Source organism: Acanthochromis polyacanthus, chromosome 16, assembly GCF_021347895.1.
Source record: "Acanthochromis polyacanthus isolate Apoly-LR-REF ecotype Palm Island chromosome 16, KAUST_Apoly_ChrSc, whole genome shotgun sequence".
NCBI lineage: Eukaryota > Metazoa > Chordata > Actinopteri > Pomacentridae > Acanthochromis > Acanthochromis polyacanthus.
In genome coordinates, this window is record NC_067128.1 from 34,459,893 (window position 1) to 34,724,317 (window position 264,425).

The window sequence follows — 264,425 nt, forward strand, 5'->3', positions numbered from 1 at the left end:
AGCGAAATATCTGGACATCTACCTGATGGATTGGCACTAAATTTAGTCCAGACATTCATGGCCTCTATAAATAGTCCTGTCTGTTTGGGTTAATGTCCAAGTACTTGGACAGCTAATCACTTTCCCTTCAACCTCATCTGTACTTTATGTTTAGTGCTAATTAATGATGTCTTGATGTAAGTGTTAGCGTTTATGGTTTTGCTGTAGCAACCAAGGAGGCTTGTTGGGAAGCATTTTGGGAGTTCAGTAAGTAAAGCAGCACTGTGATGAAGACTACTGTGAGACTAGCTAACCCCAGGACAGTTAAAAGAAGCTAGGATAATCTGGGACAATGCTTTTATATCATTTGGCTTTTTCCATTTTTCCACGTGACAATAGATGTAAACAAAGAATTAGGCATGGATTTGCTTTGATTATCCTTGATTTCAGGGAACATACCTACTGCCAATTAGTAATTAACAGAAGGCATAATGGTAAATATACCCGCTAAAAATCAGCATGCTAGCATTGTTGTGATATTAGCATTTAGGTCAAAGCATCACGGTGCCAAAGTACAGCCTCACCGAGTCAATTAGTCGATCAACAGAAAATTATTTGACTACATTCCTGATAATCGATCAGTTTTCTGGGGTACTTTTTTCACGTTTTGCAACATTTTATACTTAAAACAATTTAGCTTCACAAAAAAATGGTTGTTTCAGTTGCTGTAATGATCTTTAAATGTGACATTTCACCAATCACCTCAGTTCCTTTGTGAGTCAGTTTGTAGCAACAGATATGTGTTTTTAATATTAAAAATTTGATGTTATGAGACTTTTCGTGTCGAGAAAGGGTTTCCCAAAAATCCGTCTCAGCCTCGGTAAGAACCCAGCACAACATTGGAATCTGGCGGTTTATTGCTTCCTTACTAAAAGCTGTGTCACCAGATTTGTTGTGGGTTTCAACACTCATTGGAATCGGACCGGACAATGTGGTAATCAGCTTGAGAAAAACATAACGGAGACCATCATTTTCTTTGTGCTTTCAAACCACATTTCATGAATTTGTAGTGCATTCATTTAACTGTTTATTTCCATTGTTTGCCACAGACATCAAATGTAAGTAAATACTTTGAGTAAGAGTGAGCCTTTTACTTTCTCCTTTATTATTATTATTATTTTATGTTTTGTCTCTTAGGGGAGTGCCGAAGACTTCGAAAAGGTGTATGATCAGTGTGTACGATGCTGCAAAGTTTTTCTGGAGAAGAATTCCTAACAACATCCGACCTTGAGACATCTTTCCAAAGTCTTGGCTGTGTCACATAAGCACTTATCAGTATAACCCTCCTGCAACTGTCACTGAAAGACCACCAGGATACTTCAGTTTAATGGCTTCAGATAGTACAAAAAACACACATTGTATACGTTTAGAACAGTGCTGCGTGGACAAGCTTGCAGACTGTAAATTCAGGTGAATAATAAAAACAAATGAAGTTAAAATATGGCTGGTAGAGAGTTATTTTTCCACACAAATCATTCCTCTATGTTTGGGAATATGCTAAGGCAATAAAATGAATGAACACACGAAAGACCCTCAGGTGACAGGCTTACACTGGGGTCAATGTTAATGCTCTCCTGAGTGCTAATTCAGGTCATTCTGATGGATGCTTGATGGTCAGGGCATGTTTTTTCCTCTGTTTGTTTCTTTGTTTTGTATCCTACTCCTCATATCTGACCTGTCATCAAAGATATTCCCATTAATATTCAGCATCAAGTATCTGTGGTCACAAAAGTCTTCCTGCTCTGTGTCAATCACCACTTAACTCAGAAGTGGTGATACTCCTATACTCATAACATCTCAGCGCAATTTATCTCCTCATGATAGTGTGATTTCACCACGTTAGGATTTGCAAGCTAGGAAGAGGGCTGTAAATCATTACACAAGGGTGGAGTTCTAGGAATGATGAACCAACTGGTGACTGGAGCGCTTCTAACTGCCGAAGAATTTAGCTTGAGGGCGGCTGCTGTTATTTATGCATCTGTGAAAGTGTGAGGGCTGTGGTTAGCTTATAAAAATGAAAGAACCTTCTCCTTTTGGACGGAGTGAGCTACAATCTGGTTTATTTATCGCTGAAATAGAGCAGGACGCCTGGCCAAATACAGCAACTCACACAAACATTACAAGAAACCAATTTGCACAACAAAAAACCTGCACCACTCCACACTGGTGCAAGCAAATGCTGACAACAAAGTTAAGCTAAATTAACCCTTACAAGGCCAGGTTTCTGGAGAACTTCATATACTAAAACATATTCTAAAACCACCTAATCCATAAAAATATCGATCAAGTCTTGCAAGGTCACATTGTCGTTGACGTTCGCCATATTGAATTTCGGCTGGTACGCGGCCCCGATAAGAGCTTCGTAATTGCGGCTTCGTTATAATGGCTCATACGGCGTTATCGTTTGAAATAAGCAAATTTGGGGCCAATGTTTATATCTTACCATTGGTTGACTTAAACATACGGATGTGTACATATTTTATGTTAATTAGCAATCATAAACAAGTCACACCTGTTGACCCGAGAATGTTCAGTTTCGGCTGTGTGTACGAGTAAGCGGGAACGAGCTTACTCTGTCCCGGCTTTTTAAGGGTTAATAGCTCGACATTGACTTTTTTAAAAACAGAGTTTGGTCACTTACGGCTGTCAATTAACTAAATATGTTTTTTCCTGTCTTAATACCTCTGCCAGTGTTTTTAGCCATGGTGGCCACCTGACTTTAGGAATCTTTCCATGCCAGTCCAGACTTGACAACTATCCGATGGACTGTTGTTCAACTTCTGCATATTTTGACGATGAAAGAGTGAAATTCTTGTCTTTGGTTGTGAGAATGTTTGCTTATTTAGCGAAATATCTGGCCTCTATAAATAGTCCTGTCTGTTTGGGTTAATGTCCAAATACTTGGACAGCTAATCACTTTCCCTTCAACCTCATCTGTACTTTATGTTTAGTGCTAATTAATGATGTCTTGATGTAAGTGTTAGCTTTTTTAGTTTTGCTGTAGCAACCAAGGAGGCTTGTTGGGAAGCATTTTGGGAGTTCAGTAAGTAAAGCAGCACTGTGATGAAGACTTCCATGAGGCTAATTAACCCTAGTACTAACATATGGCTCAGGAGGTTTGTAGTTATAACATCTCCCCTCAGCTGGGAATCTTTATCGCTCGTAGGGAATTGAAGAAAACAAAGAGCTTGCTTCTCAGCTGATTTAAATCCCAAGCTCTGAATATAACCTCCTCCTCAGCAGGTTAGCAGTGCAGAATAAGTTACCATGGTGATCTAACCAGGTTCAAAGAGAGCCGCCGTCACAACACCGAAAACTCAACAAGCCAACCTTGCTAGGTGAGTGTTCTTACATCATAATGATCAATCTTCTTATCTAACTCTACATGATGATTGTTTCCTCAGAGCTTCAGGTATTTTTCTTGTAGTTCAATCCAGACTAAATGATGTTTCTATGCATGAACCTTATGTCAACACAGAGTAGGCCTACATGTGTTAACTGACAATAGTGTGTGTTGATTTAACACAATTTAGACGATCCATGTTCGACCAGCATCCAGTATTAGGGTCATTCCAGAACTGGAGGACTTTTTAAGTTCCACCCACCAAATTTCAGATAATCCAAAATACTAAAACAGTTGTTGTGTAAATGTTCTTGTCCTGAGACCAAGAAGAAAAGAATGTTTGAAAATGTTTTTAAAATACCAAATAAGTCTGGAGTTCCCCCTAAAATACCATTTTTCTCTTGTCCCACCTCCCTGGTGACTAAACTGAATCTCAAATAAAACAGTTCAAATCAAGATTAAATCTCCTTTTTTGGTATTTTTTTTCACTGATATCTCTTGTAATTCTGGGGACATTTTTTATAATCGACATAATATTTTAAAAAATAATTATTATGCATGAAACGTGTCCCACAACAACCCTGTTGATGACATTTTTATTGTTTAGTCTTGTTAATGTCATTTTGTTTCTTGTTTTTTCATCTTGTCTCATTTTTGTTCTTTTCTGTCTCATTTTTCTTATTTTGTGGCTCATTTTTCGCGTTTTGTGGCTTGTTTTTCTCATTTTGTCATTTTTGACATTTTGTTTCTTGTTTTTCTCATTTTGTGGCTTGTTTTTGTTTTGTGTCGTTTTTGTCATTTTCTGGCCCATGTCTATCATCTTGTGTCTCATTTTTGTCCTTTTGTGTCTTGTTTTTGTCCTCAACATCATCAATCAGTTTTCCTAAAGAATGAGTAGAGCAACGCTATGTCCTCTCTTCTATTTTTCATATTTTCATCACATCGTCAGCCTTGATTGAATGTCTCACTCTACCTCATATTATCAGGATAAGACTCATTCTTTTGACTGTTTTCCATCAGTCAGTTTGTCCTCTTGGTCAGCAGTAACAGCTAGCTAAATATCTAGCTTCTACTGCTGAGAAAAAGCTAGCATTAGCATGGATTAGCAACCCTGTTACTGTGATTAGAGTAGAGTTAGCAAACAACACATAAAACATGGAATAAAAATGGAACCACTGATGTGTAAGCTGAGCCAATCAATCCTTTGATAGTTTATTACCTATTACTGATGATTATGGAGCAGAAAACTGTAAAAGAGAAGGTTTATTTTTCAAACATTTTGATGCCTAAATGTCCTCCAGTTCTGGAATGACCCCTAACTTTTTTTTCCTTGCCTCTACAGTGTTGTTAAAGCCAGGAGTACTGATTTACCAGTCATCCTACCATCCAGATACAGGTATCTTTCTTCTACAGTCACTTCAGACAAATTCACTGCAATCTACATTTCACTAGCTGTGTGACTTCTGGTGTTGTGCCAAAAAATTATCTTCTGCCAAAAAAACGACTTTTGTTCACAAAGAGAGCTGACCTTCAACAAACGTAATATATTCTAGAACAATAGAATGTCAAAAATCTGACTGCGTTTTCCTTAAGGTCAAATTACAAAATTTGACATACTTTGTATCTCGGCCCCAGTGTCTCCAGTGTTTCTCTGTCAAACACTTTATATTTTCAACAGATGTAGAAAGTGAAACTGTTGGCAGTGTGCTGTGGATCATACAGAGTATCGCCCAAAACACAACTCCATCCAACGATTGTATGAACACGAGATCTGTGGGTTCATCAAGCTAAAACTTGTCTGCATGTTTGGATTTCAGAGAGAATTTTTGTTTATGGTCTGCATGTACGGATCATTTCCAAGCTTGAAGCAGCGTTTTTGTCATTTTGACGTGGTCTAATTTGTCTTCCAGCACGGAAATGCAGCCCATCATATGGAGCAAATCGTGACTTAATCCCATTTAGGTTTTATCGTTTCATGTTTCTGCACGCCGACTCACTCTCACCGGTACGTCTAGGTGAGCAGCGCCGATGTTTTCTTGTTTCAGTTCAACCCAAACAAATGAACAGCTCAAGCAGATACATTTCTTAGAGAAATAGTCGTCCTGCAGTCAGGGTTTGGGTTTCATAGATGGGACATGGAGTGATTTATCAGATGTACTCATTCAAAGGGTCACCTAAACCAAAGAAATACAGAAAGATGGTTTTATATGTCTCAGAGATTCCTCCTCCATTCTCTATACACCACTTTATCCTCCCTAGGGTCGTGGGGGTGCTGGAGTCTATCCCAGCTGACTCGGGTGAAGGCAGGGGACACCCTGGACAGGTCACCAGTCTGTCACAGGGCTACATATACAGACACACAATCACACTCACATTCACACCTACGGGCAATTTAGAGTAGTCAGTTAACCTCAGCATATTTTTTGGACTGTGGGAGGAAGCTGGAGTACCCGGAGAAAACCCACGCATGCACAGGGAGAACATGCAAACTCCATGCAGAAAGATCCCAGGCCCACCCTGGGATTTGAACCAGGGATCTTCTTGCTGCAAGGCGAAAGTGCTAACCACTACCCACTGTGCAGCCCTCTCAGAGATTCCATGTTTTCCATATAATCTTCTGCTTTATACAGGTATTACAGAGGATGTAAATGGAATTTTGTCTTTTTGTCTCTACATGCACTACTGTTCAAATGTTTGAGGTGCCTTAGAAATGTTATTATTGAAAGAAAAGCATTTTTTTTTCCAATGAAGATAGTATGAAATGAATGATAAATCCAGTCTAGACATAGTTAATGTGGTAAATGACTATTCTAGCTGGAAACAGCTGATTTTTAATGGAATATCTCCATAGGGGTACAGAGGAACATTTCCAGCAACCATCACTCCTGTGTTCTAATGCTACATTGTGTTAGCTAATGGTGTTGAAAGGCTCATTGATGATTAGAAAACTCTTGTGCAGTTATGTTAGCACATGGATAAAAGTGTGAGTCTTCATGGAAAACAAGAAATTGTCTGAGTGAGCCCAAACTTTTGATACGTGGTGTAGGTCAACTTTAACTCATTTCGAGCAACTTTAGCTAATATAGAGCGAGTGTAACTAACAATATCAACTTTAAATAATATAAAGCAACTTCAGTATAGAAATGTAAACGTAAATGTAGTGGATGTAAATGGAATTTTTTTCTTAGTGGCGACTCTTTCTAAATATTTTTCAGTTTAAAGTAGTGAGATCTTTGGGAGCCACGACTTCCTTTCTACAGTTTTAAATTTTTTTCTGAAAGTAGAAGCAGAACTCTCAAAATCTTGGCAACTACAACAAAAAACATCTCTGTAAAGATGCCAAAAAACCCCAAGATAAACGAGAAGACATGTTGTTCGGCCAGCCTCAGTGTAGCGAGTCGTGATCTGGAAAAACCATCACTTGATTTTGCTGCAACATCTGCTTCAAAAACACCTCATTATCTGTGAGTTTTAAAAAATAATGTAAGGTCTGAAATGCAGAGGGGATTTCACACGATCTGCTGTCCCCAGACTCCAGTCCAGTCACGTGGTCATTCAGGCAGCATTCCTCAATTCAGGACGGGAATACAACGTCAAATATATCACAACACAACAAAGCCGATCCACATTTGTACCAATCTCATAATTTATTTAAATATATTTCATTTTTAAATATATATGTATACATACATACATATATATGTATATATATATATATATATATATATATTCAACACTCATTTGGTAAATGCCAGTCGTATTAATTTATGGTAGATAGGTGGATTCTGCTTATGTCTTTTGCTTTACAGTATGTACATGTTACTCCTGGTTTAATGGGTCATGGCCTACATTATGTACAGTGGAACCTTGTGACATCTCAAATACATAAATATCGGCTGTACCACGCTCTGCTAAGATCCACAGGAGGGCTGTGACTTTAAAAAAAAAACGTTCATGCAATTAATAATTTAACAGTTCTTTCTCAGTGTGAGCACAAAGTGGGTGAAACTACGCAGCGACTGCCGGCCGGAGCTCTGTCACATCTTTTTTCTTTCTTGTGGCCCACGTTCTAGGCAGTGCAGTGAACCCGTCGCAGAAGGCAAGTCGTTCTAAATATGATATATTTGGATTTTGCCCTTTTCTTACAGAAACGAGCAAAATAAATATAGAAAGTCCCCCCTATTTTTTTTAGTATCTTTTTGGATTCCAGCAGGACCAACAACAAAAAGGCCCCAGGTTGGTTTATTCTCTCAGCCGTTCGTTTCTTTTTCCGTCTCCTCTCTTCAGTTTCACCATCTTTATCCTGGTCTGGTTGCACTCTCTTGCGATGACATCTAACCATCGAGGCCCAGCCAGAGAGGTGGGTGTCAGCGATCCACGCCGAAGCAGAAGAGACCTCAGTGAAGGACAATGTTGTACCTAATATCAGTCGGGGCAGGTCAGATTCAGGCTTTCCCTCGTACTGTCCAAGGCACTTTTTTCCCAAGATTTTTTCTTCTGGAGTACTCATGTTTGGCTTCAACCTGTAAGAGAGAGGGAGTGAGATTCAGCTCTGTGTCCAACTTGGCAGCACTTGAAAAAATTCTTTCCTTTCCAGCAAGAATCACAAACAATAAATCAAGGTTTGCCACAGATCTGCTGCTCTCGCTGTGCCACTGCTGGAGCAGGAATATCACCACCGAGAGCAAACGTCTCCAGAGAAACACCGTCTTTACAGCGCCAACTTTGACCCGCTCTTGCAGGAGTTTTAAATAATCATTCGTTGTTTGTTTTTGTCTGGTGGGAAATGGAGTCTAAACCTATTACTTTAGTAGCAATGCCACTATGTAAACATCCCACGACAAGATAAGCCAGTGAAAGTACAGCTGTATAATGAGAAAAACAGCCATAAATGATCATATTTTAGGTGTAACTTGTCACCTAATGCAGTTTTAACTCAACTGTAAGCTGCTGACATGAATCTTTAACACGATATTTTATGAAATGATTGTGTTTAGTGGAGTTTTGCCAAAGTTATGAGCAACAACAGCTGTCAGATGCATTTAAATACAAGAGTGAAAACTGCAAAAAAACTTGAGCAATTTGCTGCTAACGTGTAGCAAATTATAGGTGTAAATGTGGTGAATAAAACTAATAATTCTGCACAGTATTTAAGTGAAAGTTTTGTGTTAATTTAGCACAGCATGTTTTTGTTTTACAGATTTTTTTTATGGATTTATGTGAAACTACAAGAACAGACATTAAATTTACATGTCTAATGTAAACTAACAGAAAACAATGAATTAATTATAGCAGATTTTAATGTAAAGTTACAAATAAAAACGAATATTACACTGAATATGATCTAAGATTATCATTTTATTGCTATTATTACAGTAGGTATTTGGTAAAAAATGGTGGGCTGACATCGTTTCCACGGTAAATTCAACAGTTTTATAGATGGAAATATGTTTTTACGTTAAATATTATTAGGTTAGTTTACATTTTTAAAAATCATACTATTAATGATATAATCAGAATGTAATAATTCATTTTTCAATTGTTTAATTGTGTTTTTTTGTAACAGAGACTTTGACAATTCTTCAAAACTAAATCCATTAATTTCAAATGTGGACAAAGATTTTTAACATGAAAATCCTGGTAAATACACAAGGTTTTGATGTAAATTTACAAACTAAAATTAGCAGTAAACTATTAAGTATTTTGAGAGATTTTTTTTTACATAATCTTACCAAGTAAAACCCAACCAGAAGCAGCACTAGACCTCATTTTTTACACCCGTAAATAAGCCTAAATAAACATTACAGTGCCCAAATATACACATATTGTCATGTAAAATTAAGGCTACAAGCTGTATTTCAACTATGGAAGATGTCTATATTTTATGAGATGTTATTTTATGGAATTTTTTTGGCTCCACAGCTTTCTAAAAACTACATATCTGTATATAAAGTAGCTAACATTAACCGACAGCTTTAACAGCAACATGCTGCTGGGACATTAATGCAGCAGTAACCAGAGATAAAATAAACAGCAGGGGGTTGTTTCAGCTACTTCCTCCTTGTCACATAAATAACTGCATTACTCAGCCACCAGGGCATGTGCTCTCTTCTATCTAAACTGTTTTCTGTGTGCAAGGCTCTCTGGCGCTCGGCCCTGTGCTCATATTTCTTCCTAAAACTGTAACGTTTTAACAGGAGGTGGAAGCTTTGGACAGTACCTTGTGTTGTGCTACCCCTCTGTGCACTGTGGGCTGCCAGCTAGCCGAGTCAGAAGTCTCGCACATCTTTTGAAGTCTGAGAAGAGAGGATGAAATGGAAAAGACGGTGAGTGGTTCCTTTTTAAAGCTCAAGTGTTGACAGTGGACTGATGAAGTGTGTAAGTGGTGCTTACATGCAGGTATGGTGCAGTCTCTGGTGTGGTGGTAAAGCCTGTACACATTCTTCCTGCACTTGGGGGGGAAGTAAAGTGGACCTGAAACAGAGAGAGCAGACTGTGAGAACATTTGCAGCTCTGCAGCCACCTGCGCTGACATCTGTTTTACAGCCCTTATCTGAAGCTATAATTCCCCCTTTTTTGTTTCCAATTTCCAGTTCGCACTTCTTACAAAATGCCTCTCTGACTATCCACACACTTCTCCAAGTGTGTGGAGAAGACACAAGTAATGTGAGATGATGACTCACCTGTTATATGTTTTAGGAATTTCTCTTTCTTTCGTAGATCTCTGGGAAACACAACTGTTCAAAGAGAGAAGGTGGAGGAAAGAAAGAGGTTTTAGGGAAGTTTTACGCACAGAAATGCTGCGTTCTTAACAGAAGGCCTCATATTTGAATTTGATTAGCACCTTGAGGATGGCGGTTGTTGTAAAAATGTGAACAAATTGTGACGAATCAGTGAGTGACAGCCACGAAAACAGAAAAATAATTACATTTTCTGCCCCTCACACAACATCTATTTCAGATACAGTTTTACAAAGTTGTGCGTAATTTGGATGCAAACAACTCGTTAACTTCTCCACCTGCAGCCTCCATCAGTCACGGTGACTCTTCACTTTAATTTTTAAAATAAATCCTAGTAGGCTGCGTCCTCTAAGTCTACAGCATCGCTCCTGAGGTCCAGCCTAAGGCTCCCGGCCCCAGGAAAAGCCGCCACTCACCTACAGCCGGATTCCCTCTGTCGCTCCTCAAGCCGCGAAAATCCCTCTGCTCCACCGGAGAGCTCCTCGCCCGTATCGTTACCGGGGCTTCCGTTCTCGCCCCGTGGCTCCCCCTGCTCTGCTCCACGTGCTTCACGATCTCCACCATCCGCCTCAAGTCCCGCTGCGCGTCCCCGCCGCCCGCCGCCGCCGCCGCTGGGGCCGACGAGGGCGCGCTCTCGCCGCAGTGGTCGGTCAGCGTGCACATCAGTAGCACCAGTCCCATAATGAAGTGCCTGCGCAGTCCGGTCATAGCGTGAGAACAGCAATAAAAGAGACTCGTTCCCCGGACACCTGCAGGAGGAACAGAGCGCGGGTCAATTCACCTTAAAACGAGCCGTGGCACCGAAAAACCGCCACAGCAAAACGCACAAATCAGACTCTTTGACTCCGGATCCAAACCACAACCTGACAAGTGCAACAAGTCACAACTGAGGGAATTTGCTCAACAGCTTTGAAGACATTCTTAAACATTTGCCGCACATCCCACAGTATCCACAATAACAGTCTGCAAACATTTTCGAAATTTGTGCGCAATTATGCCAGTTAAACTATGGAAACTCTGCTTTTTTTTTTTTCCATTTGATGCTTTTTTTTGGTCAAATCGGTAGCTTGTAACTGTGAGCTCTGTTCTGTAGTTAGCCAAGTTTTATTCATTGAGATGTTTCCCTACGGAGAGCTGAGGACAGTTTACACCAAACCACAGCCTCAGAACCAGAGCAGCAACATATGTGCGAGACTCAAACTATTTTATGTGGTAAAACTGAAACATTTCAGAGATTTAGAGTCTTAAAAATGCCGTTACCTTTAATAAACCTTCAGAAAAGGCGCTATTACGTCCAGCAACAGTGGAAATGTAAAGTGCGCGCAACTTTTAGGTGCGTGGTCCTGATTCTCTCCAGTCCGGAATATGTCCCCTTAGAGCGTGCTCCTGTGTCTCTTGAAGGCATATGAGTGTTTGCATCCGTGTCTCGTCCTCAGCTCCGAGCAGAGCGCGCACAGCCGAGCAGAAAGGATCCAAGTCCCGTGTGCGTCCTCAGCCGGAGTAGCGGCAGCAGCTCAGTCGTCCTGAGGTGAAGCTCACTTTTTATTCTGTCTCGCCGACGCGGTGACCTGTCCCTTGTGGGCTACGAGGAAGCAGCAGCAGCAAAGGCGGCAGCAGCGGCGTCGGTGATGGTAATAATAAGACGCATTATCGGTACCCGAGAAGCGGAAAGTCCACAGGAGTTGACTGACCATCACTCGAAGTCAAGTTTTTCTGCGCAACCCCCCCTCCTCTCCGTTACTCCATTTATCTGTGCGATGCTGCGATGTTACAGGAAGCGTTTTTCCCACTAATAGCCTGCTTCCACTGAAATTCCCAATCAGCTCAGTGCGCAGCGCAGATACCGGCATCTTAGTGCAAATGCTCCCATATCCTTCTTGTGGTTCTCATAACCCCATTTAGAGCCGCCGTGCGCTTTATATCCATCACGGAAACTGGAACACGATTACACACCAGTCTCTAAAAATTAATTACGAGCTGGTTATCAAAGTTTGTGTTTGTTGTAAAGTTTCTGGTCGGAGTAGCCCACTGAACAGCCCAAGGTTTGCTTTTTTCCTCCCTTCCCTCACTGGAGATTAGTCTGTACTGGCCCACTGTGGTTGGAGCAGCTTTCTTTAAGTCAGGGCGTGTAAGTGGCTCGTTTGCTCCCCCTCAACTCTCTCTGCTCAGTGAGGTAGTTTATTATTGTTTTGATTGCACAATAAGGGCAATCAGATTTATGTTTCTGATCCATAAAACTCTAAACGCAAATCGAGAACTCTGCGTAAAAGCGACATTCAGACAAACGGGACTTTATATTTGGGAGCCTCGGGGAAACTAACCCAGATATTTGTTGCATATTTTCTTCGTTGTCTCATAATGTGATCATTGCGGACCTGTCTGTGAAAACAACGTGCTATTTTTTGCTGCATGCCTGCGGAGAGCAGCTCTTGTGACCGCGCGTAAAAGAGAGCCTTGGTGCTGAAAGGACAGCGCGCACTGTCACCCAGCTCATCTGAACAGGCAACACTCTGTGTTTACTTGTTTGTGCCAATGTGTTCCGGCATACAGGCTGACAGATTCAGTTTGTCCTGAAACTGTGCTGACTGTGACCGTATTGACGAAGTAGGGTGATATCAGTTAAAATGGGCCATTTAAGCGTTGGATGTCCTAGCCCAGGGGTGTCAAACTCCGTTCCTGGAGGGCCACTATCCTGCATTTTTTAGATGTTTCCCTCTTCCAACACACCTGATTCAAATGATCAGGCTCGTTATCATGCTTCTGCTGAGCTTGATGATAAGCTGATCATTTGAATCAGGTGTGTTGTAAGAAGGAAACATCTAGAACACAGAGGATAGTGGACCTCCAGGAACGGAGTTTGACACACCTGTCCTAGTCCCTCTGATTTTTAGAGCCAATGACAGCAAATGGTCTCAAATGTTTGCCACAACTGTACTTAACATGAAACAACAGATTTTATTGGTCTGTGGTTGTTTTTGTGGGCGGAGATAAGATTCAAATCCACACTGCACCGAAAACTGCGTGGTGAGTGGACTGGCATAAGAATTTCTGATAAAAATTATAAGGATGATAAGTCAATTAAAGAAATGTGTATATATAAAATTTTTGATGTATAATATCTGTCTTGATGACACCTATCAGAAATAATGCTTAAAGTTTGGTATTTGGACATTTTTTTTCAAAGATTGACGTTTTTGTTAGTGGCCCAATTTAGCTGAACCTATTCAGGTAAGTTGGGCCCCCTGGTTTCAGCTAAAATGGGCCACCCTTTTTGTCAGTCACACATGCACACATTTGAAGGGAATGGAGTAGGCATTTATGTGAAAAGGATGCATCTGCCTAAAAATAATGATGATCAGTGTTTTTAGTAACAATCCACTGACTTTATCTGCAGTGAGTATGGCAAACAAGAAGCAAGTGAGAGGAACAGAGAGAGGGACTGAGAGATGGAGGAAGAAAGGAAATGAAAAAGAAATTTGTGGTTTAAGTAGCCTAGGCCATGACATATGTACCTACCCAAGCACACACACACATTTTAAAATTTTGACTATTTAGATATTATTGAGGTTCAGTGTTTGCATTCATCCTATTTGTAGGCCTAGTAGGTTGCAGTTGTTTTTTTAAATCATTATTTGTGTGTTTTATACCCAAGTTCACAGTGCCATGTGGATTCAATACATTTGCCATGAGCAGATCAGTTTACAATGTAACGAATTGTCCTGATATTATTAAATTGTTCTTACACAGTATGTTGCCATATTGACAGTTTTTATACAATACAAATTGATGACTATCCCTTTGCAGTTGGACTGGCCCAACTTACCTGATAGGCGTCCCATTTTACCTGATCAGCTGGCCCATTTTACCTGAACTTTGCTTGTGTAAAAAAATTGGCACAGCTGACGTATCAAGACCTGTAGGAACTAAACAATCCTATTTACCAGACAATTTCAATGCAAAATTTAAAAAAAAAAACATTACTAGCCATAAAACCACATTTTAATAGAATAGATTGTTTTTTTGTTAGTGCTTCAAGCGATTTACCAAAAAGTGGCCCATTTTAGCTGATATCACCCTACGGCAGATATTTGGTTTCTGCACTGAGTCACGGGGAATATGGGTAAATCCTGTGACATCCTGGGTGGCTTAGAAAGCCCCTCTGCGGATGATTTATGTTCATATGCACATAAAACCTTGAGGTCTTTAGAATAATCAAAGTGGTTTCTCTGTTTGGAGAGGAGTGAGGGTTTGAAAATCCACTTCTTAACCAGCTTCTGCCACAAGGAGCATCTGGAGCAGCTCCTGGCTCCAACCCGAAAGATTAAAGTGAATTTAAGTGATTTCCCTTCACAAAGAAGAAGGGTTTACTGTTATTAAAGCTGGGCCACAAGCTCCACTGTGACATTAGCTTCTAATTAAATTAACAATTCGAGCTGTATTAGACTCTTTAAGACCCTGATATGAAAATTTCCCCATGAAAAAAGCACAATTATGTATTTCAAGCTGTGGATTTTGTGTCCTTCACCAACTATTTGCCAGAAAAAAACTTCTTAAATCCACAGAAGTACCACTGGGAGGCAGCAGTTTCAGCAGGGGGCGTCCTTCTGCAGTCAGCACTGCTACAATCACAGTTCAACATTCAAGACTTTTGTCACAAACACAATTGGAAGGCGCAATGAAATGTATTAAACACCGGTTCCAGACCCAAACAATAAAAGAAGAAGAAGAAAGAATAAAAAGACGCAATAAATAAATATATACACTAAATTTAATGTTATCTTCATTGAAAAAATATTTTTCTTTTAAAAATATGGACATTTCTAACTGTGCCCTGTTGAATGTGTTCAAACTACTTCTCTCCAATTAAGCTGTTAATTTTGTAAATATCAGTGTCCCAAAAGAATCTTCTACAAGGACCTTTTCTGTTTTGAACGGCCTCCCAGAAAAGGATCAAATCAAAAGTGAACACTACATTTTATTCAGAATTGTATTGTGTGATAACTCATAGATATAAACACATCTAATTCAAATATTGAAATGTGATTGGCTGAAGGCGAGGATAAACCCTGGTTTAGACTCAGTTCTCCCATTTAGTTGGTGCACAGATGTGTCCATATCTCTTGGCCCTTTTAAAAGTTGTTAGCAAATTAGCGCGGGCGAGCTAGCCTAGCATTAGCTCTATGCGTAGCCAGCAAGCGCTAACTACTTAGCATGCTAACTCGCAGCATATCAGTCACACAAACCGCTGTGTGAGCGAAACTAAATCACAATCCAACTGGACAGCAAATCTGAGACCAATCCTCAGGAGCTGTACCCTGTAAGAAGAACCCTCCTGCACACTTTTCCCGCTTTCTAACAGTTAGTATTATTCCATTGTTAGCTTAGATGTGATGCAGTATTAGTGGTATTTCATAGAGAGGATTATTATGGTTTTCTCCCTCAAACAACCTTGAGTTAACAGTTTCAGTAAAATTAGTTGTTGCATTATTTGAAAAAAGGAACGTGCTGTATATCAAGACCAAAGCTCTATCTTTGTTAGTGCGTATGTGCAGAAGAAGGAGCGTTTTTTGTTTTTGTAAGCGGCTGTAACTTTCCAGTCTGACCTGTCTGTGTCCATCAGAGCCTGGTGTTAGTGCTTAGCTCCATCTCTTCCCAAGCACAACTTATGGATTCATTGCACATTAAATAGTTATTATTATCAATATTATAACACTCATATGTAATATCGGTTTCAGTGTTCAGTTAGTAGTGCCTTTGTGAGATAAAAACCCTAACACCCCAAACTTTTGAACGCTGGTGTACATGAATCAAAGCTGCTCTGTAGTAGTTAAAATTGATATTATTGGTTACAGTTGCTCGATATGAAAGTTGCTTTTAATGAGTTAAATTTGCTGTATAATAGTAAAGTTACTCCATATTAGTTAAGGTTGCTCAAAACTGAGTTAAAGTTACTCTAAGGGAGTTAAAGTTGACGTACACTATAGTGTTCAAAAGTTTGGGGTCATCCAGACAGTTTCATGTTTTCCATGAAAACTCACACTTTTATCCATGTGCTAACATAACTGCACAAAGGTTTTCTAATCATCAATGAGCCTTTCAACACCATTAGCTAACACAATGTAGCATTAGAACACAGGAGTGATGGTTGCTGGAAATGTTCCTCTGTACCCCTATGGAGATATTCCATTAAAAATCAGCCGTTTCCAGCTAGAATAGTCATTTACCACATTAACTATGTCTGGACTGGATTTAGGATTCATTTAGTGTTATCTTCATTGAAAAATGCTTTTCTTTCAACAATACAGACATTTGTAAGTGAGCCCAGACTTTTTAACAGTAGTGTGTATAGAAGGAAAAAAGTAAACAGGATGTTGAACAGAATTTGAAGGTTTGATCGCCTATTGAGTCGACTGTTTCAGGTTCACATTCAGACCATCTCAGGCCTCTTGTCCAAAACAATAAACACTCATTTGGTTGGATTTGACCTTTAAAATCTTTTCATACAGATGGACAAACAAAGAATACCAGCACCAGAAATCCATGTGTGCTGAGCAGATCATTGCCTACTGTCCATCCATCTATCCATCCATCCATCCATCCATCCATCCATCCATCCATCCATCCATCCATCCATCCATCCATCCATCCATCCATCCATCCATCCATCCATCCATCCATCCATCCATCCATCCATACACCACTTAATCCTCAGTAGGGTCACAAGGGGCTGGAGTTTATCCCAGCTGACTTAGAGTGAAGGCAGAGAACACCTGGACAGGTAACAGTCTATCACAGGGCTACATATAGAGACAATCAATCATACTCTACAGAGAATTTAAAGTCACCAATTAACCTCAGCATGTTTTTGGACTGTAGGAGGAAGCTGGAGAAAACCCATGCATGCACAGGGAGAACATGTAAACTCCATGCAGAAAGATCCCAGGAAGGTGGGGAACCAGGGATCTTCTAGCTGTGAGGCAACGGTGCAAACCACCAATGTTCAGCAGACATCATACGTTTCAGGTGAGAAGCCACTCGTCTTACACCTTGTAAAGAAGCTACAGAGGAGATTAAACTGTTTTATTTTAGTTAGAATAGCTCAAAAATAAATGATATTTAAAACTGTGCAGTTTGGCACTTTGCTTGCTGTTCAAATCCTCACACTGATAGAAAGTCTCCTATGTTTGTTATTCTCACCAGCATGTCTTGTGTCCCACTTTTACCAAATGCAGAAACTGTAACATTAGTTTCAATTGCTCTCTGAACACATATGACCTCATTTAACCCAGTTTCTATTCACATTCAGATGTTTGACCTTTCCAAACTTTGGAACAGTCACATGTGAAACTATGCTGTCCAATATGTGTAAGTCAGCGACTTCTGCTCATGTGATGTTTTAATAAATCACATGTGTTGAACCTCACAGATGGAGAAACATTTCCTCTGAGAAGACAGTTGAATTAATCGATCTCATGATGTGCTTTTCTTTGCCTGAAAGTGCCTCTTTCTTCCTGATGTCGGGTCCAAGTTGAACATTTCCCTTCCTCAAGGTGTTACTCAAGAGCAACAACTCAGCTTTGTCAAAAAACCAAAACAATTTCCTCCCTGGTGGGTCAGACAAACACACCGCATTGATGTTTTGAACTTTTTAAACTAGTCTCATTCAAGCAACATGTTAAATTGAAAAGTAGAAAACATGATTAACATCTGCAGTAAAGACCCCGCTGAAAATCTGGCTCACTTCCACCTTTTCTTCTCTTTTTTTTTTTAACATAAAATGGATCATGCGGCACACCAAGCATGAATTACTACTCGCTTGCTGCTGGTATTCGTGCAGCACTTTCTCTCCCTGTTGATAAGGCGGATCCTTCATGCACCTGAGTGATCTAGATTCATTTCATCACTCACAGCTAATTAATCTCATCCTACTCCAAGTCTTTCAACAGCTTTTTTTGCTTTTTTCCCCCCCAGTTCAAGTTCATTTTGTTTATATCGTGGCAATTACAATGAAGATTGTCTCGAGTTTTTTTTTCCAGAATCCAGAGCCTGTGGCCCTCAAGAGCAAACGCTGAGGCGATGATAGCGAGGAAAACCTCCCTTTTAACTGGAAAAAACCTTTAGTCGAACCCGTGCGGAGGAGTAGAGGGTCAGCAGAGAGCACATGCATTCAGATGGATTCATGCATGCATCACTTTAAGGATTGTTTTACGTCCCACGCATCAAATTCCAAAATGTACAAAATACTGAAACATGCAGTTATTGTGTAAATGTAGTGCCCTGAGACTAAATCATAAAAAAGCTAGATTAACTAGGCTAAAATGAGTTTGACACCTCTGTCTTGCAGTATTAATATTTTCCCACCAAAAATGTTGCAATTTTGCAATTCAGAGTCTGGAGTGCTGGGATGTGTAGTGACAACAAAAACGAGACACAAAATGAGATAAATGAGACAGAAAATGAGACACAAAACGACAAAAACAAGACACAAAACAACAAAAATGAGACACAAAATGAGAAAAACGAGTCACAAAAATGAGACACAAATCAACAAAAATGAGACACAAAACGACAAAAACAAGTCAGAACAAGAAAAATGAGACAGAAAACGACAGAAATGAGACAGAAAACGACAGAAATGAGACAGAAAAGACAAAAACAAGACACAAAATGTCAAAAATGAGACAGAAAAGACAAAAACGACAGTAAATGACAAAAATGAGACACAAAACCACAAAAATGAGACACAAAATTACAAAAAGAAGTTACAAAATGAGAAAAACAAGACACAAAACGACAAAAATGAGACACAAAACGACAGGAATGAAACACAAAATGAGAAAAATGAGACAAAACGACAAAAATGAGACACAGAACGACAGGAATGAAACACAAAATGAGAAAAATTAGACAAAACGACAAAAATGAAACAAAATTACAAAAAGAAGTCACAAAATGAGAAAAATGAGGCAAAACGACAGGAATGAAACACAAAATGAGAAAAATGAGACAAAACGACAAAAATGAGACACAAAACGACAGGAATGAAACAAAATGAGAAACATGAGACAAAACGACAAAAATGAGACACAAAACGACAGGAATGAAGCACAAAATGAGAAAAATGAGACAAAACAACAAAAATGAGACACAAAGCGACACAAACGAGACACAAAACAAGAAAAGCGAGACAAACAAGAAAAACGAGACAGAAAACGACAGAAATGAGACAGAAAAGACAAAAACAAGACAAGAAACGACAAGAGACACAAAATGAGAAAACCGACACAAAGCAACAAAAATGAGACACGAAATGACACAGAAAAGACAAACACAAGACACGAAATGAGAAAAACGACACACAAAATAACAAAAATGAAACGCAAAATGACAAAAATAAGACACAAAATGACAAAAATGAAACACAAAGTGAGAAAAATGAGACAAAATGACAAATACAAGACACAAAATGACAGAAATGAGACACAGAACGACAGAAATTAGACACAAAATGACAGAAATAAGAGAAAAGACAAAAACAAGACACAAAATCACAAAAACAAGACATGTGGGCTGCTGGGATTTGTAGTGTTTGTCTGCATTCAGTCAGAAATAGGTACAGCTAGACAGCTTTAAATAAATTTTGCAACAGTGGGCCTCAGATAGTTATGGAAGCAGAGCTCATGTTTGCATGCAGCTGTGGTGGATGGACATTATGTGTGCGGTTACCAAGTTCCAGCAGAGGATTGGGGAGTTAGTCTGACAGCCTAATAAACCTCCCCAGTAGGTGAGAGTGTGTGCTGCCGTCTCCTGCTCGGTGGTCTGGTGATGAGAGGGACGGACGCGTGCATCAATCACTGGATGGGAACTGGTTGCCCGGTGTCACGTTCTCCTCAACAGAACTGCGTTTGGATAGCAGCCAAAGTCAGATCTGCAGGTCATTTAAATGTTTTTTTCCTTCCCCTCAAACACACATGATGAAACTCAACTGTTGACAGCCCGGTGAAAGATCCAGCTGTGTTATGCAAGTAGCAGCTATGCATGTTGTAGCAGAAACAAGGAGCAGGCTGCACGATCTGGCAAACTACCCACCTCCAGACTTTCTTCATTTTCGAGCTCTCCCTCAGGAACCGCAAACGGCTTTGTACACATTTTTCCACACGTGTAGCAGCACATATGGAAAAGGCCCGTACAAATCACTTTGATGTGTAAAATCTGTTGAGCTCCGCTTTAATGAAAGTGAACAAACACAGGAACGTTTCCTGAAACCACACCTAACGTTTAAATGCTGGAGGAGGCTGGTGGTGCAGGAATGCCGAGGAGGAAGCGGGATAAATGAGACGGAGATGAATGAAGCCAGATAAATGAGTCAGATCACGAACATGAATGATCAGATGAGAACACGAGACATGGAATGATTTCAGTGCCTGCCTGAGCTACAGAAAAAGAGTCTGGAGGACATTTAGGCTTCAAAAATTTTAGAAAAATAAACCTTCTCTTTTACAATTTTCTGCTCCATATTCATCAGTAGTAATTAATAAACTATCAAAGGCTTGAACCCTATTCTAATCACAGTAACAGGGTTGCTAATCCATGCTAAAGTTAGCTTTTTCTCAGCAGTAGAAGCTAGATATTTAGCTAGCTGTTACTGCTGACCAAGAGGACAAACTGACTGATGGAAAACAGTCCAAAGAATGAGTCTGATCCTGTTAATATGAGGTAGAGTGAGACATTCAATCAAGGCTGACAATATTATGAAAATATTAAAAATAGAAGAGAGGAGATAGCTTTGCTCTACCCATTCTTTTTGGGAAACGGTTTGATGATGTAGACGATAAAAACAAGACACAAAATGACAAAAGTGAGACATGAAACAACAGAAATGAGACAGAAAATTACAAAAAGAAGACAAAAAACAACACAAAGGGGACACAAAATGACAAAAATGACACAAAATTACAAAAACGAGACACAAAACAACAGAAACAGGACAGAAAATGACAAAAATAAAACACAAAATGACAAAAACAAGACATGAAATGACAAAAATGAGACACAAAATGTGAAAAATGAGACACAAAGCGAGAAAGATTAGACACAGAACGACAAAACCAAGCACAAAATGAGAAAAATGAGACACGAAACACGAAAATGAGACAAAACGACAAAGACGAGACATGAAACGAGAAAAATATCATCAACAGGGTTGTTGTGGGACACTCGTTCCACGCATGAAAATTATTATTTGAAATATTATGTTGATTTAAAAAATGTTCCCACAAAACAAGAGACATCAATGAAAAAAAGAAAACCAAAAAAGTAGATTTAATTTAGATTTTAACTGTTTTATTTGAGATTCTGTTTGGTCATCAAGGGGTGGGACAAGAGAAAAATGGTATTTTAGGGGGAACTCTAGACTTAATTGGTGTTTTTTTTTTCATTCTTTTCTCCTATTTTTTCAGATTTTGTCTCAGGACAAGAACATTTACACAACAACTGCATGTTTTAGTATTTTCTACATGGATTATTTGAAATGTGATGGGTAGGATGTAAAATGTCATACACTTCTGGAATTAAAACTCTTTTTTGCTTAATTTGTACAAACTAGGAGTGTACCAGGCTGTAGTCGGGAAAGACCTTAGAACAGGAGCGCTGAAGAAGGAAGTGATTGCAGCATTGTCACGACATATGTGCTTGGTGAGCAGAATTCAAGGATTTCCATATTTAGAGACAATGAGTCACCTCATTTTGTACATCAGCGGGGTCAGTCGAGCGTGAAAGTTTATTTTTGGCCACAGAAGAGGTAGTTTTACCAAAAACCTTAACTCAGGGTCAACAGACGACACACAGAGGAATCTTCTGACTCTGTTGACACACCAACAGAATTAGTCTGTTTTTTTGGAAGACAGTTATGATGTGACAGCACTATGGTTAAGGCCTGAGTAGGTTTGGAGACGGAGGGTCAGATCCCAGACAAACCCTTGATTTGTTATGTCAGACTCCTATATTTCAGTAAAGAAGGGAGATACAACTATAATTTACTGAGATTTACCAAGGAAAACAGTCACAATGAGAATATGACCCGCTAATCACCACCATAACTACCCTATAGTTATGGTGGTGATTAGAGGGTCATTCCAGAATTGAAGGACATTTTACGTCCCAGCCATCAAATTTAAAATAAACCATGTACAAATCGAAGAATTATTTTCAGTACTCGGATACAAGCTCTTTGTTTTCAATGAATCTGAAACCCACAGACATCATTAAATCCTAAGTTTCCTCCCTAGAGATTCTCTGCCAGGCCTGAAACGGGACAGAAAATGACAAAAAGAAGACACAAAACAGCAAAAAGAAGATACAAAATGACAAAAAAGAGACATAAATCGAGGAAAAATTTGACACAGAGTGACAAAAATGAGATACAAAATGAAAAAACAAGACACAAAGTGACAAAAACAAAACACGAAACAACAGAAATGGGACAGAAAATGGCAAAATGAAGACACAAAATGACAAAAGCTAGACATGAAAGAAGAAATACTAGACACAGAACGACAGAAAGGAGACACAAAATGACAAAAGCGAGACATGAAATGACAGAAATGGGACAAAAATGAAACATAGAACGTCAAAAATGAGACACAAAATGACAAAACGGGACAGACGACAAAAACAAGATATAAAACGACACACAAAATGAAAAAAACAGGACACAAAATGACAAAACCAAGACACAAAACGAGACAAACAAGACAGAAAATGACAAAAACAAAACATGAAACAACAGAAATGGGACAGAAAATGACAAAATCAAGACACAAAATGACAAAAACAGGACAAGAAACAAGAAAAAGTAGACGCAGAAAGACAGAAAAGAGACACCAAATGACAAAAACGAGACGTGAAATGACAGAAATGGGACAAAAAAAATTACAAAAACGAAACATAGAACGTCAAAAATGAGACACAAAATGACAAAAACAGGACAGACGACAAAAACGAGATACGAAACATCAAAAATGAGACACAAAACGACAAAAATGCGATACAAAACGAGAAAAACTAGAAGGAAAAGCTAAGTTTCCTCCCTAGAGCTTCTCTGCCAGGCCTTTCCTGTGGCTCCTTTAGTAGCTGCTTGTTCTTGGGTTTTTATGCCCTCAGTTCTGTCTTCTGTTGAGCTGAGGTCAGATGAGCGCCTCGGCCTTTTAATGAAATTCCACTTCTTTGCCTTCAAAACTCCTGGGTGCCTTGGCGGTGTGTTTTGGGCCGTTATTCATACGTACTGGGTCAATTTTACATTATTTGTCTGAATCCGAGCAGAAACGACAGCTCTTAACTCTTCAGAAGTCATTCTGCTGAATCCTGTCAACACATCATATCATCAATAAACAACAGTGACCCAGTTCCATTGGCAGACACACATGTCCATGCCATAACACTTCATTCATCGTGTTTGACAGACGATGTGGTCCGCTTCGCATCAGGAGAATTTACTTTCATTCTCCAGACTTTTCTCTTCCAGTCACTCTGCTAAAAGTTCATCTGGTTTCATCTGTCCAAAGAGTAACGCTCCAGAACATTTCAGTTTTCCCTTTTGTTTGTTTTCTGCCATGTAATCTTGCCTTTCTGTTTTTGTGTTGCCAGTGGTTTACATCTTGCAAACCACTGCATCTGAATTTAAATTAATGAAGGCTTCTCTGAAAGCTATGCACAGTTCCTGGAGAGAGTTGTTGACTTGGCTAGATGTTGTAAAGTTGTTTTCCTTCACCAAGAAAAGAATTCAACGATCATCCACTTTGTTGTATGAGGTCCTCCAGGCCTGTCTCATTACCTCTTTTTAACAGCGTGAATAATTGTTGATTTGTCTCGTAAAGTTCCTGCTACCCCTGTGAAAGATCGGATTTGGTTTTTTTCTGTTGTAATCATGGACTCCTTCACCTGCATGTTTTGGTGCTTTATTGAGAGTTACCGAGAACGCCTACCAAATGCAAGTTCAACTCTTGGAATCAACGTCAGATTTTCGGCTCCTTCATTTGTAATGAAACAAAGAGGCCACAGCTGGCAATGAACTTCCAATTAGTGGAAGTGTAAAACTGTGCTAAGAAAATGTTTGTTTCACTCCTTGAATTGAAGCTGAAAGGCACATCATGGTTGCTGAATTTCACATCCACTGTGGTGTAGAGCTGCAAAACTGCAACAAGTGTTTTGTTGTTCAATGAAGTAATCTTTCTAAGCTCAACAAAAACTGCATTTTTACGGCTACATGTGAGGAGGTAGGGGTGGATGGATGGAACCATACAACTCTAATAAACTTTAAAACTGCTTTTCTTTCAAAAATAAGGACATTTCTAAGTGGCCCCAAACTTTTGAACGGTAGCATAAATGAATTAAAGTTTCTCCTCATTAGTTAAAGTTGCTGTTTATTAGCTAAAGCTGACATTATTGGTTAAAGTTGTTCTAAATGAGTTACAGTATACCTAAACTACCGTTCAAAGGTTTGGGGTCATCCAGACAATTTCAATGTCTTGCATGAAAACTCACACTTTTATCTATGTTCTAACATAACTCCACAAGGGTTTTCTAATCATCAATGAGCCTTTCAACACCATTAGCTAACACAATGTAGCATTAGAACACAGGAGTGATGGTTGCTGGAAATGTTCCTCTGTACCCCTGTGGAGATATTCCATTAAAAATCAGCCGTTTCCAGCTAGAACAGTCATTTGCCACATTAACAACGTGTAGACCGGATTTCTGATTCATTTAAATGTTGTCCTCTATGAAAAAACTGTTGTTCTTCTAAAAAAAAGAGACATTTCTAAGTGACCCCAAACCTTTGAACGGTTGTGTCTTTCTCATCCGTGTTATTGGTCTTTAATCATCACCACAGCTTTTCCTTAACTATCTCCAAATGTTAGTCATCATGATCACATCTTCATTTGAAATCTGTTGTGGAGGTAAAATTACAAAACTTTTTCCTCCATCCAAACATCTATGGACTTGATTGTAACACATGAGTGGAGTAAAGGAACAGCAGAGCATAAAAGTTCTGTAGTTTTAATCATTTTCTTATTGTCTTCCTTAGTGGGTGGAATTTGTTCAGGTGTTTCAGAGGGAAGTCCATCAGGTGACAGTATTTAAGACAAGGAAACTTGATTACCGAACATCCTCTGTGGCTTTAAATGGTTGATTTCTCTGCAGCTGTTCACTGACCATCCCACTGAGGATTTAGGCTTCTACTCAGCTGAAGCAGTGAGTTGTTTCGTTCCCGTGTTCACAGATGGCTGACAAAGACTAATTCCACTCTCATGTTATACATCCAGTTTACATATCAAACAATCTTTGTCAAAGGTCAGCTGTAAAGCAAAGTAGGAAACAGCTAAAATGTGCAGAATGGTACATGTGTGAGTCTTTATTTGCCAATTTGGAAGAACATTGAAGTATGGAGCAAAATTTTAAAGGCCTCTATACTTCCACATGGGTGTTTTCAATTACTCTGACTGATTAGACGTGTTTTTTATGAATGCACAGGCATGTACATGCCAGGCCAGCTTCCACAAAGATATGTAGAATATAAGTAGAGGAACCAGTAAGGGTTCATGTGTTTTTTAACCAACTTAAAGCCCACAGAACAAAACAGACAATACAGTATTACAATAATCCACAAAGATCCTGAACACACACTCGCACTTAAAAGTTTGTATCATACAACGTTGTTAGTTTTTTCAAATTTACTCAAGTTTAAAATAATTGTCTTTTGTTGTCAAAAATGAAAGATGAGATCTCGTTTCCTAATTGCCAAATTATGGGTTGCGAGTTGCAAATTTGCGAACAAAAATGTATTTTTCGTTCAGCGCCACAAAATAAAGATCTGAAACACTGCACCACAATGAGCGTAACGCTAAAAGTAGAAGAAAGAAGAAGAATATAATGAACAGGCAACCAGCTTGGTGCTAAAACGTATCACAGAGAAAGCTGTTATGCCATAAATTTTTATACGGAAACATAAAGTTTTATTTGATTTTCTAAGAATAATTGTTGCATGTTTTTCTAAAAGACAACAATTTAATTAAGCCTGTAATAACTATATTTTTTGGCAAACAGGCTTTGATCTGGAGGTGTAAACCACAACACTTTGCTGATTTGAATCCCATCATTCAGTGCATTTCAAACATTCCTGGGCTTTAGCTGTGTACTTTGTTCACTTTCTTCCTGTTCTAAAGCACTTCAGTACAGAATTGGCTCATGAAAACACTGTAAATTTAGGTCAAGTCCTGCAAACACATCTGCCTGCTGTAATCAGGGATACTAATGTGCAAATTATGTTAAAACACACAAAAACCTGTTGATTCCACACAGCTGGCAGTAACATGGAGTGAGCATGATTGATGAATCTTTAAGTGCAACATGGGAACTATTATTTTCTCTGCATCAGGACTAAGTCACCTCTTAGGAATGATGCTTTACCTGTCAGTGTACACACGTGGACAAAATTGTTGGTACCCCTCAGTTAAAGAAGGAAAAACCCACAATTCTCACTGAAATCACTTGAAACTCACAAAAGTAACAATAAAAAAAAATTTATTGAAAATTAAATAATCAAAAACAGCCATTACTTTTGAATTGTTGATTAACATAATTATTTAAAAAAACAAACTAATGAAACAGGCCTGGACAAAAATGATGGTACCTCTATAAAAGATTGAAAACTATTTGACCAGAGTGACATGATTAACTCAGGTGTGTCATTTAATTGACATCACAGGTGTTTCCAAACTCATAATCAGTCAGTCTGCCTATTTAAAGGGAGACAAGTAGTCACCCTGCTGTTTGGTGAAAAGGTGTGTACCACACTGAACATGGACAACAGAAAGCGAAGGAGAGAATTGTCCCAGGACATCCGAAAAAAAATTATAGACGAACATCTTAAAGGTAAAGGCTATAAGACCATCTCTAAACAGCTTGAAGTTCCTGTGACAACAGTGGCTCATATTATTCAGAAGTTCAAGACCCACGGGACAGTAGCCAACCTCCCTGGACGTGGCCGCAAGAGGAAAATTGATGACAAATTGAAGAGACGGATCGTTGGAATTGTATCCAAAGAGCCCAGAGCAACCTCCAAAGAAATTAAAGGTGAACTCCAAGGCCAAGGTACATCAGTGTCAGATCGCACCATTCGTGGTTGTTTGAGCCAAAGTGGACTTCATGGGAGACGACCAAGGAGGACACCACTGCTGAAAAAAACTCATAAAAAAGCCAGACTGGAATTTGCAAAAATGCATGTTGACAAGCCACAAAGCTTCTGGGAGAATGTCCTTTGGACAGATGAGACCAAACTGGAGCTTTTTGGTAAGGCACATCAACTCTATGTTCATAGACTCAAAAACCAAGCATACGAAGAAAAGAACACTGTCCCTACGGTGAAACATGGAGGAGGCTCAGTAATGTTTTGGGGCTGCTTTGCTGCATCTGGCACAGGGTGTCTTGAAAGTGTGCAAGGTACGATGAAATCTGAAGACTATCAAGGCATTCTGGAGAGAAATGTGTTGCCTAGTGTCAGAAAGCTTGGTCTCAGTCGCAGGTCATGGGTCTTCCAACAGGACAACGATCCAAAACACACAGCCAAAAACACCCAAGAATGGCTGAGAGAAAAGCGTTGGACTATTCTAAAGTGGCCTTCTATGAGCCCAGATCTGAATCCCATTGAACATATGTGGAAGGAGCTGAAACATGCCATTTGGAGAAGACACCCATCAAACCTGAGACAACTGGAGCTGTTTGCTCATGAGGAGTGGGCCAAAATACCTGTTGACAGCTGCAGAACGCTCATTGACAAATACAGAAATCGTTTAATTGCAGTGATTGCCTCAAAAGGTTGTGCAACAAAATATTAAGTTATGGGTACCATCATTTTTGTCCAGCCCTATTTCATTAGTTTGTTTTTTTAAATAATTATGTTAATCAACAATTCAAAAGTGATGGCTGATTTTGATTATTTAATTTTCAATAAATTTTTATGTATTGTTACTTTTGTGAGTTTCAAGTGATTTCAGTGAGAATTGTGGGTTTTTCCTTCTTTAACTGAGGGGTACCAACAATTTTGTCCACGTGTGTATCTACCGTATTGGTACTCAAAGCACTTTACAGTGTTTCACAATCACACATTCATACACCAGTGGCGACAGGGCTTCCATGAAAGGTGCCTGCCGGACATCAAGAGCAACTAATGGTCCATGTCCACAGGATCTATTTATTCTAGCATGGAAACGTGCCACATCTAAATATCGTCCACTTGGTGGATGGTCACTAGTGGGTGACTTGGTGGTCACATGACAGCCCTTCAGACCATCAGTCTAGTAGAAACATTGGACCAACATGGCGGCTTGGTCACAAACTCCCTCTGAACATGAACATGAAAACAGTTCAGCGAAAACTATTTCTGAAAGCATTTGAGGCGAGAAATAAGCTGTGCAGTTGGTGAATCTATTCAATGACGGCTAGTTTAGACATTTATTGAAAGGTTCACGAACCTCCGCTCCCTGCACCAAATTTGCAGAAAGTAGAAATCAAGTCTTCTTGACATAATCCGGAGTGACGTTCTGCAATGCAATGTGGTGCATTTCATGTAGGCAATGAATGGGATGCGAGAAATTGCCGGATCCTGTGGACACTTTAGGGTTGAGCGTGTTGCTCAAAGACACTTCAGCATGCAGAGGGACCAGGGATCAAACCGCCAACCTAGCGATTAGTGGACAACCGGCTCTACCACCTGCCGCCCTACACTTTAGAATACAGAAAAAAATAGCTTACAGTTTTCTCTTCTGCTCCTTCCCTCTCTCTGTCTTTTAAATTCAGATATGATTGACTGGCATGAATATTGAAGTTGCGTTACTGCCAGCTAAATTACAAATTCCTGAACGGTTGGGTTTCACCCATTAAAACAAATGTCTTTCTCTTTCCCTCGGACACAAACACACACCATCCTCCTCACCAGCCTCATATGTTGGATTAATGACTTACTAGAATTCAAAGCTCGGTCTGCTGCATTAGTTACATGTGGTGATGATTATGTCCTTCCACATAAAAGGGATGAACGAGTTTGTCGGAAACGAACGCATTACGGGATTTAATTCGCGAAACGGCTTTTCCGTCACAAAACGGCTTTTTTCTCACTTTCCCAACACGTTTTTAGGGTTATGGTTAAGGTTATGGTTAGGGTGAGGGACAGGGATAGTGTTAGATAAAAGTTTGTTCATGATGACGTTTCACCTGCGACTCCAGAGTGTCGATATTTACTCAATCGCTAGAGGTCGCATACGTCAAAACGTAACGCTGGGTCGTAAGCCAGGCGTGTACAGACGACCTATGTGGTCATTTTTTGTTTGAGGACAGGCTGATCTATCTATCCATCCATCCATCCAGCCATCCATCCATCCATCCATCCCTCCATCCAGCCATCCATCCATCCAGCCATCCATCCATCCATCCATCCATCCAGCCATCCATCCATCCAGCCATCCATCCATCCATCCATCCATCCATCCAGCCATCCATCCATCTCATTGTCTACTTGGTCAAAGTACAGAACAAGTAAAAGTAGTAACCAAGATGGCCATCATCAAGTCCCATGAGCATAGAACACCACATACTTTTCCTTTCTTTTCCTTCCTTCCAGAGTACAGGCTGTTGCAAGCAGTATGCATGCAGTTGTTAAATACTCCATCATAAAATCATCATCTTGTTCGTACAACCGCTGCAGCCTGTAGTGTGATACAGATGTCATCAGTCTGTACAGTCTTGGCTTGTTTAATTTAGTTTCATATAGCAAAGCAAACTGGCTTACATACCAGATGTAGTAGGATGATATTTCTGGCACACTGCTTGTGACGGATTATAGAGATAAAGAAAAGATAAAGATAAACTTCACCGAGGAAGTTCATTTCACAGCAGCTGGATACAGATAAGGCAGAAACAAGCACGAGAATTAGAAAAAAGTACAGCAGAGATAAACAATACAGATGATATGTACATTATGACTTAGTGACATTTACATATGGATAAGCATGACTTTACTTACTGAAAATTACACATATGACATGATGAATTTACCTACACTAGTGTTCAAAAGTTTGGGGTCACTTAGAAATGTCCTTGTTTTGTTTTTTTTTAAAGAAAAGCAGTGTTTTTCAGTGACGATAAAATTAAATTGATCATAAATCCAGTCTAGACATTGTTAATGTGGTAAATAACTATTCTAACTGGACATTTTTAATGGAATATCTCCATAGGGGTACAGAGGAACATTTCCAGCAACCATCACTCCTGTGTTCTAATGCTACATTGTGTTAGCTAATGGTGTTGAAAGGCTCATTGATGATTAGAAAACCCTTGTGCAGTTATGTTAGCACATATGGAGAAGACTTTGTCCGACTCTCCCATCGCCATTATAAGATCTTGGCAGAAAATGAATCCAACTCTGGACAGAAATACAGGCTGTGACATTGCAGAAGATTGTGAATGTGTGCCATACTGAAATCATTGCGGTCCAACAAATATTAATAATAATATATTAGAGTGTGCAACTTTTTTTGGATGGCCAGCGCATCTTGTTGATTGACCTGAGAGAGCTGTAAAGGGAGAACAGTTTTACATTTTCCCCTTGGGTTGTACAGGAGCAAACTTTGATTGTTTGATTACGATTAGGAACGTAGAAAAACTCATTTTTGGCATGCTGTATATTGTGTTAATATGGTTGTTGGAATGCCCTCCGTGTGTCTGCTCTAATCTGTAGAGTTGAGTGAAAAAAAACCCCCCGCATATATGTCAGCTTTGAAAAATATCTGGCAGGCCTGTGGCAGCTTTCATAATTTTGTACAATGTGCAAGACACTTAAACAATTCTGTGCATCAGTGAAATACTTTTTGACCATTTTGACAGTGTGCTTTCACAGAGGAAACACCATAATGAAGTGGAACTACGCTTATGCCTGTTGTATGGCTGCTTTTTGGCTCATAGGTGAAGGCTGGACAGCACGCCATTCCTTCAGCTGAGAAGATGAATTGCGTTTTCTCATTTTTTTTCAGCAGCATTCCCTAAGAAAAATGAGACAGCTGTAATTTAAGCTGTATACAACATGCTGCCATACATTATATGTCTGTGAGCTGTGCAATAATCAAGTCTGGTTGCGCTTTACTTTGCACAACTGAAAATCCTCAAGTGGAAAAGGATGAATTTTAGTTTTAGTGATTAAAATAAACATTACGAAAATTCGTCTTGGGAATTATTGATTAGAATCAGAATATTCCACGTTCAGGCCAGCTTCAAAACAAAAAGCACAAGTAAGAAAGGAAATGATCTCTGCCTGACCCATATCTGTCCTGCTTCTCCTCTTGGCTCCGTCTTTTTCTTTTGATCGTGCTTCTTTCCTTCCCTTTCCTTGCTCTTGTCTGTCTCTTGTAACTCCTAATGTGTGGTTGCCATTATCAAATTATTGGCCAGCTGAGCGCCTGTTTGCAAACCTTGAGCTCAACGCCAGATTCTGGAGCTTCTCTTGAGCCAGCGGACCTGATTGGGATCTCGCTCCAGCGCCGGTGGAGGACGCACATGTTTTGCGGCACGCTATTAACACCGAGGCCTGATCACTTTTACGCAGCAAACTTTCAAATGCGTTCCACATGTGTGTAAAAAGCAAAGCCCCACTTGAGACGAGGAGTGATGAGCGAAAGCTGTGGCCGATAGTTTGTTGGTTTAGTGGCACAGTCTCGCAAAACAAATGAGTAAAATGCTGTGGAATTTGTTTGTTTAGGCAAAATGCTGCACTGTGGTGCTTCCCGACCTTCGATTTCCGGGACTGCAGAATTGCTAAGGTTGCTTATTTTAGAGGCTTGACGGGACAGTGAGACATCAAGGTAATACACAGTACTTCAGAAATTAACCCGATGCCAATGAGAGCATCCTCTGATGTCAGCGCTCTGCTCATCCTTCTCTTCTTCAGTATCCACACATTATTAACCTCATGACATCATCCCCACGTCTCCCCAAGGTCAAGATGACTAGCTGGTATTTTGATTTCTGCGTATAGCTGTACTATAACAAAACACTTTTCCTGCAGCCGGGCTCCTGACCACTCAGTGTTGCTGACATGGGATCTAAAAGCATGAGAGAGACAGAAGAGCAGGGAGAGGGAGAGAGAAATGAGGTTGCATCAGCTCAGTGTTTGTAAATGTTTGAGGCAGTCCGATCTTTGTAAATGGAATTTCCCCCGAAAGACTAAATGGTGCGCTTTTGTATCAGATTACGCCGGATTCTTTCCTGCACCGTATGCTGAGTGGATGAATATGACAGCGAGGGTGCGAGCGACAAGACGTACAGGAACAGTTTATAAATAGAAAAAAAGCCGAAACACCCACAAAATAATACGTTTAGCATTAGGGTTTGATTTTAGATCAGAGGTAATAATTAATTCCAAGAACTCATGCTTGGCCGCAGTACATTCCCAAGAAAAGGCCTCACCATCGCTGTACGGAAAATGCACTCAGGCACGGATCAGTTACTGTAGCTGCAGCCATCGACTGGAAGGCAGTTCCTTGGAAGAACTGTAGTGCTTATACCATTATCTGGCTGCTTGATTTCTAGATGACAGCAACATACACACGGTTTGATTAACATCTAAACAAGAGGGCTAATCCTCAGCTTTGTGCTGGTGTGATGATCCGCAATATGGGCTAATTATTGAAGAAGTAGAAAAACGTTGCGGGCATTACCCACCAGATCAGCATGATGTAATAATCCTCTGACATCCTATAGGCCTGCATGTGGCCACGATGGAGGATTACGAAAAGCAGCAAGTCATTTGTAGCCGCCAATTTCCAGTAAAACATGGTCAGCCAGCTTACATCTGACTGATTTACTGTTTGTGTTCTACTTGCATGGGAATTAATCTATGTTATCTTTTGTGCCTTTGGTGTAATACAGTAAGACCCTGTTTCAGTCTGTGGCAACCCACTTAAAGACATAAATCTTCAACCACAGAAACAAATTACAAATGTACAGTATACAGCGGTCCAACAGTGGTAGATGGAAATCTGTGAAGCAGCAAGATTAGATTTATTTTATTTTATATATATATATATATATATATATATATATATATATATATATATATATATATATATATATATATATATATATATTACGGCTTTATAAACCCTCCCCACACTGTCATAAACTTTTCCCACACTCTTGTAAACACATCCTATGCTCTTAAACACTTTTCTCTCGTCTTAAACCTGCCTAACTTTAACAACGTATAAAATTCTGTATGGGTACTAAAGTGAATATATGACAAAATGATGAAGATGATGATGAATTAGCTGTGCAGTTCTGATGACGATGAGATGAATGTACTGCACAGCCAAGAAGAGCATTACAGTTCTTCTGAAGGCCCCACTTGATCACATGATTGCGATCCTACTACAAATCCACCACTGCTGACTCATCGGTACCTATCCATCAGAAATGATACAAGGTACAGCTGATTAAATGGTGGGGGTGTTTTTGAATCACATCAATTCTCGCCGCCCACTACATATTTAGGTGACACAATTCAGAGTCAGTACATAACGTACACATGCATAACACATGCCTGTGCTCAGCACAAAGTCATTTTGTTTGTGGTTATGTCTATATTAAATGGACACGTTCTATGTTCTGGGATTTCTGATGATCAATAACTAATAAACAAATGCTGCATTTCTAAAGGAAACAAAGCTGCATTTCTGACATTGCCACATGTGGGAATGAACAGTCTTGGAGTACTGTGCTCTCTGAGTGGTTTTCTAATTTGCTACGTTGACTAGTGGTTCTAGGAGCTGGAACAAATTACGTTGTTTAGTTAAACTATTACAGGACTTTACAGGCTCCAGTTAATCTGTTTGACACAGTGCAATTTGCAACCACATGGAGGATCAGACAGGTTTAAAACAAGGCCAATTAAATCCAGTTTGAAGTTAGTTGGGGTTAAAATTGCTGGATACTTAAACACCATTGAACTAGGTTTGGAAGTGGAGCTGAGTATTAACCATGTCAGTGCCTGGACGATGCAAAAAAACAGAAAAGTTTTACTGTGTCCCTCTACTTTTAGCCTTCACTCCAGAAAAGTAACTGATCCTTTTTTATTTTAAACTTTATTCAAGCAGCTCTTTAGGGTGCCAGATACACTGTAAGTACATTAATTATATTATCTGGTTATGGCATGTGACGTGATGATGCACAATTCCCTTCATCCTCTTTTTTTGTAGGTGACTTTATCTCTAGTCACATATCTGCTCTGAGTTCCCGTTACATCGGCTTGTCCTGATGGCAGAACAGGATACTCTAACCTCACACATGAAACAAGATATTGTTTGTGGAGTAGTGCTCACTCACTGTCATCACTCTCCACACAATCATGCACCAGTTTGCACAAAAATGTAATATCTGTCTTTTCTCTAGCATTTTTCTGCTTTTCAGAAACCCCTTGACAGCGAGAACGGTCTGTTACTGCATTGGCTTAATCAAAACTGACCTCTTGTGATGTTCCAGAAATCAAAGAAAACAAGAAATCAGACAAGAATCTGAAGCGAGACCATAAACCAACAAATGGGAGAGGGAAAAATGTTTAGAGAAAGCAAAAGTATGGAACAAGGACAGAAAACAAATAAGTGGAAAAGAAGAATGAGGCGATAGGATTCAAGGGCATTGTTGTGTCCAATTTAATTACAGAAGCTGGAAAAATGTCTGGAGAGTCACCATTACAAAGCATTTAAAGGGGAAAAATCCCTTACTGAGAAATGTTTAGAATAAAAAAAAAATGACAGTGTTCTTCTGTTTTATGTTACTGGTGGAAGTTAGATTTCTTTATGGTTCAGGCTATCGTTTCTATCGGACATGACAACCTTAAACAAATGTTTGAAAAATAGATTCACAGTTTATTAAACCACATCCTTTGCTACTGTTGCTCTGACTGTCAAGCTTTCCATTATTGCAAAGCATGGATTGTATTGTAAGTGTAGGCCCCATAGTGAGAACTTCATCCAACAAAAATAGGTACGTCTTTCATCCTTCAGATTCAACTCAGCATGTCCACCTTTTTTTCATAATGGAATCAAGCATCCTTAGCATGGAGGACAACACATTTCTAAAGGGAAATGTTTTTCTGTATTTGTTGGAAGGGCTGTGTTGCTCTGCTTTTTATCATTTAAAACACCCCAAAAGTGCTCTATTGTATTTGGGTCTTGTAGTTGGCCGGCACACTTAGTCTTTATCGTGATCACGTTTGTCATCTTTAGACAGTGTTGTGTAATTTCGGTGCTTTGGATCATCATCATGCTGGCATTCTTCTCTTCTGACGAGCTTCTGCAGACCGTCAGTCTTGTCAGTCAGTATTTTGGTACATCTACAAGCGTTCATGGCGCCATCTGTAAATGTCACCTCCACAACACCTCACGCTCTCAGGCAGTCACATGTCATTGGAGCATATGTGTGTGCTTCACTGTCAGGACTATGCATTCACGGTGGTAGTCCTTGCAAGGTTCACGCCAAATACGAAATTTATCTTGGTCTCATCTGACCAAAGTGTGTCTACCCAACATTCATCAGCTTTCTGCTGATGTTCTTCCATCAAGTTTCAACTTGCATCATTGTCCATTGAGGCAGATATGCAAAATCCCTCTCTGAGCTGTCACGAAAACTCTGCTTTGCACTGATAATCACTGCACTATGTCTGAAGCACTTCTCCATCTGTGTTTCAGAGCTAGATTGTGCAGGCAAATGACTGTCCATAGTGACATCTTCGATGGATGATTACTGGCACTATAGCTCCTTCTACACCTTTCTTACAATCTTTATTATCTTGTACTTGCACCTTTCGTGACTTTTTGCACCCCTCTGTTTGTTCCTAAGAGCTCTGTAACGGTAAATTTCTCCTTTGTGAGATCAATAAAGTCTATCTTATCTTATCTGATCTGATCTGATCTTACAAATCACTGCTTTAACTGCGTTTCCACTTATTTGGTCAACAATCCTGTATTCTGTATCCTTTTCGGCCTTTGTGAAGCCTCACAATCAGATTTTTCAGTTCCTCCATCAATTCTTTTCCATTTAGCACCATGATGTAGACAGTGATGTCCCACGAGGTCGTTTATGACAGTATACATGCAACTGGATTCATTGGAGATCAGTGAGTCTGTGATCGTAGCCGTATTCACTTTTGTTGCATTGAGTTTCTGCACTGTAGCCTGAATTTTCAATATAGTCTTTCTGAAGAACTAGTTTTTACTCATTCGGGAAAGTACTCTTCTGCGTAAGACTAAAACCACATGTCCCCAACAAAGACTCAGCCTCCTCACAGGCTGATGTTGCACTATTTGGCGTGAGGCCTCAATGCTCCATTTCTGTCAGTTCTTGGGCTATTTGAAGCAACATTGCATTGGACTGTCATGTGACAAAGAAACCAAGCCAGAAGGTGAAGCTCTCAGTTTACCTTTTGATGATCATTCCAACTCTTCCCGCAGCCATGAGCTCTGGATGGTCATGAATACAAGGATCCAGAATGGATTCCTCCATAGGGAGAAGTAGAGTCGCTGCTGAAATGGTTTGGACATCTCCTACTTCCTGGGTAACTTTCTTTGGAAGTTTTCCAGGCATGTCCAACTGGAAAGGTTATACCCAAAACTTACAGTAGGGAATACATACCTCATCTGGCCTTGGAACACTTTGGAATCCCTTCGGAGAAGCTGGAAAATACAGTTGGTGGAAGGGAGAACTCAAATGCTTTGCTAACCTGCTTCTAACACGACCCTACCCGATAAATTGAAGAAAATTAATGGACAGATGTTTTAGAAGAGGATAGAAGGGGAATGCTATGTTTTAGAGAAGTCAAACTGACTGTTGCACAATTCAGCGAAGGATGGTTATGATGCAGAAAAATGATGTGAAGTAAGTGTTGAAATCTTGATATACTGCATGCTATTGGCTGTCCATCACACTGGGAGTAGTGAATGAGTGGTCAACGGAGTGATTTCGAATACAGCTTCAGATAAATATTCTGTTATTAGTGGCAGTCACGACTGGCCATGTTCCATAGCAGCTGCAGTTTGGAATGCATCTGAAATCACTCCCTTATTTGCTCATTCCTTACTCCCCATACACATGATATACAATAGTAAACCACTGACAGGTGTGTAGCATTGATCATCTTGTTGTCTTCTGGGAAACACTGATTCGTGCCATTCATGTGAATTTTACTTTGACACCTCACAACCACCTTAACATTGCTACAGACCGAGTACACGACATATTGCAATGCCGCTTCCCAACGCCAGGTGCGTCTCCCGGCAGGTTCAAGGACATGACGAGAACCCAAAGTGTTGTTTCAGCCTCCAAACTACCCCAGATCCCAAATGGATTGAGCATGTATAGGATGCACCAGAACATGCCCAATCCATGTAATTACTGCCAATGTCCTCAGAGGTCATGAATCAATGGTCTGGTGGTCAGGGATCTTTTAGTGTCATGAGGAGGACCTACACAATACCAGGCATGTAATTGTTGTTGCTGATCAGTGTATCATCAGCAGTTCTCACATTAGTGTGCAATGAACTGAGGTTTCTTTGTTACACTAAACTTTACCATTTTGTGTCATCATTGACAGTTGCTAAGTCATTTTTAATGTGTTTGTGTTGCATGGTGGGAGTGTTGGAGAAAGTACCTAAGGTTGTTAAATCCATGGTCTCCAACTACGTTGAAAAAAACAAACACCCAGGCATTTTTTAAATCTGCTCTCCACATGCTGTTACTGGAGAATTATCTGTAGGTTCTTGGTATCTCATAACTACTTTGTGAAGGTTCCTAATTTTGTCAGTTAAATTCTATGGCAAATATACTAGCTGCCAGAAGCTGGCTGTTTACTCAATATTCTAACTAACTGTTAATGTGCTACTAGTAAGTGGTTGTGTGTTTCGTTCATTCTACATTTACCTTTAGTTAAATGTATGTTGTGTGCTGCATGTAAAGAAGTGACAGCAGACTGTGTAGCAGTTTCTCTGTTCATACGTGGCAATTTTCCACGGATCCGCGGATTTCCACGGATTTAATTTCAAATTTGAACATTTCTGTGAATCGTCTAAATCCGTTGAGAAAATTTTAGGGGAGGTTAGGTACTTTATTGTCGCCGATGTTAACGAAACTCAAGCGAATAGTTGTGAAATACGCAAAAATATGCGCGATTCGCCTGCCGTCTGGCTGCGGAGGGATGTGTCCTCTAATCAGACACTGGGACTGCTGTGGGGTTACTGGACTGACAGTCTGTGCTTTGAGACGGGGAGAAGCTCACAGCAGCACCTGCTGCTTGTTGAAAACAGTAACTGCAGAATGATCCGAGTTTTCCTGTCAGTCTCCAAAACGGCAGAAAAAGTCGCTAGATTTGTGGCTAATCGCTTTTGACAAAAAAGTCGCTAGATTTAGCAAAAAGTCGCTAAGTTAGCAACACTGGCGCCGCGCTCCACATCAGCTCGTGCTTCTAGTGTGTGTGTGAACGCGTGAACTGATGACGTCAGGCCGGGCGTCACATTAAAACGCACTCACAACTCTATTTATATCGGTTATAGTTTTCTCATTTTATGCAGAAATTGTGAAATCAAGCAGGACCTGCATATTTCTCTTTTTTTTTGTGGCAATGTGAGATTCTTGCTGGAATTATGCGCTGTTTTGCGGGGATTATGTGGCCTTTTGGGAAATAATTGACCCCCGCATAATCAGCAGCATTTTGGTGATTAATGCGGGAATTCATTCAATCGCATAATCGCGTTTTTCTGGAGGGTCTAGTTACACTAGCAGCATCAACAGCTACTTCAAGTGCCAAGGCAAAAGATACACTGAAAGAGAAGGAAATGGCTGCAAGAAAAGCCCCCAGCAGGAGTTAAAAGGAAGGCTGTCCAGAGACTTACACAGCTTGCTGCAAAGAGAAGAAAATTGGCAAAATAGGAGTGTTGCAGTGAACTGACTTGTATATAGTGTGCATAGTAGTATAGAACTCTTATAGATTTGTGAAATATTTTGAACTGAAGATAGTGAGAAAAGATTGAAGAACGTGTAAGTTAACTTTTCATTAAATTTGCTGACTTAAACAAGTCCAGTGTATGTTTTCTTTTCCCTACATTTTTTTCAAGTTTAAAAAGATCCCCTTTATCACAATGCAAGCTCAGAGGTCTTTTCCACACACACACGCACACACACCCATTCACACACACACACACATATATATATATATATATATATATATATATATACTGTATATATATATATATAATATATATATATATATATATATATATATATATATATAGATATATTAGAGGAATTTTTAGCTGAGAAGTTAGGCAAAGTATATATGTTCATTTGGACAGAATTCATTCAAGGTGAGAATTAAACTGTCTTTTCTCTAGTTAAAGAACATGTAAGTGAACTTTCATTAAATTTGCTGACTTAAACAAGTCTAGTATTATTATGTTTTTGATAATTTTCATCAGTCTAACTGACTTCTATTTTTATCTCTCAGCTTCAACCCAAACTGATTCCTTTTCATTATTCAAACAGATTATCCTGCGGAAAGAGGCCACAGCCATAGGGGAATACCACTGCCAGAAAAGGGTGTCAAAGCAACATTCACATGAATACTAGGACCCAATGTTTGACGTCACACTGACTCGGCCACCCCATGATGCAAAAAAAAGCTTGGTTCATCAGACCAGGCCACTTTCTTTGTATTGGTCCATTGTCAAGATGATGCCCACTGTAGGTGCTTTCAGTAACAGCCAGAGGTTGGCATGAGTACCCGCATGGCCCCACATGCAGCAAACTGTGTTCCAGCATAGCCAGAATGAAAGTTTTAAGTAGTAGCAGCGCTACAGTACCTCCTCCATGTGTTTGGACCACATGGGCCTGATGCATCCAGTGGTTCACGGTTGTTCTTTTGGTAGCCACTGCATACAAATAACACCCCACAAGACCTGCTGTTTTGGAGATAATCTGACCCAGTTGACTAGCCATCACAGTCTGGCCCTTGTAAACGTCACTTCAGATCCTTATGACATCCATTTTTCATGCTTCCAATACAAAACCGTTCAAATGTTTGGGGTCACCCAGACTATTTCATGTTCTCCATGAAAACTCACATTTTTATTCATGTGGTAGCATAATTCACAAGCGTTTTTGATCATCAATGAGCCTTTCAACACCATTAGCTAACACAATGTAGCATTAGAACACAGGAGTGATGGTTGCTGGAAATGTTCCTCTGTACCCCTATGGAGGTATTCCATTAAAAATCAGACGTTTCCAGCTACAATAGTCATTTGCCACATTAGCAATGTCTAGACTGGATATCTGATTAATTCTATGATCTACAATGGGGGAAAAAATGCCTTTCTCTAAAAAAATAAAGACATTTCTAAGTGACCCCAAACTTTTGAATGGTAGTGTACGCCAACTTCAAGAACCGAGCATTCACTGCTGCCCTGACACATCCTACCCTCTTATTAAGAGCCACTGTAATGAGATAATCTCATTTCTTTAACTTCACCGTCAATTTGCTGTTGTGGCTGATCAGTGGTGCATTTCCCACTTCTCTGCTGCTGGTGGGTTTGTAATGATCCAAACACATGCTTTAAATCAACACTCATGTAAACAGCTTCAATTTTGCTTTCTTTTGTGTGGCGCAGAATTGTGTCTTACAGTCTGAGGCAAATTTTGACCTCTTGTTTGGCTGCTTAATAAAGAAAGCACCGGAAAAGTGATTCCACTTGGATGCGTAACTTTAATTAAGCCATGTTATGTTTGTCGTTCTGCATGAGTGTGTAGAATGAAAACATCCTTTATTGAGTGACAGAAACTACTTTGCACAAATTTATGGTTTTTCTTATGGTCTACTTCACATGTTATCAGTTCCAGAGTGCAGTTATTAGATTCTTTCATCACTAATAGATATTAGTCGGCTTCCTGAAGAAGGTACAGCTGCATCAACTCGTGTGGAGGAATAAATGAAAAGCAGTGACTGTTGAGGTAAAATGACAAAACAGTTCTTTAAGATCTCTTCTGTACCTTCTTTGTTTCAGAATGAAGAAAACACCTGACATCAGGACTAAACCTCAGTTCTAAGGGTTTTTTTTTAAATTAAACTCATTTCATAGAGTTCATTCATTCAGCTACTCAACTTTCATGACAACACGTCGCTGATTCATTCACTTATTTGTTCATTTATGAAGCACATGGAGGCCATGCAGGTGGTAATTTACCTCTAATGGTCTGCAGTACTTCATTAAATTTAAAGGAGTAGTGTAAAGAGAGCAACGAATCATTAGCAGGCATTGACCAACAAAGCCTTTCCATGGCCTATTCTCTTTCACTTCATTCAAAAGCTACAGTCACACACGCACACACACACTCTTATTGGTCATAAATGTTGTACTGCAGAGATGCGTGGGGAGAGTGGGAGGTTTCTTCACTCTCTTTCAAGAAGATTCATGAGGTACAAGTCATCTCCTTTGGTTCGGGGCTCGCAGCAAACACAGGAACTCCTCACCCATTCCCTACATACATGTGCTGGAGCTGTAAATTTGTTTTGAACAAGGTCAGGTATGTGAAGCTACGACGCTCCGATATCTTCTCCATGACACGTTTATCAGTGAAAAATGATCAACCCCTGGGGAATTGAAACTTTTTTTTGGATCTAATTTTAATGACGCCTGCAAGAGACCACAAGGCGACACTGAAACAGACTATCTGTGACCTTTTTGTGATGTTGATCACACTGAGGCTATTCGAAAAAGTCAATGACTTCATTGTCACTATTCATATCATAAATTAAATCCCTCTGAAGTTTGTGATGTGGAATTCCCCTGAGTTGACTTCAGATCTGCTTTTATTCACTTCCACTCTTTCGATAAAAACATTTCTGCAAGGGTTGATCACAGTCTTTTGGTAACCAGTGAAATTCTAGGTGTATTCTGAGATTCTTCAGAGAGATTGTTGATATTTAGCTAGTTAGCGTTCCTTTCGCTCCCATTGCGTTCTGTGCTGTGCATGAATGTGCACAAGATTAAATGTGCACACAACATGCAGGAATAGTGCTAAATCATTTACCTTTTGTGCTTTTTAACATACAATAGAACAGTAAACCTCACTAATTACGAAGAAATATAAATTATCCCCTGCACTGAAACAGGGTCAAATGCTAAATGAAACTGTGTAATCTTTTAAACCTCTGACAGGTGAGCTGTCACACAGAGTTCATCAGCTGCAGTTAAATAAGTCCTGAGAGCTGATCACAGCTATAATATGAAACTGTAAAACTCTGATCCTAACATCACAGTATTTTAAGGAGACTTTCACAGTTCAAAGCAGAAAAGTACAGCATCTAATTCATTTAGAACGTGACCCCTGTCATCGTTAAGGGAACTACCAAAACACAAACAGGCAGCCACTAACAATGAAAACAGGCTTGTCGCACCATAAGTGACTTAGATGAGTTATTATTGCCATTCATTGTTGAAATCATAAATAAACTATAGATGTTTTGCCTAAGAATGAACATTCCCCATCAGATACCCTGGTTTGATGCATAATGAAATGAGGGAGGAAAAACTCACTGATGTAAAGACCTGTCATTCAGTATCTTCATTTATCAGCTGACCTCATTCTTTGGGAAAATAACGTTGGTGAACCTGATCAACCCCAGATCATAACCCTAACCCACAGGCTGGTAGACTCTAGCCATGAGATGCATCACTATCCACCTCTCTTCTTACCCTGATGCCCCATCACTCTGGAACAGAGTGAATCTGGACTATCAGACACATGACCGACCACATTTGTTCCTCAAAGATGCTGGTTCACCACTATCCATCGGGTTTATTAATGCATTGGATGGTTCTTAACCTGATTTTAGTCGTTTCATCTCCTTCATTGTCTTTGCTTGATGCAGGCCAATAATTGACCCTTCTGAAACAGATTAACATCCTTTCCATGACCACAGGATATGTCTTCCAGCATGGTTGTTTCAGAAATGAGAAGCCCTCACTGCATCAGCTAGAGATAAATAAGTTTGCTGCAGCTCAAACATCACTGCAGTAATGGTTTTGAATGAAGTCTGAGTTCTGGCTGAAAATGTTTTGTGTGAGACTTTGTTCCACCAAATTCACCAAGTTTGAAGAAGCTGCCTCAAAGCATTCAAGAGATGCTCACCAATATGGATAGAAGTAAAGACAACCAAAGGCGTAAAAAATAATTGCACCCTGCTAATTACCATCTTCTGCCCTACAGGTGGAAAACTTCACAAAAGCAGAGCGATAAATCATTATGAGACATTGATGCACTCATTCAGTCTTTCTTTCCTGTTTCACTTCATTCAAAGCTCACATACTCAGCTTCACCGGTCACAAGTGTCGTCATTAAGAGGCGTGGAGAGAGTGGGAGTTTCTTGGCTCTCTTTCAAGAAGATTCATGAGATACAAGTCATCATAAATTTGCGGCATGTCACGGCTCCTCGTATCAAAACGTCTGTGACTCACTAGACACAAAACGACACGAGGGGAGTTCACCGGAGATGGAGAATGACATGCAGGATTTTAGGGTAGCGGGAATCTTTGTCTACATTTGCTTTGAGGAAGCGATAAGAAGTTGTGCTCTGAAACAAAGATGTCTTCATTCAGCCATTCCGCTGTCTGTTTCTGATTTTCTGAAACCTAATCTAGTAGTTATACATAACTTTGTTTTGCTGCTGTCAAAACACTCAGACAGTTATGTATACAGTTTTTTTGTTTTAGTTTTTTTTTCAACTTGGCTTCTATCGCAGACCAGAGTAATTTGAGACGACAGTATTATGAATATACCTCACAACTAAGGTAATGTCCGAATTTAAATCTTTCAAACTTGCCATCACAGTCAAAATTAAGAGTTTGTATCCCAGTGTATAAATATACTACAAAAAGCACTCAGACAGCGCAGTACTCCTCCAAGGCTGCTCATTCCCCATATGGCATTATTGGAAATGCGACATTGTTTTTTTAGAAATGCAGAATCAGTTTTTTAGTTATCAATGATCAGAAATCAAGGCAACATAGAAGTATCCATTTAATTTAGATGTCCCCACAAACAAAATGACCTTGCACTGAGCACAGGCATGTGATCATGTGTACTTATATACGGATACCAAATCACGTGACCTAAATATGCAGTGGTGGCGGAATTGATGGAGTCAGAACACACCACAAATTTAATTAGTTGTTCCTTGTGTCATTTCAGACGTATAAGTGCCGATAAGTAGCCTAGCTGCGCTAGACAACCCACAGCAACGAATTTAATTCTCTGCCAGGGTGGGTCGAGTTACCCTCCATAAGGCTCGAGGCTGGATTCTCCTAAAACTGGCTGGACAATCACCATGAAGTGTGAGTCAGAAGGCGGGTGTAACTAAGTGACGACAGAGGCACGACGATTCTGACAGAAACAACCGGAACCAACCATAAAAACAAGGATAGACAAGAAGATGGCTGCGCACAATAAACAGTTATCTTTCGACTCGGCTTTGGCCACAGCCCTTAAAGATTTGAAGCTAAAATTCAACTTGAAAGATAAACAAAGGACGGCACTGAAGTGTTTCATTGAGAAGAAAGACGTATTTGGACTTATGCGATGGGATTTGGCAAAATCCTTAATATACCAGTTGGCTCCGCTGGTTGGGAAGCTAATGGGACTTAGCCACAATCCGCCGGCGCTCTAGGAACTACGTTAGCCTATTTGTTGCGCTGATTGGTTGTATACCTACCAATTGCTGCAGAGTGATTTAATAGACAACCTTTTAGCCCGCCTCCCTCCATGTCAAGGGTTCCTAGACCCTTGTGTCTTAAGAGCTGGGTCTAGCGCGGCTAGGCTAGCCGATAAGTCCTCAGTGGTGGATTTGTTGTAGGATCGCAATCGTGGTCGTCAGGCAGCTGACGTTGGGTTCACTTGTGGTCATAGTTACAGTGACGCTGTGCTGCTATCTTGCAATGATACATAAATCTTTAACAAATCCGTGGATCCAGACTATAAGCTGCATCACTGCCAAAATCTAATCACTTGGTCCTTGTGTCATTTATGACCTTCCCTGAAAACTTCATCCAAATCCGTTGGTCCGTTTTTGAGTAATGTTGCGAACAGACGGACAACCAAAGCCAATCGTCACATAACTCCACCGCGTTCCTTGAGTAATGATGAAGTCTTGGAGGCCTTAAATCTGCGGGAAATTCTGAATCACATGATGAGCTGGAATTAACATCACCAAACAGTTACCTGAAAGAATGGGTAGAGCAAAGCTATGTCCTCTCTTCAATTTTTCATATTTTCATCACATTGTCAGCTTTGATTGAATGTCTCTCTCTACCTCATATTATCAGGATCAGACTAATTCTTTTGACTATTTTCCATCAGTCAGTTTGTCCTCATGGTCAGCAGTAACAGCTAGCTAAATATCTAGCTTCTACTGGTGAGAAAAGCTTTCAACTTATCACAATATTATTACCACTGACGGGATTGACATTGATCATTTCACTACAATACAGTGTTCTGCTACAACAGAATTCCCCAACACAAGCGGCCTCCCCCAGCTGGACACAAGAATCACGTGAGGAACACAACAATGACCTGAAGGTGTTGACACAAAGGAATTATAGCCAGCCTCCTTGTGTCAGACTCCACAGGATCCAGTCACATATCTGTGATAGAAATCCAACAGGTCGACAGCGAGGCTCTTCTCTTGTGGTTCCCCAGTAGTGGAACAAGTTACCAAAGTCAGTTTGATCTGCAGAGTCTCTCAGTCTTTAAGAAAAGATTATAAACCCAGCTCTTCACTGAACACCTTTGCAGTTGATAGCCAGCAAAAAAAAAAAAAATCCTATAACTGCCAGTAGAAACAATGGCCTTATTATCACATTTGAGCTTGTTTTATGGCTCTTATTCAGGTTGTTTTGTCAATTTTCTCTAATGTCCGTGATGTGCAGGTGCAGCAGAAATGTCCGTGACACTGACTTTCTTTAAAAGCATTTTATTATTACAATGGCCAGCAATCAGGTTTTATAGGTTTTCAACATGTAGGGGGGTCACAACATATGGTTCTTTATTGCCTCCCATATGGGAAAGCAGGGAGCATCGTCAACCAACCCCCCAAACTCTATATGTTAGGACTCCCTCATCATCTTCTGCTCCCTCCTGACATCCTTCTGTCTTTTTCCTTTCTCTCTCCCTCTAGCTCTCTCCCCAACTCTCTCTCTCTCTCTCCTGCTGACAAGTGGAGTACGGCTTCACAACTGCTTCTACTTGTTTCTCTCTGCCGCTGGCGTCCTCCGGCTCCCTTTGGTTACACTCCTGTCCCCAGCATCCCGCTGATCCTCGGCTCCGCTGATCCTCGGCTCCGCTGATCCTCGGCTCCGCTGCTCTGTCCCACTCCCCTTCTTGGCTTCTTCCTCTGACCGCTCCTCACCACCCCTCACTCCCTCTCCTGAAATATCCCTTACAATATACCTGCTTGCACTCAGTTCGCCTCACTGTGTACTCTCTGCACGGGTTCACCTCCTAAAACCATAACACTATAGCAGCTGAAGAGCCTCTAAATCAGCATTTTGGACAGAAGAATCCTTACGAGGACTCCTCCAACAGGGCTCTGTACACAGGAGAACACATTCCACTCTAATAGGCCACATTTGTGTCACCCAAATACCAACTCCTATCAGACACTAAAACAGGCAAAAACAAAGTCTATTCTACTAACTTAAGATAATATCAAATCAAACTGAAGGTGAGTGGATTTGACTCAGTAGAAAAAACATGACAAAATAGAGAAAAAATAAATTATTAGTGTTATTATTATTATCTCAAGTAAACAATAAAAAATGAGTTTTCTAAAAATTTATAAAACAGAGTTATCTGTTTTTGCAAATGAACTCTTCAATTGTAGAATTGTGGTTCAGAGCTTTCAGCAGCACCTTCACATTATCAGGCAGTTTTAATTTTGTGGCTGATCGATGTATCCACAAAAAAGTGTTTACAACCTTTTAACCTTTAACATTTTATGCAGAATAAAGAACTGTCTGTTGTAATGAACTTGACCTGTGTCTTATTATGGTACACCCGTGTACCAAATATGGTGAGGCTACATCAATATTTTATGGAGTTATCGTGCGCAAACCAAATCGTTACAGACAAACAACGGAACAAGTAAGCAAGACCTCACAGCTCAAAACAATACCTTCCGGCAAACGACGTTTGTCCGGGCGGTAATAAGGACATTCTCAGTGCAACATTTGGCAAAAGAAAGAAAACTTAACACTTGAAGCATTACCAGAATGTTGCAGAACTTTCTCTGAATGTTTTTCGAACAAACACAAAATCTAGCTGGTGCAGCCAAATAATGAGAAGAAGAATCAAAAAATATGAATGAAATAAGTAAATAATTAAATCCAATAATATATAATAACTTTGAATTGTATTAAAGGGCAGCTGGAAGAACCACTTTGATGTCTGTTTGTCCTGGATATTGTCAGACTGTCGAATCTGCAGCCTGAGGAAAGGAACTTGATGTCGCTGGACGGTGGGTGGCAAAGATCAGACGATCGTCATCAGTGATCAATGACGTCTCCACGATTCCTGATCAACAGCATCTCTACCCTGAATAGTCCAGCAATAATCACATAATCCAAACGGCCGTGATACTAAAAGGAAAATGACTTCAATATAAGAAATGACACATCGAGTTATTTCAAAGGTCAGTGGCAGCTGATAGAGGCGCTTTTAGGTCTAGTTGTCCTGCATGCTGATTGTATCTGCAGACAGATGGAAACAACTTGACCTCTTTGGACAGGCGGTGGTCTGGATCAGCCTGGATTCACTGAGCCTTCTTCTTCTTCTGAGTCTTAACCTTATACTGATGAGAAAGCTCATTCAGTGCCTGATAATTTGCTGTACGCTTTGATTTTATAAAACAGGAATAGGGGACAGGACTGTGGGGCCATTATTCTTTGAGTTAACTTTCATTTTCACTCACTGTTTAGTTAGGTTTAGGACCCACATTACAGGAAATGAAATAATGTAAAGTAGGCTGTGAAAAACACTATACAGTAGTTTTTCTTTCAAAAAGAAATCGTCATGAATTTTGTCCAAAAAAACGCCATTGTATACTATGTCTATGTTCACACTGCAGGCTAAAGTGACCCAAATCTGATTTTCTTTGCCCCTATGCGACCTCTATCTGATCTTTTCATGACAGTCTGAATGACACAGATCCAATTTTTTCAAATGCAACCCAGGCCACTTGCATATGTGGAACTAATTCCGATACGTATCGGATCTTTTGCCATGCGACTTCAGTCTGAACGGCCAGGTCACATTTATCAGACCTATACGTCATCGGTACACGACAAACGTCACTATTCTGCGTTCAAGAAAAACACGTCTTCGGGCTGCTGAAGACGTGTGTCTTGCCGTGAGAGTGTTAAAAAGAGGCGCTCACATATGTAGGTAAAGGTCGCCCTTATCATTTGAAAATTCTGAATGAAGTCTGCATCTGTGAAGCCTCTCACATCACTATCCATCACTCCTGGCTGCGACTCCACACCCACACAGTTCTCTGGACAGACGTTGCTGCCACTGCCCCACAAAACACCAGGGCCAAAATCCTGGCTCTCTTCCTTCTTGACCTTCTCCTTAAAATGATAAAGTTAGAAATATGCTGTTAGCGTCCATGTTTACTTCTGTAAACACTGAACACGCTCTCTGCGTGTCGTTGTTGTGTCCTCTTCTGCGCATGCGGGAACCTTTTGGGTCGTGTGAGGTTCACACAGGAGATCACATACAAGTCGCATTTAATTGGAAATGTGAACGAACTCGCAAAAAATCGGATTTCACAAAAAAATCAGAATTGAGCATTAAGCCCTGCAGTCTGAACGTAGCCTATGTCGAAAAAAATGCCATTTTTTTCAACGTGTCGTAAAAACATTCTATATGATGAAGTAATGTAAAGTAGGCCGTGAAAAACACCATAGAGCAGTTTTCTTTTTTAAAAAATCATCATGAATGTTGTCCAAAAAAACCGCCATTGTACTATGTCGAAAAAAATGCGATTTTTTCAACATGTCGTAAAAACATGCCATATGATGAAATAATGTAAAGTAGGCCATGAAAAACACTATAGAGCAATTTTCTTTGAAAATAAAACCGTCATGAATTTTGACACCAAAATTATTCGGTAAAGTAAAAAAAATTGGATTATAGTGCAACACTTGCACAACATGTTTGAAGCTTTCCTTCCATTTTTTGGTTTACAAAGATCACAATTCCCAGCCCATCTAATATACATTACTGTTCAAAAGTTTGGTTTCACTTAGAAATGTCTTCATTTTTGAAAGAAAAGTAGTTTGCTTTCAATGAATATAACATTAAATTGATCAGAAGTACAGTCCATTCATTATTAATGTGGTAAATGACTATTGTAGCTGGAAACAGCTGATTTTTAATGGAATATCTCCATAGGGGTACAGAGGAACATTTCCAGCAACCATCACTCCTGTGTTCTAATGCTACATTGTGTTAGCTAATGCTGTTGAAATCTAATTAATGATTTGAAAACCCTTGAGCAGTTATGTTAGCACATGAATAAAAGTGTGAGTTTTCATGGAAAACATGAAATTGTCTGGGTGTTCCCAAACTTTTGAACAGTTGTGTATGATTGAATGGCAGTGGAGCAATAGAACAACCAGTTAAAGATATGTACATTAGAAACATATTTGTTGCATCACAAACAAACATCATCCAAAAGACAATACGTTTTTGCTCAAAACATAATTGAGAATGCAGTTTGGTTGGTTAGGAACGTAAGCTTTAGTTTGCCTTGACATGAAGTTTTTTTTTGCGTCCTTTAAAGGCCCACTTGTGCTTAAATGGGGGGAAGAAAATATGATGCACTTTGATAAACAGGATGTGATTTTAACTCCGAGATTAATTCCTCACAGGGACAAATAATGGTTTGTTGGTGTTACATCAATAATAAAAAGTGTATACATTTGTCCTTGGCGTCATTGTCTGTCATGTCGTGTTGCTGCTTGACATCAGTGAGGTTATAAAAAACCCTGCAATGTGCCGTGGATTCCCCACCAGTGCAAGCCCACTGAAATGCCTCATTACTTATTAAAGAACAGGACGAAAAAATGAAACAATATCAACATTTCACTTCAGGAAGTCTGGCAAATGGCAGCTGTTATAAAAGGATGAATAATTCAGTGCAACAAAAACAGGAATAAAAAATGCATCGCCTATCACACAGATATACAGTGGGGAAAAGAAGTATTTGATACACCGCAGATTTTGCAACTTTTCCCACTTTTATGGAAGAATGGAGAGGTCTGTAATATTTATGGTAGGTAACCTTCAAGTGTAATCTAAAGAAAAAAAGGATGTATGGAGGAGTGGGTCAAAGACAGCTGAGTGTTGTCTGTACGGTTGTCTACACATATTTTACTAAGTTGTAAGGTATGTTTAGACAGATGGATCATGAAGTTAGCGTGGTAGATAAAGGTCAGCAGTTGACATCGCAACAGGAGTTCTAAGCTTAGAACCTACTTTTGCTTGATGCCTAAATATTTGCAAACTCCCCCTGGCACACGTAAAAATGCAATTTTTTGTTTTTCTATGTTGTTTATTGTGCACATAAAACAAGAAGAAAACATAAGAGACAGTTTTAAAGTGGAAAATGGGCTTCTCCAGGTCAGCTCCAAACAGTTTGAGAGGAGGCTCACTAAATGGAAATGAAAAAGGATTACGTTAATTGCCAAAAGGAGAACACATGTGGGCTATTTGATTGAGTTAGATTCTTTTTATTTATATAGAAAACCCAACATGTCCAAAGATTCCCAAAGAAAAGAAAAAAATTCCCCTTTTAAAGGAAGAACTATCCAGCAGAACCAGGCTCAGGAAGGGTGGCCGTCTGCCTCGCCCAGTCGGGGTGAGGGTCAAGGGGACAGGGAGTGTGGTAGCAAATAGAAATCAGACAACATATAAGAGAACAATGAACACTGACCATGGTGAGGACATGAGCAGCCCTAACTATTAGCTTCATCAAAGAGTAAAGTTTTCATCTTAAAAGTAGGGCAGGCGGAATCTGATAGCTGAAGGATCTACCTCTCTTTCTACTTTTGGAAACTGTTGGAACCACATGTACAGTAAAGCTGCAGTCTGAGAGTAGGGTGCTCTATTGGGACAATATGGCACAATAAGGTCTTTAACCCTTTAGCCTTCAGTCAATTCCAGCCGTTTTCAGTACAAAAAATCGCTAATATTCTATTTTTAAATTAAAAAAATGACGAAAAATACAGGGAATATTGGACGGGCATCGCGAGGTGCATTTCCTTGAAAATGACCGATTCGGGGATTTTATACCGACTTCAGGACATGTTTTTGACAAAATAGTTTACTGGCTTGTGTCATCTGATGTAAAAGGTTGGATTATGGCCGTTTTTTGTGGAATCTTTTTTTCTGTGTGTAATAATAAACCCGGAAATGTGAGTCGCGCTGTGTGCGTTGAAGCCGTGTATAGAGAAAGGATGGATGAATATTTGTTTTTGTCGGACAAATGTGTTTTTCTCACCCGCTGTGGTAATCACATCTGAAAGTGGTTTATACCGGCGGATTCGTGAGAATCTAAGCTTTCCATCGGCGTATAGTGTTTGTATAAGCGCGTTTGCAGCCGTCGGACATTCTTGAAATTCCTATGCAAATTAGTAGGTGTACTGCCGGCGGTACACCTACTACGCACTGAAGCGTAAAGGGTTAAGGCAAAGTGGAGCTTGGTCATTAAGAGCTCTGTATGTGAGAAGAAGGATTTTAAAGTCTATTCTGGGAGCCAGCAAAGAGAAGCTAAAAGAAATATCTGTTTTGCTCTTCTGGTCAGAACTCTGGCTGAAACGTCTTGGATCAACTGGAAGTTCTTCAAAGAGTTACTGGGACATCTTGAAAATAGACATTATAATGCTCCAGTATAGACATTAGCAATCAATTTTTCAGTATCACTCTGAAACACGATGTTGATTTTGAGAATGTTGCGAAAGCCGTCCTAGAAACCTGTTCCGTGTGTAAGCTAAAAGACACTGGCATATAATAGCCTGAAAATGTAATTTGGTTGAAGAGTCTTGATGAATTTGAGCGTTAGAAAATAAAATGTCTTGGGACAGAGCTTTTTTGTGTGGTCTGCAGCTATGTGGAACAACAATATCAGGCTTTCTTGGCTCAGCTGTTGAATGCCGGTGGGATCAATTAGCATAGTCATGATCCCATAAGCCTGCAGGACTGAGCAAAAGTCAACTAAAGAGGGGCTGAGGGGTGCCTTTTTCTTTTCTTTTTTCTAACTCTGGCTGAGGGGAGGCACACAGTGTCAGACTCTGAACAACCCAGCGATAGAACACATAACTTAGTGAGCTTTGCAGCTGCTGGAAGGCCAGTTTTGCTACCTTGAGACTGAGCTAAGCTAACCAGCTGCTGGCTGTAGTTGTATACTGGGCAGGCAGAAGTAAAAGTGGTTCTTCTCGTTTAACTGGTGGCAAAAATGCAAATAAATGTACTTCTTCAACTCCCTTTGACCCTTAGATGCACTTGTGAATGGACCCTACACTTTTCTATAAGTGGGTCAAAAACAAACCTGATAGGAATCCATGTGTTTTTATGCCATTTTTGCCATTTTGGTAAAGAATAATAATTTGTATTATTGTTTTTATGATATTTTTGTCCACACAAGAAGGATTTTGTGTTTGAAATATGTTTATTTTTCACTTTATAACAGATTTTGCACATTTTGATTATTGACAAGGAAGAATATTACCCAGAACGGCAATAGAATAGACCCTCCAGAAAAACGGGATTATGAGATCGCATGAATTCCCGCATTAATCACCAAAATGCCGCTGATTATGCGGTGGTCAATTATTTCCCAAAATACAAATCCCCACAAAACAGCGCATAATTCCCGCAAGAATCTCACATTTCCACGAAAAAAAGAGAAATATGTGGGTCCCGCTTCATTTCACAATTTCCACATAAAATGAGAAAACTATAACCAGTATAAATGGAGTTGAGTTTTAATGTGACGCCCGGCCTGACGTCATCAGTTCACGCATTCACACACACACTGGAAGCACGAGCTGATGTGGAGCGCGGCGCCAGTGTTGCCAACTTAGCGACTTTCTCGCTAAATGTAGCGACTTTCCAAAGCGTCCTAGCGACCTTTTTTGTCAAAAGCGACTAGCCACAAATCTAGCGACTTTTTCTGCCATTTTGGAGACTGACAGGAAAACTCAGATCATTCTGCAGTACTGTTTTCAACGAGCAGCAGGTGCTGCTGTGAGCTCCTCCCCCTCCCAAAGCACAGGCTGTCAGTCCAGTAACCCCACAGCAGTCCCAGTGTCTGATTAGAGGACTCATCACTCCGCGGCCAGACGGCAGGTGAATTGCACATATTTTTGCATATTTCACAACTATTCGCCTACTTTGCAATTTTCCGCAATTTCCCTGGATAAAATGGCATAAAAACCCCTCATATTTATCCGCATAATCAAGGATTTTTGCCCACGTTTTCCTGGAGGGTCTAATAGAAGAATGTCAACATCCATTTTGTTGACATTTTTCCAACATTACATAGAGTAATGTTAGCTAGCTTTGTTAGGTCGCTAGTGTTAGCTAGCTATAAAGTAGACTAATTTCATGATACATAACAATAGCAACACATACTCATTTGTGAAGGAAAAATTTCTCTCTTTCCCCTCATTGAGGTACTTCATTGTAGTTGTTATTTGTAGATCTATGAGTCGCCTCAAATCATTCTATAGGTTGACCCTTGTTCTAATTCTGCTTTTCCCAAACTGAGGCTGTAAGCATGTTAGGCTCTCTCTGTACTTGATATGGCCCTGAGAAAGACAGATACTGTGAGACACATGCTGTACTAAGACATGATTTGGTTATGATTAGATACTGTCTAGTTGGCGTTCTTGAGCAGACAAGTTGTCTCCATATTGGGCCATAATCTGAATGTGGCTTTAACCCCGACCCCTTGTATACCCAAAGTCAAAGAGAATGCCCAGAACTGATGCTGCCAGTGCTCATATGAATGTGTGGCTTTGTTCTATCACTTCTCCTGACGTCAGTAAACCTGACTCTCAACCTAAGTCATCTGAGTCTCCCGAGTGTCTCCGTGTCAGCCTCCTCAGTCTTCTCTTGACATTACAGCATTTCATTGCACCTTTTACACAAGAGTCATGAGTGTGCAAGTATGTTGAAAAAATATCAATCTGATGGCATCATACATGTATCAGGTCTTGTGCAAAATAATCTTCCTGATTGGTGACAGAAAATTCAAAATCTTACCAAGTCCATTTGTCTTATTTTTAGTCAAAATGTCTCATCCCGCTTGATTTAAGATAAATTTGCTTAACAGAAGCATTTCAGCAAGATAGAAGGACTTGTTTTAAGATGATGCATCTTAAATATCTTGTTAAGTCTTTTTTTTTTTTTTAAATTTATAATTTTCTTATTTTTTCTCCCCCCCCCCAAGGGATGTGTTGTGTGCCCTATGTGTATATTTACAAGTTGTATTGTGCGAAGCTTGTGAAGTGATTTAAGAGGAGCGATCAACGGGGCCCCACCCAGCCAGGCGGAGGGAGGTGTGCGCGCACCCGGCACCCCCCCATACACCCCCCACCCCAATCCCCCACCCCCCCAGCCCCGGCGCCCCAGCGGGCAGACGGCGCAGGCCAGGCCAGAACGCCCCCGCGCACCGCACCCGGTCCCCTCCCCCTACCCTCCTCCCCCTCAGCCCCCCAAGCCCCCCCACCCCATCCCACACCCGCCCTCCCATCCCACACCCATCCCCCGCCCCACCCCCCAGGGGGAGGGCGGAAGGCAGGAGAAGGAGGGGGAGGAGGAGACGACAAGAAAGGAGAGGACAGGCAGCAGAGCGGGAAGACGAGGGGGAGGGAGGAGGGAGGGGGCGAGGGAGAGGGGACAAGGAGGCGGAGGAAGACCGGAGGAGGGAGGCGAGGGGGGAAAAAGGCAAGGAGGAGGAGGGGGAGAGGAGAGGGTACCACGGGGAACCCAGAGACCCACCAGGCCGGAACCGCAACCGCTAGCCGAAGAGCAACAGGCCATGCCGGAACAGCGCCGCCCCGAGCCCCCGGGCAACACCCCCGCACAGCACCCGCCGCGGGCACCGGGAGACGGCCGAGACGCATTGCGACCCAGCAGAGACCCGGGGGCAGCGCCCGATCCAGACGGCCGCCAGGCCACCGCAAGCGCCAAGGGAACCACGGGAGGCCAACGACACCACACAAAGCGGCCACCCCCATGAAGAGAACACGACCGGCGACCCAGCCCGACCGGGCGCCAGACCCAAACGACCGCCGGGCCGCCACCCACGACATTTATAGTCGCAGATGGCGACCCGGCGGGCACCCAAACTAGGCACCCGACCGAGCCGAACCGCCCACCATGCCCCCCCACAGAAGCAGCCACCCCACAGGACGCCACCAGCCCCCCACGACCCCTGGCCCCCGAGGCGACCCGGCGCCCGCCCAAACCGAGCGCCGCCCGGGGAACAAGGCCCACCACACCGAGCCACAGGGGACAGCACCTGGAAGATTAGCTAAGCATGCAGTAACACCAAGTTAGCCATTCATGCATATAGACAGAGGATCCTGGGGAGTTGTTGACTGTAAGTTGTCGTCGATACGGCCCGCTCGATCCTGCTGACAGCGACTGGGTTCCTAACTGAAGACAATCATTAGTTACGCAATGCCAACATACATAAGCAGCAACATATATTGGGGTGATGTGGTGGTTTACGCTAACAGGCAGAGTCAGGTTACCAGGTTTAAGTTAAGGGAGTTGACATACGGTGACCATGTTTGTATAAAATTTAACAACTGATTTTTATTTGAAGCAGAGATTTTCTCCGTTGAAATGTGATTTATTAGGAGGTTCAACCAGAGATTAATGTTCAGAGATTGCTTATTTTTCCAGTTAACAAGAATTGTTTTTTTGGCAATGGCGAGGGCTACAAGTAAGGATTGAGATTGTTTGCGTGGTAGGTCCGTTGTTGTTAAGTCGCCGAGTAAACACAGACTTGGAGATAGAGGAATCCTGCAGTTTAAGATAGCGGAAAGTTTTTCTGAGACGTTGGTCCAGAAATTTTTTACGGGGGTGCACAGCCATAGAGCATGAAAATAAGTATCAGCAGTGTTCTGGGAGCACTGGAGACAGATGTCGGAGTCGGAGAATCCCATTTTGTTCATCATATATTGAGTAATATGTGTTCTATGGAGGATTTTGTATTGGATGAGTTGTAAGTTTGTGTATTTTGTCATTTTAAATGCATTATCGCAAATTTGAGTCCAGAAGTCTGGTTCCGGAGATATAGATAGATCTGACTCCCATTTAGAGATAGGTAAATGTATTGTATCAGTGCTTAAGAGTAACTTATATATTTTAGAGAGGGTTTTAGTTGTTGTTGGAGAAAGCTTTATGATTGTTTCAGCTAATGCCGGCGGCCGGAGCGTGCTTTGAAGTGTTGGGATTCTTTTTTTAATAGTATTTTTAACTTGAAGATAATGTAAAAAATTCCCGTTTTTTATTTTGTATTTTTGAAGCAAGTTTGTATATGACATGAACGTATTATCTGAAAAGAGGTGGTGGAGATGTGTGATTCCATTCTGCTCCCAAACAGCTAAATGGAGCGGCTGATTGTTAACTTGAAAATCAGGGTTGTACCAAATGGGAGAAAACTTACAGGGCTCCAATTTAGAGTTTGCAGTTTCTAATGCCTTCCACCAAGCGGTCAAGGTGGAGGAAATCATTGGGTTTTTAAAACAGTTATGTCGTTTGATGGATGTTGTAATAAAGAGTATGTCTGAAAGTTTGATGCGATTGCAATCCTTCTGTTCTAATTCTAACCAACAGTTGGCATCTACGGTAGGTTGTGTCCATAGAATAAGATATTGTAGCTGGTTAGCTAAATAATAATGCATAAAATTTGGTGCTTCTAGACCTCCTTCGGCTTTACTTTTCTGAAGAGTAGATAGACTGATTTTTGCTTTTTTATTATTCCAGTAAAATTTTGTGATAGCCGAGTCCAGCGACTGGAACCAGTTGGACGTTGGTTTGAATGGAATCATTGCAAAGAAGTAATTTATTTTTGGTAGGATTTTTATTTTGATAGTAGCTATTCGTCCCATAAGAGATATAGGGAGATTGTTCCAGCGCTGTAGGTAAATATCTTGTTAAGTCAAACAATCTTGAAATTATCTTGTTTTGAATCATATTTTACAGGAAATCTCAAAATAAATTTAATACATCTCAAATTAGAAGGTTACATGAAGGCAAAAATCTATTGTTGAGTGAAAAACTACTATTTTTTTAAGCATATCTGGCTTATTTTAAGACACCTAAGCTTGACAATCCTGGTAAAATATAGCTTGAAAAAAGTTTTCCCAGCTAATTTTATTGATATAAGATCTCAATATTGTAAATATCGTATTTTATTTAAAGAAATCTTACCAAGCAATTTTCACTTGTTCTATTGGCAGATTTTTTTTCCACTGATTTCAAGGTAAAAGTTCTTTGAAATAAGTGTTTTTTCCCTTGTTTTGAGAGGGGCATTTTTTCCAGTGTAGTGTGTGTGGTCCACAGTAAATATATTCCTGACAGCCATAATTAATAGGAATCACAGGTTTCCATGAGCTTTTGTGGGAAATGCATGTGGATCATTTTTGGACCACTCATGGCAGTAATACAAATATTGTTTTATTTTTTGACCCACTTATGCACGTAAGGGTGAACAATGTCTTCTTTTACAAGTAGTCACTACAGCTTCAACGTGAATCTGAATTTTGAGCTCGTACAAGAACTGATTGTGTTGTGGATGGTGTGTTTAGATCCATATTTTGAAGTGTCACCTGAGGCCTGAATTTGGTGTTTTATTTGACATTAGAAAAGGCATTTTCACCATGACTGATGCTAACAAAAAAAGCAGAAATTGGAGCTTAAAAATTCGCCAGAGTGCAGAAAGCTAAGTGTCTGATCTCCAGACTCTCGACGTTTAATGCGACCCCCCCCCTTAGATTTCAAATTAAACTTTATGAACATGGACCAGACTGGCAGTTTGGTTTCAGTGTAAAAGACAAAGAAAGCACTCTGTCTGTAGTCCGCTTCAGTTTGGTTCATTTTTAGCCTGAATCTACATTTATTTTTCCCCTTTCTTTCAATATCATCTTTTAGCCTCTCCTTTCTCATGTTTTCTTTCTTTCTGACATAAATTAGTTGGTTATTTTCCTCCCAGCAGGACACATCTGTTTCCTCCTCCTCCAGCAGATGAGCTGGATCACTTTGTGCCCATAGATCAGAGGCCCAGTCTGCGCAGAGAGAAAAAAGGCAGTCTGGTCTTACAGGCGAGCCGTCCGTCTGACAGGTTTTTTTTTTTTTTTTTACATGATTGTCTCTGAGGCTGCACAGTGTAGTAGTGGTTAGCACTTTTTCCTTGCAGCAAGAAGATCCCCGGTTCAAATCCCAGGGTGGGCCTGGGATCTTTCTGCATGGAGTTTGCATGTTCTCCCTGTGCATGTGTGGGTTTTCTCCGGGTACTCCGGCTTCCTCCCACAGTCCAAAAACATGCTGAGGTTAATTGGTTACTCTAAATTGTCCGTAGGTGTGAATGTGAGTGTGATTGTGTGTCTGTATATGTAGCCCTGTGACAGACTGGTGACCTGTCCAGGGTGTCCCCTGCCTTCACCCGAGTCAGCTGTGATAGACTCCAGCACCCCCCATGACCCTAGTGAGGACAAAGCGGTGTATAGAGAATGGATGATTGTCTCTTTCTTGCAAAGCATGTTCCACAGCTGTAACAATAAACATTCACTTTGCGTGTAAGATGTATGCTCACATTTTTCACATTTAAGGAGACAAGATAAGAAGTATGAAGTGAAAAGAGAGACAGAGATACAGGAGAGGACAGGAGCTGAACCACCGACTGAGGAGGAGATTAAAATAAGACAATCAATCAATCCAGTTTCTTTAGACTGAATTTCAAGTTTCTATTTTAAATGATTTACTGTGTGAGCCCAAGAAGACTTCAATAAACTCCTGCCATCCCCTGAACACAACATATTTAATTACCATGTTGTAAAGGTTGCCTGGCCAGAACGGTCAAGGAAGGTGGTAGGCAGACAAACTCGGCAGACTTCTTTGAGTGACAAAGAGGTGCAGATTTTATTATGCCGTGCTTCTCCATTTTTGTGCAATCAAAGTTACAAAACAATACAAATAATTCTCAAAGAAAATTAACTTCAAAATAATTCTTGTAGCAACACAACAGGGGAAGGGGAAGAGAAAGAGAAAAAGAAAGAGAGAGGAAAAAAAAAAAAAAACCTCACATTGTAGCAGCACAACCTCACCTCTCCCTTGAGGCAGCAAAGCTTAACTGCTTATATAGGGCTTTCAATTGACACCTATCCACCTGGGTTCTACCACAATACAACATGGTGACCTACTGTTTCACCTAGCTGACAACAACTCGCTTAACACCATCGCCATAGACACTACCAACTTCTACGAATGTTTAAATGATTATCTACACGGGTACATGTAAAAACATTGCTACTGGATGCTTTGTAAAACAAAAGAAACATTAATCCAAAGAAAAGAAAACCCTCCACATGGTCTGGTCCAATGATGTCACTCTGACATCAGCAACACTATAAAATCAGGAAGTGGTGGGCCGGCCTCCTTCCAAACACCAGTTCCACATGATGAACCAGAACAAAGGAACACACAAAGGTAAGTATGAACAAAGAAACAAACAATTCATCAACATTTAACCTGTAACTTAATAAAGGATAACTGAAACTAATAATGGCTGTGTGTTTTCCTTTAACTCATGGATGTAAACTGCAACAATTAACACAAACAAACCCGGGATAGTAAGTGCTAAAATGTTACAATGGCACGGTTAAATTAAAACAGAATAGACAAAAGATGCTAGTGTTGTGTAATGTGAATGTTTTAAGGGACAAGTGGTGAGGTGAAATTACAATTCTCACCCACTTTGTCACACATGTTAAATGTTTTTTTTGTAAATGTTTTTGAGTTTTAATCAGTTTTTTTCTCTTCGCTTGTTACCTCCGCCAAGGAGGTTATGCGATCGGGTCCGTTTATTTATTTGTCTGTCTGTGTGCGTGTCTGTGGACAGGATTTCTCGGAAACTACTTGTTGGATCTTCATGAAAGGATCTTGGCCCAGGGAAGACTCCATTCAAATTTTGTGTTGATCCGGTTAAGGTCATGTGGATTCTGATCTGACCACACAATACTGAATCCTGTGTGGTTTGAACTCAGCACACCATAGAAAATAGTTCTGTTAATCATCAATAATTCACACAGGTTAAAGTACAAGTCAACAGAATGCACATATTCTGTAATGCACACTGTAGAGCACAGTTACAATACCCGGAGTACGAGAACAATGTGTGTTCTTACTTTCTCTACGATCGTGGCTTCTTTCGGTTTCGCTCGGTCTGAGTCACCGTATGCCGTCACAGGTTTCGCAGTATGAAGACAACTGTTTTGGCTTATCACATTAGTGATGACATCATCCCTGCCACGTTCATTCATTTGAGTTTGGAAAGGAAGATAAGGTCTCCGTTTTCCCACAAATGCTATTATCTTGGAAATTCTATTACACTGGCAGAGTGGGTAAAGCACAAAACCGATATTTTTCCTTGAGTAGAAGACAAAGAATATCAGGTGGAACATACAAGCCCCAGGCAAGAGCTGATATTGTTATCTGTCAGACGTGCATACTTGTACAATCTGTGTGCACTAAACTGTGTGTGTGTGTGTGGCTGATAAATGGGTAAATATGCTGTATCTTTTCGAGGAGGATGACAGCATCTCATCTTTACTCATCGCTGAATATTGCAACAAAGTCCTCTTTAGATGGAAGAGGGTTCTGGTGATTTCTGTCTGACCTTCGAGGTCCCAACATCCCTCTCTCGTCTCTCCTTTCATCTCCGGAAGGTGCACACCCTTCTCCGCTTTCAGGAGGGTTGTTGGAGGTTATGTGTGTTTGTCGTCCGTCTTGTAGTGGGAAATTAACCCGGCGACAGAAATGTCTATGCGGGGGAAGAACGTCAGGAAGAGAAAAGTCTCCTCATCCCAGACGGAAACCTCAGCAAACATGGCTGGATGACGCAGGAGGAGACGACAGGGCTTCACCCTAATGTTCAGGCCAAAGTTAGAAAGAATCAGACAACTTGATGCTTTGATTGTGGTTTCCTTTACAGCTCCAGAACTTTCCAACACATAATAGTGTGTTTTCATACTGATGCAGAGAGAACTTCCTTCAATTCTAGTGCGTTTTTGTTAGAATTTGAACTGCAAACATAGAAATCACCTAAAAACTGTATTTTTGTTGCACTTTGATATCACCACCACCCACTTATCTCCTCTTAGAGGCCCTTCAGGAAGCAGTGGTCCCCTCTGGGCCCAGACATCCCACAGACGTGTGGGTGTTTGAGTTTGTCTCCTCGTTGGTGATGGACTGGCACACTGCACTAAGTCTTGAATATGGTTGGCTCTGACCCAGACTGACCTGTAAAAGAAGGATAATAAGCAAAATGAATAATTAGGAGAGACTGAAATCTCATAGGATTAAGTTAAAAAGAATAAAACCACTTATTCAGATCCCAAGATTTATCTTCACTGCTTTTTCCCTGAGGTTCAAATGGGAATACTGAGCAATTGTGTGTTTTTCTTCCGTCTGGTCTGCACTGGATCAGTTTAAAGATGGAACTTCATATGATTAAAGGATATTTTTGGGAAATCTGCTCATTTGCTTTCTTGTGAATGGTTGAAAAGTGTGTAGCTTGTGCCTGCCTTCTCATAATGATTATATTATAATAAAAGAATTAATATTTAAAATATTATGTTGATTAAATTGTTTCCCCCACAATTACAAGAGACATCAATAAAAGAATAATAACAAAAAACATATGTTTGAATTTAGTTTTAACAGTTTTATTTGAGATTCAGTTTGGTCATGGGGGGCGGGGGCACAAGAGAAAAATGGCATTTTAGTGGGAACTCCAGACTTATTTGGGATTTTTCAAACTATATTCAAACATTCTTTTCTCCTAGTTATTTAGATTTAGTCTCAGGACAAAAACTTTTACACAACAACTTCACGTTTTAGCATTTTGCAGATGGACTATTTGACATTGGGACGTAAAATGTCCTGGAATGGCCCCTTTCTCTGTCTTAACGCCGATTTATGGTTGGTCGATTCCACACATATGTTGAATAGAATGCGAAATTTGAAATTCTGCAATGGAAACACAATAGCTCGAATGTAAATGCTGAATTTCATACCATCATTCATACATCATCTTTTTAAAATCTTTTACATTCAATGGAAAAAAAATGCTCCTCTCAGAACAGCAAAAGAAAACTTATTTCAAAGCATTTTTACCTTGAAATAAGTGAAAAAAATCTGCCAATAGAACAAGTGAAAACTGGCTTGGTAAGATTTCTTGAAATAAGATGTGATATTTTGAATATTGAGATCTTAAAATTAGCTGGGAAAATTTATTTTAAGCTATATTTTACCAGGACGGTCAAGCTTAGGTGTCTTAACCCTCTTGTTGTCCTCATTTATGGGCACCAAAAAATAGTGTTTCTTTGTCTGAAAAAAATCCAAAAATTCAGCAAAAAATTCTCCAAATTTATAAAAATTTGCAAAATCTTCAGGAAGGAAATTCCTTAAAAGTTTCCCTTAATTTTTTTTTTAAATCCCCAAATATGGCAAGAAATAAACATTTAAAAAATTAAAGAATGAAAATTGTAAAATAATGAATAAAAATCTTTCAAAAAATCCTAAAAATATCTAAAATGATTACATATATATATCAGTAAAATTTCTAATATTTTCTTTAAGAACATTCAGGAAAAAAAAATCTACCAAAATCCAGCAAATTTTGCTGGAATTTGGTTGTTTTTTTCCCCTGAATGTTCTTAAAGAAACACTTTTGTTTAGCGTTTCTTTTTGCCACCAAAAAATTCCCAAAACATTTAGAAAATTTTTAAAGTTTTTACTGTGAAAATATTTTTTCCCCCACATTTTTAAACTTTGAAAAGGGTCAATTTGACCTGCAGGATGACACGAGGGTTAAAACAAGATAATTTCAAGTTTGTTTGACTTAACAAGATACAGTATATTGTCAAAAGTATTCACTCATCTGCTTTGACTCTCATATGAGCGTCAGTGACATCCCATTCCTAATCCATGGGGTTCAATATGACGTCGGTCCACCCTTTGCAGCTAGAACAGCTTCGACTCTTCTGGGAAGGCTGTCCACAAGGTTTAGGAGTGTGTTTATGGGAATTTTTCACCGTTCTTCCAGAACCTCACATTTGTGAGGTCACACACTGATGTTGGACCAGAAGGCCTGGCTCTCAGTCTCCGCTCTAATTCATCCCAAAGGTGTTCTATCGGGCTGAGGTCAGGACTCTGTGCAGGCCAGTTCAGTTCATCCACTCCAGACTCTGTCATCCACGTCTTTATGGACCTTGCTTTGTGCTCTGGTGCACAGTCATGTTGGAAGAGGAAGGGGCCAGCTCCAAACTGTTCCCACAAAGTTGGGAGCATGGAATTGTCCAAAATGTCTTGGTATGCTGAAGCATTCAGAGTTCCTTTCACTGGAACTAAGGGGCCAAGCCCAGCTCCTGAACAACAAGCCCACACCATAATCCCCCCTCCACCAAACTTTACACTTGGCACAATGCAGTCTGACAAGCATGGTTCTCCTGGCAACCGCCGAACCCAGACTGGTCCATCAGATTGTCAGATGGAGAAGCGTGATTGGTCACTCCAGAGAAGGCGTCTCCACTGCTCTAGAGTCCAGTGGCAGCGTGCTTTACACCACTGCATCCATTCCTGCATGGCTTGGATGCAGCTGCTCGGCCATAGAAACCCATTCCATGAAGCTCTCTGCTGAAGCTCTGTTCTTGAGCTGATCTGAAGACCACATGAAGTTTGAAGGTCTGTAGCGATTGACTCTGCAGAAAGTTGGCCACCTCTTGGCACTATGCTCCTCAGCATCCTCTGACCCCGCTCCATCAGTTTACGTGGCCGACCACTTGGTGGCTGAGCTGCTGTCGTTCCCACACACTTCCACTTTCTTATAATACAGCCGACAGTTAACTGTGGAATATTTAGGAACAAGGAAATGTCACGACTGGATTTGTTGCACAGGTGGCATCCTATCACAGTTCCATGCTGGAATTCACTGAGCTCCTGAGAGCGACCCATTCTTTCACTAATGTTTGTAAAAGCAGTCTGCATGCCCAGGTGATTGATTTGATCCATCTGTGGCCATGGAAGTGATTGGAACACCTGATTCTGATTATTTGGATGAGTGAGCTAATACTTTGGCAATATAGTGCATTTAAGATGCGTTGTCTTAAAACAAGTCCCTCCATCTGCTAAAATGTCTCTTGTTAAGTGAATTTATCTTAAATTTTGACTAAAAATAAGAGAAATAGACTTGCTAAGATTTTGAGTTTTTGCAGTGTTCTGCTCTGTTATATTTTCGGTATTAAATTCACATTGACCTCTGCAAGGCTCCTTTCCAGCAGTCTTTAGAGGTGGTTTCAGTTAAAGGGCTTTCTGTTCACAGAGTGTTTCTTCGTTGTGATCCTGATCTCCACGTGAAGATCAAATGCAGTGACAAGTTCCTGTTGCTTATCCACAGCGAGCAGCAGGGAGTGTTCAGCTTTAATTCAACGGATTCAGGACAGCAGTGACAACGGAGCCAACAGAAAGGCTCTGTGAATTACACTTTTACTGGAAGAAGAAGACTATGCGTCCTCTTCTGCCTGAGGTGCAGAAGAGGAGTCATGCTGAAAAAGGGCATCAGTGCCTTGATCGTGTTTTTTTTTTTGAATTAGCTAAATGTGACAAGACTACTAGTGCTGCCGACGACCATTTTAGGATCTCCATGCTTTGATGTGGTTAAATCAGAATCCTGTCCAGTCAGTTGTGTATGATTTATGATTATCACAGGGGCATTTTTGTCTGAGTTTTTAAAGCTTTCATTTTTTGTTTGCTTTCGGAGTCACCCTGTCTGCTTGAGACTGGCCTGAAGACATAGTTTGCTTGTTTGTTTTTTTTTTAAAGAATACAAGGAAATCCATTTTTGTTGCTCATTTTAGTGTCCCGATCACAAACTGCTATTATTTAAAAAAACAGATTCCAGACCCTAATCGTAAGCACAACCGGATGAACAAACTGGGGCGAAATAATAGCGACTGGACCCGTGTTGCATTCAATTTCACATAAAGTGTGCGTACAAAGCAGATTTTATTATATTATATCAGCCTGTATTAAATTTAATGCAGAAATGAAAACCAAAATGACAAAAATGATGGAAGACAAAGACAGAGAAAGACGTAAGCAGCTGTACGACATCTCCATCTGTGTGGAAGAAGTGTCTCACATTTCTGATCTTTCCCACATCATCTGATTGGATTTCACCTCATTGGAAAACTTTTTACATTTGGATTCCACTTGGCTTTTCCACAGTGGCAAAAGTGGTTAAAAGGTTTAAAGAAACATGCAGTGTCATGGGCAAACCAACTGTACCAGCTGAAACTAAAGAATTGGTCATGGCTAAAATTCATGCTGGCCCTAATAAATCACAACCCTAACTCTATCTTTCGATATCTCCATCCTTGACATCCACTGAGAAGTACCACTTCAACTCTTTCTTCTTTCAACAAAGCCATATTTCATCTTTTTCTTCTTGATGCTGTGTTTTTTGTTTCCAAGCTTCTTCATCTTTATATTTTGGTTCTTTTTCTTCTTGTAGTAGTTCTTTATCTTGTTTTTGTTTTTCTTCAGGTTTTTACTTGACTTAGTTCTTTCTGGAGATCTTTACTTTGCACTTCTTGCTCTTCTATTAGTTCTACTGTGTAAATAAAGTAAATATGCTTAGGTCCAGTGAAGTGCTCACTTCTGAAATAATAAAGATTGTCTTTAACAGCTGAGTTTGACTATTGATGGTTTATTTCTTGCAAGAAAGGTCATGCAGTTCTGCAGAGCATCCGGGTCTGCAGACGGTACGTGACAAGAATAAGAAAGTGCACAGAACCTCTAAAGAAGGAAAGGAGGACAAAAGAAAAGATGAAGGGTTGAGGTGTTCATTAGTGCATACTTTTGTGAGCTGGGGTTGTTAGATCTCATCCCTGTCTCCTCAAAACTAAGCAGGACGTAATAACTATGGTTCCGTCCTTGAGCGGTGTAGATAGAAGATCAAAGCTGTTTTGGTTACGTCTTCAGAACTCTTACATGGTTCTTTTAAACAGTTTTTGTTTTTCTTCTTCCTGTATTTCTGTCTTCTTGAGGTTCTTCCACCTATTTTGGTTCTTCTTTAAACTAGTTCATCTTTTTCTTCTTTCAGAACTATTTTTTTTCCTCTGCTACTCCTTTTATCCTTCTTGCTGTAGTTCTTCCTGGTCTACTTGTAGTTCTGTTTCTGCTACTGGTTTTCGATCTTTTTGTTGTAGTTCTCCCTCTCCTTGTTGTTGTTTGTTATCTTCTAGCTGTTTTCCTTATTCTTCTCATAGTTCAATTTTTTCAGTCTCACTTTGTTTCGGCTAGTTTTTCATTTTATTCTTCTTCTCCTCTTATAGTTCTTCTACTTGTTTCAGTTCTCCTTAATTTAACTAATTCTCCTTCTGCTGCTAATTTTATTTCTCTTCTTGTCATTCTTCCTCTTCTTCCTGTGGTTCTGCTTCTTCTGCTTGTTGGCTTCTACTACTGCTGTTTCTTCATAAGTATTTTAATGACTCCTGGTGTCATGTTGTCAGAACATGGATGCATCTGTGTATAATGAACCACAGCCATGTATCTGTTCAGTTTGAAGATGGTTCAAAAGGTTCAAAGGCTTTCTATTGTCATTGCCACAAAAACAACGAGAAGCAGCTTCTCCAGCACCACAACAAATTAGCTGGAATAGAACAAATGGCTTTCATCAATAAAATGAATAAAATTAAGAGCTCAGAAAAGTAGAACTTTAAAGTCTAAAATGCTAAAAACATCAATAAATATTTTTATTACAGTATACAGCGTACTCTGGAATAGAAAGTACGTACCGTAAAACGGGGCTATAAGGGACAGCGGGGTAATAAGGGACATTTTTCCAGAAAATGTTTTAAATGTAATTCTGCAGTTTTTATGTTGAGCAGGATGCGGTTTTGTGTTGTTTTTATCAATTATCCATGAATTCTTAAAGAAATCTACATAAAAACCGCAGAATTACATTTAAAACATTTTCCGGAAAAATGTCCCTTATTACCCCGCTGTCCCTTATAGCCCCGTTTTACGGTATCTATTACTGTGCACTCTGTAATAAATACTTTTTATTACAGAGTACACTGTATACGTGATCAGTCACAGTGCAGTGGCGGTGATCCAGTTTGCGTGTCTTGTGGTGGGGGGTGGTAGGGGTGGGATGGTTTGGATGGTTGGTACCAAACCAAACCCTCCATCTGGGTTGCTATCTGCTTCATGTTTCCAATCAGATTTGTGTACAAGAAATAAGTCATTTCTAGGCTTTCTGGTGAAAAGAAAGACAGACGATATTTTAGATTCACGTCTGTGTTCAGCAGGACACAGCTGGTAGGAAAGTTCATTTGAAATGTTAAAAGAGAAGAACATGGACACTGACTGAGGAAAACTAATGTGAGAATTTTCAGTCTGTAATGTGACACATGTGAAACCTGGAGCTGAGTTGGAGATGAAGATGATTACTCATTCATCCAGACAGATATCAGAGACATTCCTCAATGAGGCAGGTATAGAATAAAGCTTTATACGCTGGCTGTCCAAAAAAGAAGACGTTCACTGTGGCATCGTTTCAATAAGCTTCTGCAATGTCACAGCATTTATTTCTGTCCAGAGTTGGATTCTTTTTTTTTTTTTACTAAAATCTTATATTCATGCTAGGAGAGTCAGACAAAATCTTCTCCAGAACATCCAAAAGATTCTCAGTGGGGCTGAGGTCTGGACTCTGTGGAGGACAATCCATCTCATGCTCTCTGATCCACTCATTCTCAATGTGAGCCCCATGGATCCTGGCATCGTCATCTTGGAACATGTCCATGCCATCAGGGAAGAAAACCTCCACTGATGTAAAGACCTGGTTATTCAGTGTCTTCAGGTATCAGCTGACCTCATTCTTTGGGAACATAACGTTGCTGAACCTGACCAACCCCAGATCATAACCCTAACCCCCACAGGTTGGTAGGCACTAGACATGATGAGGACATCACTTCATCTGCCTCTCTTCTTACCCTGATGCCCCCATCACTTTGGAACAGGGTAAATCTGGAGTCATCAGACCACATGACCTTCTTAAAATTGCTCCAGAGTCCAATCTTTATGCTGCCTAGCTAACTGAAGACTTTTTTTTCCATTTAGCCTCACTGATCAATGGTTTTCATAGAGCTACAGCTGTTTAGTCCCAATCCTTTGAGTTGGAAATGTTCTTATTTTCACGATTAAACATAGCCGTGATTTCTCTCTGTTTATTTCCTACGATCATCTAAGAGTTTGTTTCAATCCACCAAGATGATGGTCTTCCGCTATCCTTCAGGTTTTAATCATGCGTTAGATGGTTCTTAACCTGATTTTAGTAGTTTGATCTCCTTAGTTGTTTTCTTTGCTTGATGCAGACCAATAATTTGATCCTTCTGAGACAGATCAACATCCTTTCCATTACCATGTCTGATATGTCTTCCAACATCAGCTAGGGTTAAATAAGTTGTTGCAGCTGAAACGTATTCATCACTGCAATATCCAATGGAAGGCTCTTAATTTTTTGTGCAATTAAATCCAGGCGGCGATTTATTTATTTTTTATTGGACAGGCAGTGTATTTTAGTAGAAAAGCAGACATTTCAGGAAACCCCGTCGTCATCCATCGTCTCTTGTTCCTCATACTTCATCTCCCTCAGCCAGTTTTTATCACACACTCATCAGCTGCTGAAATAGCTTCTCTTTTTTTAAATCTTTCATAGCTCAACGTGTTAGTGAGAGCGGCTGTGATCTTTGGCTTGTGTTTTGACAAAGTGTAATTTAATAGTCGGATATTTAAACTGTGGAGGAGCAACATATAAAGATGTGCACACTCACCCTCACACAACAAATCTTTCAATATCAAATATTGACTCCTCTAATGTAGAAAAATGATTTTATGATGAAAGGCAACAGGAATTCACTATACCGGCTGGCTTAAAGCTTAAAAGAGGCATATTGAAATAATAAAATTACCCGATAGGTGCCAATATATTTATCTTCAATCAACAATTCTTTCATGTGAGAATATCCATGTGTGCTCAGGATTCGAAGCTCAACAGGTGGAACAATACTGGGTTGTTCCATCTCAAATCATCAGGAGCCTTCTGCCCATCAATCTCTGCTTTTGTTTGCTACTTTTGAATATCGTGTGCAAGATAATTTGAAAAACTAAATTGGCCAGTCGACTCACGCACATTGAATTTATAGACTATGTTTGAGTGATAATATCTCAAGAAGTGTTAAAGGTATTAGCCTGAAATCTGCGTTCTCTCATCATGTCATTGATTCAGAATCAATATTGGACAAGTAGATCAAATAATCTCTCATTAATAGTGAGTTGAAAAACACGAGAAGTCCCATCTTTGAGCACACAAGAACAAAACACTGTTAATGCAGACATCAAATAGTGGTTTTATCTGTACCATATGAGGAGGTTAGAAGCAACAATCTGAACTGATTTTTTCATAATTTCTCTAATTTTTTATGGTCTAGATTTTAGTGGCAACGTGGTCAAACTGACAACTCAAATATAGCGTTACAGTGGCGCTAGGAATGTTAGACCATTCATGAAAACACAAAACTTTGAAACCATTTTTCTCAAACACTACAGAACATGGGTTGGACCGCTCTGCTTCCAAACCCTTCAAATGTAGTTGCATGTCACAATAATACAAAATAAACTATATATAATACTTTATAATATGAATTACTTGGTCACAAATGTTAAAACACAACTATTTTCACTGGGATTTCGTAACTGATTGAGCAGGCATGACAAATTATACCTCAAAAATAAAATGAAATTGCTCGATAGCCAAGTAGAACAGAGTTTCAAAAATCTGAAGGTTCTGTCACATCTAATTCACCCTCACACATTAACACCACAAAACAAATCTAGTTTGTTTAGGTGCACACAAGTGTCATTTCATTAAGTTTTGTTATGTTTTTTTTAATTTAGGACTTAATGTTTACACTGAATATGAGAAATCTGGTTTTTCAGTCCATGCATGCATGAATCTAAGTGCTGAGGCTGACCTGAAACATGGTCAGAGAGTAATTTATCAGTCTGAAAAATATCTTGAACTTGAATTGAAATGTGTTTAAAGCAGTGGTGTAGTGGTCCCTGGAGAAGTGGGTATACTCTTAATTTTCACCTTTTTTTTTAATTAGTCCAGAAAAACGCCCAGTTTTAGAAACCGTGACATAGAAGACTACTCTATTCAATTTATTCAGTCATTTCTACTTGCCCACTATTATAAAATTATCATGACTTGATTAGGAGCAGTTTGTAGTTATTACTGGTCATGCAAGCAAACTGGATTAATGTAACATGTATTTATCATGAGGCAAACATGGTGTTTCAGTTACTTTTGAACATTTATTTAAATAAAATACTTCAAATATGAAGTTGACAGTGCATCCTTGTTCATATTTCATCATGAATAAAACCTCAATATTGTTTTAGGTCGAATCTTAAACTCCCTGTCCCCATTCTTGTGTTTTTACTTACTTTAAAATCAACTACCAGCCAAGAGGTTTTCCCACATTATCCCAATGTAGCTAGCTTCAGAGTTACGTTAGCCTTTCAAAACGTTAGTCAGACTTGGCCCGACACTCAGTTTAACCCGTTGCGCTTCAGTTGCGCTTCAATGTCCCGCCTGCGATACACTTTGAGATCTGCATAAGCAATTTGCTAAATGTCTGAAACTGCAAACGCGATTATACAAACAATATACGCCGATGGAAAGCTTAGATTCTCAGGAATCCGCCGGTATAAACCACTTTCAGATGTGATTACCACAGCGGTAATATAAACACATTTGTCCGACAAACAACAAATGTCCATCCATCCGTTCTCCATACACGGCTTCAACGCACACAGCGCGACTCACATTTCCGGGTTCATTATTACACACAGATGAAAAGATTCCACAAAAAACGGCCATAATCCAACCTTTTACATCCAGACAACACAAGCCAGTAAATTATTTTGTCCAAAACATGTCTTGAAGACGGTATAAAATCCACGAATAGGTCGTTTTCGAGGAAATGCACCTCGCGATGTGCGTCCAATATTCCCTGTATTTCTCGTCATATTTTTATTTACAAATAGAATATTAGCGATTTTTTGTACTGAAAACGGCTGGAATTGACTGCAGCTTTAACCACTGGTGACAAAATATCCTCTCCTTGAAATGTGCAGTCATGTTGCCAGTAGTTTAAAACAATGATTCATTTGGAAACCACCTTAAAACTTACCTGAGAATTATATCGTCCATGAAAGTAGGTTCGCTCGATACGTGCCACTCACTTCAAAGGTGTTTATTCTGACTTTCTCGCATTTCCGCGCATCTTTCAAGCAGACCTGTCAATCAACTGGAGTGCCACAGAGGTGTTAGCAAAATTTTCCTCTGTATGCCCCGCCCTACTCTGCCTCTGATTGGCTCATCCCTAAAGTTAACCAATCGAATCAGTGAAGGTAGCATGTACCAGCCAATTACAGGCAGAGGAGGGTTGTTCATGGCTTCATCATCCTTAAGGAAAAGAGGGCTCCCTGGCACACAGATATTACTGAATGATGCGCACCAGGGAGCATTAGAAGTGGGTATACGCAATGCTAACTGAAAAATAAGTGGGTATACGCCGTATACCGCCGTATACCCTGGACTACACCACTGGTTTAAAGAAAGAATGGTGCCACCGTACCGTGTTTTCTCTACAGTCGTCTGTCCCTTTCTTGAGGTTCTTCAACTTGTTTCGGTTTCCTTCTTTTAACTAGTTCTTCGTCTTCTTCTGCTACTGGTTTGATTTCTTTTTGTTGTTCTTCCTCTTTGACCTATAGTTCTTCTACTTAAGCTTTTCTGTTTTTCTTGGTCTTGCTGTTCTTTTTGTTGTAGTTCTTTATCTTTTTGTTGTAGTTCTTATCTTCTTGTCGTTCTTCATCTTTTATTTGTTTTAGTTCTTCTTGTAGCTAGGGTTAAGGTGAGGGTTAGAGTTCAACATCTTCTTGTTTAGAATTTTGTATTTGCTTTGGTTACATTTTTCTCAATTGTTCTTCTAGGACTTGATGTTTTACACTGAATAGGAGAAATCTGGTTTTTCAATCCATGCATACATGAATCTAAGTGCTGAGGTTGACCTGAGACATGAGGATAAATTATCGATCAGTAAAGTACAACATCAGTCAGTTACTAGTTCTGTCAGAATTGCTGGTTAAAATGTATTTAAAGAAAGACTGGGGCCAGTGTGCTGAGTCTTCCCTACAGTCAGGACACATGCATAGACACTATTTCACCGTGTCCTACATGAGTGCCACCCAGTGTTTCTGAACTCTGTCATCGGGCCTCAGGGTGACATTTGCATCACAGTTCCACTATGTTGTTCCATTACAAGATGCTGGAACCACATCGCCAACCTCCAGCACTGCCACCTCCTGTTTCTATACGGGCAGATGAGTCATAGCATGAAGAGGGAGGAAGACGGTCATTAATTCAGTGAGTATACGTACAATACTGTCAGGTCTTGGCTTCCAACAGAAATCTGACACATGAGAAAATTGTGTTCCGTCAATGTTTCGGATTAGAGCCCGGACTGACAGGACCGACGACAGCCACACAGAGAAAATGAGACATCTCACACCGACCGACAAAGTTCTATAATTCATCACAATAATGGGCTATGATTCATGCATTTCAGATCAGGAGCACCAAATTGGCATAAGTGACAATGGAGACACCGTCCCTGGAGTGTACACGCTGTCCAGACAGACGGATATGTGTGAGAATGGACATTAATAAGCTTATTTCATTCAGCAGATCCTCCGTCCTCAGCTCCATTTTCAGATATTCAGATATTATGCTCCTCCAGGACTGCAGGATTGAGTCTGAAGTCTTTAATTCTCTTTGGATAAATACCACACCGTTAACGCCCTCCACCCTGGAGGTCCATGTACAAAGATCTGTTATAAAAATGCATTTTTTTTCTGCTAAGCATGACCTATTCAGTGAATACGCTGCCTCATGCTGCTATGACAAAAATAGACTTCTTGTGCTTTATTTCTGGAGAGCTGATTCAAAACCATGTGCATCTACTGACCTTAGGAGACTGTTTGCTCTCTGATTAAAACTTTTGATTAAGTGGAACTAACAATGTTTTGCTGTTTTTTTGTTTTTTTGAAGCTCGTTCTGACCCAGTGAAGAGGATAAAGGGGCTCGTTGTTCTCCAAAAAGTGTCTCCTCACCATATAATCTTTTATTTTGGCCTTACAGTTATGCAGCTGCTATTGACTTAATTTCAGGATGTTTTTCTTGTACAAAAAAACACCCTATACGACTTTAGAGGTTAATAACCACACATGCTTTTGTGTGTTTATGGAATGATGTTTGTCTGAGTCCACCCATGGATTTATGAAATATGTTGGGAGTTTAAGACATTTGGCAGCATATTTTTGGAAAGATATTCAGGAAAACAACAATCTTGATCTTGAATCTTGACCTGGGGTCATGAACTAAATATCAAAATGTTTAAAAATTCTTTTTAAATGGTCTTTCTGTTTGAATACTTCTTCAGTCTAACCTTAATTCTAACCCTAAACGTGTTCCCTTAGGGGAACACTTACCTCACCTAACCGTACCCTACCCTAACCCTAACCCTACCCTTAACCCCTAGATTCCCAACCTGGGGTCCGCCAGAGAGCTCAGGGGGGGCGCAAGTCTTTGACTTCTGTGAGGGTGTCCAAATTAGATTTGCTTATAGACATAAAAATAATGATGAGAACACTATGGCATCATAATAAAAAAAAATCTGCATGGTTAATTATGCAAATAGAATATTTTTTACTCTGAAAAACACCAGGCTGTGGTCAGGCACACCGGCACACCTCAGCACACCTCTCACTCACCCACCGAGGACCTGTCAGCCTACGTGACCCCTGCTGTCCATCACTCATCATCAGCTCACACATAGCTTCTTTTTTCCTGCCAGAACATCATAATTATAACGCACAAAAATGTCTGAGAAACGCAAAAAAACTGTGGAGGATTCGGCAGTGTCGAAAAAGAAAGTAAGGCTTTATCTTGAGAGTTACTTGAACTTCGGTTTTATCGAGGGACAGGACGGGTCTCGGCCAGAGTGTGTCATTTGTGGTGAGATGCTAGCCAACGACAGCATGAAGCCCAGTAAAATGAAACGACACCAGGAAACAAAACACCAGGAGACAACTGGTAAAAGTCTGGATTTTTTTGAGCGGAAAAAGCAGCTGGCGCTTGCGAAAAAGGCCAAAGACATCAGAAAAGTGTTCGAAAGAGCTGGCAGTGATTTGCACAGAGCAACAGAAGCCTCATTTGAATGCTCATTATTAATTGCGAAGGCTAAAAAGCCGCACATTATCGGAGAGCAGCTTATCAAACCCGCCTGTGTGAAAATTGTGGAGAGACTATGTGGCACTCAGGTAGCTGACAAAATTAAAACTGTCCCTCTCTCTGACAACACTGTCAAAGACAGAATTGATAAGATGGCTCATGATTGCCAAAACCAACTGCATAAGACACTTAGAAACGTCCCATTTGCAATTCAGTTGGATGAAACAACTACCGTGTCAGACGAGTCCGTTCTCATCGTTTATGTGCAATATATTCACACAGATGAGTTAAAACAAGACATTCTTATGTCCACCAATCTCTGCACCACAACAACAGGCCAAGATATTTTTACAGCATTGGACTCCTACCTTTCATCACACAACCTGCCATATGAGAACCTCATTGCTTGCTGCACCGACGGGGCTGCAGCAATGATGGGAAAAAACAAGGGATTCAATAGCCGGCTGAAGGAAAAAGCGCCGCGGTGCGTAATTTTTCACTGCATGCTGCATCGCCAAGCATTAGCCTGCAAAAAACTTTCCGAGGACCTAAATAACACATTAACTACTGTAATTAAAGTTGTAAACTTTATAAAGGCTCGCCCCACAAACAAGAGACTTTTTGCCCAGCTGTGTGAGGGTGAAGCGCACCAGACGCTATTACTGCACACAGAGGTGCGCTGGCTGTCCCGTGGAAAAGTGCTTGTGCGTTTTATAGAGCTGCAAGAAAAAATAAAGGAGTTTGTGCGAGCAACTTACTGATGCGTTTGGGATCAAAACAGCATATCTGGGGGACACATTTATTCTGTACAACGAGACAAACAAGCGGATGCAGGGACTGGAATCAAACATTGTGCATTGTAAAGACGCACTGAATGCTTTTGTGCGTAAACTGGAGTACAGATCAGGAAAAATGTCAAAAGGAGACTTGCAACAGTTTCCGCTGCTGATGAAACAGTCCGGGGGCACTGTGCGTGCGTCTTTACGCGCGGAGTTTACGCGGCACATGAACCTGCTGCAGGAAGAAATGAAGTCCCGCTTTGCTGATGTTGATGAGTACTTATCAAAGGAAGCGTGGGTGGTCGATCCCTACACCTCCAGCCTTCAGGACGTGGAATACATCGGTTGTGAAGATGAGCTTGCCGACCTCCAAGCTGATACGGTGTCAAGGAAATATTTTCAGGAGAACGGATACAAAAAGTTTTGGATAGTGAAAGGACACGCTGTTGCACCCAAGCTGGCCATGCATGCAATACGGAGGGTTATTCTTCCGTTCAGCACCACATACCTGTCTGAGACGGCCTTCAGTGCCCTTGTAACAATAAAAACAAAAGCCCGTAACAGGCTCGATGTCCACCAGGATTTCCGGCTTGCAGTCACAAACGTAACACCTGACATTCCTTCTCTCGTCAGAGATATGCAAGCCCAAGGAGGTCATTAGATTATGAACAAGATGACAACGTCAAAAAAGGGCACCTTTAAAAAAAAAAATTAAAAAATGTCTTTTCTTACAAAGAATACATTTTTATGAGTGTGTCTCATTGCCTTTTGAGTCACTTATCAAAAGTTCTACTCTGGTGCCAACAAGTTTTAAACAGATGATATTATTATTAATGTTCTTATTTTCAAGTAAACGTGGATGTGTTTAAATAGCATAATTCTGTTTCTGAATGAAAAGAGAACTGGTTATTGATAACGAATTTATTTAGCCAGTTATTGTTTTTATTTTCTTTTGTTGTACTTATGTCTTCAGAGATTCATTTGGAGTTTTAAGGAAGAAAGTTTACTTTTACTAAAAGTGGTACATTTTCCATATTAAAATTTCTCATGCAGATATTAAAGTTCATGTTAATTTCTGAAAACATTTTTTCCACATGTGATTCCAGGGAGGGCTCGGGCTTACTTGGATGTAAGTAGGGGGGACTCTGAGGAAAAAGGTTGGGAACCACTGCCTTAACCCATGTCCTGTTCCTTAATGAACAAAACACTCACCTGAGAATGGATACATAGTTACCTGATTGTAAATACATGCTTACCTGAAAATGAATGCACACTTATGTGGGAATGTAAACAAACTTACGTGGGAAAGGGTTGCCTCCTCATCAACCAGCCATGACCTTGACTGCAGACAGGACCTGTAGGAGACAGGAAACAATTAGAAATATGATAAAGACGAATATGACTGTGTTGGAATAATAAAACGAGTATTTTCCGAGGACATGCGACTCCTCTTAAGCACGTACAGGGAGTACTGACATTATAAATACTTACCTCTAGACCTTGATTCCTCTGGTTCTTCCACAGACGACTAGCTGACCAGCAGGCATCCTGGAAGAAGAAAAAGGTACACAAATGAGAACGATGCAGTCCCTGTGCATACCCCAACACCCCCCTCGGGAGAGTTGAGTCATCCCCCAACCTAACCATGGCCCAACCCATAACCCCAACCTTAACCCTACCCCTTTCATTTCTCTTTGCCATGTCAACAGTTCTTCGTTGGCTGCTTCACATTTTCCCCCCTGCTGTTTTGGCAGCGTGTGGTTTTGTTTAGGAGCTCTGGGTGAATCTGCGGGACCACACACCTTTCCCCAGATGCACCAATAAATCCAATTTTTGAGAAAATGCTTAGCAAAGAATTGGGAGAAAGACGTGAAGCAAGAATGACACTCATGATGATGGATCACAGTGATGGAAAACATTCTAATTTTAAGCCAACATTCACGAAGAACTGTGATTGAAATGAACCCTATAATGTTGGTACCATTATCTTTGTTGGGAAGACGCACACGTCATCAAACATAAAGAATAAAGTTTCGACTCCATTTTTTTACTTTCCCATTACATGGTTCCAGATTACAATGTTTTTTCCAGGAATTATGTAATAATTCTAAACACATACCCACTTGGAAGTGTCAAAATGTTCTCCCCAAATACATATTTATAGTATATTTCTCATTCTAATTCTTACTGTTGACTGAATTGAAGCAGTATTTGCAATTCCAAGAGCTGCTGTGAGGCTCACTGTTGTCTATCCAGCTTTATTTACTGCCTTGTTTGTCACAGAATTCCCAATACAACCTGGAACTTCCCACAATGCTACTGGATATCTGTAACAAATAGGAGCCCGTCACTGTGGGAATGTTTGTGAAAGCAGCTGAGTAAATGGAGGTGGGACACTGCTTTGGGAGTATGATGTCGGTCAAGATCTCACTTCAAACATAAATCTAACAGTATCGCTGGATCTGGATTTCTGAAAAGTGTGATAAATGGGTTTTCCTCCAAGCATGCACATCTGTTCTGAGGAACACTTGTTGCACGGAGTGATAACGCAGTGATCTCGACACAAGCGGCCGCTTACACACCACAACACGCCCTCAGACGGCTTCTTAGAACACTTGAGGCAAATGGGGCTTTGCCAGTTGAGATGTGAAGCTGTAAAACAAACTTGCCCTTTCTATAAAACGCTGAAGAAATCTGCAAAACCTCAATCGTGCTCTGATTTATAGCTACCTGTCAAATCCTTATGCCCGTGTTTGTGCATCATTTATTGTTACCTTTTCTTGTGTTAGACTTTGACTTGTTGAATTTTTTTCTGCAAAGCACAACGTGAGTTGCTTCAAGTAAAAAAATTAATACAGGATGGCAAACATCCTGCATGTGGATCTATAATTGCACAAGGCATGAAATACCCCATTAAAGGGGGCCTACAATAAATCAGCTCAAATAAAAAAAGATAAAATCATAACTTTATGAAGGAAAAATTTATATAACTGTCCAGGTACACATTTTTAAATTCCAAATCTAAGAAAAACGATTCAACTGATCAAAGTTATTTCAAAACAAATACAGTACACAAACACACACACAAAAACTGGAGTGAGTTGGATAATAAATCCAAATATGTCAGGGCCAACTTACAGCACCAGGATCGACACAAAGAGAAACCAAAAGACAAAAGCAGGGTTAGTTAAAAGAATGAACTTTAGGAAATACCACTGGTAATTAAAGAAGAAGAAAAAAATACAATTAAATAACAGTCTAATAAAAATGAATATATATACATATACATGTGTTTCATTAAAATTAATATATACACGTTTATTAATATTATGTAGTTTTGTTTTTCAACTGATATATATTTATATAAATTATTCATACCCCTAAGCAAATTTTGGCTTAAAGTTACTTTTATTCAACCAGCAAGTTTGTTTTTGATTGGAAATGACACCGGTGTTTCCCAAAAGATAATAAGATGATGTACAAGAGGCATCGTGGTGGAGAAAAAAAATTCTCAGCTTTTATTTACATTTAAAAGTAACTTTAAGTCAAAATTTGCTAGGGGTATGAATAATTTCGGGCTTATATATATATATATATATATATATATATATATATATATATATATATATATATATGGCATGCTATGGCATGCCGTTTAGGAAATTATATATATAATGAAACTTGATATATATATAATGAAACTTGATATATATATAATGAAAGTCGATATATATATAATGAAACTTGATATATATATAATGAAACTTGATATATATATAATGAAAGTCGATATATATATAATGAAACTTGATATATATATATATATAATAAAAGTCGATATATATATAATGAAACTTGATATATATATAATGAAAGTTGATATATATATAAGGAAAGTATATCGACTTTCCTTATATATATATATCAACTTTCATTATATATATATCAAGTTTCATTATATATATATATCAAGTTTCATTATATATATATATCGACTTTCATTATATATATATCAACTTTCATTATATATATATATATACTTTCATTATATATATATCAACTTTCATTATATATATATCAAGTTTCATTATATATATATATCGACTTTCATTATATATATATATATCAACTTTCATTATATATATATCAAATCTTTTTTTCCTACCGAGCCCCGGAAGGGACATGTCCGTATGGCGAAGCGACAATGAAGGACACTCACCCGGACGAGAATTTTATTGAGTTTTATTTTGAAATCGGCCTGAAATACACAGACATTCAAGCAGTGCGATGCGCTAAGAGTCTGCCATGCAGACCAGCGATCCTGATAATGGTAAGTTTTATTTCTCCAACATCCTGCTGTTATCCTACTATGAATACGCTAGCTACAACAGTCCCACATCAGTATTATGGACGTTCCGCCAGCTAACGCGGTCCGGACACCGGATCACTGATTAGAGGTTGGCGTTGAACTATTGTTTGCCAGCCAGTTAGCCGCTGGTAAGCTAACAAGCTATGAAACAACTCCTTATAAAACCGGAGGAAAGCAGCAGCAATATTTCAGTCCAAGACCTGTATTCAGAACCTCCCACGCTGTTACACAATGACCCATTATTCATATTACTGAACTATATGGTTATCATTGAAATTTTCCTTGAAGAACCAGTGAACTCTTTGCGAACACATTTTAATTTATGTGTTGATTATGTTTCGTATCAGTAATACAAGTCTAAAAAACTGATTCAAATGATCAAGTTAACACAATGAAGTAAAGAGTACTGGTAATCTGCAGCTATTTTCATAATTTCAAGGTAAAATTCTGATGTGTGATTTTCTAGCTTTGCAGATGTGGAAATCCAATGCACTGATTTCTTATACACAGATGCTTTTGGTGTTTTTTGTTGTAAAATAAAACAAGGCATTTATCACTGTTGGAAATGATTACAGGTATTATTTGTAACACTTTCTAACATTGTATGGACAAAGCAATAAATCAGTTAATGGATAAAATCATTTGTATTACAGATGCTATCAACAGCATGTCTTGTTCATTTTATTTAGTTGTCGGCCTTGGATGATGAGGTCCAGTTACCAGGAGCACTAGTCTGCAGCTTACTGGTTCCGTCCTGCAGCTCCTCCACGCCGTCCTCCTCTCTACAGACCAAATCAAGTAAGATCTGTTTAGACTATGCAGACATCAACATGATCAGTATGTTATCTTTTGACCCATCCTAAAATCACAAAATAGAACATTTACTTTAAGTTAACTGTGTTTATGAAAATAGAAAATAATTACTGACAACTAGTACTTTTTGGTGCTTTTATGCAGGAAAAGGGAACCAGGAAGCTGCTGTGGATCCTCTGCAGTATCTGGAGAGGTCAGAGGAACGGTTCTTGGAACAGATCGGAAGACACCAAGACGTGACCTCTGCCATGCTCCAGAACATCCAGAAGATGAATGAAAACCTTGGTTGCACTGATGGGACGCATGGTGTCGGTGCTGGAGCAACTGTCCCAGAATTAAACTGCATTGTTGACTATTGGCTTTTCTAGAAAATAAATCTTTTTTAGTACTTCACCTGTTTTGTATTTTACCCATGCACTTTGGGTGAATAAACAGAAATTTGTGATGAGATGCAAATTTTGTCTGTAATCTACAGAGACTTTATTCAGTGTTCAGTGCACACTTTTGTTACACACATTTTGACAGATAAGCAGTTGTGCTTTTCAAGCAGATTTTAGTCAGAAACATCAGTAGCATATGTTTTTTTTACTGTTACACCAATCTAGGTAGATAAACTGCACTACTGCAGCAGATATATTATTGAAATGTGCTTCTATTATGTGTCTACATACACTGCTCACAAATAGTTATTCAACTTTTGGGTGAAATTGATGGAAAATATAAAAAGTGCATGCTGTAGTGATATATCATAAAAGTAGGGTATTTAACTAGAAACATGCAATAGTGATTTCCTCATTTCAAAAAATTTTATTGAATCAAAAGCTAACAACAGTGGAGGGTATGTCACAATAAAAATGTCTCAGTTTGGACAGAACAGCAGCCTTCAGCTGAAATCCAGTGCAATTGTGTCCCACCAGTGGCGTGATCATGGATGTGTCCAGGCAGTAGCTGACCTCTGCCTCGTAATTAGCCTTAAGACCAGCTATAAAGATAAACATAGATATTATCATTATCATCAACATATGGTGCATGTGTTTAACCTTTAAGCTATGTAGGGATGCAAATGTAGTCGAAGCTAAGTAGCTAAGCTAATGCTAACACGTTCAGTGTTCAGAATCAAAACATCTCTAAAAATTACCTGTTTTCTCAAACGTAGTCGCCGTTCCCTGTGACAACCATGAAGACAGATAGATAATCACAGAAGAGCTCATCTGAAGAGCAAATGTCCAATAAGGTTCCTGTTTTTGTTTGCCATGTCCTTCCAGGGCTCAGTAGGAAAAAGTCTGAATATATGGAATGAAACTTTGAATAGATGGAATGAAAATCTGAACATTCTATATTCCGACTTTCATTATATATATATCAACTTTCATTATATATATATATCAACTTTCATTATATATATATCAACTTTCATTATATATATATCGACTTTCATTATATATATATATCAAGTTTCATTATATATATATCAAGTTTCATTATATATATATATCGACTTTCATTATATATATATCAACTTTCATTATATATATATATCAAGTTTCATTATATATATATATCAAGTTTCATTATATATATATCGACTTTCATTATATATATATCAAGTTTCATTATATATATATCGACTTTCATTATATATATATCAAGTTTCATTATATATATATCGACTTTCATTATATATATATCAAGTTTCATTATATATATATCGACTTTCATTATATATATATCAAATTTCATTATATATATATCAAGTTTCATTATATATATATCAAGTTTCATTATATATATATCGACTTTCATTATATATATATCAAGTTTCATTATATATATATCGACTTTCATTATATATATAATTTCCTAAACGGCATGCCATAGCATGCCGTTTAGGAAATTATATATATAATGAAAGTCGATATATATATAATGAAACTTGATATATATATAATGAAACTCGATATATATATAATGAAAGTCGATATATATATAATGAAACTTGATATATATATAATGAAATTTGATATATATATAATGAAAGTCGATATATATATAATGAAACTTGATATATATATATAATGAAACTTGATATATATATAATGAAAGTCGATATATATATATATAATGAAAGTCGATATATATATAATGAAAGTCGATATATATATAATGAAACTTGATATATATATATATAATGAAACTTGATATATATATATAATGAAAGTTGATATATATATAATGAAAGTCGATATATATATAATGAAACTTGATATATATATAATGAAACTTGATATATATATAATGAAACTTGATATATATATATAATGAAAGTCGATATATATATAATGAAAGTTGATATATATATAATGAAAGTTGATATATATATATAATGAAAGTCGGAATATAGAATGTTCAGATTTTCATTCCATCTATTCAAAGTTTCATTCCATATATTCAGACTTTTTCCTACTGAGCCCTGGAAGGACATGGCAAACAAAAACAGGAACCTTATTGGACATTTGCTCTTCAGATGAGCTCTTCTGTGATTATCTATCTGTCTTCATGGTTGTCACAGGGAACGGCGACTACGTTTGAGAAAACAGGTAATTTTTAGAGATGTTTTGATTCTGAACACTGAACGTGTTAGCATTAGCTTAGCTACTTAGCTTCGACTACATTTGCATCCCTACATAGCTTAAAGGTTAAACACATGCACCATATGTTGATGATAATGATAATATCTATGTTTATCTTTATAGCTGGTCTTAAGGCTAATTACGAGGCAGAGGTCAGCTACTGCCTGGACACATCCATGATCACGCCACTGGTGGGACACAATTGCACTGGATTTCAGCTGAAGGCTGCTGTTCTGTCCAAACTGAGACATTTTTATTGTGACATACCCTCCACTGTTGTTAGCTTTTGATTCAATACATTTTTTTTGAGATGAGGAAATCACTATTGCATGTTTCTAGTTAAATACCCTACTTTTATGATATATCACTACAGCATGCACTTTTTATATTTTCCATCAATTTCACCCAAAAGTTGAATAACTATTTGTGAGCAGTGTATGTAGACACATAATAGAAGCACATTTCAATAATATATCTGCTGCAGTAGTGCAGTTTATCTACCTAGCTTGGTGTAACAGTAAAAAAAAACATATGCTACTGATGTTTCTGACTAAAATCTGCTTGAAAAGCACAACTGCTTATCTGTCAAAATGTGTGTAACAAAAGTGTGCACTGAACACTGAATAAAGTCTCTGTAGATTATAGACAAAATTTGCATCTCATCACAAATTTCTGTTTATTCACCCAAAGTGCATGGGTAAAATACAAAACAGGTGAAGTACTAAAAAAGATTTATTTTCTAGAAAAGCCAATAGTCAACAATGCAGTTTAATTCTGGGACAGTTGCTCCAGCACCGACGCCATGCGTCCCATCAGTGCAACCAAGGTTTTCATTCATCTTCTGGATGTTCTGGAGCATGGCAGAGGTCACGTCTTGGTGTCTTCCGATCTGTTCCAAGAACCGTTCCTCTGACCTCTCCAGATACTGCAGAGGATCCACAGCAGCTTCCTGGTTCCCTTTTCCTGCATAAAAGCACCAAAAAGTACTAGTTGTCAGTAATTATTTTCTATTTTCATAAACACAGTTAACTTAAAGTAAATGTTCTATTTTGTGATTTTAGGATGGGTCAAAAGATAACATACTGATCATGTTGATGTCTGCATAGTCTAAACAGATCTTACTTGATTTGGTCTGTAGAGAGGAGGACAGCGTGGAGGAGCTGCAGGACGGAACCAGTAAGCTGCAGACTAGTGCTCCTGGTAACTGGACCTCATCATCCAAGGCCGACAACTAAATAAAATGAACAAGACATGCTGTTGATAGCATCTGTAATACAAATGATTTTATCCATTAACTGATTTATTGCTTTGTCCATACAATGTTAGAAAGTGTTACAAATAATACCTGTAATCATTTCCAACAGTGATAAATGCCTTGTTTTATTTTACAACAAAAAACACCAAAAGCATCTGTGTATAAGAAATCAGTGCATTGGATTTCCACATCTGCAAAGCTAGAAAATCACACATCAGAATTTTACCTTGAAATTATGAAAATAGCTGCAATTACCAGTACTCTTTACTTCATTGTGTTAACTTGATCATTTGAATCAGTTTTATAGACTTGTATTACTGATACGAAACATAATCAACACATAAATTAAAATGTGTTCGCAAAGAGTTCACTGGTTCTTCAAGGGAAATTTCAATGATAACCATATAGTTCAGTAATATGAATAATGGGTCATTGTGTAACAGCGTGGGAGGTTCTGAATACAGGTCTTGGACTGAAATATTGCTGCTGCTTTCCTCCGGTTTTATAAGGAGTTGTTTCATAGCTTGTTAGCTTACCAGCGGCTAACTGGCTGGCAAACAATAGTTCAAAGCCAACCTCTTATCAGTGATCCGGTGTCCGGACCGCGTTAGCTGGCGGAACGTCCATAATACTGATGTGGGACTGTTGTAGCTAGCGTATTCATAGTAGGATAACAGCAGGATGTTGGAGAAATAAAACTTACCATTATCAGGATCGCTGGTCTGCATGGCAGACTCTTAGCGCATCGCACTGCTTGAATGTCTGTGTATTTCAGGCCGATTTCAAAATAAAACTCAATAAAATTCTCGTCCGGGTGAGTGTCCTTCATTGTCGCTTCGCCATACGGACATGTCCCTTCCGGGGCTCGGTAGGAAAAAAAGATTTGATATATATATAATGAAAGTTGATATATATATAATGAAAGTCGATATATATATATATAATGAAAGTTGATATATATATAATGAAAGTTGATATATATATAATGAAACTTGATATATATATAATGAAAGTTGATATATATATAATGAAACTTGATATATATATAATGAAAGTTGATATATATATAATGAAAGTCGATATATATATAATGAAAGTCGATATATATATATATATATATCAAGTTTCATTATATATATATCAAGTTTCATTATATATATATCGACTTTCATTATATATATATATCAAGTTTCATTATATATATATCAACTTTCATTATATATATATCAAGTTTCATTATATATATATCAAGTTTCGTTATATATATATCAAGTTTCATTATATATATATCAAGTTTCATTATATATATATCAAGTTTCATTATATATATATCAAGTTTCATTATATATATATCGACTTTCATTATATATATATCAAGTTTCATTATATATATATCAAGTTTCGTTATATATATATCGACTTTCATTATATATATATCAAGTTTCATTATATATATATCAAGTTTCATTATATATATAATTTCCTAAACGGCATGCCATATATATATATATATATATATATATATATATAAATGGGTCAGTATAGTCAAGTTTCTTCTGGTGAATATTCATTTTGTAATGGAGTTTATTTACTTATTTTATATAAAACAATCCCAAAGATGTAACAAAACCTTCATTTTGCCTCTGACAGGTTTTCATTTCATTTTAAAATTCAACAGTTACATGAGTCACGAGTGATATCAATAACATTACTCTGTGAAATCTGCATTGATTATTATCGTGTTTATATCTGAATCTATTTCTAACATTGCCTGTATTTCATTAACAGAAAGGGCACCGAGAGGTAAGAGCGCTTCAATTTGCGATTCTTACTGCCATGCTGGAATTACGTAGTTTATCTTCTTGCTTTCAGGAGCTGCTCTAAAATCTCCCGATGATGAAAGAAGCTGATCATCCTTTATGGGATCCATATACTGCAGTGATTGATGACTCACTGAATGTGAGCTTCAGAGTGAGTCACTGGGTTCAGGCCCTCGGTGGCTTTTAGTCTGCATCCTGGAGACATGTTAGATTTGATCAAGCATAAAAAATCATTAGTGCAAGTTCGATTGATATAATTTATTTGTTCTAAATGTCATGTTGTTTTTTCTTAAAGTATAAAGGTGCATCATCCTGTAATATCTGCTGATTTCATTCTAATCTAAATCTAATTGGACAGCAGCAGGATTTATACAACCCCAGTATGCAGAATCAGTCTAGTAAAATATTTCTATATAATCAAGCATATCGCGCTGACTTATTCATGAGCACACACCGAGTGAGTCATCTATCACTCTCACTTCTCTTTATTGCATTACAGAGCATGCCCAGCCACAGGGTGACTCAACCTGCTGTTACAGGACTCCACCACCAGGCCTCAGCGATCTATAAGCAGCACATAAACACTCCAGAAATGCTGAGGACATGACACAACATACTGTAATGTGGGACCTTTTTGGAAGCTTATGTGTTGGTTCAGCTCCTCATAGCATCTTTCTATCATAAATCCCTGTTACTGTGATATAATACTGCTTCCAGTGTGACACACACATGACCCAATCTCATCTGTGCTTTTATTTCTTTATATATTTTTTCCATATGCATTATATATGACATGCGGACACAATTTAAGTTCAGTTTGTTTTGCAATTCACGTCTTTAGGACATCTGCTCCTGCGTACCCTACCAATCACCTTCTCATTTAAAGGCTTTTCTTTATTTTTATGATTATTTACATTGTAGATTCTCACTGAAGGGATCAAAACTATGAATGATCACATATGGAATTATTTAATTTTAATTTAATTTTATATCCCTTATTAATCCCACGAGGGGAAATTCTGATTTTCGCATATCCCCCCATCTGGGAGGGTCAGAGCGCAGGGTCAGCCGCGGTACAGCGCCCCTGGAGCAGGAAGGGTTAAGGGCCTTGCTCAAGGCGTCACGTTCATCACATTCACACACTGATGGCGGGAGCTGCCATGCAAGGCGCTAACCACGACCCACCAGGAGCAATTAGGGGTTCAGTGTCTTGCTCAGGGACACCTCGACATGAGCACGACGGGCCGTGGATCGAACTGCAACCCTCCGGTTGCGAGACGGTCACTCTACCCATGTAGTGAAAGCATGAAATAAGTCAAAACATGTTTTATATTTTAGATTCCTCAAAATAGCCTCCCTTGTCTTTGATTGCTACTTTGACACTCTTGGCATTCTCTGGATGAGCTTCATGAGGTAGAACCTGGGATGGTTTTCCAACAGTCTTGAAGGAGTTTCCAGAGATGCTGAACATTGTTGGTCCTTTTGCCTTCACTCTGTGGTCCATCTCATCCCAAAACCATCTGGATTGGGTTTAGGTCAGGTGACTCTGGAGGCCAGGTCATCCCCATCATCTCCTTCTTGGTCAGATAGTCCTTCCACAGCCTGGAGGTGTGTTTGGGGTCATTGTCCTGTAGAAAAATAAATGATGGTCCAACTAAACGCTAACTGCATGGGATGGCATGTCGCTGCAGGATGCTGTGGTAGCCATGCTGGTTCCGTGTTCCTTCAGTTTGGAATAAATCTCCAACAGTGTCATCAGCAAAGCACCTCCACACCATCACACCTCCTCCATGTTGCACGGTGGGAACCATACATGGAGAGACCATCCATTCACCTTTTCTGGTCTCACAAAGACACAGCGGGTGGAACAAAAGATCTCAAATTTGGACTCATCAGACCAAAGCTCAGACTTCTACTGGTCTAATGTCCATTCCTGGTGTTTCTTGGCCCAAACTAATCTCTTCTGCTTGTTGCTTTTCCTTAGTCGTGGTTTCTTAGCAGCTGTTGGACCATAAAGGTCTGATTGGTTCAGTCTCCTCTCAACAGTTGATGTAGAGATGTGTCTGCTACTAGAACTCTGTGTGGTGTTTATCTGGGCTCTAATCTGAGCTGTTAACTTTCCATTTCTGAGGTTGGAGACTTGAATGAACTTCTCCTCAGCAGCAGAGGAGACTCTTGGTCTTCCTTTCCTGGGCGGTCCTCATGTGAGTCAGTTTGGTCGTAGCGCTTGATGGTTTTTTGAGACTGCACCTGGGGATACATTCAAAGATTTCGCGATTTTCTGGAGCTTCAGTTCTTAAAGTAATGATGGACTGTCGTTTCTCTTTACTTAACTGATTGGTTCTTGCCATAATATGGATTTTAACAGCTGTCAAACAGGGTTGTTAACTGTGGACCAGTCTGACTTCTGCACAACACAACTGATGGTCCCAACCCCATTGAGAAGGCAAGAAATTCCACAAATGAACCTTGACAAGGCACACATGTGAAGTGAAAACCATTTCAGGTGACTAAAAATAAAATAAAGGAAAACCATTAAAGGAGAAGGTGTGTCCAAACGTTTGACTGGTAGCGTATGTTAACGGAATAAGAACAAACACCACAAAATGTCTTTCCTCCTCTTTCCTGAACCAAGAGTCGTCACTTTCCATGACACATTTGCGTTTTTAAAACATTTTACTAAACGTTTCTCCTCTTTGATATTCATGAAGGTCAGGGTTGTAGGTGCTGCAGCTGAGCCGCGAATGATTTGTTGCCAGGAAGCGATAGCTTTCGGTCACTAAAGAGCCTCCCTCACTCCCACAAAAAAATGTACACTACCCTTCCTTCAGAAACAAAAACATAACCATACATCATCCATCCCTTAATCATTTTTATTTAACACTACATTTAATTTTCACGATAAAAACAGATCTAATCATTCACAAGCATGATTAATATTGTTTTGGAATTATCAAAAGCCCCAGTAGAGATTGTGTATAGTAGTTTTCATTATCGACTCTTCACACGCGGAACTGAATATAATACATAACATGTTACAGATAATATTACACCATAAGTTATATAAAGTGCAAATTCATCTTAGTAATGGTTGTCAGAATAATCCATTATGTACAGTTTGTTCCAAGCTGGGGCTGAACTGCAGCTACGACTCTTTTGTCTTCCCCAGTTTAGTTTAGTTTAGTTTATTGATAGGATCCCCATTAGCACAGCTTAAGCTGTCGCTATTCTTCCTGGTGAGGTCACTTTTCATATTTTAGCCTCAAATTTGATGCAATAGAGCTTTTTTTGTGCAGCACACATGTGAATGTTTGATGTTAATATTGTCTTATTTAAACTACATTTAAGCTCCGCTGGCATCCACGACTTTTGCAAGATTTATGTAAAAGTGGTTGGAACTGCTCTTAATGAGGAAAACATTGTAATAAACACCAGGTCGGCTCCAAACATCTTTACTAGTAGATTATACAAGCCCAGATGTTGAGAACCACAGCGGACGCCAACATAAACTGTATAGAAACAATGTGAAAGAACACTGTGACAGAAGGTGAAAAACACGGTCATCATTTGAGATCATTTCCTGTCTGCGCTCCAGATATAAACTTGCAGAGCTCGCTGCGGCCATTAAGACATCTGTTGATTTTCGTGCTGTTATGTGATGCAAAAAAAATAAAAAAACATGCGTAAATGATTTGCTGGCAGTGAGGCTGACATGCATCACAGCGAAAAACGTCAATATTTTTAAAAAATCTGACAGAAGTTTCAGTCGGTGACTTCTCATAAACATCTTCGCATCCAAGTAACACATCTGTTAGGACGGTTTGCAGGTTCTCACCTACAATCTGACAGAACAATGAGGCAAACCGAGCCAGTTAGGCTGTTTTCCGCGCATAAAAATACTGGATATTTTAACCTAGTAGCTATTTTTCTGGTTAATGGCAGCTGTAAGGGGGGTGAATTGTACTTTCAAGTGAGTTAAGGCTTGGAGTTCTGCAGAACTAAAGCCGCGGCTGCTTTGATTGAAAAGTGGATAGTTCATGTCCCAGAAACATTTGCATGACCCATCACAGCTCCATCAACACTCCACCTCTCTGCTCATGTTTGGATTAGACAGAAGTTAGGCGGAGTCAGACACTGCTGCCACAGTGACGTGCCGGTTCCGGTTTCCATTCTACCATTCTGTACAATATGCCAGAAACAGGATTTACTGTGTCCCAAAACTTCATATATCACATGCAGTGTGCCAAAAATAACAGGATGTCTGACTACATCTGGTCAGATTTTGCAGTATGCGAGAGAGCATGTATTTCTGGTCATTCTGACCCACAATCCTCAGCAGTTACACTACGTTCAAAAGTTTGGGGTCACTTAGAAATGTCCATATTTTTGAAAGAAAAGCATTTTTTCCCAGTGAAGATAGCATTAAGTTGATCATATATCCAGTCTAGACATTGTTAATGTGGTTCATGGAAAACATGAAACTGTCTGAGTGACCCCAACATTTTCAACAGTGGTGTAGGTCACATTCGACACATAACAGCTCATTTTGCACTGAAGTTTAAGGTGCAATATAATATAATGACGACTATATGTCAGTACACACTCTGCAAGATCAACTGCAGTACGCACTGAAAGTAAAAAGACAATTTCAAAGCTGCTGTTCAAGAAGTTTGAATGACGTCAAGTAGGGTTCTTCCATTTTTATAGACAGACATTGGTTTTATACATGTATAGTGGCTTAGACATGAGGTTGGGCCTGCAGAGGTTTGCTAAGCGTGGTTCTTTCTAACTCCACGAAGCCAGAGTTCTTTCACTTTCAGATGTGTGGGTGTCAGCCTCAACCAACGCTGACTCAAGTAACATCACTTCAAGCAACTGACCAGATTCTTTGCAGATCAAGCCCATCAATCATAATCATAATCATAAATCACAAAAACAAAGTTTGACGAGTATATCTTTAGAAGCTACAATTTAAATTACAACAGCACATAAACAGACATCACTCAGGGGATGCAATTACATGAAAGTATGCAATACATTTTTATGCACATGATGATAGAGACTTAACACTGGCTTAGGGAGGACAGTCCTCATAGGCCATCAGCTTCCTGCTTCCTGCTTAGAGACTCGCTGTGCTACATCATATCACAATGCCAAAATCAAAAGAAGTACCGTCTTCCACATCTGGAAGTGACTCGGACAGCGAAGTAGAGACCAACGCAAACAGAACGGAGCCAAATGCACCAGACAAGCCGGTCACGAAACCAAAAAGTGGAGAGAGTTCCAAGCCAGGAGGCTGATCCAAGGGCAGCAGGAATGGTGACGACAACATGTTCCAGACTGGGAAGATGAGATAAGTCAGAGACTTCAAGGGTGAAGTCCTGACTGACATCAGAGAGCACTGGATGAACTAAGATGGACAGCTGAAGCCAGGAGAAAAGGGTATCCGGAGCAATGGAACCAACTGAAGGACCAGATTTCAGAAATTGACGATGCCACTAAGAGAGTATAAGCATTCCTTTCAGTAGTATCTGTTGAATGAATTGAACATGTTGGCTAATTAATTTTTTAATAAGGGTTTACAGAACTCTTTTTATTTACATATGCAGTAGCGCTCCTCAACATCTGTAAACCAACAATAATTCCCAAAAGTTTCCCTTAAAAGATTAATTTTAAGAAAAATCCCCCAAATTTGGCAAGAAAATTCTTGTAACTATTTTCAAAAAATGAGTAAAAATCTTCCCAAAAATCTGAAAAATATCTAAAGTGATTACATATATATCAGTAAAGCTTCCAATATTTTGTATGAGAACATTCTCATAAAAATCAACCAGAATCCAGTGAAATTCGATGGATTTTGGTTGATTTTTTGTGTGAATGTTCTTAAGAAACATTTTTAACATTTCTTTTTTTTCCCCACCAAAAAATGTTCAAAGATTTCCCAAAAATGTTAAAAATGTGGACATCAGAAGTTTCACTCTGAAAATATTTTTTTCCCCCACATTTTCAAACTTTAAACCAGATCAGTTTTGACCTGCAGGATGACACGAGGGTTAACGGTCAGGTTTGAAAACTGACAGAATCAAGTGCGGGAAACAATCACAAATGGAAGTGACAGGAAGATAACGTAGTCATTTTTCAAAATAAAACACTGTGTATCTCCGCAGGAACTAAAACAAAAAAATAACATGTTTTTATTATTTCTGTGCAGCCCAGTACCATTTGACCCCTGGCCCGGTGGTTGGAGATCACTGCTTTGGAGTACAGTTAAAGAGAAGCTTTCTCTGCAGAAAAAGTTCACCGAGAGTTCACCAGAAGACATGCTGAAGGCTGAATTCAACTGGAAGAAGATTCTTTTATCTGATAGAGCCAAAATTAAGCTTTCTGGACATCAGACACCAAACCCATCGTCACAAACACACCATCCCCACTGTGAAGCATGGCGGGGGCGGCATCATTTTGTGGGGGTGCTTCTCTGCAGCAGGAGGCTTGTAAAGGTAGAGGGTAAAATGTATGCAGCAAAGTCTAAGAAAACACTGGAGGGCAACCTGATGCAAGAGAACTGTGCCCTGGGAGAAGATCTGTTTTCCAGGAAGACAACCGATGTGAAGCAAACAGCTGAAGCTACACATGAACGGTTTAAAGACAACAAAGTGAACGCTGTGGAGTGGCTGAACAAAAGCCCAGACTTCAATCCAATGGAGGATTTATTTGTGGCTGAACTTTAAAAGGGCTGCTCACTCGTGATCTTGCTGCAACTTGACAGAATCTATAGGGTCCAGATGTGCAACGCTGACAAGATGTGTTCACACAAGTCAACGCTGAAACTGTGGCCAAAGCTGCATCCACTAAATAATGACTTGAAAGGGGTGAATACTAATGCAATCCCTTATTTTATATCTTTATTTAGCTGACATTTATTTGTAGAAATCTGTTTTCATTTTGACTTCTTTTGTAAATTATTGTCAAAAAAGCAGAGTTACACTGACCCATGATTCAGTGTTAAAGAGCAATAAAAATGAGCGGGTAAATACTTTTGTAGATGCTGGATAAGTCTTTAACTCCCCCTCTGTGACACTTTGTTCCAAAAACTGTGTGAACCTCAGTCTCAGCCCATGTGACATAATCTACTGACATCATGAATCTCTCATAGACTCGTCACTTTCTGGGCAACAAACCTCAAATGCTATTCAAGCTGCTCATCTAACATTCCTACTATTATTAAAAAATTACTTAACATGTTCTCCAATAACAGCTTACAACATTTTGTGTCCATCAGTTATGTTTTATTGACCCGCTCTTATGCTTTCACTTAGCCTGAGATCAATTGTCCCGCTGAAATGTCCTGGAAATATGTAAAGACACTCAGTACCTTTGACATAAGGCTGTTCATAACAGAAATCAGGGTTTTTGTATGCTTTTTTTCTTTGATGATATATTTCCCTCTCAAACTTCATCTGATGGACATGAACTGATGTGAATCTTGCAGCTTGTCAGCCTCAAGGTTCAGTAAGTTGCACGTTCTACCTATATTACACAATATTGTCCCATTGAAACTGTGGTCAACGCTTCAAATCTTCTTCCAGCTCGTGTTTTTCCTTGCACACAAAGTGTTCGCCAACGTGACTACAGCTGAGTGGATGTTGTGCAACGTAGCGGTGCACATCATGAAAGGAAAAGCCGCCTTTTCTGAGATGTATGAACTGCAGAACTTGGCTGCTGATTTCACTCTAACTCAGACCAGAAGATTTAAACAGAGAAGAGCGTCTGTTCCAGTCTGAAGCCGAACTGACTGGAATGACCTTCTCAAACTTGTGTGGACACTTTGCCATTAAATCTGTTCAAGCGTGACGTGTGCGTCACGAGAAGTTCAGATGAACTGAGATGTGTCCAAAAAGTGATCTAGTCTGCAAAACATACTACAACTAATTTAAAGGTGCTCTAAAGGAGTTAAAGGTGCTCTACATTAGTTTAAGTTCCATCCATCCATCCATTCTCCATACACCGCTTTATCCTCACTAGGGTCGTGGGGGTGGAGTCTATCCCAGCTGACTCGGGTGAAGGCAGGGGACACCCAGGACAGGTCACCAGTCTGTCACAGGGCTACATATACAGACACACAATCACACTCACATTCACACCTACGGACAATTTAGAGTAACCAATTCACCTCAGCATGTTTTTGGGCTGTGGGAGGAAGCCGGAGAACCTGGAGAAAACCCACACATGCACAGGGAGAACATGCAAACTCCATGCAGAAAGATCCCAGGCTGGGATTTGAACCAGGGATCTTCTTGCTGCAAGGCAAAAGTGCTAACCACTACCCCACTATGCAGCCTAGAGTTGCTCAATATTAATTAAAGTTACCCTAAAGAAGTTAAAATTGCTCAAAAGTGAGTTAAAGTTGCCCTAAAGGAATTAAAGTTGCTCTGCAGTTGTTAAAGTTGCTCTGTATTAGTTGAAATTGCTCTGAATGAGTTAGAGTTGACCTATATTACCGTTGAAAAGTTTGGGGTCAGACAATTTCATGTTTGAGTTTTCATGGAAAACATGCAAAACGGGCAGTTATGTTAGCACACTTCAGTTTTATCCATGTGCTAACATAACTGCTCAAGGGTTTTCTAATCATGAATCAGCCTTTCAACACCATTAGCTAACACAATGTAGCATTAGAACACAGGAGTGATGGTTGCTGGAAATGTTCCTCTGTACCCATATTCCATTAAAAATCAGCTGTTTCCAGCTAGCTGGATTTATCATTCATTTAATGTTATCTTCATTGAAGGAAAAACTGCTTTTCTTTCAACAGTAAGGACATTTCTAAGTGATGCCAAACTGTTGAATGATAGTGCAGCCTTTTTTACTAATATCTTTGAAGGAGAGATCAGTCCTTCTCGCGGTCATGGAGAGGCGCTGACCTATCTCCACACATGCCAACTCCACCACACGCTTACATCACCACCTTCAGAACTACATCACACCCTGATTGTAGTCCAATCACTCCCGGTGTCAACGTTTAGTAGATCCTGACAGATGAGTCCGGGCGAAGCATGCCGGCGTTTATCAGACTCACCTGGCTGAACAAACATGCAGCAGCATAAATAAGACTGAGACAACAGCACGGCTGACATACCCTGATCCTGTCACATCTGGCCTGAGATAAAGAGTGAAAAATGTAGTGTGAATGAGAAGGTATGAAGAGCTGTGTGTCATTGAGCCCATGCTGCCTTCTAGTGGTGCATTCCCAGGATGTTTGCTGAACCACAGAGAGGCCAACACTGACCTGTGCTTTACACAGCAGTGTTAGAATGACTGGACTTTATGTTTAGATTATCTTCACACCTTTTATTTCTTATGTGCTCGTCTTTGCTTGTTAGGGTCTGAGCACCAGAGATGGGTTTTTATTTTTACTCTCATTTTTTGAATCATAATTTGAAGGTCTAAAAATATTTGAAAATGCATGAAAAACTGCACACGCATCAGGACTGGTGAAATATTTGATGTTTTATAGATCCTGCATAGATGTGAGCCAAAATGGCTCAGTAGCGCCACTTGGAAAATTTCAAACAGGCTCTAGGACCAGGAGGAGTCAAATTGTCAAAAAGGCATATGAAATCTGGTAGACAGAAGTAACTCGTCACGACGCACGAAAATGTAGATGACAACCATACCTAAAACACAACAGGAGGTCAGCCCTTTTGAACTTTTTGACATATTTTGGACGATTTTTGACCAATTTTTACACATTTTAAAAAGTATAGACATGACCTGATGTGAAAATGAAGCAACTTCGAGTAATGGACAGCAATTTTAACAAATACAGAGCAATTTTAACTAATTTAGAGAAACTTTAAATAATATTGAGCAACTTTAACTCATTTTTGAGCAACTTTGAATAATATGGAGCAACTTTATTTCATAATATGGAGCAAATTTAATTTAGAGCAACTTTAACTAATATAGAGCAACTTTAAATAAAAGCGCAACTTCAACTAATTTTTGAGCAACATTAGCTAACATAAGGCAACTTTAACCCTTTAAGAGCAACTTTAGCTCATTTAGAGCAACTTTAATGTAGAGCAACTTCAGCTAGTAATATCAACTTTAAACAAGATAGAGCAACTTTACTCATTTAGAGCAACTTTAACTAATATAGAGCAACTTTAATAATATCAGCTTTAGCTAATATAGACCAATTTCAATTCATGTACAGTTTATTTTTAAAGAAATGTTGAATGTTTCTTCTGCCTCCTAAAGGACAGCAGGGGCCCTACAGATATAGAAGAGAGTTCCACTGTGGATTCTTTGTACATAAACTAGAATATAATCTGACCTTTCTCACTGCAGAGGAAAACATGAACCACTGCTCAGAGCTGGATGGTTGCTGGTCGGGGTCCTACAGAGATCAGACGAAGTGTGAGGGGCTGAAAGCTGCCGTGGACAGAGAGGTCAGCACAGTATGATGAAAAATCCCATCATGTAGAACACTGCACTGCCTCTGAGGATGTACTGACAGGTCATAAGATTGTGTTTTCCCCTCTAAATCCCCACAACTGTGCGAGATGTCAGACAAGTTCAGCCTTCCGAGATACAAAGCCAGTTACGGTAGCACTTTGTTTTAGCTCAGCTCACAGCAGCTCGTTAGTTCTTCTAAAGTACGATTAACGTCTGTTTTAGAGGAGACTAAACTAGAAATACACAGCATCAGATCTGAAATGAATGCAACGTCCATGTCAGCTTAATTATGAAAGATAAAACATGATAATAATACATAATGCAGAGCAACTCTAATGTAGAGCAACTTTAATTTAGAGCAACGATAACTAATGTCAAGCAACTGTAATTCATTTTTGAGCAACTTCAAATAATAATACATTATAATACCAAAAGTATTCGCTCATCTGCTTTGACTCTCATATGAACGTCAGTGACATCCCATTCCTAATCCATGGGGTTCAATATGACGTCGGTCCACCCTTTGCAGCTAGAACAGCTTCGACTCTTCTGGGAAGGCTGTCCACAAGGTTTAGGAGTGTATTTATGGGAATTTTTGACCGTTCTTCCAGAAGCACATTTGTGAGGTCACACACTGATGTTGGACCAGAAGGCCTGGCTCTCAGTCTCTGCTCTAATTCATCCCAAAGGTGTTCTATCGGGTTGAGGTCAGGACTCTGTGCAGGCCAGTCCAGTTCATCCACTCCAGACTCTGTCATCCATGTCTTTATGGACCTTGCTTTGTGCTCTGGTGCACAGTCATGTTGGAAGAGGAAGGGGCCAGCTCCAAACTGTTCCCACAAAGTTGGGAGCATGGAATTGTCCAAAATGTCTTGGAATGCTGAAGCATTCAGAGTTCCTTTCACTGGAACTAAGGGGCCAAGCCCAGCTCCTGAACAACAAGCCCACACCATAATCCCCCCTCCACCAAACTTTACACTTGGCACAATGCAGTCTGACAAGTATGGTTCTCCTGGCAACCGCCAAACCCAGACTGGTCCATCAGATTGTTAGATGGAGAAGCGTGATTGGTCACTCCAGAGAAGGCGTCTCCACTGCTCTAGAGTCCAGTGGCGGCGTGCTTTACACCACTGCATCCATTCCTGCATGGCTTGGATGCAGCTGCTCGGCCATAGAAACCCATTCCATGAAGCTCTCTGCTGAAGCTCTGTTCTTGAGCTAATCTGAAGGCCACATGAAGTTTGAAGGTCTGTAGTGACTGACTCTGCAGAAAGTTGGCCACCTCTTGGCACTATGCACCTCAGCATCCTCTGACCCCGCTCCATCAGTTTACGTGGTCGACCACTTGGTGGCTGAGCTGCTGTCGTTCCCACACACTTCCACTTTCTTATAATACAGCTGACAGTTGACTGTGGAATATTTAGGAACAAGGAAATGTCACGACTGGATTTGTTGCACAGGTGGTATCCTATCACAGTTCCATGCTGGAATTCACTGAGCTCCTGAGAGCGACCCATTCTTTCACTAATGTTTGTAAAAGCAGTCTGCATGATTAGGTGCTTGATTTTATACACCTGTAGCCATGGAAGTGATTGGAACACCTGATTCTGATTATTTGTGTGGGTGAGATAATACTTAGCATAGTGTATCAACTAGAGCAACTTCAACTCATTAAGAGCAACTTTAAAATAGAGCAACTTTAACTCATTTAGGGCAACTTTAACTAATGCAGATCAACTTTTCAATTTTTTAATTATGAAAAATTAAAAAAAAAAAATCAACCTGAGATCATTTTGCCTCCTTTTTCTCTGCATACATTACTTTTCTGTTAATGAATTAATGAAGATGATTTGTGGATTTATCTCTCATGCGGTCCTTTGACAACACCGTGCCATTGCAAAAACACTTTATTCTTTTTTTATCTTGTATTTACATTTTAACACATTTTAAAACAGCGTTAAATACAAAACCGTAAGCGTCCTTTGGTCCTCAGAGATCCCACTGTGTACAGTCCAGTCCAGTGCATCTTTCAACAGTCATTAGCAGAAGAACACCTCCATTCCTGGCATCCATGAACAATCCTTTTTAAGCCGTGAGAAGGAATCTGCCTTCCGTTCCCAAAATTCTGGATTAGTCAAGGACAGATTCTAAATTCCTCCAAATGAAGCCCATTTTCGGATATGAGGAGAGGGATCAGTCACTTTTCTCCCTCTTCTCTCTGCGAGCCTTTCTCTTCAGCTGAAGCGTCTTCAGTTCAGTCATCGTGGAGAAGGTCCTGTACACCCACACCATCTGTAAAACACACACACACCTGCTGTTAGGCGACGTTTCTGACACTTCATCAGATCAGACAAGGCGGCGAACAAACAGTAAAACATACCACGATGATGACTGCATTGAGCAGAAGAGGAATTGAGAAGACCAACGATATGAACATGCCCTTGGAATCAAAGTACTGGAAGTCAGAAAACGACCTGCAAAAAAAAGAATGAAGGTTAACGACACTTCCTTAGCTACAGTTTTGTTGTCGGACAGCGAAGCCTCTACACGCACATCATTAAACACACAAAACAAACACGGCCGTCTTACCTCCAGTTCATAGCTGCCAGCTCATTTAGATATTCGGCGCTATAAACCAGGCCAACTGTGGAGAAAGGTAAAACCAGTCAGATAAACATCCACGTGAATGTCAGGACTCAAGGTTTCCCAGCAGAGCATTGCATTATAACAAGACGATCGATAATGATGTGGCTGATTGGTCTATGTGTGCTAATTTATGTATTTATGAGTTGGTCATTGCTATATTACATTTATCAGTAATGTAGCTTAATAAATAGACTAAAGGTATTAAATGAATCCACTTTACCCCCCTTTTTAAAATTCAACTAAAATGAAGTCTTTTATCATAAAATTACCTGCGTAACCAGCCCTACTAAGCAGCATCCATTAATACTCCCCATGTCAAACTGATTACTTCAGGGTTGTTTATCACAGAGGTGGCTGTAAAACGTACCTATGAGCAGAAAGTGGCAGATCTGAGCTCTGTAAAACCTGCAGGTCACCACAGTCAGGAGCAAACACACAACATGAAACACCAGCAGCCCGATGATCCACGGCTCGGACCACTGCACCTGCAAACCACACAAACACAAGTCGACCTAAAACCCAACCTGAACTTCAACATGACGCTACAAACTCCTCTGGAATCAAAAGCGTCTGTTAGCTGTGGTGGCTAACGGTTAGGTGACCGCAGAGCCTCAAACCGGAGAAATAAAAATGCGACCTACCGACATGAGAAACGTCCATATCGACGTTATTCTTAACTTGCTGAACCCGTCGATAGGAATGGAGCTGATATTTTTTGCTTTTTGTTCCGTCATTTTCAGAGAAAGTAGACTTAGCTTAGCCGAGTTTCATGTAAACAGGACAGGACCCGGAAGCAGCACTTGAAGTCGCAGTTGGATGACGTAACAAACCGCCACGTTTTCCGTTGTCATCGTCCACATTTAATTACCAAAAAAAATAAAGAATAGTATAGTAACAGTTACATAATAGTACAATTATTTTTATTTACTTAATTTTTTTCTTCATTTTCTCTTTGATACTTTATTTCTTCTTCTTTTACAGTCTGAGTGTGGCTTCTATTTACACCGTTTAACACATGAATAAAAAGGAAATCAGTATTTTGGTGCACACACAATAAAACTTTAATACATCCCAACGTACAAATACAACAACTTTCAAAACCTTTACAAATGATCAAACTTACACATACAGAAACACTGAAATGTTTGGGACACCCTTCAAAAGTCATGTCATTTTGTTCCCAACAGAGAATTCTCTTAAAGTCCATTTCTATCATCATAGCCTCCTCCTCATCATCATTGCCAACAGCTTTGTCCATTGTCCAGCAGAGCTGTGGAAATTAAAAATATCCTGGAAATCTGTGTTTAAGTGTCCCAACTCTACAGGAAGAGGGTGGCCCAGCCTCCTCCTCACCGTGGGAGTAGACTTCATCCGTCAGCTCCGTTTCCTTGACTGATTATAATTACCTGGTTAAATCCTTCCTGCTTGTAAATCAATCACTTTATCAGCAGCCTCAGTAAATTCCTGTTATTGCTGACCTGCTGTAGGTAACCACATGCAATCATTATCTCTCTGGACACATGCAAACACCAGCTAGTCACCTGATAAAAACATTCTGCACGTGAAAAAAGCCATCTGATGATTAATGAGTGTTTGACTTAGGCGTGAGGGGAATATATAGAGGTCTTTGTGTCAATGCAAAGAGCAGTTTTACACCCTATGAGCAGAATTTGATGTTCCTAACAAAGTAGCTACGGCATATATCTGCAAATCTGGTGGGTTCAAAGCATATATACATGTAATTTAACTGTACTGTAGAGTAATACCTGCAACAAAACATTAGGATTTTAGTGTAAACAATTAACAGGAATAACAAAATTACTTGTAAGAGTTGGAAAGGCATACGTGCAAATAAATCCATGATGACAAGGTTATTTGGTTAGAATACAACAAGATTCTTAAAAAGAACACAATTTTCCTACTAATATGATGAGTTTGTCTTGATTTTAAGACAACTAAGTCTCTTAAAGCACAACAAACACATGAATCAATGCTTGAGTTACACTTTAAAAAAGACACATAGAAAAGGTATTTCAAATCCACAAATATCAGAAACATATTCAGATTCTTTGGTCAGCGTTTGTGGGTTATTGTTTATGTACAGAGAACAAACAGGAAGAGAACCTCGCAGCGCCGCTCAGGTTCTGTCTCGGCTTTGGTGAAAGTCAGGGGCAAAAGAAGCCGCTACTGTAATCGGGGTAGAGTACCCAAGGCTGATGTTGTACAGCCCAATGACTAGACATTTCCAGCTGTACCGAAGAGCCTTGCCAACATTCTGAAAGACAAAGAGAACAGCAAACTGACCATTAATGATGATAATTCAATCATCTATATTTGGAGTTAACTGCTCTGTAATTCAAAAGAGAATGGAAAAGAAACAAAGTTGATTCACGAGCAGTTTAGAAAAAAAAGTGGCTGTTTAGGACATTTATTTCCAGAGTATTCAGATCATCGACGCTTTGGTCAAGGTCAAGAATCTTCAATGTCGTTATGCAGTTAGTTTTCACGTGACATGAAATTTTTGTAGGTGGTAGCAGCTAAAAAGTCAACATTAACAGACGTGGATGGTAAAACATAGAGTATTAAAAAAGTAAAAATACATAAAAAGTAAGAAAATAGAGATGCAACAGACTGATTAAAGTGCAGCTTCAGTTTCATCTCGTCTCAAGCTTTTACAGTGAGTGTGTGTGGAATATAAAGTGTTTATTTTGGATGTTTACCACAGGAATGGATTTTAAAAAAAGGATAAATATCAATTAAGTGTTTTGTTGGTTGCAAGTAAGAAATCTGTAACTAAGAAATGGCTATCACAGGATATTCCATATAACACTGGATATTTAGGAAATGGAAGAGAAGACAACACTGATAAATAAAAAACACAAGTTTGTAGCATGTTGGGGAAAATGGATCGCGCATATAACAATTAAAAAGCAGTGATAATATTGTGCACGTGGAAACACGTGAATCGTACTCATCGCTAAAAATAGTTAAGTCTGATAAATGAATTAAAAATAAAAAAGTGAGTGTGCGTGAGGCTGTACAGAGTTCACAGCTCTGGTGGTTCCAGTTCTTCCACACCTGTACCTCCTTGTGAGACTTTGGTGACTTCAAAACAAGCAGGTTAAAATAATACGAGACAAGGATCTGAGTCGGGACATGATTTTAAAGCTGCAAATTTGGTGCTAAAGAACAAAAGCGCAGCAGGAGGAGAGGCTCAGCTCTTCTCCGGCCTGAAGTCTGAATAAAAAGTCCCATGAACTCTATTGTCTTGTGTGCCTTTTGAACAGGAAAGGCCTGGCCGGCTGCAGAGGATGCAGGAGGTCACATACTTAGGAAAACAAAGCAAAAAAAATAAACCCTGGCTTTCGCAATGTAATAAGTGCACACCACTCTGTCTAGTATTAGTTAAGCACGTGAGAGAAAACGCTGTGGTGTTAATGCGCACGTGTCATTTATGGTTTGTTTACCTGACAAGATTTATTTAGGGAGCCTGTTAATGTTCACTGCACACACTAGTGTCTGGTCACTGATTAGAAGATGCTTATGGGCCAAACACGAGAGACGGCCATAAAGCAGGTTGTCAGTAAATGAAGGGGTTAACCAGGTGACGTTGGGATAGTCGACCTACATACCGAGGTGTAGTTTTCATGGTAAACATTCACCACAGATCTGTCTGAACCCCATGCCCCTAAATCCTTCAGCTCTCTTTGCTGACTACTAACATTTTTTGCGCAAGAGTTAAAGTTGCTTTACAAATTATTCCTGTGTTGTCAAATTACAGAAACAATGTATATTGAATCACAACGCAAACTCTGTTAAATTACATCCCATCTGTAAAAAAATAAACTGAATAAAACAGACATTAATTTACCGTTCAAAAGTTTGGGGTCACTAAGAAATGTCCTTATTCTTGAAAGAAAAGCATTTTTTTTCAGTGAAGATAACATTAAATGAATCATAAATCCAGTGTAGACATAGTTAATGTGCCAAATGACTATTCTATCTGTAAACGGCTGATTTTTAATGGAATATCTCCATAGGGTTACAGAGGAACATTTCCAGCAACCATCACTCCTGTGTTCTAATGCTACATTGTGTTAGCTAATGGTGCTGAAAGGCTCACTGATGATTAGAAAACCCTTGTGCAGTTATGTTAGCACATGAATAAAAGTGTGAGTTTTTATAGAAAACATGAAACTGTCTGGATGACCCCAAATTCTTGAACAGTGGTGTACATTTTTCAATTGAATTCCATTTTGCATTCTTGATAACTCATTGCCCCCTACAACATGTATGCTATACGTAGCACATACATGCTGTGTACTTTCTTTGATGGATTAAGAAGCATGCAGCATCATAATAAAACCGCTTGTGCAAATTACATCATTTCAGGACAGGTAAAGATGATTATTTTCTTGCTGGTAATTTGACTCATTCAGATTATCTGCAAAGAAGAAATAATGATTGTTTTGAATAAACTGTTTTTTTTCCTTTTTTTCCTCCAAAACTTCAATTAATCAGAATAATTTGAAAGAGGCTGATTGATATTTAAAAAAACAGATGCAGAACATATTTCAACTTACCCAAACTGGAACTACAAGGAAAAACAAAAGTTTGATTAGTGCTTTTAAAAGTGTCTTTACTGTGCAACAAAAGTCATGCTTTGTACTTTTTTAGGTTTATACTCATTTATTACAGTATTATATTGAAATCCATTAGTCTGTTTTTGAGTAAAGTCGCTAACAGACTGACGGACAGACACACAAACCAATCAACAACCAAATCTGTTCGCAGCTTTATTCAAAAATGGATCAACAGATTTGGATGAAATTTTCAGCTTGAAAATGATCCAACGACTGAGCAGCCTTGGTGGAGTCCTGCGTTCTCTGAGTGCTTTTATTGTTTATTGTGTTTTGTTAATTTTTTTAGGTAAATAAACAAATTGGAAATACAAGAGTAGGGGGGTGGAGAGGGACCCTGTAACCATAGCAGTGTTTTACTGTGCAAACATAATGGCTGTCATCAAAACTGGTACATTGCGCTGCCCAGTTAAAATATATTTGGTCACTAATTAAAGAATTCCACCAATTCTGCACTTCAGATTCCATCAAACCAATTCCTTATCAATCGCATGTGACTGTGGGTTATAAAGCAGCCTGTCCAGTAAACAGGCTGTTGATGTTTACAAGGAAGTTCAGCTGGATAGGAGCGAGATAATTTACGAGCTGAGCGGCATTTGTCCATAACTAAGTAAATAATCAACCGAATCAGAAACATACACCCAAAGATAATGTGATCATCAAGAGGCTGGGAGCACACTTGTCTTTTGTTTCCTCCTGCGATGCACGTTTCACCAGCAGACGGAAACCACAGGGTCATTAGTGACAATAAACACCGACTACAGCTAAGCCCAGAATGAAGGACAGCATTCCAAGATGAGCTGCTGCTGGCTGCCAACGAAAACACATCTGAGATATTTGTGTGATTGGAGAACAACCCCAGTGATATTAAAAGACGATCGCGCTTGTTTAACTTCGGGCTCATCGCATTTTAGTGATTTGTGAGCTCAAAGTAAAATTAGAAATTTGTCTTTCAGGGCACTAAACAGATCAAAGTCTGTTTAAACATTCTGATTGAGGCTGATTGATGCCACACAGGAAACACTTCAACTTACCCACTCTGGTGCTACAAAGAGAAGACAAATAGTTATGAGAACAAAGGATGTCCATTAGAGCACAATGACACATTAACACACACAGACTGTGATGAGCAGTTTAAGAAATGTGTGTAAAAATAAACGGGGAAGAGCACCAACCTTCTTCATTTTTTTGTAGCTTTCCTTCTTCTTCTGCTTCTTCTCCTCTTTTGCTTTCGCTCTTGCCTCATCTTCTTTCAGCGGCTCATACTTCTCCTGCAGAAAGGCGAAGTGCACTTCTTTTGGGCTCTTCTCCTTCTGTCTGCAGTCCACCACCACTTGTTTGCCGTGTTCGTGGTCCGGTGTCTCGGTCTGATCCACGCAGTCTACGTGCATCTGGTACTTTGCTCCACCAACATTCAGAATTTTGGCTGCTGCTGCTGCATTCCTGTCAAACAGCCTCGATGCAAGAGATTTGGGCTTCATGTTGTCTGCCTGTTGCGCTTCTCGGAGATGCAGGAAAAAGGCACCAGCTTCCACGGGAGGTCAAGGATGTTGTCAGCAGGCGTTATGTGCATGAGTGGAAGTGCATTCCACCGGTCTGCCTTATTTGAGGGATTTGGCAGACGGCCCTTAAAGTTGTAAACCCTCCCTCCTCTCAAGACTGACTTCAATAGGTCTGAAAGTATCAATAATGTTTTCATCCAAATAACTTATCTGGACACACAGGACAATTAACCTCCGAAGGACATTTTTTATGACACTTTAAAGTGGTATTCAGAGCTAAGAGGTTCCCACAGGTCATCATAATCTGCACAACACCAGTTAGAAGTTTAAGCTGGTCTCTGGACTGACGATCGATTTCTCTTAACTTTAGATAATATAGAGCAACTTTAACTAATGCAAAGCAACTTTAACTAATGCAGAGCAACTTTAAGAAAGAGCAACTTTAACTAATGCAGAGCAACTTTAAGATAGAGCAACTTTAACTAATGCAGAGCAACTTTAATATAAAGCAACTTTAGCTCATATAGAACAACTTTAATGCAGAGCAACTTTAATATAAAGCAACTTTAGCTCATATAGAGCAACTTTAATGCAGAGCAACTTTAATATAAAGCAACTTTAGCTCATATAGAGCAACTTTAATGCAGAGCAACTTTAGCTCATATAGAGCAACTTTAATGCAGAGCAACTTTAATATAAAGCAACTTTAGCTCATATAGAGCAACTTTAATGCAGAACAACTTTAACATAAAGCAACTTTAGCTCATATAGAGCAACTTTAATGCAGAGCAACTTTAATATAAAGCAACTTTAGCTCATATAGAGCAACTTTAATGCAGAGCAACTTTAATATAAAGCAACTTTAGCTCATATAGAGCAACTTTAATGCAGAGCAACTTTAATATAAAGCAACTTTAGCTCATATAGAGCAACTTTAATGCAGAGCAACTTTAATATAAAGCAACTTTAGCTCATATAGAGCAACTTTAATGCAGAGCAACTTTAATATAAAGCAACTTTAGCTCATATAGAGCAACTTTAATGCAGAACAACTTTAACATAAAGCAACTTTAGCTCATATAGAGCAACTTTAATGCAGAGCAACTTTAATATAAAGCAACTTTAGCTCATATAGAGCAACTTTAATGCAGAGCAACTTTAATGCAGAGCAACTTTAATATAAAGCAACTTTAGCTCATATAGAGCAACTTTAATGCAGAGCAACTTTAATATAAAGCAACTTTAGCTCATATAGAGCAACTTTAATGCAGAGCAACTTTAATATAAAGCAACTTTAGCTCATATAGAGCAACTTTAATGCAGAGCAACTTTAATGCAGAGCAACTTTAGCTCATATAGAGCAACTTTAATGCAGAGCAACTTTAATATAAAGCAACTTTAAATAATATAGAGCAACTTTAACTAATATAGAGCAACTTTAACTAATGCAGAGCAACTTAAACTAATACAGAGCAATTTAACTAATGTACTAATATCAAACTTTTGAACGGTAGTGTATTTCCGTTATGGACAACAGAGAATGCAACTCCTTTTCATTGCTTTATTGGGTGCAGGCATCCCACTCAGCTTCTAAAGGTATTTTTTCTTTACTGAGATAAATAACATGCCTGCAGCAGTGAGATCAAAAATCTTAAAACGTCTTTACATGCATTGTAATACATTAACATATTTCCAAAACACAGCATATAATCGGCACTTGATTAGCTGCAAATAGTGACAGACTCTTGTTGCTCTCACACTGTGGTAAACATCAGGGGCAGTGATAAAGGAGGTGTAGCTGCTGGTGAAATGTACTTAAATCACTGTTATCTCAGTCAGTTAACCGTCAACAAACCATTTCCACACATTTCTTCATAACTTTTCAGGTTCACCAACACAATTCAATGCGATCCAGGTCTGCTACAAACTGCACAGTACAAAGATTGTCAGCACTTTTTGCTGATAATGTCATAATGCGGTTCAAACGTGTCCACCAGTCTCATAAATGACATCATAAAACTGCTCTGCTGGGTTTGGCTTAATGAATAACATCCTCCTAAACGTGCCAAACGTGACATTCTTTACTCCCTAAATGCACCAATTTTCAGGTCATTTAACGAGTGTTTTGGCAACGGACAGAAAAACCCATTAGTTCCCTGCAGAATAAACCTTAATGTAACAATATTTACAACATTTTATTAGTCAACCAGAACAACGTTACAGTATAAAAACACATTGAACATACTACCCTAAGAACTGAAGCCCACCTGAAACCAGTGCATGACTAGACTTCTTCATCTGTGTTGTGCAGTCACAGTGTGGTCTTGATACCTCGTTTGATGTTTAACTGGGCTTGGAAATGCTACTGATCCTGTTCTTGACTTCGCTGTGAGTTGTTCTGGCTGCGGTCTGGATCTTTGAGACGGAGGATGCGGATGATTTTGCTCTGCGGAAGTGAGCTGGGGAGGAAAAAAAGCAACACAGATGACAACATGGACGTGACTCGGAGGTTATTTACAAGAAGCTTCACTTCTGACTTAGTCAATCAAAGCTCATTCACCAAGTCAATAAATCACATCTGGGTGGTCGAACTGCTTTGATTTGCAAATGCACAACCATTAAAAGGTTTGGGGTCACTTAGAAACGGAGGATAACATTAAATGAATCATAAATCCAGTGTAGACACCCCCTGCAGGTCCAAATGTCTGTATTGATGTTTTGTCCTTGTCACTATCGCAGCCCACATAATCAAACTGACAGCTGCTGTTTTCTGGTAGGAGAAAAACAGCCAACTTTTAGCAGCTACTTCATGCCTATAGGAGCTGAGTACCTGATGCTTGAAAGGCAGACTTTGGTGGAGTTTCACTTTAATGAACATCTGTGATTGAAGAGGCTGTACTGTGCCACGTAACCTGCAGTCATCCTCCTACTGTAGACCGCCAGATATAATGTTTCGACATTCGTTTTGACAGAAATAAAAATTTTTACTTGATGGAACCATTTCAAGTCACCTTGATCTGGGTAAATGAATATTTTGAGAGATTCTTATGAAGGTATTTCAGGTGCAAAATGTTTGAGCACCTGTAACATCGAATTTGTAGTTGTGTACATTGAATTTGTATGTGTATCAGCAAATCTGATTTCCCACACTCTATGAGTTGTGTACTTGTAAAATAATTTCTTGTGTGTGTCGATTTTTTTTCTTCCCACAAATACAATACAAAAATACACATTCACAAAATCGTAATTACAGATGCACAAATCATATTCACAGGTGCACAAATCATATTCACAGGTGCACAAATCCTATTTACAGGTGCACAAATCATATTCACAGGTGCACAAATCCTATTTACAGGTGCACAAATCATATTCACAGGTGCACAAATCCTATTTACAGGTGCACAAATCCTATTTACAGGTGCACAAATCATATTCACAGGTGCACAAATCCTATTTACAGGTGCACAAATCCTATTTACAGGTGCACAAATCCTATTTACAGGTGCACAAATCATATTCACAGGTGCACAAATCATATTCACAGGTGCACAAATCCTATTTACAGGTGCACAAATCCTATTCACAGGTGCACAAATCCTATTCACAGGTGCACAAATCCTATTTACAGGTGCACAAATCCTATTTACAGGTGCACAAATCCTATTTACAGGTGCACAAATCATATTTACAGGTGCACAAATCATATTCACAGGTGCACAAATCATATTTACAGGTGCACAAATCCTATTTACAGGTGCACAAATCCTATTTACAGGTGCACAAATCCTATTTACAGGTGCACAAATCATATTTACAGGTGCACAAATCATATTCACAGGTGCACAAATCCTATTTACAGGTGCACAAATCATATTTACAGGTGCACAAATCCTATTTACAGGTGCACAAATCATATTCACAGGTGCACAAATCCTATTCACAGGTGCACAAATCCTATTTACAGGTGCACAAATCATATTCACAGGTGCACAAATCCTATTCACAGGTGCACAAATCCTATTTACAGGTGCACAAATCCTATTTACAGGTGCACAAATCCTATTTACAGGTGCACAAATCATATTTACAGGTGCACAAATCATATTTACAGGTGCACAAATCCTATTTACAGGTGCACAAATCCTATTTACAGGTGCACAAATCATATTCACAGGTGCACAAATCATATTCACAGGTGCACAAATCCTATTTACAGGTGCACAAATCATATTCACAGGTGCACAAATCCTATTCACAGGTGCACAAATCCTATTTACAGGTGCACAAATCATATTTACAGGTGCACAAATCCTATTTACAGGTGCACAAATCATATTCACAGGTGCACAAATCCTATTTACAGGTGCACAAATCATATTCACAGGTGCACAAATCATATTCACAGGTGCACAAATCCTATTTACAGGTGCACAAATCATATTTACAGGTGCACAAATCCTTCTCTACAAGTCACATATTTCAGCACTGACATGGGCAAAGCGTCTCTCTGACTGGCCGAAAAGTCTGTCAATCTCAGAGCATAGAATTTATACACAGATCGGATCGTTTTGTAGTTTTGCACCAAATATCTCAGTGGGACCGGAAGTACGATTTCTGATTTGCACCTGTAGAAAACAGAGAATGTGTGACTCATGGGGAGGATTTGAGTGGTTGTAAGTAGCAATTTTTTTTGGTCTGCATTTATTCTCACTGTTTAACTCCATGGAAGGGGTGTCAACACTTTGAGATTAATGCATATTTTAGTCTTGCAGCCAAATATCTTATTATTTAGTGCAGTGTTTCCCCTGGGTTGAAATGGCTGGTTGAATGGCAAATTCGATGTTACAGGTGCTCAAACATTTTGCACCTGAAAATACCTTCATAGATTCTACTCAAAATTAAATTCTTACGAACAAAAGCGTCACTTGTAATTTCAGACCGTTTCGTGTTATTCTGCATTTTTTTAAATCATTGATGTAAAGATTTAAAAATATGTATTTCCAAAGTAGCAGAACAGCAGAAGGCTGTTGGCTTAAAAAAAAAGACTTTTCTAACTGATGTTTTAAACATTTTTAATGAATCCTTTTGATTAGCGTAAAATAACTGTGAATGATGTGCGTTTTTAAATCTTGCACTTTATTTGCTAAGTAATGCTAATTTACAGCGAGTATCCATTTAACAACCCACGGGTAAAATACATTATTCCTTGGATTTAAGTTGGCTATTTAACAATCATAGCTGATTCTACATCACAGCAACACATTAGTTTTCTGTAAAAACACAAACTGCACTTTGCTATATTTACGTCTGCTTTCTAGAGGTCGAGCGATTATCGTCCGATGATCAGATCCAGTACTGAGTTTTTCTGAATATCATTGTTCATGTGCTAAATGACTATTCTAGCTGGAAACGGTTGATTTTAATGGAATATCTCCATAGGGGTACAGAGGAACATTTCCAGCAACCATCACTCCAGACGCAGTGCTTACCTCATGCTCTGTGGGGTGAGGAAAATGAACTGTCTGTAGCGCTGACCAGCAGCCACCTTTAGCATCATGTCCATGGATATCCTCCTGTTCACCATGTCCTAGTAGAACAAAACATTGTTATCTTTAAACAAAGGCCAGATCTAACATCTACCTCAGTTCAGTTCATTTGCCATTTGCAGTATAAAACCCCACTGGAAAGAGGTAAAGAAAGAGCTACCTGTTGTTGTTGATGATCTCAGTTTGCAATTTAGAACGTGCCCATATCCAAACAGACTTAAAACGTCGATAAAACGGTTTCCTCTTACCATGTAAACGTCAAACTCGTCAAGACAGCGGAAAGGCGCCTCGGTGATAGCCCAGAGGGAGAGAACAAAACAAACAGTGGAGAAGGAGCGCTCGCCTCCAGACAGGCAGCGCATGTCGCTCAGGTCAGCCTTGTTTCCTTGGCCTGGCTGCACCTGAACGGGACAGGAAAAGAAAGTTCACTGCATCATTTACTGCATTTTAAGTTAGTTATGCTTTTTAGATTTTTAAGTTCTCTCTACTTCTATCCATGGTGGCGCTGTTTTCACAAAGGTGCAGGACTTCATATTGTGGTGCAAAATGATCCTACCATGTGTAAATATGTGACAGGAACAAAGAAAAAAAAAAAAAAAAAAACGCTTGGTATTCAGAGCAGAAAATCCTGCCAAGTAAAATGCCTTTCTGAGGCTTAATTAACACGTCATGGTTTAAGTTTCTACATTTCTAAATATGAAACTTAAAATTGTGCTCTCTGACTGATGAATAAAATGTCCTTACAGAGATGGAAAGGGTCTCGTTCTTGTGGTCGAAGTTCATACTTCCACTGTAGCCTCTCTGAGCCAGCATGCTATCAAAGTAGTATTTACAGCGGGCCGACAGGAACCTAAGACATCAAGAGACACAGAACAGGCATCCATCACAATCCAGCACCTCTAGTAGTAGGGTTCCAGGGAGAGAAAGCAATAAAATCCCTTTACCCTGAGAGTTTTCTGTCACACCTTCATTAGCAGCACAACAATCAAGCTTTTGGACAGTAGGTGTATCACTGCTAAACAAACACAATGAGCTGGAAGTTCACGACTTACCTCCTGAGCTCAGCATAAACCTGCAGTCTGTGGTTCATAACACTGTCCAGGCTTTTGATGAAGCTGTTGAGGTTCTTCATTTGCTGTGCCATGTTCTTGTAGTTCTCCAGAGCCTCATGGTACTGCCTGGATGTGGGGAAGACCCGAGCGAGGAAGATAAGAGAATAAAGCGCTGTTTGGTGTGGTGGCAGTCATGCAGTTTGCCAAGCTCAATTAAAACAACACAAACACACAGCTTCATAGTGGCAACCGTGAAAAATCTTTCACACATGACTTTATTAAACCAGCACTGGGTAGAAATTTCTAAATACCATAAGATGGATGAGATCCAACATTAAAGCTTCTGCTAACGGTACTTTAGAAAATATGAAGAACGTTGAGTTGAATATTTTATTTTCTCAGTAAAACCTGTGACCTGTCCCATAAACACATCAGTGTCTATCTAAATCTGAATTTATTACAAAACCAAGCAATCTTCATTCAGTTCTTAATTTGTTAAGTTTTTTACCTTGATAGCAACACAAACAAAAACAATGAAAGAGTACTGCATTGGATCAATAAGCAGTCCAGGTTATAGTAGCAGCGGTGTTAGGATCTTAATGATACCCAACCCCATTTTTGAGCAATATCTAGCAAATTAAATAAGACTTTTCCTGCCAAGGGCTTAACAAAGCTCTAGTTTATCGTATTGTTACACTGCCATCAGGTGAATGGATCAGAGTAACATACCTCACAACCTCCTCACGGTCCCCCTGCTGTTCCTGTTGGGTATTGATCTTAGCCTTCAGACGGTTGAGCTCACTGTCCAGACTTTTGGCTGTCCGACGAACCGTCACGCGTTGTGGACAGATCTCTGTTGCTTTGGCCACAGACGCCTGAACCACAGAGAGAAACAAAACGTCAACTTCTGATACAAAATGCAAGTATAAGAATACAGCCTCCGCTATCCATGAGGTGATAGTCATTACACTGCTCAAATCTCAACTCAGTGTGAAATTACTCCGCCGAGGAACACGGTGGAGTTATGAGACGATTGGCGTTAGTTTGTCCGTCCGTCTGTCTGTCTGTCTGTTAGCAACATCGCTCAAAAATTAACGGATTTGAATGAAATTTTCAGGGAAGGTCAGAAATGACACAAGGACCAAGTGATTAGATTTTGGCAGTGATGCGGCTTATAGTCTGGATCCACGGATTTGTTAAACATTTCTGTATCATTGCCAGATAGCAGCACGACGTCACTGTAACCATGACAACAAGTGAACACTACATCAGCTGCCTGCTGACGATCACATGATTGTGATCCTACTACAAATCCACCGCAGAGGACTTATCAGGGCTTATCCATCGGAAATGATCCAAGGAACAAATGATTCAATTGTGGGGGTGTTTCTGAGTCCCAGAAATTCCCGTTGCCCGCTCCATGTTTAGGTCACGTGATTCGGTATCCGTAGATATCGTACACATGCATAACACACACCTGTGCTCAGCGTAAAGTCATTTAGTTTGTGGGTGCATCTATATTAAATAGCCACATTCTATGTTGCTGTGATTTCTGATCATCAATAACTAATAAACAAATGTTGCATTTCTAAATAAAAAAGCTGCATTTCTGACTATGCTATATAGGGAATGGAAAGCCTTGGTGGAGTACTGCGCTCTCTGAGCGCTTTTCTAGTTATTACATGCAATTGGTTTGTGTTAGAAGAATTACACTTATATTAGAATGATTATACTTATGAGGTTATCATTGAGTGACTATGAAGAAATGAGGACTACCATCAGCATTCTAAGTTGTGACTCACGTGTGCTCGGAAGTAACAACGTAAAGAACAAAGCTGACTTGTTCCTATAGTGAGCTGACTTGCTTTTATGATAAGATCATGCAAGTAACACATGTTCTGTCTTTGTACTGTTCTGATATCTTGTGACTGACGTATGCCGACTCCTCTGTGTGAGAAGGAAATAAAGAGACAAGGAGAGAGGCAGGCTCTTCAGAGTTTGTGGGGCTGCAGTGATGCATACAACAGAGCTGTAGTCTCTCTCTCTCCTTGTGCAAGTAAAAGACTGGAGCTCGTGAGTGCTGTCTTTTCTTCCTGTGCTGTTTGTGTATTCTTCAGGTTTGAACTTAACAGCTTGTTTGAATTTTTAATGTCTATATTTAAGTGTTAACCTCACTGACGTGTTCTTCATTGTGCACTTTCTTCCTTCTGTAACGAACACTTGCGTAGGTGTTTCTGTAACGTTCCCTTCTTACAATACAACATTGTATACCTCAAGTTCCTGCTCTTTAGTTTTCATGTTGGCTTCAAGAGTCTTGATGTTGGCGAGATGAGAATTGCGTTTCTCGTCATAGTGCCTCTTGTGATGTTTGCACTTCATAACCTCCTGGTCAGTTTTACTCAGATCCTCCTAAAGTGGGACAAAGTGAAGAAGGACACAGCAAGAAACCACATGAACTTTACATTGCAGTGAGGGAATGGTGGCTGCTGTGAGGCTGCTGGAACTCAGACTGTGGGGGAAATGTTCAAACTGGCAGATTGCTCTGCATCTCTGTACAACTGCTAATGTCCACAGGTGAGGCTAAAACGTGACCTCATTTTCTGCTCTGGAAAAACGGCATCCACTGAAACATACAGCAACTCAGCCCAAACAGCTTTATTCTAAATGAAAAACTACAGTGTCCTGACTTCAAATGAAAATTATATACCTACACTACCTTTGAAAAGTTTGGGGTCACTTAGAAATGTCTTTATTTTTGAAAGAAAAGCAGTTTTTTGTCAATGAAGATAACATTAAATGAATCAGGAATCCAGTCTAGACATTGGTAATGTGCTGAATGACTGTTCTAGCTGGAAATGTTTAATGGAATATCTCCATAGGGGTACAGAGGAACATTTCCAGCAACCATCACTCCTGTGTTCTAATGTTACATTGTGTTAGATAATGGTGCTGAAAGGCTCACTGATGATTAGAAAACCTTTGTGCAGTTACACACGTGGACAAAATTGTTGGTACCCCTCAGTTAAAGAAGGAAAAACCCACAATTCTCACTGAAATCACTTGAAACTCACAAAAGTAACAATAAATAAAAATTTATTGAAAATTAAATAATCAAAATCAGCCATCACTTTTGAATTGTTGATTAACATAATTATTTAAAAAAACAAACTAATGAAATAGGGCTGGACAAAAATGATGGTACCCATAACTTAATATTTTGTTGCACAACCTTTTGAGGCAATCACTGCAATTAAACGATTTCTGTATTTGTCAATGAGCGTTCTGCAGCTGTCAACAGGTATTTTGGCCCACTCCTCATGAGCAAACAGCTCCAGTTGTCTCAGGTTTGATGGGTGTCTTCTCCAAATGGCATGTTTCAGCTCCTTCCACATATGTTCAATGGGATTCAGATCTGGGCTCATAGAAGGCCACTTTAGAATAGTCCAACGCTTTTCTCTCAGCCATTCTTGGGTGTTTTTGGCTGTGTGTTTTGGATGGTTGTCCTGTTGGAAGACCCATGACCTGCGACTGAGACCAAGCTTTCTGACACTAGGCAGCACATTTCTCTCCAGAATGCCTTGATAGTCTTCAGATTTCATCGTACCTTGCACACTTTCAAGACACCCTGTGCCAGATGCAGCAAAGCAGCCCCAAAACATTACTGAGCCTCCTCCATGTTTCACCGTAAGGACAGTGTTCTTTTCTTCGTATGCTTGGTTTTTGAGTCTATGAACATAGAGTTGATGTGCCTTACCAAAAAGCTCCAGTTTGGTCTCATCTGTCCAAAGGACATTCTCCCAGAAGCTTTGTGGCTTGTCAACATGCATTTTTGCAAATTCCAGTCTGGCTTTTTTATGAGTTTTTTTCAGCAGTGGTGTCCTCCTTGGTCGTCTCCCATGAAGTCCACTTTGGCTCAAACAACGACGAATGGTGCGATCTGACACTGATGTACCTTGGCCTTGGAGTTCACCTTTAATTTCTTTGGAGGTTGCTCTGGGCTCTTTGGATACAATTCCAACGATCCGTCTCTTCAATTTGTCATCAATTTTCCTCTTGCGGCCACGTCCAGGGAGGTTGGCTACTGTCCCGTGGGTCTTGAACTTCTGAATAATATGAGCCACTGTTGTCACAGGAACTTCAAGCTGTTTAGAGATGGTCTTATAGCCTTTACCTTTAAGATGTTTGTCTATCATTTTTTTTCGGATGTCCTGGGACAATTCTCTCCTTCGCTTTCTGTTGTCCATGTTCAGTGTGGTACACACCTTTTCACCAAACAGCAGGGTGACTACTTGTCTCCCTTTAAATAGGCAGACTGACTGATTATGAGTTTGGAAACACCTGTGATGTCAATTAAATGACACACCTGAGTTAATCATGTCACTCTGGTCAAATAGTTTTCAATCTTTTATAGAGGTACCATCATTTTTGTCCAGCCCTATTTCATTAGTTTGTTTTTTTAAATAATTATGTTAATCAACAATTCAAAAGTAATGGCTGATTTTGATTATTTAATTTTCAATAAATTTTTATTTATTGTTACTTTTGTGAGTTTCAAGTGATTTCAGTGAGAATTGTGGGTTTTTCCTTCTTTAACTGAGGGGTACCAACAATTTTGTCCACGTGTGTATGTTAGCACACCGAACCTTTGAATGGTAGCGTACATTTCTGAATTGAACTCTATTTTGCATTCCTGATAGCCCGTTGGCCCCTACAATATATATGCTATACTCACTACATACATGCAGTATACTTAAATTTAAACTCTGGAAGACAAACATAGCATCTCCCTTACTATCCAGCCCCTCACATGCTGAGTCTGTCTTGCAGGATTACCTTGACTGAATCAGCCTCCTCAGCAATGGTGTTGATGTGCTCTTTGTGCTGCTTGTACTCCTGCTCTGCCTTTTCATACGAGGCCTTGAGCTCGGCCATCTGGGTCCGTGCCTCGTCGCACTCAGCACGCTTGGATGCGATCTTAGTAACAATCTCCTGAAGATCCTCTTCCTATGGTGAATGGGGGACACATTTCTCATGAGGAGTGTGTGTGTTTGCTGATTGCTTAAACCTGCTCTGCTGTGTTCTGCTTATCTACTAGGATGAATACAAGTCAGGCATAGTGTATCTATTCATGCACAGGAGAGACCACATGGCTGTTTTGTACCAACCAGGGGCCTGAGGTCTTCTGACTGAGGCTCTTCCACATTCTGTAGGTCTGTCAGCTCCAGCTGTAACTTTGTGGCCTTATCCTAGAGCAAACACACGAACATCATGAACAAATTGATCCTGTATCAGAGAAGAATGCCTTGAGAAATTTGATTTAGAAATCCATTAGATGGTTCAACAATTTATTTAGTTCAGCAGCTTTCAAACAAGCATTAAAATCCACATCTGACAGAAGTGAATAATGATTTTAAATGGGAAAAATTGTCACCTTAGTAGACTTCTGGTTCACGTGGGCTCTTCTCAGCAGCCCGTCATTCTGTTTGATGTCTTCATCTAATCTCTTTATTTGTTGCTGGAAGCGATTTGCCTGAGCCTCCAGGTTCTCCATCTCCCTCTGTATGTGTCTGAGAGGAAAGGGAGGAAGCAGGAGAGCGGAAAATCATCCAGACCATATTCATATACAGCACCGTTCAAACGTGTGCGGTCATCCAGACAATTTCCTGTTTTTCATGAAAACTCACACTTTTATCCATGTGCTAACATAACTGCACAAAGGTTTTCTAATCATCAATGAGCCTTTCAACACCATTAGCTAACACAATGTAGCATTAGAACACAGGAGTGATGGTTGCTGGAAATGTTCCTCTATGGAGATATTCCATTAAAAACCAGGCATTTCCAGCTAGAGTAGTCATTTACCACATTAACAATGCCTACACTGGATTTATCATTCATTTAATGTTATCTTCATTGAAAAAACAGCTTTTCTTTCTAAAATAAGGACAATTCTAAATCTCCCAAAACTTTTAAACGTTTTTTAAAAGTGTATATCTGAATACCTGAAGCTAATTATTTCTAGCTTCTATACTGCTGTTATCAAATGGTTCAAAAATACACGTGGGACTAATTTTTCCATACATTACAACACAAAGAAGTCAGCTGGACATTGTCCGTCAGACACACATGTACCTGATCTCCTCCTCAACATCTCCTGACAGATAGTTGGCTCTGGTCTGCTCAGCCGTGTAGCTGCGGTTATTGTAAATCTGATCTCCATCCTTAGAGAAGGCCTGGCTACAGTTTGTGGGAGGACGTGCACCCTGCATCACTCTTCGAGCCTCAGTGCGATCCTGCACACACGGGACAAAAACAAACTTCATGTCAGTATACCACACTGTCTCAAAATAGTGTTCAGAAGACAAGATTCATTAACAAGACACGCGTGTTTGTTTGCATATTTTTGGCAGTGTAGTACAGATTTTGTTTTGCTTACCAACTGTCAAATGAAAAGTGAGATCTGAGACCACATCAGACAGTTCGAGAGTGTAGAAACATTTTAAAAAATGCAAGAAGTTACGACATTAAAGTGCATTTGTTGCATTGACTATAATATCTCCTTTACACAAAAAGCCAGACACATTCAAACACTGTTAGACTTGATCTACAGGGTTCTCACCAGGATTTTTTTTCAGCGTAACGGCAGGTCCTCTCGCACGCGCACTACACGGGAACAGGTCAATCGACAGGAAAGTACGGCTGAGGTGGGGAGACATAAATTAACCTAGATGGGCACCCAGTCGATAAAAACAAACGCACATGGCGTTATCTGTCAAAATAACAGTGTAGTGGCCCTAATCACAGTGTTAACCCTTCCTGTTCGGTCCCCGACTGTGGTCAGGAAGCCCGGGGTTAACCCCCTTCACTTCATCAGCAGCCATAGAAGCAAAGACACAGGAGCCCAGCCGTATCGAAGAACACTGCAGCCTTTATTGTCTATCAACAGTGGCTGGACCGCACAGTACCGCCAACCCAGCAACTACACACCTTCTCTCCTCCTCTACAGAACCGACTGCCGTCTCTCTCGCTCGCGCTGCATTCAAGGTTGCTGGGACATCTCGCTCTCCCCCTCTCTCCCACACACACACGCTGCTCTCTCCCTCTCTCATGACGGAGCCACACACTCTCATAACAACAGCGTAATCTTTGAAATGCACTGGCGAGAACCCTGATCTGTCAAAACAACAGCGTAGCGGCCCTAATCACAGCGTAATCTTTTAAACTGACAGCATAACGGGCCGTTAGACAGCGTAACGGGCCGTTACGCTGAAATGCGCTGGCGAGAACCCTGATCTATTCATCACAGCCTTGTGCGACTAATTCAGTTTGTGGAAATAGTTCACTTGTCATCAAAATGCTTATACCTTAAGTTTCTAGCAAACCTTGGTGGAATAGAAGCATCTTTACTCGTGGTGTCTACTGTATATGATAATACAGAAATCTGACTGAACCATAAATGTTTTGACACGTATATAAGTTGAGATATGGACTGGTTGTATGAATCACAGCATCCTAAGATGAGTTCATGGAGGAACTTAAAGAGCTACACAGTTGATTTGTAGTCATGCGATTAGATTGCAAAAGTTTATTCAAAGAGTTAACGCAGCTGGTGTTTATCATGATTCATCATGATAAACTGTATGTTCGTTGTTACATCATACAAAAGACCTGCCTAACTCGTCTTGGCTGACAGTTCACATCAGTACAGAACAGCATGTTGTGTTACCAGGACTTTCGTGTGAAACATTTGCTCTTTACCTTTATGAGCAGAATACTCTCTATACCCCTTTGATCAATCAGGCAGTTGGCAACAGCAGGGTCCTCAATTTCTAAAGCTTGAAGCACGGAGGGGTAGTCAGGGTGATTCACAGCCCTGACACAGAAGAGAAAACACAACGCCACTGTTACAACAACGCTCCATAAAAAAAGGTTGTGGTTGACTTGAATTCATGTTAGTCAATATTTGGCTGAACTGTTAAAATTTATTTCAATAAGAGCATCAAAAACATTTCGTGAAGCATTCCTGCAGAATAACCCATTTGTATGTTAACAGTGTTGACAAAAACACACAGTACTGTCATTCTGTTTGTCGCTTCCTCACAGCCTTCTTATGTCCATAAACAGTGAAAATACCTCATTACTGGAATGCACTGTCGCTAACATTAATCTGATCCGCCCAACACTATCATTCTTTAAGTAATACTTTCCCAGGCAATGTGCTGCAACAACTGAGACAAAGACTTAATCGTTTACTTTGCACATTTTAAAGACGGCCTCACCTCTTTTTGGTATCGTGGATCTGTCGGAGGAAATGGCTGGTAATGATGGATGGCCTGCGACTTCCTGAGAACATTTTGGACATAAGACCTTGCAGCACCTTCTCGTCTTCGTAGTTGTCACAAATGAAGGCCTGCAGCAGACTTTTCAGACACACTTCTACAGCCAAGGCCAGCTCTGGGTCCTTCAGGTTAATAAGGTAACCTGTTGAAGAGAAGGAAACATGAAAGGAGAATGTAAGCCGGGAGCATTTTTCTCACATACGGTACAAATGCTAGAATGACAACCGAGATGTAGCATTGCTCAGCCTTCAGTGAAAGGAAGAACACATCACATTGCATATTTATCTTATACTACGAATCAAAGTGTACTGAAACTTATGGTGTTGGGTAATATTGCAAGATTTGACAATTCAAATGGCTGAAAAGGGATTTAAGGATTGGATGCTACAAATATTTTTCACTGTGCGTAACTGGGTACCAAGCCCTACCAAGAGGTCCTCTGGGTCTTTGCTTGAACTGGCCCTTTCTGTGAGCTTCCTGGATGGCACTGAGCAATGTAGGCATGTGCTCCCCAAAACGCCGCAGCCGATTGGAGCGACTGCTCTCCAGAGTCTGCAGCATCCTTCTCTTGGCGTCAATGGATCTCTGCAGCATACTATGCTCCTTCCTGAAGACACAAGAAGATTGGTGTTTCCATTATGTTAGAGGCTATCACCGTTTTAGTGAGTCCATCGCTGAGAACATTCAACATACAAATGCAGAATTCTGTTGTATTTACAAATTCATAGTCAGTAACAACAACAAAGCAGGAGTAAGTGCGGAGTTTACACTACCGTTCAAAAGTTTGGGGTCACTTACAAATGCACTTCTTTTAGAAAAAAAGCAGCCTTTTTCAATGAAGATAACATTAAATTAATCATAAATCCAGTGTAAGCATTGTTAATGTGGTAAATGACTATTCTAGATGAAAACAGCTGATTTTTAATGGAATATCTCCATAGGAGTACAGAGGAACATTTCCAGCAACCATCACTCCTGTGCTCTAATATATTAATATTAATATTCAGATACCAAAATTAATATCTGGATACCGCCGTAGCGAACGAATATTCGGATACTCGGGATATTCGGGTCCAGCCCTAGTAGATACAACTATTGCCTAACTTGTAAATTATACTCCCTTCTTGTCCATAATTTTAGAGCAAAATGTTTTTCACTGGACCATTCTTGCGGTCAGGCATAGCAAAAATAATCTCTTTAAGCTACCCAGGAACCAACCATTATCGATAGTACAAGCATGACTGATTTCCCTTTGGTGCAGAGCTTCAACATTACCACCTTATCTTTCCTTGCTCCTCTGTGGCCCGGGTGCTAGCGTGCTCATACTGGTCAATCTGTTGGCCTAGCGTGGAGATCTGATGCCTGAGGTTTTCCAGCTCAGCCTGGATCTGCTCCACACGTGCAGCCCTGGCCTGGCTCTCTGCTCCTGTTGTCTGACTGATGCTACAGGGAAGAAAAAGTGGAAGCACAGGAAAGACCACACAAACAATTACATTTTTCAGCCTTAAGGCAACGCAGACGATGTAGAAACGAAACAAGACCGCACCTCAGCTTGAGATCTTTAATCCTGGAGGACAGCTGAACTTTGTCCTTCTCCAGGTCTCTCAGGTTAGTTTTGCATCTGTGCACGGTGACCTGGAGTGCACATATAAGCGAAGAAAATAAAACCGAACATTCTGTTGAGTTGCACAGCAGTCATCACAATGGTAACAGTAACTTCAACCACTCCTGCACTGAATTACATTAGACCACATGATGCAACAGGAAATATATTCTGCAATCAATTTCCCGATGATAAAAAGCAAAACCTCAGATCAAAGAGATTACAGTATGTGTGCATAGTGATAGCAGCTTTGTGAGATGTGTGTCAATTCTTGATAAAACCTTCAGGCTTACCATGACCATATCACACATAAACCATACTTAAAATATTTGCTGCAGAACATGAATATAACTGCTGCTACAGATTATGCCTGGGTGATAAAACTATGGACAGTTATAATAGACAGAAAACGTAAAGTTTGGCTGCAGGAACAAACTCCAAGTGTGATTCCTCTCTGGCTAATAAGCAGACTGTGATACCTTGATAATGTAGTGTGATACTTGCTGTCACTCTACCTGTTGGCCTCTGAGGAGATCTCCACTAGCTAAGTAATATTAAAACTACATTTTTCAGCTACATCTCTCAGCCTGACTGTATATACTGTTCTGGACTATAAACCAAGCCTCATACCAGTGAACACCATACTCCATAATTCCTTGGACTGCAGTTACTGCCTAAAGTTACTTTTGGGGCGGCTGTGGATCAGGTGGTAGAGCAGGTCGTCCAATGATCGAAGGGTGGGTGGTTTGATTCCCGCTCTCACCTGGTCATGTGCTGTTGTGTCCTTGAGCAAGACACTTAATCCAGCCTCCAGTGCTGCTCTCGTGTGAATGTTGGTGGTGGTCAGAGGGGCCGTAGGCGCGGATTAGCAGCCACGCTGCCCCAGGGCAGCTGTGGCTACAAATGTAGCTTACCACCACCAGAGTGAGAATGTGTGAGTGAATGAATGATGGATCCATTGTGAAGCGCTTTGAGTGGCCAAAAAAGCGCTATGTAAATGTAATCCATTATTATTATTACTTATAAAAGTCTATGTGCTGACTGACAGACATCTGCCTGAAAATGTGCTCATAGTTGCCTAAAGTCTGACCTCGGAGGCTTTGAGGAGGGTGTTACGTTTCTGGGCCTCAGTCTTGAGCTCTGCACATTTCGGTTGGAGCTCCTTGACTTTCTGGGTGATCCCTTCCAGCTGTTCCTGAATCTGCTTGTGCTTCTTCTCAGCTTCCTCCACTTTATTCTGCAAAATAACATAAAAACAGATCAGAGAAGATGTTAGAGGTTGCAGACAAACAACATTAGAGTGTGAGCTACCAAACAGAAGTAGTAACTATGGAATTTAAGTTCAGAGATTATCATTCCCTGTGACTAACATATGAGTCATGATAAATGACGTTTTACTAAAAATTCATAACACAGAAGAGCCATACCTTCCATTCATCCACCTTCTCATCATATTTTTCTGTGGAATGTGTGTCTGCCTGCAGCTTCTCCTTCATGGGCTCTAACTCCTTCTCCACCTCAGCCACCTGCAGCATTTAACACACACGATTAACATTTACTGGTTAGTAAATAACCCTTTAAGTACCAACAGCACTGAAGTAGTGAGTAAAGAGATTTGGGAAACGTTATCTCACTAAAGCCCAGGCCATCTGCTTCTGCAGCTCCTCCAGTTTGCTGTGCATTTCGTCGAGCGATGCCAGGCTCTTGTAACGGTCCTCTTTCTCCAGGTACTTCCGCTTCAGGTCTTTCAAGCACTGAAGTCACATAAACACTCATGTTCATATAAAACAAAGTGTAAATAAAAAGATACCTGTAATGTGCTAACGATGCAAATACATTTCTGGTGAAGGGGCGAAAAATTCTGTTAAAAAAAATACAGTCAAGCCCAAAATTATTAATTCCCCTACCAAATATTGACTAAAAGTTACTTTTATTCAACCAGCAAGTTTGTTTTTAATCGGAAATGACACAGGTGTTTCCCAAAAGATATGATGATGTACAAAAGACATCACTGTGGAAAAAAAGAATTTCTCAGCTTTTACTTGCAATTAAAAGTAATTCTAAGTCAAAATTTGTTAATAATAATAATTTCGGGCTTGACTGTATCCATCCACTGAATCATCTGTACACCGTTTAATCTTCATTAGGGTCATGGGGGGCTGGAGTTTATCCAGCTGACTTAGGGTGGAGGCAGGACAGGTCGCCAGTCTGTCACAGGGCTACACATAGACACAAACATCACACTCACATTCACACCTACAGACAATTTAGAATCACCAATTAACCTCAGCATGTTTTTGGACTGTAGGAGGAAGCCGGAACAGCCGGAGAAAACCCACACATGAACAGGGAGAACATGCAAACTCCATGCAGAAAGATCCTGGGAAGGTCAGGATGCAAACCAGGGATCTTCTTGCTGCAGGGGAACAGTGCTAACCACTGATCACTGTGCAGCCCCTCAAAAAAATACTACAAATTAAATATTATCATCCGACATCAATAACTAAACCTAAACATCTCTGTGAAACTAATCCATACCTCACTGTGTTGTCCCACTTTATCCTCGGTGACGTGCTTTGTGGTTTTGATGTACACAAAGTCCTCTCTCATCTGTTCCAGTTGAGTGGCTTTCATAAAAAACTGAGCAAGAGAAAAAAAAAATAAAGCAAAAACTATTTACTAACATCAAGAGATAAGAGCTGACAAAACAACAGATGAATCCATATTCAAAGCAGTTTGTCGTCTACACCCATGTTAATTTACGGTAACATGCAGATTAACCCTCCAAACCCCAGGCAGCTTTTGGAAATTTGACAAAAGCATTTAACTTATTTTAAACTGTCTGGCTGACGCTGCTGCATGACTAAACAATGTAACTACTTTCAACAAACCTTATACTTGTCCCCCTCGCCTTTTGAGTGCAGGAAGTATTTGCTCATCTCCTGAGTGAGAACTGACACAGGATTGTTGACCTTAAGAAGAAAACAGATTAATAAAGACCATTACAGTAACACAGGTTAATACACATCGGCAGTATACCTGAATGAATTACGTGCCATCTGACATGCAGGGTAGACGTGAGAAATGACATCTCATACCTGAATATTGAAATTGTCCAGGATGGAAATGAGCTCTTCCTTCTTGGAGGAGATGAGTTGACCTATAAGAGGAGAAAAAGTATGTTTATGAATACGTATCCACGCAGAAATATTGTAGCAACTGCAGCAAGATTGTTTCTTATTGTTTTTAACAAGAAATTCACTTTGGGAAAATCTACTGCATATGGTTAGACAAAGCTGAACGATGTGGGTCTCATAAAAAAACAGAAAACAAGTAATCAGTAACTCTTCAAGGTCTTCACCTGATTTGCCCCTGAGTTTATAGGTCCTCAGGCCCTCACGTGTTATTCTCAGGTCAATCATAATAGATGGACCATAGACTTCTGGTTTGTAAGCATCCCTTCCTTTGTTCCGCAGGATGATCGACACATCAGCAGAACTGAAATGACAGAAAGGCATATTAAATCTACTGAATGTTTAAAAAATAAGTTACCATTAGTAGGGCACTCCACATAATTTTACCCTTACGATATGATTTAAGAGAGTCCTAGTATCTCAAGAATGTGAAGACAACAGATATTTCAACTTGTAGTGCTTGTAGACAAAAAAAACATCCGTTTTAAGTTGTCAGCTGAGGACTGGAAAACCCAAAGAATTTCTGCCAAAGAAACTGACAGGTTAAGGCAGCAAAATTTATAATTTGTATCTGCCCATGAGAATGCCTGTGTTTAAAAGCTACAACCGGTGTGAAATACAGTCAGACAAAAAAGAATCTACATGACATGACGGTTAAATGCTTACCTTTCTCCTTCCTTCACAAAACCCTTGAGGGATGATCCTCTGTTTGTGGCCTGTGCATTCCCCCCTAAGGCAACTATCAGAGCTGTCAGAATGGCACTCTTTCCACCTGTCAGTGCACACAAAAAACAGTTCAGACATCGTAATTATCAGTCAAGTGTACGTGAGACAATGCAAACACAATAACAGACAGAAGTCTGTCAAGAAAATTAATCTACAGTAAGAAGTCTGACTTAAGCTGCCATAAATATATGAGTTCAGCTTAAAACATTCCATAAATGCAATAGGGTGAATAAGTGCATGTACACAAGTTAGAACCAAAGACCTGATAAGTCAAGTACTAATCAAATCAAGTAAATATGGATATAAAGACACAGAGATGCTGGTGATAATGATAGTAATAATAAAGCAGCACATCCTAAACATACACTGTGAAGAACCAGCACAAGCAAAGTCACGGAAAAATAACAAGTTATTTGTTATGGATCTGTGTGAAGACCAAAATCAAGCTACCACTTCATTTTCTTTAAACTATAATATTAGACAAGCACTTTTTCAGTTTATGCTTCTCAGTAGGTAACACACCAGCTTCTCTATGTATACCATAAACTACAAACTAAGTAAATGATTGAACTTATTGAGGTCTTACTGTTTAATTTAGCCTGTATGGCATTTGAAAAGAGAATTAATGGAGATCACGCTACATTTAGAATATTATTTTAGAATTATGTTTCAATTAAAACTGACCAAAACAAAGTAGAAAGCATTTTCTTTTAGTATTTGACAACAAATAATTTAAGGCGAAAATGATATAAGGTGGATTTATTTATATTCCAACAAGCGAACTAATATACACCACTGTTCAACAGTTTGGGGTCACACAGACAATTTCATGTTCTCCATGTAAACTCACACTTTTATCCACGTGCTAACATAACTGCACAAGGGTTTTCTAATCATCAATGAGCCTTTCAACAGCATTAGCTAACACAATGTAGCATTAGAACACAGGAGTGATGGTTGCTGGAAATGTTCCTCTGTACCCCTATGGAGATATTCCATTAAAAATCAGCTGTTTCCAGCTAGAATAGTCATTTAGCACATTAACAATGCATACACTGCATTTCTGACTCATTCAATGTTATCTTCACTGCAAAAAATGTTTTTCTTTCAAAAATAAGGACATTTCTAAGTGAGCCCAAACTTCTGAACAGTCGTGTATGATAAAGACGAAGCCCTTCTGGAGAAAATGTCAAAAGACAGTGCTCCAGTTGTGTTAAAAATGTTAACAGTCCTATAATAATAACTTAAAAATGCAGTTTGAAATCTAGTTTGAAACATAAGCCATTGAGAACATTAGAATGCTTAGTTATCATGAATGTACTGCATCAGTTACCACAGTGGCACAGGTTGATGTTATGAGTTTTTTCTTCGATTATAGCGGTTGCACTTACTTCCATTGTTGCCGACAACAAAGTTGACATTGGAACCGAAAGCAAATGGGCCAAGGAGCGAGTGGCACATGAAGTTCTTCAGCGTGATGCTTTCCACAATCCCTGCATCGCTCACCACCTCGCTGGTGCACTGTAACTAAACACAAGTGATTTATGTCAGTCATTGCAATACATTATGCACTGGATTTGGAACAGGTATCCACCACAAAGCCTCTCATCTTTATGATCCTCAGGTATGTAAGGGAGCAAAACAGGTATACATCTTGCAGAGACAACGATTAATAGCGTGGCATTGACAACACAGACCTGTCTAGTCAGATTGACGTCTTCCTGGTCGTTGTCAGCAACGTTTTCATCATCCTCTCCTTCCTCCTCTTGCTCGGGTCTGCTTCGTTTGCTGGGGTGTTCACTGGCAGAGCTGCTTCTCCTTTTAGACATCTCGGCCACCAAGTCCAACTCTGAGCGGAGAAACGAAACTGAAAGAAAGCACCAGAGTCGCAGACAAAGAGTCAAATTCTGAAGTTGAACTTTGGACAGCCACAGCGCATCCAAACGCTAGCAACAGTTCGCTGTATCATGTTCGAAGTGGAAAAAGGCTAAACGGCGACATTAAAGACACCCCGATTTTAGTGGACGTTAACTTTACATAATGTTAGCCGTTGTAGAATTAGCTTGGCTGGCTAACGAAGGCTAAGAGCTAAACATAAAGTCAGTTACTACCTAACTAGACAGCAGCTTTGTCCGTGTTAGTTTTGCGTCCCTATTAGAAACTGAAAGGACAGAGATGATAACTTGCAGTCTGGTTTGCTCACCTCACTCGCAGCAGCCGCAGACAACACACACACAACCGATGGGAAGGACCACCAGACCGGTTGCCGAATTCGCGCTCACGAGACCCTGAGAAATCTCGCGTGAATTAACGAGATTTTTTGTAAACATTTTTTTTTTCACTTGGCAGCCTTTGGCAAACACAGCTGTTGAAAGCATAAACCACAAAACGTGAACCTCAACAGCCTAAAAACCCTTTTTTTTCTTTTTGTTCAGTATATGAGAGTTACCTGAAATAAAATCACATCAAAAACTGGTCGTTTATTGGGAGTTTTTTGCCAATGATTTTCTATAGCATGAATTTCTTTAAATATACATTACCAGTCAAAAGTTTCTCATTCAATGATTTTTATTTGTATTATTTTCTACATTGTAGATTAATACTGAAGATTAACCTGTGTTCTGTTTACAACATAATTCCATATGCATTCTTTTATAGTTTTGATGCCTTCAGTATTAATCAACAATGTACAAATAATTAAGTACAAGCCATTAAATGGGAAGGTGTGTCCAAACTTTTGACTGATAGTGTAGTTTATTATCTAGCTACACTTTAGACTGATGCCTATGAGCAATTATCGTGCTAATTATTGTTGCCTGCACTGCTGTTCAAAAGTTTGGGGTCACTTAGAAATGTCCTTATTTTTTGAAAGAATAGCACTTAAAAAATGAAGATAACATTAAATGAATCAGAAATCCAGTCCAGACATTGTTAATGTGGTAAATGACTATTCTAGCTGTAAACGACTGATTTTTAATGGAATATCTACATAAGGGTACAGAGAAACTTTTCCAGCAACCATCACTCCTGGCTAATTGATGGTTAGAAAACCCTTGTAGAGTTATGTTAGCACATGGATAAAAGTGTGAGTTTTCAAGGAAAACATAAAATTGTCTGGGTGAGCCCAAACTTTTGAACGTTAGTGTGTGTTACTACACCACAAGCTGCTGCTCTTTGCCCCAAAAATGATTAATTACTGAGGAAGGACCACTTTTCATTAAATATGACAAATCTAAATAAAATGCAAAACAAAACTTTTAATAATAAACACTGGGAAAAATAATGACAAATCTTCTTTTTTTTTTCTTTGTGAGGACAACCTGCAGAAATGTATACTTGCTTATTTTCAAACAGAAATTCTAACACTGTATGTCCCAAATGTCTTGAACCCAGTACAGAATGTCCTGTTACATAAATATATTAAGTTATATATTAAGTTGGGTATTACAATCATTAAATTAATTCTACTATAGAAATGGCCTGAAAAACAGTTGAATAACAGAGCCTAATGGCTTGAATGCATGCCAGAAGAAGGAGAAAAAAAACAAACATTCTCCTCGACTTGTGATGAAACTGCGTGTTGGATCGCTGAGCCTTTAGGGAAGCCTGAGGTTAGTAACTTTACTATAATGAAAAGTGATTTTTATTGTGTATTATCAGTGACTATATTTAGCTTCAAGTGCAATTCTAAGAAATATCTGTAAATATACGATGATTGACAAACAAAGTGCGATGTCTGTGAGGAGGTATGGTCAAGAAGTAAAGTTAAAGTCGTTATCCAATACAAATGTGTTTCCAGCTTTGATGATCAATAACGCTTTATTGCAGATAGGTCGTAATAAGATACATTCTTAAAGAGGCTATATTTGAAATATATATATATATCAAATATAGCCTATATATATATATATATATATATATATATATGGCATGCCGTTTAGGAAATTATATATATAATGAAACTTGATATATATATAATGAAACTCGATATATATATAATGAAACTTGATATATATATATAATGAAACTCGATATATATATAATGAAACTTGATATATATATAATGAAACTCGATATATATATAATGAAACTTGATATATATATAATGAAAATTGATATATATATAATGAAAGTTGATATATATATATAATGAAAGTTGATATATATATAATGAAAGTTGATATATATATAATGAAAGTTGATATATATATATATATATAATGAAAGTTGATATATATATAATGAAAGTCGATATATATATAATGAAACTTGATATATATATAATGAAAATTGATATATATATAATGAAAGTTGATATATATATATAATGAAAGTTGATATATATATAATGAAACTTGATATATATATAATGAAAGTCGGAATATAGAATGTTCAGATTTTCATTCCATCTATTCAAAGTTTCATTCCATATATTCAGACTTTTTCCTACTGAGCCCTGGAAGGACATGGCAAACAAAAACAGGAACCTTATTGGACATTTGCTCTTCAGATGAGCTCTTCTGTGATTATCTATCTGTCTTCATGGTTGTCACAGGGAACGGCGACTACGTTTGAGAAAACAGGTAATTTTTAGAGATGTTTTGATTCTGAACACTGAACGTGTTAGCATTAGCTTAGCTACTTAGCTTCGACTACATTTGCATCCCTACATAGCTTAAAGGTTAAACACATGCACCATATGTTGATGATAATGATAATATCTATGTTTATCTTTATAGCTGGTCTTAAGGCTAATTACGAGGCAGAGGTCAGCTGCTGCCTGGACACATCCATGATCACGCCACTGGTGGGACACAATTGTACTGGATTTCAGCTGAAGGCTGCTGTTCTGTCCAAACTGAGACATTTTTATTGTGACATACCCTCCACTGTTGTTAGCTTTTGATTCAATAATTTTTTTTGAGATGAGGAAATCACTATTGCATGTTTCTAGTTAAATACCCTACTTTTATGATATATCACTACAGCATGCACTTTTTATATTTTCCATCAATTTCACCCAAAAGTTGAATAACTATTTGTGAGCAGTGTATGTAGACACATAATAGAAGCACATTTCAATAATATGTCTGCTGCAGTAGTGCAGTTTATCTACCTAGATTGGTGTAACAGTAAAAAAACAACAACGTATGCTACTGATGTTTCTGACTAAAATCTGCTTGAAAAGCACAACTGCTTATCTGTCAAAATGTGTGTAACAAAAGTGTGCACTGAACACTGAATAAAGTCTCTGTAGATTATAGACAAAATTTGCATCTCTCATCACAAATTTCTGTTCATTCATCCAAAGTGCATGAGTAAAATACAAAACAGGTGAAGTACTAAAAAAGATTTATTTTCTAGAAAAGCCAATAGTCAACAATGCAGTTTAATTCTGGGACAGTTGCTCCAGCACCGACACCATGCGTCCCATCAGTGCAACCAAGGTTTTCATTCATCTTCTGGATGTTCTGGAGAATGGCAGAGGTCACGTCTTGGTGTCTTCCGATCTGTTCCAAGAACCGTTCCTCTGACCTCTCCAGATACTGCAGAGGATCCACAGCAGCTTCCTGGTTCCCTTTTCCTGCATAAAAGCACCAAAAAGTACTAGTTGTCAGTAATTATTTTCTATTTTCATAAACACAGTTAACTTAAAGTAAATGTTCTATTTTGTGATTTTAGGATGGGTCAAAAGATAACATACTGATCATGTTGATGTCTGCATAGTCTAAACAGATCTTACTTGATTTGGTCTGTAGAGAGGAGGACAGCGTGGAGGAGCTGCAGGACGGAACCAGTAAGCTGCAGACTAGTGCTCCTGGTAACTGGACCTCATCATCCAAGGCCGACAACTAAATAAAATGAACAAGACATGCTGTTGATAGCATCTGTAATACAAATGATTTTATCCATTAACTGATTTATTGCTTTGTCCATACAATGTTAGAAAGTGTTACAAATAATACCTGTAATAATTTCCAACAGTGATAAATGCCTTGTTTTATTTTACAACAAAAAACACCAAAAGCATCTGTGTATAAGAAATCAGTGCATTGGATTTCCACATCTGCAAAGCTAGAAAATCACACATCAGAATTTCACCTTGAAATTATGAAAATAGCTGCAGATTACCAGTACTCTTTACTTCATTGTGTTAACTTGATCATTTCAATCAGTTTTTTAGACTTGTATTACTGATACGAAACATAATCAACACATAAATTAAAATGTGTTCGCAAAGAGTTCACTGGTTCTTCAAGGGAAATTTCAATGATAACCATATAGTTCAGTAATATGATTAATGGGTCATTGTGCAACAGCGTGGGAGGTTCTGAATACAGGTCTTGGACTGAAATATTGCTGCTGCTTTCCTCCGGTTTTATAAGGAGTTGTTTCATAGCTTGTTAGCTTACCAGCGGCTAACTGGCTGGCAAACAATAGTTGAACGCCAACCTCTAATCACTGATCCGGTGTCCGGACCGCGTTAGCTGGCGGAACGTTCATAATACTGATGTGGGACTGTTGTAGCTAGCGTATTCATAGTAGGATAACAGCAGGATGTTGGAGAAATAAAACTTACCATTATCAGGATCGCTGGTCTGCATGGCAGACTCTTAGCGCATCGCACTGCTTGAATGTCTGTGTGTTTCAGGCCGATTTTAAAATAAAACTCAATAAAATTCTCGTCCGGGTGAGTGTCCTTCGTTGTCGCTTCGCCATACGGACATGTCCCTTCCGGGGCTCGGTAGGAAAAAAAGATTTGATATATATATAATGAAAGTTGATATATATATATAATGAAAGTCGATATATATATAATGAAACTTGATATATATATAATGAAAGTTGATATATATATATAATGAAACTTGATATATATATAATGAAAGTTGATATATATATAGTGAAAGTCGATATATATATATAATGAAAGTCGATATATATATATATAATGAAAGTCGAGATATATATATAATGAAAGTTGATATATATATATAATGAAAGTCGATATATATATAATGAAAGTTGATATATATATATATATCAACTTTCATTATATATATATCAAGTTTCATTATATATATATCGACTTTCATTATATATATATCAAGTTTCATTATATATATATCAAGTTTCATTATATATATATCGACTTTCATTATATATATATCAAGTTTCATTATATATATCAAGTTTCATTATATATATATCAAGTTTCATTATATATATATCGACTTTCATTATATATATAATTTCCTAAACGGCATGCCATATATATATATATATATATATATATATATATATATATATATATATATATATATATATATATATATATATATATATATATATGTATATTAAATTGCATTGTTGACATACAGACAATCACACCATAACAAATACAGTAACAGGATGTAGCTAAAGGTGTAACACAGATCCCAAAGCTACAGCACATCATCAGCTGTTGGCAAGCCTCCCAAGGCGAGGAACCGGTTCAGTTTGAACTCAAAATCAACGGGGAGTTCACTGGGAGGCCTGAAGTTTCCACTCATCGCTGAGCTCAGGTAGGGAATGAGCTCACAGTTCTCTTCAAACAAGGCCAGCTTCTTTTTGTACTTCTCGCGAGCATACTCTGAGCTCTTGGGGTTGAAAGCTATAAAAATGAGACACTTTAAGTATTGCTTAAGTAAAAACAACACCTGTGGATGAGGAAAAAATATTACATCACGACTAACAATGTGGATTTCTCAATTCTAATGGTGAGAATGACAGAAAATAAATACTAACACATACACTGCCATTCAAAAGTTTGGAGTCACACAGACAATTCCATGTTTTCCATGAAAACTCACTTTTATTCATGTGCTAACATAATGGTACAAGGGTTTTCTAATAATCAGTGAGCCTTTCAACAGCATTAGCTAAGGACATTTCTAAGTGACGCTAAAATTTTGAACAGTAGTGTAAATAAACCAGTTTGACTGTACAAGACCTTCAGGCAGACATACACACGTGGACAAAATTGTTGGTACCCCTCAGTTAAAGAAGGAAAAACCCACAATTCTCACTGAAATCACTTGAAACTCACAAAAGTAACAATAAATAAAAATTTATTGAAAATTAAATAATCAAAAACAGCCATTACTTTTGAATTGTTGATTAACATAATTATTTAAAAAAACAAACTAATGAAACAGGCCTGGACAAAAATGATGGTACCTCTATAAAAGATTGAAAACTATTTGACCAGAGTGACATGATTAACTCAGGTGTGTCATTTAATTGACATCACAGGTGTTTCCAAACTCATAATCAGTCAGTCTGCCTATTTAAAGGGAGACAAGTAGTCACCCTGCTGTTTGGTGAAAAGGTGTGTACCACACTGAACATGGACAACAGAAAGCGAAGGAGAGAATTGTCCCAGGACATCCGAAAAAAAATGATAGACAAACATCTTAAAGGTAAAGGCTATAAGACCATCTCTAAACAGCTTGAAGTTCTTGTGACAGCAGTGGCTCATATTATTCAGAAGTTCAAGACCCACGGGACAGTAGCCAACCTCCCTGGACGTGGCCGCAAGAGGAAAATTGATGACAAATTGAAGAGACGGATCGTTGGAATTGTATCCAAAGAGCCCAGAGCAACCTCCAAAGAAATTAAAGGTGAACTCCAAGGCCAAGGTACATCAGTGTCAGATCGCACCATTCGTCGTTGTTTGAGCCAAAGTGGACTTCATGGGAGACGACCAAGGAGGACACCACTGCTGAAAAAAACTCATAAAAAAGCCAGACTGGAATTTGCAAAAATGCATGTTGACAAGCCACAAAGCTTCTGGGAGAATGTCCTTTGGACAGATGAGACCAAACTGGAGCTTTTTGGTAAGGCACATCAACTCTATGTTCATAGACTCAAAAACCAAGCATACGAAGAAAAGAACACTGTCCCTACGGTGAAACATGGAGGAGGCTCAGTAATGTTTTGGGGCTGCTTTGCTGCATCTGGCACAGGGTGTCTTGAAAGTGTGCAAGGTACGATGAAATCTGAAGACTATCAAGGCATTCTGGAGAGAAATGTGCTGCCTAGTGTCAGAAAGCTTGGTCTCAGTCGCAGGTCATGGGTCTTCCAACAGGACAACGATCCAAAACACACAGCCAAAAACAGCCAAGAATGGCTGAGAGAAAAGCGTTGGACTATTCTAAAGTGGCCTTCTATGAGCCCAGATCTGAATCCCATTGAACATATGTGGAAGGAGCTGAAACATGCCATTTGGAGAAGACACCCATCAAACCTGAGACAACTGGAGCTGTTTGCTCATGAGGAGTGGGCCAAAATACCTGTTGACAGCTGCAGAACGCTCATTGACAAATACAGAAATCCTTTAATTGCAGTGATTGCCTCAAAAGGTTGTGCAACAAAATATTAAGTTATGGGTACCATCATTTTTGTCCAGCCCTATTTCATTAGTTTGTTTTTTTAAATAATTATGTTAATCAACAATTCAAAAGTAATGGCTGTTTTTGATTATTTAATTTTCAATAAATTTTTATTTATTGTTACTTTTGTGAGTTTCAAGTGATTTCAGTGAGAATTGTGGGTTTTTCCTTCTTTAACTGAGGGGTACCAACAATTTTGTCCACGTGTGTAGCAGATTCTTGATTCTGTTTGGGTGGACCGTCATGGAAGAGAGTTTTTTGTTTAGCTGGTTACAAGATGCATTTACAAGCTTTGATACTTGTCAGGAAGGTTGTTAACTAAGAATGGATCGTGAATACTGTCTTTGTGTCGGCCCCTTTTCTAGTTTTCTTGTTTGAAACTGTAAAAGATGAAAAATGAACAGTAATCTTGGTTAAACTATTAAAGAAATTGGTCAGCTTTCTGATTAATTTAATGTTATCTTCATTGAAAAAACTGCTTTCTTTCAAGTCTAAGTGACCCCAAATTTAATGAACAGTAGTGTATCATGAATCAAGATTATTACTGAAGAAAGGTCCCACTCTAAAAATAGGATTAAAATCACAGAGTAAATCTTGCCATAGAAAACGTTATAGTATTTAGGAAAACAACATTCAAAATCCTTACCATCATCGTTATTAAATCTAATAATTCCCTCATATTATATTACTTTGAACTCAAGAAACAATGATTTTTTTTTTTTACTTACCCTTCAAATAGAAAGCCACATAGAGGAGAGCTGATCTTTGTATGCTGTGAAAGGGATACTTTGGTTTGAGACACCCAACAGCTGTCAGAGCTTTGATCAACGGTACTGCCACTCCCTAAAAACATGCAGGTGTAACTCAAACATAGGTTGATAAAACAAACAGGACTATTTTAATGTTTTTCACGTGCGTTTGTCAAACCTGTTCCAGGTAGCCCAACATTGGAAGGGAGGTGAGGGGCACAGGCTCACAAAGAGGAGGAACTTTACTGGGAAGCTTCTGGTCCCAGTAGGTTTCAGGACTCCTTGATAAATCATGTGGGGACACCAGGTTTATTATATAGTGAGTAGTGAGCGTAAACTAATGCAACTGATGTTTATAAAAAGGAAACGTGAGACAATGTCACATTTTCTGTCATGTACAAAGCTCTGCACCTTAAAAACTTGTCCTGGTTCTGCTTTGTGTCAAAACAATAAATTCGTTCTCTGTATTCCACGGCATATTCCATCTTTCCTCGAACAAGGGCTTCATACCTGAGGGGGAAAAAAAGCATTCCATTTCTGTGGGATCATCAGGGTAGTGAAAAATCAACTCACTACAATTGATAAGTGAAATGATTACAACAAGCCTACAACCAAATAGACACTCATTTGTTAAAAAAAAAAAAAAAACTTAATGTAATGCTCTTTAAAAAAAAAATAAAAGTATTTGTTGTAACATAGCTGTCGGGTAAATATTGATCCTAAAACACAATTCTGTACACAGGAATCCCTTTACATTAACTTCTTTTGTTTTGATTTCCAGATATGTCCAAGAAAAGACACTCAAGACATGACAGACAATGACCAATAATTTATGCTTTAAAATCAACTTTTTCTGATGAATTTTAGGAGAACCAAAAAGACTCTTCTTATCATTTTCAGTATCAGAGGGAATACTGTACCTCTGCTTTCCATCCAGGTAAGTAACGGGACAGAAGCCCTTCATCTCGGCTTGCTGGGGAACCTGTTTTTCACCTGAATCTCAGTCAGTTTCCTTGGCAACAGCTGTGGTTGTGGGAGGGTGTGAGGGCAGCCAGGTGTCACAAATTGATCAGGAGTAGACAGGAACTTCTGTAGGTGAGAGAGTAACATAAAACGTTATATTCCTTTCATTAAAATTATCAGTATTATTTTCAAATTCCGTACAGCATGTGGTTCAGGAAAGATTTTTCACCCCAAACAAAAACACTGCAAGTTGTGTTTTGTCGGTGATGTCGACCGATTTCCAGCCCCGATACTCAATATTACAAATCCCCAGTTAAATAAAATAAGCTTCTTTGGTTCTGATGTAGGCAGACTGCTCTGTCTCTAGTCATCACTCTGTGGTGAAGAGCAATGCCCAACCCAGAGCACACTCACATTCACACCTATGGACAATTTAGAATCACCAATTAATCTCTGCATGTTTTTGGAGGAAGTCGGAGTACCTGGAGAAAACCCACGCATGAACAGGCCAGGGAGAACATGCAAATTCCATGCAGAGTTCCGGGAAGGCTGGGACAAAAACCGTGAATCTTCTAATTGCAAAGGGACAGTGCTAACCACCAGACCACTGTACAGCCCAGTCCAAAAACATGCTGAGGGTAACTGGTGATTCTAAATTGTCCGTAGGTGTGAATGTGAGTGTGATTGTTTGTCTGTATATGTAGCCCTGCGACAGACTGTTACCTGTCCAGTTGTCCCCTGCCTTCACCATAAGTCAGTTGGGATGGGCTCCAGCCTCCTGCGACGCTAATGAGGATTAAGTGGTGTCTAGTGGATGGATGGATGGATGGATGTATAAATAGTGGAAACCTTTGGTTGATGGGGGAACTCACATACAGAATTTAATGAAGAAGAAGCTATTTTGCCTTGATGCCTTTCTGTACTAATTTGGGCATTTGGTAAGTTTATGTGTGGACCTCCAGAGCACTGACCTCTAAATGGTTTTCACCACACATCTTGTAATAGCGTCCCCTGTACACAGCCGCATGGGTCAAGGCCACAGTTTCTGAGCAGTCCACTAGGTGGTGATGTAGTGCCAGGCAGACGGAGCAGTAATGACCAAACTCTCCAAGCCCAAGCTCCAGTTTCTTCGGTGTGATGCACAGTCTGTTGATGCAGACTGCCTCCCCTGTGAAATCAATATACATGAGGTTAGAGTATTATCAAGTTGCACACAAAAACACGAAATCATGAGTTTAAGAGCAAATATTCAATTTTATTCATTATTTGCCCACTACACTGTACTGATGCACCAAGCGATGCTAAGCTGATTGGTTGAGAAGCACATTATTAATGATACTTACCACTTCGCATCCTCTCCAGGTAAGTGTCGATATATTTCACACTGATGCTGATCTCCTTTAGAATACTGTCCCAGAGCCCCCATTTGCTCTTTAAGCCATCAAGGACGTACCAGTTCTGATACTGTTGTTGGAAGTGAAATCTTACATGTTCCACCTCCCTCTTGTAACACATATTAGAAATGTGCAGCATCTCAGAGCTGTCGTGCTTCAGGTAAGGCCTACGGCGGGATGAAAAAGGGAACAGGACACTTTTTTTGTACATTTGCGATTTCAATCAACTGCTGGACTTATGATTTGTAAAAACAACTGTGCATTTGAAGTTGTTTAAATGCGTGTTCTCTGACTTATTGGGCTTCATCTTGTCTGCAAGGCCTCTCTTCAACACCTCCACTGTGTCCAGCTCAAGCTCCACTACGATCATGGGGATAATGCTTCGAGACTCCATCAGTTGTGCCTGCTTCAGAGTCATCGGAAAGCCGTCCAACACATATCTGGAATGTGAAAGAAATGAACATTGTCTTTACAAACAGCACATCACATGCAGGTTTCTTGACTGCTGCAACAAAGAATATGGTAATTAATATATTATGGTGTTGACTTCAACGTGGAAAAGTTAGTTGTGATGATTGTGAACAAATGAATGTCTTACCCTCGACTGATGCACACCGAGCTCATGAGCGCCACCTCAAGACACTGAATTGCCAGTTCCTCTGGCACAACGTGGCCCTTGTAGAGGTGAGTTTTCATCTGGACAGCCAGATCAGTGTCCTCCTGAGAGTCAAGCACCATACGCATGGCGCCACCGATGGACAGACGAGCCAAGCCGTATGTTTCAGCAAACATCTGTGCCACTGCAGAAATAAAAGCAAAGCAAAAGAAATGAAGAATATGAATAAAAAGAAATGTTCTTTTGGGTCATTTCCAGCTGTCTTGAATCTTACCAGTGGTTTTTCCAGACTTGGGAGGCCCAGTGACTGCCATTTTAACAGGAAGGGATGGGGTGGGCTTGGGCTGGCGAAGGTACTTTAAGGGGTTGAGCATAAATGCGTTGCGGTTCTCTTTAGATGCAAAGAAGTAGACATACTGATGAAAGAGCAGGGCATATGAGGTGCTGAGCGGCCACTGCAGAGGCTGGATCAAGTCTCTGTCTTTGTACTGCTGTAGTTTGGGGGATGTGCATTGACACAAAAAAATACATATATTCGTGTTAGAATTCACAGGAAACTTGACACGGTTTTGCTAATTAATATGTCAACACAAAAGAAGAGACAAAGTGTACAAGTATTTGAAGTACTTTTATAAACACAGCTGCCATTCCTAAATTAAAGATTGATTTCTTTCTTACCTTGACGGGGTCGAAGCAGCCAAAGGCACTGTGGAACTTATAAGATGAGAGCAGCAGCTTATTTGCCAGGCTGTATGAAATGGGTCGGCACTGTTGGAAGAGTGACTCCCTGTTGGTCAGGAGGAGCTGGATTTTCCGGAGCAGCTGATTCTGAACGATCTTGAGCTTGCGAGCTGCATTGATTGTCAGTTTGGGTATATTTTGTTCACTCAGGAAATCCTAATGATTAAAAAGCACAAAGAGGCATATGTGACAATACAAACAGCTGCTTCACAGTGTGGAGGTTGTTCTGAATATGAACTCTAAATAGAAACTATCAAGGTGTTATAGCCACACCATATTTGTTTGTCCACTTAAGTGTCTTTGTACATTAGTGTCTTTATATACCATCATAGTAGCAAGGTTGGCTTCATCTGTCACAAAACGCTCCTCTATTTCTATCTCCAGCCTCTCAGCAGCTGCATCCTCAGTCTCCTCATTCTCCATATCTTCGTTATCCTCTTCTAAAGGAAACTCTTCCTCCAGTATGGCCTCTATGTATCCCTCTATGTTGTCTGCAGTTTCATCTTCATCATCTACTTCTTCCTCTTGATATCGCAACTGTTTGGTTTGGAAATAGTACAGTTAAGAGATTAATCAGTCATGCAGATGGGAAAACAGGGCTGTGAGAAATTTCCTTACATTATTTTTGTTTGTCTGCTCTGCCACGAGTTGAGCTCTTCTCTTGGAAATATTCTCCTCCTGTGTCCAAAAGACAGACAGCGTTAATGTGACAGATACATATAAACAGTAACTGTCAGGCCAGAAGCAAGATTAATGCTTCATAATGAAGTTGTTTCAGAAATTACTACAATCACTGGAACCACTACCAAGCTGTCACTTTCTTACCCGTTTTTTCTTACGCAGATCACGTAGGAGGTTCTGCTGTGCTTCGCGTTTGTTGCGGTGATCATGCCAGTTATCCAGGTACGCCGGCAACAGACGGTTCTGAACTTGTGTAACATCCACTTCCATGACAACCACAACATCAGGGAAAAGCTGGTGATGCAACATGTAATGTACCTCTTCTGGAGTTTGAGGGAAGCCCTCCAGAATAAAACCTGTAGACCTATAAGGTAGAGTATCTGAAGGTACGTGTCTGGTGTTCACAAAAACTGCAATAAACATGCAGCATATATGCAATGCACATGTAAAAAAGGCAGAAAAAAACACATCTTGTGATGAGTATACGACAGGTGAAATAAGTAAAAAAGCTTATTCACTTTCTTTCAGATGTAGACACCCATCTGACTTGGGTTAGCACAAAGCCTGGATTTTGTTACCATTGGACAGAGCTTGGCTAGCTGTTTCTGCTTCTTTCCAGCTTTGTGCCAAGCTACTCTACACTGCTGTACAAAAGTTTGGGGTCACCCAGGGGATTTCTTGTTTACCATAAAATTCATACTTTTATCCATGTGCTAACATAACTGCGCAAGGGTTTTCTAATCATCAATGAACCTTTCAACACCATTAGCTAACACAATGTAGCATTAGAACACAGGAGTGATGGTTTCTGGAAATGTTCCTCTGTACCCCTATGGAGATATTCCATTAAAAATCAGCTGTTTCCAGCTAGAATAGTCATTTACCACATTAACAATGTCTAAACTGGATTTATGATTCTTTTGATGAATAAGGGCATTTCTAAGTGATCCCAAACTTCTGAACGGTAGTGTATCTCACTTCAGGTGTTAGCTTACATCTTAGGGCTGGGTTTCTTAGACATGAATTAAGCTTAGTCCCAGACTAAAATCTCTTTCCCAGTCAAGATCTACATTTAATTTTTCATTTAGTCCAGGACCAGGTTTAATCTATAGCTGGAAAAGTGTCTGACAGTATTTAGATAGAAGAGTAGTATCAATCTAATATTCTTTCAGAAAGACAACAAACAAGCTCTTTTCCTAAAATAAGAAGCTCTTCTCATAAACAGGGTATGAGAAAGGCAGGGATTACTTGTATGGTTCTTCTTTCCAATATGGTGCGATAACCCTGTCCAGAATCTCTTCATTCAGTGGATCTCCACTTGACAAATATGCTTTGATAGCCATTTCTTCATCAGTTAGTACAACTTCCTGTTGCTGACACACAAACGCAAATACACAAAAATTCAATTTAAAAAAATAGCACAGTTCACCAAAACTATTTTAACTAAAAACTAGCCAACCTCCTTGTCATTGCTGATGGCAGAGGTATCCTCCCCCATGGCTTCCTTTATTTGGGCCTCCAAATCTTGAGAATCATCCTCTAAAGATGCTACCTCATCATCATAGGGTACGCTTTTGTTTGTCTTGGCCATGATGAGCATTTGAAGATATTCCCTGAACTGAATATGGAAGAGCCCAAGTTGCTGTGCCAGCCACTTGCCATGAGTTGTCTTGCCCGAACCTCTGGTGCCAAGCAAAAAGATCCGCAGGGCTGGAGGCTTGGAGAGAAGAGACCAAAGAGCATGTGAGGGAACTTCTGTTTATCTCACTACTGTATGACTTTCCTTTCTCTTCTCATGTCAACTTGTACCTTGAGCAGCTCAGTCTGTGTAACAAAATGTGCAGGGTTTTGAAGGAAGGACTCCCTGGCTTCTAGGTTGGAGAAGTAGAAGATCTTCTCACGGTACTTGGCTGCAATTTCATCCGTACAGGGACATAGGACGTTATGGTTTTTTAAGGCAACCGGGCAGAAATGATGGGTATCTCCTAATAAATGCTTTGGTGTTGCGTCTCCCTGAATTCGTTAAGAAGAAATAATCCTGTTAAAGGTTCGTTTATACTATTAATACTTATCAACAACGCATTAATGACTTTTAAAGTGAAAGGTCTCCTTGGTTCACTGACTTCATCCTCCTCTCCTGCATCATTGTCACTGCTGCCTTCCTCAGCTCCCTCCAGGTCAGCTAAGGCCTCAGCATCTTCTGCCTCCACATCCAACTCCCAGGCGACATAATTAAAGGGTTCTGAAGATCATGCGTGTAAACCAAACACTGGATTGGTATTCATTTCTAATAAAAATGGCATCTAGTAGAATGTTCCATTAACAGAGAGATCATTCAAGGGCTAATATCAATTTTAAAATATCTGTCACTATAGTTTGCTGTGAATAAAACTGAATATAATGAGATGACATACAAATGGCTCCTTTCATTCCTAAAACAGAAGTCTGACTAATCTTACCGCACTGCTCCTGACTTGCTTTATTCATGAAATGAATGAAACAGCAGCAATAAAAGTAACTGCAGGTTACTTTTATTGCTATTATCTATTATCCAGTAGATAAAAAAAATATTTGTCTCAGCATGCTATGGCTTGTTAAAGATAAATGACAGAAATACTATTCAGGAAATTAATTTAGTAAAGTTTTAGTGCTGCAAAAAATTTGACAATGAGAAGCTTTACACCCACTCTGCATTTGTTGGAGCATCTCTTGAAGTAGGTTTTCTGGGCTTTTGCCGTTAATCTCCAGTACACACTGGGTGGCTGTTAAAGCCGACTGCATTTGGTCCCATTCTCTCACAAACTGTTGCAATTGCAATTTATATTCATTCATCTCTGGGCCGTCTGGATAACCAAACTCCAACAGTCCAACAGCTTGAGGCACGAAGGAAAGAAAGAGAGAGAGAGATTAACAATTAAAAAAAAATCTTGATAGAGAAAATAGAATAACATGTAATATATAAGAGAGCTTGATTATTCATCTGAGAAATAAAAGCATGCTCTTATTGAAATGTAAAAATGTCTCACGTTCTTTTTTGGTTGTGTCAAAATGTGTAGGGTCAGTGGCATCGGATTGCTCAGGATCTTCTGCAAATTAAAGTAATGCAGACACAGTTACAGAGGTTCAAGTTTACAGTTTAAAGGAGAGCATGGGAACGTGGGCTGAATCATAGACAGGTAGTACCATCAATCTCTTCCACAACTGTCTCTAGATTGGATTGCCCTTCTGATTCCTGTTCCTTTTGGTTTCTAAAATGGACCGAAACACAGCAGAAAAACAAAAGCTGCATTAGCAATCTGGCTCAGATGTATCATACCGCAAAATACGACAGCATCAATGCATCTGCACTTACACAGCTTGTTTCTCCTGGTGAGACTGCTCATCCTCTAACCTCCTCCGTAAAGCTTTGTTCACGCTCTCCTTATTCATCTCATAAAGTCTCTTCAAAACTGCTCGACATAAAGTGTATCAGTTATGTTGTGAGGTGTACCAAACAGCATGCATGAACACTGTAGGAAATTTCAAGCCATACCCTCATGTCCATCACTGTCTCTGAGACAGAAGACGATATCTGGGAGGATTCCAGCTTTCTGTATGGCTTCCATTTGGGAGAAGTTCTTGGGAAAATCGTCAAGAACCCACCCAGTCCTGCACTCCGCATCTGAGTCTGCCTCTTCAATCTGTAAAAGCAACCTCATTGTGAGTTAGCACTGACATATTGACTTCTTAATGCTATGAACGTCTCAGCGTTATGTCTGTATGTACAATGCAATGCATCAAATGGCAGCATTTATGTCTAATACAGGCGACCCTTTCTTACAAATAATTTCTATATATTTGGCAATACTGCTTGGGTTTCCTGCGTCTTTAAAATATATTCATGCCAGTGCAAACATGCTGCTGTGCAACTGTATTACAGAAAAGCCTGTGTTAGTGCAGCAGCCATATTTGACATCTTTAACATACCTCTTTTATACGCCTCTCTAATATCTCAGCATACAGGCCCAAAGGAGACGTGCTTAACTGTTTGGCTTCTTCCACAGCAGCAAGCACCACGGCTTGGACCTCTGGATGATCCTCTGTCACTGAAAATGGCAGAAAATAATTAACAGGTAGAAGGTGAGGCATTGTTTTTAATCCTTTTTAATCTGTAAAGCACTTTGTATTGCAACTTCTTGTATAAAAAGTGCTATATAAGTAAAGTTTGATTTGATTTGACTATAATCCACATCACTGCCAAAATCTCATCACTTGGTCCTCGTGTCATTTCTGACCTTCCCTGAAAATTTCATCCAAATCCATTCGTCCGTTTTTGATCAATGTTGCAAACAGACAGACAAACAAACCAACGCAGATCGTCACATAACTCCACCGCATTCCTTGACGGACACATTCGTTAGTAGAATGGTTACTAATTTACAGAATATTGTCCTACAGGTATGGCAAACATAAAACTGTTGTCTATGACAGTATTTACAGTGCAACTCTAAGAGTGAAAACAAAAACTATCAGCAGCAAATATAAAGTATTAACAGCACTCAACTTGCCTGAATTTTGTTCACCGTCTTGCTCCATCTTCGTCTCGATTTTCTCGATAGCAGCCTGTGTTGTTTCATTTCTGATTTTGTCAAGCCTCTCCTTCTCGACCTTGGCCAGAGTTGTCTGCAGCGCTTCCTCCATGTCAAGTACCGCTGCGTTGTAGTGATGAGCGAGAAGCTTACATAGTGTGCTCTTCCCTGCCTGAGGGGGCCCAATGACGGAAACTCTGCAGGGGGCCCGGGGCATTGGAGGAAGCAAGTACCGTCGAGGGTTTGTGATGAATTTCTGGTAGGCCTCTTGAGATGAAAGGATGTACAGTTTGTCCTGGAAGCTGCACAGTGGTTAAAATGAAAGTTAGTTTGACATTTTCACCCTGTCGCACTTGAAACCACTGGATAGATTCCTCACCTTGGAATAGCTACAAAAGATTACTCACCCCACAGAAAATTCAGGCGTGCCAGGAATGACTTTGCCCTCCTTCAGAGCAACAGGACAAGTCCGGCCCCAGCGGCTCCGTCTCCACCTAAAGCCAGGGGCCACTGTATTAGAAGAAGACATAATTCTCAGCAGCTCCTCCTAGAAAAAAAGATAGACAGGCAATCTGAAGTGTATTCTGTGAAGAGACAATGTTAAAATCTAAAATCCACTCACATATCCACAGAGCAACATGTATCATGTATCACAGTTATCTGTATGTTGCTCTTTCAAATCTAGGTTGTTTGAAATAGATTGTCATACCGTGTCGACATCCTCTGTCAATTCTTCATCAATATTTTGGGGGAGGAGGACTGGAAGGGATACTCGCTTTACAGCCATAGAGCCAAGACGGGACATTACAGACTAGAAGTAAAACAGTCAGCAAACTAAAGTCACACCACAGAACACATATGTGGTTGAACATGCACGCTTATTTTCAAATACAGTTCATCAGCATATGCTATTTGAAGCTTTTAAACAAACGGATTTATTTCCTGGAGACTGCTCATTTGTCGTTCTTGTCTTTACCCAGTGCAGCTCTTCAGGTGTATTGTGTCCATCCAGCTCCAGCAAGTACAGCGGATGGTGATGCATCATGTAGTCCTGAAAAAAACATCAATTAGCTTCCAATTTACTGACTGAAGAAAAGAAGTAGCTTAATTTACATATCTGTGAAGGTTCTCAGTCATCCAGGTCATCTTAAGGTGAAGGTTTTAGTTCAGGCAACTGGACTTATTCTTGTGATCTTTCGCCTTTCATCCAAGCGGCTTCTTCTGTTTTAAGACTAGTTCCCAGGTATTTAACCATCAGCCTTAGCCCCACCTACACCTCTAGTGGTTAAATATCTGGGACTCTCCAAACTAGTCTTAGAACTGAAGAAGATACTCAGATGAGAGGCGAAACGTCTTCAAGATCACAAGAATAAGTCCAGTTGCCTGAACTAAACCCTTCACCCTAATTTACATAGCCAATGTTTTTATTTTTGTCTATATTTTGCCAGTGGGGGATTCATTTAACCACTAATCTGATTACACGGAAAAACATAAAATTGGGCAAATATGAAAGCATCTGTTCAGTAAGATCTCTGTTTAAATCTTTACAAGGCTGATTCTGATGAAGCATGATGGTATAGCTCTACACTACATATGTATTGTCACTCTTTAGAACCTCAAAAATACAAAACATTGGTAAATATTACATTTAGTCACTCTGATTTGGTATTTGAACAACAGTGCTGGCCTGATATAAGTTTCATAGTGAACATTAGTGCCACCAAATTTCTACCAAGACTGTAAATTCTTTTATATCTACTCTCAGATGCACATCACTTTGGATAAAAGCGTCTGCAAAATGAAAATGAAGAATTGTAGAATAATAAATGCTGCCTTTTAACTCCAAAAATGTGGCATGTTCATCCCTTGGTGTGCAAACATACTGGTGGCTTTCTAAAAATAATGTAAACTTTTACACATATTCAAGCTTCCAAATCACTGATTCAAAGAGGACAATGTTAAAAAGGATTATTATATGTATATATATATTATATATTATTATCAGTGCGTAAGTCACCTCCAGTGGTCTGAGTACGGTATCCTTGTACATGTTGATTCCAACAGATGTATTTCTGGCCAGATGCTCTGGTCTCCACACAAGCTGGTCAAGGTTTTCTTTTGGGAGTTCTTCCTCCTCAGCCTACCAGTAAAATAAAGAGGTGAAAAGGGTAAAAATTTTAAAGAATAGATATCATCCAATGTAATCTTCCTTAATTGATTACTAAAGTTAGGAAAATTTTTTTTGTATTACAAATTCTCAGAAATTGTATGTTTATGGTTATTCCTAAAACATAACCTGCTTTATCTTCTATTTTACTCTAAATGGAATCATAATTTACAAAATAAACACCATGCTGTGTTCATAAAGTCTCGACACTCGCGATTCAGACCATAAACTCATTAGGATAAACCTTTATACAAGTGGATGTATGTTTGTATCCAGGGCAGCTGCGCCCAGCTGGCCATTACATTGAATGCAGGTGGAAAGCCGTTCGGTGGTGACGTCACATCCAGGAATCAGAGGCTAAGGCAACAGCAGAAAGTGTGGGACAACAGACAATATCAGTAACAAGACTTGAACCACACCTGCTCCTCTTCATTCCCCACATCCTGATCATCGTCGTCTTTCTTCTTCTTGTACACCTCTTCACGCTTCCACTGATCCCTGTTGTAGAACTTCCCTGTCTCTGGGTGCTGCTTCAGACCAGACAGCCTCTGGACCAAGTCCTTATCTGCACACTGGTGGAAGATGGGGTTATTCAGCCTTCAGGGAAATCACAAAATGAACTTCCAAAATAAAAATAAATCAATAAATAAAAGGCACACACATTGCTAACTCATAAAAGGACATATCTACAACTAAAAATAATTCTTCAAAACTAAAAAAGCTAAATGCAATTTACACTATCGTTCAAAAGATTGGGGTCATTTAGAAATGTCCTTATTTATTGAAAGAAAAGCAATATTTTTCAATGAAGATAACATTAAATGAATCAGAAATTCAGTCTAGACATTGATAACGAAGCAAATGACTTTTCTAGATGGAATTTTTTTTTTAATGGAATATCTCCATAGGGGTACAGAGGAACATTTCCAGCAACCATCACTCCTGTGTTCTAATGCTACATTGTGTTAGCTAATGCTGTTGAAAGGCTGATTCATGATTAGAAAACCTTTGCACAGTTATGTTAGCATATGAATAAAAGTGAGAGTTTAATGGAAAACATGAAATTGCCTGGATGACCTCAAACTTTGAAAGCAGTGTACATTTCCGAATCGAGAATATAAGGGCAACCTTGATATTAATGATGAAATTGGGTGGCAGCTTGAGGTTTGTGATCAGGTCAATCTGCTCACGGATCTTCAGACCCTCTTCTGACATGAACGGCAGGCAGCTCAGCACATAGCCTGCATCACAACATGAGAAATATCAAACAGTAGCAGTTCTCCAGGTCTGTCTTTCAGATGGCAGCTTGCTTTGCTGCCATTACTGGCCACATATCACATTCTAGTCATCTTTCACATTCGTTCTTTCAAACTTAATTGTATACTATGAATGGCATTTGGTGATTGAGCAGCATATTTGCATGGATAATCGCTGTATTGAGTTTGGTACATGATTTACCGTAGTGCTCCACATCTGGTGAGTTAAGTCTGGCAAGAATCAGCTGCAGCACCACATCCTCCGGTATACTTCTCCCCTCAGATAAGATATCCAAGAGCTAAAGTTGTCAGATAAAGCAGCTTGGTGGTTATAATGGCTGTGGAAGTCATATGAAGAAACACATGACGGAATAAAGGAATTGCCCTGTGAAATGATGCAGACTGTTACTTACCTCTATGCCTTCCTTTGTTTTGTTTTTTATGTGTGTGTTGAGCAGATCGGTATCTGAACAATTGCAAAAGCAGATGACAAGTACTTAAATTGATGCTTTGTTGGCACAAAGATCAAAAATGCAAAGCGTAAGTGCTTACCATCTATCAGGATACACTTCCAGGACTCTGCAATTTTTTGGGCCAAGGCGGATTTACCAACACCCTGTCACAAAATGGACATGAAGTAAACGGGTTACATGAGATAAACTGGCTGCGACTGCTGCACCCAACTATGTCAAATTTTAATTGATAGCCTAAACATTTAGAGCATGCTGATGAATTTGTAATATGATTTTTTAGCAATTATATGCTTGATACTCAACTAGTTGCCTACTGCCTCATTAACATGTAGCAAATAATGACTGTACCATGGTAGCAACACTTTCAACACCATGTGTAGGTCTGAAACCAAGAGAATTTTTTCACACAAGCCATTTCGACAAAAAAATAGTAGAAACACTGCTGTTACTAATACATTTATTGGAGCTTCTGTTATATCTATAGTACATACAGATGCTCCATTAATGTGACTAGTAACAAAATGGCTGCCTTGAAAAAGTTATTTATGGAAAAGGACAACTTACCGGCTTTCCAACAACGATGAAACAAGTGGGTTTAGCAAGAAGACTGTCTCTTTCAGCCTCATCTTCTATTAGGTTGTCCACTAAGAGATCCATTTCCAGCATACTGAACAGAGAAAAGCAACGGTAGTGAACATAACAACGGAAGAAAAATGTCAACGAGCTAGTCTGCCGTTAACGTTACTTTTGACCCAATATAGTAGAAGTGATTTTTTTTATATTTTTATTTTTGCTGTCATATGTTGACATAAGTGTACTTACTGTTGCTTTAGGGCATTCCTTTATTCTGCTTTCATCGATTACTTTCTTTAAAAAAATTATTTTAGTCGTCGTTGCTAGCTAGCATGAACCAGTATAACGTTTTAAGTAGCAGAGCCACCATACACGGTTACCATAGCAACACATAAACTAAAGAGTTTGCTTAGCTTAGCTTGCTACTGTCAGTTTGAGAGTATGTTTGCCGTGTTAAGACGTGTGCTTTTTAAAAGTTACGAAACGCTGTAAACAAACAAATCCCTCATCCACAGTAATAAAACACACGTTGGTCAAAAAGAACAATTTTATGAATCGCATTTTCAGTCTGTTGAATGTTTTTTTGACTCTGCGAGGCACCGTACCAGCTGACAAGGGAAGTAGGTCATGACAGTCACCTGACTAAACATGCTGCCTTGCTAATTTAATAAACTCGACCAGTTTAGGGACATGCTTAATTTAGCTGTTAAATAAAACGTTACCGCTGGAGGAGATGCATTTTATCACCACCGGAGACGATTTGGCGTCAATTCGGATAGCTAGCTAGCTAATTAACGGTGAGTAACGTTAGCTAGGAAACCCTGAGGATCAAAATAGGATGCACACAGGAAGTTTAAGGATCAAATATGCATTCATATATATATATTCTCTGTTTTGTCTCTTGATGATGTGAAGTTATGAATTTACATATTGCCTTTGCATTCACTCTGCAGCTCTTCTGTCGTCTCCTGTGGTTTGTGACTGTTGGAGCAAACAGAAACAAAAATGCCTCAGTCAGTGGCTATTATCAGTGGAATCCAGAGGATGGTTTTGTACGAAACCAGAGCAGTAAGTGGGACATGATATTTATTACCACCGTCTCATCAAATCTCCCTAAAAGTCCAGACAGACTTGTTATAGGTTCCAGAGCAAACCAGATCTCTGTGAATTACACTCAATCTCTGTAATGTCAGGTTTCTTCTTGCTCTTCTTATGCTTGCTGATTGATATTGATACAGTACATGTTACAGAGGCAAAAAGCGCTTAGAAAAATGTTCAACTTCCAGGCTTTTATTGATGAAAGAGCATGAAAACTGAGCATGTTATTTGACAGCAACAGCCAACACAATTACACAGCTTTAAGCGCTGCTTCGTGTCTGGTAAAAGATGAATGACACAAACTGGAACAAGGAACTACCCAGGACTTTTGTAGCTTTGATGGAAGTACCTTGCAGAGTCTGCTGTTTTACCTATGTTTGATGTTTGAACTTACTTAACAGACAGCCAGCACTTTGCGTGGTATCTGAGGGAGTATGCCGTGTATACGTAAACTACAGTAAATTCCATGGACTACAAGTGACACTACTTGGCTGTACCCCTAGCCTTACTTTCAGTACGCTCAATATTCTTTGTTCTTCCTCTGCAGACTGCTCTGCAATCTGTTTGATGGTTGTCCTTCTCTGCACAGAGAATAAAATACTCAAAAGACTGTATTCTCTTACTGCACAGTGGTTAGCACTTTTTCCTTGCAGCAAGAAGATCCCTGGTTTGCTTCTTGGGATCTTTCTGCATGAAGTTTGCATGTTCTCCCTGTGTGTTTTGTCCAGGTACTCTGACTTCCTCCCACAGTCCAAAAACATGCTGAGGTTAACTGGGGATTCTAAATTGTCCATAGGTGTCAATACGAGTGTGATTGCTTGTCTCTACATGTAGTCCTGTGATAGACTGGTGACCTGTCTGGGTGTCTCCTGCCTTCACCTTAAGTCAACTGGGATAGACTCCAGCCCCACTGTGACCCTCATGAGGATTAAGTGGTGTGTAGATAATGGATGGATGGATGGACAGACAGTATCTTCTTAGTTGTCTTTATTTCAGTGTAACAGGACTCGGTGGGTAAATTCTCAAGGAAAACAGTATTTTTTCCACCAAACTGTTTAGTGAAAACAGCCAGAAATCCACTGATTGTGCCAAAAAGTAGGCTCTAGTGCTTATTAATCTGATCACGTCAATGTAAGACAACCACACTCAGTCTATGAAATTACAATTTAAGCAGTTCAGAGATGTAAATGACATAGAACTGCTGGTCAGTAGACACTAGATGGCAGCAAAAGCCTGTTTGTGATAATTTACTCCTCCAGGCTTCAGGACATGACCATGAAATCAGTTACAGGTATTTCTGCCACAGTTGTCTAGACAGTCACAATAATTACATTTTGCCTGTTGAAATTGTTTTACTTTAGCTCAGAGTAGGTTTATACATATTTTGGCATAAATATATGCGCTTTACAGACAAGTTGTTGTGCATCTTTCCTTATGGGTTTATTTACTGCATGTTGTCATAATACAGGCAGAGATTTGCAGCCTGATATTTTCCAGTTATCAGTGCATTTCAACAGTACACTTTGCAAAATAAGTTGTGCACAGAGTGACTGGTGCCCGCCATCACCAGTTTAAATATTTTGACAATGAGGCAGAAAATCTTTTGTCTCAGTGCTGTTACTATCATTTCTTGTTGAGACCATTTTACTGAACAGTTAATACGTGGACTGTGTAGCTATTGTGGACAAAGAGAGCCACACAGGAGGCTAGGAAGTGTAGAAAAGAACAAAATTGCTCTAGTAGTTGCGGACTGTACTGATACATGATGTTCCAATGTAATGTCTTTAGTGGACTCATCATCTTAGTCCATTTTACAATGCCATCAAAAATGACTTAAAAAGAAAGAGACAGGCAAGAAAACACAAATCTTAACAGTGGGCATGTTACAGTTTAGCTTTGTGTTAAATACACTACCGTTCAAAAGTCCGGGGTCATTTAGAAATGTTCTTTTTGAAAGAAAAGCTTTTTTTTTTTCAATGAAGATAACATTAAATAATCAGAAATACAGTCTAGGCATTGTTAATGTGGTAAATGACTATTCTAGCTGGAAACAGTTTAGTTTTAATGGAATATCTCCATAGGGGTACAGAGGAACATTTCCAGCAACCATCACTCCTGTGTTCTAATGCTACATTGTGTTAGCTAATGGTGTTGAAAAGCTAATTGATGATTTTAAAATCTGTGTGCAATTATGTTAGCACATGAATAAAAGTGTGAGTTTTCATGGAAAACATGAAATTTTCTGGGTGACCCCAAACTTTTCAATGATAGTGTACAAAACAAGGGCAAATCTGGCACATGCTAACTATCGACATATGCTAGCTAGCTAAGTATAACGGATTAATTTTTTAAAGTCATCATACTTTCAAAGAATATGATTAAATGAATTTGTCAGTGTTTTGGGAAGCCTGAATATTACAGAGATAAATGAAAAGATGTAATGTAAATGCTGAATATGAGGCAACAGCCAGCTGCATGCTGGCTTAGCTCAGCATAAAACCTAGAAGCAAAACAAAAAAGAAGCTCACATGGCTCTCAGACAAAATAATCTATATACATTTTGAAGCAAAAAGGATGCTAAATCTGGCACCTGCTGGCTATCTGCATATGCTAAATAGCTAACTAAATATCAGCAGTTGCTCTCCAGACATACAGATTCCCCCTTTAAGAGTCAAAATGCTTTTCAAGAACAGGATAAAATGAATACTCTTCTGTTTTGGTAAACCTATATAATCCAGAGATAACTAAAAAGATGCCATCTGAATGCTAAATATAAGGCTACATTAGCTTAATATAGCATAAAGACTAAAGCTAAATGGAAAGCAGCTAACCTGGCTCTCTCCAAATGTAACAAAACCCTTCTACCAGCATGCTCACTGATCAATGCATCAATGTCTTATTTACTTTTCTTATTTTATAAAAAAAAAACATGCAAACTGAACAATATAAATTAGATTTTGATAGAATCTCTTTTGGTTGTCTGTTCATCAGTGAATAAAAGTGTGAGTTTTCATGGAAAACATGAAATTACCTGGATGACCCCAAACTTTTGAGCAGTAGTGTATGTACTGTGGACACGTGTACTCTGGGCTGTGTGCACTCTCGTTGCGCTGTGTCTTTTTATTTTACTGTGATGTGATCAAATGATGCATATCTGCTTTGAATACCTTTTGTGTATAATTTCACAGAGTTCTGACACTTCTGCTTGAGGCTGGATATTGTGGAGATAAAAAGTTTCACATTATAGAAACAAAAGGCCAAGAGAAAGTGAGACTCTTAACAACAGTACTGCACTCGGGAGAAGTGGATTGTCATAATAGCAACTGTGTCTCTATTGAAATTTGAAAAGGCTCTCGAACAGGTCATCCAGTAATATAGTGTTCCCTGGTTATAGGCACTAAGTGTGAACTGAATGTTCCTTGACGAGAGAAAGCTTCTAAGCACCAAATATGGAATCACACTGTCTTCATTATGCACCTATTATCACGATAAGCTATGCAGGCTGCATGTATAAAAGACCCCTGTGATAATATGAAGGACATGGGTTGTAATTTACAGCACATTGATGATTTTCTTTTTCTTTCCAGAGGTATTTTCTGGTTGGGAGCAATCAAGCACAGACCAAACACCGAGTCTTAAAGATTGACCGCACAGAACCCAAGGACCTGGTCGTAATTGACGATAAGGTAAATGGCAAGTTTCCACCAGACCAAGCACAGCGCCAGTGTATGTTCTTATGTAATACAGTACAGTATGCCTGGGGGGAAATTGTACAATCACTCAGCCTGTCCCAAGTGTATTATTGATGGCAACTTCGCTGATGAGTGCCTAGTGCACCCCCTTTTCTTCTCCACTGCTCGTTACCAGGACCTATGAGCTGGTAGCTGATTTGTTCATTCGTGCCGTGGGTGATTGGGATTGTGATGTGTTTATTATTATGAAGTATCCACGGCTGAACATCCATCACCCCACGCTCCCATTCCTGCTGATATTACAATGACCTTAGACAGCTGTTTTTCATTTTTATAGTAATTTATACACAGTGTGGGGATGCCAGGGAATGGAGAGGTTGTGGAGATGACACAAAAACAGCACAAAAAGATGCAAAAATGACAAATGATCAGGTTTAAAGCATCTTTCACTTTTTTGCTGTTCACATGTAAACAATAAGACAACACAAGGCAAGTAAACGTAAAATAAAATAAAATAATGAGTGCCGTTATGGAGTGATGGTGTCCCCTCAACGTAGTTATGACGGATTGGAATTGTTTTGGTGGACACAAAAAGAAGCGAAAGTGACCCAAAAAGACACAAAAATGGCACCAAAAGATACAAAAAAATACTTAAAATGACAGAAAAAGACACATAAATGACACTAAAAAATGCAAAACTGACACAAAAAATGATATCAGATGTACGGAGAGCTGGGACACACGCAGTGGAATAAAAGACAACCTAGAACTCCTTATTATAAGGTTATACAGAAAGCTCAAGGCCTATTGTATGGATTTTTGTGAATCTATTGTGACTCATTGCATTCTGTGGAAGAATGCATTTTATTCTACCAGCATAGAAAAGAGAAATTCACCCACTGGTGCATAAATAAGTGGACATGCACTGCATTGAAAATTGCATTATTTTTCTGTTGGGCCTGTAGTTCCAAGCAATAATTGTAAAAAATATTGTTTAGATGAGAAAAATAACAGTTTTTTTTAAAATTATTGAGACCTGAATAATGAAAACACAGTTGCTGTTGATCATTACAACATTTAAAAAACAATTCGGATAGCAGTTAATCTATTATTTGCTTAATTGCCTCACTGAGAATCAATCTGAGCCCTTTTTTAGAAAATTTGGGTCATCGATTAAACTGGGTCTGTTGTTCTTTTACTTATTATTGCCCAGAAAAGACTTTTATTGTACCAGTCTGACAAGCTATGTTTGCTTCTGTTGTTAGACTTGAATAACTTTATTAACCCCCAGAGGGAAATTAAATTGTTACAGCACCATGGATCTTCAATAAAGGGGTAAACAATAAGAAGTGGAGGCAAAATAAAATAAAGTATAATATAGAAAAAAATCAACAGAATATACAAGAGTGATACAGAAATGTGCAAATGACATAAGGAGGTGCAGATAAGTTTACAGATACACTGCCTGTCCAAAAAAAAGTCACCACCTGGATTTAACAAAGAAAATAGGTAAGAGCCTTCCATTGGATAATTACTGCAGTGATGAATCTGTTTCAGCTGCAACAGCTTATTTAAGCCTAGCTGATGCAGTGAGGAGCTTCTCATTTCTTTGACAAATGTGTTGGAAGACATATCCTGTGGTCATGGAAAGGATGAAGTGTCAAATTATTGGCCTGCATCAAGCAAAGAAACAACTAAGGAGATGAAACTACTAAAATCAGGTTCAGAACTGGCCAATGTATTCATGTCTGTGAAGATTCTCAGTCATCCAGGCCATCTTAAGGTGACGGGTTTAGTTCAGGCAACTGGACTTATTCTTGTGATCTTGAAGACGTTTTGCCTCTCGGATGAGAGGCTTCTTTACTGATGGCATGGACATGTTCCAAGATGACGATGCCAGGATTCATGGGCTCACATTGAGAATGAGTGGATAAGGGAGCATGAGATGGATTGTCCTCCACAGAGTCCAGTAGGGCTGGACCCGAATATCCGAATATCCGTTCGCTCATTACAGGGTTGAACGAATACTCGTCTTTAATAGGGCCTGAATATTTGGAGGCCAGAAACCACTATTCGGGCCACCCCTAGAATCCAGACCTCAGCCCTGCTGAGAATGTTTGGGATGTTCTGGATCAGACTTTGTAGAGTGGTCCGACTCTCACATCCTCAATATAAGATCTTGGCAGAAAATCACTCAAACTCTGGACAGAAATAAATGCTGTGACATTGCAGAAGCTTCTCGAAACGATGTGTACCGTACTCAAAGCTAAAGCAGTCCAACAAAATATTAGTGTGCCACTTTTTTTTGGACGTCCAGTGTATAATGAATGTTTAGAATGTAAATATTGAAAGGTCGAAATCGACAATATGAATGCTACACATAACAGCATTTTTTCCCCCTCTGCAGCATGTGTACAACCAGCAAGAAGTACGGGAGTTGCTGGGCCGCTTGGACCTCGGTAACCGCACTAAAATTGGCCAGAAGGGTTCCTCAGGCCTCTCCAGGGCTGTCTTGGCCTGTGGCATCGTGGGTGAGCAAAGTCCCTCCACTCTCCTCCCACAGCACAATGATGGCAACGTCATCTTCCAAGCATTACCTCCACAGCTGCGCGTGTTGACCTGGTTTTCTCTTTTGTGTTTAGGGAACTGAAAAGCATACAATAATGGGAACACCTGGCAGTATAATGCCTGTCCTCAAATTATAGCCCTGTTACCAGTCCGACTGGCACCACAATTTCAGTTTTCAGGTCTCAGATGATAACCTTCAGAGGTGTATTGAGAAAGATTTTTGTTGCACTTTTTGTTTAAAGTCTGGTAAAGAAACTGTAGCAACAAAACCCGGACTATCTCACACATTGTTTAGAGGTTACTTCTATGTTAACTGACCAAAACTAAGTTGTAAAATGTTTCGACTGGTTTTTGTTGAGGCCACTGCTGTAAACGGTTTTATCTGTGTCTTCATTTCACGTCATGGCTCTAGGAGTTATGTTTGTGGGGATACTGAAAGACTTCCAAAGTGAGGAGATTTTTCTGAGGGTGCAATTACAAAAAATTTCCAGGTTTGAAAACGGATGAAATTCTCCAATTCTGCCGAAATATTTCACAGAACTGTTCAAAAGTTTGGAGTCACAAAAAACAAAAAACATTTTTTCTATGAAGATAACGTTGAATCATAAATGCAGCCTAGACATTGTTGATGTGGTAAATGACTATTCTAGCTGGAAATGTCTGATTTTTAATGGAATATCTCCATAGGGGTACAGAGGAACATTTCCAGCAACCATCACTCCTGTGTTCTAATGCTACATTGTGTTAGTTAATGGTGCTGAAAGGCTCATTGATGATTAGAAAACCCTTGTGCAGTTATGTTAGAACATGAATAAAAGTGTGAATTTTCATGGAAAACATGAAATTGTCTGTGTGATCCCAAACTTTTGAACAGTAGTGTAATTTTGAGTTCAGAATAACAAATATACAGCACCTATGAGAAATATTCACCCCTTAAAAAGTATGCCATTTCCTTGCTGTGTTACCTTGAATTATAGTCAGTTTAATTTGACTTTTTTGACAAGAATTTGCAACAAAAGACTCTTTCATGTCAAAGTGAAAACACATTTCTAAAATGTAATGTTAAATCATCTATAATAAAGGTAAAGTAAGTACTTGCATAAATGTTCACCCTCTTAGAGGAAGTTTTCTTTCATCCCTTCCCTGACTTGCTTTTCAATAACCTTTTCACAGAGCTGCATGGAGTGTTTTCTTCCCTTTGACTTCTAATCTCTTGAGACACATTCATTGCACTCAGATGATCTCCATTTCACTAATTGTTTGAATTGGTTATGCATGATTTATATTTTTTGTACATCTGTTTTCACTTTGTCATGAAAGACTCTTTTTTTTTTTTTGGAGGGGGGGGTTGTCGAAAAAGCAAAATTGCATTGACTGTGTTGAACACTTCATCAAGCAGTCAGTACTTATTTATAGGCAAACTCTTATCATATTCATGAATTCTGTCTAATTTCACACAGACAGACCCAAAATTTAACAGTCGATCATCAGTTATCACTTTTTTTAACAGCTGAAAAACATAGCAAGACCTACAATTATAAACGCTGAAGTATTTAATTAAGGTTTCAGTGAAATGGAAAACCATTGATTTCCAGTCTTATACGGAATGCTTGAGTTATTTGAGACAAATATTGCTTATCTCCTTTGTCTCTGTGTTTTGCACATTGTCCTACATACCTACTTACAGTGAAGTGTAATCATGTGTTTTTTTAAAAACGTACAGTAGCTCTTTTTTTGGCCTTTTGTAAATCCAATTCACCAGTAATTCTCATTTTCTGAAAACAACCGTGTTCTGTGTTTCTGCTCCATATGTGAAGGCTTCATTACACGAGGAGGTTATGGAACCATTCGTATGATTACCTACTCCATATGTTTTATGTTGTTAGGAATAGTAGGTGTTACAGGGCAGTGAATTACACGTACTTGTTGAATGATCAGTGCTCGAGGTATGACCTACATTCTGCATTGCATGGTTTATTTATCAGTCTTTGCCCTCTTTTAAACTCAACCACCTTGTTGAAGCACAGTCTGAACAACCAAGTCTTGAACTCGAAAATCAACTTACTCCCTCAAGAACACAGTTTGCCTCGGATCGCAAAACAGAGTCCATGAGCTTGAAGAGATTGGCTCTAAACTTTGACCTCCAATGTCCTGTCACGATGCTACCGGCAAGAACAAGCTAAACCAAAAATACCTGAAAACATAAATAACAAGATGAACTCTGCACAGTGGCGCCGGCTGCTTTTCAGGTCTAATGGTCACCACAGTTAGTTCAGTGCACTAGCATGCTAATTAGCACTACAGATGAGGCTGGCAGGGATGTTTTCAAGTATTTGACCTCATGATGCTAAATCGAAAATTGAGTTCATTAAACTGTGTCCTCTCCAGTTAATATTTGTGAAGATATTTCACTCAAAGCCACTTTATGTAGGTCATGATGACACGAGAGGAAAAGTCGGGGGCTCCAGAAAGAAGTTATTAGGGTTTATCTTCACAGGACTACAAGTAAATAAATGGTCTTACATTTTGGTTTCGAGTTAGAATGAATATGTGGCTGTGCTCCAAGGAAGACAACAGCAATTGTCAGCTAATACTTGCAAGGCTCTTTCAGTACCTGGCCATACCACATCTAAGATTAAATTTAGTCGTCTGCCCCTTTTAATTAAGTGCTATTATAGCGCACTTTTAAGATTTAATTCAGCACCATCTTGAGGCTGCAGATGAGTCGGTCACACTGACACAGACAGATTCTGACGTTTAAAGAAATTAGTCTTTTTTCCTCCCTCCCCCAGTGCCATCCTTGATCACAAGTTGTTATTTTTGCTGTTATACCGAATAATGGAGGGACGCAGCCAGGTAAGGCACAGTGTATCCCGAGAGACCTTGTGGCAGTCTTATGTCAGTATAAAATGAGTAACATTATTGTAAGTATAGTTTTTTTCGCTTTCATTTGTCAGTCTGACCCACGTGTTGTGGGAAGAAGCACAGTGAAGTAACAGACGGATCGCCCGTCAGCAAACCCACAAGTAAATGAATACAAAGTGAGCCGTGGAAGTGTAGTTTGTTCTCATACAAGGCAGCTGACACACTTTGCTGATCAGTCTTTATGCAATACGACATACACTACTGTTCAGAAGTTTGGGGTTACTTAGAAATGTCGTCATTTTTTGAAAGAAAATAAGTTGTTTTTTTTTTCAATTAAGATAACATTAAAAGAATCAGAAATACAGTCTAGAAATTGTTAATGTGGTAAATGACTATTGTAGCTGAAACGGCTGATTTTTACTGGAATATCTCCATAGGGGTACAGAGGAACATTTCCAGCAACCATCACTCCTGTGTTCTAATGCTACATTGTGTTAGCTAATGCTGTTGAAAGGCAATTATGTTAGCACATGAATAAAAGTGTGAATTTTTATGGAAAACATAAAATTATCTGGGTGACCCAAACTTTGAACAGCTCATTTAGAACAACTTTCACTAATACAGAGCAACTTTAAATAATATAGAGCAACTTTAAATACTTTCAAGCAACTTTGTATTTTATTATGAATTTTATGTGTTTTTAATGTAATATTTGTATTGTATTCTATGTTGTATGCCATCTTTATGACTGCAATATTTTATTACCTGTTAGTGTTATGTATTTTTATTGTGCAAAGGACTGCAGATGGAAATTAGCTTTGTGCTAAATCTGGTGCAGACATCTTTTTAATGTTACTGCACATTGTCCTTTTAAATAAACAAACTAAACTAAACTAAACTTCTATAGAGCGCAATGCAGTGTCGGGTCACGTATGAAGTATTTTAAGGCAGGAATGGATTATTTTCATGGGGAAAAAACATCTAAATGTCTAATTTCACATGGAGAGATGAAATTATCGAGACACCAACTGATGCACTAGTAGCTCAGATTTTTGCACTGTTTTTTACAGTGCAATTATTGTATAAAAGACCCGAATTAGGGTAAGGGGACCAGTCATTTGATGGTATAATGCATCGTTTAGGACAGAAACTGACTGATTCATTCCATACCTATGAAAAGATTGTATCCTTCTAGGCCAAGATGCATAACTAGTGTCACTTCAGGTGCTTTCTCAGATCCTTCCATAACAGGAGGAGGAATATACAACAGTTCCTGCAATCTGAGTGGCACTTACCTTGCACCTGCTTTTGCAGCCTCGTCTTTGAATACTGAGACACATTACGACCCCAATCCAACTCACTAACCAGCTGACAGCACAATCGGACTGAGCTACCTGCAGGTCTAAATGTTCAGCTGCAAAATTGTCTCCGTTGATTTGTTAGCAGATTGGTTTTAGTAGTATTCACAGACAGCTGTACGTCTTACAGGCACACTTACATAAACTACTTGCCTTAATGAGTCATTATTACAGCATAAAGACATCCTCCACATTGTGTAGTGAATGGCTCATGTAAAGCTGTAAGCAAGCCATCGACGTTGAATGATGCTTTCTGGGTCAGTTTTTAATTACATAAGAATAAATGCATTGTATTACATAGGTAGTAAGACAGACACCTACAGTGCACCTCCATAGATGGAGCTTCAGTGACATCACAAGCCAGGTTATGTCAGTGGTAGTCTGAGGTTGCTTAAAGGAAAAATTGATTTGTTTATCCTAAAACATTTTAAATTGCATGTTGTTTTTTTCTTGACAGGGTTCGTACGGTTCCTCGAGGGTTACTACATAGTGTTGATCACCAAACGCAGAAAGATGGCGGACATCGGTGGCCACTCCATCTACAAAATTGAAGACACCACTATGATCTACATTCCCAATGACTCGGTCAGAGTCACACACCCCGATGAAGCAAGGTATTGTCTGTCCTTGCCTGAAAATTTCACCCAAATTTGTTAGTCCATTTTTGAGTAGTGGTGCTAACAGACGGACAAACAGACAAACCAACGGCAATCGTCACATAATTCTGCCAAGGAACGAATTCTGCATAAAGAATATTGATCAATTCTGTGTTACACATGACAATAGCATGTTGAATTAGACCGGTCTGGGGATTAATTTTTGTTTCATGAGTCTTTATTATCAATATTATCAGCTCCATTTTTCTTCCTAGTCCAAGTAGAACTGTTGACACATTTGCATTTTCTGACCATGAATGACACTTGTGTATCTGGTGTGTCTTTATTTCTTACTGTGAGATAACTGTGAATCACTGAACTTGCCTCTGAAGTGATCCGAATTGTGTTTTCTTGGTCAAAACTTTTGAGTTTGACTAACTGGGTTTTTCTCTTACAGATATGTGCGGATCTTTCAGAATGTGGACCTTTCCAGCAACTTCTACTTCAGGTAAGACAACCTCTAAGTCCAAATTCTGTGCAACAAAATTATACAGTGGCATATGTCAGTAATATACTTATTATATAGATAGAAGCCTGAACAATACCAGAGTTTTGGAACCAAAGCAGATTTCTTTATGTATGTATGTATGTAAGTACTATATATTGAAGTTAGATTTTTAAGGGGTGATTTTGTTGTACTGAAAAGGGAAAGCGATACATTTATTGTTTATAACCTTCCAGTAATGCATTTCATAGTTGCCGACTTTCAGTGGAGACACCACTTGTCTCCACCCCATAATCTGTTCAGCAGGGATGCTACATATAATGTCTCCATAGGGGTACAGAGGAACATTTCCAGCAACCATCACTCCTGTGCTCTAATGCTACATTGTGTTAGCTAATGGTGTTGAAAGGTCAATTGATGGTTAGAAAACCCTTGTGCAGTTATGTTAGCACATGGATAAAAGTGTGAGTTTTTATGGAAAACATGGAATTGTCTAGATGACCCCAAACTTTTGAACGGTAGTGTTCGGCAAGACCATTGTATCGATGACAGCGTCGGCTAATCGATCAAGACCCGCTCCTGTCCTTGTGGAGCGTTTCCATAATCTGCCCTCTGCAGTTTTTTTTCTTTACAAGGGAAGTCAACCTTTAGCTATATTTCTTTATTAGCAGGATACTAGTTTTTTTTTTTTTTAAAAATGCTCTCAACAGATAATGACATCTGATTGAAGTCACATGTGCCAAGTGACTTTTCAGAACAAGTTTGTTTATTGGTGTTGGTTTGTCTGTCTGTCAGCAACATTACTCAAAAACAGATTAACAGATTTGGATGAACGTTTCAGGAAAGGTCAGAATTGACACAAGGACCAAATGATTAGATTTTGGCAGTGATGTAGCTTACCAGCTGGATCCACGGATTTCTTTAAGAGTTCTGTATCGTTGTCAGATAGCAGCACAGCGTCACTGTAACTATGACAACAAGTGAACACTGCATCAGCTGCCTGCTGACGATCACATGATTGTGATCCTACTATAAATCGGCCGTTGCAGACTTATCAGGACTTATTTGTCGGAAATGATACAAGGAACAATTGATTAAATTATGGGGGTGTTTCTGAGTCCCATCAGTTCCCGCCCCCACTACATATTTAGATCACGTGATTCGGTATCCGTACGTAACGTAGACATGCATAACACATGCCTGTGCTCAGTGCAAGTTCATCTTGTATGTGAGTCTATATGAAATAGACACATTCGATGGTGCCGTGATTTCTGATCATCAATAACTAATAAAGAAATGTTGCATTTCTGACAATGCCATATGTGGGAATGAGCAGCCTTGGTGGAATACTGCGCTTTCTGAGTGCTTTTCTAGTTATGAATGTTTCCATCCTATTTTTTAGATAAATTACTATTAAAAAAAATCTGACAAATGAACCAATGATTGTTTAGGTACACGTTCGCTTAACATTTTTTTCTTATGTTGCTAAATTTGATTTCCAGATGTAACACAACACAAGCCTGAACATGTGTGGTGATGCACTCTTCAGATAATTCGTTCTAATGTCTAAACGTAGCTTTAGCTTACCTCCACGTGTGCCCTTGGTCGTCACTAGAAATCTGTACTCAGTTAATGCAGCATAAAATATGAAAGCGTACTTTTACTGTGAGGGGGAAAAAAAATGTCTTCAAGGTTTCATTTTTCACATGCCGTTTTAGATGATGCATATTTAGTTTTAGTTTAGCACTTTATGGTATCATTTTAGCCTTGTCTGGCATGACATAGACTTGATGTTTCTGACTGTATAACATGCAGAAAAACAGTTTGCATCTTTGTTCATGTAGTTACCTCAGATGCATTATGAGGCAGCGCGGCCTTTTCTTGTTTTGTATGATGCTGTCTTTGTACCCTCCCTGCAGCTATAGCTATGACCTGAGCCACTCGCTGCAGTACAACCTGACTCTGCTGCAGAGACCTTATGAACTGTGGTCATCAGCAGCTTCCTCTGGTGAAGAAGAGGTTCATACGCAGAGCAAGCAGGACAGCTTTGACATCTTTGAAGATGAAGGTTTACCTACTCAAGGTGAGCAGAAGCTAATCCATGTTCCTTCTGTTTCTGGCAGGCAGGAAACAAGACTGACGTTCAAGTCAGAGACAAAAAATAACCACCTAATGTAGCTCCGATGGATAAATTGGAAGACTAATACATGAAGTACGGAGAAAAAACTGCAACATTTTCACATAATTGTAATCTATAAGGATGTGATGGTAGAAAGCCTGTGTGGTCAGAAGCATCAAGGATACAGTCAGCAAGGAGAGGTGGTGGTGTTGTCTGAACTTCACTGGAAAAGGTGCTGGATCTCCTCTCTGTAGTGGGTCTCATTACTGTCAGATGTGAGACTGACGACAGTGATGTCGCCGGAAAACTTCACAACCGTGTTTGTGGAGTGGGTGTTTTTTTTCCATTAATTCTACAACTAAGTATAGTTTCTATTAGGGATGTAATGATACACTCTATTCACGATTTGGTATGGTGTCCAATACTACGTTAATGATAAGATTTTCTCACGATTGTTTTTGCATTTTGTGTTCTGCTTTATTTGTTGCTTTGCGTGTCATTGGTTGCTTTGTGGGTTTTTTTGTCTCATTTGTGTTGTCTTTTTTTGTTAATTTGTTTCTTTTTTGTCATTTTTTGTGTAATTTTTGTCTAATTTTTTGTCCTTTTTTGTCACTGACTTTTTTAATCAATTTTTTTGTCCCTTTGTTTTGTTTCATGCCATTTGTCTCATTGTTTGTCATTGTGTTTCTCATTTTTGTCATTTTGTGTCTCATTTTTGTAATATTTTGTCTTGTTTTTGTTGTTTTTGTTGTTTTTTTCGTCTTTTTTTTTGGTCTGGCTTTTGTTCTTTTGGTCATAAAATAAAATACGACGTCATCCAGTTCCAGATTCCTGTGACTGAACTTTTTACTCCTTTTGTAGACCTTTGATCTGTAAATTGTAATGACTAAATGATGAACTGATGCATAATGTTGCTGAAAATGAATTTATTTTTGTAAAGAAATTTCAGGTTGTTCATGATGTTTTGTAAAAAGACAATTCATTCACTCTGAACATTTTCAGAATGTACATTTTTGCAAAAAAAAAAACTAACGGAAACTATGGAGCTGTGGTTATTTTTAGAGTTTATTATGCTGTGATTTTATTTGTCCGGCCCGCTTGAGATCAGATTGGGCTGAATGTGGCCCCTGAACTAAAATGGGTTTGTACCTCTGTTCTACAGTGTGTTTTATTGCAGGTTTACCTTCATCTTGCTGAAGGTCTTTGGAAAATTAATGGAAAAAGATACCATGACTTGCCTTGACTGACGAGTTTAGTCATTCGTGACGTGCATTGTAACACAGTAACCATAATTCCAGTTCGGGCGATTTAATTTGTGTTTCTAAATAAGCTCTTCCTGCACGGCCTGTGTCACCTCAGCTAATTTTACTTTTTCCATTTGCTGCTCTCTATCTGATCATTTGGACTGATGCCAGATTAGTAAAATGACCCAGAGCTTTTATGTGTTCCTCTTTTTCCACCACAGTGGTTTACGGCCTCCAGACTGAACCGTACTACAAGTACGTGTGGAACGGGAAGCTCCTGGAGCGTGTTAAGGACATCTTGCATCATGATTGGCTCATGTACATCATCCACGGCTTCTGTGGCCAGTCCAGTATCCTTTGAGATTTGTCAAGTCACCTGTGCTTTCTGTGTTCTGTCTTTCTGCTCTCTTATTCTGCATGATCCACTTGTTGCTGTGTTTTCTAAAGAGACTTGCAAATTATGCCTAATTAAAGCACATGCCATACCAGCAGCATGACACCGTGCCCATGCATAGTGATTAACTTCTTTTGATCGTGCACTACCAGGAGACACACATGTACCCCTCACATTTCTCTCCTTTGCCGACACTCCTCGTCTCTCAGCCTCAGCATCACTTGTAATAACTTGCGACTGTGTTCAGCCTTCATCAGAGCACGTGGATTGCACTGTGAGTTAGACTGAGTGATTCACCACCGAACTGCAGGAGCAGTTTGTGTTTGTTGTCCGGGCTTTAGCAAAACAAGTATCATGGCATTAAGCAATGTTTATCAGGTATGTAAACAATGGCACTTGCATAATCTCTCCATCTGTTATCTGCAGGGAAAAAGCTCCCTGTGCATATTTAATCAGATGAGGTACACAGAGTTTCTTTGGGATGAATACAAGCTCAGGGTTTTATATACTTGCATAAATCTTTTTTTAAAGTTCTCTCTGCCTTTTATTTCAGTGCTGCTGTATTGTTTCCAGGGAATTAACTCAACATTGATGTTCTTCTCTGGATTTTTAAAGAGTTTGTGCTGTATTGAGGCATTAGTTACCACTGCAGATGGGCTTTAGTTTTCTCCAACGCTGAGTGAAAAGTCTAATTTTTGAGGGTTAAAGTCTGCCTTAAGTTTAGGTCTCAGATTTCTGTTGTTTACCTTCATTTCTCCTTTGCAAAAAATCACATGTAGCAGTGTAAAACTTGTTTCCTTTTTGTTAATTAGTCAAAAAAAGCCTGTGTCTGATGCCTGTGTATAATGCAGCAGACTGATAAGCTAAGGTTCACTTTACAGTTAGCGCTGCCTCCAACACTGTCTCCCCTATCAGGCAGTGTGTGGGCGCTTTGAGTTTAGACAATTCCTGGAAACTGTTTGGCCTTCAGTGTTAATTTACTGAGAGCTCGAGAAGGTTGATCGCTGCAAAAAAGAATAAAGGAGATTCAGCACATTGAGCCAAATGCAAAAACGAGGTGCAGTTAGGAAGACGCCACAGAATACAAGTTTAAGAAGTGTCAGTAAAAGGTAATGAAAGATGAAGGCACCTGTGGAAATGTTCCTCAAACCTCAAACTAAGAACTTTCTGTGGGGTGCCTTGGTTAGCTATGGCCAAAATCCATCCATTCATCCATTATCAAAAGACCACTTAATCCTCATTAGGGTCGCTGGAGTCTATCCCAGCTGACTTAGTGGTGAAGGCAGGGAACTCTTTTGATTTCTTTATTGTAAATATAATATTTTTTCCCTGGGTTACACAGTGGCTTGGAGCTTAGCACTGTTGCCTTGCAGCTAGAAGGTCCCTGCTTCGTGTCCCGGCCTTCCTGGGATCTTTCTGCGTGGAGTTTACATGTTCTCCATGTACATGTGTGGGGTTTCTCCAGGTTCTCCAACTTCCTCCCACAGTCCAAACACATACTGAGGTTAATTGGTGATTTTAAATTGTGAGTGTGATTGTGTGTCTCTAAATGTTGTTCTGAGATAGACTGTTACCTGTCCAGGTGTCTCCTGCCTTCACCATAAGCCAGCTTGGCTAGACTCCAGCCCCCCACAACCCTATTGAGGATTAAGCAGTGTACACATAATGGATAGATGGATTTTTCCTGTATTACTGTATTTTTTGGATAAAGTTTCAAATACAGAAATTATGACCTGGTACACAGGACGAGTTTTAATGCCTTTATTTTCCTAATCATAGGCTTGAATGGTCAGACCATTCTCTAGCATTGACACAGTGCTGTGTGGAATGGTCTGACTGCATTCATTATCATTCTGCTAAAGGGGAGGTGAAGAAAACCTCCTCCCTGTTTGTATTTCTTTAAGGGCAGAGCTAAAAACAGGATGAAACAACAGTCTTCATTCAAACTCATGATGGTTGAGTTGTTTTAGTGAAGCATTTGCATGCAGGGAGATGAGTACTGCCATCAAAGTAGATAATTCACAAGAAAAAAGCTGGTAGGGCTGCTTTATCGCAAAATCTAAACCTTCAAATGGCTCTCCATGTAGTTTGTAGTTGTTTTCAGCAGGAAAAATGATTTTAAAAATGGTAACGTGTAGATACCAGTTGGCCACTTGTCAGTTTATACCCTCAATCTACATATATTGGGTGAGTCAGACTCTCATAATGATGATTTTTCTGATAAGTTTTTGCAGATTTGAGATTTAAAATCCAAAACTTTCATGGATAAGAGCCAATATGAGCGCATGACTAGTGTGTAAGAAGCAACACGCTCAGCAGAATACAGGTTAAAAAGTAAGCTGTTTGTATTTTAATAGTAGTGAATGTGTGTGTTTACACAGATGGTTGTATCATGCTGTTAGTGTTGTATTATTTTGATTTCTACTCCACCTTAACCCACCAAATGCAGAGCTCCTGATCTACGGCCGACCAGTCCACATCACTCTCATTGCCAGACGCTCCAGCAAATTTGCCGGGACGCGCTTCCTGAAAAGAGGAGCCAACTGCGAGGTGCATCTGTTGCCAAGGCAACATGGAAGAATAGATGGGGGAGGCAGGGCTGAGGGCCACCAGGATGATTGAGATGACTCAGTTTTATAGCGGGGGGTTAATTTGACCCACTGCTCTTTCTTGAGGATGCATGAGTGTTTGTATGGGCGTTCGGTGGGAGGAAGGAGAATCTTCACAAACACACAACATTTTCCTCATTCAGTCATTCATTGCTCCAGAAAGCAGCATTTGGGAAACAATCTTTCAGCAGAATCGCACGACCTTCAACCTGAGATTTCATTTGCATGATGCAGTTTTATTCATCAATCCATCCTTCATCTATGCACCGCTTAATCCTCATTAGGGTCACGATAGCCGGAGTACCTGGAGAAAACCCATGCATGCGGTTAGCACTTTGTCCTCACAGCTAGAAGACCGTCAGTTCGTGTCCTGTCCTTCCATAGATCTTTTGCATGGAGTTTGCATGTTCTCCCTGTGCATGCGTGGGTTTTCTCCTGGTAGTCTGGCTTCCTCCCACAGTCCAAAAACATGCTGAGGTTAATTGGTAACTCTAATTTGTCCGTAGGTGTGAATGTGGGTGTGATTGTTTGTGTATAGATAATGAATGGATGGATTCATGTTCTTTCTTGTTTAGAATTTTTCTCAGGGCTACACATTGGATTTAATTTAGAGACTAGCAGTTTCTTCTTGATCTTGGCAACAGTCATTTTTCTGACTCTTGTCCTTTTTATTTGTGTTTCATGTTTTTTTTTCCCAAGGGCGATGTGGCTAATGAGGTAGAGACTGAACAGATCGTCCATGACGCCTCAGTTATGTCTTTCACAGCAGGGAGTTACTCCTCATACGTCCAAGTGCGGGGTTCGGTCCCACTCTACTGGTCCCAGGACATTTCCACCATGATGCCAAAACCCCCAATACGATGTAAGAACACTGTTTTACACGTCATATCTTTCTGTACATCAGCAGATTTCTTTGTTGACCAGCATCACAAATATTTGACCGAGATGTCTAACATCAACCTTATATTACATCAGGTGGTTTAGGTGTCCTATGACATTTACACTATTGTTCAAAAGTTTGGGGTCTAAGTTTCTATGTGACGCCAAACTTTTGAACGATAGTGTACATGAATAAAAGTTGCTCAGTGTTAGTTAAAGTGGCTCAAAACTACTTAAATTTGCTCTAAATGAGATATAGTTGCTCTAAATGAATTAAAGTTGCTTTATAATAGTTGAAGTTGCCCTATATTAGTTAAAATCGCTCTACTAAAGGAGGTAAAGTTACTCTGTATTATTTAAAGTTGCTCCAAATGATATGAAGTTGCTCTATAATCATTAAAGTTGCTCTAAAGGAGGTAAAGTTGCTCTGTATTATTTAAAGTTACTCTGTATTATTTAAAATTGCTCTGTATCAGTTAAAATTACTCTATGATAGTTAAATTTGCTCTGTAGTCGATCAAGTTGCTCTATATTAGTCAAAGTTGCTCTAAATAAGTTCAAGTTGATCTACACTACCGTTCAAATGTTTGAGGTCACCCAGAAAATTTCATGTTTTCCATAAAAACTCTCACTTTTATCCATGTGCTAGCATAACTGCACAAGGGTTTTCTAGTCATCAATTAGCCTTTCAACAGCATTAGCTAACACAATGTAGCATTAGAACACAGGAGTGATGGTTGCTGGAAATGTTCCTCTGTACCCCTATGGAGATATTCCATTAAAAATCAGCTGTTTCCAGCTACAATAGTCATTTACCACGTTAACAATGTCTAGACTGTATTTCTTGTTCATTTATTATCCTCTTTGGGGGGAAAAAAACTGCTTTTGTTTACCAGTGAGGACATTTCTGAGTGACCTTAAACATTTGAACATTACTGTATAATGGAGAGTTGGCAGTGTAGACGACTCTTCACCTGCTTTGTTGAAAGATTTGTTTAATAATATCCACATTTCCCTGCACAAGACCAGAAATAATCTTGTTGGGACAGAGGAAGGATGTAATTAGAATAACTGCGTTAAAATAGAGAGCGGTTTTATAGTAGGGTCATTTCTTTTCAACCAGTGGCACAAAGGGAAAAAAATGTAAAAAAAAAAAAAAAGAAGAAGTCGGTGAAGCCAGGATGACCCCCTCTTAGCTTTCATCTTTGTATCCATTCTCCCCTCTCATTATGAGCGAGATGAAAACACCAGACCGAGGCCAGAGGGAGGCGATCGGGTCCCTTAGACTGATAACGCTGCAGACTGCTGTGTGTGTTTCTGTGTGTGTGTGTGCACAGGAATACACTGCTGTTTGCATGTGTACAATGCCTGCATTAAATCCTAATCTTTTTTCCCTCCGGTTTGCCCTTTATTTCATCCTCAGATGACATTTACCTGTGTGTGATCGAGACACTGAGCGTGTCCCTAAGATCTTTCTGTGGATCAACTTACCTCATCATCCTGCTCCCACTTTGATCCTTAGAGACAGTCCTTATCTGACATTTCCCAAATGTTGCCCAAACCTGGCACCATCAGTTTATCTCTCACTGTGTGTCTATATCTATTTTGACACAGTTTGCCTTTGGTATTGGTACATTTTCTCTTCTACATTATGCTTTTTTTCGCCTCTGAAGATTTCCTATCTGTCATTCACACCCATAAAATTGAAGAAATGAGCATTCATGTTGTTTTGCTTTGTGGAGTCTGTAATAGTCTCTCTTGTGCAGTATTCTAATTAGATTCTGCTTCAAATATCAACACGCCCATATCTGTGTTAAAAGAACAGTTTGACATTTTGTGACATCTGCTTCAGTTGGTTCTATCTAGGTCAAATAAGGAACAGGCTTATTTCCCAAAAGGTCCATGAGTCCTAACACGCCCTTCTTATGATGAGAAAAACAATCAGAAGTAAATTGAAAAGTTACTGTTTGCCGAAAGGGACGACTGATTTGTCTGATTAAATTCACATTGGTTGGATTTCAGTGTTCTTTTCTTTACAACCACCTTGAGCTTTGTAAAAATGAAAAAGCCTCACAGCTAATTACAGCTTACAGATTTGTCAGGAAGTCAACCCGCATTCAATACGATTGGAATATTTATCTGATTTTGGTGCCTGCTGCATAGAATGATGGCTATTAGACAAATCTGGGTCAGTTACGTCGCTAAGAGACAGTAGTTTGAGCTGAGCTTTAGAGCATGCAATGTACATTTGTTACACTGTGCATCACCTATTGACCCGTCTCTGCTATTGCTGTCAAGAGACATTGTTACCTAAGTAGTTATGTAAGAGATCTATATGCAGTATGTATATGACTGACCTCAAGTAGGCAAATGTCACAGTTGTGAAGGAGATGACCTTAATAGGTGGTTTTACTTCAATGCCGTCGTCGTTATCGAGGCACATGAAGTCTACTTAAGCCTTCATCTCCCTTGAGGAAGAAGCAGAAGTTGAGTTAGGAAATGCTGTATAAATGGTAGCAGACACAAGTTGAAAACTGCGAGTGTTTTGTGTGTTTTGTCAGCTTCGCGAGCTGAACCTCAGCACGACGTGACCTATTTCCTCTAATCTGTCCTCTTGCAGCTTCACTAGTCCAGTTTGACTGCAGGTGTGGTGCTCCACATGAGTGGCAGATGGAGGCAATAAATGTGGTTTTAAAATAAGGAATGAATAGAAGAATGAAAATGGAAGTGAACGCATGAAATACTAAGCAACGAGCAAGGAATAGAGGCTGTTAGGCCTCACAGTCCGGTGTTGAAAACTCTAAAAGTAAAGTAGCTAACTACAGAAACTACCGTTCAAAAGTTTGGGGTCACCCAGGCTGTTTCATGTTTTCTGTGAAAACTCACACTTTTATTTGTTGCTAAAAATGACTTAAAGTTGCTCTATATTAGTTAAAGTTACTCTTAATGAGTTAAAGTTGCTCCACTGCTCGAAATGAGATAAAGTTGACCTGCACTGTCGTTCAAAAGTTTGGGGTCATCCAGACAATTTCATGTTTTCCATGAAAACTCACACTTTTATTCATGTGCTAACATAACTGCACAAGGTTTTCTAATCATCAATGAGCCTTTCAACACCATTAGCTAACACAATGTAGCATTAGAACACAGGAGTGATGGTTGCTGGAAATGTTCCTCTGTACCCCTATGGAGATATTCCATTAAAAATCAGCCGTTTCCAGCTAGAATAGTCATTTACAACATTAACTATGTCTACACTGGATTTCTGATTCATTTAATGTTATCTTCATTGAAAAAATATGCTTTTCTTTCAAAAATAAGGACATTTCTAAGTGACCCCAAACTTTTCAGTGGTAGTGTACAAAATGCCGGAAATAAACAAAAAAAAATCAAAACATAAAAGTGCATTCAAAGTCGAGAAAACAGAATGGCGAAGACTCAGTTTCCAACCTACAGTAGCTGCATTAAAACAAATGTAAATCTGTTCATTTCAGTGGGGACACATTTGCAATATTAAACATCCTCATGGTTGGTTTAAGTTTGGATGGAATGGATGAAGCTACTGTAGCTTTTAAGCTAGTTTCATGTTGTACCAAAGTATAAACTGCTACACAAGATAGGAACTTTTGTGATTAAGTGGTCTCATCAGCAGCTGAGTTAACAAGAAAACTAAGTGACAGTTAGCTTTTTTTTAAAATCTGGATTACTAGTTTAACAGATTATTCTTCTTCATTTACTGGATTAATCAGTTCCGCAGTTGGCATGTTAGCGTTTGATCGTGTGTTAGCGGTTAGCTTGTCTGCTACAGTGGTTGTAGCAGACAAGCTACAGTGCTTTGTAGACCAAGAAGAAGATTGTGTATTCTGTCCTTTTACCTAAATATCTAACATTGAAAAACATTTTGACCTCTTTCCCCCCTCTTTTTTTGTCGTCTTTTTTAGTGGACCAAGCTGACCCATACGCCCATGTAGCCGCCCTCCATTTTGACCAGATGCTGCAGCGGTTCGGCTCACCTATTATCATCCTCAACTTGGTCAAGGTAGTGTACATTTTTGAGATGCTCATTCACACTCTGCTGCTGACTCCCCATTTTCCACAACATGACAACAAAATATGGTGCTATAACAGTGACACAGAATATTGTGAGAGCTGATATTTACTAATGGCAGGCTGGTACATAAAATTACAGCCCACCTTTTGTTTTATAGTTTAAAACACATAGCATCACAAACGTTTCAATTTTGGTTAAAGAGCACAGTTATGAAAGTGTGCAGTTATTTTTAAACTAGAACTGTTGAATAATTTCATGGCACTGTAGTAATTGTAGTGTTTTTGCATGGACCGCTGAAATTATGTAGCATTTTACACTTTGCTCAAGTATACACTGCTGTTCAAAAGTTTGAGGTCATTTAGATATGTCATTATTTTTGAAAGAAAAGCTTTTTTTTTCAATGAAGATAACATTAAATGAATCAGAAATGTAGTCTACACATTATTAATGCAGTAAATGACTGTTCTAGCTGGAAATGGCTGATTTTTAACCATCACTCCTGTGTTCTAATGCTACATTGTGTTAGCTAATGGTGTTGAAAGGCTCATTGATGATTAGAAAACCCTTGTGCCGTTATGTTAGCACATGGATAAAAGTGTGCGTTTTCAAGGAAAACATGAAATTGTCTGGATGACCCCAAACTTTTGAACAGTAGGTTACGTCGATGGAGTACTTTCAGGACAGCAATGCAAAAGACTAAACGGATCTTGATGACTATGCCTTTGGATTATGCGGTTGATTAGACCATGATATTAGATTAGCTTTTTTTGTTGTTATATTTTCCTTAACTTACTTTATAATATAGGGTTTATATTGAAAGTGTAGGACTTTCACACAATTTGCAGCATCTAGCTTGCAGCCTTATCAATATTTATCTTTGTTTAGACAATATTTTTAAAGAACAATCAAAACACATCATGGTGAATATAAGGATTAAAAGAAATTATTAAAAACAAGATGAAAATATATTAATGAAAAGTACATTTTTTTTTAAAGAAATTGCTTTCTAGGAAATCCTTTGTTGCTGCAGAAGCATTTAGTTTAATTTAGAGGACTGCTATCTTAATGTGTAGATTATGTACAGAGCATTTTTGTGAATATATTTTAATATCTTAGGATGAAATACACCCTGCCTGTGGAATCCCTCAACAGATAGTTATCTGCAGTAATAGCGCAGGCCTTGATTGTGTAATTTACTAAGCGCTCGATTGATACTGGGCGTTATTTGTTCCTGTGGAGTCATTATAGTCACAAGAGATTTTCCTAGTGGTTGATTATTACCAGCAGTTGAAATGCCACCATGAATATTGATCTGCCTTTGCATTGCTCTAAAACGTGCGCATGGTGATGATTAAAAAAAGGGAACATTTTACTCCCAACAAAAACACACAAGGCTCTTTCCCCTTTGTGCTTTCGCATTGTGTTTCTGTAAAATCACCATCAATCATTAAACAAATGATGAATTTTGACAAGAAAATTAATTGAAATATGATAAATGACTAAAGGTGATAATAAAGCGCAAAATTTATTAAAGCTGCAAGCAGCATTGGTTGGGTCCTCACATCCTTGCTGGTCAGCGAATTCAAGCATGTCCACCAGGTGGCGCTGCGGCTGAGTGTATTTAAGCCAAGGTATGTTATCAGGACCAGACTGTGATCACACATGTAAAGTTTGAGGTAGATTGAAGCATGTACGGGCTAGTTAGACAGCACTTCCTGTTTCATGGTGACCCATCCACCAGGTGGCGCTCTCTTTGTGACTGTATTTTGGTCTATAGAATTCATCGGGGCTGGACTTCGATCACACATATAAAGTTTGAAGCAGATTGGAGCATATACAGGCCAGTTATACAGCACTACCTGTGTCATGGTGAATTGTCAAAATTTAGCCATTTCCATGTCCTCAGACTTTTGTGGAGCATTTTTGGTCATTTTTAATCACCCTTACCTGGTGTACATCCTGGCCAAATTTGAGGTCTGTCGGGGTTGCTCCGTTTGACTTTATAGCTTTTGAAAATGTGCAAAAATTGGTCCAAAATCATTGAAAATGGATGCCTTCCTGTTGTGTTTTAGGTATAGTTGTCAATTACATTTTTGTGCGTTGTCACGAGTTATTTATGTCTACCAAATTTCATAGCTGTAGGTGACACGTCCTGGTCGTAGAGCCTGTTTGACATTTTCCAGGTGCCGCTGTTGAACCATTTTGACTCACATGCTTGCAAAAGTTCCATAAAATGTCAAATTTTTCACCAGTCCTGATGTGTGTGCAATTTTTGCATGCGTTTTCAAGTATTTTTAGGTCTTTAAAATGCCGATTCAAAAAACGGGAGAAATTAAAACTGGAAGCAGTGTTGTTTGTGTCCTCGCAACCTTGCTATTCAGCGAATCCAAGCATGTCCACCAGGTGGAGTGGTAGGTGTGAATGTATATTGGGCTATGGTTGTCTGATAACAGTCTGATAACACATGTAAAGTTGGAGGCAGATTAGAGCGTGTACATATCAGTTAGACAGCATTTCCTGTGTCATGGCAAATTGTCGAAATTCAGCCAGCCGCCATTTCCACGCCCTCAGACTTTTATGGAGCATTTTGATAACGTTTGATCACCCATACCTGGTGTGCATCCTGACTAAAATTTAAGTTCTTTTGGGCATACTTTGTTTGAGTTTACAGCTTTTGAAAGTTGGTCCAAAGTATGTCACATAGTTCAAAATGGCTGACTTCCTGTTGTGTTTAAGGTATAGTTGTAAATTACATTTTTAAGCATCATACTTATGCCTACCAAATTTCATAGCTGTAGGTTGACACATCCTGGTCGTAGAGCCTGTTTGAAATTTTCCAGGTGGGGCTATTGCTCACATCAATGCAATGTCCATAAAATATCAATATTTGTTGCCGGTCCTGATGTGTGTGCAAATCTTTCTCGTGAGCCATTAAAATTGAGATTCAAAAAACGGGAGAAAAAGGTGCTCGGACCCTAATAAAATGCTACACCTCTTTCCATCTACAAAAACAAACACACACACAGCAGCCTCCCCCTTACCCTCCACCCCGACTTTCGTCCTTGTGTGCATCACCATTAGAGAGTTTCTCCTGGGCACACAGCTGTAGCTTGGGTTTCAGGCTCACGTTGTCACTCACAAAGGGAGCCGTGAGACGAGGGACCAATCGCAATTCACCGAGGCCCTCACAAGCCACTGCCATGTGAAATTTGCAGACTGTGGGGAATAAGGGAGGGGACCCCCTGCTTACACAGAACACCCTCGCTTATCCCACAGAGACAGAAAGAGGAAGGAATTGGCAATTAACCATAACACCATGACAGCCAGTCTTTATGTGGTTGTCACTGGAGTCGCCGTGGCCCTGTCCCCTCTTTGATGAGTGCATGTTCTTTTTTTTTTTATTGTTATCATGGGTTAGCATGTGTGTCTGAGTGTGTAAAAGAGGAGTGATGGTGCACATGGCCAAGCATGTGAATGACTTTTACAACCGGCTCGCCTAAATGCACTTTGTTGTTGAATTCTGGGATTACCTCTCTAAAGAGACATTTTGAATAAATACAATCTGGAGGATCCAAATCTTTTAATATTTAATTTTTGACAGAATTCTGTTTAAAGTGGCAGCACCCACTGAGCACAGAGCAAACGCATGCAACAGGAAGGATTTATAAAGACGAGAAAAGCATTAATTATGCAAAAACTAGTTGAAACAATCACGGTGCATGACTTGAAATGACTTAAAATGTCATCACCCTGCTCCCTCCTGTATGCACATGTGTGACCGGTCTGTGTTTTCATTCATGATTTGCGTCTGCCCTTTCGCACACCGCTGACCACGGTTATTACTGTGGCATTTGTGTTGCGGTTTCATAGCTGTGGACCATAAATGTGAGCTTTTTATGAGTACATGTTCACGTGTACTGTACTTGCAGTAGCTCGAGTGTTCTTAGAAAGTGTGTGTGTGTGTGTGTGTGCCAGACTGTGTGACACGCTCTGCTGAATGGGAGAGGAAATGCTCTGGTAATTTGACTGCTTGATGCGATGCTTTGCTGGACGTGTGAATGGAGATGTGAGCTGTTAAATGATGCATCCCAGCAGATTATCACCTAGGGTGATCGCTCATAAAGGCGCAGTGGAGGAGTGCACTGTGAAATAATGGACAGCGTGGTCACAGGTCACAGGGAAAGACTGTGAATGAGTGAATGCATTATTATTCACAAAAAGCCTAACACCTAGTTAGGCTTTGATGCACATTATCATGTTGTGACTCCAGCTTTAAAAAAAAAAAAAATCATGTGTTTTTAAACTTCAAGCAGATTTTCTGATGTTTCTTTCCAAATACCAAACTTTTTTTTCAACTTTTAATTCCACTGTTTGCAATAATGTCTCACACAGCTGCACCACTTTTCATATATTATGAACTTCTCTAAAGTAGGAGTGACAAGAAACAAAATGACAAAAATATGACAAGAAACAGAAGCGAGACAAAAAGGAAACACAAAATGACAAAACAAGGAACAAAATGATAAAAGCGTGACAAACGACAAAAGTCAGACAAAAAATACAAAAAAAAAACAACCAAAACAAGACATAATATTGAGAATGAAATGAAATACTGAGAACGCGACACGAAATGACAACAGAACAATGAACAATCTACTTTTTTACTTTATGATCAAAACAACTTGCCATGGTCTTGAAATTATTTTAAATGTTTTTACCAATTTACGATCTGCAGTTAATGTCTTCTCTGTAGTTTTTACACTCTGAGGGCCGGATTGGGCTCTCTGGAGGGCCGGTTTTGGCCTGAGGACCTCATGTTTGACACCTCTGCTCTTGAGCATCAGTTTTGTGCTCTCCACTACATACGTGTACGTCTGTGCTTCCTGGCTGTACAATGCAGCTTTGTGTTTCTCTGAAGTCACTGTTGAGAAACCATGAATGCATCAAAGAGAAGGAAAACATCAGTCACGTGTCTGAATAGATGTTTATTTTTTTTTCTCTGAACCTTTTTTCTGCAGAAAATGCAATTCCTTTGTGCTCTGTTATTACTCGGCGATGGAATCGGTCTTGCATGTGACTCGGTGTACGTCTGTGTTTGTGCTATAGAAACGTGAAAAAAGGAAACACGAGAAGATTCTGAGTGAAGAGCTTTACCCTGCTGTGATCAACCTGAACCAGTTCCTCCCTCCAGACCACTGCATCGACTACATCGCCTGGGACATGGCTCGCTACACCAAGAGGTACTAGAACATGTCAAAGAGTGGTGAATCCTGTTGAACCCAGTTTAAAATTTCCAATTCATTTGTAAAGAAGAAGAAAAATCTATTGCTCGGCTGCCAGTCAATAGCACTTAAATAAACTGAATTAAAAGAAAATTGTAGTTCTTTGTTTGAACCTCACATGAAGGAACCTGTGATTAAAACAGCAGATAAGATCCTTCATTTCTCACAGATTGATTATTTCTGCAAATCTCTAGCCATGTAAAAGATGGCCTGTTTCCCAAAGGGAATAAAGTTAAAGCTGACCAGTTTCTTTAGTAGTTTGAGCAAGATAACTGCTCATTTTTCATCTTTTACGGTTTCAAACAACAACAACAACAAAGACAGTCTGCACGATCCATTCTTGGTTAACAACCCTCCTGACAAGTATCAAAGCTTGTAAATGCATCTTGTAGCCAGCTAAACAAAAACACTCTTCCATGACAGTCCACCCAAACAGAATCAAGAATCTGCTATGTCTTCCTGAGGGTCTTGTACAGTCAGACTGGTTTATTATCCCCCGCCTCCACGAAGTGGAAAAGGGGGATATAGGTTTGGCCTCCGTGCATCCGTCTGTCTGTCCGACATGAAGGGGACAGCTTTTCTCGGAAACTATTACAGCTAGGATTACGAAATTTAGTGTGTAGCTTCACACCATGGACACCTTGATCAAGTTCGAAAATGAGACCTGTGCGATAATATTTAACAGAGTTATGGCCCTTGATCACTATTTTGGATATAGACTCATAGACATCACATGTGGCGGGGGATATTGATGACCATGTCGTCTTGTTTACACTACTGTGCAAAAGTTACTTAGAAATGTCCTTATTTTTCCTTATTTCCATGAAGATAATATTAAATGAATCATAAATCCAGTCTTGACATTGTTCATGTGGTAAATGACTATTCTATCTGATTTTTAATGGAATATCTCCATAGGGGTACAGAGGAACATTTCCAGCAACCATCACTCCTGTGTTCTAATGCTACATTGTGTTAGCTAATGGTGTTGAAAGGCTCATTGATGATTAGAAAACCCTTGTGCACATGGATAAAAATGTGAGTTTTCATGCAAAACCCCAAACTTTTGAACTGTAGTGTATATTTTCCTTTCTCGCAGTTCTGCTTCTCACGGAAAATTCTCTTGGTCCTCTAAACTTCAACTTGACCTCCACCGTTCCTCCTAATTGCCATTTCTCAAGTACATTACAAACAGGGAAAACTGCTACCTGAATAATTTGAATTTTCAGAGTAGCTAGGCAGCTGCTAAGAGGAACCTGCAGCTGCTGATTTTTGGGAAAAGCTTTTCAGTGTCAGATTATTTATGAAGCCTTGAAATTTGCATCACCTGACCTTCCTGAACAATGAATGTGAATGAGCTGATTAAAATTCCTCTCCAGCCATTGATGAAACCCCTAAAAACTCAGCAATGTGTGGAGGAGTAACATGAAAGCATCCCCTCCCTGCCTTAGAATGGTTTAATGTAACTCTACACCATTGCTTCCTCTAGAATAGTGCTCAAACACTGTAATACCACTCTATGCCACACTATGTAATAATGGACTAATGAAGCCATACACATCTGAACCGGAAAATGATTCTGAAGAATAATAAAGATACAGGAAGTCCCAGCCTGCAAGTTAATCAGACTGGTTCCTGCAGTTTGTTCCATATGCAACCCCAGAAGCTGTTGGTACGCTGCTGTTTCATGGTGGAAAGCTATAAAAGCTATACCATGCTGCTTGTTTTAAATAGTCTTCTAGCATATACAAGCACTAAATGGACCATATAGTTAAATAGGTATCAGACTAGATGTTTACTGGAGAAGAAAAAGGTTTAAGACCGTGATAGAAGTTATTTGAGAGGTCAAATCTTTTGGGGAAGACAAACTTTTACAAGGTGCTCTTTTCCTTTTTCTCCACTATAAAACTTTACAACGCAGAAATGATGCACTTACCTTGCTTACAGTGTCGAAAAGATTGTTTCATCATTAGTTGTTTGGTTTTTGGAAAACAGTTCATTTTCTACAAATAGTAGGCAAAAAAGTTGACCAGCAGTGCTCAGACTTTTGCTTGCTCCTGTATGCCCCTCCAGTATAAAACCGTGGTTTCCTATGTGGTGAATAAAGAGCTGCGCAAAACATCTAACACATTATCTCTGAAAGTTCCAAGAATTCTCATTGTTTCTGATTTTTATTTTTCTGCATTGCTTAAGATCTGCATTGCCCAGATCCCACTGTTTGGATGACTTTAGTTACTTGAACTTAAGCAGGACTATCTCCCCAATTTAGGCCAGCTTGCCTTGTGTTAATTCCTTGAAAATAACTGAACGAGAACAATACAAAATCTCCAGCAGCTATTATGAGCAAATGTTAACATTACCCAATGATTTCTCTCTTTGTTTTCCAGCAAGTTGTGCAATGTTCTGGACCGCCTTAGCATGATAGCGGAGAACGTGGTCAAGCGTACGGGTTTCTTCATTAATCGCTCCGACTTCTACTGTCACACCCTCAGACCAGACGACAGGTGAGATTTTCAGTCACGTGATGATTGGCATGCATTTGTATGTATGTCTGTTTGTACGTCTGTCTGTCTGTTGGCAACATTACTGAAAGGGGAAGTAACGGATTTGGATGAAATTTTCAGGGAAGGTCAGAAATGACACAAGGACCGAGGGATTAGATTTTAGCAGTGATGCAGCTTATAGTCTGGATCCATGGATTTGTTAAAGATTTCTGTATCATTGCAAGATAGCGGCTCGGCGTCACTGTAACCATGACAACAAGTGAACACTACATCATCTGCCTGCTGACGATCACATGATTGTGATCCTGCTACAAATCCGCCACTGTGGACTTTTCGGGACTTATCCATCGGAAGTGATATGAGGAACAACTGATTAAATTATGGGGGTGTTTCTGAGTCCCATCAATTCCTGCCACCCGCTACATATTTAGGTCATGCAGTTTCGGTATTTGTACATAACACGTCTGTGCATGAACAGTTTTGGCGAAGTACTGCTCTCTCTGAGTGCTTTTCTAGTTGCTCTTTTTCTCCAAGAACGGGCTTAAGCTTAGAATCACACGGCCAGACATTATTTTAAACTTTCAGTCAGCTGTTAAGTAAATAACAAATATTTTATTCAGTGCTTTCATATGGAAAAAACTAAAATGAAACACATTCAGAAAATTCATGAAATAACTAGAATGAGAGAGGATAGCAGATAATATTCACCACTGATGAAAAACTACAAGAAAAAGAACCTATGTGCTCGTCTACATGTCCATCTTTTCAGTGTTTGCATTTAAGCGTGACTGTATTGTTCGTTTTTGTATTCATACATATTCAGAGTCACACTTATCGACGCTGCATAATTTTGAAAGTCTCCACGTATAAATTCTTAATGGAAATTATGCCTGATGGTAATGGTATCGCAGAGATTTCTGCTAACGAGCTGAGTAGATTGGCGTCCATGTACTTAGTGCCTGGCTCTTCCATTGTCTGCATATTTTAATCACTTTCACCCAACATTACCATTCTGTTACATAACCCAACGATCGTGCCACAGCCAATATTTATTACCCTTTCTTCTGCATTACACAACGCCGTCTCATTTTCTTTGCTCGACACGCTCCTTGCACAGAGCCCCACGGTCCACACAAAAACCCTCCAAAGCGTTTATGGAGATGCACAAATATTCATAACACCTGTAGTCTTCATCACATGCAGAAATTAGCTTATGAATAATGAAGATGATTTAAAAGATTTGTTAACACGGCCTTTCTTATAATTAAATTCTTTCTTGTAGTCTCTTCCCCTCTGCATTCAGTCATACGTGGACAGTTACTTATTTGATAATCGCTCACTGATTTCACTCAGGTCATTGAGTTCATGCAGTGATGAGATAAGTTTCAAACTAACCCCTCTATCTTCAGTGTTTGTCTTCAGAGCTTCCCTTTGAGCAGTTTGAAGCCAATTTTTCTTCACAGGGTGATTTTCTTCTTTACTTGCTTCTGCTTTCCAGAGAACACTTTAAGAAGAAAGTGTTGAATGAAAGTCGTGAATTGGGTAAAAAGAAACGATGAAGACAGAACCCAAAATCAGAAGTCAATATTCTCAGAAGACTGACTTTTCTTGACGTTAATATATTAAACTTAAAGGTAGAGTCCGTGATTCCGATCCAGTACACTTTTTTATTAAAGAAAAAAATAGGGAGTGCTAAAGTGGTCCGAGAACAAACAACATTGTTTGTCGCTTAAAAGTAAACCTACTCTTCAAGGAGGTGATCAGTAAAGATCAAAAAATAATGAGTGGTCCACTTCTTAATAATGGAAGTCCTTACAATTTTTAAGCAGTCCTTAGAGTATCAAGAAACTCCGACTTAATTATATATAAAAACCTTTATCATAGCAACTTATTTCAACTTTCTTAATCGAGGGTAGGATTAGATCGGAAATGGACATTGCATCTAACATTCATTAGCATTAAGCACCAGCAAGCTATCTATCTACACATGCTAGCTAACTAGCTAAATATCAATGTTCATATCTAAATCAGATTCCGCCTTTAAAATTCATCAGACTTTTAAAGAATATGATTAAATGAATAAGTCTCTGTTGTAGGAAACCTCAATATTTAAGAGGTAAATAAAACGATGTAGTCTGAATGCTAAATTTGAGGCTCCAGCCCGTAGCATCTTAATGTAGCTTAGCATAAAGACTGCAACAGAATGGAAAGTAGCTGGCCTGTCTCCCTCCAAAGGTAACAAAATCCATTTACATTCGGAGCAAAACAATGTTAAATCTGCCACATGCTGACTGTCAGCATGTGCTAACTAAGTATAAACAGAATTCATTTTTAAAATTCATTATACCTTCAAAGAATATGAATTTATCACTGTTTTGGAAACATGAATATTACACAAATAAGTGAAATATGAGGCTACAGCCAGCTACAAGTTAGCTTAGCTTAGCATAAAAACTAGAAGCAAAGCAAAAAAGAAACTCTACAAAGACAAAATAATCCATCTACACTGAGAGCAAAAAGGGTGCTAAATCTTGCACATGCTAGCTATCTGCATATGCTAAATAGCTAACTAAATATCAGCAGTTGCTCTCCAGACACACAGATTCCCCCTTTAACAGTCATCATGCTTTCAAATAACAGGATGAAATGAATACTTTTCTGTTTTGGGAAACCTATATATTCCAGAGATAATTAAAAAGATGGCATCTGAATGATGAATATAAGGCTACATTAGCTTAGCATAGCATAAAGACTAAAACTAAATGGAAAGCAGCTAACCTGACTCTCTCCAAATGTAACAAAATCCCTCTACCAGGATGCTCACTGATCAATACATGAATGTCCTATTCACTTTTATTTGTAAAAAACAAACAAACAAACTGAAGAATACAAATTAGATTTTGATGTAGTCTCTCCTGGTTGTCTGTTCATCAGTGTTGTGGTAACGGCATCAAAAAATAACCACAGAACAGTCCAGCATGTATCTAGCTATTTAACCCTTCAGTTTTGTGTTTGTGTGCTTCCCCCCCAGTCTTTGACGTAGTCCACGTTTGGGGAAAAATCTCTTGACTGTTTCTTTAACAAATTAAAATAATATTTTTACTCTGAGTCATGTTGGAAAATGACAACTATTTTATTTTTTCATGTCCTTTGTTTGGGCTTGAGGACAAGTACCAAAATTGTGTACATGAGAACACGACATCCAGTTTTCATCTCTGGGTATTTCACTTTGTCTCCTGAATGTCCTCCTGTACTTGCAGTCCTGATGGGGTTCATTGTGTTTAGGTGTCTTTGCTGCTGCTGCATGTGTTCCATTATGTTTCGCCTTCGAATGGTGATTATATAATCACTGCCATGGCTATAATCACAATTTCACTGTAATTGCACTGGAAAAAAGATGAGGAAATGTCCCTCAGAAGAGCAGAACTGATTCGTACAGATTTTGCTTTTGTCTGTCTCCAGGAGTTTATCCACTTATTTGAATTTAATGTTTTGTTTATTATATATATATATATTTTTTTTACAGGTGGGGAGATTTAGGTGGACACATTGCATCCAGCGGGCGAGTGCAGGTATGGCACGCACAAACACGGTTGTTTTTAGGGAATCTGTTACAACTTTTCTACATATGAAGGTCACTGATAGCAACAAACCACGTATCCGTTCATGGCATTGATATTTCTAGGCCAAGAACAACAACGGCTTATCTGTAATTTTTAAAAAGATGCCCATCATTCATTGCTATGGCTACGAAACTAGCTATTTATTGCCATCCGTAATGACAGATCTTGATTGTTTTCATGGAGAGACCTTGATCTCACTCACTGTGGCCTTCTTTGAATGCTCCGTTTCTAAAAACAGATAACTCAGTCATGTGAAATTAGATTATATCATTTTTCACAGAGCCGAACAACGATCAAAATACAAACAAGACTTTATTGTCTGTACTTCTGATTAATTACTCTTTATTGGCACTTGGAGATACAAGAACACATGTACATTAGTTAAATCAGTTATTATCGTACGTGTAACATCAGTGAGTTGTCTAAGTTGCCTTCTTCTTGTTGTAGACTGGTGTGTTGAGGACCAACTGCGTGGATTGTCTCGACCGGACCAACACTGCCCAGTTCATGGTGGGGAAATGTGCACTGGCCTATCAGCTTTACGCACTGGGAATGATCGACAAGCCCAAGCTGCAGTTTGATACAGACTGTGTCAGGTAGAGCTCACACACTTTGCCACCACTCGTCGAGCATCAGTGTGTTTGTTCATGCGTACGCTACCGTTCAAAAGTTTGGACACACCCTCTGACCCCTTAAGCTTCAGTGTACCGCCGGCGGTACACCTACTAATTTGCATAGGAATTTCAAGAATGTCCGACGGCTGCAAACACGATTATACAAACACTATACGCCGATGGAAAGCTTAGATTCTCATGAATCCGCCGGTATAAACCACTTTCAGATGTGATTACCACAGCGGGTGAGAAAAACACATTTGTCCGACAAAAACGAATATTCATCCATCCGTTCTCTATACACGGCTTTAACGCACACAGCGCGACTCACATTTCCGGGTTCATTATTACACACAAAAAAAAAGATTCCACAAAAAACGGCCATAATCCAACCTTTTACATCCAGACAACACAAGCCAGTAAACTATTTTATCCAAAACATGTCCTGAAGTCGGTATAAAATCCCCGAATCGGTCATTTTCAAGGAAATGCACCTCCCGATGCGCGTCCAATATTCCCTGTATTTTTCGTAATTTTTTTTATTTAAAAATAGAATATTAGCGATTTTTTTGTACTGAAAACGGCTGGAATTGACTGAAGCTTAAAGGGTTAATGATTTTTCTTTATTTTCATGACTGTTTACATTGCACTGGAAAAAATGCCCCTCTCAAAAAAAGAAAAAAACTGTGTCTTTGTATTTGTTCTGCGTTTGCTTCAGGTTGTTTGAGGAGCTCTACGAGGATCATGGAGACACTTTATCGTTGCAGTATGGCGGCTCACAGCTGGTCCACAGGGTCAAAACCTACCGCAAGATCGCACCCTGGACACAGCACTCCAAAGACATCATGCAGACGCTGTCACGCTACTACAGCAACGCTTTCTCAGGTGGGTTCAAAGTTCCCTTTATTGTCTCCTATGGGAGAAATCTGTCTTTGACAAAGCAAGAAGCAAGCTGCACTGTTACACATAAGACACAACACTTACTACTAAAAGCACATAATATATGTGACATGTAATCTTAGACATATAAATAAGTTATAATAATATAAAAAACTAAAATGCACCCATAACCCCATATGTACATTCATGGCATGGCAAGGCAAATTTATTTATACAGCACATTTCAACAGCGAGGCGATTCAAACTGCTTTACAAAGACATTAAGACAGAAGATGACAACAATTATTAAAAGAAAAACAAAAGAAAACATTTATGAAATCATTAAAAAAAAGTCAGAAAAGTAAAAAGATCAAAAACAAACAAGGGCTGTTTAAAATAACTGTCATAAAATAAGAGTTAAAAGTAACTGTGATAAAATAAGATTTAAAATAACTTAAAATAGTTTAATCAAAAGCAGCTGAGAACAGGTACGTCTTCAGAATTCATACACTGTTATTCAAAAATTAGGTGTCATCCAGACAATTTTCAGTGTTTTCCATGAAAACTCACACTTTTATCCATGTGCTAACATAACTGCACAAGGGTTTTCTAATCATCAGTGAGTCTTTCAACACCATTAGCTAACACAATGTAGCATTAGAACACAGGAGTGATGGTTGCTGGAAATGTTCCTCTGTACCCCTATGGAGATATTCCATTAAAAATCAGCTGTTTGCAGTGAGAATAGTCATTTACCACATTAACTATGTCTACACTGGATTTATCATCCATTTAATGTTATCTTCATTGAAATAAAATGCTTTTCTTTCAAAAATATACGGACATTTCTAAGTGACTTTTGAACCATAGCGTATATAATCCCCTATTTGACTGTACAAGACCTTCAGGAAGATATAGAAAATTCTTGATTCTTTTTTGGGTGGACTTTCATGGAAGAGTGTTTTTGTTTAGCTGGCTACGAGATGCATTTACAAGCTTTGATACTCGTCAGAAGGGTTGATGCTAAGAATGGACCATGCAGGGTGTCTTTGTTTCGTTTTGTTGTTTGAAACTATAAAAGATGATGAAAAATGAATCTTCATTGGGAAAAAAAATGCATTTATTTTAATAATAATGACATTTCTAAACGACCCCAAACTTTTGAACTGAAGTGTACATACATCCCTACATATACAACATTAGTTACCTCCTTTTGGTAGCTACACCTAACTGCTCATTAATGAATTTGATTGAGAGAGGGGATGAAGGAGTGTGTAAGCCTGCACAGCTGGACTCTGTGCCTTCTGCCTGAATTCAACTGTTCATACTCCACTGATGGGGGAGGATTGTTACCCGTGGTCTTCACAAGGTTATGAATCTGAGTTTTGGATTTGACTGTAAGAACCCCAAACCAGCAGGCGATCCCATGTCTAAGTATGGACTCGATGATAAAAAATCAGCATGATTTCTCTACAGACACCAAAAGCCTAAGTCGTCTGAGAATATCTTGGGCATTACAAAGACATCTGCAGCTACAAAATCATTCATATTAAATCGATTACAAAAATATTTTAGTAGGGACTCATTTTTCCATTTGTTTTATCCTGAAATTTATCCATATTGAAACTGTGAAGCTGAATCTACTCTCATGTTCCAGGTTACCACAGAAACATAGGCTCAGCTTTCGCATATGGATAACACACAGACTGTACATTCAGCCGTAGTACACACAAACCCATTGATATTTACATGCTGGAGGTCCTAGCAATGCATTTCCGTGATGTTTTTATGCAATTTATGATGAAATCTCTGGTTTTACAGTAGGACAATGTTGACAAGCTTGTTTCAGGCCAGCAGGGGGCGACTCCAGTTGTGGCAAAATAAACCCTCTGATGATATAGAAGTCTGTTAGAAAATGATCCTACTTCTCACTTGCTTTTTCTCATGTTTGGATCGTCTAATCTTTAGTTTCAAGACTTTTTAAATCCATCACAATGTTCATTTTGGAAAATTAGGTCCCATTTAGAGTGAAATGGATGTTAAAGCAGGGTATAATTTAGGAAAGGCCTACCTAGTAATTGACAAATCGCTTTGGTATGGATGTGCATGGTGTCCTTAACTTTAAAGCCAGAAGCATTCCTCTCTTTTTTTTTTGTGTTCAAGAGGCCAAATTCCACACGCAAGGCTTTAAAGTGGTCATTCACAAACCAGTGGGCAGTGTCATGGTCACTGCATCCATGTTTTCAGAGAAGAGAGGACACAAAATAACTAGAAAAGCATTCAGAGAGCGCAGTACTCCACCAAGGCTGTTCATTCCCCCATATGGCATTGGCAGAAGCATTTTTTGTAGAAATGTAGCATTTGCTTATTAGTTTTACTACGTGCTGTCTTGTTTGACCAAGCAGTTGTGTTTTGAATGTGAAAACAAGTAAATACAAACCTTACAACCAACTGTGTTAAGTAGCTCAATCAGAACTGTAGGTTTCCTCCTCTACTTCTAGATTATTGCATTTTTTTTCCTATATCAGCTACACTTTTAGAGAAATCTTAGCTAATATAGAGCAACTTTAGCTAGTATAGAGCAACTTTAGCTAGTATAGAGCAACTTCATCTAATATAGAGCAACTTCATCTAATATAGAGCAACTTCATCTAATATAGAGCAACTTTAGCTAATATAGAGCAACTTCAGCTAGTATAGAGCAACTTCATCTAATATAGAGCAACTTCATCTAATATAGAGCAACTTTAGCTAATATAGAGCAACTTTAGCTAGTATAGAGCAACTTTAGCTAGTATAGAGCAACTTCATCTAATATAGAGCAACTTCATCTAATATAGAGCAACTTTAGCTAATATAGAGCAACTTTAGCTAATATAGAGCAACTTCATCTAATATAGAGCAACTTCATCTAATATAGAGCAACTTTAGCTAGTATAGAGCAACTTTAGCTAGTATAGAGCAACTTCATCTAATATAGAGCAACTTCATCTAATATAGAGCAACTTTAGCTAATATAGAGCAACTTTAGCTAGTATAGAGCAACTTTCACTAATATAGAGCAACTTTCACTAATGTGGAGCAACTTTAACTAATATAGAGCAACTTTAACTACTAATATCAACTTTAGCTAATATAGAGCAACTTTCAAATTGAGCAACTTTAACCAATAATATCAACTTTAAGTAATGTAGAGCGACTTAAATTCATGTACACTGCCGTTCAAAGTTTGGGGTCACTTAGAAATGTCCTTATTTTTGAAAGAAAAGCATTTTATTTATCCATGGAGATAACATTACATGAATCAGAAATCCAGTGTAGACATCGTTAACGTGGTAAATGACTATTCTAGCTGTAAACGGCTGATTTTTCATGGAATATCTCCATAGGGGTACAGAGGAACATTTCCAGCAACCATCACTCCTGTGTTCTAATGTTACATTGTGTTAGCTAATGCTGTTGAAAGGCTCATTGATGATTATAAAAACCCTTGTGCAGTTATGTTAGTACATGGATAAAAGTGTGAGTTTTCATGGAAAAAGATTAAATTGCCCAAATGACCCCAAACTTTGGAACAGTAGTGTATAATTGTAATGTCCGATCATTGAAGACTAACATGCAAGTGATGCTACGTATATTGTCGACAGCTACAAAAAGATATGCTTCAAGGACAATGCTGTGAGAAGCTTTCAATGTCAGCCAATTAGCAGTCAAGATGTCGTAAAGCTGGGCGATATCTGCAATTTAGGTTTGTAATCTTTTTAAATGAGACCTTGGAGGGGTCTACGAAAGCTGCAGAAACCAAAAGGAAGGCCGTGCATCAAGCCAGGAGAAACACAATGGCACCACTTCACCTACTAAGACGACCCCCTTCTCCCCCGTCTTTTCTTTTGATTCTTTTCTTTCACTTAATTTTGAAAAATTGGATCATTGGCTGGCTTTAAAGCAGAGCCGGGAGCGTAGCAGATTGTTTTAGAGTGAAATGTCAAGTCAGAAAGGGTCATGCAGTGCGACACACACAGACTGTCGTACGCACAAGCACTCAGTATTTTATGAACTACACACTCGGTAATCCCATGACCCACATCTGCTCTTATGACTTGAAGTGGCTGACCAAGATGTGACTCCCTGATGGCACTGAAGAGCATTATATGAGGGGGGAAAATGGCAAAAAACCCAAACTGTCTTGTAGTGTCGAGGAGCAGCTGGTGTCTGCTGTCAGCCTGCCCTCCTCCAACAGCTCCACCATTGTCACAGATTTCTCAGTGATTACGGTTCCACGCTCTAGACTCGCTAGCTAATCACACATCTCCAGCTGTTTAGTCCCAGTGAGCTGAAAGAGTGCAGTTCTATCCTCATAGGTCTGACCTACCACCGATCACACATGATATGATCCTTAATGGTTACCCAAAATGCACTTTCTGAGTGACATTGAACATTTTCGAGTTATTTTAGATGCATTTTGAATAATGTTGTTCATCATTTTGGTGATTTTTTTTTGTTTAGTTTGGGCAATTTTTGATAGTTTTGGACAATTTGGAGTCACTGGGACTCCATCAGGAGCAAATTTTGGGAGGGGTTCTGTCCAAATTTGACAAATTTTAAATGATTTTGGGCAATTTGCGTGTTATATTTTGGGCGTTTATTGTGATTTCAACAAAAGGTTGTACATTTTGGGTCACTTGTGAGTCATTTTTAACAAATTTCGAATCATTATGTTTATCAGTTTGGTCAGTTTTTGTTTCTTGGGGGTCATTTGGACAATTTTGGGTCATACTGGACATTTTGTTCAGTCATTTTAAACACATCTGTCATCATTTTATCCAATTCCACAGAGAGATGATCCCAATTTCTTCTTCCATCGTCTGATTGTTCTGACCAACCACCTGTCACACATGCTGATATGAGCATTAACATTTACCCACAATACACTTTTTAAAGTTCTCCCCATGTTTAGATATGACGTTCTTTTAGCTGAATTTGGAATCATTTTGTTCATCATTTTGTTCATTTTTTTTGTTTAGTTTGGACGATTTTCAGTACATTTGGACAATTTGTAGTCATTGGGAACAAATTTTGGGGGCATTTTGTAAAAATTTGTCCAAATTTAAATCATTTTGGACAATTTGTGAGTTATATATACATTTATATTTTTTATTTCGACAGTGGTTTGCTCGTTTTGGGTCACTTGTGAGTCATTTTTGATGAATTTTGAGTAATTATATTCGTTATTTAGGCAAATTTTTGTTGTTTGGGGGGTCATCTGAACAATTCTGAGTCATACTGAACATTTGGGCAAGTCATTTTAGAGACATTTGTCATCATTTTATCTAATTCCACAGAGTGAGTCCTGGTTTCTGCTTCCATCGTCTATGATTGCTCTGACCAGCCACCTACCACACATGCTGATAATTTACCCAGAATGCACTTTTTACAGTTCTTTCCATGTTTAGATACGACTTAGAAACTTATTCCAAATGAGGTAAGAGTTGTCCAAAATCAATTTTTAAAAAGCTTGACATATGTATAAAATTACTGAGTATTGTTCAAAAGGTGAAGAGGTTTTTTTTATTTTTTATTTTTTCTAAAAAAAAAAAAGGGGAACACTTTGTAAATATTCTGAATTTTTAATTTCATTTTTGGATTCCAACAGAATTCCAAAACTGACGTCTTTGGCTCTGTGATTTTTTTTTTTTAAGGAGGAGACCGCTGAACTGCTGTCATTATGCAGCGTGGACGTGTTGTAACTGCTTCTTCTTACTGTGTGGTTTGTGTTTTTGTCCCAGCTGATTTCAAACTCTTTAGGGCATTAATGTTGACCGGCACAGCAAATTACACGTCTTTCATGTGCAGACACAACTAGATTTGCTGTGTGGGTTTTAATAGATCCCACTTTTTGCGTTTTTTCCTCAGCCGGCGTAGAAGAGAAGAGAGTTTCCTGATCTGTGTTGTTTTTAGCTGCAGTCATGCCAGTTTCTGCCAGCATTCCTTTTTTTTTCTTCCATGTGATTTATGCATTAGCTGTATAACTACCATCATAGAGACACAATGGAAAGTATAACATAATTTTCTTTATACAGAAGTAGTACAGCATTTGATAATGTCTGATACTCTGTGAGCTGTTTACAGATCGGACTTTTTGTTCAACATAGTTTATGGTCGAACTACTTTTGACAAATAGAAAATGATTGATAGTTTGTAGACAGATGTCTGTAAAGATTTTAATGTCATCTTCAATGTTTCAAACACCAAATATTTAAAAAATATCCCAATAACAATTTATTTTGATCATTTTTACCTTTAAGTTTGTCCTTTAGTGTGCAGTTTTCATTTTACGATAATCTTTTCACACTTCATTTGTATAAGAGCGCTTTATTTCAAATTGGAAACACACAACAATGCTTCTTCCATGCAATAAATAACACACACCTTTACATCATTGCCAAGTACTGACAGCTTCTGTCTGACTCACAGACACACACGTATGCTGCACATGCTGGCATTTCCTTTGCAGCCTCTTAAATTGTAGCGACAGTAAGATTAAAGGCTGTGACAAAGCAAAATGAACAGACCTGTTTGACAGCGTTTTACCATGTGCATTTTATTCATATTACATCCTGTAGGACGGAGTTTTTTTGTCTGACTTCTGTTGCACGTGCATGTTACGTCCACAGATCATCCATAACTCTTATCTGTTGATGTATTGAATGGATCTCAGGGTGAAAATTACCTAGAGAAAAAGGCTTGATGGCAGGCTTTAATAGGACCCAATTTAATTTCTAATTATCTAACGTGACTGTCGGAGCAGCATGCACGTGGCTTCGCAGTTGGGGGATGGATTAAATGGCATCAAACTGGGCAACATGCGAAACACGTGGCACATGCTGAGCACACAAATGCTCACGGAGATCGTCTTAGCACACGCTCATGAGTCAAACATGTTGTAGCTGTTAGGAGAGTTTTCACAGGTACGATTCCTGTGATGTGAACGGAGACACGTGGTGTGAAGAGTTCGGCTTTACTTTGGTTTTATTATTAGGCAGTTTAGCACTTTTACTGTTTCCTCCTGGACATGAATAGCTGGGGAAGTGTGCCTCTGAAGAATTGAACTGTCAGGTGGATTTTATGAAGTTCTGCAGTTTGATTGGAAAATTAGCTGCCGTGTTAGCCGTAGCAGAATATGAATAATAGACTGTGTGAAAAGAAAGTTGTAGCAGCCTGTTTTTTTACGTTGGAGTCAAACTGAAGCCACGAGAATGGCTTTATGTTTAATGTCGTTTTTTATGATTTGAGCCAGAACCATCCAATTATATGAAGCAGGTTGCAGTGAAGCCTGTTTATGACACAGAACCTGCATCAGTGCGCTGGCGCTGTAAACATTTCACTTTAAGTTCCCATATGACTGTGTAGCCGTGGGTTTTAGTCCTGCTCTTAAGGGGCCGGGCTGCTTCTGTCCATGTCTCCTTCACCGTTGGTCCCCAGCCACCGGGCCATGGATGGGTTCTGAGCCGTGGGTCATTTAGCACCAGTCCACACAGAAATATTACAAACGGTTTATTTTGTATTTTATTTCTGGCGGCGTCTGCAGGGTGTTTTATTTTGAAAAGTGACTCAGTCGTCTTCCTGTCGCTTCCGTCTGTGCTTGTTTCCTGCACTTGATGTTAAGTGAAGCCGTCCATCTGCCAAAATTAATAAAAAATAAACGTCTATGGAGAAATTCTTCTAAAAGAGGGAGAGACTTGATGCTGACAAGAGATAAAAGAATTATTTAGCAATGACAAGTAATTTTATTTGTTGAGGATTCTTTAAAAAAAAACAAGAAAAAAAAAACTGTCATTATTACTCCACTTCAGAGTTATGTGATGATTGGCGTTGGTTTGTCTGTCTGTCTGTCCCTCTGTCTGTCCATCCGCCCATCCATCCATCTGTCTGTCTAATTGTCTGTCTGTCCGTCCGTCTGTGAGCAACATTACTCAAAAATACGTCAGCTGCCTGCTGACGATCACATGATTGTCTTGCTTGAATCCGATCTGTGGTGCAAAAAGCGGTTGGGGACCGCTGCCCTTCAGGAAGAAGACTCTCTCTGCATCCAGCTATCACAAAACAAGATGCGAATGAGTGTGCAACACGAGTGCTTCGTATTGCTTTCAACTTTCTTCCTGAGCCATCACTTTACATCATAATATTGACAAATTCACAGCAGTTGGTTTTTACTCATGTGTTTGGTAAAAATGACTGAAACGAGTTGTCAATTATCACTGTCGAAAAGATTTTCTGTCAACTGACTAACAGCTAAAGTGACTGCTGTTCTCTGCACTGGAGATACTGTGTGTTCTTTCAGTATTAAAAGTACAATCCTGGATTTATACATTATTTAAACAATTAAAAGGAATCTCAATTAAATGTGTTTATATAAATTTCACATGCATGCAAATACACCCTAATTAAATTTCTGATTTAGACTTTCCTGTTGCTTGCTGTTAATCTGTCCATGTGGTTCCTCCAGATGCTGACCGACAAGATGCCATCAATTTGTTCCTCCAAGTTTACCAGCCGTCGGAGACCAAGCCGCACCTTTGGGAGCTGCCAACTGACTTCTACCTGCATCAAAGGAGCACCATGGCCCTTCCTCAAGACAGACGCAGGTCAACACACGTGCTACATGTACACTTCCAAACACACACCACATATTGAACACAAACATACTGACATCTGAATATACAAGAGCATTTGTTTTTTTTCATGTTGAACTGATCAGACTCTCATCTTCACAGATTTGGCATATTTGTGCTGTTTTCTTGTTAAGTAGGTCAGGTTGGAATCACTTATTAAAGATTCCTACTCGCGCTGCTTTGGATGTACAGCTCTGTTATGAGTGCTGAGGTAGCGTTGCCACCAGTGTGTGGGTGGATTTTTATCAGACTGAGTTTATGGGCGATCTGAGTGGGTGCAATCTCCTCAAGCTTATGACAAGGGTCACTGAACCTGAGGTAACGCGAGGTTGTTTGGGTTCTGCTCCTGAGCTTCATGTCTTCCCTCTGCAGCCTGATATGTGACCTACATTACTTCAGCTGCAGAATCTGTGTGTAAGTAGCTGATAAACATGTTTGGTCTAAAATTTCTACAGACCAAAACCTGACAGAAACGCATGTAAATTGACAAACACAAGCAAAATCTGAACGAATCTTCAATCATTTCATAATGCATTCATAGAAGTTATTAAAAACATTGCAAATGGAAAAAAAAAATGCAAGATGGTCAGTTGTGCTGCAGAAAACACATCCAAAACACAAATAGTCAGTAGGAGTGAGACAAAGCAACAACTTTTCAAGGATCATTGAGAGGGTCATTCTAGAATTGGAGGACATTTGGGCTTCAACTTTTTTGGAAAAATAAACCTTTTACAATTTTATGCTCCACATTCATCAATAATAGGTTATAAACTATCCAAGGCTTGATTGGCTCAGCTTACACATCAATTGCACCATTTTATTCTGTGTTTTATTTCTTGTTTGCTAACCCTACTCTAATCACAGTAACAGGGTTGCTAATCCATGCTAATGCTAGCTTTTTCTCAGCATTATAAGCTAGATATTTAGCTAGCTGTTACTGCTGACCAAGAGGACAAACTGACTGATGGAAAACAGTCAAAAGAATTAGTCTGATCCTGATAATATGAGGTAGAGTGAGACATTCAATCAAAGCTGACAATGTGATGAAACTATGAAAAATAGAAGAGAGGACATAGCTTTGATTTACCCATTCTTTTTGGGAAACGGTTTGATGATGTTGACGACAAAAACAAGATAGAAAATGACAAAAACAAGACAGGAAATGACACAAACGAGACACAAAATGAGAAAAATGAAGCACAAAATGACAAAACTACACAAAACAACAAAATGAACACAAAAGACAAAAACGAGGCACAAAACAACAAAAATGAGACACAAAATTAGAAAAATGAGACACAATACGCCAAAAACGAGCTAGATATTGAGCTAGCTTACTGCTGTTTCTGTCAGGGCTGCTCGACTGTCAGATTTTAATGGCTTTGATCATAAATACTAAATACCCGAGTGTTTTCCAAGATAAGGCAGCACTTTTACACTTTGACTTACCATTGCTGAGTGAAACATGCTCCGAATCTAAGAGTTTAATACATTTGACTCCCAAAGAAAGGAGGTCTGACGAGAAGACGAGATAACTTTGCATTTCCATTTTGCATAGTCTTCTTGTTCCTGTGCCAAACCCTCCCTTTCTTCTCCAAAGCATTCCCAGTGTAGTAAATTAATTTTGTTGGATTTTTTTTGCTTATTTAGATCTATTTGCATGTGTTTTGTTTCCATTCCTAATATTTTATGTAAGTAAGTATGTTCAAAAGAAGAAGCTGTAGTTTCTATACAGGCGTCCTACTCTGTGCTGACTTCTGTAACCCACTTTGAGTTTTGACCCTGAGTCATTCTGTCCTTGTCATTTGTGTGCATGGTGTATTGCTTTCCATTGTCTTCATGCTTACATAAATTTTGACCCGAATTTCTTTCACAGACAGCTGGTTTATGCAGACACAATGGGCCACGGTAGCTCAATCATTATTCCCAGAAATTAGTATGGCTGGAACTAGATTCAATTCGGCAGTCACACATTGCACTTTTGCTCAGAAACTGGCGTAAGTAGCACACCGCACACCAAACTAAATAAGCACATCCACTCAAATTGCTCACACTGAATAAAAGTCTGATGTGTTCAGGAGTTGTACAGTAGGTGGTCAGACCACGCTGGTTTTGAAATCTGGGTTACCTGAGGCCCGAGAGGAGACGGAGCAGAGCGCACAGCAGTCAGTGGGAAGTTTTCAGAAAGGTTTTAACACACATATATGTCTTGTCTGTCTGCAGCTACACACTGTGGTGGTCAGAGGGAATCCTGTCCTACCTTCCTGTGGCCTATGATGAAGGTACTTTCAGTATTTAGAATATCTGCATTTTCACAATATGTTTCAGAGCCATCACTGGAATAGATTTTATAAATCATTCTGGAGCCATTTGACTTCAAAGTAGCAGTAAAGGTAGAGGTAACCATGTTATTATAGCTTTATTTGCATTTACCACGGCCAGTATTTTCACATGTAATGATGCGCTATTCTGTTTGTTTTTGTCCTACTTCCCCAACATAGCCTTAACTCTGAATTCTGAGGTCACAATATATTTATGCTTGTGTTCAAATATAAAGCAACTTCTGTGAACGCAAAGTAAAATTGTGTATTTACTAATGATTATTTTTATCAAAATAGTCGTACTGCGGTCACATTTCAGACGCCGTATTCATCATAGTGAATAAACAGTGCAGTGCTGTGACTCATCAAGGCATTTTTGACAGCAGCGATGTTGCAGTTTATCCCAGGTCTTTGGTGGTTTGGTCTTTTTATGTGACATATTGGCAATACTGCCACTGTTCCACTACCATTCAAAGTTTAGGGTCGCTCGGAAATGTCCTTATTTTTGAAAAGAAAAGGTTTCCAGCAACCATCACTCCTGTGTTCTAATGCTACATTGTGTTAGCTAATGGTGCTGAAAGGCTCATTGATGGTTAGAAAACCCTTGTGCAGTTATGCTAGCACATGGATAAAAGAGGGAGTTTTCATGGAGAATGTGAAATTATCTGGATGACCCCAAACTTTTGAACGGTCATGTATATATGCATATATGAGGGTAAGAGTGTATTTTAGTTTTTTATATTAATGTAATTATTTATATGTCTAAGATTACATGTTACATACATTGTGTTTTATGTAGTAGGGTCCATTCCGTATCATTTCAACCAGTGGTCCCCACCTGACCCTCTCAGATTTTGCTAAGTTTTTACATACATTTAGTACATTATATATGATGGGAAAATGCAAAATTTGAATGCTTTATTGTCATTAGTTTCAAAGTTATGGTTATTTGAAGTAGGTAGGGGGTACCCTAAAATTGCAGCGAAATTAAGACTTAAAATTTCGACCATTTTCAGACTTCTATAACTTCTGAACAACAAAAGATAGAGATCTGAAATGTTCAGAATCATTTCAACAGTGACCTATAGTCCTCAGAATGTGAAAATATTTACTTTATATTTATAATTGCATGTTACAGAGAATGACAAAGTTGCGATTTTATCCATCACGAACGTCTAAACTGCTACATTTGGCCACCCATTACACAAAAACTAATCATCATATCCATTAGAGATTTTATGTGGTTAATTTGTCTATCTAAGGATTGGATCTGTATAAAATGAAAGTGCTATGGTATGTAATGCATGAATATGAACAGCTAAAAATCAAAATATCTGTCCGACCTTCAGATTCAAAGGTCAACATTAAACATAGGTTTATAGAAGCAAGTTGTGCTTGGTGTCAAAATTTAGGGAGATTCCTGTAATTTCACACCGATGTCTTTTATTTTTTGATACCACCTATCCCACATGCTGATATTGACGTTGAAGTTTTTCTTAAAATTGGTTGATTTCATACGGAATGACCCAGTAAGTGTTCTGTTTTGTCTGTTGCAGTGACACCAAACTTTGGATCGGTAGTATAGTTTTGACAACCTAATGACATCTAGAATTGACTTGTTCACTCGAAGAAGAGTCGATCTTCTGTTTTTTTACTTATCGCACTATTGCACAGGCATCGCAGTCATCAAATACATACTATAGCGACAAATATCAACTCTCTTTACTGACATGTTCATAGCCAGCTGAGCAGTCTTTGTGACTGAAGCTCCTGCCATCTGTTCCTGAACAATAAACCCTTACTCAAATGCATGATGATTTGGAAACCCTTGTGGAAAACATGAAGTTGCCTGGGTGACCCCAAACTTTTGGATGGTAGTGCCTATTTTAGGATGTGGGTTTAAGTCTTGGATTCTTGTTTTTGTGTGTGTTTGCTTGCTCCTTAACTTGTGTTTTTTTGTGTGTGGAACCAGTCCCCTGTGACGACACCATGAAGAAGGTCAAAGTAAAGAGAGTGAACCGCTTTGACGAGGCCATCGACATCTACACGGAATTCTTCAACCTTATGAACTCACCTGCTTTGATGAGACATTTTGCATTGCCATGACCAACTCTGCACAGTAATCCACACACACGAGACGTACACAAAATGTTTGGCTATCCGTACAGCATTGAAGGTCCAGCTTTAAAATTATGGCAATGTTATGTACCGCAAGGTTTGTCCCACATTTTGGCAATGACATTTCTGCTAAACAATGCACCAGATATCCATTAGGTGCTATTGTGGTCCAGCAGGGTGTCAGCTGACAGACTTCTTTTTAATTTGTATTCATAAAGGGAATTTATGCCAAAGACAGTAGGAGTGGATCCAAGCCATTCACAGTTCGCAAGCCGGAGGAAACTGGAAAATCAGTGCTGGGGTGAGTGCATCTTTTGTCCCTGTCCACATTTGGGGTGTTTTGGAAGGTGTTTTTTCTTTATTTTTGATGTAATGAATCCCGTGTCACCGTGGCCCTCATACCCACAGCTTCATGTGATACTGTGTTCTCAGGTAACCAAAACAACACTTCGTCCTTTTTCCTGTTTTTGGTGAGAACACGCCGCATCAAAATTAATGAGCTGCTTGTGGATGCGTGTAGTTTTTACCATACATATTAATGCACTCACACACTACTAGGAAAAGGAATAATGCAAAGCCTCTACTGTTTATAGGCCTCATGTGCTGGTGGTTTTTAATTGTCTCCTATTATTGGAGCACAACAGGACCGCTGCCCCACCAGGCATGACTCAGATGTTATGGGCTCATTCAGTGTTTTCCTACGATGCTGACCGATTACCCAAACATGTTTGTTCGTGACTTTCTAAAAAGTAATTGAAATGATTCTCTATCTTTTCTCTGTCAGTGGAACTGGGTTGTGTTTTATAATAGATGTTAAATGCAGTTCAGTTGCCTCGTGTATTTCTAGCCTTCAGCCATTTCCTGGAGAACTCAGGCTCTTCATTTAGGTTATAAATGATAAAACACTAGCTGTACAGGTGAAAATGAGGATAAATCATTTTGGACACTCAATAGTAACTTGTGTTTTAGTGTTAGTTTGCCACGCTTTGACTTGCATAGATGGAATCAGCCCAGTTTCTGTGGTGAGAGTCGGATCACTTTACTGGCTTCCAGTTGCTTGCCCAAATCGAATTCATAACTCCTGACACTTGCATACAAACCTACAGGGTGGGTTTTAAGTTTCCATACATATGAAAAATAAGCATTTTCTTGTTGGACAACCGTTTTTGTTTATATAATGTGCTGTAGGTGATTACCACATATTAATACGTGTGTTCCACTGTTGGTGAACTTGAATTAGCACAGTTGAAGTTCTGCTTGTAATGGCGTTGGTAATGCGTTCCTTGAGATGATTTATGTCTCCTATCTTCACATGGTGGCCTTCAAGTGCCCCCAAAGATAGAAATTAACATCTGGAAGTTTTGTATCTGAAACATAAAGAATATACATTATGCATTTTCCTATGTATGAAAACTTGTGGCCCAACAGCTTCCTCCTACCTGAACTCTCTCATTCAGGTCTACACTCCCTTCAGCTCACCACACTCAGCAAACGAAAGGCGCCTGATCAGACCACCATAACAGGGTCAGTCGATAGCTGGAGCTCTTCCCCCTCTCCAATCTGCAGTCCCTCTCAGTCTTTAGCTCATCTTACCCCATCTCGCCTGCATACATATTTAATTTCCTGTGAAATTGTTACTCCACCAAGGAACAGTGGCGGAGTCATGTGACGAATTGATGTTGGTTTATCTGTCTGTGTTTCTGTTCGCCAACATTACTCAAAACGGAAACTAGCGGATTTGGATGAAATTTTGAGGGAGGGTCAGAAATGACCACAAGACTTTGGTAGCAATACGGCTTTGTTGTTATTCACATCTTTATGGTAGCTTTGTGTCTATTTGTGGTCAATTTGCATCTTTTTGTGGTTAATGTGTCTCTTGGAGCTCACTGTGTGTCACTTTATGGATATTTCACTTCTCATTGTGAGAATTTTCCATCTTTTGTGGTTGTTTTGTGTCTGTGTGGTCATTTTGCATGTCTTATGGTCACTTTGTACCTTTTGTGCCTTATTTGTATGTTTTTTATGGTTGTTTTGTGTGTACTTGTGGTAAATTTTCGTCTTTCTGCTTTTGGTTTAAGTCCCTGTTTGGTCATTTGGCTTCTCTTTGTGATGAATTCGTATCTTCTTTGCATCATTGTTTTCTCTTTGTGGTCGTTTTACATTGTTTTGCGATTTTTACTCCGCCAAGCAACACGACCGAGTTATGTGATGATTGGTGATCTGTCTGTCTGTCTGTTCACAACATTACTCAAAACAGACTAATGGATTTGGATGAATTTTCAGGGAAGATCAGAAATGTCACAAGGACAAAGTGATTAGATGTTGGCAGTGATGCAGCTTATAGTCTGGATCCACGGATTTCCTAAAGATTTCTGTATCACTGTGAGACAGCGGCACGGCGTGACTGTAACCATGACGATCACATGATTGTGATCTTACTACAAATCCACCGCTGTGAACTTATCAGGACTTATCCGTCAGAATAATACAAGAACAATTGATAAAATTGTGGGGGTGTTCTGAGTCCCATCAATTCCTGCCGCCCGCTACATATTTTGGCAATTCCGTATCCGTACATAACGTACACAGGCATAATACACGCCTGTGCTCAGCGGAAGGTAATTTTTTTATTAACCCTTTGATGCCCAGTGTGGGTCAGGAGATGCCCATTCTCCATTGGATTTAGGTCACTTTTGGACCATGTTGCACATCAGAAGGTCACAGATTTCATCCGTCGTTAATCATAAAACAACTGAGCAGCCTTGGTGGACTACTACGCTCTCTGAGTGCTTTTTTTTTTAATGTAATTGACAGATTCAAATAAATTCTTTCTAGTATGTGGGCTCTGGTGAGTTGGTTTAGTGTTTGATAGAGCGAGGGCATCAAGGTTCCATGTGTCCTCCACTGTAGATGTCTTGTTTGAAAAGTACAATAAATTGCAAGTATGACTCACTCACTCTGGACCACATCACGTGTGCACATGCCGAAATACAGTCAGGCACACATGTCACGTGCCGTGTCTTTGTTATTTCCCATTAATACTGTACTGCTGTTTATTCGTCCATCTTCTGAGCCCCTTGTCTTGGCGACGTCACTGGGACAAAATAATGACTTTTGTTCTGTAGTTCCACTCTATTGATGGTGTTTCAGATGGAAAAACTAGGTGTGAACTAACATTAACCAGTCTGTCAAGGGCTCCCATGTCTTATGTCAACTTTGATATTCCATCCGTTCTCAGCTCTCTTTATCATTAACAAATACTGTATCTAAAGCTTTTTTTTTTTTTTTGCACTGCACTGGAGGAGGTTTGATATTTTCCTCTCATAGCCTTTAAAAAAATCTTCAAATCAAACCACAGAAAGCTGAAATGACCAAGTATATCTAATTAGGTTTTATAATCATGATAAACCCTCTCTGTAAGCTTTCTAATTCTGGCCAATACTGTCCAGCCTCATCCACTTACTCCGTTGTTGTCATATTAAACCACTAGTATGAAAATCATGAGAGCTAATTTCACTAAAGTGGGCGCTGCATAGAACTGTAAATTAAAAAAAATAACTACAGAGAAAACTCAGTACCTTTTGATTGCTCAAACACTTGAGAGAAGAGAAAGGAAAGTTGGTTTTGATCAAGGAGACGTTTGAATCACCACAAAGAAATTCTGAAGTGACTCACTCAGGCTTTTCTCTGCAAAAGTAGAAATTAAGCTTCAGAATGGTAACATCTGCAGACTCAGGAGAGCATTTTCAGCATCCTCTGCAGAAAGATGATGGGTCCAAAACTCTTTCCAGCTGTTGGGGACCAGAAAGTTTGTTCCAAGTCCAGGTTTAGTCACTTTCCTTCTCAGAGGAGTTGTGGAAGTGTTGCTGCTCTGATGAGTCATTTATTAAATGATATGTCTGGGGGGAAACAGACATATCAGAAACATGTCCAAAATGTTCAAACTATAATGAACCAAATATTAACAGTGTGAGACAAATAACGTGTAAAAAAAAAAAAAATCAGAAATTCTTTATGAAATGTTCCAAGTTCAGATATTCACAAGTATCAATAAATGTGACAAAATAAATATTGTTAAAAAATCTGTCAAATTATTGATGAAATGTCCTTAATTCTTAAAAAATATCTGAAAATATAAAAGAAATATTCACAAATATTAACAAACTGTGAAAAATGAAATAATGTAAAAGTGTGAGAAATTATTCATGAAATGTAGTTAATTCTTACAAAATATTTGAAAATATTAAACAAATATTCACAAATAACAAAATGTAAAAAAAAAAAATAATAATGTAGAAGATATTAACATATCTGAAAAACAAAGACATGACTGAAAATAAAAAATACAGAAATACTCGAATGTCATTAATGGGGTAAAATGCAAACATGCTTTAAAGTTTTATGTTTCTTATAGGCATAGACTGATTATTAACTATTGCTTAATTATTGGCATTGATAAATTATTGACAGACCATTGATTAATTAAACCTTAGTGGGCAATAAAAGTGACAGAACAGTGAAATATATTAAGAAAACAGAGAAAAATGTCCGACATAGCTGCGGGAGACAAACTGATCAATCTCAGTCGATCCAATATAAACAGAAGAGATTGTCCTAATTTAATCACTCCTATTTCTATTTTACATATTCAGTTATAATCATCCCTATTAATGAAGGAGTCTAATTATGAATGGCAGGTTTTCTGCTGCCACATGATGTTAAAACATTACATTTAATTAAACTACCATTTAAAAGTTTGGGGTCACTCAGACAATTTCATGTTTTCTATGAAAACTCACACTTTTTTCATGTGCTAACATAACTGCACAAGGGTTTTCTAATCATCAATGAGCCTTTCAGCACCATTAGCTAACACAATGTAGCATTAGAACACAGGAGTGATGGTTGCTGGAAATGTTCCTCTTTACCCCTATGGAGATATTCCATTAAAAATCAGCTGTTTCCAGCTAGAATAGTCATTTACTGCATTAACTATGTCTACACTGGACTTATAATTCATTTAATGTTATCTTCATTGAAAAAAACAACTGCTCTTCTTTCAGGAATAAGTACATTTCTAAGTAACCCCAAACTTTTGAACATTGCTTTTTATTTGTAAGCGTTTGTGCATATGCTAATTAAATGTGCATGTGTGTGGATACTGGCAGCAACAAGAGCAATAAGGAGGAGACGCTGCTCCAAAGGAAGACTGCAGCCAGCGCACCTCCTCCCCCGAGTGAGGAGGCCATCTCCAGCACCTCGGAGGACGACTCCGAGGACGATCGTGACGACGATGGCTCCGTCTCCCAGCGATCCACCCCGATCAAGCTGCTAACAGAATCAGGAGAGAGCAGTCGCACACAGGAGGTATGAAAACACACACACACACACACAGCTGCTAATGAGGAAGATTCAAAGACAAATGTGTTGCAGCAATCACATTAGACGTCACGTCTGAGTCAAGATCTGTAATGTCGAGAGATAAAACAGCAGTCAACCAAATGAGATCCTCTAATAATTTTAGAATGTCTTCTAATGGCTTCAGGGAAATGCCATCTCAGTTTTGGCTGCGTCCCCAACTGCCTGTATTTTAGGTCACAATTGCCTCTTGCTTTCCAATTCCAGTGTTTCGCCCCCGATTGTGTTTTCTCCTGCTCATCTCCCTTCTGAGTCTCCCACAAGAAATTAGTTTTGTCTTTCTGTTTGCGTCGGGCGTCAGAGTAGACGTCACCATCATCAGTCTCGCTGGTGGAATTAAATGGTGTGGGTTTGTGCTAATGCTGGTTCCAGTGAAAGTAGAATAAACTCTGATGTATTCATGTGATTATTCTGCAATTTCTCCTGTCCAGATGTTTCTCTCTCGCTGATTCTCTGTCACGTCTGTTGAAGAAAACATACCCATCATCGTTTGAAGAATAGTTGCTTTCAGTCCTGCCGTTTTACAGCAAACCAGGACTCCTTTTAACAGAACATCAGTCTTCATTTTGGCTGCACGTCTGCCGTCATTGTCCTGCTTCAGAATCAGTTAGGACCAATCAAATGCCTCCCTGACAGCGTTGCATGATGGATAAAGAATGTAAAATCCCTGTACTTTTTTCACAGCGCTGTATGTTTTCACTCTGAATAAGTCTCTTCAAAGCAACTACAAGCTAACAACTGTGAAAAGTGGAATTACAGAGGCTTTTATTTAGTGGTGCTTTTATTCAAGACTATGTTCCTTTCAGCTCTGAGGGTGGAAAAACCGTCATGTCTGTTCTGATGATGGTGTTTTGAGCAAAAGTTAAAGCTTAATAACACAATTTGACCTGTTGTTGCTTAGGAAAATGTTACATTTGTGAAATATTTGGTGCAATTTTTCCTCCCTTTTAAGATCTAATACACCTCCTGCCACTTAAGAAGCATCCTTGGTGCAGTTAATTTTTAATTTGAAGCTTTTTTGATTCATATCTGGACCGAAGACAAAAAAATAAATTAAAAGCGTCACTGGAGATCTGACTTGTTTGGAATCAGGAGCAGCATTGTCCACGACGGGGCTTTCTGTCTTGACTTGAATGCTTTATATGGAATCGGTAAAGAGGTGTCTGTTTGATGCATTAATCAGTAGTTTTATTATTTACAACGTCAACTGTACAGGATTCTTTTTGTTGGAACTAGTTTACCTTGTCTGGAGCTTCCTATGCAGCCCACTTTTCCTCCAGCATGAGCAAAACATTTGAGAACTGACCTATTTCCAGTGATTATGCGCACTCACAGGGAGTCTGTCACAATGTGGTCCGTCGTTTCCTCCTCCAAAACCCAGGTATCTTGAAGGAGTGAATGTAGGGCATGAGTAGTGGGATTTGGGCCTGCTTTTAGACATCATGTGATATTTGGTCACCTGAGGGTGTCTGTCTTGCTGTAATTTTTGTGATGGCTCATTTAATTTCTTCATTTGGTTTCCTGCCAATGTTGATATTAAGGTCTGCTTCCAAGAAATACACGTGAAACAAGAACAGCAATAAAAGAGTGCAGTCTTCTGCCAAGGCTGCTCATTCCCTCATACAGCATTGTCAGAAATGCAGCCTTTATTTATTAGATATTGAAGAACAGAAATCACAGCAACATAGAATGTGGATATTTAATATAGATGTATGTAGATGGATTATGGCATCAAAGGCAAAACTATCAAGATACTGTCAGTGTGTCATGTTGCAACGGGAACCTGCAGACTTTCATTTGGTGATGCGGGAAAATACATAAAATGCACCGATCAGTCCCTACATTAAAACCACTGACAGGTGAAGAGAATAACATTGACCATGTTGGTACTACACTCAACAAAAATATAAAGGCAACACTTTTGTTTTTGCTCCCATTTATTATGAGATGAACTCAAAGATCTAAAACTTTTTCCACATACACAATATCACCATTTCCCTCAAATATTGTTCACAAATCTGTCTACATCTGTGATAGTGAGCACTTCTCCTTTGCTGAGATAATCCATCCCACCTCACAGGTGTGCCATATCAAGATGCTGATTAGACACCATGATTAGTGCACAGGTGTGCCTTAGACTGCCCACAATAAAAGGATTTTGCCCACTCAAGTTGGTGACGGCGAACTGGAGTCAGGTGGAGACCCCGATGAGGACGACGAGCGTGCAGATGAGCTTCCTTGAGACAGTTTCCGACAGTTTGTGCAGAAATTCTTTGGTTATGCAAACCGATTGTTTCAGCAGCTGTCCGAGTGGCTGGTCTCAGACCATCTTGGAGGTGAACATGCTGGATGTGGAGGTCCTGGGCTGGTGTGGTTACACGTGGTCTGCGGTTGTGAGGCTGGTTGGATGTACTGCCAAATTCTCTGAAACGCCTTTGGAGACAGCTTATGGTAGAGAAATGAACATTCAATACACGAGCAACAGCTCTGGTTGACATTCCTGCTGTCAGCATGTCAACTGCACGCTCCCTCAAATCTTGCCACATCTGTGGCATTGAGCTGTGTGATGAAACTGAACCTTTCAGAGTGGCCTTTTCTAGCAGTCTAAGGCACACCTGTGCACTAATCATGGTGTCTAATCAGCATCTTGATATGGCACACCTGTGAGGTGGGATGGATTATCTCAGCAAAGGAGAAGTGCTCACTATCACAGATTTAGACAGATTTGTGAACAATATTTGAGAGAAATGGTGATATTTTGTATGTGGAAAAAGTTTTAGATCTTTGAGTTCATCTCATAAAAAATGGGAGCAAAAACAAAAGTGTTGCGTTTATATTTTTGTTGAGTGTGTGTGGTGTTCTGCTGGAAAACCTTAGATTGTGCTCATGAGACTTGGGCCCCATCCACACGAAGACAAAACGCTTAACAGTTTCAAAAACAATCGCCATAATGACGAAGGCGTCTCAGAAAATGTGTGCGTCTACATGAATGCACTTGATACGCATGGAAACGCTGTAAAACACATGCCAGACCTCTAGGGGCGCTGTAACGATATGACAGAAACACGCACAAACAGAAGAAAAAACAGTGGGCATGCACCCTTACGGCAAAAGTTGTAAACAGAGACCAAGCCGGGAAGCATGAGTGGGCAACGTGGGCAAGCTACTACGCTAGTCTGGACGGACGATGAGGTTGAACTCTTGCTTCGGGTGCCTTTGGATTATAAAGGCAAAAACCCTAACCCTGCAACAGGGATAGTAGGGTCACTAACTTCATCAGCACATTTGCTACACTATACGCCGCTAATGTTGTCGTTGCCGCGTGTGGCGCATGCGTGTCAATGAAGATACGAAACTATGACGCACGTGTATCTGAAAAGTAGCGGAGAGCCAGTAAACACGGAGCCGCTTATACGGCGTTTCAAAGTCTTTCCACTCTGGAACCTGGTTTCAAAAATGATCATTTACAGACCCTCAAAATGCCGTCTTCGTGTGGATGATACGCAGATTCGGCAAGAAACGTAGGCGTTTAGACCTCGGTTTGTCTTCGTGTGGATGGGGTCTTAGACATCCAAATAAACCCAGAACAAACACACTCCTTCATTCAAATGGCAATCTTAAATGTCACTGCAGGAAAATGTACCCCACCATATTTCAAAAACATCAAACAATCATGAACATCTTGATGTTGATAGATATTGATTTGACCTCCAAACTTCCTCGAACATTCTGATCAAAACATCAGCAGGATGCAGTGGAACAAGTTTGATTTCCAGAGCCCCCAAAAGGATCCGCTGCCAACGTCCTGGTCCAGACCCCATAGGACACCCTGAGTGGTCCTCTGGTCCAGACCCAATGGTTCGGACCACATAAGGGGGACCAACACAATATTAGACAGGTGGTCATAATGTTATGCCTGATCGTTGTGTGATGATCATGTTTTTTATGAATTTGGCCATCAACACCTTGGTTTTATTAAACAAGAAATGAGCCCTTAGAATGATCAGGTTTAGTTCACTTCAGTATCTTCTATACGCTACTGTTCAAAGTTTGGGGTCACTTAGAAATATCCTAATTTTTTTTTAAAAACTTTTTTTTTTTCAATGAAGACAACTTTAAATGGACTATTCTAGCTGGAAACAGCTGGTTTTTAATGGAATATGTCCATAGGGGTACAGAGGAACATTTCCAGCAACCATCACTCCTGTGTTCTAATGCTACATTGTGTTAGCTAATGGTGCTGAAAGGATAACTTGATGATTAGAAAACCCTTGTTCAGTTATGTTAGCACATGGATAAAAGTGTGAGTTTATATGGAAAATGTCTGACTGAGCCCAAACCTTTGAACAATAGTGTATACAATCTGTGATTTTAATACTGTGTTATTAACATGAGGAAACAAAGGAGGGAACAGTAGAGACATGTAGGCATGAGATGTTTTTGCCTTCTTAACTGACACCCTTCACTATGTAGTTCAACATGCGTTAAAGTGTGTATATGTGTGGGTTTACACACGAGGTGTAGCAAATTCTTAGAATATTAAAATAATATCTATATCGGTATCTGTTTCACGCCCCAGGTGGACTCTTTACACGTTTACGTCTCCCATTGACCCAGATTCCATTTATCAGCAGGAAGAACGAGCACGTTAATCGGCAGAGGTAGTAGGTTAGTGTGTAAAGAGGATGAATCAAAAGCCTCAGAGAGCCTCCTTCCCTTTTAGGATGCCTCAGTGGATAAGAAATTCCTTTTATCATGAGGAGCCTCAGTGGTGTGTGACTGGTGACTAAAGCATCCGCAGTGTTACTATGGCAACAGGCATTGTTTACAGCCCCTATGACATCAGCAAGATAGTGGTGTTTTTTTCCTGTCAACACCTCTGTCTCAATTTCGCTGTCATTTAGTTGCAGATTTTGAAAACCAGTCTGATGCTCTTCATTGGCTTGTGACTGGACAGCAAACGGCTCAGTAGAAGAACCAGCGTCTTCTTATTTTTCCTTCTTTCAGTGGTATGTCCCGGATAGCTGTGGGTTGTGGGTAAATCAGTTTATGGTGCATCAGATGGTCTCAAGGCCTCTGCTCCTGATGGGACTTTGTCTTCTGCCAGGATGGCAACAATAAAGGTGTCAGACATTGGTCCAATTTCATGTTTCTGGCAGCCAGGGAAATTTCACAGCTGATCTCCGCTTCAGATTCATCATTTTTGTAGCCACGTGACAAGACGTGAGAAGCATGGTTTCTCTCTGTTCCAACAAGCATGTGTTGCCGTTCAGCTTAGTACAGATATCTGTTGATTTTTGCTCTTGAATCGCTGTGAGGTTGACATTTGTGTTTCTAAGTGGAATTTCTGAGCAAATACAGCTGATGGCAAGACCGTAATTGTCTTGTCCTTTAAAACAGGATTGTTTTATTCGAGATGGAGTTTGGAGACAGGCAGCACTCAATAACAATAACTTTATTTATATAGCACCCTATAGACCAGCGTTCACAAGGTGCTTTGACAGTTAAAACATGCAAACACAGAGACAATCAAGCAAGAGAGCAGTCAAATAAAACAAATAATTAGCTAGATTAGCTTGCACATCAGACAAGGGTACTAGGCAGTTTCAAAATGAACCAATAGGATGAAGGGTTAAAAATTAAAAATTTTTAAAAATGAGAAATTAAAGAATTAGAGATGATACCACACCAAAGAACTAGTGAGAGAATTAAAACAAGAGAGAACTTATAAAACTAGAAAAGCACTGAGAGAGTGGAGTACTCCTCCAAAACTGCTCATTCTCTCATATGGCATTGTCAGAAATACAGCATTTAGTTTTTTAAGAAATACAGCATTTGCTTTTTCTTTAGTTATTGATGAGCAGAAATCACTGCAACATAGAATGTGGACATTTAATATAGATACCCACAAACAAAATGACCTTGTGCTGAACAAACACCCCCACAATTTAATCAGTTGTTCCTTGTATTATTTCTGACTGATAAGTCCACATCGGTGGATTTGTAGTCGGATCACAATCATGTGATCGTCAGCAGGCAGCTGATGTAGTGTTCACTTGTTGTCATGGTTACAGTGACACCGTGCCACTGTCTGGCAGTGATACAGAAATCTTTAACAAATCCATGCATCCACACTTTAAGCTGCATCACGTCCAAAAACTAATCACTTGGTCCTTGTATCATTTCTGACCTTGACTGAAAATTTCATCCAAATGTGTTAGTCCAATTTTGAGCAATGTTGCTGACAGACACACACTGATCGTCACATAACTCCACCAAGTTCCTTGACAGAGCAATAAATCAAGACATACACTACCATTCAAAAGTTTGAGTCACTTAGAAGTGTCTTTATTCTTGAAAGAAAAACTTTTTTTTTTTTCCAATGAAGATAACATTAAATGAATCATAAATCCAGTCTAGACACTGTTAATGTGGTAAATGACTATTCTAGCTGGAAATGCCTGGTTTTTACTGGAATATCTCCATAGGGGTACAGAGGAACATTTCCAGCAACCATCACTCCTGTGTTCTAATGCTACATTGTGTTAGCTAATGCTGTTGAAAGGCTCACTGATGATTAGAAAACCCTTGTGCAGTTATGTTAGCACATGGATAAAAGTGTGAATTTTCATGGAAAACATTAAATTGTCTGTGTGACCTCAAACTGTTGAACAGTAGCGTAAATGAATCATGTCTGCAGTGAGTAGAGCTCATTATTTAACCCTTCTACTTGTTCACTCGCTGCATAGATGGAAAAATCTTTATCTTGTCATGCATAGAGAAAATTAGTAAAACTGCCCCTACTTTCCCCCCCCCTCAAAGACTAACTTGATTTAACTCTGCGTAAAAGAAATCTCAAAAGAGCTGTTTATGATTGTCTGAGTTGAAAGTGAAGGCGCTCACTTTTTCTCCATCCGTCTAAGTCCCCTCCTGATTTATGATGTATTTTCCTCAGGTTTTCTCTCCTCTGTCTTCTCGAGGCCTTGAGCGATGAGGCGGTCATGAATATTTCCAGCTGGACAGCTAGCTCACGTGTCGGGCGCACACACTCGCTCTCATGCATCTCTTGCCGCTGCCTGCGAGCCTGTCTCTGAGAATGGATTGCCGCGGTGCCAGCACAACACACAACTGTTGAAATATTTAAACATCAGCTCATTACTGCGTTTGCCATGTAATTACACATGCTCATTTAGTATTCCTCCTCAGTATGAACGCACATGCAGTGTGTGTGTGTGTGTGTGTGTGTGTGTGTGTGTGTGTGTGTGTGTGTGTGTGTGTGTGTGTGTGTGTGTGTGTGTGTGTGTGTGTGTGTGTGTGTGTGTGTGTGTGTGTGTGTGTGTGTGTGTGTGTGTGTGTGTGTAAGCGAGCATGTGTTTACACAACACACTCGTCTGCTATATGGAAGCGTGTATGCCGTGTTCCCATGTAATCTCGGTTTTGAGCGGGGCGCTGTGTATTTTTATGATCGTGTGTTCACAGCTGCCGTTTCTTGGACATGGTCCTGTAACACCCCCGTTCATTCTCCCCTCCCTGCAGTTCAGATCAATACAAATACAGGGAAAATTTAAAGCGTTGTGTCGAGCATATTGCTGCGATGGCAGAAAACAGCCAACCGGCACGATGGCATAGCTGGTGTTTGCAGTTACATAACCAGCTCCTCATTGTTATTCTGAGTTTATTGGAGTAACGTAAAATTCACCTCAGAATTCATAGTTTGTCAAAGAAGTGAATTTGTTGAGGATCTTGTGTGGGTTAGCTGGACAGTGACACACCTGTTTCAGCTTTTAAATATCTTATTACACCGATTGGTTAGTCTGCTTCGACTTTACAGTGGGGAGAAAAGTTTCAGACACTCTTAAAAGTGTACACAGTTGGAAATATTAGCATGAAATATTTGTGGAAAAATGTTTTTTGTGTTTCAAATGGTGTGGCTGCATGATACTGCCTCCACCATGCTTGACAGTAGGTACTGTTCATACTGGAGGTAATGCTTCGTCTGGCCTTCTGCATCACCTCACATTAGCAGGAGGAAGATAAAGCTGGAAACTGGACTCATCTGATCACAGAATCGTCTTCTAGTTCCTGATTAGGGGCTTCTAGACAGCCTTGTAGGTAGGGCATGATGTTGTTGAAATAGCACTCATTTCATTCATGTGAACATTTTCAGAATGTGCTTTTTCTGCACTAAAACAAAGAGGAAAAATTAGAAGCTGTGGTCATTTATGGGTTACTATGCTGTGATTTTACTGGTCCACCTGAGCTCAAATTGGGTTGTATGTGGCTTCTGAACTAGAATGAATTTGATGCCCCTGGTCTAACCCAGTGCACCAGTGACATATTCTCCTCTCACTGCAGAATTAGCTCTCTTTAAACCTAGTCCACTTGGAGCCTGCTTGCAGTAGGTGGATCAGCATCTGTATATCCTGCATACACACGTGGACAAAATTGTTGGTACCCCTCAGTTAAAGAAGGAAAAACCCACAATTCTCACTGAAATCACTTGAAACTCACAAAAGTAACAATAAATAAAAATTTATTGAAAATTAAATAATCAAAATCAGCCATCACTTTTGAATTGTTGATTAACATAATTATTTAAAAAAACAAACTAATGAAATAGGGCTGGACAAAAATGATGGTACCCATAACTTAATATTTTGTTGCACAACCTTTTGAGGCAATCACTGCAATTAAACGATTTCTGTATTTGTCAATGAGCGTTCTGCAGCTGTCAACAGGTATTTTGGCCCACTCCTCATGAGCAAACAGCTCCAGTTGTCTCAGGTTTGATGGGTGTCTTCTCCAAATGGCATGTTTCAGCTCCTTCCACATATGTTCAATGGGATTCAGATCTGGGCTCATAGAAGGCCACTTTAGAATAGTCCAACGCTTTTCTCTCAGCCATTCTTGGGTGTTTTTGGCTGTGTGTTTTGGATCGTTGTCCTGTTGGAAGACCCATGACCTGCGACTGAGACCAAGCTTTCTGACACTAGGCAGCACATTTCTCTCCAGAATGCCTTGATAGTCTTCAGATTTCATCGTACCTTGCACACTTTCAAGACACCCTGTGCCAGATGCAGCAAAGCAGCCCCAAAACATTACTGAGCCTCCTCCATGTTTCACCGTAGGGACAGTGTTCTTTTCTTCGTATGCTTGGTTTTTGAGTCTATGAACATAGAGTTGATGTGCCTTACCAAAAAGCTCTAGTTTGGTCTCATCTGTCCAAAGGACATTCTCCCAGAAGCTTTGTGGCTTGTCAACATGCATTTTTGCAAATTCCAGTCTGGCTTTTTTATGAGTTTTTTTCAGCAGTGGTGTCCTCCTTGGTCGTCTCCCATGAAGTCCACTTTGGCTCAAACAACGACGAATGGTGCGATCTGACACTGATGTACCTTGGCCTTGGAGTTCACCTTTAATTTCTTTGGAGGTTGCTCTGGGCTCTTTGGATACAATTCCAACGATCCGTCTCTTCAATTTGTCATCAATTTTCCTCTTGCGGCCACGTCCAGGGAGGTTGGCTACTGTCCCGTGGGTCTTGAACTTCTGAATAATATGAGCCACTGTTGTCACAGGAACTTCAAGCTGTTTAGAGATGGTCTTATAGCCTTTACCTTTAAGATGTTTGTCTATAATTTTTTTTCGGATGTCCTGGGACAATTCTCTCCTTCGCTTTCTGTTGTCCATGTTCAGTGTGGTACACACCTTTTCACCAAACAGCAGGGTGACTACTTGTCTCCCTTTAAATAGGCAGACTGACCGATTATGAGTTTGGAAACACCTGTGATGTCAATTAAATGACACACCTGAGTTAATCATGTCACTCTGGTCAAATAGTTTTCAATCTTTTATAGAGGTACCATCATTTTTGTCCAGGCCTGTTTCATTAGTTTGTTTTTTTAAATAATTATGTTAATCAACAATTCAAAAGTAATGGCTGTTTTTGATTATTTAATTTTCAATAAATTTTTATTTATTGTTACTTTTGTGAGTTTCAAGTGATTTCAGTGAGAATTGTGGGTTTTTCCTTCTTTAACTGAGGGGTACCAACAATTTTGTCCACGTGTGTAAATACAACAAGCTGCGTGTTGCCTACAATGATGCTTTTAGGCACCTATTGAAGGTTCCTCGCTGGAACAGTGCCAGTTTCCTTTTTGTGCAAAATAACGTGACTACATTAAACGTTGTCATAAGAAATTTTATTCACAGATTTATAGCAAGACTGATGGTGTCTCAAAATGAAATTATAAATGTTTGTATAAATCTAAAGCGGAGCAGTGTCATGTACAGCTCTGAGCTCTGGAATCACTGGAGAGACTGCTTATATGGTTTATAACTTGTTGGTTTTTGTCTGTTGGTGTTTTGTTTGTTTTTATATGGACCGTTTCCGTGTCTGAAATAAATAAATAATAAATAAAAATTGTGCAAAGTTTCTTTTCAAGTGTTGTTCGTCATGGAGCATGGTCTCGATTTTCATTCAGTTTGTTTATAATTATATTGCCAAACTTTCTCATTTTTACATGAAAGCATTTTGGAGTTTTCCCTCAATGAATAAATACACATTTTCCAGTGCAAAATCATGGTTACACTCTAAACTCGATGCACTTTTGCCTCTCGGATGAGGTCTTTTCAAATCTGTCCGCTTTAACTGGTCTGACCTCTTTAATTTATTCTCCTATTTACAGCCATTATTGCGTTTATAAAGTCTGGACAGTGTGTCCGAGAACCCCAGGAGGGCCCTGTCCCTGAACATGGGAGGACATGAAACCACCTCATCGCACACCAACAATCAAATTACTTTCAAACTTGCTTAGATTAAACTCCACGGGTCGTCCTAATGACTGCATCAGTTTTGGAGGAGCAGCTGAACCTGATGACCTCGTCTGTGTGATTTTATATTTTGAGTTGAGCAGCTTCACCTGCTATTGTCGCTTTCTTTGTGTTTTTATGTGTCTCTTTGGGTGTTTCTGTCGTGTTTACGTGCACTAGTAACATCTGACCTTTCCTTTCTCACCTCTTCAGGAGATCAGCAGCAGCAGACCGTTAAGGAGCCATATGGACTCAATCTGGCCGAGTTTCCTTCAGAGGAAGACGTTCTCATTTACAAAAGGTAAATCTAAATCATGAGTTAATAGTTTAGCTGAAGCAGATCAAGCTTCTACTACGGAATATGCTTTAAATTGTAACGAGAAAAGAAGTAAATAATACAATCACAACAGAATCTACACCGCTTTTCCATGCGTTAAGCTGAACTGTACTGTACGGACTCCATGCTATAGAAGGATAGATATAAATAACTAAAAACTGCAAGAAAGAGGAAGAAACACGGCCACAGTTCATGGCATCCTTCTATTATTTCTCGTACTCACCTGCCAGAGCGGGCATCTGTCTGTCTGCCCTTCAGCTCTCGGTGCTCTCTACTCTCTACTCTCTACTCTGTCTTGCATGTAGTTTGATGTCACGTTAAAGCAGATGTCTGTAACTGGAAGAGCTTCCCCGCTTTATTTTCTGATTGCCTCTACCCAGAAAAATGAAGTGTTTCCAGTTTATTGCTATTGACACTGGACCCGGTGGCCAAGACAGAGAGGACTAGAACAAGCAGTCAGTGTCAGCCTCCCCCTCGGGGTGGTACCGGTCATTTTGGTCAACTTTACCCTGCTGTGCTCATCACACGTCTGACCTCGCTGCTCTTTGTCCACCTCTCCTGTTCTTTGCTTTTCTGCCTGTCCTTTCTGTTTCTCTTTGTCCTTTTCTACCCGTTCTCCCCCAACAATGTTGCTGAGCTGCAGTTAATAGCCCCCACCAAGCTCTGAAACCGAACACAACTATCTGTTCTTTGGGCCGCATGTTTGATAGAGTGTGAGGCATTTGACGGGGCTTTAATTGTTGGTGTAAACTGGCCCAGTGTAGAATTATAGTTGTCTGTGTGTGACTGACGCAACATTTGCCATTGACCGGTTGACAAATGCACAGTGAAATAGTTCAGCAAGCACAGTGAGGTCCAAACCAAGTGTGGTTTCATGTCAAGAAGAGGAGTACAGATGCGGTTTTTGCAGTGAGGATGTTTATAAAGAAGTACAGACAATTAGCTGCATGTGTACAGACTTTTGACTGGTAGTGCATCAGTAGAAGAATGAGGACTTTTGAACTGCCAGGAAGGAGGCCGAGAGGAGGTTTATGGATGTAGTGAAAGAAGACATGAAGCTAGTTGGTGGGAGAGAAGAGGATGCAGAGGAGAGGGTTAGATGGAAGCAGATGATTGGCTGTGGCGACCCTGAAGGGAAAAGAAGAATGGGGTCCAAACCCACTTAGAAAATCTGACTTATTTTCATATAAACCTGGGAATAATCAGAACCTTCGATGAGAAGGATTCATACTGCAGTACTCAAACAGACCTCAAACCATTGCAAGAACTACAGGAAGACTAGAAAACACCAAGAAGAACTTGGATCTACAATCATCTCACTTCAACCTCATTGAGCCTTTGGAGGAGTCCGTTTAGTGATGGTGCTGCTCTCATTATAGCAAAATGAAGACATCAAATCTGAATTAATTTCTGGACATTCCCAAAGAAAAAATGCATTAAAATTCAAAATGCATGCAGAATAGACACATCTTCACTACTGTACATGTATGAGTTTAGCATTTTCACACCCCAAAAGCAGTGTTTTCTGTCTCAACCACTCACTGGAAAATGTCCTACATAAACAAAGAATCACATTTTAAATATAAATCAAACTCGTGTGCAGTATACTGTACATGCAGATAATTTCGTGCAAATCATTTTCACAGAGGGTTTGGCAGTCAGCTCTTGTTTTGTTTTGTTCTTTCGTGGATTGTTCATTTTTCTTACTGTGGAAAATGGCAAAACGTGCACTGAGTTGCTAATTTATTTGACCCACTCTGGTAAAACTAATGCAGTCCAAGTGCTGGGTTGTATAACAAAACAAGAGGCTTGGAGGATTTTTTTTTTTTTTTTTACATGTGATTCAGCTGTCACACAAAAAGTACTACAAATAGTTGTGCAACAAGTAAATAAAGAGAAATTCAGTTCTTGGGTTCCTTCTTAGTGCTGCGTACTGTGATTTGCCAGTCTGTGATCGCGAGTCGCAGATCGACTGTGGCTTGCCAGTGTGTGATTGGCAAACTGCTGTCAATCTGCGGTTGGCAATCTGGGCTTGGCAAGAGTGGACGTGTGAATGTTGGATTGTAAGTTTTGTAAAGTCAAAGAAATGGTTAGATGTGGGCGACGTCCGTGGCCTGTCTCCACCGTTGGAAAGATGTGTGTTAGGGGGTTTTTCCACCGATTTTCAAACATCCAACAAGCAGTTCTGATGCAGTTTTAAAAGTCTGTGATTCTGCAGAAAGATGGTTGGATATCTAGAACGCGTCTTCCACCCTCTCTTTTCACACGTCCCGTACACGAACACGAACTCTCCCATGGCTCGCTAGTACAGTGTTGTGCAGATCATCCATTATTTATACACTTAGTCCTCGTTAGGGTGGCAGGGGGCTGGAGACTATCCCAGCTGATTTAGGGTGAAGACTGGGGACATCCTGGACAGGTTACAGTCTATCGCAGAGCTACGTATAGAGACAAACAACCACAATTAACACCTGCAGACTATTTTAGAGTTGCCAATTAACCTCAGATTGTTTTTGGACTGCGGGAGAACCCGGAGAAAACCCACGCATGCACAGGAAGAACATGCAAACTCCATGCAGAAAGATCCCAGGAAGGCCGGGACGCAAACCGGTGATCTTCTAACCACCAGCCCATTTTGTGTGTTTGACATTAAAGAGCCAGAGCCGTGCATGAATACCAGTCAGCTAGCATAGATAGCAAGCAGTAAGGAGATATTAACTGAATTTGGCACAACTTATATTGGATTAGCATCGCTGACTTTACCAGTTACGTAATAAATCCCACTTTCCCAAAGCTTATGATGGTTATTGTCTGCTATTTTTTTTTAAAAAAGGTGATAATTTTAGTTTCAAGATTTGCTGATTTATGTGCAGCTCCGACGGTTTTGTTGCGTTGCGGTCTCTCATTTACACAGAAACGGCATTTTAGCAACATAAAACGGAAACTTTTGAATATGGCCTCCAGAGTGGAACTTTTCTCAAACGCGACACCCGCCGTCGCCGTGTGAACGAGTAGCCAGAATTTTCACAACACTGACATCACGCACCACAACCTTCACTTCTGGGATTTTAAGGGTCTTGGACGTGCACAAAAAGATCAGAAAGGTGTTGAGAGGATTCTTCCTGTGGGATTCCATGCAGTTTATTGCTGTGAAAGTTGTGTGTTTAGGAAGTTTGCTTGATTTCATTACCTACCAGGACGACACACACGATCACACTCATGCAAATGTGCCAAAATTAGCCAAAAAAGTCTTGAATTAGCGCTTGATCCTCTGGGCTCCGCTTTGTGCCTTTTATTCTAGTTGCCATGTGCAACCAGACGACAACAGGAACCATGGTGGACGACTGTGTTGGGCTTGTGCTGCTGAGTCTACTGAGTTTATTGAATCTCCTTCAGCAAAATGTGCATTTGTTGCACGTTTTCTACAATCAGCAAAGATGCATTGAATATATACACCAGATAATCAGCCCACCTCCATGTAAATGCAGATTTTTTTTTTTACTCCGTTGTCGTGTAAACCCAACAAGGCAAAGGAACTAATTTTATGTTTTCGGATGAAACATTGTCATGCAAGCAGGGCCTTAGATTCATCAGAAGGTTTTCAGTGTTACCATAGAGACGTTAAATACAGTCAGCCCACTAATAACAGCCTCAGCAGGTGTTGTGTTTTGAAAATCGGGAATATCTATTAAGGACTGCTCCAAAGATGTGGTGGTTCGTGACAAAGTGACATCCACATGAATGCCAGGAACCCAAAGTTCCACAGCAGAACATTGCCTCGTAATAAGATGATGGTTTTCATCCACTTCTATTTTATATGTGACTCATCAGTGTCCATACCGGATATGTTGTTGTAGCATTGCTCATGGATGTGTATGAGTCATTTAAAATGTGCTACAGACCAATATAACAGCACTAAATCAGTACAGGATTCACTGATGTACTAACATTAGTTTTAATTAGGTCCTGAGAATGAATGTGTGCTAAGATTTGTTTTGCTTTTATGCCTCAGGTTTGTGTCTCTTCTGACTTGATGGCAGTCACAGTTATGATGCGTGATTGAAGTGGGGGAATTACCTGTAAAAAAAAAAAAAAAAAATGTTAAATTGTAGTGAAGAATGTTGTTCATATCCTCCTGCTGTAGTGGCACATAATGAGAAAGAAATTGCATTCATTATTGAAGCTGGAAGTTGGAACGGCCCCAAAGATGTTAGCTGCAGCCAGAGTGCCGCTAATCAGTGCATTAATATTAAAAATCATAAGCAAGAGCAGAGGGGAACTCTCAGCCATTGCATATTATTGTGTCTTTGTGAGAGAAAAATGATCTGTGGGGAAATTTGACAGTTGACAACGATGTGATCTGAGTATTACAGATCTCAGCAGGCATGTTTAGCAAAGAAGACAATATGAAGCTGAGAGTTAAAGTGCTTCTAATTCCCTTTTAGCTTTCCTTCACATGATGCTTTGTCTTTTTTTTGCTTGGGATTTTTGTCATTTTTTTTGTTTTCATTCTCCGTTCTGCAGGTTTGCACACCTCGGGGAGAGTCAGCACACAGTGGAGAGAACTCAGCACATAAAGCTGGCCAACATCATCTGTTTGTAAGTAAAACATGTCACATGTTCCTGCAAAAAACAACGAGAGAGAATGAGATAAGCCTTTATTCATCCCACAGTGGGGACATTTGCAAAATGAAGTAAAAAATAAAAAGAAGTTTTACAAATTTGGACCGCCCGGCGAGGTCATCTGTATGTCATGGACATTAACCATGGACATCGGACACCACATTTACAAAGATGACCCCTGTGACCTTGAAAATTAGGTCAAGGTCACCAAATGTGAACTTGATCTGTATCTTATTATGGTACAACCTGTGTACCAAATATGGTGAGGCTACATCAATATTTTATCGAGTTATCGCGCGGAAACCAAATTGTTACAGACAAACTAGCAAGCAAGCAAGACCATGCAGCTCAAAACAATACCTTCCGGAAAACGACGTTTTTTCCGGGCGGTAAAATGCCCAAAACTAGAAAAGCACTGAGAGAGCCTTGACGAGCGTAGTACTACTTCAAGGCTGCTCATTCCCCTGTATGGCATTGTCAGAAATACAGCATTTGTTTATTAGTTATTGATGATCAGAAATCACTGCAACGTAGAATGTGGTAATTTAATATAGAAATTCCCACAAATAAAATGGGCTTGCGCTGAGCACAGGCGTGTGTTCTGCATGTGTACGTTATGTACGGATACCGAATCACATGATCTAAATATGTAGCAGGCGGCGGGAATTGATGGACTCAGAAACACCCCCACAATTTAATCAGTTGTTCCTTTCGTCATTTGTGCTGGATAAGTCCCGATAAGTCCGCAGCGGTGGATTTGTTCCCTCTTTTGTCTTTCCTTACACAAACATCTACAGTATACACTTAGATGTTCCAGCATGAAGCAAGAGACAACTAGTGATTCCCAAATCCAGAGTCAGACATTTCCACTTTTAAGAATTGCACTTATTGTTTTTCTGGCTGGGAGTCAAATGAGGAGCTGAACACCGCTGTTTCTCTGCTATGAAGCTCTAGTAGCATTACAGCACAATACATAACAGAGATACTGTTTAGCACCTGGTACTAACAAGAAGCAACCCTTTGAACTGCACAAGATAAGAGGTGCAGAAGCAAAGGCCTTTGTAGGAGAAACGTCTCGCAGGCATGCGGGAAGGCAGAAGAGCTTGTTGTATTGTTTTTGCCTCTAAATATACACCTCCAGTTATCCAGATGGAGGTTCAGGTGCGTGCATCATAAAGGGATGGAGCATAAACATTATGAAATTATACCTTTTACAGTATGAAAAGATGGCATGAATTAAGTTTGCACGCACTGTTTTTCTTCCTCTTGCAGTGCACGTTGCTCTTTGATTCACATGTTGCAGAGTGTGAAGCAGATACTTACTGTTAGGTTTGTAGGTTTGTGTAGGAATAATTGTCAGTGCATCACTGCCGTCAGCCAGACGTTTGGTGTTCTTCAGTGTGAAAGTCTGAAGTGGTTTTGCCACCAGGCTTCAGATGTTTATCGCATGAGATCTTTTCTGCCCAGGGATACCAGTTTACTTTAGAGCTCATGTTTTAATTTGAAAAGTTAGCATTTCATTAAGATGTTACATCTGGCATCTAAATTCTTAAGAAGCATTTGCAGCATTTCTTTTTTTCCACCAAAAAATATTAAAAAATGTCCCAAAAATGTTGAAAATGTGGACATCAGAAGTTTGACAGTGAAAATATACTTTTTTTTCCACATTTTCAAACTTTAAAACATGTCAGTTTGACCCGCAGGACGACACGAGGGTTAAACTTATTTTGAGTTTTACTGTAAAATGCAACTCAAAACAAGATAATTTCAGGATTGTTTGACTTAACAAGATATTTAAGATGCGTTGTCTTAAAACAAGTCCCTCCATTTTCCTGAAATGTGACTTAAGTGAATTTATCTTAACTCTAAAAAGCCGGGACCGAGTATACTCGTTCCCGCTTACTCGTACACACAGCCGAAACCAAACATTCTCGGCTCAACACGTGTGACTTGTTTATGATTGCTAATTAACATAAAATATGCACACACCCGTATGTTTGGTAAGATATAAACATTGGCCCCAAATTTGCTTATTTCAAAGGATAAAGCCGTATGAGCCGTTATAACGAAGCTGCAATTACGAAGCTCTTATCAGGGCTGCGTACCGGCCGAAATTCACTATGGCGAACGTCAACGACAATGCGACCTCGCAAGACTTGATCGATGTTCTATGGATTAGGGGTTTTAGTATATGTTTTAGTATATGTAGTTCTCCAGAAACATGGCCTTGTAAGGGTTAAATCAAGTGGGATGAGACATTTTGATGAAAAATAAGACAAAAGACTTGGTAAAATGTTGAGATTTTGCGGTGTGCAAACTCACAGTGGCTGTCTGTGAACATGTGACTGTCTTTTTTTTTTTCTTTTTCCACATAACCATTTCTAATCGTACACTTTTCCTTTAGTGTGTAACAGAAATCTCAGTCAGCAGGGAACTGTAACCTTTTCGTCCTTGCTCAGTTTGCCGGGTCTCTGCCTGTTTCCTCACCTTCCATCAGTCTGGCCATTCTTCAGTCCATTGTTTCGTCCTCGTGTCGGGTCCACAGGGAGCGACAGGTGTGTCCGTTGTTGTGCAACAGAGCTATTCTAAGATGTTACAGCATTGCTAAGAGTGTTTTAGTCTGTCACTTCCCACTGTGTAGTTTCTCTATTGATCCATTAGGCATAGGCAAAGCTGGATAAAGGCAGGAAGGAAACAAATGCCTGTTGAGAAGCACAAGTGAGGTGTAAGGATTTATTTCCTCCTTAAATTATAGCTTCTGAGTCATGGATGCAGATTGTGGAACGCCTAACACTTGATGTATTTCTGAGTAATTATAATCTTTTTCCGTTCCGTCCAGCTGATACCAAACCTTTTATATAAGCTGTTTTCTATAGACCTTACACTGATCAGGCAGAGCTTTATGACCACCTGTCTAATACTGTGTTGGCCCCCCTTATGTGCTCTGAACCATTGGGTCTGGACCAGAGGACCTCTCAGGATGTCCTATGGGGTCCGGACCAGAATGTTGGCAGTGGATCCTTTGGGTGCTCTGCGTTGTGCCGTGAGGTCTCATCAAACTTGTTCCACTGCATCCTGTTGATCAGAATGAGGTCTAGGAAGTCTGGAGTTCAAATCAACATCTTGGGCGATTGTCACGTTCCTCAAGAAGTTCCTGATTCTTTGATGTGGTGTGGTACATTTTCCTGCAGTGACATTTACAATTTCCATTTGCATGAAGGAGTGTGCTTGTTCTGGGTTTATTTTGGTGTGTAAGTGTCATCAACATGCATGCCATAATCCATCAGAACACCACATAGTACCAGTATGATCACTGTTATTCACTTCACCTTTAAATAGTAAATACAGAAAGATGTAAAAGTGGTGCAAGTGTCGATTATTCGAAACGAGAGCTTCACATCTGGGGTAATTTTAAGGTTTAAGCCATCTCCAAACATGAACATCATCAAAATACTAATTCTGATCACCTTGATGTTTAAAAAGAACAAAATACTGATTGTCATGTTAATAATACTTAGGTTAATATGAATAATTCAGCATTCGTAACGATCTGGTTCAACATAGGAACAACATGTAGTACAGTTACAGACCATTCTTATACATTAATTTTCAGTATAATTCATTTGCTAGATAACACACAAAATCTACAATAAACAAACTTAAAGTAGAGCTTAACTGATCAAAATATACCATTTTAACACTGTTGTCCAGTTGGCTCTACATTTCACATCCCCTTAAATGTGGATTTTTATTCATTCTGATTATTTACAGTACTGTTCAAAAGTTATAGATGTCCTTATTTTTGATAGAAAAGCATTTTTTTTCAATGAAGAGGACATTAAATGAATAGGAAATCCAGCCTTGACATACTTAATGTGCTAAATAACTATTCTAGCTGGAAATTTCTAATGGAATATCTCCATAGGGGTACAGAGGAACATTTCCAGCAACCATCACTCCTGTGTTCTAATGCTGCATTGTGTTAGCTAATGGTGTTGAAAGGCTGATTTCTGATTGGATTAGAAGTGTGTTTTTCTAGAAATCATGCAATTATCTGGATGACCTCAAACTTCTGAACAGTCGTCTAAACCGAAATCGTTCGTTTCCTTAAATATGATCTGCTCCTTGACATCAGGAGCACACATTGACTCAACATGTGACATTTAGTTCAGTGAGCATTTCTCTACACTTTTCTCTTGTGATGTAGTGCATTATTTACTCCCACACATGGTCCGAGACATGAACTGCTCATCAGTAGGAGTTAAAAACATCCACTGATGCTCTGTTTGCCCTCAGCTTTTGATCTCCACCTTGGACCTTTGCTACCTGCTTGGGGATTTGATTTCCATTAAAACTTTAGCTGAGGAGTCCACAATGACTTCATAATTTATCTCAAGGCTTCTTGGATGTAGCAGAGCCTGTGCTGTGGTTCGGCCATCGCTAAGGAGCTGTGTTTGAGAGGCAGCCGTGTGTCTGAGCAGCTTCTCACGGGGGCCTCGGCTGCTGTTGAACCGGTTGACCCGACGGATCACCTGACAAGCATGCAGGTGATAATCCACCCTGAAGATGATGAGGCACGCTTTAGAGTCCAGTTTCCATGAAAATATGAGTAATCCTGCTGTAAAAACACCGCTCTCCGCCATCCTCGTGCTGTTTGCATTAACATTTCTCTAAGTGACTCACTCTCAGCTGCAGATCTTCTGCTAGATTTTGCTGGTTGGAATGAAAACAGTTTTTGCAGCGTTGGTGACAAACGGTAGATTGTGGCATTTCTTCCCTCAAGTTGAAAAAAACTGAACTTCATGGCTTGTTCTTGTTGCACCACGGGATTCATCTGAAATTGACTTGGACTGACTTTATTAATCCCCAGAAGGAAATCCAGTTGTTACAGCAGCTGGATATTCAACAGCACAGAGTATTAGGGTACAAAGTGAAGGGAAAATGAGATAAAAATATAGAAATTGTAATGAACAAATAAGTAAGAGCCTTCCATTGGATAACTACTGCAGTGATGAATATGTTTCAGCTGCAACAACTTAGGCTACGTTCAGACTGCAGGGCTTAATGCTCAATTCCGATTTTTTTGTGAAATCTGATTTTTTTGCGAGTTCGTTCACATTTCCAATTAAATGCGACTTGTATGTGATCTCCTGTGTGAACCTCACACGACCCAAAAGGTTCCCGCATGCGCAGAAGAGGACACAACAACGACACGCAGAGAGCGTGTTCAGTGTTTACAGAAGTAAACATGGACGCTAACAACATATTTCTAACTTAATCATTTTAAGGAGAAGTTTAAGAAGGAAGAGAGCCAGGATTTTGGCCCTGGTGTTTTGTGGGGCAGTGGCAGCAACGTCTGTCCAGAGAACTGTGTGGGTGTGGAGTCACAGCCAGGAGTGGTGGATAGTGATGTGAGAGGCTTCACAGATGCAGACTTCATTCAGAATTTTAGAATGATAAGGGCGACCTTTACGTACATATGTGAGCACCTCTTTTTAACACTCTCACGGCAAGACACATGTCTTCAGCAGCCCGAAGACGTGTTTTTCTTGAACGCAGAATAGTGACGTTTGTCGTGTACCAATGGCGTATAGGTCGGATAAATGTGACCTGGCCATTCAGACTGAAGTCGCATGGCAAAAGATCCGATACGTATCGGAATTAGGACCACATATCCAAGTGGCCTGGGTCGCATTTGAAAAAATCGAATCTGTGTCGTTGAGACTGTCATGAAAAGATCAGATAGAGGTCGCATAGGGGCAAAGAAAATCAGATTTGGGTCACTTTAGCCTGCAGTGTGAACGTAGCCTTGTTTAACCCTAGATCTTGGTAGAAAATGAATGCATCTCTGGGCAGAAATAAACGCTGTGGCATTGCAGAAGCTGATCAGAACGATGCCACGGCAAACGTGTGACATCCTCAAAGCTGAAGGCGTCAAATTAAATATTAGAGCGTGCTCTTTTTTTTTTTTTTTTGGACAGGCAGTGTTTATGACTGCTGTTGGAAAGTAACGTGGAATCTGTTTGTGCGTCTGTCTGTCTGTTTCCCCTCCTCTTCCCCTCAGAGAGCCGGTGTCCTGCTTCCCGGACGACAGCGTCTTCTCCGTCTGTCCTCCACAGGTGGACAGGAAGAGCCACGACGTGTTCGAGAGCCACGTGATGCTGGGCCAGGGCCAGGTGAGGGCGCTGTGCCGCGAGGACGTGCTGATGTACCGGGAGTACGTCAAGAACAGATACATGTGAGACGCACGAAACGGGAAGTGGAGCTCTGCTACCGGAGCCGGGACCGTCAGCTGCAGCACTCCAGCATCACCAGTCCGAAGGTTTCAGCTTTGAGATTTATTTATTTTTTTGTAATTTGTTTGTTTTGCGACTCCAGAAGAGATCCAGATCTTATGTTGGACTGCCGTTAATGAAGATGACGGTGCATGTATTAGGACCCAGTTATGCCGGAGAGTAGATATATTTTATGTTTTTTAGTAGTTTCTCAGTTTTTGGTTTTTTTTTTAAATGAAAGAAATCGTGCCTCATCAGGGTACCCAAAAGCTGCTTTTTATTTTAATTTTTTTGTGTCTTTGGTTCAATTTTAATTGCAGCTTTTTAAAGGCGATTTATTTATGCAGGTTTCATGTAAATTCATGTCATAATTTAGAATCTTAAATGTTGAAACCGCTGCTGGAGGACCTTTGTCTGCATTTTTAACAGAAAGCCTGTGATAAAAACTAATTAGAAAGAGAATGCATTATGGGAAATGTAGGATGTCGTGCTTTCTGAGGAGTACTGAAACTTAATCAGTGGAACGTGTCGTGCTCAGCGACACACGTGCTTCAGGTTCTAATTGAGCTTTTATTGCTTTTGCCAAATACTTTTCGAGTCATTTGAGAAATCAGTTTGAAAAAGTCAGGTGGAAATTTGTTTTTCCTTCTTTCTTTTTTTTAATTTAATCAAAACCCTTGTCTGGTTTTATTTCATAAATCAGTGGTGTTTTTTTTTTCTTAATCTCTGAACAGAACCTGATATCTGTTTTGTTTTTTCCAGTTTCCTGAATTGCAAACTGATTTTATTTCTTGTAAATGCGCTCCTGAGCTGTCGGCTAATCACGGCCAACACAAGTTCTGCATTAAACATTTATTTATTAAGGAGGCGTGACTGATCGGTTGCCTGCCAGCGCTGTTCATGCACTCTGGTGTTTTTTTTCCTCTTTTGTTCTTCCACTTGCATGTCGGAGCTCCGTTGTTCTTCACATGCAGAAAAAAACCCGACTATCACGCCGCTCATGCGTCACTTTCCCGCGCTCCCTCCTCACCCATTACGCACCCCATTAACTTTTGTTCTATCTCACACTCTCTCGACTCCCTCTCTTCTCTTTTTATGCTCGGCTTTCAACCGCAGGTGTCAGAAAATGTGAAAAGCGATGAAGACCGCCTCCCCTCCTCCTCCAACCCGTATAACACACAATCAGTGGGCAAACTGACCGACCACTGCTCTGTGCCTCGTGAGTCTGAGGATGGGGGAGGTGGGGGAGGGCTGCCTCAGCATGTGATGTGATGGAGAATGGCTGGGGAATTGAAGGAAAAATAACAGTTTTTTTGTGTGTGTAATTTGTATTTAAAATCAAATTAACTCCAGAGAGAAACACGAGCCGTCTCCAGCCCCTTCAGGGTAATTGGGAGTGGAGCAGATATGTGTTACCCAGAACCCTCTCAGCTACTCCTGGAGGCATCTTCTGCATCTCTACATCGTCTGCCTTGTCTCCCCTGGATGCTGCAGTGTCCTCGTAGTTTCTGACGATTTCTGTTTGGCAGAGGGAATGGATTTCGACCTTGTGCTCAGCAGCTTTTATACAAACAATTTTTTTATTGATTTCCACATCAGCAAATACAGTGGAGCAGTAAAACCTTTGAGAAGACCCTCCAGACAACTTCAGAGATGGATAAAAATGCTCTGATCTGTTCACTGTATATCTGTATTTATGACACGACTGTCCCTCATCTGTCCACAAAGTCTTGAAGCTGGATTTTCACCTCCTCCTGTACTGAAAAGTTCTGCAAATATAATAAATATTTTGATTCCAAATATTCAACCTACCTTTGTCTCCTACATCTGTTTTCATCGTCCAGTTGTGCTTGTGAGTTTGCATGTTCTGGAAAAATGTGTGAAATATTGTCCAATTTTAGATTGGATTTTTGAACTGCTGTTCAACAGTTTGGGTCACTTAGAAATGTCCTCATTTTTGAAAGAAAAGCAGTTTTTATCAATGAAGTTAACATTAAATGAATCAGAAATCCAGTCCAGACATTGTTAACGTGGGCTGCACAGTGGATCAGTGGTTAGCACTTTCGCCTTGCAGCAAGAACATCCCCGGTTCAAATCCCAGCCTGGGTCTGGGATCTTTCTGCATGGAGTTTGCATGTTCTCCCTGTGCATGTGTGGGTTTTCTCCGGGTACTCCGGCTTCCTCCCGCAGTCCAAAAACATGCTGAGGTTAATTGGTTACTCTAAATTGTCCGTAGGTGTGAATTCAAGTGTGATTGTGTGTCTGTATATGTAGCCCTGTGACAGACTGGTGACCTGTCCAGGGTGTCCCCTGCCTTCACCCGAGTCAGCTGGGATAGACTCCAGCACCCCCCATGACCCAAGTGAGGATAAAGCAGTGTATAGAGAATGGATGGATGGACATAGTTAATGTGGTAAATGACTATTCTAGCTGGAAACAGCTGATTTTTAATGGAATATCTCCATAGGGGTACACGAGGAACATTTCCAGCAACCATCACTCCTGTGTTCTAATGCTACATTGTGTTAGCTGAATGGTGCTGAAAGGCTCATTGATGATTGGAAAACCCTTGTACAGTTATGTTAGCACTGGATAAAAGTGTGAGTTTACTTGGAAATACCAGGAAATTTTCTGTGGTGACCCCAAATTTTGAATAATTAGTGTAGGTTAACTTGAGGTCATTTTGAGCAACTCTGACTCATTTTAGAGCAACCTTAACTAGTATTAGAGCAACTTTAATTGGATATAAAGCAACTTTGATTCATTTAGATAAAAAGAGCAACTTTAACTCATTTAAAGCAACTTTAATCATGTACACTACCAAAACAAAGTTTGGGGTCACTTAGAAATGTCCTTATTTTTGAAAGAAAATGATTTTTTTTTTCCAGTGAAGATAGCATGAAATGAATCATAAATCCAGTCTGTGGTAAATGAATATTCTGATCATTCTTGTTTTCATTAAATAATGGTACATATTTTATCGGTTCTGTCAGGATATGCGATCTTCTCAGTTAAACTGTATGTGCAGTGCAGGCTTTAGACTGGTTTCCAAACTAGCTGTGATGTTCCACATTTCACCATCAACTCTGATTTCAGTTCAAATACTTGTGTTTTGTTTCCCTTTTTTTTTTTTTTTTTGGCAGACGGGTTTAAAAATATCTTTCTCATATCAAACTCTGCAGTCTCACTCCAGAATGTGCGATAGCTCTGCTGGCCCACGGTGCAAAAACATGTCAGTTTGACAATACGAGCTGTAAAATACTGTGATGCTTACTGTGTTTTTATGTCTATTTAATGTTTATTGGCCCTCGTTCATGTTATGTTGCTGGCAGATTTTCATTTCACACATTAAAAACGACAGAAAAAGGTCTGACATATGGAGACTGGAGGCCTGGAGGCACCATAAACCAAAAGAGGTTCAGTCCAATGTGAGGCACTTTCACTCAGCGCTTAGGTTTGTTTTTAGCTGCTGATGCTGCTCACTGCAAAACTGTCAAATTTAAGCACCAAAGCCGCTCGGTTACGGCTAGAAAAATATCGTTTGGGTTAAAAATGCACCTGGTGGGCTGTGATGGTCACACGCATGCACGAAATATTAAAAGATTTGGCTGCAAGACTGAAATATGCATCAATCTCATAAAGTGTTGGACTCACTTTTGTGGATTTAAACAATGAGAATGAATGCAGAAAAAAAGAAAAGAAATGCGCCTGTTTTAATGCTTTCTGTCAATGTTTTACTTTCCTTTTCAGCTGTTGTTTCCTGTCACTGTTTTCCTTCATTTTTAATCGTTGGCTGGTTTGTTACGACCTGAAAGCTATCAGAAGTAGTGGAGAAAAGATGACGGCTTGAAGTAAAATACATCCGTGTAAAATGCTGAACACAAAGCACCAATATGATGCCAGAGTTTACTGCCTCTTTTTGTTAAATGAATATATTCTGCGCTGTCAGTGGGCTGCATGGTGGGTCGGTGGTTTGAACTGTCGCCTCGCAGTTAGAAGATCCCCGGTTCACGTCCTGGGATCTTTCTGCATAGAGTTTGCATGTTCTCCCTGTGCATGCGTGGGTTTTCTCCGGGTATTACAGCTTCCTCCCACAGTCCAAAAACATGCTGAGGTTAATTGGTTACTCTAAATTGTCCGTAGGTGTGAATGTGAGTGTGATTGATTGTCTCTATATGTAGCCCTGTGATAGACTGTTAACTGTCCAGGTGTCTCCTGTCTTCACCCTAAGTCAGCTGGGATGGACTCCAGCCCCTCGTCGGACTCTAATGAGGATTAATTGATGGATGAAGGATGCACTGTGGACCAAAATAGCTAGTGCACTGTTTTTGGTGGGATAAGGCTGATTCCGCAGCTCATCATTGTGTCTTTTGAAGCTAAAAACTTCCCAGAACTGCTCTGAAATCAACACATTTAAAGAGATTGATTCTTAAGCTGAATAAAATGTGTCTTTAAACATTGCAAAATGTGTCTAATAATTGAAATTCCAAAAGAAAATCTCAGACACATTGTGTGATTGTGACATCCTCAGTCAGGACTGTGGTAAATAAAAAAGAATAGAGCAAAAACTCTCACTTTCACAGAATCTTGCTAAATATGTAGCGGGCAGCGGGAATTGAGGGACTCAGAAACACCCCCACAATTTAATCAACTGTTCCCTGCATCATTTCCAGTGGGTAAGTCCTGATAAGACCACAGTGGTGGATTTGTAGTAGGATCATAATCACGTGATCGTCAGCAGGCAGCTGATGTAGTGTTCACTTGTTGTCATGGTTACAGTGATGCTGTGTCGCTATCTGGCAATGATACAGAAACCTTTAACAATCCGTGGATCCAGACTATAAGCCACATCTCTGCCAAAATCTAATCACTTCATTCTTATGTTATTTCTGACCTTCCCTGAAACTTTCATCCAAATGTGTTATTCTATTTTTGAGTAATGTTGCTGACGGACAGACAGACAGACATATGCCGATTGTCACATAACTCTGCTGTGTTCTTTGGCAGAGTAACACTGTCATTAGCCTGTCGAAGAAAGGCTTACTTGCATGACATATTGTGCTACTGATGTTGTTTTTTTTCCATTTTCAGTCCTAAATATGATGCTTAAGATGCATTTGATTTGCAGCAGCAGAAGAGCTGTGTACGCTTACGGTGAAATCAAAGTCATGATGACGTCTGCACAAAAAACTCAGACGATGTGACCTATGCATTCACTTTGTAGAGTGACTGAAGTTCCCCGATTGATCGCCTTTCATGTCAGAAGTAGGTCAAGTGTGTGAGCTGATTAAAGGTCAATGCAGCGTCTCCTGCCAGCTGTAAACAACCAGTTTGCTTTCATTTTCTACCTGGGTCCTACCAGAATTGGAGGACATTTGGGCTATAATTCATCAGTAATAGGTAATAAACTATCAAAGGCTTCAATGGTACCACTTTTATTCCATGTTTTGTTCTTTGCTAACCCTACTCTAATCACAGTAACAGGGTTGCTAATCCATGCTAATGCTAGCATTTTCTCAGCAGTAGAAGCTAGATATTTAGCTAGCTGTTACTGCTGACCAAGAGGACAAACTGAACTGGAAAACAGTCAAAAGAATGAGTCTGATCCTGATAATATGAGGTAGAGTGAGACAATCAATTAAGGCTGACGATGTGATGAAAAATGAAAAGTCTTTGAGGTTCAGTTTGGTCGTCAGGGTGGTGGGATAAAAGAAAAATGGCATTTTAGGGGGAACTCCAGACTTATTTTGTATTTTAAAAATATTTTCAAATGAATCCAGAACTGCTCAAAACTCATCCAAATCCACTTAGAATTTGCCCAAAACACATCCATTTGTCCTAAATCCATTGAAATGTTTCCATTATAAGCCAATACTTGTTCCTAATGACTGGAAATGTGTCCTAAATTACTCCAAATTCATCTGAAATGACCAAAAAATAGTTTAAAATACATGCAAAATGAGTCAACGTTAGTTCAAAATTGCTCAAAATTTGTTCAAATCCATTTAAAATTTGTCCTAAATAACTCAAAATGTATCTAAAGTGCATGTGAAATGAGTTGAATTGAGTGCAAAATGACTGGAAAGTCGTCCAAATCTACTTAAAATTTGTCCAAAAGTCATCGAGTTGTCCCAAACCCCTTGAAATATTTCAATTATGAGGTGATACTTGTTCCATATGAGTGGAATTGCATCCTAAATGACTCCAAATTAATCCAAAATTATTCAAAATTAGTCTAAATCTGTAACATGAATTTAAATGTCTGTAAAATGACTTGAAATGTGACCTAAATTATTCCAAATTCATCCAAAATGATGTGAAATGAGTCAAAACGAGTCCAAAATTCCTCAAAGCCCACCTAAAATTGTCCTAAATAACTCAAAATTCATTCAAAATGTGTTTAAAACTGTCTAAAAACATGTAAAATGAATTTTCACGAGCCCAAAATGACATGAAGCTCATCCAAATCTACTTAGAATTTGTCCAAAAGTCATCAAGTTGTCCCAAATCCCTTCAAATGTTTCATTATGAGCTGATGCTTGTCCCATATGACTGAAAATGTGATCTAAACTACTCCAAATTCATCCAAAATGTGTCTAAAACGCATGCAAAATGAGTCAAAATGAGTCCAAAATGACTTGAAACTTGTTCAAATCTATTTAGAGTTTGTCCAAAACTCATCAAGTTCTCCCAAACTCCTTGAAATGTTTCCATTATGAGCTGATACTTGTTCCAAATTACTTGAAATGTGTCCTAAATTATTCCAAATTCACCCAAAATTAGGAAAAATTTGTCTAAAATACATGTGAAATGAGTCAAAAATGTGGGGAAAAAAAAATAGATCTTCACAGTGAAACTTCTCATGTCCACATTTTCAACATTTTTGTGAAATTTTTGAACATTTTTTGGTGGAAAAAAAGTTTCAAAGTTTTTTAAGGACTTTCACATTTTTTTGTGAATGTTCTTAAAGGAAACTATTCAAAGTTTATTGATATATATGTAATCGCTTTAGATATTTTTAGGATTTTTTGGCAGATTTTTACTCATTTTTTGAAAATATTTACGAGATATTTTCTTTCCAAATTTGGGGGATTTTTACTTTTTAAAATAAAACTTTTAAGGGAAACTTTTTAGGAATTGTTGTAATTTCTTCCTGAAGGTTTTGCAAATTTTCCAAAAATTTGAAGTTTTTTTTATTTTAAATTTTTTTTGCAGAATTTTTGCATTTTTTTCAGACATGGAAACAATATTTTTTGATGCATGTAAATGAAGACAACAGGAGGGTTAATGACGTTTTCTCAGCCTAATTAGACGCCTGCTCGTGCACGTGTTGGCAGGTGAAAACGATGCCACTGCTGTTTGTGTAAGGGGGTTTGTTTCCCGAAATGTTTTTCATTGTTATTATCAGGAGAGAGAAAAAGAGGGCTTTCATGTATGACTCCAAATTAATCCAAAATGATTTAAAAATTGTCTAAAATACATGTGAAGTAAGCCGAAATTAGTCCAAAATTACTCAAAACTTGTCCAAATCTACTTAGAATTTGTCCAGATAACTCAAAATTCATCCAAAATGACTCAAAATGTGTCTAAAATGCATGTGAAATAAGTCAAAATGAGTCCAAAATGACTTGAAACTCCTCCAAATCTACTTAGAATTTGTCCAAAAGTCATCCAGTCGTGCCGAATTCTTTCAAAATGATTCAAAATTAGTCTAAAATACAAAATAAATTTAGTCAAATTTAGTTTTACTGATATATGTGTAATCACTTTAGATATTTTTGGGATTTTTTGGAAAATTTTTGCTATTTTTTGAAAATATTTGCAAGAATTTTCTTGCCAAATTTAGGAGATTTTTAATTTTTAAAATAAAACTTTTAAGGGAAACTTTGAAGAAATTACTGGAATTTTCTTCTTAAAATTTTCAAAAAAAAATTGGGGATTTTTTTTGCAGAATTTTTGGATTTTTTTCAGACATGGAAACAATAATTTGGTGCCTGTAAATGAAGACAACAGGAGGGTTAATGACGTTTTCTCAGCCTAATTAGTCGTGTCATGTTTTTGTGTTGTATTTTCTTCTCTGTGGTAAATATCAGCGTGAAGGTGTGGAGGCTCTGAGTCACCGTGTGTTCGTGCACGTGTTCGCAGGCGAAAACGGGGCCACTGCTGTTTGTGTAAGGGGCTTTGTTTCCCGAATTTTTTTCATTACTATCATCAGGAGAGAAAAAAAGAGGGCTTTTATGTAAAGTCCTGTTTGTCCTGCTGTTTTTCTGCCCCTAATGAAGGGTGTCTCATTACACTCCTCTGCACAGACGGATGAATAAATGCATCCGGATATTTGTGAGCCGCTCATTCCTGGCAGGCGTCACCAAACCAGAACAGAGGTGGAGTGTCTGGGTGCGGCGTGGAGGTATTTTCAATTAGAAAATGATAACAAGAAGGATAAAAAACAGGCTTAAAGTTGTATATTTGGGTGTTTTCTGTGCCTCAGCTCTATGACATGAGTCACTCGGCACTTCATGTGACTGCTTAGCTTATGAATGAAGACAACCCCTCTCCAGCCCCCAGTCTGCTGACAGACGCTGGCCAAACAGCTGTTGCCTGGAAACCAAAACAGGTTGCCATATTGCTGGGCTGCTTTCATTCTCCTCCTCCTCCTCACCTCCATCCTCCACCTGGGTCTCAACATTTCATGCATGGTGTTAACCCTCCCGTTGTCCTCATTTACAGGCACCAAAAGAATATCGTTTCCAAAACATGAGCCAAAAAATTCCTCAGATTTCTGAAAATTTGCAAAAGCTTCAGGAAGAAAATTCCAATGATTCCTTAAAAGTTTCCCTTAATCCTCATGTCATCCTGTGGGCCAAAATTGATCCGTTTTAAAGTTTGAAAATGTGGAAAAAAACAAAGTATTTTCACAGTGAATCTTCTGATGTCCACATTTTCAACATTTTGGGGAAATTTCTGAACATTTTTTGGTGGAAAAAAAAAGAAATGTTAAAAATGTTTTTAAAGAAAATATCAGAAGTTTTACTGATATATATGGAATCACTTTAGATATTTTTAGGATTTTTTGGGAAGATTTTTACTCATTTTTTGAAAATATTTACAAGAATTTCATTTTTAAATTTTTTTTTAAAGAATTAAAAAAAACTTTCAATGGAAACTTTTAAATCTCCTGCTGTCTTCACCAAAAAATACTGTTTCCTTGTCTAAAAAAATAAAATAATCTGTAAAATGAAAATTTGCAAAACCTCCAGGAAGAAAATTCCAATAGTTCCTTAAAAGTTTTCCTTAAAAATTTTATGTTTAAAAAAAATCCCCCAAATTTGGCAAAAAATTCTTGTAAATATTTTCACATAATGAGTAAAAATCTTCCAAAAATCCTTAAAAGATCTTAAGTGATTCCATATATATCAGTAAAACTTGTAATATTTTCTTTAAGAACATTCACCAAAAAAAATCAACCAAAATCCAGTAAAATTTTCTGGATTTTGGTTGATGTTTTGTGAATTTTCTTAAGAAACATTTTTAACATTTCTTTGTTTCCACCAAAAAATGTTCAAAGATTTCCCAAAATTATTAAAAATGTGGACATCAGAAGTTTCACTGTCACATTTTCAAACTTTAAACCGGGTCAAGTTCGGCCTGCAGGACGACACGAGGGTTAAAACAACACATAAGAATCCATCCAGGGGAAATAAATCAAAATTCTTTTGTAAGCTCACCTATAAAATGTTCCAAAAACATATTTTAGAACCCACTTTGACTTTCGTTGCAGCTCATAGTTAAATAAAAGTGTGAGAAAAGGATCTAAAGGGGCATAAATCTGTAAAATAAGAGTGAGAAGAAAAGCAAAGGATTGCTGGGCATAAATTAAAAGCAGCAGCATCAGTAACTGTCTGCTGTTTGCTCTTAGATTAACAAGTCGCTGCGTCACGTGTCGGTCCGCTGTGAGTCTGAGATACTGTAACTAGGAACAGGCATGCAGGACTCTGTGCTCACAGAGAATGAGCAAACGGAGCTGCACACTCACTGTTACAACCCTGGCTCGTGAAACGGGTAATGGGTAACAAATACAGAACCGAGAAGCTGAATCTACCCCTCCCACAGCTAGACGGCGGCTTTTTGAATACTGTACAGGATCAATAAGTCAACCTTTAATCAGACCAGCTGTTAGACCTGCAAGAATTCTTTCCTGTTTACTGCTCAAACATTTGTGGTCACCCAAACAGTTTCCTCTGTACCTCTATGGAGATATTCCATTAAAAATCAGCTGTTTCCAGATAGAATAGTTATTTAGCACATTAACAATGTCTACACTGGATTTGTCATTCATTTAATGTTATCTTTACTGAAAAAAAACTGCTGTTCTTTCCAAAATAAAGACATTTCTAAGTGACCCCAAACCTTCCAGCAGTATGGATTAAAGTTGCTCTAAATGAGTTAAAGTTGCTCTAAATGAGTTAAAGTTGCTCCATTTTACTTCTAAGTGACCCCAAACTTTTGAACAGTGGTGTATTTGCTCAAAGAATAAGAATTAACTGTTGGATTCTACACTACCAGAGAAATGGAAAGCAAAATGGGTTTGTGGCAAACACTGTGTGTATGTAAATCATTTAAGAACTTATGGCAACTTTGCTGTTAAGAGCAGACATTGGATTCAAGCAGCACCGCCAAAGTTGAAGCGTAACGTCGTTAGAACTGTTCAAATTTCAAATAATCCATGTACAAAACGCTAAAACATGCAGTTGTTGTCTAAATGTTCTTGTCTTGAGACTCAATCTAAAAAAAACTAGGAGAAAAGAATTTTTGAATATATTTTTAAAATATCAAATAAATCTAGATTTCCCATAAAATACCATTTTTCTCTTGTCCTGCCCCCCTGATGACCAAACAGAATCTCAAATAAAACAGTTAAAATGAAATTTAAATCTCCTTTTTTGGGCATTCTTTTTTTCATTGACGTCTCTTGTAATTGTGGGATTTTTTTTAATCAACATAATATTTTAAATAATTATTATTAAGCATGGAACCTGTGTCCAACGACAACCCTGTTGATGATGTTTTTGTTGCTTTGTGTCTCGTTTTTGTCGTTTTGCATCTTCTTTTTATGGTTTTACATTTAGTTTGCCATTTTGTGTCTCACTCTCGTGGTTTTGTGTCTTGTTTTCCTCATTTTGTGTCTCGTTTTTGTTGTTTTGTGTCCAATTTTTTTCATTTTGTGTCTCTTTTTCTCATTTTATGTCTTGTTTTTCTCATTTTGCGTCCAGTTATTTCATTTTATGTCTTGTTTTTGTGGTTTTGTGTCTCATTTTTATTGTTTTTTGGCTTGTTTTTCTCATTTTGTGTCTTGTTTTTGTCATCATCAAACAGTTTTCCTACAGAATGTGTAGAGCAAAGCCATGTCCTCTCTACGATTTTTCATATTTTCATCACATCGTCAGCCTTGATTGAATGTCTCACTCTACCTCATATTATCAGGATCAGACTCATTCTTTGGACTGTTTTCCATCAGTCAGTTTGTCCTCTTGGTCAGCAGTAACAGCTAGCTAAATATCTAGCTTCTACTGCTGAGAAAAAGATCACATTAGCATGGATTAGAGTAGGGTTAGCAAACACACAGAAAACGTGTCCTCCAGTTCAGGAATGACCTACATGTTTTATAAATTCTGCCAGAGAATGTAAACTTATGAGCTCACCTGTGTCTGAGTGCTTTTTCCACTTCTGCTGAACTTAAATGATCTTATCTGAAACCTCAAATTTTATAAATCTAGTCAAAACAGCCATACATTATTGGATGCTTTTACGTAGAAATGATGCTCCAATGAGGAAGCTGGGCAGCAAAAACAAACAGATGGGTCAATATTTGCTCGGTCACAGATAAGACCGACGTGGACGTAACTTTATCAGTCAGACTCTCACCGCCGTACTACTGTGGTTACTATAGCAACGTAATGCAAAGGAGGGTATCGGCACTGATTTCTTTCTTCCAATAACTTCCCACAGATAATTACTGCATTTATTTTACTGAGATCAAACTGATTTAAGAAGAAGCGACGCGGCTCTAAAACTCTCCGACTTTGTTTAAAACGGGTGGAACTCGTTTAGGACGAGCCGAATCGCTTCACCTGTTCAGAGGAAAACCTCTGCAGCTCCTTTAATCTGCAGCAACACGTGAATAAAATCCCAGCATTCTCAGGCTGCGCTTGTTAACATTCACGGCACTATTAATAGTTGAAGGCTCTTTGGAAGCTGCACTGCTTTGTATAAAAGCAGATTCTCCACAGAAAGACGAACAAACAGGCGCCTTGACTAAAGTCAGACAGGACTAATCAGTGAGAAACCCTCTAAAAGAATCATTCACAGCATATGGAGGCTGCAGAAAATAGGGTCAGTCTGTCATTTCATTTGGTAGTGTTGCTTTATCGTCCTACATTTTTCTACAGATTTGTTATCTGGGACCCAAATTCCAAGTTATGTTCAATATTTTGGTTGAATTTTGAGAATTTCGTACTTTTTCATATCTTGGATTTTATGCATTGTTACCCACAAAGGAAAGAAGTCTTACCTGAAAGGACATTTTAAGGGTTTACAATCTCCTAATATGTAACTCTAAAACAGATCTGATTGACTGAGTGGCTCCACTGGGGCAAATTTTCATATTATTGTCCTTTGAAAATGTGAAGTTACGCTGGTATTGGGGCCCCAAAAAGCTCCAGTAAGTGTTTGTATATGAGTGGATCCATGTTTGCTGCTAAAATTCAGACTTTGGTCGACATTTTACCAACTTTTGAGACTTTAACATCAGTAGAATTTGATGTGTGGAAAGACAAGGTACCAGTTTGTGGTATCATTGGTAAGAACACAAAAACTGCTGGACATACAACTTAGTAAAGTGTAAAAATTCCAGAGAAGACATGAACTGGAAATAGTAAATTTGTAAAACTATAAATTTAAAATAATTTCTGGACTATGACACGTTGTTTAGATCATAAAGCAAAATATTAAATGTTTCATTTTTGAATAATTTGTCTCATTTTTGTTGTTTTTTGTCTGACTTTTGTCGTTTATCTCATGTTTTTGTTGTTTTGTTTCTTATTTTTGTCTGTTTCTGTTTCCGTGTAGTATCTGATCTGAGACATGTATGACTGAATAAGTTAGTAGAATGGAATCTGTTTTGCCTGTTCTCGTATCTGATAGGAGCTGTTCATCATATTTGGTATCTGAGTGAAACAAATGTGGCCGAGTAGAATGGAATGTGTTCTCCAGTTGGAGGAATCCTTATAAGGGTTCTTATGTCCAAGACGCTGATTTAGGGGCTCTTCAGGAGCTGTAGAGTTTGGGGGGTTGGTTGACGGCGCTCCCTGCCTCCCTATATGGTAGGCAACAGAGAACCATATGTTGTGACTCCCTACATGTTGAAAACCTATAAAAACTGATCGCTGGCCATTGTTCTGGGAGATTCTTATTGGCTTTGGAATCCTCCACAGGCATACTATGGGGTCTGATTAGAAGCTGTCTTTATCATTCTATGAGATGTTCGTTTAAGCTGTGAACCTCCACAGGCAAACCAAATGCTGTCTTTTTATAAATAAATCATGCTAAAAGCAACAGTGTCACCGGACGTGTTATTTAACCTCGGCACATCTAAGAGAAACCACTACATCCGGTTTGTGTCTCTTGTGTTTTTTGTCTTATTTTTGTCTTTTTGTGTTTTGCTTTATTCATTGTTTTGCGCATCATTTTTGTTTTGTTTTGTTTTTTGTCTCATTTGTGTTTGTCCATTTTTTGTCGCTTTGTAGCTTTTTTGTCAATTTTTGTGAATTTGTTGGTTTTTTTGTAATATTTGGTTTTGTTTTTGTTGTTTTTTGGGTCATTTGTCTCATTTTTTGTCATTTTGTGTCTCATTTTTGTAATATTTGGTTTTGTTTTTGTTGTTTTTTGGGTCATTTGTCTCATTTTTTGTCATTTTGTGTCTCATTTTTGTAATATTTGGTTTTGTTTTTGTTGTTTTTTGGGTCATTTGTCTCATTTTTGTCATTTTGTGTCTCATTTTTCTAATATTTGGTTTTGTTTTTATTGTTTTTTGGGTCATTTGTCTCATTTTTTGTCATTTTGGGTCTCATTTTTGTAATATTTTGTTTTGTTTTTGTTGTTTTTTGTGTCATTTGTGTCATTTTGTGTCTCATTTTTGTAATATTTTGTCTTGTTTTTGTTGTTTTTTGTGTTGTTTTGTCTGACTTTTGTTGTTTTGATCATAAAGTAAAATACTACATCATTCGGGTCTGACTAAATGCTTTGTTCCTTTGTAGGCACTCTGTGATCTGAAACCTGTAATGTGTAAACGATAAACTGAGGCCGAATGTTGCTGAAATTGAATTAATTTCTCTTAAGAAATTTCAGATTGTTCTTAATGTTTCGTAAAACAATAATTCCCTCAAAGTCAACATTTTCTAGAATGTACTTTTTTGCTCTAAAACAAAGGAAACACTAGTGGTCATTTATAGGTTATTATGCTGTGAATTTACTGGAGATCAAACTGGGCTGAATGTGGAATCTGAACTTAGATGTGTTTGACACCTCTGGAGCAGAGGATGGGACTCATGATGGAGCTGGAAGCTTTATGATCTGAGTTCTCTTCACTCCTTCATCCATCACCTTCATGTACGAGAAATAAAACCGGTGAAGAGGTCTTGACATGCATGAATTTGTGTTCTTTGAATTAAAATCAAATTGAACATGGTGCAGGATTTGTACAGTTTCTCCAGCAATATTTAGGAAGGAAGGAAAATACCGTGGATGTGTTGGGTTTGGATTCAGTCCTTCGAGGTTCTAAACTGACGAGATGCTTCATGAGAGGAGGAGAGGATGAAATGAGGAAAGAGACAGAGAGAGAGACTGCCTTTAACTCCCTCCCTCCCTCTCTTTCCCTCCCGCTGTCGTGACGTCACTCAGGTTTAAATCTCTCCTCGCGTGGCTCTGCTCGTCCCCCTCCAGTCCTCCTCCTCTTCCTCCTCCTCCTCCTCTTCTTCACAGTCGCCCTCCTCACCGAGCGGCACACCGGCCAATGCTTCACTCCGCTGCTTCTCTGGGTGTCTGCCCCATGCGTGGGAAGCACCACAAAACCAAGGGCTTCACCTGAGAGGCTCCCAGCAAACGAGGAAGGAAGAAAAAGGGGAAGATTGCTGTTTTGAATTCACTATTTGAATTCTGTCCCCCTACTTTGGACGAGGGGCTCTGATTTCAGCGAAAATACTCAGCTCGTAGTGTTCTGTCACGGAGGTAAGTGTTCTTAACTTTCTCAGAAATCTTGTCTCAGGAAGGAAAATGAAGAAAAATGATAGTTTGTATCAGTTGCATGGGGTTTTATTGCTGCAAAACAGCAAAGTTGGAGCTCTGAGAGGGAAAATCCTGCAGAAAAACTCTTTCATGGAGAAAGAAAATTAATAAATTTCACATTTTTGAAGCATAATAATATTGTCACTTCTTATATTAGTATTAAAATTGTTTATATGTTACATTAAAGTAGGAAACCTGTTAAATGAGTGATGTTTATTTTGTCTGTGTGTAGTTTGGCTGTGATTTCAGCACCACGGCCAGCTCCTGGTGCTGCAGGAGAACTTTTAAAAGGAGAAATCCACCCAAAAAATAGGATTATGAGGGTTTTTCTGCACAGAAAAGTCAATATTTTGACAGATAGAAGACTGTGCGCAGGAGATTGGAGTGCTGAAGATGATTCTGTTGGGTTGTATTGGAATGCATGGTTTTTATATCAGAAATCAGAATCAAAAAATAGGTTTTCACATACAAGGATTTTGCAACATTTAGATTTAAACAGTGTTGCTAACAGTAAATGTAAGTGTAGTGAAGGGTTTATGAGTCACAAAAGTCATAGAAATATTAGATGTCTTGATAAATATGTGATATAAAAGAAGAAAGCTGTGTTAAAGGTGTTATTTTTTCTGATCTACTGACTGTGAAGCAGCTCCAAAATGTGACTTTTGCTGAAAATCATAATCTTAGCTGTGCAGTAGATGGATAGATAGATGGATAGATAGATACTTTATTAATCCCAAATATCTGCTTTATAGTGGACGTTTTGCATGAGCCTTCGTCTAATAGATCATCTTTTATTGATTCCACTGTAGTATTGCACCACAACTGCTTCTTTTAAGTTTTCATTTATGAAAGGATCTGGTAAATGACTTTCTTTTACTCTGTGAAAACGTGTGTCAGTGCAGCCGGTCGGTTCATGCTAAGACTGTTAGAAGACTCAGATCTGCTCATTTCCATTAACGATCTGCTGGCATTGCAGGACCGAGGGACGACAGCGTGGAGCCATGAACGAGTCGCTGGTGGTGAACGACTCCTCTGCGACTCCCAGGGCAGGAGAAGCTCTCTCCTGGATGGAGGCTGAGGCTCTGGACCGCAACGGCAGCCTGGAGTTCTCCACCGCTCCCCGAGGCTTCCCCGTCAACCCCTGGGACATCATGCTCTGCATGTCGGGCACCGTCATCGCCTGCGAGAACGCCATCGTGGTGGCGATCATCTTCTACACGCCCACTCTGAGGACTCCCATGTTCGTGCTGATCGGGAGCCTGGCCACGGCCGACCTGCTGGCCGGCATGGGATTAATCCTGAACTTTGTGTTTCAGTACGTCATCCCCTCTGAGACCATCAGCCTGGTCACTGTGGGCTTTTTGGTGGCCTCCTTCACCGCGTCCATCAGCAGCCTTTTAGCCATCACCGTGGACCGTTACTTCTCCCTCTACAATGCCCTGACGTACTTCTCGGAGAAGACGCTGCAGTACGTCCACCTGATGCTGCTGGGGACGTGGGGCGTGTCCCTGTTCCTGGGGCTGCTGCCGGTGCTCGGCTGGAACTGCCTGGACGAGCCGGCCTCCTGCAGCATCGTGCGGCCGTTGACCCGGAGCAACGTCATGCTCCTGGCCACCTCCTTCTTCGCCATCTTCGTGCTCATGCTCACCCTCTACTTCAAGATCTGCAAGATCGTGTGCCGCCACGCCCACCAGATCGCCCTCCAGCAGCACTTTTTCGCCACGTCGCACTACGTCGCCACCAAGAAAGGGGTTTCCACTCTGGCCATCATCCTGGGGACTTTCGGCGCCAGCTGGCTCCCCTTCGCCATCTACTGCCTGGTGGGCGAGAGGGAGTACCCGTCGGTGTACACCTACGCCACGCTGCTGCCGGCCACCTACAACTCCATGATCAACCCCATCATCTACGCCTACAGGAACGCAGAGATCCAGCGCTCCATCTACATGCTTCTCTGTGGCTGCTTTCAGGCCAACGGGGCTTACCGGTCCAGGTCACCAAGCGAGGTCTAAGTTTCAAAATAAAGGTGCTAGAGCTCTTTGTGTGCGTGTCCGTGAGAAAAGCCAGAGCAAAAAGACAAACCGCCCCATCGACAATCTGCTTTACGGCTGACATTGAATGCTTTGGAGACACCAGAAGGACGAGCGTGAGGCTGGAGCTGTGTCTCTCATCCACACTGTATCTGCACTTTACTGTCTCGAGGAGAAACGCTGTGAACAAGAAAACTTTGGTGAAAAAGACAAAAACAAAAAAACCTGTGAATGTACTTTAAAAAAAAAAAAGATGGAATGGAAAATCTTGCACTTTATTCTATGTTTTTTCAGATGCCAAAGCAGTATTGTGAAGCTCTCGGTGTGTTTAAACGTTTGAGCTCGTGAGTGCCGTGTGCCATTTTTATTTTCTATTTTGTATTGTTCTGTCTTTGATGTCCATTTTTGTACGAGAGGAATAAAGAGTTGAAACCGTGGGTCCGTCGTTTGTTTCTCTTTTCTTTACATCCTCTTCACCTGTTTTCCCAGAGCGCAGGTGGGTCTGTTTGAAGAGACTAATGACAGGAAAAAGAGCTCCAATTTTCACCGTGACACATTCGAATTCTGTTCAGTCATGCGTGTTGGACTCGGGGAACAGAGAGAAAAACAAACGTGTGAAAACATGTGCAGGTGAAATGAAACCTAATAAGCAGGCAGTGATTTATTCAGCTGCAGAAACCCATGAACCAACACTTTTTTCTTGCAATAAAGCCGCTAATTCCCCTCCCTGCTGGTATACGGTGGCATTGATAAGATATGATGCGCTCAGGAAATGAGGAAGGTTGCTCAGACTGTCGCCCTATCTCCTCCTCATCTTATTTTGTTTTGTTTTTCTTTCTGGTGGAGTTACGATCCACAGGCACGTGTATGCCCGTGTGACAAAGTGGGAAGAGCGATAAAAGTGAGTCCACTCTGCCCGTCAGCTGTTCTGCAAAGACTCTGCGTGAACTTGGCAGCCGCCCAGCGAGCAAACACAGCAGTTTATCTGGCAGGCTGTTTGAACAGGTTAGCGGTGGAGGGAAAGGTGTGCTGGGATGTTTCACCGGCTAGACTGATGCTGCGTCTGTCACACGAGTTTTTCACACACCAGACTTAACACCAGAGACACTAATGATGACTTCATTTCATTAGTATTGTCTGAAAATCAATCAGTCAAACTTTATAGAGAACTTTTCATACAAAGAATGTAACGTGTGTCTGGAAATAAAAGAATGTAATTGGTGTCTCTTTGTGCTTTAACTTTTTTGCACTGCCTTTTTATTATTTCCATTTACCTTACCTTAAATTTGTTCTTTATTTCTGCCTAAATGTGCAGAATTTACATGTGTAGCACCTTGTTTTAACCTACTGCATGAGACAAAACAAAACTGGTGATTTCTGCTTCAACCATGCTGCATACGATGATTTTTTAGCAACTTCAATTCATTGCTTAAGACAAAAGTGTGTCCCAAATGCAAAAGAAGTAGGATGAATTTAAAAAACAGAGAGCTATTTCCATAAAAACTAACTGCATTAGAAATGCGTTGGCTGTGTGATGCAACTACACTACCGTTTCAGAGTTTGGGGTCACTTAGAAATGTGCTTATTTTTGAAAGAAACACAGATTTTTCATTGAAAATAACTAATATAGAGCAACTTTAACTATTATGGAGTAACTTAAACTCATTTAGAGCAACTTTAACTATTCTTTTAGCAACTTTAACTCCTTTAGGGCAACTTTAACTAATATTGAGCGACTTTAACTCATTTTTGGAGCAACTTTAACTCATGAAGAGCAACTTTAAATAATATCAACTTGAGCTAAAATAGGACAACTTTATCTCATATAGAGCAACTTTAATTCCTTCAGGGCAACTTTAATTAATATAGATGAACTTTAACTAATATGGAGCAACTTTAATATCAACTTCAGCTCATATAGAGCAACTTTAAATAATTTTTGAGCAACTTTAGCTAATACAGAGCATCTTTAACTCATTCAGATCAACTTTTACAAGAGGAACTTTAAATAATGAAGAACAACTTTAATATTGAGCAACTTTAACAAATAATATCAACTTTAGCTTAAATGGGGCAACTTTAACTCCCTTTAGAGCAACTTTAACTAATATAAAGCAACTTTAATTAATATACACTACCATTCAAAAATTTGGGATCACGTTTAAACATGTCCATAATCTTAAAATAAATGCGGTTTGGTCAATGAAGAAAACATTAAATGAATCATAAATCCAGTCTACATCATTGGATGGATAGATAGATAGATAGATAGATAGATAGATAGATAGATAGATAGATAGATAGATAGCTAGCTAACTTTATGAATCCTGAGGGAAATTCAAGTATTCAGAGGCTTACATACAACAACATAAATAGCAAAAAGAAAGGACCGGCAGGTTAGTAACATTAACATTAAAGACAAGACTTGTACAATGAAATTAAAAGCATTTCTAATTTCAAAATCGATAGAAAATTAAAATTGAAATTCAATAAACAATGTCTACACATTTCAAAGCACAGTGATTTAACCCTCCTCTTGTCTGCATTCATGGCACCAAAAAATATTCTTTCCTTGTCCGAAAAAAAATCTAAAAATTCAGACAAAAAAAATCCACAAAGTTCTGAAACTTTGCAAAACCTTCAGAAGGAAAATTCCAATAATTCCTTAAAAGTTTCCCTTAAAAGTTTTATTTTAAAAAACATCCCCCAAATTTGGCAAGAAAATTCTAGTAAATACTTTCATATAATGAGTAAAAATCTTCCAAAAAATCCTAAAAATATCTGAAGTGATTTCATACATATCAGTGAAACTTCTAATATTTTCTTTAAGAACGTTCACATAAAAATCAACCAAAATCCAGTGAAATTCGCTGGATTTTGGTAGATTTTTTTGTGAATTTTCTTAAGAAACATTTTTAACATTCCTTTTTTTCCACCAAAAAATGTTCAAAGATTTCCCAAAAATGTTGAAAATGTGGACATCAGAAGTTTCACTGTCAAAATATTTATTTTTTCCACGTTTTCAAACTTTAAAACGGGTCAATTTGACCCGCAGGAGGACATGAGGGTTAAAGTGATTTAAAGTGACTTTGACAGGAAGTTGTATCAGTTGTTTATGACCACATGGAACCATTTTTTGGGTTTTAGTTCATTCCTCATATGTAAAACCTTCAGGCTTCTGAGTATTTTTTAAAAGAGTGATTGATTTTCATTCGGATTTAAATCCAGACATTGAAATGGCCGAAGGTACAATTTCTGAATCAAACTTTGACTTGAAGGTATGCTTGTGATCACTCTTCCATCCGGTCATTACCGAGCCTCACTTTAAGGACTTCAGGAATTATATTCTGCTCTAAAAAGATCTGACATTTCAAAGAATCCAAGACTTCATAATTCCTGCAGCAGAAAAAACTAAAATCCCAAGTTTCCTTTCCACTTTAGCCTCATCCCTCCATAAACAGCCACAGGATTCAGGTTTTCTGTCTTTATATATGTTTTGTTTGCTTAATGTTCTTCTTATGTTGATGTTTTCTTTCACAGGTTTTTCAATATTTGTCACCCGTTCTGTTCAGATGCCTTGATTTCCCTTTGGAGAAACATTTGTTCCTTCTTCCGCAGTTAGGAAGATTTACTGCTGCGCCATGAATATCTAACTTGTACATGATGTCTGCCAACGGAGTCTATCGCCACTTGGAGTGTCTTTAAAATCCCTCTTTGAACCATCAGTGTTTGGTGTTATGTAATAATTACGCTCTTTTGAGATAGCTCAACCAGGCTTTTCCATGCGCCATGAGCTTCTTTTCTTGGTTTGTAAAGCCATGCAGGGATTTACAACTGGGTACATTTCAGAACTTCCCTGCCCCGGCTCCACCTGGAGCCTCTTGGATTCTCCTTTCCTTAATGAGGCTGGCCAAGTTAATCAAATGTTACGACTCCAGTGAAATTTTAAAGTATAATCTCACGTCTTTTATGTTTGTAGTGGCTTTTGGTTGCTATTAATGGTCTTAATATTGAAGTATTCTTGAGTTATTTTGATTTCTGTATCCTGTCCGGCAGTGGTGGATCTTCCATAGGGGCACATGGGGGCAGTGGTCCCCCCTGTGATCTGATTGGCCACCCCGTGTGCCCCCCCAAAATTTTTGTTGGAAATTTACATTACTGATACTCTGAACGCAACTTCATTGTCCAACTGTACCTGAATGCACCAATGACGTTAGTTTGATCTGTTGATTGTGTTTCGTTTTGATTTGAAGAAGCTTTGAAGGCGTTTCCTGATGCCAGAGGAGAAGACGGAGGAGAAGAAAGGGGTGGCGTGGATCAGTGGGTAGAGTGGCCGTCTTGTAACTGGAAGGTTGCCGGTTTGATCCTCAAACGTCGTGCTCATGTGGAGGTGTCCCTGAGCAAGACACTGAACCCCTAATTGCTCCTGATGGGTTGTGGTCAGCGCCTTGCATGGCAGCTCCCGCCATCAGTGTGTGAATGGGTGAATGTGATGTATCATGTGAAGCGCTTTGGATAAAAGCTCTATATAAATACAATCATTTACCATTTAAGACGAGCAGCTTTGAACCTTTATGGCATGGGTCGGCAAGTAGATGTGGCTTCGGGCCAAAATGTTTGTAAACAATCGAACAGCGGGCCAACCTGCGGGGGGGGGGGGGGGGTGCGCTCCGATTCCGCCAGCGGGGGGGCTGGCGATACCGCGAGCAGCGGAGCTTCTACAGCTGATCACCGCTGCTTGGGACACACGTCTCAATTCTGATCACAGATGTATTAAAAATGACTCCCGAGACACACACATGTTTTGCACACACTGTTGCTCAGTGAAATCTGGCTACAACCGTGTCCGACCAGTAGTGCACACGCGGAAATGCCCGGCAGCAGCCGACCACGCAAGTTTCGTTTTGCGGTGACGGACTGGCTTGGCTCCGTGCCAAATCAAATTTTCAAAATCATCTGGTGGGCCAGATATTATTCCTGACGGGCCAGTTTTGGCCCGCGGGCCGCCAGTTGCCGACCACTGCTTTATGGTAAGAAGACTGTGACTGTTTCTCAGTACGTAACTGTCCGTACCTGGTTCTGATGTACTCGTGAAACGTCATCATCAAGACTGCATGAATACTTTCATTGACTGCAAATGAATATCTCCTCCAAATGTCTCACTAATAATCATTATCAGCCTTAAAAACCCGCAAACACCCCTCTATACTGGACCACACTTAGTACAGTCCGGTTCACCTTCTATAAATCTGCTTGGAATCTTCCACTTCCTGATTGTCAAAGTGGCCTTCTACCTGGACAGGTTTTGTTGGAGCTCATCAATGTTGAAATCACAACATACACAGCATATGCATCTGCTTTAGTATTTTGTACATGGATTACTAGAAATTTGATGGGTGGGAAGTACAATGTCCTCCAGTTGTGGAATGACCCACATATGCACATACTGGTGTCGTAATTGGAGCAAATTCAGTTCAGAAGCGTCTCAAGTGACTTAAAATAGCAATGTTAGATAGCAGTATAAATATAGCATGATTATATGTTGAAAATAAAGTAATAAAAGATGAACATTTTCACTCAGTTTGGTTATGCAACTTTATATATGTTTGATATTAGAAACGATATTCATATTTATGTACATACATTTACAAAACATATATGAATAGTGTGTGTGTGTGTGTGTGTGTGTGTGTGTGTGTGTGTGTGTGTGTGTGTGTGTGTGTGTGTGTGTGTGCGCATCTACAGTATTTGTTCAGTTTAGTTGATGCACTACAAAGGCAAAAGTCCAGTTTCTGAAGCCCACATATCTGTGGCTCCCAGCAGAAAATGATTTATTTTATTTTTTTATAGCTCTTGTTTTTCTCTCTGTTAGTCAGCTCCGTCTCAACTAAAACTCTCACCAAACAGCCAGACCGAGGCCTCTACACTTGTACTGGTGTAAACCATCAACTGTAATAGAGTCCAGAGTGACAGCAGCCGAGGCTTCGGTCAGTTTGAGGCTGATTACGAAGTAGGGGAAAGGTGAGGGGTGCTGAGGGCCGCTAATGGACCGCACGCTGAGCTCCGGCCACTCTGCGCCGGAGCTGTTTGTTCACCTTGTTGTTTCTTCTCCACCTCGACAGATGTCCACCAAATCAGGCAACCACCTGTTTGTGCTGAGGGCCTCATAAAGTCACCCAGCTGACTACAGTAGGCTGTTCAGAGGCGAAACGTCACATGTTTACTGTGTCATGTTCATTTGAATAATCAGATTTGATTATTTTTAAAAAAATTAAGTGAGGATTCTCCAAGCCATCTGTGCAAAAAGATGATTTTTCTTTGAGATTTATCATCCGGATTTTATATTAAAAAAATGAGACACAAAACAGCAAAAACAAGACAGAACAACAGAAATGAGACAAAATGAGAAAAACAAGACACAAAACAAGAAAAATGAGACACAAAATGACAAAGAACAAGACACAAAACGATCTGTTATGTATGAAAGCCCGGCTGTCTGAATTTGTGTTTTCAGAACCGTGTAACTGTTCAGAAACCAAAGTATGACAGACACAGAACAAGTGTAAAGTTCTGTTGCATTTCCAGACCTTACTTCACTACTTTAATGAACCACGTGTCTAAGTCCTCTGTTATCAGTCTGATGTCCCACCCGTCTGCAGGTTGTGTGTCCATCATCCTCTGGGTTCACAGTCCACCACTCTCTTGGACATTGCGTTTTTCTTTGTCCATGATGTGTGGCAGCAGTTTTTGGTGGTTTCTCCTCCACTGCTTGTTGTGTAAGATCAAAACTTCCTCTTCAGCCTCGACACGTGTCTAATTTTTTCATCCCGACAGTCAGATTTTAGAATATGCAAAGTAAAAAAAAACAGTAATTTGAAGCTAATTTTATAAAGCAAACATGATGGAAAACATTTGTCAGTGTCATGCATTCTCAATCTAAAAGTGGGCTCTTTATTGTTGCGGAGGTTAATGTTAACGACACTGAAATTCACCCGTAGTCCTTCACTTTATATTACATCCATTAGACCAAAGAGAGGCTGTGCAGTGATTGAATTATGTAATGCTTGATCAGGGCAGACCTGAGCAGCTCTTTGGGCAATTACCAAAGTATACAGTCGAATGGATCCCTCATTAATAACATTAATTATAGCGCTGTAGCAAATGCTCTCCATAGGAACATTACTATTACTGAGTTAGCCATTAAGTTGATGGAAAATGCTTTGCTGTTATTGATTGTGTAATCACACCAACTGCTGGTCTTTCCTGCCCTCGTGGGCTGTCATTTCATATTCATAGGAGAGCGATGCTGCAATAATGCTCAGAGACACAGGTGACAGAAGGAAAAGCGCACACACATAAAACAACAGTGGAATTAATTTCTGATGCGCCTCCCCACGGAGAGCTCAGCAGCGTTCAGGGAAAACCTCAAAGCTGCCTGCATGGTGATTAGTAGACACTGGAGCTGAACATGAAGAACACATGCAGACGCACACGAGCGACTGTTGTATTTATTGCAACAAAGGTTAAACGAGCAGATATAAGCTTTCTCAAGAGATATAGTTTGTGTGTGTCTGTTCTTCACCTTCACTGCAAAAACTCAGAATCTTACCAAGTCTGTTTGTCTTATTTTTGTCAAAATGTCTCATCCTACTTGATTTAAGATAAATTCACTTAACAAGTGACATTACAGCACAATGGAGGGATTTGTTTTAAGACAATGCGTCTTAGATACCTTGTTGAATCAAACAATCTTGAAATGATCTTGTTTGATCCTGCGGGTCAAATTGACTCATTTTAAAGTTTAAAAATGTGGAAAAAAATATAGATATGTTTTCACAGTGAAAACTTCCACATTTTCAAAATTCTTGGGGAAATTTTTGAGCATTTTTTGGTGGAAAAAAAGAAATTCTAAAAAAATGTTTCTTTAAGAGCATTCAGAAAAAAATCAACCAAAATCCAGCTAAATTTGCTGGATTTTGGTTGATTTTTCCCCCAGATGTTCTTAAAGAAAATATTAGACTTTTTACTGATATATGTGGAATCACTTTAGGTATTTTTAGGATTTTTTTGGAAGAATATGATTCATTTTTTGAAAATGTTTACTAGTTTTTTTTTGTTTTTTTTTTAAATTTGTATTTCTTTCCAATTTTTTTTTTTAAATTAAACTTTTAAGGGAAACTTTAAAGGAATGTTTTGCTGATGATTTTGCAATTTTTTCTAAATTTGGAGAATTTTTTGCTGAATTTTGGGATTTTTTTCAGACAGGGAAACAATACTTTTGGTGCCGTAAATGAGGACAACAGGAGGGTTAAGACACCTGAATTTGACAATACTGGTACAATAGAGCTTAAAATAAGTTTCCCCAGCTAATTTTAGGATCTCAATATTCTAAATATATCATATTTCAAGAAATCTTACCAAACCATTTTTCACTTGTTCTATTGGCAGATTCTTTCACTTATTTCAAGGTAAAAATTCTTTGAGATAATTTTTTTTCTTGTTTTGATCGGGGCATTTTTTCCAGTGTAATAATGGTTTATCTGATCTACTTCACACTTGGCGGGCGTTTTGCTGTCGGCCTGACGAAGTGCAGTGTCCAGTCTGAAGTTGTTTGGATGAGCGATCCTCACAGTTTGACCCAAAGTCGTTTTCTGTCACACCTTCACAACGGCATCCTCAGCGAACATTTGGCTGCATCCTTCACCAACATCAACAGAAAATCAAGCCAAGCTCATCTAGTCTACAACATCACAACATTATCTATTGATGACGTCGCCTAGCAACTCCACCCAGAGGCCACCAAACGCCAGGCTGAGGACCCCAAAAACACCACGAAAGCAGCCCCAATTTGGTCGATCTGTTTCAAACTCAACACCGCTCTTCCATAGGTCCACCCCGATACACTCACCATGTTTGAAGCAAGTCAGAAGGATGGTTGTCGAGGAATGTGAACACACGCACAACTTATTTTGCTTTGAGAATTTTAAATATATGAATTTGCTTGTTTGATGAACAGGCTGCACAGTGGCGTAGTGGTTAGCACTTTCACCTTGCAGCTGGAAGATCTCTGGCCTTCCTGGGAATTTTTTTTCCAGAGCTCATGTGGTTTGTTTTAGACTTCATGTCGGTATTACTGAAGGAATGTGTGTGTGTGACTGTTCTTCACATTTCTCAACAACCATACATCCGATCTACTTCAAACTCGGGGGGTGTATCTCTGGGGACCTAAGAAAGTGTAGCATTGAATGTGTTGGAATTTGAAAGAGCTGTTCTTGAGAAACATAACAATATAGTGATATATTGCTGCAGCAACTCAGCAACATCAGTGATTACAACAGACACATTGCAAAAATGGACCTGATCAAAGCGTGACGCAGCTAAGACACTTTTGTCTTGATCGTCTAAAATATCTTAGATGCAATAATGTGATGCCATGCAAGCACAGCAATCTGAAAATGCACCCGAACAACTGTCTACTATGAGCACTTAAAGTGAAAACTCTGAGCTGCTGAGACTGTGGAAACGCACAACGCCATCCACTTTGTTTTTTGTTCCCAGCCGAGCATGATGCAGGCTATTAGGATTAGCAACACGTGGGACGTGTTCTGTCAGAAGAAGTCACTTGGAATTGGTTTCATGAGAATTCCTCTGTGTGTTTGTGTGTGTAGGCACTTGTTGGCACAGGACCACAGCGTATGAGTGTTCTTGTTTGGAGCCTGGCACCTACCAGGATGTGTCATGGGTAAATTACCAGATTGAGGGTGCTTGTGCATGTGCTGCCTGTATGCTGTCTTCACTGTGTGCTGTATACGATGCATGCATGCTGAGTGAAAGTGTGGGAACAAATGTGACCAGCCCTAATCCCAGCTCCTCTCCCTCGGCCTTCTCAGAAAAACACTACGTGACATGGTGAGAATGGGTGGGGGACATTTTGTCAGGGTACAACGAGCTTATGGAGCGTTGTGGACACTCGGTTACATACTGTTTGAGCTTTAAGCGCTGCGCTCATGGGGCCTGATTATGTTTACTTTAGATGTTGAACAGCTCATGACAAGGGCACACTGTCCCCTACAAATAGATGGTACTTGCAGATATGCTCAATTTACAGACGGGAGAACACAACTGAACCTCATGACCTTTTTTGGTTTTAATAACGACATTTCAGTGGAATAATTCTGTATGTACACTACTGTTCCAAAAGTTTGGGGTCACCTAGAAATGTCCTTATTTTGAAAGAAAAGCATTTATTTTTCAATTAAGATAACCAATGTAGAGCAACTTTAGCTCCTTTAGGACAACTTGAACTATTATAGAGGAATTTTAACTATTATAGAGCAACTTTAACTAATGATGAGCAACTTTAATTCATATGCACTATCGTTCAGAAGTTTGGGGTCACTTAGAAATGTCCTTAATTTTGAAAGAAAAGCATTTTTTTAATGAAAATAACTAATGTAGAGCAACTTTAACTCGTCTAGAACAACTTTAAATATCATAGAGCAACTTTAAATAATGTAGAGCAACTCTAACCAATATAGAGCAACTTTAAGTAATATAGAGCAATTTTAATTTTGAGCAATTTGAACTAATAATATCAACTTTAGCTAATATAGAGCAACTTTAACTAATATAGAGCAACTTCAAGTCATGTCGAGCAACTTTATCTCATGTTTGGGGTCACTTAGAAGTTTCCTTATTTTTGAAAGAAAAACAATTTTTCAATGAAGATAACACTAAATGAATGATAAATCCAGTCCAGACATTTTTAATGTGGTAAATGACTATTCTAGCTGGAAACGGCTGATCTTTAATGGAATATCTACAGTAGTGCGGTTGTCTGAAAAGACCCAACCGATTTCTTCATACACAAAAAATGATACAAACACATAAAACACACATAAAAAATGATAAGACAGTAAGACAACGTGTTTCAGATACAAATGATGAATTTTAAGAATGACCTTATTTTTTTTACATTTTTGCTAGAAATGTCATGTCAAAGTTGCAAATGTTTGAGAAACTGCAATCTCCTGTGACTTTAGTGAGCTTGCTATTTTGGACCCTGACTGAGAGAGGTGCACACTGTGACTGTTCATGACACTGAAAAAGGCTTTAAAGCAGAATCCAAGTGTTTCCAAGTGCCGGCAGCCACAGTGCAAACCGTCATTAAAAGGAGCTCCACTCTGTGAAAAATCTTAACAGGAACCAAAAGTGACCGCTGCACTGACAAAAGTGGCAAGAAAAACCGAAGGATCACTAGCAAGGCCTTCCTGATGAAGCCGAACAATTCTAATACCAACATCTCGACACTGCACAGGGTTGGTTTCTATGGATACCAACCAAGAAGGACTCCACTTAACCAAGACAAACAAGTAAAACCTGAACAAAAAAGGAAGCTTCTGTTTGTCCGTTTGGTGGTCGAGTAAGACCAAAGTGGACCTGTTTGGATGTAGGAACGTGACATTTCTTTTAGCAAGGTAAAGAAGAAGCATTGAACCCAAAGAACACTATCCCCAAAGTTCACAATGGAGATGGGAATGCAATGTTTTAAGATGTTTTTTTAGCCAGTGTGCCCTAAAATGTAGTGAAAGTCAATGGCATCACAAGAAAACAGGACTATGATGTTGATTCTGGAGGAAAACAACAAGCAGTCTTCAGATCTTCCAACAAGACACTGATCCAAAACATAAAGACAAAGTGGTCAAGAAAACAACATTTTGGAGCAGCACAGCCACAATCCAGACCTGAATTCCATCGAACATCAGTGGAGGAAACTAAAGACTAGAATGAGGGCAGGGAGGCCTTCCAACCTGTAAGAGCTGGAGATCAAAAAAGGGGGACAAAGGGACAAAAAAATGGACAAAAAAAGAGACAAAAATTGCAAAAACGAGATACAAAATGACACACACGAGAAACAAAATGACAAAAAATTAGACAAATGACCCAAACAAAACAAAACAAAGACAACAAAAAAGGTACAAAGGGACAAAAAATGGACAAACGACAGAAAAGAGACCAAAAAAATGACAAAAATGAGAAACAAAGCGACAAAAAATTGACTAACAACACAAGCGAGACAAAAAAAAAACACAAAACAAGAACTAATAAAGCGAAACACAAAACGACAAAAAATAAGACAAAAAACACAAGTGAGACAACAAGGAAACACAAAACGACAAAAACATGAGACAAACGATGAAAGTCCGACAAAAAGACAAAAATACAACAAAAACAAGACAAAATATTACAAAATGAGCCACAAAACAACAAAAATGAGAAACAAAATGGCAAAAATATGAGACAAATGATAGAAATCTGAAAAAAAGACAAAAAACAGCAAAAACAAGACAAACTAGAAAAGCACTCGGAGAGCGCAGACCTCCGCCAGGCCATCTGTCTGTCTGTTAACAGCATAACTCGCGGCCATCTCTCTCAATTGTACATAGTCCTTCAAAAAAATCCTGGATCCAGACGGTGATCCGGATCACCTCCAAAATCTAATCGGTTGTTACTTTTGCTCTTCCGGGCATTCTGTAAAAATTTGGTGAAAATCCGTCCATGACTTTTTGAGTTATGCTGTTAACAGACAGACAGACAGACAGACAAACAGACAAACAAACTCCGATGATTACATAACCTCCTGGCGGAGGTAAATATTACAAAAATGAGAGAAAACAACAAAAATGAGAAACAAAATGACAAAAATATGAGACAAATGATAGAAATCTGAAAAAAAGACAAAAAGCAGCAAAACAAGACAAAATATTACAAAAATGAGAGAGAAAACAACAAAAAACAAGAAACAAAGTGACAAAAATATTAGACAAATGATAAAAATCTGAAATAAAGACAAAAAACAGCCAAAACAAGATAAAATTTTTCAAAAATGAGACACTATATGACAAAAAGTATAATGAATAATCTAGTGTTTTACTTTATAATCAATTTGTCATAGTCTAGAAATTATTTTAAATTTATAGTTTTAATGTTTCCAGTTAATGTCTTCTTTGTAATTTTTACACTTAAAGTCCCGCTGACCAGATTGGAGCCTCTGGAGGGCCAGTTTTGGCCCGCCGGCCACATGTTTGACATCCCTGAGCTTGACCATAAAATATTACAGAAATGATCTAAAACTCAGTTTGGATTTTTTGCGGGTTAGCCCCCCTCATGTGATCTGTCAGCTTTTGTCGGGTGAAACAGGAAGGGAAGACACGGGCGTCTCCTCTGTTTCATAACTGAGAATGAAGGAAGCTTTTGGATTAAATGTGTGTCAGTGTTAGTGGGATGAATTCTGTAAGAAAAAATCATTGCCTCAAGTGACCAAATGAAGATCGAACACAGTAACTGAACCCTCGTTTCAGCTTCATTTCCACAACCAGGTCACATTGACCAAAACATTATCTCAATTAAGTTGCTAAATTATGTAAACATGCCAGGGGCTCAGCTATGCTCCAAATTGGAGATATTTTTAACAACTTCATTACAACAACTCAGGCAAGGAACCAAAGTATGAGGCTGGATGAAAAGTCTTTAATACTTCCCTGAGTGGAAGAGGTCGATTCGACCTGCGGGATAATGGGAGGTTAAGAAGGTAGATCAAACCGCTGGAGCTTACATCGTACCTGCAGCTCCATTACCTGGCATCAGAGCACTGATATTCACCTCCTCCACTGCACACTCACTGTACCTTTCCACCTCAGTCAGGACAGTTTAGAGGAGTGTAACCTTCATAACCTGACAGCTCAACTCTTCAGACGCACTTCTCTGACAAATTAACACCCACCACCCCCTCCGCTCTCATCTCCTATTCAAGAGGAGCTGTGCCGCATTTATTAAGAGATTCATCACCAGTGTGGCTGCAAAGATGATGAATAATGCAGAAATTAAGTGTGGCAGGGATGAATTCAGAAATGACAAGATAAGGACTTACATGATTCCTTGGGCAGGATGATTTAATTTCTTGTTATCAGCTGCTTTAAAAGCTGGTAGTTTGAAAGACGTACGCTTCACATGCTTTTACATGTCACTCAGAAGACTTATTGGTTAATGCACACACTATGCTTATCTTAATGTGGCAAGTGCATTTAAATCCAAATATATTGTGAATGAGTCTGGTGAGGTGTCACAGTTTAATGGAGTTATGAACTTCACTGCGTACACCGACTATGTGTGAGCGTGTGGCGAGAATGCAACAAACAAGTAGAAAACAAATCAAATCTCAGCAGATACATTAGAGAAAGGAATAAAATGTTGTTTAATTTAAAGACAATCAAACAATATCCATAAATATTCCCACCTTTAACACTGTTTTAGTTCAAGATGCTACTATACAAATTGAGATTTTATACACAAAACGGTAGCTTCCATAACACAATGTTTTGTTACAGATTCGACTAAAAGCTTTTAGAGAGCTACTCAGAGAGCGCAGTCCTCCTCCAAGGCTGCTCATTCCCCCATATGGCATTATCAGAAATGCAGCATTTGTTTATTAGTTATTGATGATCAGAAATCACAATAACATAGAATGTGTCCATTGAATATAGATGTACCCATGTTACGTCCCTAGTCTAGGGGAACCATGAACGCAACATGATAATGCTCTGGACTCAGCCACCCCCAATGAAGCCAGCCTGGAAAAATTCTCAAAAGGTGCACAAAAGATTTATTCTTTAAACAAAACAAACAAAGGTAACTTAAAACTCCCAGTAACATAAAATTCTAATTTTATAAAGCAAACTATAAACTGGGGTTTCCAGAATAACAATTAACAAACTTAGTCACTAACAGGTCTTTGGGCTTCCTGCCCCTACCACAGGATCAGTCTCCAACTAACACATGAACACACAGAGCTGACAACAGGCTGCTTCATCGAGGGTGGCTGGATCAGGAGAGAGTGAGCAGGTTGCAGCAGCTGGTTTTTGTAGCCTCCAGGCAGGCTCTCAGGTGGCAGCAATCCTCCCAGCAGTCCAATCAGCCTCAGCACCAGGATCTAATCACTGCTACTGACTCTGCTGGACAGCCACACACACACACACACACACACACACACACAGGAGGAGGAGAGGAGACCAAGTTTCTCAACATCAACACTGCACAAAATGACCCAGGGTCATCACAACCCACAAACAAAATTAATTTGCAGTGAGCATGGGTGTGTGTTATGCATGTGTACGTTATGTATAGATACCGAATTGCATCACTTTAATATGTAGCGGGCGGTGGGAATTGATGTGACTCAGAAACACCCCCACAATTTAGTCAGTTGTTCCTTGTATTTCTGATGGATAAGTCCTGATATGTCCTCAGTGGTGGATTTGTAGTAGGATCACAATCATGTGATCGTCAGCAGGCAGCTGATGTAGTGTTCACTTGTTGTCATGGTTACAGTGGTGCCGTGCCGCTATCTGGCAGTGATACAGAAATCTTTAACAATCCGTGGATCCAGACTATAAGCTGCATCACTGCCAAAATCTAATCACTTGGTCCTTGTGTTATTTCTGACCTTTCCTGAAAATTTCATCCAAATACGTTAGTCTGTTTTTGAGTGATGTTGCTGACAGACAAACATACCCAAAAAGTCACATAACTCCACCATGTTCCTTGGCGGCCATCGTGGCCACCATAAAAATGCAAAATCAACACAAAAAGACGCAAAATCACAAGAAAAGATGCAAAATTGACACAAAAGATGGAAAATTGTCACAAAAAGACACAAAATCACCACAAAAGGCTCAGAATTGCCACAAAAATATGTAAAATCATCACAAAATGATGTGTAATTATCCAAATTACACATTACAATTACAAATTATTATGTGTAATTATCTTATTATATTTTACTCTGATAAGCGCCTTGTGCTAATTTTGGCTGTTGGAAGGCGCTTTATAAATAAAATTTGATTGATTGAAAAAAGACAAAAAATTGACACAAAAGGATGGAAAATTGTCACAAAAAGACACAAAATCACCACAAAAGACACAGAATTGCCACAAAAATATGTAAAATCATCACAAAATGATGTATAATTGTCCAAAAAAGACACAAAATTGACACAAAAGGATGAAGAATAGTCACAAAAAGACACAAATGTCATGGGCTAGTCCAGCACCGCCTCCTTCCGGCCATACGTTCTCCTGCCGGTGTGCCACCGGTCTGTGAGGCTCTCTACAGCTGCTGATTACTGGATTGGGTGCAGCTGTGAGAGCCTCACACCTGCAGCTCATACCATCTGCTGCTATAGAGACCGGCTTGGGACGTGGGACCATACTGCCTCAGTACGTCCAGCCGACAAGTCGACGCTGCAGTGCTGAAGCCACGGGAGCAGCCTGTTTCCCCAAAGCCATCCGCCAGATAGCAGGCGTGGACACCTGCCGCTTTCAACAGAGACCGTGGACCTTCCCCACCAGACTGCCCCGATTGGCCAGCTCGGACCGTCGCTCCCCTACAGCCTGACTTTCCCCCTCCCTGACCTGTGTGAGTACTGGCCATAAATTGGCATTTTAGTTGGTTTGATATTTGTGAATACAGACCTGCTTTGGTGGTTACCCTGACGTCTGCCTGCTCTGTGTTGCACTCATTTTGGGTTCACATCTCCTCCCCCCCAAACCGTGACACAAAATCACCATAAAAGACACAGAATCACCACAGAGACACAAAACTTCTCCAAAAGACCCAGAATCACCCCAAAAAACACAAAATCATCACAAAAATATGTTAAATCATCACAAATCACGTAAAATCACCCAAAAAGACACAAAATCACCATAAAAGACACAAAATTGCCACAAAAAGATGCAACGTCATCACAAAATGAGACAATCACCCAAAAAAAAGACACAAAATCACCACAAAAAGATGTAAAATTGTCACAAAACCATGTAAAATTACCCAAAAAAGACAAAAAAACGTTCAAAATCACCGTAAAAAGATGCAAAGTTGTCACAAAAAGACACAAAATCGTCACAAAAAGACACAAAATCACCCAAAAAAGACACAAAATCACCACAAAAGACACAAAATCACCACAAAAGACACAAAATTGCCAAAAAAGATGTAAAATCATCACAAAAACATGTAAAATTACCCGAAAAAGACAAAAAAACGCTCAAAATCACCGTAAAAAGATGCAAAGTCGTCACAAAAAGACACAAAATCACCCAAAAAAAGACACAAAATCACCACAAAAGGCACAAAATTGCCAAAAAGATGTAAAATCATCACAAAACCATGTAAAATTACCCAAAAAAGACACAAAAACGCTCAAAATCACCGTAAAAAGATGCAAAGTCATCACAAAAAACACAAAATCACCCAAAAAAGACACAAAATCACCACAAAAGACACATGCTGCAAATTGTTCAGGCATGGCTGAGAAACACAAAGAGTTCAGGATTCTGTGGGATGTGCCCGATAAGTAAGTTCAATCCACTGAGGCTCCAAATTTACAGGACTTCCAGGAACTGCTGCTCCTGTTTTGGTGCCTGATACCAGAGGACGCCCTCACAGGTCTGGTGGAGTTCATATCTCCACAGGTTGTTGCTGTTTTGACAGCACCAGTACCTCCTGCAAACTATTAGACCGGCGGTTTTAATGTTGTGGCTGATCGGTGCACATTCAGCCACGTACCCCACACGACAGAAGCATTAAATTCAACTGACGTCTGACCAAATATTTTATATAAACCTCGTGTTGTCGTCTGACTCAGGTGCACCAGCCCAGAAAACTTACATAATAACATTTGACCCGGGCGTAGACGCTGGACCTCCACCACAGCGGCTGAACTCACACATCCTTCTGTTTCAGGAACCAAAACATTCAAAGTGACATCTGGCATTTTGCTCCTATTCAAAAAGATGCTTCCTTAAAGTCGTGTACTTTTATAACTCGGGGCCACTGGGCACATCTAGTCATGAAAAATGAAACACACAAGGTCAGTATCTGTACAGAAAAAAGGCCGTAGCGGTATTGTTTTGTATTATGGGAAGAGCAATTGATCAAAAGTAGCACTAATTCATGGAAAATGCACTTCTGGCTGTTTTCCTGTTATTTTTTTGTTCCAACTCATGGATTTGCTGCTTCTTTTTTTTAAAGTACTAATAAATGAACAATAATATCAACCGCAGCATGAAAATGATGGTGGCCATAATTATCTTTTAAATCCCTAAGAAGTGTTGCGTAATGGGCTTGTTTACATCGGTTTCATGTGGGGGTGAGAGAATGAGTGTGAGTGGGCATGCTGGTGATAACAGAGTGTGTAGGAAGGAGGGCGTACAAACAATTGTTTGTTGCTGAGCTGGCCTGTCATGCATTTGACTTAATTCCCATCACAATAAAAGATCTCCCTTGTGGATCCAAAGCAGCAGATCAGATATTTTTAATTAAGGGGTCAGGTTTGATTATGTTTTTGTGTTATTATGACTACAAACACAAGGACAAGACTAAAAACCAACAATTAACCGATCCTGCAAACACGTCTTGAAGGAAAAAGGTTGATGTAGCTCCTCTCTGTTGATACTATTAAAACACAGAATCCACTCTGCTGAACTGAAGGACATCTTCCTTTGTTTTGCTAAACATGACTATTGCAGTTTATTTTCAGTTAGTGGCACACCGTCCTGCAGCCAGAAATACTCACTGAAGCACCAAATTACTATTTATCAGCAGCCTATAATAGTCAAAGAGAAATTAAGCACAAACTGGAAAGCCCTTCTGTCTGTTACATATAAAACCATTACTGTCCAAACAAAAACGTGTTTTTGAGATGACCATCGGTACACTGCAGCTTTGCACCAGAGGGGTCTTTAAGAAAATAGTTCAAATCAGATTATACTTTGATTTACAATCTGGGAGAAGAGATGGGTAAACAGTGAAGACATTAAGTCCACACTCATTTGCTTGTAATTACATGAAACGGTGTGACGAGGGGACGATAATGTGAAAACACCAATGTGGTTCTAAAAATGAGGTTAATTGTGTTATAGTTCTGTGTTTTTCTCAGGAAACCAGGTCACATAGTCAAGATTCAGGCCATCTAAGCTGTATCTAAAAGTAACAGAAATGACGTGCCTGGAAAACATATTTCAACAAGTCTTGACTTTAGTTTGTGTTTTTTTACTTTACATATAATGAGCTTTTAAACAACAGTGGAGTTTCTCAAGAAGTAAAAGTGTTTTTGGTGGAAAAACAAAAGATTGCAGAATGCATTGTATGCATTTATAAGGAAGAAATTACAATTGTAAACGTTTGCAACCCTCAAAGGCCACTCCAAGATGATTTTTTCCAAACTATACAATCTCAATGTCGTCCACTTAGTCATGGGGGGAATTTAACAGTCATTTCAATCCTGTTAAGGACCAATTCTCTTTATTAAATTGGTGCCCTCAGGCTAATACTGAGTGCGTAAACCTTAAATTCATGGATGTGTGGCGAACCCACCACCCCACAGAGAGAGAATCCCCCCTTTTACTCAAATATTCATTAATGTTACACAAGAACAGGCTGTTTGTCATGTCGAAGAGACTATTAAAATCCTCAATATCCAGCTCCATGGAAACAGGGTGACCCCTGGTAATGAAAGTGTTGCTGAAGAAGAATCTAGTGAATCTTCTTCTTCCTTTGTGTGTTGAAGAAAGTCTGTGA

General features: G+C 39.3%; 8 protein-coding genes, 4 long non-coding RNA genes and 1 pseudogene across 14 annotated transcripts in view; 6 read left to right on the top strand and 7 right to left on the bottom strand.

The window, feature by feature from the left end:
• Positions 1 to 1,478, top strand: part of acp1 (acid phosphatase 1) — a 21,137-nt gene extending 19,659 nt beyond the window's left edge. For both annotated transcript variants that reach the window (XM_051960829.1, XM_051960830.1), the window contains exon 6: positions 1,177 to 1,478. In XM_051960829.1, the coding sequence (XP_051816789.1) occupies positions 1,177 to 1,254 (78 nt within the window). In that variant the 3' untranslated portion in view covers positions 1,255 to 1,478. The remainder of the gene's footprint in view (positions 1 to 1,176) is intronic.
• Positions 1,479 to 7,006: 5,528 nt separating this feature from the next.
• On the bottom strand, positions 7,007 to 12,297 carry LOC110964109 (ALK and LTK ligand 2). The gene is made up of 6 exons (XM_022212724.2): positions 11,383 to 12,297; positions 10,539 to 10,871; positions 10,066 to 10,119; positions 9,776 to 9,856; positions 9,603 to 9,678; positions 7,007 to 7,905 (listed from the first exon to the last, which is right to left on the bottom strand). Exons 2-5 carry the CDS (start codon positions 10,828 to 10,830, stop codon positions 9,614 to 9,616), a joined length of 492 nt encoding a protein of 163 aa, XP_022068416.1. The 5' UTR covers positions 10,831 to 10,871; positions 11,383 to 12,297; the 3' UTR covers positions 7,007 to 7,905; positions 9,603 to 9,613.
• LOC127537720 (uncharacterized) lies at positions 9,598 to 50,249 on the top strand. Its single transcript, XR_007947536.1, has 3 exons — positions 9,598 to 9,708; positions 16,999 to 17,145; positions 46,442 to 50,249. It is a non-coding gene; the product is annotated as an uncharacterized LOC127537720 (long non-coding RNA).
• A 9,220-nt stretch (positions 50,250 to 59,469) lies between these two features.
• LOC110964111 (uncharacterized) lies at positions 59,470 to 79,292 on the bottom strand. 2 transcript variants are annotated; one of them, XR_007947535.1, is made up of 4 exons: positions 77,254 to 79,292; positions 77,063 to 77,117; positions 61,708 to 61,860; positions 59,470 to 61,485 (listed from the first exon to the last, which is right to left on the bottom strand). It is a non-coding gene; the product is annotated as an uncharacterized LOC110964111 (long non-coding RNA). The 2 variants fall into 2 exon arrangements; XR_002596572.2 differs by having other exon boundaries at positions 59,470 to 61,860; positions 77,254 to 79,288.
• Positions 79,293 to 91,061: 11,769 nt separating this feature from the next.
• LOC127537718 (activated RNA polymerase II transcriptional coactivator p15-like) lies at positions 91,062 to 93,273 on the top strand (annotated as a pseudogene).
• Positions 93,274 to 98,993: 5,720 nt separating this feature from the next.
• Positions 98,994 to 100,568, bottom strand: tmem18 (transmembrane protein 18). The gene is made up of 5 exons (XM_022212721.2): positions 100,392 to 100,568; positions 100,118 to 100,235; positions 99,694 to 99,748; positions 99,485 to 99,578; positions 98,994 to 99,396 (listed from the first exon to the last, which is right to left on the bottom strand). Exons 1-5 carry the CDS (start codon positions 100,482 to 100,484, stop codon positions 99,298 to 99,300), a joined length of 459 nt encoding a protein of 152 aa, XP_022068413.1. The 5' UTR covers positions 100,485 to 100,568; the 3' UTR covers positions 98,994 to 99,297.
• A 219-nt stretch (positions 100,569 to 100,787) lies between these two features.
• LOC110964110 (uncharacterized protein C1orf115) lies at positions 100,788 to 105,993 on the bottom strand. Its single transcript, XM_022212725.2, has 2 exons — positions 105,566 to 105,993; positions 100,788 to 102,025 (listed from the first exon to the last, which is right to left on the bottom strand). Exons 1-2 carry the CDS (start codon positions 105,869 to 105,871, stop codon positions 101,888 to 101,890), a joined length of 444 nt encoding a protein of 147 aa, XP_022068417.1. The 5' UTR covers positions 105,872 to 105,993; the 3' UTR covers positions 100,788 to 101,887.
• Positions 105,994 to 107,439: 1,446 nt separating this feature from the next.
• si:dkey-119f1.1 (Structural maintenance of chromosomes protein 6-like) lies at positions 107,440 to 128,669 on the bottom strand. The gene is made up of 27 exons (XM_022212723.2): positions 128,559 to 128,669; positions 128,053 to 128,222; positions 127,747 to 127,882; positions 126,296 to 126,401; positions 125,797 to 125,933; positions 125,534 to 125,595; positions 125,327 to 125,407; positions 124,974 to 125,075; positions 124,070 to 124,189; positions 123,863 to 123,961; positions 123,526 to 123,672; positions 122,379 to 122,467; positions 122,111 to 122,275; positions 121,261 to 121,439; positions 120,773 to 120,974; positions 120,252 to 120,366; positions 118,626 to 118,786; positions 117,925 to 118,060; positions 117,659 to 117,739; positions 117,327 to 117,497; positions 114,765 to 114,902; positions 113,223 to 113,368; positions 112,494 to 112,619; positions 112,186 to 112,291; positions 111,690 to 111,842; positions 111,385 to 111,482; positions 107,440 to 108,351 (listed from the first exon to the last, which is right to left on the bottom strand). Exons 2-27 carry the CDS (start codon positions 128,182 to 128,184, stop codon positions 108,255 to 108,257), a joined length of 3,285 nt encoding a protein of 1,094 aa, XP_022068415.2. The 5' UTR covers positions 128,185 to 128,222; positions 128,559 to 128,669; the 3' UTR covers positions 107,440 to 108,254.
• Positions 128,670 to 130,601: 1,932 nt separating this feature from the next.
• On the top strand, positions 130,602 to 131,289 carry LOC127537722 (uncharacterized). The gene is made up of 2 exons (XR_007947537.1): positions 130,602 to 130,938; positions 131,095 to 131,289. It is a non-coding gene; the product is annotated as an uncharacterized LOC127537722 (long non-coding RNA).
• A 401-nt stretch (positions 131,290 to 131,690) lies between these two features.
• Positions 131,691 to 133,271, bottom strand: LOC127537719 (uncharacterized). The gene is made up of 3 exons (XR_007947531.1): positions 132,936 to 133,271; positions 132,099 to 132,207; positions 131,691 to 131,939 (listed from the first exon to the last, which is right to left on the bottom strand). It is a non-coding gene; the product is annotated as an uncharacterized LOC127537719 (long non-coding RNA).
• Positions 133,272 to 133,693: 422 nt separating this feature from the next.
• Positions 133,694 to 150,485, bottom strand: ak9 (adenylate kinase 9). The gene is given in 37 exon segments (XM_051960819.1): positions 133,694 to 134,009; positions 136,518 to 136,632; positions 136,717 to 136,819; positions 136,950 to 137,048; positions 137,459 to 137,513; positions 137,516 to 137,627; positions 138,473 to 138,669; positions 138,845 to 139,062; positions 139,189 to 139,335; positions 139,494 to 139,695; positions 139,786 to 140,002; positions 140,190 to 140,408; positions 140,577 to 140,789; positions 140,871 to 140,930; positions 141,078 to 141,297; positions 142,182 to 142,300; positions 142,393 to 142,650; positions 142,743 to 142,946; positions 143,057 to 143,175; positions 143,621 to 143,806; positions 143,960 to 144,019; positions 144,117 to 144,181; positions 144,286 to 144,382; positions 144,466 to 144,613; positions 144,900 to 145,018; positions 145,481 to 145,803; positions 145,909 to 146,048; positions 146,211 to 146,312; positions 146,478 to 146,552; positions 147,519 to 147,641; positions 148,088 to 148,240; positions 148,797 to 148,909; positions 149,127 to 149,223; positions 149,338 to 149,390; positions 149,477 to 149,540; positions 149,962 to 150,064; positions 150,220 to 150,485. Coding segments are annotated over 36 exon segments (5,106 nt in total). The 5' UTR covers position 150,064; positions 150,220 to 150,485; the 3' UTR covers positions 133,694 to 133,800.
• A 73-nt stretch (positions 150,486 to 150,558) lies between these two features.
• On the top strand, positions 150,559 to 229,231 carry fig4a (FIG4 phosphoinositide 5-phosphatase a). Its single transcript, XM_051960831.1, is given in 27 exon segments — positions 150,559 to 150,767; positions 150,924 to 151,038; positions 154,656 to 154,754; positions 157,168 to 157,291; positions 162,009 to 162,165; positions 162,605 to 162,655; positions 164,572 to 164,735; positions 166,237 to 166,365; positions 168,859 to 168,959; positions 169,718 to 169,880; positions 173,839 to 173,936; positions 179,055 to 179,188; positions 181,618 to 181,734; positions 185,261 to 185,306; positions 185,805 to 185,953; positions 186,690 to 186,856; positions 195,357 to 195,495; positions 197,746 to 197,804; positions 199,816 to 199,899; positions 199,902 to 199,962; positions 200,180 to 200,211; positions 200,214 to 200,262; positions 205,130 to 205,328; positions 214,952 to 214,963; positions 216,410 to 216,486; positions 221,047 to 221,121; positions 227,210 to 229,231. Coding segments are annotated over 26 exon segments (2,727 nt in total). The 5' UTR covers positions 150,559 to 150,767; positions 150,924 to 150,975; the 3' UTR covers positions 227,388 to 229,231.
• Positions 229,232 to 242,401: 13,170 nt separating this feature from the next.
• Positions 242,402 to 245,223, top strand: LOC110968190 (G-protein coupled receptor 6). The gene is made up of 2 exons (XM_022218029.2): positions 242,402 to 242,702; positions 243,736 to 245,223. The coding sequence occupies exon 2, from the start codon at positions 243,761 to 243,763 to the stop codon at positions 244,766 to 244,768; it is 1,008 nt and encodes a 335-aa protein (XP_022073721.1). The 5' UTR covers positions 242,402 to 242,702; positions 243,736 to 243,760; the 3' UTR covers positions 244,769 to 245,223.
• The last annotated feature ends 19,202 nt before the right edge of the window (positions 245,224 to 264,425 follow it).

What these genes read in the sequence shown, in the direction of transcription:
- LOC110964109 (XM_022212724.2), bottom strand. Translation starts at nt 10,830, where the DNA reads ATGACCGGACTGCGCAGGCACTTCATTATGGGACTGGTGCTACTGATG. An exon ending in ATTCCTAAAACATATAACAG is followed by an intron (nt 9,857 to 10,065) that starts GTGAGTCATCAT and finishes TCTCTGTTTCAG; the next exon opens with GTCCACTTTACTTCCCCCCC. An exon ending in AGACTGCACCATACCTGCAT is followed by an intron (nt 9,679 to 9,775) that starts GTAAGCACCACT and finishes CTCTCTTCTCAG; the next exon opens with ACTTCAAAAGATGTGCGAGA.
- tmem18 (XM_022212721.2), bottom strand. Translation starts at nt 100,484, where the DNA reads ATGACGGAACAAAAAGCAAAAAATATCAGCTCCATTCCTATCGACGGG. An exon ending in CTGCCACTTTCTGCTCATAG is followed by an intron (nt 99,749 to 100,117) that starts GTACGTTTTACA and finishes CTTTCTCCACAG; the next exon opens with TTGGCCTGGTTTATAGCGCC. An exon ending in TCAATGCAGTCATCATCGTG is followed by an intron (nt 99,397 to 99,484) that starts GTATGTTTTACT and finishes TGTGTTTTACAG; the next exon opens with ATGGTGTGGGTGTACAGGAC.
- LOC110964110 (XM_022212725.2), bottom strand. Translation starts at nt 105,871, where the DNA reads ATGAAGCCCAAATCTCTTGCATCGAGGCTGTTTGACAGGAATGCAGCA. An exon ending in GCTACAAAAAAATGAAGAAG is followed by an intron (nt 102,026 to 105,565) that starts GTTGGTGCTCTT and finishes TTTGTCTTTCAG; the next exon opens with AATGTTGGCAAGGCTCTTCG.
- si:dkey-119f1.1 (XM_022212723.2), bottom strand. Translation starts at nt 128,184, where the DNA reads ATGTCTAAAAGGAGAAGCAGCTCTGCCAGTGAACACCCCAGCAAACGA. An exon ending in AGAGTATTCTGCTCATAAAG is followed by an intron (nt 118,787 to 120,251) that starts GTAAAGAGCAAA and finishes CCGTGTGTGCAG; the next exon opens with GATCGCACTGAGGCTCGAAG. An exon ending in TGAACCAGAAGTCTACTAAG is followed by an intron (nt 117,740 to 117,924) that starts GTGACAATTTTT and finishes TGTTTGCTCTAG; the next exon opens with GATAAGGCCACAAAGTTACA.
- LOC110968190 (XM_022218029.2), top strand. Translation starts at nt 243,761, where the DNA reads ATGAACGAGTCGCTGGTGGTGAACGACTCCTCTGCGACTCCCAGGGCA.